The sequence below is a fragment of the Manacus candei genome, unplaced genomic scaffold (genome assembly GCF_025592945.1).
Source record: "Manacus candei isolate 608988 ecotype Guabito, Panama unplaced genomic scaffold, ASM2559294v1 h1tg000013l, whole genome shotgun sequence".
Taxonomy (NCBI): domain Eukaryota; kingdom Metazoa; phylum Chordata; class Aves; order Passeriformes; family Pipridae; genus Manacus; species Manacus candei.
In genome coordinates, this window is record NW_026138061.1 from 5,237,917 (window position 1) to 5,526,274 (window position 288,358).

General features: G+C 44.0%; 1 protein-coding gene and 2 long non-coding RNA genes across 5 annotated transcripts; 2 read left to right on the forward strand and 1 right to left on the reverse strand.

The window, feature by feature from the left end:
* Window positions 1-46,027: 46,027 nt before the first annotated feature.
* On the forward strand, window positions 46,028-50,087 carry MYC (MYC proto-oncogene, bHLH transcription factor). Its single transcript, XM_051778533.1, has 3 exons — window positions 46,028-46,294; window positions 47,209-47,914; window positions 48,958-50,087. Exons 2-3 carry the CDS (start codon window positions 47,224-47,226, stop codon window positions 49,518-49,520), a joined length of 1,254 nt encoding a protein of 417 aa, XP_051634493.1. The 5' UTR covers window positions 46,028-46,294; window positions 47,209-47,223; the 3' UTR covers window positions 49,521-50,087.
* Window positions 50,088-65,776: 15,689 nt separating this feature from the next.
* Window positions 65,777-66,921, reverse strand: LOC127467050 (uncharacterized). Its single transcript, XR_007902944.1, has 2 exons — window positions 66,055-66,921; window positions 65,777-65,958 (listed from the first exon to the last, which is right to left on the reverse strand). It is a non-coding gene; the product is annotated as an uncharacterized LOC127467050 (long non-coding RNA).
* A 9,070-nt stretch (window positions 66,922-75,991) lies between these two features.
* On the forward strand, window positions 75,992-206,880 carry LOC127467047 (uncharacterized). Of its 3 annotated transcripts, none has more exons than XR_007902937.1 (6): window positions 75,992-76,139; window positions 105,747-106,122; window positions 129,576-129,656; window positions 166,145-166,521; window positions 199,164-205,656; window positions 206,230-206,880. It is a non-coding gene; the product is annotated as an uncharacterized LOC127467047 (long non-coding RNA). The 3 variants fall into 3 exon arrangements; XR_007902939.1 differs by lacking the exons at window positions 75,992-76,139; window positions 105,747-106,122 and adding exons at window positions 115,171-115,254; window positions 115,647-115,699; XR_007902938.1 differs by lacking the exons at window positions 75,992-76,139; window positions 105,747-106,122 and adding an exon at window positions 115,161-115,699.
* Window positions 206,881-288,358: the final 81,478 nt, after the last annotated feature.

Consider the following 288,358-nt stretch of genomic DNA (forward strand, 5'->3'; position numbering starts at 1 on the left):
TGTTCTTAAGAGAAATTCAGTTTAGTTTATTGGGATGGCAATATCTGTTGAAGAATTTTAGTGGAAACTTGTATTTACCCCTGGAAACATCAAAATACAGACCTGCTTCCATCTCTGTGGGGTCACAATGTTTCCAATACTTTAAAACATAGTTTTGAGTAAGATATGTTTTATGGGTGTTATGAGAGGGACTTTTGAGGTCTCAGGATCTTCAAGCACTGCTAAATCCAGTAAGGATGTAGAATTACCAAGGAAGAATATTGGTACTTCCCTCTTCAGTAAATGGTGTTGAGATCTTCTGATGAAAAGCATACATAAGTGAGGTACTATCTGTGCCACCAGTCAAATCAGACAGCCTCATGCACAATCTGTTTATTTTTACAGTGAAGTATATTGTACTGTCAAAGGACACTTAATCCTCTATAATAAATATTCATCTACATGTATCATGCACTTGAGCTGCATGAAAGTTGAGTTCAGAGTACAGAAATGAATGAGAAACTTGTAAGATAAATGTCACCTTTCAATGCTGTTCTTGTGGATAAATTGCAGATGGATATAAACAAAGTCAATTATTTCATACAAGTGTTCCTTGACTCAACATGAGTGTTCCTTATGCCTAGACTAAAATCCTAAGCCTCATCATTTACTTTTTGTCAGAGAATGGCAAGAAGACACAGTATGAAGTTCCACTAACTGAGGATAAGTACAGTAACACACAAACATTATCAAATATATTTTCCCAGAAGCAAAGGTCGCATGCTGTGGTTTAGAACAAATCTCACCTGTGCTTATTAAACGACTCTATTAACTTCTAAAGAAATATTTTTATTAACACTAGCAGAGAATGTAGCACACAAATTGAATTTCCACATGCAGTTATCAACCAGCAATGACTCTGAAGCATGGCAAAGTATCATTTCCATGGCCTCAGTCACAGAAGAAAAAGCAAATTTAAACTAATCTTTAAATTTGCTTCTCTTTAGATTTGCTGAATTTTGAATATATTAACATATGTTTTAACTACTTTACTTTTATTCTTAATTTTCTAAGGAAATAAAATATTTTTCCTGGGACAGTCTTTTATTTGGTTTTAATCTGTCCACATTTAAATAAGAACTCTTTTTCATGAGCAACAAGAAGAACACTAGATGCAAGAACTCTATTTTGTGATATACCCAGAGAAGCAAAGTCACACAGTTGGGAAGGCCCATTTTCCTATGTTCTGTCATCTGCAGATAAAACAAAACAAAAAGAAATTGTCTTGAAGAAGTAGTTTTAAGATTCAATAACTTGTGAGTGTTAATTCTGAAAATAAGTTTTATGCTAATAAGAAGATACTGAAAGTGGTGTTATGGCACTGTCACCTCTGTTAAAAAACATGACATTTAAGAATTATGTATAACCATTCTTGTCTTAATTTTGATTATTTTTTTCTGCCTACTAGAAGTTTGGTGTCATTTTAACATTAAAGCCTGGAGAGCATCTGAAGGTTCAGTTGCATGGCTGAATGCAAACACGCTGTGGCTGTTTAGCAAGCTAACTGTGACTGCCCTCCTGCCCAGCCAGAGACAACCACCTATACATCACACTTGGTCCACACAGCCCAAGTCAGGAGGCCATGCACATTAATTCACCTCAGGTAAGGCAGCTCAATTTACTTTGTCTCAAAGCCAAGGCAGCATACAAACAGGGCAGGGTCACTTGTTCCACCATATTCAGCATCACACTTGCCCATATGCCCAAATATTTCTTTTTCATGCTGTGTCTAACAACACAACCTAAAAATCCACCAAACCCAACTACATCACTGTATCACAGGGGTCTAGGCTTTAAATTTTTCTTTTTTTTCTAAGTATTGAAGCAGCCTGTTCTGCCACTTACTGACTACAGCAGTAAATGTGTTGCTTGTGCTGCCTTGTGGGGCTGCAGGTTCCCACTCCATGATTGTTTGAGAGATCTGACCCTGATTGTCTGACTCGTGCCTCCACACCAAGAGCCAGCCAGCCCTGCCTGCAGTGTTACTGAATTGTGCCTTAATGAAATATAGGAGAATAAACAGAGATGCTGTTCCCTTGAAAGACACTACATCTGAAAATTGGCAGGCTGCAGTACATTATACCACCAACCACAGGGTCATAATGTCTAAATACATTGTATATAGAAAATAGTTACCGAAAAGTAAGTATAGTCAGCATTTGTAATAAATAATAGCTAATAAAATAGTGAAAGCATTACATTCTAGGATGTAGGATTCTATGTCTTCCATTATTTAGTAATTTATCATGTGAAATCCACTGACCTTTCCAAGCTTTCCTTTTTCTCTTTCTTTTTTGTGAAGCAGGAGTGTTAATTATGCTTTCGTTTTTTTTATTGAGCAACATTAGCATACAAATAGGCCATCAATAAGCAATTACAATCTCCATCTCAAAAAGAAGAGAACTACAATATTAAGTGTAGCTGCTCACGCATACACACAAGTCCTTTTAAAAAAAGACAGAGCAACTCACAATTGAATAAAACAGGAATGCACAGGAAAAACAGACAATGATAGATGGATAAATATCAGGCTAGCTCCCGGGCAGGGAATTCAAAAAGGTCCTTCTTATTCATCAGCCAAACATAAGACTCAAAATAACCCTAGTTTTCCCCAGACTGCCCTGCCACTGACTCCAGAGATTAAAAATCTGTTCAGATCTCATGCTGGTAACATTTATGAATTTTACTCAAGTGGAAACTATCAGTTGTGTCAAATGGCACTGACTTATGTCTTAAGCAGCATTTGACTTATTGCCAGCGAAACACTAAATCTGCTTGCTTCTTTTTTATAGTGGGGGACCTATATGGGAGAAAGGGTTCGTTTCTTGCATTTATCACTGCAAGAGTAGATTTGTGCTAAAGATGAATAATAAAACAATCACCACAATATTTTTTTCTGTAAGTACAATACATTGCTGTTGTGCCTTTCATCCAAGATCCAGTGTAAACCTGAACCTGCACTGATTTAAGTAGATATGTTATTTTAAACCTTTTTAGGTTTCACTTCATACTGATGGCCTAAAATTGACTTCAAATGCAAATAGAGGGAAAATTAATTTTTAAGAGTCCACATAAGATGTTTTCACCTAACATTTAAGACCATTTAATCTTAAAATCAGTTATGTTTAAACATACTGTCAATCAGCCAATGCAGTTATAGAAGTCACTGACCCTCAACTGAGATATTATAAATAACCAGATTCTGATTCACAGACCATTGTGGAAAATGTAAATAGCTTACTTTAAAACCATCTTTGATTGAAAGAAGACCTCTTACACCACTATGCCTTGATCTGTTGCAAACTTCATGTCTGAAGCAGCTTTTGCATATTCTGTTTGAGCTGCACATGCTCTATGGCAAAATATAGAGTAAACACCCTGAATTAATGAAACTAAAGCCCACTGAAGAAAAAGCTGCTTACAGGTTTCATGCAAGTGATCTTGACCTCCTGCCCTATGGTTTTTTCCATCAAAATAATAAATAAATCTTTGAAAACTACAAACATTGGTTGTCTAGGAGGTCTTCTATTGTTTAGGACTTCAGCAGTTCTGCCAAATCCTGCCTCGTCAGCTGTGGAAACGATTCTCTTGGCTTTCCACCTTGCCTGCCAGCAGCAAATACCATCCAACATGGACACAGAACCACACAGGAATCCACTCAGCAGAAACTAGTTTGCAACTACCATTGCAGTTTAACCAAATACGGGTTAAGTTGTGAATTTCAGTTGTCAGCATTGCCACTGCTCACTCCACTGTTCCATCTCCCCTTTGAGGGTGCTATTTTCTCAGTTGCTCAGGAGGATTCAAAGATATTCATTAACAACAGCATCCTCTTAACACAGTTTAACAACCTGCCTCTCCAGGTTTCCTCCAGTTCAGGCAAGATTTGAGCTGCTAAAGTCCCAGCTGCTGTCGAAAGATTTCTCCAGTTTTAAAATACAATGTGACATGCCTAGAGAGTGATAAATACATTTTAACTCCACTATTCTCTTCAGTTTTGTAAAATCTCAATTTTTTTCCTCTGGCATTTTAGTGCTTTACCACTGACACTTTGCATGACATTTTCTGATGGCTTTTTTCTGGTGGTGCTAGTACATGGGTTTATGACACTGCCAAGGACCATACAGAAAAAAATTTTGATACCCTGATATCAGCACTGAAAAGAGCACAGAAAAGACTTGAGGGCAGCTGTTCAGAGGAGCAGGTTTTAGGGTGAAGTCCCATGACTTCGGGTGAGCCAACCTAACAATTCATTGTTGACACTGGTGTGATTATTGTGGTTCTCCCCATCTTCCCTCTCCTCCCTATGACACTCGTCCTCCCCCTATTCTTATCTCGGGCTGGCTCTGATGTCTTTGAGCCACTCCTTTCACCAATTCATTTCTCTAACCCAGCACAAACTAGGCTGTAGGCTGGGAGGAAAAGATCAGATAGTAGTTTCTGTAGGCTTAGTGAGATCAAGGACCAAAGTCAATGAGAATCTCGGGCTGGAAAAGATCTTTAAGATCATCAAGTCCAGCCATTAACCTTGAGGTCGTACAACCAAGAGAAGAGGAGTGACACCCACCCTTCATGGAAACAACTGGACACAGGAAACCAAAGTTTAACCCGACTTCGTCTATCATGGTAGGACGTTTCCAATCACTCTCAAAGAGTTTGCTGACCTGTTCACAGGCTTCTTGCTCTTTGATTCAATTGTCCAAGTGGTAACATCCACAGAATGGTGCAGACAGGGGAATGGGCTATTGGAAAGGAACATTTCATACACAGACTTCCCCGCTGGTTATCTTTGTGATTTCAGAAAGTACCTAGAGAATAAGAGTGTAAAAAGACAAAAGGGTCTCAAATTCTCAACAATGAGAGGCAGAAAAATCTATTCCATTAGTTGATTAGCAATGTGCTAACAGATTCTTTCTCCATAATTAATAGCACCAGACTAGTATTATTAGAAGGAAGGGGACTTTTCAAACTCAGCTCTCCAACATTGTTATTTTGGATTTCTGTATACTAAATGTATCTCAACTTGAAATGAAAAATTTCACTTTTAAGTGTTGTGATTTTTGTCAATTTTAAAATAAATATATTTTTTTGAATCTTTTCTCTATTTAAAAATAGAAAATATAATCAAAATTAACATTTTTTCTGAAAAAATAGATTTTTAAGAATTCTAACTTGGCAGAAAATCTTTTTCTTGAAAATGTGGGACCTCCCTTTAATTAGATAAGCTTTAACACTCTTGTTGTAACTCTCTTTATAACACTGCACGACCATATACCCAGGCAAAGCTTTTGAATTATAATTTTGCAAGGCAATATTGCAACTCATTTTCAAGATATTTCAAATCAGCAGCCCAGCCCAAAGACATCCATTCCAATTGTTCTCTGATTCTAAGATTGCTAAACGTTCACACTTAATCATAAACACAGACTGTAGAACTGCAGCTGTTATTAAAATGGAGATAAGATAAATCTTAATTGACTGGTTGTACATCTGTAAACAAATAAACTAATCCTATCTCCCTGAATTGCAAGTGACAGCTTTGCATCAGCCTGAGGAGAAGAGATTTTTTTTTTAATTTCTTACTGGTTATAAATTACAGTGATAGAAAATGTACAGTTTGAAAACAATAGAATTTTAGCAGTTCTTTCAAATTTATCTCGATGATTAATCTGAGAAAGAGAAGAGTTAATGCATATTCTTATGCTTGTCTTACCAAAACAGACATAAGCTGGACTAGTAAGTGACACTGCATTCAGCTGTGGTATTTTGTGTGACAAATCCATCACCGGGGCAACTCCAATAACTTTAATGTTCCTGCCATTCCTCTGAGAAATAAAGTGAAACAGAAAAGTTAAGATCACAGCTCTGATGGTGTCTTGCCTTTGCTGATGACCACTTTTGGATGTCTCCAACAAGCACTAATATTTTGTTACAGTTTGGATATTCTGATATGATCTATGTCTGTGATCAAAATCTTCCCAATCTTCAATAAATGTCTACATATTATACTCCCATAAATACAGAATTCTACATCAATATTTCTAAAAGGCTATCTTAGAGTTATTTCAATTATGTTTTTATGCATCTTATTGCTAAGTCAGTAGGGAGAATAATATTCCTTTAATTTACTTTTAAGTTGATTAAAACTTACCAGTTCTGTGATGTCTCAATAACTTCCCTAAAGTCACCAATTCATTTTACACATGTTACAGAAAAAGACAGCTGATAGTGTCAACTTCTGGGTCTCTTGTTTGGTCCACATACACTTGACCAAGTTAAGGTGAGAGGTTATGACTTGATATTGCTTGTTCTCACACAAATGAAGATCTGGAAGTGTGGATTCTATCTGACGAATCCCCTGGTATTTCTGAGATGAGTCGTGGTTACTCACCAAACAAAAAATTTATGTCACCAAATTACCTTTGATGCTGTTATCTCCAATGAAGGAAGAAATGTGGTCATTACTAGATGTAATGGAATTTCATTCAGCCTAGAAGTGTTTACCCTGCAATAAAGCCAAACTGCTTTGGTAGAAGAGGTCAAACAATACTCTTGAAAACAACCCTGAAAGCAAAATTTTGTTTTAAAGGTATTAATTTCAGTTTCTGATTTCCTTAATAAATGTCGATTTCTTTAAACATAAAATCGAGGACAAAAAAAAGAAAAATAAAATTTTTTGGTTGGTTGGTTGGTTTGGTTTTGAGAGGGGAATCATAGAATCATAGAATGGTTTGATTTGGAAGGGACCTTAAAGATCCTCTAGTTCCATCCAGCCTGCCACAGGCAGGGATTCCATTCACTAGATCAGGTTGCTCAGACCCCCATCCAACCTGGTCTTGAGCAATTCCAAGGATGGGGCAGCCACAGCTTCTCTGGGCAACCTGTTCCAGTTGCTTCATCACCCTGTGAGTAAAGAATTTCTTCCTAAAATCTAATCTAAATCTATCTTCTTTTAGTTTAAAACCACTGCCCGTTGCCCATATAAAAAGTCCGTCTCCCTCCTTTTTATAAGCCCCCTTAAGGTGCTGGAAGGTGCTGGAAGGTTTCCCCCAAAGCCTTCCCTTCTCCAGCTTGAATAATCTCAGATCTCTCAGTCTGTCTTCATAGGAGAGGTACTCTATTTCTCTGATCATCATCATAGCCCCCTTCTGGACCAATGCTAGCAGGTCCTCGTCTTTCTTGTGCTGAGGTTCCAGAACTGGACACATTACTACAGGAGGGGTCTCACGAGGGCAGAGGGGGGAAGGAGAATCACCTGCTTCATCCTGTTGACCACCCCTTTTTGATGCAGCCCAGAATACAGTTGTCTTTTGGGGCTGCAATCGCACACTCTTGGCTCATGTCCAGCTTTTCATCCAGCAGAAGCCCCAGGTCCTTCTCCTCAGGGCCGCTCTCAATGACTTGATCCCAGTCTTTACTCACACCTGGGATTGCCCCGACCCTGGTGTAGCACTTTGCACTTGGACTTCTTGAACTTCATGAGATTCTTGTGGGTCCACTTCTCAAGTTTATCCAGGTCCCTCTGGATTGCATCCCATCCTTCTGTTGTGTGAACTGCACCACACAGCTTGGTGTCACCTGCAAACTTGCTGAGGGTGCTCTCGATCCCACTGTCCGTGTCATTGATGAAGAAATTGAAGAGCATGGTCCCAGGACAGAGCCCTGAGGAACACTACATGTCACCAGCCTCTTTCTGGACATTGACCACAACACTCTGCATCCATCTGGCCAATTCCTTATCCTATGGATAGTCTATCCATGAAAACCATGTCTCTCCAATTTGGAGATAAAATTGTCATGGAGGGGCATATCAAAGGCCTAACAGAAGCCTAGAACGATGGTATCTGTCGACCTTCTCTCATCAACCATTGCCATCCCTCCCTCTTAGAAGGCCACCAGATTGGTCAGGCATAATTTGCCCTTAGTAAGGCTGTGCTGGCTGCCTTGGATCACCTCCTTGTCTTTCACGCGCCTTAGCATATCTTCTAGGAGGATCTGCTCCATGATCTTCCCAGCACAGAAGTGGGGCTCACCAGTCTGCAGTCAAGATAGAAGAGAGGAAAGAACTGAGGAAGATTTTCAGGAAAACTTAACATTTCAACAGAAAATTTACAGTTTTTATTTAATCAAAATTTTCAAATAGAAATACTTATCGTTCCTCATACTATGTCTTTGAACGTGCAGTCTACACAAAGGTAATCTGATAATCCTTAAAATACCAAAATGTTGATATAAATAGACTTTTCCAGGAAAGATAAAAACACTGGCCAGATGTTAACCACAATATTGAAGCAAGATTAGACAGCAGTGAATATTTGTACTTCTTAAGATATGAAGTTCTAATCTTACATGGATAATTTCACTCAGGATTTTTTAATTGCTGAAGTAAATTGCTGAGGTGTAATTTTGGCTTTGTAACTCACTTGCTGTTTAATGACAGCAAGAAAAGAAAAGTTGCCAAGATTTCCAGTGAGATGCAGTTGAAAGTATTTGTCTTTATTATATGCTTAATCATAATCTTTACAAATTCTATAAAATAGCCAATTGACTCCAGAAATTAACAAAATGTTAACATTAGCGGGAATTTCTTACTAATTCTTACTAATGTGAGAATCAGTGACCTATGTTTGTCATATATACATGTCCAGGGGAAAAATATTCCTAGATTAGTTCTGAAAAAGTTACTACAATAATCCCAGGGATACAATTAGCCTGCTCAGCTTAAACCAAGAAAAATTATCCTGAACTGTATGTCTCTCCCTCTCTTCCACTAGCAATATAGATACTAGAAAAAAGTGAAGTATAAAATAAAACAAAAGCAGATATATTACAAAAAGAAAATCTAAATATATATATTTTAAAAGCTATTTTGATGAAAGACTTGAGAGAAAGCTACTTATTCCTTCTCAGTTTCTCCCCCTCTTTCCTGTTTGGCTTCACTATAAAGCAGTAAGCACCATCTGCTTTTGGAATTTTTTGCTGCTTTGCCCATGGTGCTTCTTCTATGAAATTTCCCTTGGGCCAGAATTTGCTGAGCAACCTTATCTTTTCAGAAGTTAGTGGTTTTAGGAGGGATTCAGATCCTCAAAATCTCAAATTCCTATCATAAACTTCATGCCTGTTGATGTATGCCTGGATCCCCTTGACTTGCCATCCTCTTAGAGGGCTCTGTGAAGGACCTCAGTCATTCCACAGCATTCAGACCGAGGACAAGCACGTCCAAAGCATTTTAGACCAAGGATAAGCACTTCTAGAGCTTGGGTCTGCACCTACCATTTGTTGCTTTTCTCTTTCCCTCCTTTCTTCTCCCAAATGAGGTAGGTAAGGTTAGATTTCATGGCTTTCCCCCACCATGAGAAGGGGACTTCTTTCACAGAAATCTTTTACACAAATCACTGCACTCAGCCCCTGGCTGAGACATAGACACAGAGTTGAACCTCTGTATCCTGTGCTGTACATGACACCAAATCCTCTCTGAACACAGGCTGCCACCTCTCCCCTCCTGAGTGACGACATGCTCGTGCCATCCATCTGCAGCACACTTAGAGAAACTGGGGCTGTGAGATGAGACATTTTGCCTGCTGATCTGATGAAAAACTGTCACTGGTTGTCTGAACTGCGATCTGGGCTTGCTCATCCAGGAGTTACAAGCACCTCACATCAGATTCAGGGTGGAGAGATGGGAAACATACAGCTGGAGGCACCAGCAGCAGAACGTCTCTTTTTAGGAGAATGTGGCTACACTGATAATATGTAATATGAAATTTTACTGTAGGTTGCGTGTCCTCTGCAAAATATTTCCTGGGAGACAGCACATCCCAGAAATGCTTTGTAGGGTATGATTTTAACTGGAGATTTTCCTTCTATATTAACCTTAATGGAGCATTTGCAAAGTAAAACAAGCTAGAGCTACCCTTCCCACAGGTAACATAGACCCCCCTCAGTCCTGGAATAAATGTTACAGGAGTGTCTGTGTTGCCTTTATCTAGTATATGAATTAACTCAAATAATCTGGCAATCAGTTAGTTTTAGAAGAAAAGTTCTCATCTGCACATGCCCTAAGCAAAGATCATGTTTCTTTTTTTGTCTGATCTCTCTCTCTGCGCTCTTTAAACTCCTCCACAAGTGTATCATCCTTTAGCTGTTCCCCAGCACACAGGCTGTTGCTGGCATGCAACCAGTAAAACTCCAACCCATAACAACATCAAGAAACAATTGCTGCTCTTACTATCACAAGAATCCTGTTCAACTTTGGGGGTGGATGGTTCAATCACAACCATCACAACAGATCACCCAGGCCAAAGAACAATTCCCTTCTGAAGCTACAGATGAAGAAGTAGTAGAGAAATGAAAAATGCCACCCAAACACCTCTGAGGAATTATTTTCATTATGTGGAGATTTACTCGTAATATTGTTAAAGAGATTACTGTTTACAAGTGGTCTCGTATCTTTAAAGTATTTCTAACTAATACGTATTGGATGCTTCCTCATATACACACCACCATTGTCCCTTGGGTTTAATACATTACCAGTTGTGGAAAACTATGGGGATACTTAAAACAGCAAACATGCTATTAATTTTGTGATTATGAAAATTAGTAGATTGCAGCTTGTTTCCTGGAACAACTTCTTCTGGGGGAACTGAGCACAGTGCTCATTTAAAAAAAAAAAAAAAACAAACACAAATTGTTATTCACTGAGTGACCAAAGCAACAAATCCTTAGATATTAGCCCAGATATCTGAATATGTACAGAACCAACAAAAATATTGTAAAAATCCACAAACAGAAACAAACAAAAAAATAATCTGGAATTGAAATTCACTAAAGCTGATGCATATCTACAAAAGTATGTGCCTGTATTTGGGAAGGACATCTGAAGATGTCTTTACAGGCAGCAGAGAATTAGACAAACAAATTAATGAAGATGGTGACACAATTCACCTCTTTAGTCTCCTCCATTCTTAATTGCATCTTACCAGTTCTATTAGCTACTTTGACTAGATCTCCCTTGGCTATATTAGATGTTCATGATGCAGAGATCTAAAAACGATCGACCTCACCCTGATCTGCAAGATGTTCTCAGCTCTCCAACACCAGAGGACCTTCATTGTGGTCTGAACATAAAAGAGTTCACTTTCACATTTTTACTTATTCTGAATCTTTCTCACATTGGAAAATTGTACTGAAATCTCAATTGAGGGCCCTTCTAATCCGTGCCTAACTGCTTGAGAGACAGTGTGTTCAAATCTTTAAATATTATTCATGTCAGTGTTCACATTGGGTATGATGCTTAAATAAGATTCATATGCCTGAAAATTCTTTATTAAAAATGTGATGTAGGGGTACATGACATATAGTGACATGCCAGCTCATTCACTACTAACCTAACTGCTCATAAATCACCTCTTCAAAGATGAACTAGAAGAGCCCAGGAACAGTTTACTTGCAAATACCCAGTGGCTCAGGAAATATAAATTCCATGCTGGCAGAGCATGAGTATGTTTAAGAGATGAAATTATTTGCCTCTATCCCATAGTTTAGGTATAAGACAGCTGAAGAAAACAAAAACATACAAACAAAAAAATCCAAACTACCCTTATGATACCATGTGTACATCATACAGGAAATTGGCCAGGAACCTTCCTGCTGCCCTGATCTCTGTGACGAAAAGACAAACAGGTACCTGACCTGTCCAACTGCCCCTAGCAGAAGGGCAGCTGTAGGTTACAGAGGCAATGGCCACTCCACCTTTCTTTATTGGTATGATTAGTGACCCTCGTGATCAACTCCCTTGATGGTGCACACTAAGCATTGCATAAGAGAGCAATAAATCACGGTGCTGTTGAACAGTGACTGCAAGTTTTCCCGCCAAACTTATCAGAAGTAAAGGTGAAGGAAGTTCATAAACACAAATAAAACTGAAATTCAGAAGTTGGATCTTCAGGACTTGCCATCTGGGTCAAATCACATCTTTCCACAAACTTCCTATGCCTGTTTGGATGTGTTGCCAAGACTCTTTCTGCCTTATCCTGTTCTTCTCACCAGTAAAGGAGAGCAACACTTCCCTGTCTAAGGCTGAATACATCAAAGATTATGATGTACCCACATATTTTGGCAATAAAGTTGTAGCAGTATCTCAGGTAGATAAAATCTCCTGCAAACAGAACACTGGATTCTTTTAAAAGATTTTTTTTTTCAGTTCAATCAAGCTAAAAGAACAATGTTCATTATACAAACGGGTTTTCTGATGTAATTACCAGGGTTTCAAAGTCCCCTCCTGTACTTAACACTCAGGGTTATGGAACTTGTTGCCAAGCAATTACCCCTTAGATTTGCTTTAATCCATGCCGATCATTTCCCAGAGTTGATCATTACTGCAGACTTTAATTGCCTTTGTTGGCTTGTATGTTGCTGGAGTTCAAACAGAACAGATTAACAGGAGGCTGCCAGCCACAGAACCCTTTGAAAAAAAGGCGGGAAGCTGAGTCAAGAACCTCACAGTGTACTTTACTTCAAGGACTTCCCAGAAATTGTGGTTCACACCTATATTAACCTCAGAAAAGGTCTGCAGGAGTTATATCCTGATCTCACTGCTATCAGTTTTATAGTGGTACCAGCCATCTGTGTTGTATGGAGTTGCTGGCATGAAAGTAGGTAAGGAATTGGAAAACCAGTGACTGAATCCAGCAGAAAGAAGGATAAGAACATTATTTGCAGATAGAGCAGTATGCAAGACAACTGAGATATCCAGTGCATGTAAATCTCAAGCCCATGTCAATAGGAGAGCCGGTCCCACACTGTCACTCCTGCGTGGTTTGGGTTTGTAGGTCTTTGGGAGAGAAGGGCATTCTCATTCCTACCCCAAACGCAACCTGGTTCCCACCCCTTTGGATCATGTCATTTATCTTAAGGAAGTTGCCAGGTGTAGCAAGGCAGCTGGATTGAGTCCATGATAAAAGCAATCTTTTCCTTCAATAATGTGGTTTATCTATTAAGTGAAGCTGCTTTTAGAGGAAGTTCAGTGTGTTTGCAACATCCCCCTGGTAATGAGGTTAATGTGCTCGATACAGTGATAACTGTGGAACATTCATCAGGACCATCTTCATTTAAACGTCAGATATATTTGCAGCTGTTCAGTACCTTCCCATCTAAACCAAACTCGTCAATTTTTCTGGTTTTCAGTTTGTTTCCTACATGAACATAAAAACTCCTTCTACGTTTCCTTACTTTTAACAGAGATTCAGGATATTATAAATGAGAGGAAAGTTTTGTCCACACAATACATTTTTCTTCCCTCCCACACCATCGTTATCTCTTTTCCTTAGTAGCTCAGTAACACCTAGAAGCTTTGGCAGCACACCAGGGGTTTCACCAGCGCCCAGCATTGTACAGCCATCTCAGGCAGTCTCAGGCTTGATTAAGGTGGTATCACAAAACCCAAGAAAAGCAGGGACAATGCACATACATGCAATACAAGAAATGAGCAAAATCTATGAAGAATAAAGGAAGGGAAACCAAACATCACATAGAAATATGATGAGGGATACCTGGATCTACAGTAAGTTAGTGGTGACATACCATCATAATGGAGTGACAAGTTTATGTTTACATAGTTTATGTGGCAGGAACATGTTTGTAGGTGCTACAGCCACAAAACGATTACCAGACATATTGCATGTTTGCACACAGCTGTGCCAAGAACAAATTTTATAAGGAGAGAAAGAAAAAGAGCTAACTTCACAGGAATTTGATATGGCAGCGCACAAACAACATTTTGGGAGCCCATTATGCGGTCCTAATCTTTAGATATCTGGGGACAAACTTTTTAGCAGGGCCTGTTGCTATAGGACAAGGGGTAATGGTTTTAAACTGCAGGAGAGTCGATTTAGACTAGATATAAGGAAGAAATTTTTTACAATGAGGATAGTAAAACACAGGAACAGGTTGCCCAGACAGGTGAAAACATTCAAGGTCAGGCTGGTTGGGGCTCTGAGCAAGCTGGTTGCTAGGGGGCTGGACTGGACGATCTTTAAGCTCTCTTCCAACCCAAATCATTCTATAATTTTGTGGCCCAAACTCACAAAGAATACTTTCTTAAAACTCCCAGTAGAGGTACCCACCACAGTCTCAGGATAAAGGCCCAGAGTAAGAAAGATTTTAATACAGTCCCTGTGAAAGACACAGGCTGTGCTCTGCACGCAGAGAGGCTGTAAGGCCAGTGCTCCAAAGTCCTTCTCTTTCCTCCTTCCTTGTCTAGATAAACAGATATTCTCTATCTGTAAGAAAAAAATAAACATATTTAACAAGAAGGTGCAATCGTGCTGTGATATCTCCAGAACAACAGACATTTAGCATGTAGCTGTCACCTTGAAAATTATTTAAACTGAGCAAAATGGAAAATGAAAAATAGGAGTTTGCACACCTTACTTGCTCTTTGGGGGAGAAAAAGCAAAAGACTATGGTAAACAGGAAATTTGGGAAACGCAAAGAAATTAGAGTGGAGATCACCAACCCCAAGACAAAATATTTTAACTGAGAAATTGATGATGCAGAGATGAGAGGCATTGCTTACACTGCAGAACACAAGATCATCATACAAGGAGAACAGGAGAACCTTTAATAGAGATGGACTGGAATGCAAAAGTATTAAATGCAAGGTCCCACACTTAGGAATTAACACCACTAATATTAATCACAAATAGGGGCTCAGTAAATAGATACAGAAGATATTGTGTATACAGTCAACAGAAAACTGTGTGCAGCCACTATGTTACAACTGTCAAAAAGGATAATGGAATGCCAAACTGTTTTGTGATGTGATATTTCAAGAAAAAAATGAAAAGGGACTAAAGCCACCACACCAAAATGTAAGAATAAAGTGTACAATTCCAGCCACACATTTTCAAAGAAATTTAAAATGGGAATACAACATTTTTTTTCCTTATAACTGTAGGTCTGAACTATGGACTGAAAAAACATATTTAAGCTGAAGGACTTTGTTGACTCAAGAGGGAATCAAGTACAAACCAGCCATGAATAGAGTCAGCTTGGAAATTGCAAGAAAAAAAATCTATCTATCAGAGCAATTAATCTCCAGAAGCTTCCATAGGAAAAACTCCAAAGCATAAACAGAGTTATGGTGGAACTCGATAAATTTACTAAATACATTTTTATTACATATTTGCCTCCAACAGAGTGGGAACAGATTTAGTGAACCAGGAGATCACTTTCCACTCTATGTCTAAACCAAAATTCACCCTCTGTACAAAAAGCAAAATTCAAAATATAAATATTCTTGAGCCTAGAGTTTGAACATTTACAAGGGTTTTAAATAGTTTTAAGATTCTTAAGTTTCACCCATGGCTCATAACTTGTATATCACACGTCTGTTTGGCTCTTAGGTTTTTATAAGTAGTTTAGAGAGACATTTTTTCCTTTTGTGGGATTTGTTCCTTTTCATTTGTGGGATCTTCTGAACACCAGATTAAAAGCATCTGCATTGAACCCATCTCAGACATCACTGCCAGCATTCAGTTCTGCCTTCACCATAGAACAGGGTTTTGTCAGGCTCCCTCAACTTGACAGTATTTTTACATCTGGAAACACAAACCGAGAAAAGCTTAGGGAAAATATAACAAGAAATAATAATACTCATTTTGGCTGAAGGAAAGTGCCAGAACTTGCTGCAGAAAATGACTGGTTTAGTGCTTATGTAGGCTTTTCCTGCCCAATTTAAAGGGAGAACCCTCAGAAAAACTTGCTCTGAGAAATATTTGCGCAGAAAGGCTACAAGTTAACAGCGTAGGAAAGACAGAGACAGCTATTCTGCAGTGCACATATCAGATTTTCTCTTCTATCCACATGCATCAATGAATTGGAAGTAAGTTGCTGAAACTGTGCCAGCCAGGATGCACACAGCTGAGGTGCTCACCCGCATGCGAGGCTTGCCCTGACCTCGTGTCGGTGTCGTGGTACCAGAGGTTGTTCCAGGGGATTTAAAGTCAACATGAGCAGATATTCACAGAAACTGGGAAAATTCACATTTACATCGAACCCCTCCAATGCACCTCCACTTGCTATTTTGTTAAACCCAGGTCTTCTCAGACAACCTAACCTGCAGACCCTGATGTATATGGTCATATTTAAGGACAGGAGACAGAGATGTTGTATATCTTCCCTTGCTTCAAACTGTATCAACATGAACACCAGTACTCCTGAGAGCTGATTTCTGAGGAATCTGCACCTTGAGGCATCTGCACCTCTTTGCTGCCCACGGTACAAGCTGTGGGCAAAACTCTTCTCATGTCTGAGGTGTCTACAGGAGCTCTCTAAGGGGTGGATTCTCTATTTCTCTCACAGCTGAGGGCATGCACAGGGTAATTTTTTTTATCTGAGTGATAATTTTCACTAAATTTAGAAGAACCTAGTTATGTTTACAGTTTTGCTTTCTTCCACTATGACCAGAGTCATCAAACAGGTTCAAAATGTACCAGTGTAAGACACATGGACACACTTAAGCAGTGTATTGCAACATATGCCTTTTTTTCTTTGAAAACAAGGCTAAGAAGCCTGTTCTAAAATATAGAAAATAAGTTAAAACACACAACAGTATTTACTTTTCTTTTCAAAACTTGGGATACAAAGAGCCTTCCTCCCACTTCATGGACTTAGCTAGCTGACAGAGAGAGGATTAATTACTGCACTCACAGAAGCAGCAAGGTTTGGATTCATCACATCTCAAGCAGGTTGAAGACTCTGCCTTGTACTTAGTGGAGACCAAAAGGGTCAGAATTGCCTCCTCACAACACTTTTCTCTCTATGCTGGTGACAGAGAAAGCCCAGAATGATTTTGGTCCTGGTAACTGTGAGTGCTGACTCTGGTTGGAGCACTGTGTTTATCCCACCACAGCATTTCCTCTGGCACAAATTGATCTGGAAGAGCTGCAAAGGCTTGTGAGCAAAAACTTGATCTAGGGCCCATAATTGCTGCACAGGATGATGGTTTCTGAAATGGAGGGGGATGATGAAAAGGTTTGTGTTTCAGGAACTCTAAACATGGGTGGCAACTGCATCATTTGTGCTGATGGTACCAGTTTGCCTTCTTTACAGTTATTGCATAAGGAAAATATCTACTGCCCACTTTTCAGTGATTTGCTATTTTTACTGTGCCAAAGCAAGGTTTTGTAAGTGTCTCTGTCTTTGCACATTAAATCCAGGGTGTGTAAGGCAAAAGGAATGTGGGCCTGGTGGAAAAAACACATGGGATTTCTTAAGGAAATTTTTCATTGTGTGGCAGAGACAAGAGAACCAAAGGGTCTTTTATCTGTAAAAGAAGAGAATTTGAGAAACAAATTTTAGGCAGAAAAGTCTAATGCTTTTTCTACTTCCTTTGGCCTCAGGAAATGGAGAATCACTTTAAAGATTAATTGTGAGAGAACACTTGAATTTCTTCTTTCAATTAAAATGAGTACTCACTCTTAGATATTTCAAATAAAAGCAACACTTTTGAGCAGTACTCAGTCAAAGAAATCAAGGACTGGCTCAAAGAGGAAGGTTAATCAGTAGATAGAGTATTAGCACAGAATTTACAAAACTCATTGCAGAATAGGGAGCTGAATACAAGCCTCCTATATGACCTTAAATTACTTCGCCTTTCTCGATCTTGCCTTTGCTTTTTTTTTGTATACTTGAGGTGTTCCCACAGTACAGTAAAAAGGGGCACTGGAGAGAGACATGGATTAAGCAAAGCAAACTTCAAAACCAAGGACAAAACCAACTCAGTTGTGACGAGAATTAATAAACAAAATTAAGTGAATTATCTCAAGTTTCAGGTCCTGTTGCATATATTTTACACCAGTCTTTGAATGAGTACTTTGCCCTGCACATTGAAAACATTTGTGGACAAGGCATTATCTAACAGGAGAAGGTGGATGAGGTTCTCTTCAGTGAGGATAGTTTCTTGGAAAAAATGAATGCAAGGATATGAAGTGAAAGGAAAAAAATCCAAGTTGCATTGTCATATCAACTATTCCAGGTTTGAACTGGTGCGTGTGCAAAGACCTATGCACCTCTGCATCCTCAAAGCCTACTGAATCAAATTTGCATTTCACAAATACAAATTAATCCAACAAATGTCATACATGACTGCATATGCCTGTAACCTTCTCTAGCTAGAAATCTGTGACTTGGTTCCAGCTAATCTATCTTTTTTCTTTCCTCAAATTGCTGTTTCCTAGATGTTAGCTACAAAAGCCCCTTCCTGGCACACTTAATTCTGTGTGTTTTAGTCATATACTCCAGTATGAATGAGAGGTTTTACATGTTAGTCATAAAAGAGCAATCCCTTCAGAAAAAGTATCATTATCTGACACTGTAGAAAGTGCATGCCAAATTGCCCTTAACTTTTAGTCATTTAAGGCTTTTAATTTCTGAATGCAATTGTAAAAATGAGAGCTTTGCTCTCAAGCTTGGTTAATCACACAGTTAAAAATGAGACAAAAAAACATCATCAACAAACCCAACTCCACCTGATAATGGTTACCACCTTCACTCAGTGACTGAACAGGTTTCTTCATTTCCACAGGATGCAAGAATGGAAATTCTTTGAAAATGTTATAAGTAGCATTTCTACTTAATCTGTCTTTATCTTGCTTTATTTTAGTAATCTACTGTTTACTTCTCCTTGCACTGGCAAATCAGGAAGCCAAAATATATGTCATCAATATATTTACATCAGTTTTAAATACCTCATAAAAAAAGCTTCTTCTTCCCTTAACATACCTTTAGTAAATCCATTTTTCCATCAACAACTCCTGCTTTTGCCTCTGAGACACCGCCCTCTGCTCTGATGTAACACGCTACATTCACACACTCATTTCCAGCCCAGCTCAGGCAATGGTAATGAGTGCTTTAGGAAAACAGACAGGTGGATATCTAAGTTTGAGTTCGTGCTCTGATTCCTTGCTATCAGCATCCCATAATCCTGTTTCATTTCCTGCTTTTGCTACCCACTGCCAAATCACAGCTAAATGCAGGTCCCGACCATAAAACCTCATCTGCCCAGATGGGTTCCTGCACCTGTCTGGAGCCTGGCACCTCCATTTGGCTCCCTGTTGGTGTGAAGATTTGTTTATAGCCGTGCAAAAGCCAGATTAAGGCTGATGTGGATGAACTCCACAAGGTACTCTGTTCAACAGTAAAATCTCGGGCATGTTCACTAATACTCTGAAACGGCAAATTAATTTTCCAAAATAATATTGTGTCAGATCTGCAGATTGCACTGATGCTACCAATACTTTCATCACTGGGTATTAAGATTTCTTTTTCTTTCCTTTAATCTTTGAAGATACAACTTTCCACCTGATAAAAATCAGAAAAGTATGTTGATAAGCACATCAACAGCTACGCCTTTAGATTAGGTTATATTTGATTTACCATTATTAATTATTCTGCTTTCCAATGAGTAATTCAGCCAAGTGATTGCCTACCCAAGCCATAGCAGAACCTCCACATATATTGTGTAACCTGCAACTGTGGTAGCCTGAAGGATTCCTCACAGTATAAAGGTCTGGATAGGAAACTCGATGAGTTTCAGGAATTTCTTCAGTAGCTACAGACACCTATAAGCCAAAATCTGGACACCATGTGCAGGTGTAGGATGTACAAAAATCAAAGCAGAAGCAGGACTGTACGACCATGAGCACATGTTAGCATCAGTAGCCTTCATCCATCCTGGGCAATAAAACAGTTGAGGTTGAAGTGTCAGCGTAGGGCAAGAGAAGAACCTAAAGGTGAGCACAAAAAGACAAAATCTCTGTTAATATAAAGAGCTCCATCAAAGACAAGAAAAGACTAAAAGACAAGAAACCATGGTCAAAGGAACTACAGAACTTTATGCCAACCAAGCCTGCAGTCAAGAGAGTCTTATATGCACACCAAGACACCAAATATTTCTTCATAAACTTAAAGCTAGACAGGCCCATTAAAAGATTAAGTCTAGCCTCTTGCATGATCCATCAAACCACATACTACACTTCTGGGTTGAGTGTAGGAGTTTAGGTTTGACTAAAGCTCATCTTGCAAAAATGCATACAGACTTGATTTGAAAATGCCAAAAAATGGAAAATCCTGTCCTTTCCTTCAGGACTCTACCCCAGACTAAAATAAAAATTAAAAAAAAATCCAAATGAAACCCACAACACAATGAAACAAAAAAACATAAGCTGTCTCAGTGGCAAAACTTTCATTCAGCTTAGAGACCTTGTTTCAGATGAGGTCTTTCTGTGGTAGACTGACCAGAGTTCAACAACCAGTATTTTCTCTACTGAAAATATTTCTGTTTCACAGTGAAGTCATCCCTGTATCTTTCTTGCTCAATTAGGCAGATGAGTATCCTTAGGTTTCTCACTGTTTTTTCTGCTTAGAAGAAAGAGTTCACTAACTAGATTGAAATTACAGCTAATGATTACAGTTTGCCCCTAAAGGTGAGAAAATTAAACAAGTTAATCAGTAAAACTGATAAATTTTTTAAAGGTTAAAAGTGTCAAAGAAGAGAGAAAATAAATTGTGATAAAAACATCAACAAAGACATACAATGGGGTGTTTCATTGTGGTCTGTCACTCAGCCATTAGATGTCCCCATGAGCCATCAGGATCAGACACTGGCCAGGCAAACAAGAGACCAAGCAGCAACTGAAGCATTCGGGTTTGTAGCATGCACTGTGTGTATGTGTTTCATATACACTTACTGCTGGGTAGAGCCCTTCCCAAATCTTCGTTTGTGAAGCCTAGCCATGATGATGACTGCTTGAGAGCAATGATAATTTTATGAATGTTGGCAATAACTGAATGGTTCCAGAGGGAAGACTCCAAAGCTGAAGTTAGTATGAAACAACTCAATTAGGATCTTATTCAAACAGCCACAGGTTGAATCTTAGTTATTAACATCACTGATCCCTGTATAAAGAAGCAGGATTGGAGTAGATGACAGAGGTCAAGTTATTGATGGATATTTATTTACCTGCAGATCAGATCTAATCATTTGGTTTTCCCTCACTACTGGCCAAATTGCATTTGCCCATCAGAACCACACATGATTTTAGAAAGCAAACAGGATAAGACCATATCTTCAGCTGCTATAAATTAAAATTAGTCAATAAATACCTTAATCTCAAACACAAGTGAGATGGTTGGAGCAGTTATTGCTTGCAGAGTTTGCCAGCACTGCCACTGAGGCAGCCCAACAAAATGACCCAAACCCACTGAAGTCTACAGAAAGGGATGTGAAAATAACCCTTGGTTTGAGCTCTCAGCGTGGTAGTTCAAGATCAGCTTCATCAGCATTTCAGCAAGGTGATGATCACCAGGAGAGAAATGAGGAGGACAGCTAGAAACAATATCTTAGTCATCTCAGTCCAATCTACCTATGCCCGTGAGTGACCTCCCTCCTTCAGTGAGAAGTCTTGATAGCTTCAATGACATTTTTAGTTGAAGAGCAGGTGCTTGAGGGTAATTGTTTTACCTGCATTTATCCATTATTTTAGTTAGCTGAATGCTGAACTTGCATCCTTAGTTCATCTACTGAATGGTGCAACTTTTTTGCTTATTATGAGCATTGTAGTGTTCTAACTAATACCTATTCTTTTTTTCACAAAATCAATTCATTTACTAAAACAAGCACAAGGACATGGTCTTCTTTTTAGCCCTACTAAGTATCAACATTTTCTATGCTTCAACGGTCAAAAAAAAAAAATCTTAAACACACACAAAATCATTAAGGAATGCAGTGATAACCAAAGGATCCTTTCTAGATTTACTTAGTCAACACACAGGAATATGAAGACACTCCCCTTTTCATTAACTAGAAGCCAGCTTGGAGATGGCACAGAGAGTTTCACAACATTTCCTTTCTGCACAGATGAAAGGCCGCAGATTATTCAGTAGTGAAGGTGAGCCAAGGGAAGACAGGAACATCCAGGATGACAAGGCTGTCCACACCCATTAGTAATTTTTAACCAGAGGATTGAGGTACAAGCAAATATGTGCCAGCTATATCTGTAAAACTATTTCTTTTAGACAGTTCAAGGTCCAGACTGCAAAGGCTACAGAGGAGAATTTGTTAGCCACGTGCATGAAAAGCCACCACCGACAGACTGACATTTCAATAGAGATGTTGATGGGGTTGGCCCAAGTATCTTTAGCTGGATTTGCGTCAAGACCCTGCACAATTAAGGAAAAGTTTCTTGTATTTGAGGACATTGAGTTTTTCTATGTCTCCTATGCTGTTCAAGACATTAGTGGCACTATGTGCTTTACTTGGAAAAAAAACATTCATTTCATGGCAATAACAAATGTACAGTCAAAAACACCCTCACTCCACCACACTTGCCTCTCACTCTCTCGTGCTAACCAACTGGATTACAAGCAGGAACATATGGCTCTTCCTTTCTCCCTCATCCTTCTTTCCCTAATCTCAGGACAGCAGGTACTTACCCCAGCAGCACTGGAGAAGTCAGTTTCACAGACATACTTGGCTCACACCACAGGTGGTTAACCAAGACATCAATAAACTACTCAGCAGAGGACTCCAGGGACTTACCTCCACTGAGTTCTTCCTTGCGGCTGGATTCCAGCAATGTGAAGCCAGCTTCTGGCTCCAGGTCCGCTAGGAGATGGCTGGTGCTCTGCACCCCGTTGTCTGGCTCCCTGCAGGCTGAGGTTTTGGCTCTGGGGCCCCAGAACACGTTGCCTCCTCCTCGTTTGCTTTGGCTGGTTTCGGACAGCTGGCCTGAATCTCCCCTTGACACTGTTGCAATAATGGTTTGAGGAGTGCAGGGTCAAGGCAGGCCAGGAGACCTGGATGGCTCTGGCCGGGATTTGTTCAGCCAACAACAGGCAGCAGGTTTGACTCTTTTCCCAGGACGAGGGCTATACTATAAAAGGCCTGAGGTTTTAACTCCAGGGCTAAAGCTGGCAATTCAAAACCTCCTTCTGTAGATGCACTTTTTATGGGCCAAAACAAGCCCATATAAAAGAAGTCTCTACCAGGAGCACTTCTGCCAGGTCTCCAAGCAGAATAAAAAGAGCATTTCTGTGAGGGGATAAGGGCATGCTCACAACAGTTTGGGTCAGTCTCAAAGTGTTGCCTGAGATCCTGGAGTCCTGTCTGGTATTTCTTTGGTACGCCAGCAAAAGCTCCTTGGGCAGACCTGGCCATCAGTCAACCCAAAAGGAGTTAGGCAGCAGTTGTGCAGCAGTGGGGTCAGTGTCACATCACAAACCAGGGGAACCCCAAACCTTGTGGTTGCACTCTGATGAGAATCCAGTCCCTTCAACCAATCCAATTTTCCCTCTGGAGACCAATGAGCAAGGATGACTTATACATCAGAGCAGAGCACACTGAGCTAACTGGGGAGGTAAAACCACTTCTCCACCTCCTGTAAGCATGACTACCAGCCCCCAGAAATGGAGGAACTCTCCCTCCTGACTGGTGCATCTCCTGCCTCCTCCCAGCTGTCCCACTCTTGCCAGTTAGGGAGCACCTTAGACCAATCCAGAGGCCACTTCAGTGAACTGAAGTGCTAGGCATCTCAGAACACAGAGCTAAACCAGCTCTCAGGGGAGCCTGTCTCCTAGAAAGTCATGACAGGTTCCAGTAGCTGGAGTGGAAATGTGATAACCTTGACCTTGAGACAAGATGCCATTTCCTGGAGGTAAGAATGATTAAACAGTGGGATAGTTTGCCAAGTGAGAGGAGGATTCACTTTGCTTAGATCCTTTACAAGAAGATTAGATCTCTTTATCAAACCTGTGAGTTAATCCCATTTCTCGGGAGAAGTTCTATACTCTAAGTAAGCCAGAGGGGAAAGGGGGTGAAATTTGCTAATCAGTGCCTCCTTCTTGACCTGGAGTCCATGTGTCCTTGAACTTAACATAACTAATGGCAGCTGTGGGGCAACAAGATCAGAAATATTTATTCCTTCCTCCAGCACACCTTGCTTCAAAAAAAAAAACCAACAAAACAAAACAAAAACAAACAAACAAAACCCAAAAAAACAAAACAAAAAAAAAAAACAGGAGTGAGTAGAGTGCTGGAGGACCTACGGGTTTATGATTTTTCTAACCCTGCATATGTGAGATCTCAGAAGTCAGATAGTTTTACAAGTAGCATTGGAACAGTGTCTCTTCCACCAAGTCTCCTATGGATGTGAGGTCACCCTCATATACACACTCTGGTTTCCAAGTACTGCGTCTCCTAATCCTGATACAACTGGTAGCTTTCCCCAGGAAGCTACACAGCCCTTGAGGCCCCACAGCAAGAATGAAGTTAGGTCACCCTGCTGCCAGTGTCTGGGATGAGGCAGGAGGTGAGCAAGTGAGAGACTCTCCCAGATAATACATGAGACTTGACAAGTCTGAATGTAGTCAAGTAGGTTTTAGACCTTCCAGGGATTCCCTTCGAGCAAACTGATTTCCATCATAAATGACACAGCTAATCTCTTCTCTCTTGTGCCCTTCAGGAAAGAAGAGGGGAGCAGAAACAGAATTTAGTCTACATAGTAGTTCTCGTCACAGCTAACAGCATGCTCCTATTGCATTTGATGTCTCTGTCCTATGCCAGGGCTTCACACACTTCTTTAACAAAAACACATCAGCTCATCCACCAAACAAGACAGCAAATAAAGAGAAAAGGGGCAAGTTAGAAATTCTGTAGTCAGTAATGTCTGAAAGAATTATTTTTTTTTTCAGCCAGAGTAAAATATTCTAAAACTTGTAATGCATTAGACCAATAGTCGTTCATGTTTGTAGGATTGCTACAGCATCCATACCATCATTAATCTCACTATATATGGCTCACAGATTTTAAGGTCAGATGTTTAGGATCATCCAAGCAGTATAACACGAACTGCTGAATTTCATCCAGAATTTCACTCACATCAATCCCGTACATTCAGTTCAGTGGATTTCTTGGGCAACACCTTCTTTCGTCTCAGTGAGATCTTTGATTTGCATAAAGATGGTTCTAGTTCTATTTTCTTTGAAAAGGATGGCCATGGTTAGAGGAAAATAGAGACAACAACAACAAAACCATCTCCATCAATGCAACTCTCTCCCCACCCCAGAAGTTTAGTAAGGAATTCTGAGTAATTTGCACCAGAGACACCCACATTTTATGCAAACTGCCATAAAGCGGAAAATACCAGGTGACAGCTCCATTCTGGAGATGCTTCAGCCCTCAGTGGGCTTATGTAAAAAGCCATAATACACATAAAAGTCTAATGTGCCTTCAGAATTACCTCATCTTTTATTTAGAGGTTATTTCACCCCTGTCTTCCTTTATTGCTCTTTATATGAGTGAAGTGGGGAAGCTGGACAAAATTGAGGCAATTTAGGTTACTAAATGGAACTAGAGTTTATGGTCAAAGTTAGGCTCTGGAGGAAGAATTCCCTGTCACCACGCCCATAGCCAACCCACCTCTGCTTTGCAGTCAGCTTTGTTTAGGTGCTTCTTCCCAGCTCCATCCCCCACCCTCTGCTTGGTGATAAAGCAGTCTACTAAAAGAGGAGAACACAAACAGAAAGCTATGGAGGGCAGCTGGATGAGGCATAAAAATAGCAGTGCATCTTTTTGTAGTGGCTTTCTCTGTGCCATTAGAGTGAGAACTCTGCCAGCATTTCTATTTCATGGGTGGGTATCTCTGAGGGGGAACACATATACTCCAAAAGAAAAAAAAAATAAGATTATAGGCTGAGTTTTGGCCATGTCAGTGACATGAGTTAGACATTAGCTAGAAATCCACAAAAACAACACTCAGGAAAACACTGGAAAATCCCTCCTGGAGCACAGGGTGATGGAGGACACCACTGAGAAGTCCCACCTCCAAGCTGTTTGGCAGCCTGAGCTCACACTACTTCCCCTTATCTTTTTGTTGTCCCCCCTCCACCCTTTACCTATTTTGAGTCTATTTGGAGCAGGCTGTCTCTATCTGTGCAGCACCTGGAAGACTGATTATGATCTCTAGGCTCTACCATAACATAAATAGCAAGACTCCAGTTAGTTCCAAGGTCCACATATCTCACCAACTACTAACAAGTTAAAAGTTTCTACTTCTTGAAAAAAAAAAAAGGAGTTATTCATTTTAAAATTAGTAGTAGCAGCAGATATGTAGCTTATATTTTCCCATTTTAAACAGAAGTGGTGCTGAAGAGTAAGATAGAGTCATCAAGGAAAGAAATATCAATATTAGTTTTTCTTCCTCTCCAGAAAATTCTTGATATTTCTTCTAGGCTTGCTGGAATAAATTATCCCTAAACCTATGAGGATTAAGACAACTTTTTCACAGAGATTTATTGTCTCCTAATGGTCTTCTGTAGCTTTCCAGTGAAGTTGCTAACACTGGGTATTTTCCAAGATTAGATCCCAGACACTTGTCTGCAATTCTCACTCTGTTCCAGTATTTCTATTGCATTCTGTTCCTCTGAAGACCTTTTCCATCAGCTGTTATAATGTAATCTGCCAGTGATATTACTGATGCTCCCCTCTCATCTGTTCAGATTTGGAAAACTTTCTGCAAGCGGCTGAGTAAGCAGGCCTTGCTGGCTCCTGTCTCTTAAATGGCCTAAAAAAAAAAATGCTCCAGATCCAAACATCCAAGCTCTGGCTTTCGGTAGAATTTAATTATGCAGTGAATTCAAAGCCCAAAATTTCAGTTCAGATATAAATTAAATGCAAACCTGTGGCTTTCAGGTTTATGATAATCCTCAGTGGCATGAAATCAAATGTTTTCTGAAGTTGACTGAGAATTGAATTAGTCCTTTCAGGTAGATATTCTTCTGTTTGCTTTAGAGGATGACACTGATGCAGCTTAACTCATTAATTAATCAATAATTTAATTTTGATCCCTAACTAAATGAAGCTTGATAAATATCAGACACTTTTATATTGGGTTTAAATAATGTTTATGCATGTATTTGAGGGCTCTGATTCACAAACTGTGGCAACTCCACACTGAAGCAACCTAACCTTGTCTTTCTGCTAGAAGACACTTCCCCATGCCATGTCAGAAGCAGCAGATGGTCCTCAGACATGCAGGGTTTGGGTGCCCTCATCCTAACGGAAGTAATGTTGTAAACCTTATCACTATGCTGGTGTTCAAAGGGAGTGATGTAGGTGATGTGGAGGGGCAGAAAGGGACATCAAAGCTGCAGACGGGGAGGGGCCCAGCTTTGAATTTCCAACTGTGGGTTAGAGGTAGCTCAGAAACAGCTGATGAGAGAGAGTGATGAGCAGCACAGAAAGACGTCAGCACAGGGAGAGATGGAAGAGATTGCATCTGTTTCCTTCAGAGACTATGCAAATAGGGAGTGACATAGTGCAAGCGTATAAAAGAATTAATGGTCTAGAGAAGTTATGTCTCCCAACACACGAGACTCCTAGCAAACCAGAGGCAATTTCACTTCAGCAAATGGATATTTTAAAGGTGAAACCATCTGCAGATCTCATTCTCATCATTGGTGAACACCAGAATAGCAGAAAACTAAGCAGAGCCTTGAAGTCAGCTTCCATTTGGCCTTATAGAGAAGAGTATCTTGCTCTGTGGAGAAGGAAAGCTTAATTTCCTGAGCACAAGCCATGCCATGCCTCTCGCCCTCTGGGCTGGAGCAGGTCCTGGCCTGCTTTGTGTGCCAGCACAGAGACAGATGGTCAGGTGAAGAAATTAGCTGGAATTCAAAAGGTGCAAGATCCTTATCAGGACCCAGCATTGCACTCAACACAGAAGGAAACTGTGAAAGCAGAAGCCAACAACTTGCTGGTGGAGATTACAAAGAAACACACTATAGGGGTATGTTATTCCCAGCGCTTCCCTACTCTTCTTCCAAAGTCACTGATACTGAGGTTTGGTGACCCATTGGGCTGTCACTGTGGTTCTCAGGCATCAGTACCCAAAATTGATCAGTACTCCAACAACCACCACCTCCTGATGGAAATGATCACAACCTCACCAGGTAACTATCTCCGTCACTTTACAGCTTTCCTAGATGCAGAACACACATGCATAGTGCACACTGGACTGGTCTGGGAAAACCACATACCATGGGCAAAGGAAGATGCGCTCCTAAATGTGAGTTCTGCCAGCATAACCATATTGGCCCTTAGGATTTCTGCCTGGAGAGCTGCGGTGCTGAAAGTCCATGCTTCTCCATGCCCTGACATAATGAGAGTGTGCATTTATCTATCACACTTCCTTTTAAATAAATATCAATATTTTTTCCCCTGGCCTCTCCATTCTTGTTTTGTCAAGGGCAATGATTGTATCACAGCCAACATTATGATGCAAAATTAGAGGGAAGAAAATGCCTTAGAAAGGTGGCATCACCTGAATAGATGTGATGGCTGCTTGCATTAGCTCAGATATCTTTCTCCCTGAAGTCTGACCCTAGGTGTAAATCAGAGAAGCCTGACGGAACATAAAAAGAAGTACTATCCTGTTGACCCAGTTTTCATAGAGAGCAGTGTGTATAATTATTTCGGCCACCTGCAGTTGATAAACCAATCCGGTGTGAGGTTAAAAATTACCCAGGCAGTTGCTGGTGACACAGCAGTATGCTAGAAACCTGCACAGCAAACCTGCTCAGCCGCACTGTGCTGGAAGGAGGTGTGGTGAGGCATGAGCCAGGACTGAGATAGCTCTGCTAGCAGATGTCCTGAGCACAGAGAAAGCTCTACAGGCTTCTGCTTAGGTTGTTTATTTTGTTCAGGAATGGTAAAATAAGTGATATCACAAATACCTTATTCTGAGAAAAGATTGGAGCTGCACATGGTCTGTGTTTATGGTGCTGCAGCCTGCAGGATTATCAGTAGTTTTCAGCAGCAAATAAAGCACTCCTGGAACTCCTGCATTGCTGCAGGAAAACCACTCCCTGTGGGAAAAGTTTGCTACCAAAAGTGCAATTTTCTTTTTTCTATAAATAGCAGCAGTGTAAAGGATTTCTGCCAGAAAAGCTGTGACAGTGAGAGTGCCCCTTCTGCAGGCCCCAGCAGATGCTGGTGTGCCTGCAGAAGTCCACAGCAGAGACTGGGAGGAATTTGCTGAGATAGCATCCTCTGTGCCTGTGTTGATGACAGCCATTCCTGCACATTCCCAGGCCATGATCATCTGCTACTGGGATTGCAGTGATGAGCTCCAGCAGTTTAGGTTTGCACAGTACGCTTTCCCCACAGACAAGGCAGGTGCTCCCGGGCAGCAGGGCAGCACAAATTAGGCACTCAGGTGAGAACATGACCTCCAAATGTTCAGTGTGTTCTGCAGCCCTGAGAAAAAGATTTCTGAGAAATCCAGCATGGTACAAATGCAGCCCCTCACAAACCACTTAGTCATCACCCCCTTTTGTCACCCCCCACTCAACCTCACCATCTCTTCTCTTATTTTTCACATTTTTACTGTATTTCTTCACAGGTTGAAAATGACTGGAAAAATTATATATATACATATAAAAACATAATGTTGGTTTTATGTAGAGTTCATAACCTTCTTAGATCATCCAATTGGTGTGTGAGAGACAAATGTTTATATGTTTTAATTTTTTAATATTTTCTCAGCTAAAACATTTTTCTCCTTTTTTTTTGTGTGTGTGTGTTTTATGTGTTAAAGACCCTCAGAGAATACCCAGAAAAAAATAGTGATATAGCTGTTACTAATTGTTCTAAAATTAAGCAACCTACTTGAGAAAGCATTTTCCCTGTAACTTCATACAGGAGTACAAATGGATATAATTATATAGGCATAACTTCCTATTCTGTCTTGGTTTTGTTTATGTCATTTGGGAGGGGATTCAAATTCAGCACAAACATTCCAGTTTCTATGGGGAAAACAAAAAGGTGAGATTCTTAAGATAAATTATAGTTATACTTCACAATCTAAAACATTGGTATTAATGGTAATGGTATAATGCACCATATTAAAAAAAACCTAATTCCCATATCTTTCATTACAGCTTATATCCTGATTTCATGCAAAATTGGAGTAACCTATTAATATCAGTGAACTTCCTAAAGATTCACTCTAGATTAAAAGATTCACATCTGCTCTTAGTGTGGAAACTGCAAATATTATTTTAATAAAACACAACTGAACTGTAAACCAGCTCATTACATTTCAGGTCTGCGCTAAGTAATGAGTATCCTCTGTTAAAAACATCATTACAGGCAAGTTTTCCTTTAAAAAATTTCCTTAAGATTGACCAGCTAATGAACAGAGTTTAATGATGATACTGAGCCATTTTTGAGGAATTATTGAGATTTGTACTCAAGTACAGAAAGTATATGTCAGTCGTACGTCCCATGTGTCCTCACAATCTACCAGGCCTGCATGGTCCATATCCCCATGAATTATCATGTTTATAACACATCTACTATAGTAACATCTGCAGGAGAAACATAAATTGGGCTCCCTTTGACACAGATGAGTGACAACATGGTGATAAGGACATTTCTGCTCAGCAAGCCAAGCACAGCACAGGTCCTCTGTTGAGAAGGTGCACTTTCTCTACCTCCAAAGCTAACCAGAAATTGTGCTGTGGTCTTGCTTGCTTGGTGCCAGTTTGCTGTGGAGGCCAGGCCCAAACACAACCCAAATCAAGTTTTCTGTGATGGATAAAGCAGTGCTGTGAGGTCCAGTTGCTGCACTGCTGGGATGGCTGTGCCCTGGTGGCACTCAGATGGCACCCATCACCTGCTCAGTGTTGACAGCCACCCTGTACGGAGTGCTATGGGTGTGAGATATGGGTCCCAGTTCCTTTTTGGCTTCTGCTCCCATCCTTCAGAGACTGTGCTTTTCACAGCTCAGTTATCAAGGCAGATGGCTGCCTGCAGAGCCCAAGGCAAATGGACAGATTGGCTCTCCTCCCCGCAAAACTAGGAGCAAGAGCTTGCTGACCTTGCCTGTTTTCTTGGCTGGAATCAGTCAAAAAAACTGTACTGTAGCTTTGATTCCTGATTGCACTTGAAGTAAAATGGAACCGATGCAAATCTTAGTTTTCCTCCTCTGCCTGCAGACCCAACACCAGGTTGGGGCTTGCCACTCCAAGATGAGCATGAACTATTCCTAAACTCAGTGGTGCTTCATCTCCTTCTGAACTCAGATTGCTCCCCTGCTGCCTTTGTTCCAGATCTGATCAAACAAGGAAACATTTAGCACATCACCTCTACATATTCCAAGCAGCACATTACCTTTGTTCATATTCATGATTACATGCATTTATGGTACCATAAATGCTTAGAAGAGCTTTCAGTATCCATGTCACTTGGGAGGAGGGAAGAAGGGATAGCAAGGAATATAAAGGAAAAGTTGATATGGGAATATGCTGACCTCAGAACAAATTTAGATTGAAATATGGAAATAACTGACCCATCACCTGGTGACAAGCTTCATCTGATGCTGTTACCCTTGAGGCAGATGTGAGGTGGTTAGGCACTGGAACAGGTTGTCCTAAGAAGTTGTGGATGCCCCATCCCTGAAAATACTGAAGGTCAACCTGTTCAAGTGGGTAGCCTCTCTGCCCATGGCACAGGGGTTGGAACTAGATGATCTTTAAAGTCCCTTCCAACCCAAACCATTCTGTGATTCTGTGAGAAACCATAAAGGGAATTAAAAGTAGAAACAACTGAGCATTGAGAAACTTCAACCCTCACTCTCAAAAGCCAAGATGGGAGTACCTGCCTGGAAAGGCAGAGGTTTGTGGAATGCTAGATTAACTTGGGCAGTCCCTTCTGATGTGAATTTTCTGTGATTCAACTCATAAAAATAGGGCAGGGGGAAAAAATCCCAGATCTCTTACCTTCATGCTAAGAGTTGAAAGAATCAGTTTGGTCAGTTTTCAATCTATACAATCCCTTCTCCGACCTCTAAAACACAATTTCACATATCTGTGCTGTGGGAGCCAAGACAGCAAGAAGACAAGCAGATACTTGGTGGGACACTGAGGCCTTCGCATTTGGTCTAGCAAACGTTGCAACAATCTGAAAATTGCACCAGAGTTGCTGAAGACAAACCTGTAAAAACTTATGAAACGTGACAGACCTGCCCCCAAGGCTTGTGAGCTTTAGCAAACCCCTCAAGAAGCCTGGTTTGAGGAAGGAATTTGTGAGAAAATTCCAAGTCAGCAGCTTTATTGTAAATATTTTACACTGAAGTTCATCTGGTTTTCTTCCTTCTTTTATACTAATGTTGCCTCATGTTCTTTCCTTCTCCCAAAAATCTGTCATTTACACTGCTTTATTGTGCTACAATCTTCTACTCATAGATCTCAATCCACCAAAAAAGCCAGCAGAAAGAGGAATGGAGGAGACAGGCAACCCCATGGAGAGTAATTGCCATTTTGATGCCATGAATCTGATGTTACGATTTCTCAGTAACAACAGGGCAGTCCTGCTGAATTGAAGAGGAAAACTGCTGGCTTTTAGTTTACAGAGCTCTTGACTCACTGCTGAGCAAAAATCTCTCACCTACTTGCTGAAGTCAATCCTGCATCACTCCAACTGCAGGACTCACACAGTGGTCCATTACTGAGTGAAAGCTCTTCTCCTACCACCTCTTTGGTCTCCATATCAGGAGATTGTAGATGAAAGTGGAATGCAGCTTTGTCTACAAAACTTGCTTTAAAAAACGGGGTGCTCAGGGAGTGGAAATCTAGCATAGAGATTGGGAATTTAAGAACCTCTCTAGTTCCCTATCAAAAGTGGAACCCACAATGACATCATTGTTCTTTCAGAGTTTGCAAGCACCGCCAGGCATATCTCTGAGGTCCCAGCTACCTGTACTTCCATCTTATTCCCAGCAGGCTCTGCCTAAGGTTATGAGGGACACCAACGCTTGTCCTCAGGAAGAATCTCAAATCATTCCCATGTCCCAGACTTTCCCCTTCCCATTCCCCTTTGGATACTGGCACCCTGCAACATTTTTTTATCTTCCCTCCACAGGAAGTAGTATCTACACCAGCCCAAACCCTCCAGTTCGCTCATGTGCAGGCCACTGGCCTCTCCTTACACGTCACCTCCAAAGCTTTCATTTGGCAGGCAGCTTGAAAACTGCCAGCGTCTACATTAACCTGCATTTCTCTCTTCATTCACCACTCTTAATTAGCATTTGGGAATGTATTAACGTGGGGCTAAGCCACAAAGTTTGCATCAGGGCTTGCCTCATGTTCGGAGGAGCTGAGCTAGCACCAGAGCCTGGTGAAGAGTCACCCCTTCCTCACATAGCAACTAAAAGCAAGAGCATAGCAGTGACTCCCCACCACAGAATTCCCTCTTCTGCTTGAATATACAGTCACTGTGATTCGTCTTCCCCTACTTTCCCAACTCTAAGCCACTAAACAGTCATTTGGTCCAGTTACTGAAGCTGTTCAGAAACTACCAGCATTTCTAGCCTAACCAAAGTCTTTGCCTTCAGGCAAGGATGTAACAAAAAGGGACCCATGATAGTGGATGAGTTAAACAACATTAAATCTCTCTGTAGTCACTTTAGGAATTAATATATGAGCTAGTTATTACAAAGTTTCATGTATATGTGTGATAGATAAGTCTAAGTTTGCAGCAAGATAGTTACTCTGATACCACAGGCTCTGAAATAGCTGCAAGGTCAAGGAGAGGTGGCAGCAGAGACAAGAATATCTCTTTTGCTCTTCTCTGATGACCCATCTCACCAGCAAGGTACTGGGAGGCAAGCTGAGATCTAAACTTCTGTGGCGCAGTCTCTCCTACACTCTTCTATGCTTGGGAAACAAGTGTGTTCGCTAAAGTCTGTGGTTATGAAGGTGTAAAGGGGTCCTGAGGTTTCCAAAGTAGGGAAGGGACACTGAGAAATCTGTCCTCACCACTGCCCTGTCCCAGGGTTTTTTGTGGCCACCAAAACACTGCTCCCTGCCCCTCCTTGATGGCGTAGGGAAACCTGTAACTAACAACCAGCACTGCCAAGCAAATGGCTCTGCTAAGGATAACTACCAGAGGCAGCACCGTGCCAGGGACAGAAGTTATTCAAACTACCAGCCCTCACCTATAGAGGACCACGTCCCTTCTTGCCCCAGATCCTTCCCTTAGGTTTTCAGCAGCACTGACACATTTGGCAGTAGGAGTAGGTCTGCACTGCACACAGCAATGCATTGACGCACTGACATACCTGAGACATCACAAAGACACCCAGCTTATGGTACAGGCCCTTCCCCACCAATTGCTGATCTCAGAAGAGGCTGTAAAACCTGTATGGACAAAGTGAGGTAAGTGAATTTTGGTTAAGCTCTGAGCTGTCATGGGACTCCAAGTACTGAGGTTTTCTGGTTTAAAGCTGCTCAGTATCTGTCCTAATCATAATATTGCAGACATGTAACACACCTGCACTCATTTTAATTGAGTATCATTTTAATTGAGTGGCCTACAAATGCATTCTTCAATTTTCCATGTACAGAAAAGCTAAGGGTAGTTGGGAATCTTCATCACACGAAATAATCCAGGAGATTTCCCATTTCAGGGCTCCTCAAGAAGCCCATCTACTCGGTGTTTAGCAGATACAGCTTCTGGGGCTCTGAGGGAGGAGGTATAACAACTCTCACATTACCAGCAGTGCAGGAGAAAATGACCAAGCATGTAAATGTAAGGTTGCAAGGATGACCTTGCGCCTTCCAAATAGCAATATCATGACTAAATTCCACAGCACGCACACACACAGCCTTTGGCTCCATAGACATAATATCATTCTCTGTGTGTTTGGGAGGGAGAATAACAAGGGAAGCTGAGAAGAACATGAGCTGAAGGCAGAGATCCCTTCTGGTTAAATATCAGAGTGCTAACAACATAGTAGCTGTAGGTATTAGCGCTTTGTCTGTGGGGGCTGGCAAGTGTACCTAACCTTATCATCACATATGCAGACAGAACTTGATGTTCTGAAGCACACAATAGTCTCAACTCTAATGTGTATATTTTTTTTATCGTCCATTAAAAAAAATAAAAAATAAAAAATAAAATAAAAAAAAATGTACAGTCCTTAGTAAGGAGCAGAGCTAAATGAGCCCAAAGTACATATCCTTATTTTTTATCTCTGTTCTCACCAAAAGAGAGATGCATCTCTTATTGCCCTTTCCCATGACACTAACAGGAGGGTACATCTACACTAGAACTAGACTGGAGCTCTACTGGTACAGGAGGGTTATACTAGATCCTTCGGACACTACGGTTTGGATCTGCAGATAAGTCCTAAGACTGGGTGTAAATAATGTTCTTATCTTCTAAGAAATACCTCTGGCATCTCTGATTAGGTGATAAGTAGAAAGAAGAGAGACATTCTTAACTGCTGATCAAGAGGGAGGAGAGTGATTAGCATCCTCTGGGGAACACCTTGTTGATGATGGCTGCTTTGCATTGTTGAGGCTGTAAGAAGCACCTAAATTCCTCCTCCACAAAGCTCTCAGCTGCTGATGAAGTCAGTTCTACATTAATCCCTCAGCACACTCCTCATCAGGCCCATTTCTGATCAAAGCTTTTCTTGCCACTGCAGTCATAATTGCAATCCTCTGCAACGCTCCCATTTTAGAAAGGGACAGTCTGAATGTCAATAGGAGGAAGGACTGGACTTGGGCAACACCAAGAACCTTCTGAAGTAAGAAAATAAAACGAAACTAACCTGCAGAGGAACCAATCAGTAGCAAGGCTGAATCAATTCGTAGGAGTTTCACACTAGGGGTTGTGAATACAATCCCTGGTAGCTGGGTTTGATACGCTGGATCTCAGCAGTTCCTTGGATTTGCTCATCAGTGCACAGTGCACAGACATTTTTGGAGATTTAGCCCAGTTTCTGCCATGCACAAAATTAAGGCAAGCAGAAACAGGCCCAGTGAAACAGTATTCCTCCTACAAGGTCAAAGCCTGGACTAATGCACAAGTGTCCTGCAGCTTAGACATAATCTTGAGGAATGGATCAATGCAGATGTGTGGGTACAACCCACTGCACTGATTTGCATTGGCGAACACCAACAGGCTTTCTCTATCCTCACCTCCCTCAGCACTGGAAATCAATGGCACTCCTGGCTCTGCATCCACACTGGGATCCTGTATGACAGCCTGGCTCTGCAACCAGGCACAGTGTGGTTAATCTGCAATGCTGCAATACATCCTGACATCTTCTTGCTGAGGCCTCCTCAGCCTGGGCAACAAAACACAGATATAAGCACATGCGCATTTGGGGTCCTTCTGTGCTTTAAACATCTCAGAGAAGAGCTGTGATAGGTGATCCCTCCACCCTGCATGCTTGCTCTCCTGGCAAAGGTGGGCCCCAGTGCTGTGTGAGTCCGTGTGCGCAATACGAAAAAAAGTGCCAATTAGATTAGAAATACACCTATACCTAACAACAACCTACACTTGGATAGTGTAGGAAGAAAATTGAACCTCGCACTTTCAGTTACAGCCCACCTCATTAATTGGGCAATATTGTTGCATAGCAGTGATGTCCTTTCTCCCCTCTTTTTATGCTTTTTATCTCCCCATATTATTGCTCACATGAAACATCGATTTTCAAGCATGATGTTTCCCTTCCTAATAAAATGCAGCAGGAGGTTCCACAGGTTAATTATAAATTGATTTTAAAAGCATTTACCAAAAAGTTATTTAAATCCATTTCCCTTAATTTCATTTGATGAAGCATATGTCTTGCAGTGCAAAGGGGAGATGCGGCTTTATTGCCACTATCTGCCAGATGAACATGTTCATCATCAACAGTGCAGGGAGTGATAAGTCGCTTATCTGATACAGAGAGACAAAACACTCCCTCTTTCTTATCAACAAATTGAGTTATCAGCCAAGTGAAGTAGTTTTTCGGTAGCCTTTCTGACTGCATTTTGCTTTTAAATCCATAGTGGCAGCAAATGTTCATGGATGCATTTGCCTCTGTTATGCTCTTGCCTCTCTTATGCTCGTTTCAAAATGTAGCAGCAGCAGCCACAGATAAGAAAGTTTCATCTCCCCAAGACGTCTAGTCTGAGTGCTGTTAAACAGTTCTGAATTTACTCTGATTGATGGAAAAATGAACTAAACTACACCGAAAGTAACCAAAATGGTGCTAAAACAGTCATAAAAAGCTCAGAGGAACACAGAGCTTTAACATTGCACAACCAAAGCCTGCTGACATGACCATCACTGATGGCTTAACCCACATTTCCCAGTGCTGTCCCTTACACCTGGGTGCCTGACCTGAGACAACTGGGACCCAGAAACCTGGGAAAGCACAAGCTTTGATCTAGCCAAGGTAACACTTTTGCTGCACCTGGCTACATACGCCCAAATTGATTCAGAATTAAGTGCACAGCATAATAAAGCTAGAGAGAAGTTAGAGTTATCAGCCACATAACTTTATTAGAAGACTGCAGATGAACTCACAGAAGGGTTTTTAGGTGTGAAGAGTTAGAAACCATCTGATGCCCTTTTTAGGACCCAGTTTGATGGTGTGTTCCCTGCTGGTGTGCTCTGTGCACTGAGCGGCTACTCTGAAGGGCTTTGCACAGAGTGCTACTCGTGAGAAAGGTGTCTCAGCACCACATTGACTTGAGCAGAGTTCTCAGTGCTGGAGTCAGTATCATTTTGGTTGAGTATGGATGGAAAATTAAGTTCACTGGGATAGCACTGAAAAGGATTTGCCCTTGACTACAGAGGTCAAGTGTGCTCATTCACCAATATCATTTTTAAATATGATTGTTCTCTTCCATAAACCAGCCCCAAGAAAACATGAGTTGATAACAGAAACTCATGGAGGACAGACACCTAGAGTCAGGAATATTTATTGTAAATACCTTCAAGCTCCTGGCTACAGGCTCATCTTCCTCTCTCACATAAGGACATAAACAGGACCTCCAAGATCAATATAAGGGTGGGTGACAAGAAAATCATTTCCCCTGCTGAGCAAGACAAGCAAAACCTGAGAGTGCATCTGAGCTTGCTCAACATGGAAACAGAAAAGGGAGCTCAGATGATTTTCACTAGAAGCTTCAACCAGAGCTGCGGCCTTTGCATTGGTTCAGATGAGTAGATAGCATACACCTTTCCACCTACACAAAAAATCAGATACAACCACCAAAGAGCTGCAACAAGACCAGCAATACCTCCAATTTGCAGTGTTTTCCAAAGCCCACACATTCTCCAGTGTTTTCCAAAGCTAATTTTTCAGACATTCTCCCTCTACAGGGCTATTTACTTTCCCAGAATGTGTTCCTGCGGCTGAACCTGTTAATTTGATAGCACTCAGATACCTCATCTCTAAAGCAACCAGCTGAATGATTCCTGGAAGGATCTTATACTCTCTCCTGTTTGCAGATGGGACAGAATTGTTGGATATTAATTCTTAAAGAGACAAGAGATAGCTATAAGAATGGCCCAGCTGACAATAGTTTCAATAGTTTCCAACATTGCTCTAAGCCGACACATTCCTTCCTCCAGATAATATCTGATGCACTCAGATGTTTCTGAAGCTGTGCCTCCACAGGATGTGTGGTAGGAACGACAGCAAGGTCTGTGCTCCTCTGTTTTCGTACCAAACCTGCAAGGAAGTTGCTACAGGAGGGGTTGTTTATTTTTATTGAGCATTAGAAAGAAACTTGCAGGATAACTTCCAATCCCTCCCTCCTCTCCAGCTCTGATGTTGCAGATTCCCTTGGTGTTGCATTGAGTGGAGGGGAACTCCCTCTGCCCTTGCAGGTGCAAGATGGAGGTGGCTTCACATGCATAGGTAGGCAGAAAGACTTACTCCTGCTGCCTCACACCTTATATAAACAGCACGGGTTTAGGAAAGGCAGGTCCTGTCTGACCAACCTGATCTCCTTTTATGATCAGGTGACACGCCTGGTGGATGAGGGGAAGGCTGTGGATGTGTCTACCTGGACTTCAGCAAGGCCTTTGACACTATCTCCCACAGCATTCTCCTGAAAAAGCTGCAGCCCATGGCTTGGACAGGGGCACCCTGTGCTGGGTTAAGAACTGGCTGGAGGGTGGGCCCAGAGAGTGGTGGTGAATGGAGCTGCAACCAGTTGGTGGTCGGTCACTGGTGGTGTCCCCTAGGGATCAGTGTTGGGCCCAGTCCTTTTTAATATCTTTATTGATGATTTAGATGAGGGGATTGAGTCCATCATCAGCAAATTTGCAGATGACACTAAGCTGGGGGGGAGTGTCGATCAGCTGGAAGGCAGGAGGGCTCTGCAGAGGGACCTGGATAGGTTGGAGAGTTGGGCTGATTCCAACGGGATGAGGTTCAACAAGGCCAAGTGCCAGGTCCTGCACTTTGGCCACAACAACCCCCTGCAGCGCTACAGGCTGGGGACAGAGTGGCTGGAGAGCAGCCAGGCAGAAAGGGACCTGGGAGTTTGGATTGACAGGAAGCTGAACAGGAGCCAGCAGTGTGCTCAGGTGGCCAAGAAGGCCAATGGCATCCTGGCCTGGATCAGGAACAGTGTGGCCAACAGGTCCAAGGAAGTGATTCTTCCCCTGTACTCAGCACTGGTGAGGCCACCCCTGGAGTACTGTGTCCAGTTCTGGGCCCCTCAGTTCAGGAAGGATATTGAGGTGCTGGAGCAGGTCCAGAGGAGGGCAACTAGGCTGGTGAAGGGACTCAAGCACAAGTCCTATGAGGAGCAGCTGAGGGAGCTGGGGCTGTTCAGCCTGGAGAAGAGGAGGCTCAGGGGAGACCTCGTCACTCTCTACAACTCCCTGAAAGGAGGTTGTAGCCAGGTGGGGGTTGGTCTCTTCTCCCAGGCAGCTATCAGCAAGACAAGAGGGTATGGTCTCAAGTTGTGCCAGGGGAGGTTTAGGTTAGATATTAGAAAGAATTTCTTTACAGAGAGGGTGGTCAGACATTGGAATGGGCTGCCCAGGAAAGTAGTGGATTCTCCATCCCTGGAGATTTTTAAAAAGAGACTGGATGTGGCACTTAGTGCCATGGTCTAGTAACTGCAGCGGTAGTGGATCAAGGGTTGGACTTGATGATCTCGGAGGTCCCTTCCAACCCAGCTGATTCTATGATTCTATGATTCTATATTGAGTCCTGTGCAAGGGAGCATCACTCAGAAACTCTTGCCTGACAACACTGAAGGGACACGCAATGAGAGAGGCTCTGATCCCATTACTGCTTTAAAGACCAAGGCTTGACAATATTGGTACCTAAAAGGATCATTAAGTAGTTGCAAATGACCTTAATACTTTAGAGAGGACTTAATCAAGCAGAGATGGGATGTCTTGATAATCTTTTAAGTGCAGCATACAATTCAGAGAATGCAGAGTATGACTGGCCTTTGGGGCTGGTTGTTCTGAAATGACTTCTCTTTTTCTTTTTGAAGAGAAATTTAAATTACCCAGGCTTTCAAAAATAACTGTTTATCTTTCACAAGGGCCTTGAAGATCTTCTCATTCATAACATATTTAAATTAGGATTAATTTGCCCTTAATCCACAGCTAGACTAAACTCTCTTCTACCAAGGAATACCAAAACTACTTGTGTTAGCTAGGTCCCTTCCAGTTATCCATGTCAAAAGGTGTTAATTTGTGTAGGAAGGGTTAATACAAACTCTACTTGTGTTTTGGCCTTGCTTCAGTGGGACTTAGATTAGTTTACAGGTAGTGTGTTTAAGCAGCAAAAATAGCTAGCAAAAAAAAAATCACTGGTTTGAGTTTTTAAGTTAGTTGTATACACAGCTGAATAGTTTTATTTTATATAGTTAAGAATAAACTAAACAAGGTCTGCCCTGTTTGAAAACAAACTAAAATTTAATACCAAAGGAACTGGAATGGTTTGAAAAAATTGCAAAATCTTACTCTCTGTAAACAAAATTAAATTAACAGCTGTAGTAATTTTACCCTGAAGCAATAAAGGTAAAGGCTGCGCACTATGAAAAGACCAAAGCAGGTGTAAAGGATTTTATTCTCTGTATTCAAAAATGGTAGTTACATTGCTGTCTTTCAATCTGATGTCTTCTTCAATTTCATGATCCTAGAGAACAGGAAAAGCGGGACAAATATATACCAACACGTGTCTAATGCCAGATCACCTTTAAAAATTGCTAATGGTTATGTTTCACTGAAGATTTGCTTTCACATGCAGTTGGATTAAAAAAATCAACACCTGAAATATTTGGTTTTAACAAATAATAAAAAAGTCCTATTTCATATGCACTGTCAGACTGAAAAATTAACATGTAAAATGTTTGGTTTTATAAATGAAAGAATGAAAGAAAAGTCCTAACTCTGGGTTCAGGGAAGCATCATTTTGAATCTTCTGTGTTTTGCTCAAGCCAAAGGATCAGTTCAGGCTCTCTCCTGATCCTCTTGATGACAAAACTTACTTTTATGGAGTTTCCATGGGTTTCTGTGAGGGATGTGGTACTCACTGCAGTTCTGGGGAGAGTAATTTAACATACCATAACAGCCTTCTCCCCATTCAGTTTTCATCTAATTCCTTCTGTGTGTTTCCCTTTTCCTGTTGGGAATAAATGGCCTGAGTTTTTCCATAGTGAGGACCACAGGCTGGCATGGTGCAGAGGAAGAAGCTGCTATGTTTGCTGCACACACTCTTGGGCACATAGCTGAGAGGATGAGGGAGAGTCAAATAAATAAATTACACCAGATGCCACTTTCAGTGACCCCATGACATCACTGCCTGAAGATGGACATCCACAAGGCAAGGATGAAAACAGCCTTGGCTTCTAACAGCAGACAAGACTTTAGTATTTGATATGTGCTACCCCTCGTTTAAAATTAGTACATTTTAGTTTAGTTTAGTTTGTCTATTCCTATTTTGTAATACTGCTGTCATTCTCTCACTCATACTTACTGATAACACATCATCTATAAAACCTGCTGATTTCTTCTGCACGTTTTATGAGCATTCTAAAGACTATGGCTGGGGCTGCCATACCGAGCTAGCTGAATGGAAACTGTGGTGGTGCTGGGTCCTCTCCATCTTCGACAAGAGGTGTATTTCAGACTCTGTTTTTCACCATGGTAAACAGACAAGGACAGTGGCCCTCTCAGACGTCTGCATTTCTCTTCTGTGCTGGGGAAGTCCACTGAGAAGGTACTTGTTAGCACAGTAGATGAGTCTTTCTGAGACTGGAAGAGGGGGGTAGCAAGATGTTATTAATTTAGTCAGTGCTGTGCAGCTTGCAGAAACACTGTCAGTCTCTGCCTACACATATCTCACCTCCTATTGTTAAAGAAATTACAGCTGCTGAAAGAGATGAAAAAGTAACACATTTCTTTTCTGGCTTTTATAGTAATAAGGTAAATCTGATTCTTCTTGGCTCTGCTTTTTGGACTGGTGCCTTTGGGGTAGCAGTGGAGACATAATTCACAGGTGCTATCAGCTATGCAAAGGTGCCCTAACCTATTTTCATGGCTCTGACTGCACTGACCACATTTGTTTGGGTATATCACTCATTCAAGTAGTTAGGACTGTCTGGGACTAATTAATATCTAGTTAGTGCTTTCCCGTTTCTTACTGGTGGAAGGCCAGGAACCTGCAAAGCCACAGAGAGGTCAAGTGAAAGTTTCAGCAGAAATTTCTGAAGACAGCTATGAGTTCACAGAATCACAGAATGGTTTGGGTTGGAAGAGACCCTAAAGGTCACATATTTCCAATCCTCCTCCTATGGGTAGGGACACTTTCCACTGGACCAGGTTGCTCAAAACCCCATCTAACCTGGCCTTGAACACTTGAAGGGATGAGGGAGCTACAACTTCTCTGGGCACCTGTTCACCACTTTCAGAGTGAAGAATTTCTTCCTGGTCTCTAATCTAAACCTACTCTCACTTTAAAGCCATTTCCCCTCATCTTACCATTACATGACCTTGTTAAAAGTTCCTCACTTGCTTTCTTGTAGGCCCCTGTTAGGTACTGGAAGGTGCTCTAAGATCTCCCCATAGTCTTCCTTTCTCCAGGCTGTCTCAGCCTTTCCTCATAGGAGAGGTTCTCCAGCCCTCTGATTATCTGTGTGGCCTCCTCTGGACTCACTCCAGCAGGTCCATGTCCTCCTTATGTTGGGAGCCCCAGAGCTGGATGTAGTATAGAGTTCATGGTGACCCCACATCTATAAGACAGCTTATTGTCATCTGAAAAAGAAATTGCAGATGTTTCCTGAAAACAAAACATGCAGTAGGTGGCACAGGCACACAGCGCATTATGATATGTCTCAGGGGTTTCCAGACAGAGAGGTGTGAGAGCTTTTCCCGCCATCATCACTTCTCTCTCAGGTTTTACTTTCGTTTCTGCTTCTCATGGGTTCCCACTCTGCCATCACACGTAAATTCCACCCAGGCTCTCAGCTCAGTCCCCTCCCATTTCCTATTGATCACTAAACCCCTTCATGTCAAAACAATCACGTTGACTCTGTTGTTTCCTTAATGTTATACTTCTGCATTTATTCTTTCTGTGTAACAGCTATTTTGTCAAAATGACCTTTTTACTGCAGATTGATACTTTCTAATTTCACACCTTGTCTCACTTCTTTTTCAGCTGGGGTTGAACATAAGAAATCAGAGCAAAATGTCTTTCTTCATCTACACTGAAACTGCCACGTAAGAGCCACACTGGTGCACCTCAGAGTTGGCTCCTCAACAAAAAGCAAACTCACAGTCTGCATGAGGCCTGAAGAAATCCTGTAGAATATTTTAAAGACTGTTTCCTCTGAAGGCTGTATTGTTTCAATAGCACATTTCTCCCAATCTTCCTTTTCTGTTTTTCCATTCATGTGAACAGAGGGTATTTAAAGAGTCCATCTGCTAGTGTTACTTATTCTTCACTTTCAGTCATAACCTTCTGCGATATTACAGTTAATCACTCTGCCTATGATTATATTGCAATCATGATTTTCAAGCCTACCTCTACTGGAGTAATTTCAAAATATTTCTACTACTACCAGCTCCAGCTGAACTTCAACAGCTTTTACAATTTTGTGGATATTTATTGTGTATCTGGCAATTCTGATGCTGTTCTTAAATAGCCAAAAGTACCCATATCGCGTTTTACACTAGTTATAACTAGATTAATTTGGATCTTGCACCTCTCTGGCTGAGTTCAAGCCTGCCTTTAGTCATGTTATTTCCATTTACAGCAGTAAGGTTTGCTACAGACAGAGGGGGATATTATTTAAAAATAGCATGATGTATTTTAAGCGATTTCTGAACAAGGGTAAATCCCATTCTGAAAATGTCAGTAGGTAAAGCATCTACACCTCTGGTCCTACCTATTCAGCAGGTGAAGCATCTATGCCATGGCTCTTGGTTGTTTTATCATGCCGTCTGCATAAAACTGTCCCTCCTTTATCAACGGGACACCGTACAGAAGATGGCCCGAGTTTTCTCGTGTCCCTCTGCTCCATGCAGATACTTTTGGGACGTTTGCAGATACTCCACAAAACGCTGCTCTGCAAATAGCCTGGGGGGGGGGGGGAAATGAAGGTGGGGGGGAAAAAGGAAAGGGGTATTTTTTTCTTGAGGGGTGGGGAGAGGGGCGTGCTGTAGCCCAGGGTGCGTGGGTTTGGGGGTCGCGGTGTCCGCAGGTGTCCGCGGCGGGAGCCGCGGCCGGGAGGGGGCGCGATGTCCCCGCGGTAGCGGCTCCGCGGCCGTGGGAACCCGGGGCCGCCCCCAGCGCCAGCGGGGGAGGAACGGGGGGTCCTCCCGCCTCGAGGGGCGGCCCTGCTCTCCCCACCCCACCCCTCCCCCGCAGGGCTTGTGCTCGCGGGTGCTGAGCAAAAACCGGGAGAGGGGAATAAGTATACATATAGGCATAGAACATCCCAGCGGGGTGCCCGCGGTGGGGACGGGACAGCTGCCCGGAAGCATTTTGGGGGGGGGCACACCAGGGTGTCCCCCACCATCTCCATCGAGTGCAGAGGCCAGCGCAGGATGCGCGGGGCGTAGCTCGCCGGAGGCTGGCGGCTGCCCCGGGGGGCGGGGGGGAACCGTAGGCGCGGAAGATGCGGGAGAGGGTCCGCCCGAGAGAGTCGCCGGCAGCTAAAGCCTCGTCGGGGCCGGGGTTCCAGCGGGACCCCCCGCGATGGGGAGTAGGAAAGGAGGGGGCGTCCCGTCGGGCCTTGGCAGCCACCGAAGCCCTCGGGGATGGCCGAGAGGAGGGGAGGTCACCCCGGGGCGGGGGAGGTAGTCAGAGCGGGGGCGGCACAAGCCGGGGCGGGGGCACACGCGGGGACCGCCAAAGGGAGAGTGGCTGCAAGGTGACCCCCGTGGGGCTCTGCCTCCGCCCTCTCCCGGTTTAATCCTCTGCAGACGCCGGCAGAGGCGGGATAATCAAGCGGCGACCGGGGCGGGGGGTGCCCGGGCTACATACACTCCTTTGTGCTGGGAGCCCGCGCCTCCCCCGCCGCCCCTCGGCCACCACTGTGCGCTGCGGGACCAGCTCGCCCAGAGGCGCTGGAGCCTCGCCGAGGGGGGCGAGGGGCTGGTGAAGCCCCTTCCCCCTCCGCCGCCAGCGGGGGACACCGCGCTCTCCCTTGCCCGGAACGCCTGCGGGAGGAGGAGAGCGGCGAGGATCTGCCTTTAATCCCTGCTAGTAATTTTTTTTTTTTTTACTATGTTTACTTCCGACATCTCCGTGCGCAGCTCGTAGTAAAAGGAAAAAAAAATAGTAAAATAAATAAAAAAGAGGGCCGTGCAGCGCGACATCGCAGCTCCCTCCCTCTTTCCCGCCCGCCCGGCAGAGGCGGGGGGTAAGAGCGGGGCCGCAGATCTCTCCGCAGCCCCGGGAGCGGAGCCGGGGGAGCGCGGCCGCCCCCTCCCAGCGCGCCCTCCCGCGGCGGGAGCGCGGAGCGCGCGCGGCGGCGCGGCCGGGGGCGGGCGGGCGGGCGGGAGCGCGCGGCGGGAGCGCGCGGGCCCCCGGTGCTGCCCCCGCCCCGCGGCCGCTCCCGCCCGCCCCTCGCCGGCGCTTTAAAGGAGGAAAAGCAACTAAACTTCTATTGTACCGGCCAGCGCGCCGCGCCGCCCCGGACCAGCGACCGACCGCGCCGGGAGGCGGCTGCTCCGCCGCTCCGTGGGGTTTATCGAGCCGTGGTGGGAGGAAGAGACCGACATTCTCCCGGCGTTTTGTCTTTTTTTTTTATTATTATTATTTTTTAATCCGTCCTTTCCGGCGGTTCTTTTTGCGTATTTTCTCTCGTTGTTCCCGCACCGCCAGCAATAATCGCCTCACTACGTCTCGCAGCTGGCGCGTTGGAGAAGCCGGTGAGTTGCGGGGTTCTGCGCTTCCCATCACTCGATTCCCGCGGTTGTGGCATTTGGACTGACACGGGCTGGTGACACCCGGGCTGCTGGAGGGGCTGCGCTCCGCGGACCTGGATATCGACGGTCCCTCCCGACGGACGCTCTCCTCTGCTGGGCTCCGGCGTTCCCATCCTTTTTCTTGCGCTCGGATTTTAATTTAATTTTTGAGGGGGAGGGGGGAGAAGCATTTTCTTCTCGCGTATGCGCGGGCAGGTTCTGGTTATTGCATATATTGCTTATATGCATATATATATGCGTATATATATGTACGTATGACAAGATTTGGTAAAGTTTGCCAAGGTCGCTGCCTGTCCCCGCGCAGTGCCAGCACGCCCAGGTGGGTGGCTGAGGAGCAGCCCGGCTCCCGGCTGGAAGCTGCCGGGCTCTCGGCGCCCCTTCCCGCCGGCTCCCGGGACGTGGGATAGGGATGGCGCTGCAGTCCCGGGAGGGAAGGACCTCCGTGCTGGGCGGCCGTGCCCCCTGTGAGCGCGGCGGCGGTGGGGAGCCGAGCTGAGCCCAGTCGAGCCGGGCGGCCGGGCTGCGGAAGCTCCTGCAGGGGAGCGGGGAGGGTGGTCCGGGAGCCGGCAGCCGACCCCTCGGTATGTCAGGTCGCGCCGCCCGGTTATTCCGCCGCACTTGGAATGGGGTGAAGGGGGGTCCTTTCTTTTTTTTTTTTTTTCCCTTTCTTATTTTAATAATTAATTTTTTTTAATTACTAAACGCGACTGCGCGCTTCCCTGCTGGCACGGCGTGGGGAGCCGAGAGGGAGCGCTGCGCGCCGGGGGGCTGGTGGCCCCGCCGAAGCTGGGGGAAACCGACCCCCGCGGCGGAGCACGGCTCACCCGGGCGCCCCCCTCTCCCCCTCCCTCCCGCAGGCACCAGCCGCCGCGATGCCGCTCAACGCCGGCTTCTCCAGCAAGAACTACGACTACGATTACGACTCGGTGCAGCCCTACTTCTACTTCGAGGAGGAGGAGGAGAACTTCTACCTGGCGGCGCAGCAGCGGGGCAGCGAGCTGCAGCCCCCCGCCCCGTCGGAGGACATCTGGAAGAAGTTTGAGCTGCTGCCCACGCCGCCCCTCTCCCCCAGCCGCCGCTCCAGCCTGGCCGCCGCCTCCTGCTTCCCCTCCACCGCCGACCAGCTGGAGATCGTGACCGAGCTCCTCGGGGGGGACATGGTCAACCAGAGCTTCATCTGCGATCCGGACGACGAGACCGTCAAGTCCATCATTATCCAGGACTGCATGTGGAGCGGCTTCTCCGCCGCCGCCAAGCTGGAGAAGGTGGTCTCAGAGAAGCTGGCGTCCTACCAGGCTGCCCGGAGGGAAGGGGGCCCCGCCGCCCGCCCCGGCCCACCGCCCTCCACGCCGCCGGCACCGCCACCGGGCCTGGCCGCGTCCCCCACCGCCTCCGCCAGCCTCTACCTGCACGACCTGGGCGCTGCCGCCGCCGACTGCATCGACCCCTCGGTGGTCTTTCCTTACCCGCTGAGCGAGCGGGCCCCGCGGGCCGCACCGCCCGGCGCCAGCCCCGCGTCCCTGCTGGGCGACGACACGCCGCCCACGACCAGCAGCGACTCGGGTGAGTGGGACCCACGCGTGCCCCGAGAGGGTGTGGGAAACCCGCGCGGCGCCAAAAGGGCTCCCGGCGGGGCAGCTGGAAGTCAGAACCCCCCCCCTCGCCTCCCTCATCACCCCCTTCTGCCCCCCTTTCCCGCGTGGGATTTTTCTTAAATGCCACGTTAGCGAGGAATGGAGAGACTCCCAGCCAGTTTATTTCCTGGAAAAACAGCCCAGTTTTCCCTCCGGGAGGGAGGAGAGAAAAGGGAGGGGGGGGAAATAGAAAAGGAGGTGCAGGAGGGATAAACTTTCATAACGGGGTCCCGATAAGGCTGACTCCCAGTACCACCCGTGGGCCGGGAAGGAGTTAACTCCCGCCCGAGAGCCTCGGGGGGAATGTGCAGTCGGGGAGGTGCTAGTGAAAGTGACTGCAGGGGAGTGAATGGGGCTGGGAAAGTTTTAGAAATGCTTCCTTAGGTATGTGACAGCGGGTTCCGCTCCCTCGTAAATCTGGTTTGGAAGTGAGTTTCTACCCAAAGAGCTACAGCCTTCCCTTTTTTCATTTTTTTCCTTTTTTTTTTTTAACCTTTTTTCGATTTTCCACAAATTAACAGATCAGATCAAGAGAGATTCAGAAAATGTCTCTGAATACACATGTGTGTTAAGTAAGCTTTCTTTTGAGGCGTGGCCAAAGCCTTCTAAATCCATAATTAAGGGCAGCTTGAGTCTTGGAGCTTTATTGCGCTGTACTGCTGACAACCGAGGTTAAACTTTCCTACTATCTTTCATGCACTCCTCGGGATTACGCAAGATCTCTACAATTTTTGAAATCAGGGAGCCAGGGTTTGGACCGAAGTCAGTGTGTCGTATTGCACTTGAAGTATTGCTTCCTTAAAGGAAAGGCTCTTGGGGAAAGCAATGTCCAGCATTGTCACATAGGTTTAAGAAGAGTTTGTCATTGGGTTGCTCACTGTGCAGTTCAGAGTAACCTTCCCTTATGCGTAAAGCAGCCTTGAGAGTCTCTTCATACAGCTTATGAATTTATTTTAATTTTTTTTCTGGCAGAAGAAGAACAAGAGGAAGATGAGGAAATTGATGTTGTTACATTAGCTGAAGCAAATGAATCTGAATCAAGCACAGAGTCCAGCACAGAGACGTCAGAAGAGCACAGTAAGCTCCACCACAGCCCACTAGTTCTCAAACGGTGTCATGTCAACATCCATCAGCACAATTATGCCGCTCCTCCCTCCACCAAGATTGAATACCCAGCTGCAAAAAGGCTAAGGTTGGACAGTGGCAGAGTTCTCAAACAGATCAGCAACAACCGAAAATGCTCGAGTCCGCGCACGTCAGATTCAGAAGAGAACGACAAGAGGCGAACACACAACGTCTTGGAGCGCCAGAGGAGAAATGAGCTGAAGCTGAGTTTCTTTGCCTTGCGTGACCAGATACCTGAGGTGGCCAATAACGAGAAGGCACCCAAGGTTGTCATCCTGAAAAAAGCAACAGAGTACGTTCTTTCCATCCAGTCAGATGAACACAGACTGATCGCAGAGAAAGAGCAGTTGAGGCGGAGGAGAGAACAGTTGAAACACAAACTCGAGCAGCTAAGGAACTCTTGTGCATAGAAACTCTTGGGCATCGCTTAGAATAACCCAAACTGGACTGAAACTATGATAAAATATTACTGTTTCTAATATCACTCATGAACTACACAGTCCATTGAGTATGGAACTATTGCAACTGCATGCTGTGCGATTTAACTTGAGACTACACAACCTTGGCTGACTCTCCCAAGGGTTTGGCCAGAACCTCAAAACTGCCTCATAATTGATACTTTGGACATAAGGGATGATGGGACATTCTTCATGCTTGGGGATGAACTCTTCAACTTTTTTTCTTTTAAAATTTTGTATTTAAGGCATTTTTTCATATGAGAATCCAAAACAAAAAAGTTGTCCCCAGTTTGCTGTATATATTTACACATCATATTGCCATGTAAATACCTTTAATAAAGCCTTTATAGAAAAATGTGCAACATTAATACGCAACAGTTGTGGCAACTGGATTTATACTTGTCTTGAACTTCTGTGCCATAACATTTCACAATTTTGTTTTTTATTTAAATACATTTTTTCTTTTAAAAATGATTTTTATTTTGTTTTTAGATAAATAAATATTTGCCCAAAATATAATTAGCTAAATCCTGTGTAAAGACTTCACTTTGTCTCTCACTGTTGTCATTAGATCTCTATTCCCATGACATTCCTTTTTCTGTCATCATGGAAGTGACCTGCCAAGAGTCAAAGGGGAGTTAGATGAGGGGGAATTTTGCAGCTTAGTAGGGAATTGTTTCTTCCTTCCCTTTGCGTCTCTTAACTCAAGTAGATAAAATTGTTGATCTAATGTGCCTTGTTGGTTCAACTAGTGTTGCCCCTACATCCTTCATGAAAGTGGTGGTAGCAATGTATGTCTTGGCCATGGTCATCTGCCTGCTGAAAGTAAAGTTGGAGTGGTGTATTTTCTCACTGGTCACCCCAGCTGTATAGGCTCTGCATTCCTTCCACATACGTATAATTACATTTTCAGGGCATGACCTTCATTCTGCACTAGAGATCCAGCCACGTACTTTGAGGGCTGCTTTGTAGTAGGCTCACCTTAATTGCTTCCTGTTTGATTTTAACAAAAGTTAAAGGGGATAAGAAAATAAACTGAGATGGTGAGTGTTGAAGTGGTTAAAACAACAGAGCGGTTTCCCTTTTTAAGTGCTGAAATCAGCAGAGCCAATCTTCCTGGTCAAACACCTTAACACTTTATTAATGTGAATAGTTACTTGGGATTTCAAGGGATACAAAGTTCAAGGACACACAAAAGGGAGCAAAGAAAAAGGAGAACTATTTCTCACTTGGAGGATATGCTCAGATAGATTCCTAACATTTGCCAGACATATTAAATAATATTTACATTCAGGACTTGTCTCATGATCAGCTTTGGATGGACCATAAAGTACTTGCTTGACACAGCTCCTAAGATTAGATTTGATCTTTTTCTCCCCTTTTCACCCACTTAGCTCCACTTCGGTCATGACTTCAACAACAAATCAATGAGCCCTTTGATGTGGAGGATGAATGTGCTTTTCAAAAAGTTGAACCTTGCACTTTTTCGATTTTCATAATTCCTGTTAAATACATATTTGTTTGGCTTCTACACGTTGGAGGAACAGTGCTGCCAGATAACACCAGTGCCAGCAACCAAACTGGGACTGAGGGTTCAGGTTTTCGGTTGCTTTTGAGTTTGGAGTGGGAGGAAGAATGATTGGGTGTGGGTGTATATGGGATGGGGGAGGTTAGCATTTTATGGACAGAGTAGATGCCAAAGGTCTCTGCTCTGCAAAGCCTAGGGTAACTTTCCCAACAGTCTTGCCAACATGGGAGTTGGAAGAGAAGGTCTAAATCTAAATCCCATTTGATGAAGTGCATTAGGTGTTGGGCTGAAGATTTCTTGGGGAAAAAACATCATTCTGTTAGAAAAATGGGACAAAGCAAGGCTTTTTTCTTAATTTTTTTCTGCATCATCCCCTTGTATCTGAGTTTATAGAAGAGGTCTGCAGTTGCTTCTTCCAGCATGCAATTCAGATATTCACTTATGAGGAAAAAGAGTGATGTGAAATGAAACTTTTAATTGTATCTGAACTGTACATCAGGACATTTTCCAGCTCTGAATAACATAAAAGTTCTACTTTTTATTAGATAGGATATCTTAATTTAAAAAGATATGAATTTCATTTGCCTTTTGTCCTGCACCCTGTTTTAGATATTGCTTTAGAACAGAAGCAAGCTGTTGTTCAAGAATTTATAAATTCATCCCCGTCCTCCAAAACAAACTGGGAGGTGTAGATCCATCCAGAAAAACTGAAAAATATCTGTCCCAGTTTCATGTGTTAGCAAAACCCCATCATCTCTTCCCGTTAAATCAGGTTAGACCTCAATGATTAATAAACCTCTTCTTACTTGCCAGCTTCTTAAATTGTTTGGAGAATAGTTTTGAGTTTTTTCTTCTATGTGCAGAAGGTCCTCAGTCTTTTGATGAATAGGATACTTGTAGTCTTTTAGTTGAGCATCAGTTCCTCTTGCCACTTTCCTGCTGGAAAACATCAAATCATGAACATGATCCCAAATTGCCACTTTAAAAAAGTATGATTTTGTGGGATGACACTTCATATTTATAACATTCCTTACTTCACTGAAGGATTGCAAATTATCTAAATAGTGTAATAAAAAAGAAATACATTTAAAACAGCCTGTGGGTACAGGGGTAAGAAACCTCTTCTGGTCATTAAAGTGCTGCTAGAATAAAGAGGAATGTGGCTTCCACTTTCTGACTCAGCACTAGAGGTTAGGACATTCAGAAGACATCCCACAGGAGTTTCCAGGCTGGACTCAGTTAGTAATGCATTGTATGTGGATAGGAAAGTGTTGGGTTTTGCTGCTGTTTTGAAGCAATAGAGGAGATAAGCTTATAAAAGAAGCCTCTGAGCCTTGAAGTGAAATGTTGTAAGTATTTACAGTGCTTGCCAAACAGCTGTACCAAAGTTCTGCTTGAAATACAAGAAGCATTTTTAACTTCATCTCTCTGCTCCTTTACTTTCACAGGACACTTCAAGCTACTTCTCTTCCAGAGGAACTTAAGGCAAAAATGTGGCATCAAAGGAAACCAAAACCAAACCATCATGGTGAAAATAAAATTTCCTTTAGCATATACCCTCACTGATCTAATTTAACAATACTGTCTTTTTGCGTTCCAGCTTAATTTTTTTTTCTTGTGTCTAAATTCTATCTTTCCAGCCAATTATAATCTGAACAGTTTCAACGCATCAATACAGAATATTGGGCAAGAATTGGGAGGCATAAAGAACTTAATTCTGCTTAATTCAGCTCCCACTGGAGTCTGTAGAAATTCCATGTTTCATCCAGGGAAACAGATTTGTGCCAGTGGAGGATACTCTTGAAAATTTTATCACTACCTATAAAGAAATCACTTTACTTGTCCCTACCATAAGCACTCTCACTCTTGTAGCACTTTGCAACCATTGCAGGCAGTTGAGAGATTAAAAGCATTTCATCAGAGTTGTATGAAAAGGAGAATTTCAGGTAAATGGAATAGAATTACTATAAACTGGAAATAAGCCAGGCCACTGCAGTTAAAATCTGAATTTATTCAAAACAGAAGGTGGAGGTGGTTGTTTCATCTACAGAGATGAACCATCTTCTACTATGCTGGATTTTTTTTTTAACTGAGTTTTTTTTAATTGATCTGTGTTAGAATCATCTGCCAAGAAATTATCAGAAAAATAAAACTGAATGATAGGGGATCCTAACAGAAGCAGACAGCTTGGGAAGAGACTTATGATTTACTTCCCAGCTTACACGTTTGCTATTCCTTCATTTTAAAAGGACATTTATGGAAGGTTCTGAAAAAAGGCTCTGCTGACTGAAAACTAAGCCCTGGTTTCCCCTTGTGGTTTTCACACAGATGAGTCTTAAACCTGCCTAGAAAAAATAATGAAATCAAGAAATGAGACAGATGAGCTGCAGAAGCTAGATTCCATTTCCAGTACAAAACATTTGAGGTCCAGCAGGTTTCCAGTACAAAACATTTGAGGTCCAGCAGGTTTCCCTACCTTTGTGTCATTTACTCATCTCAAGCATAGCTGTAATGTCAGTGGGGACAGGCAATAACTAAAACATTATCCAAGATTCAGAACAGCAGCTAGTAAGTCAAAGGGGTTTTTTTCCTCATCCAGCTAATCATCTTCTACACAGATCTTGAGTGCAAGGATTTGGAGGATCTTGCTGGTGGAAGTGGACTCAGCTGTAACTCACATCATAAAATCATACAATTGTTTAAGTTGGAAAAGACCTTTAAGATCACTGAGTCCAACCATTAACTCAGCACTGCCAAGTCCACCACTAACCATGTCCCTAAGTGCCACATCGACACATCTTTTAAATCCCTTGAGACCAGCACCCCCAGGCCCTATTCCACTGGGCAGAAAATACTGGCCCCAACACTGAGTCCTGGGGAACACCACCTGTGACCAGCCACTGATCACCATTCTCTGTGCTTGACCATTCAGCCAGATTTTTACCCAGTGAAGAGTGCACCCATCTAAGTCAGGAACAGCCAGTTCCTCCAGGAGAATGCTGTGGGAGACAGTCTCAAAGGCTTTACTAATCCACAGGAAAGGCAGACAACATCCACAGCCTTTTCTGCATCCACTAAGCGGGTCACCTTGTCATAGAAGGAGATCAGGTTGGTCAAGCAGGACCTGTCTTTCACAAACCCATGCTAGCTGGTCCTGATCCCCTGGTTGTCCTGTATGTGCCACGTGATGGCACTCAAGATGATTTGCTCCCTACTCTTCTCTGTCACTGGGGTCAGACTAAGGGTGTGTAGATCCCCAGATCCTCCTTCCAGCCCTTCTTGTAGATGGGCGTCATGAAAGAGTTGCAGTCACTGTACTTCCAGGAGGGAACAGGGCTGGGTAAGACACTGGCCAGGCAGTGACAATGTCACCTTTTTATCAGTTCGTGACGATAGTACAGAGGATTTTTTCACATCTCTACAGAGGCCAAGGAGCTTGTCTGTAGGTGTGCCCGGACCCCACCTCCCCAGAAAATGAGATAAATTAATTTTTTCTGATAATGATGAATATGACATTTGGTGCTGAATATAAACACATATGAAAAAGCTTTATCGGCCACTTGCCAAAACTATTTAACGTTTGTAGTTACTACACAAATCTTGCTTTGAGTTGCCACCAATACACGGGAGCTACAAGGCACATCTGTGTGGTCGTGTTTGAAAGCATGAGACACGAGGGAGAATCACTGGCTGAGAGTGGACCTGCACAATTCTGTCTGACTTTAATGGTGAAGTATTTTATTCCCACAAGCACCGTTTTAATTTTCCAGTTTGATACAGGATTACATTTTGTTGCTAAATTCACCCTTCAGATATATGTCTCTCTACAGATCTTGCCATGGCTACCGTTCTGGTGAATACAACTCCATTCAAGGCAAAATCTTTCTTCCAACCATGTGTAATTTCCATCACAAGCTTCTATCTCCAAATTATGTGGAATTATGTTTTCCACATAGGATCAAAAAGAAAAAAAAAACACGTAGAAATGAAGGATTAGGTTCTATGAATGAAGAGATTTTAAAATATAAGCTGCAAAAATGGAACAATCTGATGGGGTCACAAAAAGTTCCAAGCAGCGAAATTAACACTGCTTGGAACTAATTAGCTCCATCAGCTTCCTTCATGCTAATTTATTCATGATGAAAGAGGAAAAAAAAACCAGGAATTTTGCTTTAAATACAACTACTGCGTATGAGCAGACAAAAAATTCTGCAGGCTAAAGTTAGACTGTGCGTGATCAAATATATAGCCCTGGTCCCACAACCATGTATCTTTGAATCCCTTGGGACATCCCCCTGGATCGCTGGGGTTGCAGTTGCACAGCAGCACTCCCATTTCCCAGCACATTTTTCTTCCAGGCGTCATGTGTGTGCGAGGGGCTGCTCGTAGGGATGTAGCTGCTGGAGTGAGAGCTTCTTTCCACTCCTTTTTCTCCCATTAATCTGCCCCTTGATGACAGCAGAACCAAACAAAACTTCTCGGTGCAGGTAGTTCCTGTGATCTAGTGCCCGGCTGAGTGTCTGACAAAGCCCTTTTTGGCTTGTGACCAAGGCTGTGATGCTCTGCGGATGAATTAGGGGAAGAGGGATCAACGCTGCAACTGTGTAGATACAGCAAATGTGAGCTAAAGGTTTGAGTGCTTCCCTACGGTACGGAAACATCCCCACTCTGCTTCCCCTGCATAAAAGTGGTGTCTGCAATGCCAGATGGTCTTCTACCCCAGCACTGGACAGACCTCGCAGTGCTAAGCTTCCAAATTTTTTTAGTCATATTTATGCAGTTAATTTAGGTTTATACAGTCTGATATAGGCAATGATATGGGTTCTCATTTGACTGCACTACAATCTCTCCTTAAATAATTTGGGTTTATTCATATGTCCCAGGAAAGAAAACGTGCTCTGTAACAACTGCTGCCTGGACAAGGCTTTCCAATAAGAGCACTTTCGGGAATCATAGAATCATAGAATCATCCGGGTTGGAAAAGACCTCTGAGATCATGAAGTCCAACCCCTGATCCAACACTGCCATGGTTACTGGACCACAGCACTAAGTGCCACATCCAGTCTCATCTTAAAAACCTCCAATGACGGAGATGATGTTTAAGTATCTAAACACAAGTAAAAATGTAGAACATATGATGAGAATGCTGGATCAGACAGCAAAAATGAACTTTCCACACCCCGTTTTCCTCTGGATTGTTCCACTATTCCACACTTTACTAATGTATTTTCAGACTACATTATGAAATAATGAATAGAGGAATAAACTGAATCTAAATTAAAAGGATGCAACAAGGTATATAGCAAGCATTATGCTATAAACCATGTTCAATGCACATAAAAATTTTAGAGAAATCAAATGTGATCCATTAGTTTCTGAGGAACCTGAACAAAGATATTTCTGCCTTGGACTGGGCTGTCTTTTCAACAGTAAACAGCATCACTACAGAATTGCTACAACTGAGCTTTCAAATATTAGAGTTTTTATAGTATTTAAATGTGTTGGACAGGAGATGAAAAGGGAATTTGAGGGGGTTTGTATTTTGGTTTGGTTTTTTGTTTGGTTGGATTTTTTGTTTTGTTTGGTTTGGTTTTTTTTTTTTGTTTTGTGTGTTTATTTTTTTTTTTTACTTTTATCAACTAAGTATATTTCATAGAGATTTTCCAAAAAGCAATCCACCAGACTCTAATAGTTCATCAATTGGCTGCAGACATTGTGATTTGCAATGGATTCAGAGAAGAAAATCCATAATATTTTGATAAATTGTGCTGTTTTATAATATTAATTTGAGCTGCAAAACTCCTCTCATCTTGGGCAAAGCAGATTTTTCTTTGGGCACACGTAAAATCTTATTATGTGTTCTCATTATCATTCATCATTATGGTAAAGAGTAAGATAATACTGTATTTTGCCTAGACTTGAACACTTTAAGGGAATGTAAAAGGCTATATGAATATCTTATGAAGTGATTGCAAAATAAAATTGACATCAAAGTGATTCGACTATGTAACATATTATTCCCTCTCTGTAAAATTGGATTCTTACTGAAAAAAGCTTTTCTTCTTTTGAATTTGTGAAAGAAAAAACATAAGCCTCCTGCCCTTACGGAACAATACAGCATTTTCCCATGTTTACAAGGACAAAATTATGCATCCTCATGTGTACTTTTATTTGAAATTTAATTTTTGATACTTGATTAAATTAAATCCAGCCCTTCCCCATTCATTTCAGCATGTTGCCCTAAAACTGAGACCTGAGTGTGACACCCAAAACAGTGAGCACAAACTACAAAAGCATTAACGGGACTTCAGGGGCCAAAATAATCCCCAAATATTAATGACGTGTTTGGCAAGTGGAGGAAAATATCTGGGCAGCGAGGTGGCTGCCACAGAGGTCTGTGCAGCAGCAGTGTGTCACCCATTCTCCAGCTCCTTTTCAACCTCCTTTTCCTTGAAATTGGTAGTCAAATTCCCACTCACATCACACACTCATATTTGGGAATGCTACTTTCCAGAAGATTTTAAGCTCAGCTGACGTTTCCATGAGGTTCCTCTGTAAGTGTGCCTGTTGGTGGCTCTTGGGGACCTCGCTCGGAGGAACACAAATCCCACCAAAGAGCAACGGCTCCTGGAGAGACACAGTGCATTCACATAACACAAAGTATTGATCCAGTGTAAATATACTTTGCCTGTTCAAATCTGCTCAAAATGCTTTGAATGATAAACTTTGTCCTGCCAGGTGTTATGACAAACTTGGTGTCCTACCACAGCTTCTCTAAAGTCTTCACAAACACCCCATAGTTTGCAGATCAGTGATGGCATTCATATGAATCATATTTGTGCTGTTGGATGCTCCAGCCATGCATGGTTTCAGTTTTGTGATTATGAGGCCACTGCAACTTAATTATTCCCTAATTTAGTTGTCTCTGTGTAAATCAGCTTTCAGTTGATACCTTCCTTTGTCTTGGTACGCATTAAGAGCAATATCTCAGCCTCTTCACGAAGCACCACACAAACCACAAAAAACTTATTGACTCCAGCAGGGCCAGGATTACAACCTTAGTTTTGCAATCTTACTTTAATCTTCTCTTAATTAATTTAATTCTGATATCATTATCTAGATTGCCCCATTCATTCAGCATCACAGCATCTATATCTTCATTCTCACTGGCAGGCTTTAGTAACTTTGCAAATGGGGCAGCTCTATCTGCCGTTCCTACCTTTTGATCTTTACTAACAACTTTCCTTTAATGTCTGCTGAGCTCAGCCTTTTATCAGGCAGAGCACTCCACCCTCCCTGGTAGAGGGGGCACTGCTCTGATCAACGTAGGCATGTGGAGCTGAATTTTTACTGTCTGCCTCTCAAGGTGATCCTGCTGGTCCATCCTGGCTCTCCAGCCAGTTTTAAAACCAGTTCAACCAAATCCAATTTAAAACTGAACGGCAGACAGCATTTCATAAACTTTTACAGCCCATTCAAGTTTAGCTAGTTTCAGGACCTGTGTTGTCTCTTCTGGGGGAGTTTCTTCTGATATCTGCCTTGGGTGGACAGTGCTGGTGTGGGTGGGCAAGCACAGTAACCCATAACTTGCAGTAGGTAGTATAGGCTGAAAAGTATATAATCCATACTGTGCTGTTATTGCATTTACTTTGGTTTATGAAAAGAGCTCAGCTGTTGCCTTTTATTTTTTACTTAGTGACACAAAGATGCAATTCTGCTGCCATTTTTACAGTTAAATTTTAAGGTCCAAACTATTCCACGGTTCTATGACTCAATAGACAAGCTGTCCCTTCTTCTGCTTGTCCATGGTGTGACTGTGACTCAGCTGGTGGGAAGCAGGGACCCAGCAAAGAGGACAGGCATTGCAGCTAGGTCAGAGCAAGAGAAGCCCAGGGGTCAGGGTGCAGACTGGCATAACTTGGGCCCCAAACCATCCCATATGACTGGGATAAAAATTGTTATTTTGGTATAATCTCTAAGTAGAAAAAAAAAGTATTAGCATGCCTATGCACACACTACATGGCTGCAACTCTGCTATTTTTTACATGTTTAAATCTTGGTCCACCTCCCTGCTGAAGCAGGGCCATTTGGAGCAGGCTGCCCACGACCATGACCTTTGGTCTGTGACCATGGCTTCTGAATATCCCCAAGGATGGAGGCTCCACAACTTCCCTGAGCATTCTGGGCCAGTGCTCACTAATAAATATCCTGGTCATGATGGCTTTTTTCCATGGTGCATCTTGTTGTTATACAAGATTTAACACAGAGTATGTCCATTTTCAGAGGAGCTGAGCAGATCCCATTGACTCCAACAGTGGCTGGGAAGGTTCATTGCTTTTAAAGATCAGGCAAAAAAAAAGTGCTATGGTTTTCCTCTCAGGAAAAATTTCAGGATGAAAAGACAACAGTGAAAGGATAAATCTGGAGTACAGACAGACACAAGTACACTGCCTGGCCTCTGCCATTTTTTTTCTGAGTAACTTTAAACTCTGATGCACTCTGGCTCTCAGGCAAGGCACGTTTTCAGAAGCTCTCAGATGTCAGCGTATGCAAAGCTCAGCTGAAAACTGAGCACAAATGGAAAATCCTGTCCTTTGGTCTCTCGTGGCATGTCAAGGATTTGCTTTGACCTCTTTAAAACTTACCTGCTCTACCACAGTTTCTCACTTCCATTCACTTGCACCTATGGGCATCATTTGGCTGGAAGACAAACCATCCAAATAGATGAGCATGGCTTCCCTGCCAAGAGCTGACAAAACACAATCATGCCTGAATCCTGAAGACAGAGAATGGACACTGGCAGGAAGGCAAATATGAGCAAGCAGTGTCTGCGTGCTGCTGGTTTTCTTGAGTGATAGTCTGTTTACGTGATGTTTCCATACAATGTGTGCGTTCTCTACCCATCATTGCCGAGGTGAAGCTGTGCAGCACGACAACAAAATAAGCTACTCTGCCTAATAGTGGAAAGGTCTCTTCCTAGCACATATTACAGTTTGCTTAGATGGGTGGTTAAAGATAGTGTGTTGATTTTAACGAAGATTGATAGTCAACATGAATATGCTGCCTGCCTTGCTTCTCTGCTGGATGCTCAGCAGAGAGCCTGGCAAACCTTAAACAATGGAATCGCCTGTTGATTCGGGGATTAAAAGCTGTCTGTGGAAGAGCATGCTGAGAAAATGTGCTGAGAGCTTCTGCTGAAGGGGCTAATTCATAGTCTAGTCAAGTAGCTTTATAACCATGTCTATCATGAATTTTGTTATCAGTATATTGTTTGAATCACAGATTGATGCATACTGATTTTGGCAAATCTAATTAGATTTGATGGGGAAGAACATGGTTGCATTTTTAAGGCTCTGTAGTTCCCATCTTTCTATGTGTAATTTCATTTTTGATTTGTTTAACAGAGATTAAGAGTTGTGAATCACGATACTGTGGAGATGTCAGCCATAGTTATCCCAGTGACTTAGCCAATCCCATCTGTCACCCAACACTGAGAATAAGAGGCTGGGAGTAAGAGCTCCAATGGCTCCCAGTTACATCAGTCAGAACTCAATGTGTGCTCACTGTATGGCCACAGGCAACATATTTTACATATCTGCACCTCAGTTTACATATCTGTGAACTTGGATATAGCATATATATGCATCTTAAGGGCATTATAAGACTTCATTGATCACTACTACTTCTAAACTGCTTCAATTTCTTCTGCTTCCATGGCACAAGATAAAATTAATTATCATAACTTGAGATATGCCAGGGGCACAGCCTGGTGCCTATCTACCTTTGTGAGTACTGTGGCTGCTCTGATTTCAATTTTTGCCTGTTATATGCAGTTGCTTAAATCTCTTCTTGGTACAGCTGTACTCCCAACCATACATGTGTCCACCATGAGGTCAAGGTTTAAATGGGACATTCTCTAGGACTAAACTGGTGAGATGGTGAGCAGGTCATGATAGATGCCCACCAGATACTTCTCCCTCTCTCCTTAGGTCTTTTCTCCAGTGCTGGTGGAGTTTATTTAGGAGCAGTTTGCCTGTATTCATATTCCCATACTCGGGGGAATCCTGTGTCTTGTAGCTTAGGAGGAGCAGCAGCAGCATGGCTGTGAAATGGACTTCTAAATCCCAGGAGAGTGTCCTGCTCTGGTGCACATCTTTACCTCTGACATGGGAGCTGGGAAGAAACGGGGCAGCACAGGCCAGAGGCTGAGATGGTTTATTGCACTCAGAGTGAAGCCACTCTCTGGGCAGCAGAGAGATGCAAAGAAGGGTGTTGGACCAGGTCTCCCACTTCTTAGGGCGGTGCTGGGTCATTACATGAAACGTGGGCAGTGGTGCCACTGTCACCGGCCGTGCTAATGAGAGCACAAGTCTCCCAGCTGCCTTTGAGGAAGATCCCAGCCCTGCAGCCACAAACCAGCCTGTCCAAGCCCCCAGAGGACCAAGCCCCAATGCCTGCCCCATAGCTGTGGCCACACAGGCAGTGTGGGGCACATTCATAAACTTTGAGAAAGCTAAACTTTAAACATGAGTGCATAAACAGCAACTGGTCTTGAGAGAAGAGGGACTGAAGGTCCAGTGTGGGTTTCACCCACCATCCCCCACTTCCATCCTGTTGCTGGAGGAGCACTGTGCATTGCCCCAAGCTCAGGTTGCAGCTTGGCTATGTCAACACACCTGTCCTGACAGTTTGTGGGCTGCCAGTGTCACTCTCCCTTGAAAATCGCTCACTTGAACATTGTATATTTGTTATAGATGAAGAGATTACTGTAAAGGCTAAAAAAGGAAAGTAAACAGAAAGAGAAGGACCCTGGGGATATCATGGTGGTGTATGCCAGTTTGGCTGGTCCAACCTGTTTATAATGTCTAACACAATCACAGGTGCCAAAGAATAACCGACAAGTTAAGCAGTTTCCTCTTTGCGATTTAGCAACAGGATCTTTGTGTGAGGAGAGCAGAGGTCCTGCTGTTTTCCCAGGATCCAAGTGCTTCAGGAATGGGCAAGCAGACACCAGGCTCTCCTCTGGAGACTGGTGGCATTTTACCTGCTCTGTGTATCCTCTGTTGCTGTTGAGACATGCAGTCCTCCTGTGGGCACAGGGTTCTCCTGTGACCTGATCTAAGGCTCTTATCTCTCATCTGAGGATGTCTTCACGTCCTGGATATTCTGTCTCTGCTGACAGCATCACTTTCCACTTCCTCTCCCAGGCATGCAACTTTCTGTTGTGATCCTTCACCCTTCACACGAAACAAACTTGACTCCTTCTCCCCAAGGACTGAGTCAGTCCCTTTCTCAGGGACTTCCTTGGGAAATATGGCTGGGACTCCAGTGTTGCTACCTCTCTCTTTTTTTGCTCACAGCATCTGTTTTTTTACCAATGATGCTAAACCTCTGGCTCAAGACTTTTGATAACTCTCCCCCAAACTCAGGCATGCTCATCTCTGGATCTAGTTTCCAACTTCAGTAATGCAGACATTTGGGTTCACTTTACTCCACTGCTTTCTTCTTTCTTAAATCACATTCAAGCCAGTAATTTTAAATGCTCTTCATAATCTCAAATGGAGTCTTTGTACCTCTCTACCCTACCACTTTATTCTTGCTGCACACTCAGAAGAGTCATATTTCTTTTTTTTTTTTTTAATTCCACACTTTTGTGGAATATATGGAGCATCTGAGTCACATGCTCCCATAGCTGGGCTGTCAGTGACAAGTCTATTATTTCTGTGCTTTATACCAACCCTGAATATCCTCTTTCTCTGCTCTGGAGTCACATCTAAGGTACCCTGAATCTATTCTTCATCTCACATTCAACATAGAAAACGCACAGAAGGCAGTTTTGTAAAGTTTTGTCTTTCCAGCAGCTTTGTAAAGTTTTCAGTCTTTGTTTCTGCTATTGTTGCCACCTGCTCCTGGCTCTTAGAGCTTTGTCCCCACCAAAATCACAGGTGAGTCACCATCACCTAGTGATGGATCACTGTTTGGATACAGGAATGCATTTTCTTTAGATTAATAAGAGTACTTAAATTAAAAGACTGGGAAAAAGAAATAAATTATGATAAGCACCGCTGCTTTATACCATTCTTTTATCGCAGAATGGACTTGATATTGGTAAATACAGCAGGGAGGGACATGTAAGGGTGAGGAGAAGAGCCAAGAGGGATCGTATTAAGTCATAGCACTTGTTACAGAACAAATGAGTGTACACTGGTTGTAAATACATTCAGGATGGAAATTAGGTGGTTTCTAATCTTCAGAGGAGAAGAGTTCCAAGATAATACCCAAGAAGGTGAATTGAGGACAAGATACTTATACTTAGCTTAATGCCTTTATGGGCAGGCTAATGTGAAATGTTGGTTTCTATTAGGAGAGGAGTAGATGCAATGACCCAGCCCTTTCTCCTGAGTGTCTGAGATGACTTAGGCTTTTGGACAGTTCCAGAATTAACCTGGAACAAGCTTAATCCCTGGATGAGGAAAGGTATAATTACTGCTATGATTACACACTCTCAGCTGTTTTTTCTGCTGTGTCTCTCCATGACCCATGTTTGGGGGAAATGTGTAGTGGTTTGCTCCAGCCTCTGCTGCACCTACCTGCCCTGGCTGATGACACTTCACTTTCCAGCTGCCTGTGGTCACCAGCTGGAAGCTGTCACCTCTACGCTCTAGTAACCTCAAAGAACACGTGCTCCACTAGCACTTCATCTAACTTGGCCAGCCTTGCCTGACATGGATTAAGAAGTACTCATGTGATCCCTGCTGCCAGCAAAACTGATGAGGTTGTAGGCAGGGAAGAAAAAGCAGAGTGGTGAAGGGCAGAAGGCTTCAGCTGCCACTGCCTCATTGCAGCCTGGCCCTGATCTTTGTCTCAGATCTTCTTTTGGCCTTGAAAGAGTGTGCTGCGTCAGTTGGCCTTGACTTTGCCATGTTTAACTTGCAGGGGTGAACTCAGAGTGATGCAATAGCCTTGTATAAGTGTGCTAAGCTGTCATAAGGATGATTACACTCAAGTGCTTTATTGACATGAGACTATTAGGTCGTAATATGAGATGACTTTCAGAGCACAAACACTAGATAGGCTGCAGGGCTGAGCGATATGAACACAAGGCGTATTCTATGTGCCTGTGGAAAGTGGATCATTTTGTGTTTCCTGCAATGAGAGACCCTGAGTGTGATGGAAACAGTGGGTCCCTTGTGACTGCTGAGGCTCCAGCTGTGCCATTGCTGTGGGAAATGTTTGGAGTCACCTGCCAGCCTTCTGCCAGCCTCCCTGGAAAGGTATAATGGGTGGCCTGTGAATTTTTATGGGGTCTGGGGTCTGACTTCCAAACCCCAGGGCTGCCTTGCAGTGGATGGGAGCAGCATGTTCTTTTGCCACAGGTTGCAGAGGTCCCTCCAGAAGCCACATCTGGATAACCTTGTGTGACTGTGGTGTGACTTCTCTGTGTGTAAACAGGCAGGCAAACTTCACTCCTCTTTATGATATTTTCTTGGCTTTGTCTTGCCAGGAATTGAACATGAGGATACCTATCTGTCGTCTCAGCACACAGAGCTGTGTTCACAGCCATGCTGCTGGTGCTGGTAACACGTGGGCAAAACTGTGGCATTGGGAAAACTAATTTGAGTTGATGTTTTAACAGCAGATTCTCTGTGTGTTTTGCCAAGGAAGGAAGGGAGTCCTAGGGAGACAGGAATGAAAACTCAGTTTTCAGGGCTATTTGATACATACTTCTCTTCTACTCTGGCAGTGGGGAGTTGTGAAGGAGTCATCAGGGCCCCATTTAAGGGCAATGCTCATGCGAAGGCAGAGTAATAGTTTTATGTCACTGCTTCTCCCAAACTGCAGAGTGGGAATGGGCTTGGAGAAAAGTGTGTCAGGCCGCTCCAGAATAAAGTGTGTCAGGGTGCTCCAGGTGACAAAATGAACCTTTGGTTCCATGAATAACCGTGGATTTTGATCTTTCTCCTGAGTTCACTGATCTTGGGAGGTCATTTATTTAGGACTTGATCTCCAGCCAGCTGTAGGAATATGGGCCAAAGTGATCTCCTCCACCTCTCTTCTGCTGCAGCATATTGCTGAAAGGGATGGCACAAACCCCTTCAATCTACCTGCTTAGGAGAGGTCTCATCTCTCTTATTGTGAGCATGCAAAGCCTCTTTTTACAACCCAGTGTTGTATCTTATTAAGTTGCAGGACCACAGAATTGCAGCTTGGATAAAGCCACATTTTCTAACATTATTTTGTGCCTTTTGCACAAGCATTTGATTCTCCTGTAATGACCGGGTTGTTCTTGCAGATGAGCTCTTTCTTGCAACAGTCAAAGCATTGTAGGGGAGCTGGGAGCATATGTACTGATTAAATGAAGCAGCATGTGCTATCCACATGAAGATGTCACTATGCTGGGTATAGACGTGTTCTGTGCAGAGGCTGATTAGCCTGGTGTGACAGTGGCAGTTCCCAGGCTGGGCATCACAACCCAGGCAGGTGCCAACCTCCTCCATACTACAGGAAACACATTGCAGCTCCTGTGTCACTGCAAAGGTGCTGGCGTAGCAGGATTTTTTTAGGTTCTTTCCTGGAGAGAGCAATAGCAGTATGAACAAAAATCTCACATAGCATTGAAGCTTTTGCTTCATTTCAGGTCCAGCCTGGGATACATTTCATTTTTTCTTAGTTTGTTAAAAAAAAAAAAAAAGTAAAAAATTAAAATAAAGCTTATTTTGTCCACACACTGGAGACTTGCTCTTGTTCTCTGTTTCACCAGTCTGCAACGTGTTCTGTATTTTCAGTGTTCTTTTTCTAGTACTTGGAAGGCTGCAAAGCTATTTTCTCTACTTGTGTGTGGGATGCTTGTATCCTTCTCTCCTGTGATTGTTTGGAGACAGATACAATATGTCAGCACTTGAATTCGGGACGAATGTGATTAAAAAAAAAAAAGATTTCTATGAGAAGCAAACTCACAGTGTTTGCAATAAACAGGGTCGAAGGCATCTGTCAGGGTGAAAAAATGCGGAGGACGAGCAGTAAAGGCTCCCGTGCTGCCCACCCGCTGATGTTGAAGCTGATCCCGTTTTTCCACAGCACCTTCCTGTCCGAAGGAGTAGGACAGGATCCTGCAACTTTCCTGCGCACGCTGCGCACCTCCGTGTCGGAGACCCCCGCACCTGCGGAGTGCCGCCCAAAAAAAAAAAATCTGGCAATTTATTTATTTAATTACTTAAATTTCGGGGTACGTCTGCAGCGTTGCCGGCGATGCGATGCAGAGCAGTGCAATGCGGTGCCGGCGGTGCGGTACGGTGAGATGCAGTGACGGTGGGGTGATACGGTGCGGTGCCGGTGAGACGCGGTGCGGTGCCAGAGGTGCGATGCGGTGCCAGAGGTGCGGTGCAGTGCGGTGCAGGCGGAGGGGTGCGGTGAGATGAGATGCGGTGCCGGCGATGCGGTGCCGGTCGAGCACTGTGGTGTCGATGGAGCTGTGCGGTGCCGATGGAGCGGTGAGGTGCTGATGGAGCGGTGCGGTGAGATGGGTGCAGTGCCGGCGGAGCGATGCGGTGCCAGTGGAGAGGTGCGGTGCCGATGGAGCGGTGCAGTGCTGTTCCAATGGAGCGGTGCCGGTGGAGCGGTGCGGTGAGATGCGGTGCGGGCGGCGCGGTGCCGGTGGAGCGGTGCGGTGCCGATGGAGCGGTGCGGTCCCGATGGAGCGGTGCGGTGCCGATGGAGCGGTGCGGTGCCGATGGAGCGGTGCGGTGAGATGCGGTGCGGGCGGCGCGGTGCCGGTGGAGCGGTGCGGTGAGATGCGGTACGAGAGCACGGTGCCGGTGGAGCGGTGCGGTGAGATGCGGTACGAGAGCACGGTGCCGGTGGAGCGGTGCGGTGCGGGCGGTGCGGTGCGGGCGGTGCGGGGCAGAGGCGGGGGCGGGCCCCGCTCGCTGCCCCGGGCTGCGGCCGCGGGCGGCGGGGGGCGGTGACGTCACAGAGCCGCTCGCCAGCACAACGTTCCATTGAGCCGAGCGCGTGCTCGGGCGAGCACATGGGCAGCGGGGCCCGCGCAGCTCCGCGCCCGCCGGGCCCGGCCCGGGAGCGGGACCCGGTGAGTACCGGGGCCGCGGCCGGGGCGGCGGGGTGCGAGGCGGCGGCGGGGTGCGGGGAGAGCGGGTATTTATTTATTTAATGTGGGTTTGCCTTTACTTTCCCCATTGCCCCCCTCTCCCCCCTCCGTTGTTGTCCGTGCCCCCGGTGGGGCGTGCGGGTCCCGGCGCGGTTCGCAGCCCGGGCGAGGGGGTAGCGCGGATGGGGGGGAGGGGAGGGTGCCTTTCGCGTTATTTATTTATCTTTGTTAAAGCGCTGGGTCGCCCGTGGCCTAAAAATAGCAACTGCACGGCGAGACCCGTGCGGATGCGGAGGAGAGGGCGCCGGGGCACTGTCCGACGGCAGACGCGGCCGCGATGGGGCCGTCGGTGCTGGGGGTCGTCGCGGCTCGGAGTGACCCCGCGCGATGCGTCCATCCCCCGCAGCCCCCCCTCCCCCCAGGCTGCCGAACCCGGGGAGGGGGGGAGGAAGAAATGGGTGCCCACCCCCCCGTCCCGTGGTGTGGGGAGACCCCCGGGTCAGGGAGGTGACGGGGGGTCCCCTTGGCGGCGCGGGCCTGGATGATCCCTCTGTTACTGCGCGGAAAATGCGCGCTGCGCGCAGGCCGGGACGCGGAGCCGGCCTGCTGCTGCCTGCTCTGCCTGCTGCTGCCTGCCTGGGTGCGGGGTGAATTAGGTTTTAACCCGCAGCACTGGGCTGCGTTGCTCGGCCACTGTTAGTGTGGTCAGTCTGGTTCTAAGCTGGGTATCAGGAGGGCCTGAAGAACAGACAAGAAAGATTCTGTGGATATTCCAAGGACCGTTTTTACAAAGGATTTTTTAGGCCGTCTTTCCCTTAAAAAAAGTTGTATGGGGATTTTGAGTACAACTTTAATAGACCCTATTTTATTTTTATACCTAAATAATACTGAAGTGCTTCCATTGATAGGGTGCTTTAAGGCTTGGATCTCGGTCTGTTAAGCTGCTGGTTGCTGCATCTTAAAATACTGTGTGGAGAAATCCCAGCAGAACCCAGAATTGTATCTTAGAGATGCTGCAGGCCTTCAGTGAGATCTTTTTAATCCCATCTGCGCTGACAAGTTTAGACATGTTGTCTTGGCCATGTATCTGGTCAGACTGAGACCCACACTAGTTCCTCTTTACTAATATATTAAAAAATGTACGTTATTTAAGTCATTGATTTGGAACAAAAGAGCTTTTCTGAGGGTATATTAGAGTATATTAGGCATTGCTAAATACAAAGAGCACAATATGTTATGTGGATGTTACGGCTGCATGAGATGGGAGTGTTTATTTCTTCATCGAGCAGAAATATAATCTCAATAATGCCAGTTTGCACCAACTGGTGTGGATTATCCTAAACGCATTTATATACACTGTTGAAAAACCTGAAGATATTAAAAAAATGTAGCTCTGAAGTGTCGACATCACTAATAAATAAGGATACATTCTGATACTTAGGTGTCATAAACATACTATTTCCTTTCGATTGTGACTTTTAAAATTATTTAACAAATATGTATGTTTTCCAAGCATGTGGGGCAGTAAGATGTTCTTTTTTGCTAGGAGCTGCATATCTCTGATAAATGACAGCTCACACCCCAGGGAGGTTCAAGTTATTTTATATTCACTGTGCATGATTTTAGAAATGCACCTCTAACTTTATTCTTTTCACCTCTCTCTTCTGTCTCTCGTAGCATTGAGTCAGGAGTCTGGCTTACAGCTGGCTTAGCATTGTTGTAATTCTGATAATTCTGATCGGTCTGACTGTGCCTCTGTGCATTTTAAGTTGTATTAAGGTAATTAGTGATACAGGTGCAGTTTGCCAGCCAGTGGGAATGCCTCTATACCAGTTTGGAGTAAAATGTACTGTGCATCTCTACGTCTCACATCCCTGGATGAGGGGCCGTGCCGGTCTGGCTACACGGGGACAGCAAGAGCAGTGCCAGCTCGCTGCCTCTGCAAGGCCTGGAGGATTTGGCATCGTTTGCATCTGCACACTGATGTCCACGCTACGTCAGAGCCAGTCTGCAGCAGCAAAAATAAGGAAGGGCTCAGGCCTGCTGCCGTCCAAGGCCCATCTGTTGCAGAAAGGAATCCTCTGTTTGAATTAGTTTGTAAATTGGAATATTGGTGTCCTGGGTGAACATGCACGCTTGGAATAAAACTTTGGCTAGACATGACAAATTTCAGAGGTGTTAGTGAGTTGTATCTCCTGACAGCAGTGTGGTTCTGCAGCTCTGTGTCATGGTGTGCTCTCCTCTCTGTACCCCTACCCCACCAAAGCCCAGTTTTTTGTTTCATTAAGGACAATTAGCTTCTAAAATTGGAGCTTATGCCTAATTCTTTTCAAGATTTGAACTGTATCTTCCTGGTTTTAATCAGAATGCTTTACAAGGGCAGCTTATGCTTCCTGACTGTACATGTTTCATTTACTTTTGCATGAGGAATTACAGGGAAAGCTGATGTTGTGGAGCAAGGCAGGGGGGAAGAAAAGTGTGTCTACATACTTTTAGGGTATTGGTGCATCTTGTGTTCGTTTGGCACCATTCAACTGAAGGTGCATTATTACAATATCACTATTTTTCTATGGGCCTCTACAGGCTTTTTTAGTAATTATGCTAGTGCAGCTCTACTAGGAATTGCAAAGTCGTGCTTACAAGTGAGACAGCTTAAAAAATAATAATATTTTTTCCCCATTGGTCTGTGCAGACAACAGTGCTGGCAAACCATGGGAAAATGCTGTGACATGGGAGGTATTTCTGCTGCTTGCAGGATTACTGGGGTTTTTCTTTTGCTCCCAGTAGATGAATTGAGCAAAGGCTGGTGTAGTGCAGTGCACTGCAGCTGTATACCCATCAGTCCAGCAATGCCTGTGGGTCTGTCAGTGCCTCAGTGGAGCCTCTGTACTGCTCTTAGTGCATCACTGCTGGAGATGCTGAGATGGTGGGCACGTCATTTCGACCCCTCACTGCTGGCCAAGGGGGTGGCCTTGTGGTGTGACCTCCTGCTTTGTGAGCCAGGAGGGGTGCAGAGCTTCAAACTGAGCTAGTGGAGAGGAAAATGCATACCTGGTCAGGAAATTTTTGCCTTTTTGCAGCAAGGTGATACTGATCTTATTTTGAAGCACACTGTGTTGTTTTCTGTCTCACTGCTGTGTAATACTGAACACCTTCATAGTTTCTGATGAGATTTATGAAGAGTGAGGAGGGAATAAAGACATGATCTGTCTCTTGGACCCATTATCACTGCATATGGGGCACATTTTCCCTTGTTACAGCTGCATCTGTTCCTGAGGCTGTCTGTCTGCTTATGCAGCAAAGTGCTGAGTGCCCTGGCAAGCAGTACTGCTGTGCATCTGGATATGGTTTACTTATACCTGAAGATGCAGTGCCTGCCATTTGCTTGCCTTCTGGGTACAGTTCAGTGGAGGACAGTGTTTTTTTGAGTTACCAGTGTTACGATAAAGCAGTACTCTTGAGTCTTCCCTCAGTTCCCTCTCTGGCAAGTGCCAGAGATCATTTAGGATGGGGCCTGCCCATGGTGCTTCCCTCCCTGTCGCTCCAAGGGTGACAAATGAAAAGCAGTGAAATGGCTACCTGGCACATCAGCTCTGCTCTGCTGAACACAGCAGTCTGCAGAGTGACACAAACACTGGGACCAGCTGGGCATATGGAGTGGTCTGGATGTGTATGATCTAAAACATCCAGACGTGTGTGATCTAAATGCTTTTTAATGCATCCCTGGATGGTATAATTCTTTATGTGAATTCAAGATATGGATGTGAATATCAAAGTGGAGCTATATTGAGGGCTGGTTGAGTATCATCCAGGTTTTCCTAGCAGATTTGTCCCACTCCCTCTCATGGCTGTGCTGTCACATCTTCGCTGCAATTGGTATTTTATATTTGTCAGCAGATATTACGATTACATCTCCCATCACCTCAAAAGAAAAATGATCCTTGAATTACTGCTGGTATAGTGCATCATGCAGGAAGGGGCTCTTGAGTGCAACAGTGTCAGGCAAAGCTAGAACTGGTGCCTGGTAGATAATTCCAATTAGAAATTATGGCATGTGTCTTTAATGGCAGGAGTGATTAGCCGCTGAAACAAATCACCAGTAGAAGAGGCAGGTTCTCTCTCTCAGTCATTTCTGCCTTAAAACCTGAGTTGGAAGAAGCAGTAGAAAAAGCTTTGTATAAAAGTTACTGGGCAGGTTCCTGCAAATCAGCTCATTAGAAAGTTCCTTGGCAGGAGAGGGGAGGTTTGACCATGCTCCCCACTGTGAGGTTGGGTTGTGTGGACATTGGGAGCCCACCTGCTGGGGAGTGGGCTGAGGTGAGCTGGGGCGTGTGGAGCGCTGAGAAGTAGCAGCAGCCCAAAGCCCTGGAAAGACTGTGTAGTTGCACAGGACAGTGTCATTGCATGGGAGAGTGTTGTTGTACAGAAGAGTGTAGTTGCCATGACGTGCTTTGGAAATCAGCTTTTTATCACCTCTTTTGCATGTCTCAGTCAGGAATACCCTGTGCCAGATCATGCACATGGCCAAGAGCTGCAGGACTTTGAGAGCTTCTCGAGGGGAGATGTTTACATCACTGGGGTTCTCACCTATAAGCTGGGGGCTTGTCCAGGCACAGGACTCAGCTGCTCTTCTGGAGGTAGGAATAAATGGCAGAGAAGTCTAAAATAAGCCCCAAAAGGATAACTTGTTTTGGGGAGAGGAGGTCCCTACTGCAAGAGCAGGACCTGGAGCTGGAGGCTGTTTCCTTAGAGGCAGGTGGAGAGCAGAGCTGGGTGGGAAAACCACATCCCATCATGTGGTTCGTTAAGCAGCTTGTAGGGACCTTCAGCACAATGTGGGTTGGGCTGGGAGCCCCCAGACTTTGAAGTGGGCCAGTGCATGGATTTTAAGATGTAAGACTCCTGTCCAGTCCTCCTAACCACCACCATCACCTTCCCTCCCTCCAGTTGGACGGTCTACTTCTCCCTGGCTTTCTCTGAACGCCTATTCTGTGCTGTCTGGCTTCCCTGGGTAACTGCTGATAGTCTGCCTTGTCTGTGCTTTAGATTTACTGCTGGAGTTGAGCTAGTTAAGGGATATGTCAGGCTGGTAATGCCTTTGGTGTAGATGCAGCATCCTGATTCCTTGCACTGGTAGAAGCTATCATGTTAGTACTGCTTTAAGTTCTGCATTAGGGAAATTTTGCAAGGTAGCAAATCCTACAGGTTCAAAGTCATTCCCAAGCAGGCATGGTACAGGCTATCTGCTGCCTGCTTATGTACTGCATACCTTTGGTCATTTTGTGCCTGTCCTGAATTCCTAACAGCTGGATTGAAGAGGTTGCTTACCTCACTTTTTTCCTCCCAATCAGAAGAACTAAAACTTTAGATCTTTTCACCAGTGCTGCAGGAGTAGAAACCTGTGAGGTCCTGTATAGATCTCAGCTGGTATTGGGGAGCTGTTGCCAGCAACTTAAAAGGAGAAGAAAAATCCAATTTAGGAGTACTGAAAAAAAAAAAAAAAAAGCAACAGCCTGCAACTCTTGGTTAACACTTTACATTTTGAGGCCTAGATTTGATCATGCTGCAACCATCTTATCTGGAAAATATTGGCTGAGCAAAATTCCAGCCAAAATTAAATACATTGCATTGTCTCCTGAAGTTGCCTGCCCAGGTAAGGAGTGAGCCCCGCATGCACAAGTGGAAGGGGCATGCTGGCTGTGCAGGGAACACATGGTGCAGGAGGCTGGAGTGTTACTGCTTCTGTGGGTTTGGGAAAGGTGGCTTTTCCTAGCCATCTTTCAGACAAGTGCTGCGTCCTTGCAGCTTGGTGTCGGATCAGGTATCCCTGTCCCTGGCGGTGGTGCAGCGCTGACATGTGTGGTGTTGTGCGTGCTGGTTTACACGGTGGAAACAGCAGCCCTGGGCTCATGGCTGTGCTTGTGGGATATGGAGCAATGGCCAAAGCCCAGGCTGTGCTTCAACCCTTTACATTACATCTCCATGAATGGAAAAAGCATGGGTCTCTCTTTGCTATTATTAACATTTGGTATTATTATTATTATCACCCTCATCATTAAAACTATCATGATTATTATATAAGCTGTGTTGCAAACATAAAGTTTATTACACAGTCACATAGTCATGCTATAGCAGTCTCTAGATGTGATGTACCAAAACCCCTTTACGTTTCAACTGGAGTTGTGAAGAAGTAGTCACAGCTACCAGTGCAATGACTTGTAATTTAAGACACAGATCAAAAGCTACGATACATCCTTTTGGAAATATTTAGTAATGTTTCCAGCCCTATTTAAATAGTAATGGGTTGTTTACTTTTGGTCTTCCTTCATAAGAGTAGGAAAGTCTGAAATACATTTTCCCAGAAGTTCTCGGGGGGAGTAAAGGCTTCGTGCTGTGGCACAGGCAACTGGGATACTGCTCAGGGGTTTTAGATGATCATGTTTTCTGTGTGAATTGCTGGATCCTTTGATTTACAGGTATCTCACATCTGGTTCTGGTTCTTAGCTTTTGGGGATGGACAAAGCTTTACATTTTTTTAACTGTGAAAAAGGCTGCTGTTAGATTATATAAAAATACTAACAAAAATGTACATGTGTTTGGTGTTACAGAGGAAAATAATCAGCCTTGTTTACGAGCTGAGAGGTTGGACTGGAGATCTCAGAGGGTTCTTACCACCAGCACTTCTCTGTTTCTGTGGTAACCGAGGCAAACTTGAAAAGCTGAGCTTCAGGTCTGTGTTTATGGAAAAAGATGGAAGGCGGCCCAGCTTTCCTGAATACACAAGAAAAGTAAATAAATGTGATTAAGATAAGCAGGTTTAGAGGAGAAATTTGTCTGGAAAAATTTTCCTTATTTTGCGTTGTTAGCAAGGAGACCCACCAGTTCTGTTTTTTACAAGATGATGGAGTTCCCGGTGCTTGGACATGGGTAGGATCTGGGATCTGGGATCTTGGCAAGTCATTTCCCCCCCCCCCCCACTTCTTCTGTTTGACTCTCATCTGCAAACATATTGGGGCAGCCACTGCCTTTCATTACTGTTGTTCATGGCATAGAACATCAGAGCCTAATGTCAAGTGAACCCTCAGAGCCTCACAGAAATGTTTGAGCTCCTGTACTTGACGTGATCAGAAATGGCATTATTGATGACTTGTGTAGGTTGCTGTCTTTGAGGGGGAGGTCTGGTGGCTGCATCCAACACAACCAGACAAGAAAAAAGCTTTTGAAAACTTCACACCAAGCAGCTATATGCTTCAAGTGCAAATCTTGAAGGTCTGGAAATCAGACCTTCCTTAGCTCCTAGTTTACTGTGATGTATAAGCACGAGTATCTGCTTTTCGTCTTTCATAGCACAGTCAATGGCCATTCTTCATATGGAGGAGGAAAAAAGAAGGGAATTTTGTGGTGATTTTATAATTTTAATTTTAAAGATAAGCATATCAAGTACAATCTACAAATTACTAGGTGGTATAACTATCTTTGAAGCAGGTTGTAGCCTGTTCAGAGCTCAAGATGTTGCCATTAGCGTAAGGCACAACATTATATTTCCTGGGGGGACAGCTCTGTTGGTACCCACTGTCCCTGCCTTCCTTGTAAATCTTGATGACCTGAGAGACTTCTATCAAATACCATATTTTGCAGCATGTTTTTAATAACTTTTAGTGAGTATTTTCCTTGGGTACTTTTGTGAGACAAATTACAGTAAAGAGGATTTAAATTCTGTCCACCCCTCTGTTAATTAACACCACCTCATGGATTGCAGCAGTATGGGAGGCAAATGTATGTCAGGGATTCAACAACCTTCAGTTACTTGTCCTCCTGATCCATTAAGACTGGGACAGCTTGCAGTTGGTCTTGTTAATGCATTTCAGCTCCTGATAATACCATGAGTGCTAGTATTCATAGTGATAAATACCTGTATCTTGTTCTACTTAGAAAATTTGGATACAGAGCAGTAAAAAAAGTTGTCTCCACCATGGCAGCAGAAAGACAGCTCAGGCTCATGAAGGTACCAGATGCCATCCGGGATGGGCCTACATGTGGCATCCATGCTCTCTTGGAAGCCTTGAAGTCAGGGCTAAATCTGTTTAAGGCTTCCCTGAGGCATGACAAAGCCTGTAGACCCATGAAATACTGCTTATAACGTTAATATTTCATTTGAAGATATTCAGGGATTTCAATGCCCATCAGAAGCAGCCAGTGTTAAGGCTGAACTCCTGCGGTTGCAGTTTCACTGGAGGCTTGGCCGGCAGAGCGGGTCTATGCAGAGTCTCCTGACCTCCCTCCACAGTAGCAGGGCACAGTGGCACCAGAAGAAAGATCTTGAAGTCATGTCTGAGTCCTTTGAAGTGGCTAGTACCACAGGAGGAATGATGAGATTGCCTTCTCCCACCAGTCTTGGCCCTTGGAGCCATGTACTGCCTTGCACTAGATGATCTGGCCAGGCAGCCCAGGCTCAGGTGGCCACAGTGTGAATATGATCCATAGATCTGTTTAACCTCTTTGCACCCAGCTGCTGCCAGGGAGCTGTGTCCTTGAACGTTGTGGCTCTTTGACGAGGAACAGCTGTCTGAGATCCAGCAATGCCGGGGGAAGGGGTTGGAGAGCTTGCTGCTGCCGTGCGTACTGGCTCTGTGGCTGATGGTACTTGCCCACAGGTTGAGTCAGTGGGTTAGGAGCACTCTTGACTTTCTCCTGGTGATAAACTTTCCTCTTCTGGTGTTTCTGTCACCTCAGGCTGATTAGCAGGTCCAGTCCTGTCTTCATGGGAAGAGTCCTGGTCTTGGCCTTGACAGTCATTTCACCTTGGCTTGACAACAGGAATGACATACTTGTGTAAGGACCCTGAAAGAAGGGAGCTCCAACCCATCCAGAAAGCTGCAGCCCATCTCTGCTGCTGTGTGTCTTTCTATGCTGGCTTCTGTGGGAAACACAGATAAAGGTTTGAGGTCTTTTGTTCTCTCTCTAATGGGCTCCCTGAATTGCCTCAGGTAGCAGGAAGACTGCTTGAAGCTTTATGTCAAAGGCCAGAGGAGCTTTCTGTAAGGACATGAAGCTCTGCTCTTTGAGGGTCCAGTTTTGCATAAACTGTGCAACCCCAGGAGATAAGGATCACCAAAAACCTCGCCATGTTCTGCTCCAAGTTATGTTCAATTGAAGGCCCTTTTTCTAAATATATGGCAATGATTTATATGATGTTTAAAGACAGTTAAGGAACACACAAGCAAAATAAGACCCTCCACTTCTGGGTTGGAGGGAAGAAGAGAAAGGACATGTATCAGATGTTAGTTCACCACCTAATACAGTACCCATAAGATAATCTGGTGATGACTGCTGTGTTTAAACTGAGCATTGAGAAAAATACATTTGACTGCAGTTCCAGTTACCTGCAGTGATTTGAGCCTTTTAGGAACATTAAAAAAAGTTAAGAAATTGCAAAATTAAGGTATGTGCCCAGGCATCCTTAGCTCTGCCTTCCCTTTCTTCACTCATTTCAAACTAGGTTTAATTACCAGAAATTTCTGCAGACTGGTTTGTAGCACCCTGTTATGCTAGCAGGTCAAAGCCAGCTCTTATTATCTAGCAGACGTGTTAAATGTTAAATTACTATTTTTTAAAAATATATTGCCTCCTTTTTCACTTGTGGATGGGCTCACAGATTTCAAGTTAATTAATGTACAATACTTGGTCTCCATCTGTTTTGTATGTCCCAAAATGTGATATTTAAACAAACCAGCAGCTAGAAGAAGAATCATGATGGACATTGTGGCCATTTTAGTTAGGGGTTGTTTCGATGTGGTTTGATGGATGTGGTGTTTCTGATGTGGGCTACTGCTTACTGCTGGCTGTTTTAGTAATGGGGGATCTTTACACCATATCCATTAGTGGTTTAAGTGGGATTTCAGAGAACAGGGAATGGCTGGGTCTTTGGTCGTACTGTGTTGTGGTTGACCCCTTCCCAGCTTCCTGTCTAAAGCAGGATTACTAGATGTGCCCATCCAGGATTGCCATGTATGGTGAGTTGACAGTATATCCTTTGGCATGGCTCCATTCTGGTCAGCCTGCCTTATTTGCTTCTGCTTTCTATCTTTATCTTGGTTTTACCCTGGGTCATTGGGTCTCTAGGACAGGGTCTGACCTTTCTGTTCTATTTTTATATAACATCCAGCACAGACACGTTTGGTATCTCAAGCTCTTGGTGGTGCTGTATGTAATGCCAATAACTAACAGCACTGATATTCCTCCTGGGCATCTGTGTCTGTCTGTGCACACAATGACCATAAACGTGCTGCTGTAGAGTGAATTTTCTTACATGGCTTCTGTGTTGTTTTAGCTCTGAATAGCAGAGTAAAAAGTGGCAGCCAGCTTGGTACAAGGAGTCTACAGAAAGCATTCTCATGCCAGTGAAAACTGGTCAGTGCCGACCTGCCAGAATCAGTGGCTGGTGGTGAAGTTATAGAATCATAGAAACTGTAAAATGGTTTGGGTTGGAAGCGACCTTAAAGATCATCTTGTTCCAACCCCCCTGCCATAGGCAGGGACACCTTCCACTAGACCAGGTTGCTCAAAGCCCCATCCAATGTGACCTTGAACACTTTCAGGAATGGGGAATCCACAGCTTCTCTGAGCAACAAGTGCCAGTGTCTCACCACACTCATAGGAAAGAATTTGCTTTTGTTCAGGGCAGTGTAGATAAAGCATGGCACAGTTTTTCTACTTGTACTTGTATGAATATTTCTATATCCAAGTAACTTTTCTGTGTATTTTATATATATACAAACATATGTGTGAAAGCATAATTGCCTGTTTAACTTTGCTTCTTCCTCCTAGTTTCTCTCTGCTTCTCTGTTTCTGTTCCACTTTGTGTTTGAGTGGTATGCTTATGGTGTTTTTGATAGGTGTATTTCCCTTTTTTTCTTACCTTCTTTCCCCTTTTCTTCCTGTTCTGGCTTTTCATTCTTTACCTTATTGGCCGCATGTTTCTACTCCAGGTTGGTTTGTAGTTTCTCTTCTGCGTGGCTTCTCCTTTCTCTCACCAGGGCAGGTTTGCCAAGCACCCTGTTAACCTCTGCGCAACCTGAGAGTTGGTGGCCCGAGGAATTATGGCAGCTGTGCCCCTTATTTCTTGGAAAAAAGAAATAAGGGAGTTGGAGCTGCTCTTATTTCCCTTGTCTCTAAACTATTCTCAGCCTGAGTGTTTTGGTTTCCCTTGCCTGCTCTGGATTGCAGCTGGTGTGGCTGAGTAGTTTTTCTCAGATCTGAGGGTTAACAATAAAATTGGAGTTAGTGGCCAGAGTGCTTCTCCCCCGCACCTGGGGCCTAGTGGTGCTCCTTCCTTAGTGGATGCAACCTGCAACCCAAGCCCAGACTCTGCATTCCTGTTGTTACCTCCCTCATCTTTCTACTGCTGATTTTGGTAGCCTTCTGCCCTGCTGCAAGCCTGGGGCTTTTGCACCTGATTTCACCCCCATTTCTGCCCTCTGGGAGGATGAGGCTGTGGTTTGTGGTGGTTCTGTGAGGGCTGTCATGCCCTGATGGCAGACCTTTACTCTATGGGAAATGTTGAGCCAGTGGGCTTATGTGTGCACCAGTGATGGCTCAATTTGAGCAATCCCCATCCCCATAAGAAGGTGCTGCCCGGGGAGAGCAAGTGGGAAGTGTTGGAAGCCAGGGGATTTTAAATGGAGCTGGGGACCCACCCTGTGCAGCACTTCCCAGTTTGTGCAAGCAGTGAGTGCTGCCAAGCCACCTCTTTTAGGGGCTGACTTGTAGAGAAAGCTGAGGTTTTGGACTGCTTTCGATTATAGAAATGGAGGGATCTGAAATTGGGAAATGCTTTGATGTTGATGATCTGAAGAACATGCTCAATATCCTTTGACAACAGACGTTTTATTCTCAGCTGCATCAGCCTTGCAGCAAGCGTGTTGGCTGGGTGACTTTGCTTGCACAGCTGTTTCCCCCCCCCCCAAAAAAAAAAATCCCAGGACTCAGCACTATGTTTCCCATGCTGGAAAGCCAATGCTTCCAAGCCCCAGTTTGTGGCATTGGTTTCTTCTATGTGTGGCAAGTCCTGAACGTGCCCAGCCAGCACTCCATGGGGGTCAGGTCGGGTGAGCTCTGCTAAGTGTGGTTTAGGTATGAGGACCAGCAGAGGGGCTTTCCTTCCAATAGATGGAAAGATTTTTTCTTGTTTGTTTCTTGGAAAGATGTAACCCAAGCAGAAAATTTTAAGGGGTGTCATCAAGGTGAATAAACAGAAATCAAACTCCAGACTGTCCTCTTCATGTGGTTGATGATGATACCTGAGGCTTCTTATGTGAAATGTGAACACTTAGTGTCATGTTTCATTCAGGATGACGCTTCATTTTTTTTCCTTTTTTTTTCCCCTCTGCAATGCAGACTTTCACAAGTGGTACAAGTGTCCTGTGCCACTCATCCCTACCCCTCAGCCCCCCTTGGACAAGGGGCTATTTCAAGCCATGCTTATAACCTGATCCTACTGACACCCCTTACACCCAAGGATCATTTAGTGCCAATTGTTGGGGTGATTTGCTATTTTCAAGACACTTGGGCCCAATCCTTTTTCCCTTGCATGCCCAAACAGGATTTTTTTGCCCTGGTTTAGTTTGGCTCAGGAATAGGCTGTTTATCTGCTCATGAGTTTGGTGCTGTCAGTTCACTGAACACAGCCGTGGCACCTAAACTTCTCTAATAGCTGCAGCCCTCCGGGTGGGACACTGAGTGACACTGGTTGAGTTGGGAAATGCTAAGGACCTTGTTTTGGACAGCATAAGAAGCAGATCATGGCTGAGGTAGCCTGGCAGACAGCTGAGAAAATTTGTTTCTAAAGCCAGGTCAGTGAATGCTGAGCTGTCACTGTGCAGGTTGTCCTAGGTTCAGTGGTGAGGCTTGCGATGCTGCTGGTGCTACAGTTTTGGGCTTAAGTGTGGTAGACTTGCTATCCTGGGACAGATGCTCATGTTGGTGTTAGACAGCATCCTATGTCTGGTCCTGGTAAAAGGCAGGTGCTTCAAAACTAAACAAAACAAACTGTGGGTGAAAATGAAATAGATGGCTAAAAAGTAGCCAGATCATATGAGCTGTTTTCTACCAAAATATTTCAAGCCCATGTTGGCTTGTGCCCAAGTCGTACCTGCCCACTGGAGGGCTTGGTGATGAGTTGTAGGTGGCAGATTTCAGCTAGCTTACGGCATCTAAACAAATAAATCTTTTTCCTTTCTTCCACTCCAGTATCTAAGTGTGTGGCCTTTGCTACTTGAGTGTCTCTTTTAAGCAGCTTAAAAGTTTTTCTAAGTGAAATATGTTTCTACGCTGCAGTTGAGAGATAAATATAGCTGGTGAAAGAAGGCCATAGTATGTGTTATGTCACCTTCCCAGTATTTTTTTTTCTTTTTGTGGTGATTCTGTGCTAACTCAAAATGGAAAATCTCCTGAAAGCTGTTATTTTTCCTGTTTAAAGAAATTACATGCCAGAATGCCATTCACTGCCTTACGCTTCAACCAGTAGAGGATTAACCCCCCCACCCCTCTTCTCCAGCCCAGTGCTGTGTGTTTGGAAAGCAGACGCCTTTGCAGCTGAGCCAGCTCTAATAATAATAATTCATGTTGAGAAGCGCAGAGCAGCCTGTGATTAGCAAAATAATTATTGCAGAGTATATAAATTGAGAGGTGGGTTTTTGACAAGGCGAGAGGAACATGCACTGCAGCTGCCTGGGGAGGTAATGGACTCCTCTCTCCCTCTTGACGTTCTCCCTGTAAAGTTGGGTGCAGAAACTGTGTGGAGCAAAACATGCTTGTAAAATGATGATTGCTTTTGAATTTTTCCAGTATATTCTGCTGATGAAAGAGCAGCTGGAAAACTTTAAAATAAGAGTTTTACACTATGCTCTGCTCCATGGGATAATCTTTTTTTTTTTTTTTAAAGTTTGGATACAGTTTTTGCACATGTTTTCTCTGCTTACCAGGAGACCAAACTTTGTCTATCTGTTGACTCTGGAACCTACAAAATAGGCTAGGAACCCTTCCAAAACTTCTCCTGCACGGGTGCTGGTTCAGGTCTGGGTCAGAGGGATGGAGAAAGATGTCTCTATTATACGAGGCTGCTCTGACATGTATAAAGGCAAGTTTTAGGCTCATGAGCTGGTGACTCATTGCCTTAAAATCTAATCTGTCCTGCTGCCTAGCAGCAAGCAGAGCATTTTACGCATGCTTTCCCCTCTGTCCTTGGTCAGCAAGGGCAGGGTTTCTGCCAGCCAGCAGCTGTGTCGGAGTTGCTGGCACAGGGCAGGTTGGAAGGTGTCATTGGCCATCGCTAGTACAAGGCTTTAGGGTAGAGCTCACCCTGGGGACCTTCCAACAGAGGATGCTGGAAGTGATCTAGCCCAAAAAAGCCAACAGAGCTTGGGAGATGCTTTCCAGGGATGGAAAGGCGTCCCCAAACAACCGATCTGTGGGTGAACCTCTGCCTGGGTGTTGCCCAGCCTGTGTACCCTCCCTTTTTGTAAAATAATTTATCTGCGAATATATATTGTACCAGCAGAAAGAGGTCTCTAAAAATTAGGTTTAGGGTAAAATGAATAAGGGGTACTCTTAAGGGTTTATGTTTATCTAAATGAAGCCAGACGGATCTCTTCCAGACTGCCTTAAATATTTGCATTGGACTTGTACAAATAGGGCCCCAATTTTCCCCCATGATGCTTGCTACCATAATAGACAAATAACAATAATTAAAAAAAAGGTGCCTTGGTTTGTTTTACTTGAGGCAACCAGGTGGAGTGCATCCTTTCATTCTTCTCAACCTTTGTTATTTTTGTGATTTTATGTTTTCCTTTCCTGTATCACTTTTCTTGACAATAATCAGAAGGACGTGTGTGTCCATGCATGTATGTGCACGTATGGATACACATACCACACATTCACACACACTTACCTTAAGCCCTTTTTCTATATTAAAAATACATAGCTGCTTTTTTTCCCTGTGTCAAAGACAGCTGGTATCACCAACATCCAACTAAACAAGCCATTGAGTTAATACCACCATGTAAAGTTCAGGAAAGCCCGGTGAACCTTTTTCTAATAAGAGGATATTCTGGTCCTCTTGATAATCAGGCCCCTATTGTAAACTCATTTTGAGTCAGAGGTTTAAATCTTTGTTCCAGTGGGAAAGATTTTTATAGGCAGTCCAAACAGGCATTAAATCCTGGGGTTTTTTTTAGCATAGCCACTTAAAATAGCACAGATTCTGAATCCAAGGGAAAAGAAAAAAGTTGAAACAATAGAAATCATGGTTTGGTGGCACAAACCTTTTGTCCCACCCCAACCCCTGTTAGAAATTTGGCAGAGGCAGTAGGCTGAGTTTCCTTGCTGTGCGACACTGCATGCTGCTGATTGCTCTGACTAGTTGGGTTTCCATCTCTTCTGGTGGTGTGGTCACCCTCCTTTTATTTTGAGGATGGCAGAATACAGCTTTGGAAGTCAAAACTATGCCAGTTTTGTGCAGATTTATTCCTGTGCTTCCTGCATTCCTCTTGTATTTGCAGGGAAAATGCTTTTCTGGAAAATATGCCAGCATTTTGGAAACACGTTGTCCCCATGATCTTGGGTTTTCACCTCTTTTTCCTTTTCCTTCTCCCATACTATGCATAGGACATCCCCAAACAGACTCACAGCTCTTCCCACCAGTCATGCACAACTTATCCATCACCTTTGTCCTCAGCGACTGAGATTATTATAGCAGCAGCAGCCCTTGGGATAATGATTTTGTTATGACAGAGCATTATGTCAGGATAGTCCACGCCTTGGGGAAGGTGTGACTCCTGTGTTGATGAGGCAGCAGGTGGCTCAGAGGAGTCGGTGCCCAGGTCAAGGTGAGCTGGGAAACCTGTCGCAGTTTTCCTGTGCTGTAGAGGATGCTCCTGGCTGCATGGTGGGTTTTGCCAGCAGCATTGCAGCGATGAAGCTGAAAGCTCTTAAATCTTCTTTTACTCTTCATTCCTGAGCTATCCGCTCATGCAGGAAATGTGTGTCGTGCATCGTTTTCTCCTTCGCCTTCTCATCCAGATGCTGGTGCTAGTGCTGGTGTAGCAGCTGGGTACTGCTCAGACGTGGCATTGCCCTCGCACCTGCTGTGCTCCAGGTGATGGATGTGCTATTCCAGTGCAGCCCTTTCCTTATCCTTCTGGGTCCTTGGTGGGGACCTTCTCCTGGCAGGTGGGAAGGGCTCTCCTCTTATCTGGCTCCAACTATCTTGGTGCATACCTCTGCCTAATGCACTTTGCCTGAGCAAACAAGAACGGCACTTTCATTGCTACTTTATCACACAGGAACGTGGTGTAAAGAGCTTTTACGCCGTGCAGGGGCTGCACACATCTGGGTTGCCGTTCCTAGGCCTAGGGTACCTCCTTTGTTCTCCTGACTCTGGTACTGAAACATCTTTCCAAATCCAATCACTTAAAAAGTGACAGCAATCTCACTCGTTTCCTTAAAGCAGTCCCTGAGGATGGAGGAATGGTGAGGTTAGCATCTGGAACTGACTTATTTATTATTGATGATGCCTTTAAATGATTAAACCAATCCTCCTTGCATTATTTACGGAAATTATGATATTCATCATTAATGGAAAGATGTCTGGGGCAACGTGTGATTCACAACTATAAATACCTTCTCTCCTCATTTTATCACTTGCTTCCTGTCTTCTCCCAGCTCTTGCTTGTCCTTTTCAAGTCAGTGTTTGTCCTTCTATCAGTACCTCCTGCTGCCTTCCCCCTTGGTGTAGGTGACCCGTAGTGGCTGCGTAAGGGTGAGGTGTCTTTTATTCTAGACGGGTAACTTAATCTTCAGTGTCACCAGGACTTACATAAGGGATGTGGTAGTCTAGGTAAGGAAATAAGGTTTAGAAACTCTTAAGTACATTTAAGAGCTCTTTGCAGGAAATGTTATTCATATTCAGATTCTTTATATTACTGTCAGGGATAACTGGAAGCATGAACAACCCTGGCATTAGGTGTGCTTATCTCCCCATGATATGATGCAATATTAAGCTGGGTTGTATTGCAGAATGAGACAGTGTTAACAGATAATGTGGCTGTGACAGGGTAGGCTTCCCTCTGCAGAAGATGGGAGTCCCTTTGCACCAATTAGTTTTACTTTACATGAAAGTGTAGTTGTTAGCTTACTTGCTGTCCCACAAGACATCAACATCCGTCTGTGGAGCTTGGGTTGACCTCCATATAGTAAGTTCAGCCTTCAAAGTTAGTTGTTTTAGGTCACTAATCTAAAAGATATTTTTTAAAGAAGAGGGTATTTAGATGGAATCTTAATTATTGACATTTAGTCTTTTGGCTGAAACTGTATGTCTGCCTCATGCAGAGTGGCCCTCGGATGTGAAGGGGACGGGAGTAGCGTGAGGTGTCTCCAGGCTAGGTTGGGAGATGAGAACCTCAGCTTCGAAGGGGTTTGTGGAAAGGACGAAAACTATACTTGGAGTCAGTGCATTCCTCTAGAGCATGCAGAACAGAAATAGCCTCTGGGAATGTAGTGATTTTGGGAGAGGACCTGGAGGAGGGTCTCTCAGCTTCATCTCTGCTCCACATTTTGTATCCCTCATCCCTTGAGCAGGCTGCTGAACCCCAAAGCACTTGGTTATGCTGGGCACTGTGGTGGTGCCAGGGGAAAGGAGGCCCCGCTCCCTGGCTTTCACTGCCAATCGGTTCAAGTCCAAGAACATAAGGATTTATTGTTTTTCTTATTCCACCTAATCTCTCTACAGAGGCTCTGTTTAATATCTTACCCTTGTTTGAAATGTGGAATTCATCTGCTGCTATTATTATCCCAAAACAAAGGGGCCATGAAACTGTTGTTGGGTTCAGCCCAGCTCGGATCGCTTTGTGCTGGGGGTCCCGACCGCATCCTCTGCAAAATAACATTTCCCCCCTTATTCTGCAGCTACAACTCCTTTTCCTCTAGAAATTCTGAGTGGGGTGGGAGGGCGCATGGGATGCTTCTGGAGGTCTCATTCCCTGCAGCACGGTATCCTTCGTCACCAGCCATGCAGAAAGTGAGAGGAGACATAGGATGGTCTCCCTGCCTAGAAACCTCACATGCAGCCCCACCGTCCTGCTCCTGGATTCCTTACCAGCAAACTCTAACCTATCTCGGGAGCTAAACTGGGCCCTTTGCAGATGCTTCTTGTCATCTTCTTGTCACTGGCAAATGACTACCACCCCTCCAGAGTTGCAGCCCCGTGCCTCCCAGGCAGCACTTCGCAGCCAGCTGTCCCTTTTGCCATGGATAACATCATATTTATCCCCCAGGGCTGCGCCTGCGCTCAGGGCTGGTCACGCGGCTCCCACGGGTCTGGGCTGGCTTTGCCAGCACTGAGACTCGTCACAGGCACGTGGTCCAGGGGAGCTGCACTTGTTCCCTCTGGCCCCTGCTTTGGTGGGGAAAAAAGGAGAAAAAATCCCCTGAATTCTTCACTGCTGACTGCAAAGGGCAATTATTTAATGGGATTTTGGGCAGAGGGAGCCCAAAAAAGTTAGGCTGCTCTGAATCTGGGCCATGAGGCTGCACTGGATGAGTCACAGGGGGGAGGAATAAAAAAATCTCTGAGTCATAATCCCTGATACTACAGAGCAGATTTGCTTTGGGGTGTTTTTTGTGTTCCTGTGTGCTGACTAATGTGCAGAGCAACAGTGAGAGCACTTTCTCTGCTCTTTCATCCATGAGGAATGCAACCCTGTGTCCTCCCTCCTCGTCTCCATGACTTATCCAAGCGTGCTGTCCCCCTGCTTCCCAGTCTGCTGAGCACCTCTCACCCTCCTCAAAACCCCCCAAATGCCAGTGGCAGCAGGATGGGAGCTGGTGCTTTCCCAGATGAGGGGACATACCAGGACAGGACCATGTGCTGGCAGCTGTTTGTGCCCCTGCAGCTCTGCCACCACTGACAGTGGGAGGGGGACAACCTTGAAATATCCCATATTGCAACTGGCACCTGCTCCTTGAGCATCTCAGAATGATTTATGTAGGGGGTTCAGTGTGGTGACAGCCACGCAGCACCTACTGCTTGGTGATATAAATACACTGAAGTGAACTAGCCGTCATCTCCCTGGACATATTCCTACAGCTCACTTGAGCCTAAGACCCCAAGAAATTTGAAATCTGTGTGTTTTTACAGGACATCTGATTTTTGGCATTTTGTTCTGTCAATCAGCTCTCATTGTACTTTCAGATTCAGATGGCACCATGATTCCTACTATGTTAAATTCATTTTGATTAGATCTCCACAAAAGACATGTTTAAAATCAATACTCATTTAACAAAATATACCTGTCCCTAGCCCTTTTCTTGGACTCTATTGGGGTGAGGGATAGAGTATTAAACCGAGTCTCTGGGTCTGGTCTAGTTTGCAGTGGCAGCAGCATTAAGAGGCACGAGACATCCCCAAAGATGTAGTTGAGAGACTACAGGGGGTCAAGATATGAGTGACACAGCAGGTCTCCCCAGAAAGGGCAGCTTCTTCCTTGGGAGCCAAGTTTTGGCTGTCTTGTTATTCTAACTAATTAGATTAATTTCTTGGATGTAGGAACTAAGTGACATTATTTATGCAATATTACCAATATGAGCTGCTGTTTTAGACTCTGCATGCTTTCAAAAATAATTTTTAATATTTCCTTTGCTTGAAGTGTGTAGAATTAAAAACTGAATGCACACCCATACTTGGACACACACAAAAAAGTGGTGTGAGGGACTATTATTTCAGTGAGCGAAGGGCTCTGTTGGGACATGAGGCTGTTGTTTTTGCCTTACAATGTCCTTAATTAATTTTTCATTATTACAGGCATTGGTGATAGGATAAATGTTCCTCTCCAGAGAATACCTGGTGGCATCCTTATCCAGAAATGTTCCTACTGTGAGATCTGAGTTTCACTGCCCTTGGGTTTCGTAACCCTTAAACAGCTCATATGGAGCGATGATCCACACTGTGCAGTTTGTAGGTTGTTTTGGTTTTTTTATTCCCCTTGTGTAACATTATTATTTGGTTCCCTGATGGTGTTTTCAACCTCTCTGTAGGAAAAGAGGAGGCAGCATTTTGCAGGGCAACGCACATTTGGGTGACGCAGATGTCACCTATGGGAGGTGATGTTATCCACTCCCCTGCTGCTGTGTACATCTCTTCTGCTGGGCAGCCCAAACCAGCTCCCAGGAAAAAAGGAAACTTAGTCAGCACAAAAACAGGCTTTTTTCTGTTTTTCCTTCCCTGCTGCCTCCATAGTACTCTTCAAATTGATTGCATTTCCTCAGCAGAACTACAAAGGTTGTGGCTGTGGGTTATTCTGAACTTTATTTTAATTTAGTTTTCATCATTTTACTGGCTCCTGGGACATCTTAAGTATGGATCAAGCCAAGACAAACATGAGATGTCTTGGTTTCTTGTCTGTGAAAAGGAGTTGATATGCCTTTGGGTGTAAGGATGGGGAATTTGCAAGTCTCTCGATATGGATTATTATTTTTCTTCCCCTGTGCTTATGAGATTTAAGAGGGAAAGGAAGTATTTGGATATTAAAATGAAAATTTTATTTTTTAAATACTAAAGCATTTGCCTGTATGCAAAGTCTTCACTGACTTGATATTTAATTCTTTATTTTTTTTAGCCACATTACCTATAGCGATGCAGTTGTTGGAGTAAGTGCTCTTGTGCTGCTTTACTGACCTGGAATGCAGAGAGCCATTTCCCAAATCAGATCCAGCACCTTAACATAGTATCATGCCCCCAGCCTGCCTGATTGCTGCCTTCGGTTTCCATCTCAGCCAGCCTTGCCTGCTGAAGTGCTGTGACTGCAATGCTGTGATGGCAGCAACTCCTGCCATATGAGCAGGCAGGGAGGCTGATGCTTTGCTGGTGATTTTTTGAGCAACCTTAAAATACTCGTTTTACGACAAGGTGATAATGTTTTAAATAAATATCCATCCAGCTGAGCCTGCTCAAGGGTCTGAAATGAGAAGTGGATTCCCTTTGCAAACATCCCCACTCATCATATGAAATCTAAATAAAATGGAGATACTAATTAAATTCATGCACTCCTGGCGCGTAGAAGAGGCCAAAGACAAGTGTGTTAAAGCAGTTGACACAATCCCAACAGCTTTACTGGATGGGGGAACACATCACCCCTGCCAGGCTTTGATAGAATGAGGGCAAACCTCTATAAGATGTCAGTGTTTACTCTTTGCTTTATATTTGCATAATTCCCTGTGCTTTTACAGGGCTCCTTGCTTGCAAATGGTTATCCAAACATTAAGTAATCCTGAGCAGTTTGGGGCTGTCGCTGGCTGTAGTTTCTTGTCTTGAAGGGTGGGGAGGCTTCGTGCTAGATGAGGCTTTGTTGAAGGTGGAACTTCCCCAAGAGAATGGACCATCAGAACCTGGGATAATCCAACTGCAAGACCTGTCTAAACTCAGGCTCATTATATTCCATAGTAAACTTGGGTGCTACCTTAATCTGGATTAAAAGCAAACCTCCTGGTTATTCCTGACCAGCTGCAGCTAGAGCGTTTTAGAGGATGCACCCTATGATTTATTGTGCTGGGGTGGCTTGGAATTTGTCCCCACCGGGTTGCCCCTAAGCTTCCTGCAGACTGGAAAACCTGTGCTCAGGTTTTCCCCTGTGTCCTCAGTGTCAATGAGATGTATTTCAGCTTAGGTAAAGTCCATGCTGCAGCTGTGCCTGTGTACAGACAGGCTTTCCTGTTTGCTTGGCTGAGAGTTTGAAGGTAAACCTGGGATCCCAAGTTCTCTGTGGAGCCTGTGGGACCTCCCAGCAGATGTGCATGTAGAGACCTCCTCGCCTCGCAGGGAACTGGGGGTTTCCTGGCTGATACAAACCCACTGGTCTCATGAAAATCATCGCGGCTCCCAAGTCAAACTTACGTTAGAAGGCAGTGGAATACAAGAAATGAATCCATTTGTGTATCCTGGTAGTTGTATCAGAGCCACTGGGGATGTCCAAGAGGAAATGGTGTCACGTGTTGGCAAGGCAGCAGCCACATTTACTGACTTAACTGAGATTTGGTCTTTGAAAAGCTGCAGCTGAAAGGCTGGGCTATGAATGTTGGACTTGAAAGTAATTTTTATCTAAATATACGGATCTGAAAGCTGGAAACCTATCAAAGGTACAGGCAAAGTATCTGAGTACCTTTGAAAACAAATGGCTTAGAAGAACACTGAGCAGTAATCTCCAAAGAGAAATCAAACTAGTGATGGAAGCATTTGGGGGATAAGAAATCAGAGTGTTTGCTGTAGCAGAGGGGGCTGCTGGGCAGTGGGGTGGAGATGTACTGGAAAATGGTAGGGACAACTCCTCTCTTACAGCATACTCAGATAGAGAAGATATCAGATTTATTGTAGCATGCACGTAAAGGGCTTTCAATAGTGGACAAGGGTGATGGAGCCTTGCTTGTGCTGACCAAAAGTAACAAAAATCAGTGGAAAGCTTTGGGAGTTCTTGTCTTTGGAGGAATGGAGTAATCCCTATGATACATGGCACTCTCTGTCATGGCATAGTTTTGTCCTTGCTGGTAGTTGAGGCTTGATGTGTAATTTATGTTGGTGATACATAATCCAATGCTGAGAATTGGTTTTCTGTGGCATGGCATATTCCTCCTGTCCTTGGTGCTGCACCTGTAAAATGGACTAAATAATACTTCTTTTCTCTTAAGTAGGCTTTCAAACCTCTGTGTTTCCGGAGTGTCCTATTACACGTCCAATTAATCTGGTTCCTATCAGAGAGGATGGTTTTAAGAGTTGTGGCATCTAGGTGGTAGAGGACAAGCAGCAGCCAATTCAGAAATACTTGCTGGTGAGAGGAGGAGCACAAGAGTGTATAATGCTACTGGGATCACAAAGGTTTCTTCCTTACCCTCATGAGCGGTCAAGGTGTGTAATCTCGTTAATAAATCGATCAAACTACATCTTAAGACTGATTGGGCTGCCTGCCCTGTGACTGCTGGAAGGCATCCAGAGCTGGGCATGGCCAGGGACCTTCTTGCTGCAGCCTGAAGTTGTTCATAGCTAGCTAATGCTCATTTATTCTTATGCCAGTGTTGTCCTTTAGCTTAAATCCCTCCTTCAACGATGCAGACAGCAGTCTCACACCCTCTGAGCCGTGCAGGTCCAACACAAGCAGCTCACTCTGTCTTCTCATCTAAGAGGGGTTTGTCATTCTCCTCCTGCTTCTGGCAGCTTGATCCTCTGTCAAGCTCTGTTCAAGCACATCCTTTTTGAATGTAAGTTCCTGAGTGGGACGTAGCATCTCGGAGGCAGGGTATCTTGCTATTACTGGTGCAGCTTGACATCTTTAGGTGTGCCAGAAATACTTTGCTCTCTGGTCATCTCCAGAGCCTCATTGCCCTTGAAACCCTGCTGTGCTGATGTCTCCAGTTCACCTGCACTCACCTGCACAGGGAGGTGAAATTTCTGGTGGGACCAGCCTTAGCTAAAACTAACCTTCACTCAGTTTTGGCACTAAGGCCCAAGCTGTGTGATATAGTGAAAAAGTGGAGTACTTAGAAGGACCAACAACAAATACTGTTTATTTTTCATGATTGTGTCTTGTTTACCAGGCTTGTTTGGCAATGTCATAAAATCCTACGCTTGGGCTGGAAGAGACCTTTAAAAGTCATCAAGTCCAACTCTCCTACAGGGGTAGCAGGGACAGTAGATGAGCAGAATCATCTTCAACTCGATCACGTTGCTGAGAGCCCCCCCCCAGCCTGACCTTAAATGTTTCCAGGGGTGGGGTATCCACAACTTATCTGGGCAACCTTTTCCAGTGCTTCAGCATGCTCTGGGAAACCTGTTCCAGTGTTTACCATGCTCGTTAAAAAAAACTTCTTCCTTATAGGTTATCTAAATATTCTGGCTTTTGGGTTAAAACCATTGCCCTTCGTGCTATCACAACAGGCCCTGCTAAAAAGTTTGTCTTCAAGAGGAACAATATAGGGTATAAAAACCCAAGATAGGTTATAAAAAGTACGTGTAATATAATGGCTTATTTATTTTTGGTTATAATTGTGTCAGTGATGACTAAGAAGATACAGTTGTAATTCTGTGATGGTTTTGTCCATAATTGACTTTCTGTTGCTAAGATGAAATTTCTACTTCCAGTTTTCGGCAGACTTTGTATGCTTCAGTTCTCTGTTTAAACTATTTTCATCTTCTTAAATGGAGGTCATAGGGGCTGGAGTGGAACACCAAAGCTTTTAGGCAGTATCATGGTTCACCTGTCTTTCAAGGGGTCCTCCTCAGCACTGTGGGTTTATTGCAGCTCCATCTGCTTGTGCACAGAAGTCAGAAAAAGCCCCTGAGAGCTTTTTGAAGCAGTGCAGTTTGCAGTATGCATTACTTTGCTGTAAATCAGGGGTTTATCTCTGTGAGAGGTTTATCTGTCCAGTTGTACTTGTGGTGACTGTAGTTTAAATTCTGTCACCCTGGCTGGCCCTTAGGATTGAACCGTCGGTGCAGAGCAGATGGCTGACAGGGCCCTTGCTTCCATGCTTCATTTCATGTGTGTGGAAGGAAAGGGGGAAAAAAAAGCCAGGAAAAAAAAAAAAGCAGAATTTCTGCTGCAGCTGTTTGAAACAATGAATGAACCACGATGTGATGTTGTGAGTGTTTGTTTTATTTTTCCCCTCATTTCCTCATCCACCTTTTACTATTTCTCAGTCTTGGAGGTGGGAAGGACCATTCTCAAGACATGGTGCCTTGCCCTGAATCCAGTCATATCCCTTTTTGCTGGAGTGCAGAATCCACTCTTACTGCCGCTTCCCAACCAAAGCCATTCTGTGATTCCCACTGCACTGGGTGGCTCTGCCTTTATGAAGTGTTTTTGGTACAAGATGGTCATGGGAATTCATTGCTGTAGAGCCAGTACCTGAGCTACCAGGCTGCAGAGTTGAATACAGGATGCCACACAACCACAGTGACATAACACACATGGGTTTGACTTGCAGGAGGTTCAGCCAGCATGGCTGAAGCGCTTGCAGTCCACATCACTTCTCCAGGAGTTTGTCTGAAGACACCAGGGGTTGGAGACCACCACATGAAGCAGCTCAAGCATTGTCATGCCTTGTAACCCAGCACTTTAAAGCCATCCAAAATGGGTTACTGTTGGTGCTGTGTGCTCTGCTGTGGGAGGAGGAGTGAAGTGGGCAGTGGTGAGTACCAAATACCTGAGCTGTCCTCGCTTTGACTCACCTGGGCTAGGGAGTCAGCACCCTCCTTTACTGCCAGACATGAAGTTATTCCCAAGTGAGATTCAAAAAAGGTGTGGTGGAGCAAAAGCACAAGAAGAAAGATAGCTGAGAAAAAAACCTCACTTTCTATATACATGGATAGGTGGTTGGTTTAAGCAGTGACCCTGTGGTACAGTGGACCTCTGGGGTTGTGGCAGGTGGCTCCCAGTGATGCGACCCTTGTGGTAGATATTGTCATCTCTGTCAGCTGCCTGCTCTGCATCCCGGAGGCTGCTGTGATTGCCACAACTGGAAGAAGGGGAACCGTGTCAGCTTCTCAGCTGCTGCCAGTCATAGCTGAGTTATTAATTTAAACTGTTGATTTAATTAAGCTGGAGAATGCAGCAAGTAGTTTGTGCATGCTGGTGGTGGGTGCCAGCAAGAGCGTCCTCTCACACCTGCCAGCTGCATGAGTCTGCTGTCCAGAACATCTGAGAACTGGCTGCTGAGTAAGAGTGGTGGTTAGGTTTGATCCCCTCTGGTGATTCTTGTGTCACTTTAAAATACATCCCTTTCACTGGGAAGCTCATCACATGGTCTCTGGAGGGTTTGCATTCTTCAGAGTTGTTCCTGATCCCTTCAGATATGCAGAGCTGTGATCTTTAGATATTATGCCTAGCATGCCTGAGGCCATTCTAATGAAAAGGACTACATGAGTGCAATGGAACCACTTAAAATAATACACAATAAACTATTGCAGGCTTCTAGGTTGTGTGCGTCCATGGGGATGCTTGAGGGCTTGGATTTAGGAGACAATTTCACAGAGGTCCCTTTTTGGGGTCACACAGAGAAGGAGAGTGGCAGGAAGTGGTGATGTTAAGGCAGTTGAGGATCACAAGGTCTTTCATCTCCCAGTGTCCCACAAATGGGGCTATTTGTGCCACTTCGTTATGCTGTGTTAGGGTCAGAAGAGAGCAGACTCCCACCATCCTTCCCAGTCCCATGTGTGGTCTTCAATGGATTTACACTGTGGTGAGCATTCATGAGAAGACAGGAAGAGAGGATGCCCTCATATAGGCATGGGTGCATTGATGCACATCTCTACCAATGGAACTGTTTCAGTTCAAGGAAAATCGGGAATTTCCCTTGGTTTTGGGTCCTGACTAGTGGTGGTGCTGGTACATGAACTGCATGGGGAAATATGTGGCAGCCGTGCATGTTTCCAAATGTGGCTGAGAGCGGTTAGACCTCCTTAAATAAAGTTAAAATGTGCTCAGAGTTGGTGGACATACTTAACTCTTGCTTGCAATAAGCTGTTTACATCCAGCTTGAGTACCCAGGTGAACCAAGGTTGGCAGCTGTGAGAAAATGTAGCCTTGAGGGGATTGAGTTCCTACACAGGTTTGGTTTGTAAGAGCAACAGTTAGCAGCTAAACTGGGCTTTGTTAACTCAAGGCCACAACTTTGCTGTAGCTGTGGAAAGAGCAGGCTGGCTTTGGCATGTCTGGATATCGACATGATGCATTTCCTGGTGGTAGGTGGTGGGAAAGCCCACATCTGCTGTGAAACAAACACTCTTTCCTTGGAAAAGTACTTACTGAGATAGCGACGATGGACAAGTCTCTCATGATAAACTTCACAGGCCAGACTTCACAGGTCGTGTTTTCAGCCTCATGGAAAAAATGGAAAAAGTATCTAACACAGGTCTGGACGTTTGAAGGTAATGTGTTCTAAAAATAAACGTTAAAAATTATTCTTAAACTTGGGCCAGGTTGTTTCAAGATCAAAATCAAGGCCAGGGCAACTCCAATTTAGGTTTCTAGGTAATTTTTATTGGCTTTGTTAATCCATACTGCTTACAAGGTAGGAAAAAAATGGTAATATTTACAAGGATCTTTCCACTTTCTTCCCAGAAGAATGTTCCTAAGGAGTCCTGATTCTTCTGCTGGTCTGGCAGTTGCAACCCTGTTTCTGTATTGTATAAGATTCTTTTTCTTTGATATACAGTTTATGCATTGAGGGAAAAGTAGTTTTGGTGCTTTTTGTATAATCGAGAGTCTTGTAACATTGTTTTGATATGGTGCTGTATATATAGTGACAGCATGTGGATGACTTTAAAGGGGCATAGAAGGACTTTTAAATGATAGAAAGGAAAATAAATAAATAAATAAAAATGCCATTAATGTGAACCCAGATAGGCAGACCAAAAGTGTAGCAAATAAACAGCTGGAATAGTTTCTTCTTGGGTTTTCTGACGTCTCAATTGCTCACTGCAGCACTTCTGATAGCTCAGAATTCCATCCTGCTCGATTGCAGAGATACAGTGGGCCCTGTGAAGGATATGGAAGAGAATGAAGCCTGGTTATGACCAGGCATGCACAGCCCAATCCAGCATGGGAGCCAGTGAGAGTACGTTGATGGAACCAATATCAGATTTGGCTCTAAACATCCCCTTGGTGGTAGCTTCTGGCACATGGCTCTGGGGCTGATGATTTCTGATGTTTTCTCTCCGAATTTCCTAGGTTTCTGTTGCTGGCTCTCAGGTCCTGAGTCTGTTGTGCTTTGCTGCCAGGCTGGAGAGCCAGGGAATTGGAGCTGAAACAGCCACTGGGACTTTTCAACATTCTGGCGCTGTACTCTGGTGTCCCTTTTTGGGAAGGGAGCATCAGTCCTCTGCCTGAGACTGGTGGGCTTTTGCTTGCCCCTTGGCATGGGCCCAGCCTCTGGAGGGGCGGATGGGGCTGAGCACTTCAGGAGCCACTGGGGATGGGAAAAGGCTCCCTTTTCCTGGAAAACCTGCTCTGATGCCCCTGTCACTGGGGGTGGCTTTCGGCGTGGGGTCCCCCTCTCCTGCCCTTAGCTTACTGTGTCCTAGAAGGACATAACTCTGATCCCGGGAGCTGTTGGAGTGACCAGCCATGACAGCTCTTGTTTTTCCAAGATAATCTTTTATTGGGAAAGTGGCTCAGCAGATGCGGGTGAAAGGTGATGCTGGCACACTGCTGGTGCAGGTTGGCTGCCTGTTTCCAGGCTGAGTCCTCGGCTTTTTATAGCCTTGCTGCATCACAGCAGCTGCTGGGACCGTGAGCACCGTGTCAGCTGCAGGAGCAGTGCTGAACACTGACTGCAGTGTTACATCGGGGTTGCATCAGCCATAAACGTGTCCAATCTGATAGCCTGACTCCCTAATAACCAGCATCAGATGGGTCAGAGGAGGGCAGGAGGTGTCATCCTCTTGAGAAAAAAAGTTATTTCATTTAATCTCCTATAATATTTTATTTTAATTATTGTTGCTGGGTTTTAGCCCTGAATCATGAAGTTCAGTTGTTACTATGCCACTTCCTATGATATTCTTCATGTATTTTCTATGATATTCTTGAAGTATTTCAGAGTCCTCTCCTTCCTCCTTTTCTTCTTCTTTAACCTTGGGAGCTCCTTTACCAAATATATCCCAGTCTGGCTATCTACCATGGATACCAACTCTGCATTTCCTGTCTTAAGTAAATGAAGAAGGGGTCTGGAAAGGACACTGATTTCTGCTCCAGCATCATCTGCTCAGGAGAATTGAGTTCAACCTAGGAAGCAGATTGGCAAAAAGGGTGTCTTAATGAGCAGTCTTCAGAAAGAAGTTATTTCAGATATTTCAGCCCAATAGCCCTGAGGATTTACAGATTGGGGCTAACCTTGATTCACTTAAGGAAAGGTAATATCACCTGCAATAATCTCTCTCCATTCTTTATGCTAAAAGATAGGCATGAAAACAGATCTTCTGTCCCTGGAGCAGATGATGACCATGAGAGAGAAATCCTGTCTCCATTGAAGTTAGTGGAGAGGCAGAAGTGGGACTCTTTGCTTCTGAAAAGGGTAAGCCAGATACTTAAGAAAGTCTGTTCTCCTTCAGCAGCTCTTGGGAAGGAGAGGTGTGAAGCTCAGAGCACAGGGAGCAGCTTCTCATCAGGTGCAGTGACAGGTGGGTGGTGACAGATGGATCTGCTGTTGGTGTTATGTATTTCCACAGTAGGTAAGGTGCATCCCTGACTTCATGTCTGGGTTTGGTAGACATGCCGGTGGGCCTTCCTTCTGCTGAGAGGTCCCATGTGGAGGCTTTAGCTGAGTTTTGGACCATGGAGCCATGGAATTGCTGGGTGGTCAGTACTGCAGGAGCAACTGTACAGGCTCCAGGTCTTCCTTCTCTATCCAGTGAGCTCAAGTTGATGTTTAAACAGCTTCGTCCTACCCTAGGTTTATTTTTTCCCCTTTTTTTATTTGATCCAGTCAAAGAGCACTCACCTGCATCGCTGCCTTGGCACACAGGAGGGGCACTGCTTCCAGCAGTGCTTCCAGCAGCAAGGCCGTGACAAAGAGCTGAGAGGAAAGTAATGCTGAACTGTGGGATGTGTGGGCAGAGTGAACCCTGCACCCTCCAGGGCAGCATCATCCCTGAAAAAGAGAAGGGACCTTTTGGACTGGAAACATTGGTGGATGGGGCTCTGAGCAACCTGATGGAGTTGAAGAAATACCTGCTTATTGAATGAGAGTTGGACTAGATGTCTTTTAAAGGTCCCTTCCATCCTAACCCGTGATTCTGTGACTATAAGTTCTGAGACTCACAGGGCTTGTATGTAAATATGCTGGTTAACTGCATTCACATACAGCAAGTGGTATGTGCCTAGGAATTCCTTTGATGCCTTTAGATGCTAATGTAATGATAAAACATTCCCTTTTTTCCCCCCTTATTTTTCTCACAGCATATAAGCTCTTCAGAAAACCAGGTCATTAAGCATTTAAGAGCCTGGGCATGATTAAAATAAAAATATTGGTGAGAATAAATGAGTGAGAAGAGATGCAATACATAGTCTTGGAATAAAAATTTAGAAATCTCCTCTTTGGGTTACAGGAAAGTTAATTGATTTTGTGAGCACATTCAGCCTTCAAAATAAGGGGCATGCCAACTGAGGAGGTTATCCATCCACACAACGGAGCTGGACCCTGACTGCTGCCCTGTGTGTTGGAGGTGCAAGGTTGATGGGAAGCAGCTTCAGGCGTGAGGAGCAAACAGCTGATTCCCTGTAGCTCACTATCACTGCTGGGCTGTATGTTTATTTTGCAAACATGGAGAGGGTTATACAGGAGCCAGGCATGTTTTCAGGGGTGGTGTTTTCTGTATTTCTGGTTTGGTTTTTTTTTTTCCCTTGATGTGGCTACAATAATAATCACCAAGGATGGAGGTGAAAGCAGAGTGATGGGAACACAGACTTGGTAGGACTGAATTGGTTTTGTTCAGGAGAATTAAAACTGGTTCATGGTAGGGAGTGCTCTGTGAGTGAGAGACTGAACAAAACATCCTTTCACAAACACATGGGATGAGGCAGGTAGAGCTGGAGTGCAGTACTTGATGGGAATCTTTGCATCAGCATAAAAAGGATTTACTCTTGAATATCAATGGAAAAATGAGTCCTGGGCTGTAACTTTATAGTGTAACTGTATGATGCAATAAATAAAACCTTTCCATGCTAATTTAGTTAAACCAATGCAATATCTATGTTTGGATGAAGCCTAGTCCTACACTGTTACAAAATCTTTTCTAATAATAGTATTTTCTTTCACCTCAAGAAGGTCCTGAGCTTGTGCCCAAGTGACTTCACTAAGCTACCTATTAAAGCTGCCTGTAATATCAGGGCAGGCATTTATTTGGATTGGACAGCTGAAATGAGTTAAGATTATTCCATGGGCTTTGGCTTAATGGCAAACACACATTGTGTTATTATTATTTACAGAATATTGAACATGTGCCCTTAACAAGTAGGAGCTTTAAAAAAAGTAATAGGAAAACAGAGCCTAATCTGCCAAAATGTTTCTCCGCTGCTATTCCCAGAGCTGTTTTGAAATCTTCACCTTAGTTGCCTTTGCGGAGCCTTGTGCCAGACCTGGAACACGTGGGGCTTCTCCTGGGCTCTGCGGGGATACTTGGACCTCAAGCCAAGTGTGACAGTGCGCAGGGAAAGTCATTACCACTGGGCTTCTGTCTGATTCTTGCATGAGGAGGCAGCCATCAAGGATTCAGCTTTTAAAGGAGCCAGATATTAAGCTGGAAACGTGTCAATCCTGCAAGGGGTGATTTATGATCATTAAAAAATGTGTTTCCCCTTCTTGGCCCTTACCCCCTCGCTGCTTCTTGGCTGATTTGCTTTACCCACGATGAATGCTCCCAGCTAGAGCAGTGTGTGGTTTCCTTTGGGTTGAGGAGCTGAGGTCCAGAGGAACCCAGAGAGGAGCAATGGACTCAGGAATGTCTGCTTTTGGCCTCACTGGGCCAGCAAATCAATTTGGCTGGAGCTGTGTGGATCCAGTGGTGCAGTGATCAAACTTCACCAGCACTGGGGCCGTCGGCTGAGTTTTTGTCCCTCTTGGTGCCTTCAGAGGACCAACCCAGTCATCCCAACTCTATCTTTTTGGAGCTGAACCAGGGGCAGCATGGATGGATTAACAGGGAGAAGAGCAAATCCATTTTAATAGAGGGAGGCTGTGGTGGTGGTGGGTTGATGAAAGCAAATGTCAGCTGCAAAGGAGATGCCTGGAGTTGGTTGATTTTATCTTTGAAATGTAAGAGGCTGATGTCTTCTGTTCTGTGATTTGGGTTCCTTTTTTTTTTTTTTTTGTTTTGAGTTTTCTCTTTTTTAATAGCATCCAATTAATCTCTCTGTTAGCCACTTTTATAATTTTAGCACAACTCCTTTGCTCCTGGAGTGATGTAGTCTTATGAGAATTTCAGCATTTATTTGACTACAAAGCATGTTTTTAGCCTGCATGGTGACAGCCTAGATCCTGTAGGCTTAAAGAATAGGTCTAAGATTAAGAAGTGAAACTGTAATGAGCAAGAGGATTATTTTTGCAGCTGGTGTAGTGATTTTTCTTTCCTTTTATTGTAAGCTAGTAACTAATGCTGTAGACTAAAAATTATAAATGTAGCAAAAAGTGTCTGCGGGCTTCAGACTGAGCTCTGCTCTGGGAACCTGAGATGGTTCGTGGTGACCAAGCCAGGTGTGGGGAGCTGCAGGTCAATTTGGCCAAGGCATGAAGCGAGTTAGCAGTGAAGTTTCCCACTTTCCTGTGAATCGCAGCAGTGTCCAGTGAGGGAGCCTGGCACTGGGCTGCATATTGGGATGGAGCAGCAACTCCATGTCATACCTTTGAGAGCTCCTGCAGGTCTTTGGAGTTAGTCAGGGGATGGTGGGGGAGCTGTCAGTTTCCTTGCTGCCACATCCCTGCACGGAGGACCAGAGAAAAGAAAGAGGCTCTTGTGTGAGCCTTCTGGCAGCATGGGAGGTGAAATGGTACCCACATGGGCCTGAACAGTGGGATGGAAGGGCCCTTCCTTCACCCAGGTGTGGGAACCTGCCTTTCATTTTGATGCACAGATCTTGACTTTTCTTTTGGTAGGTGAAGTTGATAATAGAGATTGTTGATAGAATGGAAAGCCTATTTTGAAAAAACAAGCAAGCAAGCAAACAAACAAAAAACCAAAATCCATTCCCTCCTGCACTTGTAGGGTCATAACATATCTCTGCAAGCTTAGCCTGGGGACCAGCATTTCTATGAAACAGCTCTGAAGCCAGAATCAACAGTCCAGGGAGAGCAGGAGGCATGAAGTACTTGTTCTTTGCATTACTGCATCCACTTCACTGGATTTTCCCCTCATGTGCATCCCATGCAAGCAGTGTTTGGGAACTGAGGTGAAACTGGTCTTCTTTGAACAAGTCAGTTATTGAGTATCCCACACTCTTGGAGCAACTCGGAGTGATCAGGTGGATGTTTCTCCTACCTAAGGAGCCTGATTGCATCTCAAAAGGAGCATAGCCATTGTTTGAACTGAAAGTGGTTTGGGGCTGAAATGGTTATTCTTGATAGACTTTGTTTTTCTGTGACCCTTCCAATTTTTCCAGGTGAGGCAACCCAGTATCTCTTGAGAATGACACTTGAATTAATTGTAAAGCATCTTTTGCAAAGAGGAGGATGTGTGGAATTCTGTCTTCCAACTCAGAGGTGATTTCGATAGCATGAAATAAAATGATTTTTCTTTCTACTATCACCTACCAAGTTGGGAAACATTCCTGTCTTGAATACTATAAAAAGGCTGTAGTTAATATTTATTGTACAGTTTGTTCCTTTGGTCTTTTCTACGTAACGGTCTGCTGGTTATCAGGAGAGTGTCTCTCCCCCTCCTCCTTAGGGAATGTTTTCAAGTTTTTTTCTCTTAGTGTATCTGTGTCAGCTGGTGCAGGTGGAGAATAAGGTTATTAAATTTTACTTCGAAAATGTTCCAAGGTGACATTAGGTGCTTTAAATGTCATATTGTGTAACATTTGCTTGAGATTTTGCTTTCTGTCTTCAAAACTATTTAAAAGAATGGACATAATTGTAAGGCATCTCAGCAGTCCTTCAAATCGTAGCTTCCCAGCTTGTGATCCTCATTTGGAGTAATTCTGTGAAGTCAAAGTAGCATGGTCATGACCTGCATTTTGTGTGAGAACTTGAACTGTAAATATACAGCCCCTTGGTCACTTGGGTGTTGGTTCAGGTGGTTGGCAGACCCATATGAGTGTGAGTGAAGAGTCCTGGATGGATGTGAGGGGAATGAGTTTGTATGATGTTATTTTCAATGGAATAGCTAGACTTACATTTTAAAATGTACACTTTTTTTATTTGGGAAACTATTACAAGAGTTCTTGGGAGCATTTTTATATTGTACTTTACGTGTTACCAAACAATATGTTTTTGGGGGGAGTGTAGGTTGGAGTTCTCAATCTACCAGGCAGTCCTTCTGTGCTTGTCTTTTTCCAACCCTTTCCTATTGGATGGAGTTCCCAGGAAGGAATTGATTTTTAGAATGAAAAATGGTAGGGTGGGGCAAGATGAATTGTTCTGGCCTTCTTCTTCTTTTCCTAAAACACTTATGTCTCTTTGCCTGGTCACAGGTTGGTGGAGCATCTGTGAAGTGCCCTCCCCTCATTAATAATGTCCTGGCCATGCCTGCTTTTTTCTGATTTGAGAACAAACCCCCATCCCTAGAGACTGCCTGGGATGTTGGCCAAGCTTGTGAAACCCTCAAAAGCAGCCACGTTACTCCAAGAACTTGGTGTTGCTGAGTGAGGAAAAAAAGGAGCAGCAGCCTTTACATTTTTTTTTTTTAATTTGTGTGTGGGTAGAAATAATACCAGTTTAGGGTTTTGTTTATTTCTGTTATAAGGATGTAAACATTATAGGCACATAGTAGAAGAGCCTGTTAACTGATGTCCTTCCATAGTTCTATAAAGGAAACAAGTTCATGTTTCCTCACTAGTACAAAACACAGATCATGTTGACCCAAACCCCCCTGATTTTACCACTCTTAACTGCCATGTCAGGTTCAGCCTATAGCTCTTTTAAAATTTCATGCCTAAGAACAGGGAGGCAAGGAGAGGTTTTGGAGGTGGCTTGAGCTGATTCACCATCTGGATGTTATTACAAGGGACAGTCTGGGCTTGGTCCTGCCCTTTTCCTTCCACCAGCACTGGTGCTGAGCCTGCTTTGACTCACTAAACCAAGAGAAATATATTGTGCTGTGGTAGCTGAGATACCCACTGTAGCAAACTGCTGCCTTTCAGCAAATACAGCTGCAACTGTTTGCTTAAAACGAGCTGGAGGATTTATGAAAACAACCAGAAAAGTTGAATTGTTTCCTTTTTTTTTTTTTAATTTCCCTCTACTGGATAGCATTGACTTTGATAAGCAGTCTCTGCACCTAGAGATGTTCTTCTGCATGGGGATGTAGCCAAGACATTTTGGGATGTTCACCTTGTGCTTAAGAAGGGATTTTGGTGTGGGTGAACTGAGCACACACTGCCCAAAGTGCCTGGGGGCAGGAGCAGCAGAAGTGAATGTCCCTGGTTTCATTCTTGCCCATAATAAAGTCACTGCTGGAGCTTACTACAACGATCATGAGGTTTAACAGGTCCCTTACTGCACTTAAATCACATGGCTGGGTTGTAATGAACATGCTGAAGTGAAAAAACAGCCCTTTTCTTAAAATAAGAAAACACAGGCACAGAAAACATCCTTTGTTTTTTAAAAATGAACCATTGCACTTGGGACTCTTTCTTGGTCAAAATTTTAACAGGTGGGACTCCTTATTCTTCTCTCTTCCTCCCGTATTTTTTAACTAATTAGGAGCAAGTCTTTTAACTCTTTTCATGCTTCTATTAATTATTTGAGGGTCTCTCTGTTACAGGGCACACTTTGCTCATTACTGGTTTCCTACAGCTGATGTTGACAGGTTCTTGCTGCCCTTGGAGAGGAGCCATGGGCTCAGGTTGCTGCTCTCCGGGTTGAGGGTGATGCTTTGTTTGCTCAGAGCTGGACACGTGCTCAGCTCGTGGTGTTGTTTTGTGCAAATGATTCAACCCTTGTTGTGTACAAGTAATGCAGTAATTTCTTGGCCAGGGATGGGGAAGATGGATGTGTTTTCCAAGTGCTGGCCCATGACTTGCAAAATCTGGATGCTCTTCATGGCTTTGCTGCCAACGTACTGCATGACCTTAAGTAAGTTATTTAGGGTAAAACCTAAACTGTTGGTGTTAGGTAATACTCATGGACAGTCTGCAAGGAAGATCCTCCAGTCTGAGGGGAAAGCAGAAGGCTGCTGAGAGCCTGGAGTGGAGTGAGCTGGAGATGGGGTTGGGATCTTTCCAGAAGGCAATGTGCTTAGTCTTAACGATTTGGTGCCTTTTAAAAGTAGAGCCCAGAGAACTGAAAACTTGTCTTTTTAGGCATGTGCTGGGCACAAGATTTTGAATTTCATTTGCACCTTGAACTGGGAAGCAATGAGACAGTATCTTCTCCTTACATCCAGGGGCAGAAGGTGCTGAGGATCCTCCACACCATGAAGGAAGATGCTTATAATGCACATTAATTATCTGCCATTAGTTTATCTGTTACAATCTGACTAGAATAGCCTGGCGGTAAAATTATGACTGTAAAAGCATAACGTGCAAGATGCTGGTCACTGAGCTCTTCCATAGCCCTTGACTCCTGCTGCTGTCCAGCTGGGCTTGAAGGCAGATGATGGGAGTGATGTAAGTGGTGCCATGTATGCGAGATGGGGGGAGATATTAAAGAAAGAAAACAAAGAAATGACGTTTTCGCTTGTTGGACGGTGAGGACTGTTGGGCTGGTCTCCCAGGAGAAGTGAGCAAAGTACATATTGACACATTCGTGGTGGAGCTGGGACAAAAAGCCCTCCTGCTGCTCTGGGCACAGCATGATGAGGGGCTGGGTCAGTGGGGCAAGACTCATTTCTCTGGTGACAGGGATTCATCTCTGTTTGCATGGTCATAGTTTAGAAGTAAATGGTTTATGGAGAAAACAGCTCAAGAATTTGAGGCTCGTGTTCTTGCCATAGAGAAATAGGTTTTATGGGCATTTTGAATGTCATAAAATTATCAGAGTGGCTGAGGTTGGCTGTGTAATTAGTGGGATGGGAGCTATTTTGTTAGATTCAAATCCTTTTCCAAAATGTTTTCATCAGCTCGGGGATTTGGGTCAGACCTTCTTCAGCTTCGGTTCTTTTACCTGGGGGGAAGTTAGGGAATATTTCATTTTCCAACTTTCCCCATCACTGGAAAAACACTAGAAGCAAGGAGAACAAAATTCAGATTCCTTTTTCTGTGAATTGGCAGACTTCAGCTGCAACTCCATCTGTGAGCCTGTCTGCAGACTTCCAGTTGCCTTGTACTGACTTACGTGCTGGGTTTTGTAACAACAAAAACACATTGCAAAGACACGAGATTTTCATCTGTCATGGTGTTGCCCCGTTGGTGGCACCGGAAACTAGGTTAGCTTGGGTTGTGGCAGTGCTGCATCTTTCCTGCAGAGAAGGCAATTTTGATTGTTTTCCCAAGGGAGGAAGAATTTTTGATTCAAAGTAGGTTTTGTACTTGAGGTGATTTAAACATGATCAAAGTCAGTGGAATTTTATTTAAAATAAACACAATTCTCCTAATCAACCCTTTAAAGAGAACATCTGGGGAAAAAATGATGCGTTTTTGTAGATTTAATTATTCACTTGATTTTTTTCCTTTTCAATATCTGATGATGCTTCCGCTGTTTGAGGATAGATAGGACTTTATTGACACAATTAGCAAAACAAATGATTATCACACCTTTTCCTTAAACCTGTGCTATTTGATCTATTTGCTTGCACTTTCATTACTCCTTTGCTTGGTTACATTACACAATGTTATCACCTTCCTGTGCTGCTGCAGCTAAAACAAAGTGAAAAAAAAACCCTTTTGACTCTCAGCTGCTCTGCTGTATTTTTTTACAGATGAACTAGAAAGCAATGCTGGGCAAAGAGTTATTTGAGTTTCCTTTCAGTGCTTGCTGGGCATTATTTTCGGGCTTGGCACTTGCCTGTGTTTATGCGACAGTTTTTTCATATTTTAAAATAACAAACAAAAATCCCAGCAACTCTGTTCCCAGTACAATTAGTAGGATCAGATTAAAAGAACCGAAAAAACAAACAACCAAACCCCTCCAGATTATGATGCATTTATATACATCAAGTACTGGATTCTTTATGACTAATCCCCTGGTTGTTTTGAGCCACTTTGCTGGGATGTGTTTACTTTCTCTGAAGGTAGAGGTGGGAAGCATAGGTCTGCCTGGTTGGAGGTCACAGTGGGTTGTTGTACTCAATAGCTGAGTGTTTCAACTGTGTCGGGGATAGGATCCCACTGATGGATTGGGCCAGACCTTGATGCAGATTCCTGATGGTGTGATTCTCCTGATGGGGGATAGACATTTTCCTCTGAACTCAGGAAGGTAGGTGGTCCCGTGGATCTGCTGCCTTACAACCCTCTCTGTCATCTCTGCTGGTAGAGAATATACCTCATTAGCTTTAGAAGAGGTAAAAAAAGGGATAGGGGAAGAAAACTGTCTGCTTTCATCTGACAAAAAAGAAGAGAGTTTTGGAAGGATCTGTTGGTTAGGTGAGAACTTTTTCCAGTTACTGGCTTGTTGTCCTCCTCCTCTCACATCACCTGGCACCTGTGAGGCATCTGGAGGTGGTGGCCCTATGTTGTGCCTGTGCTCACTGTGACATTCATTTAAATAAATCACACAAATTAAAATAAAAAAGAAAAAATCCAAAAAGCTTCCTTCTGTGCAAAAATAAATCAAAATATATGAGTTTGAATGGGAATAAGCCTCGTCCAATGTGGTAAGAGCTGTTGTGTAATGGCCTGTCCCTTTCCTCTCTCTGAAGGTACCAACCCTACGCATCCCACTGGCCTGGAGTAACGTTTGGAGCAGCCTGGCAGTGCAATCCTTTTAGTAGCTTCCAAGGATTTTTGGGATCATGGGATACATGGACATACAGACCCATGAAGCCCTCTGGAGAATGCTGGCTGTGGATAAAAGCATCTTCAAGTTCTTACCATCTCTTTACCCTGTTTTTTCCTGGATCACCTTGTGTCATTTGGGAAGGAAGTCTCTCTGTCCTGAGGATTATAGTGTACCAGTCACTTAGTGGAATACCTCCCCAGTCATCTTCTCGAGATGGAGCCATTGCTTTACCAAGCTGGAAGATATCTTTTCTTCTCCCAGAGCCTTTCCAGTGCAGCAGCACTCCTGTCCAGCAGGTATGTAGATGGTTTTCTCATTGACTAGCCAGTTTGCTTTCTTGATCTTTAGGAGTTCAATCATTTTTTTTTGGCTTACTAGTGTCTGCTAAAGGTAAGGCCTTCCAAAGTCCTTGGTGCCATGCTCCGAAGGTGGCTTTTCCTTGTTGGGTCAGACCCAATTTGAGATGTAGGTTTGTGTGGAGCAGTGGTGTCAGCTTCTCCTGAAGGTTTTGATACCCAACCTTAGCCTTATGTATGAGGAGAGGAATGGATTTGATGCTTCTTATTCCTCCTGGATCCTCCTGGACTCTTGGGCAGCTGTGTTTGTAACCCACAGCTGGCACCAGCTGTGTGTGGATCAGTTTCTTGGGCTTCGTAGTCTCATTTCAAAGAAGATGACACAAATGTTTAATCCATTTTTCATCTTAATTTAACAATATTTCTGCTGAAGAATGTAGTTTAGAGGTGCCTTTAGCTCTCCCCCTTAAAACTATTCCTATTCAATATAGATGTGGACAACTCAATAGCAGTAGTGACAACGGCCAAATTTGCATTTTTAGTCATTTACAATGAGTTAGGTATTTTTCTAAAGGTGACAGGGTTTTTTCCATTTTCTTTGATAGCAGAACTGGATCACTGTTTTTGTCCCTGTGGTTATCAATTTGCTGTGAAAATCATCCTTTTTGGCTCTTGTGCTGGTTTTGTCAAATGCTTATGTGTGCTGGTGAACAGATCGCTCCTTCTATGGGGTGGACAAAAAATCAGCTCTTTGTACCTAACTTACTTATTTTTACTATACAAAGAGGAGGTGCTGAAGGGAAAGGGCTGAAAATGCTTTGTAGATTTATTTTGCATTCCCCTCAGCATTTGTGAGCCATTAAAAGTTTCATTTTCTTGCTTCGTAAGCGCAATTTTGCATCAAAGGAAGGAAATGCGAGGAGGGGGGGCTGGTGAGTAGAGCATGTTCAGGGGGAAGCAAAATCAGTTGCCTCACTCTTGAATTTGACTGCGACTCATAGGCCAAATGGAGATGGTACACAAAGATTGGGGATAAAAATAGAAGCAAAGTCTCATAAAGGCTTGCTGTGCCTGTGAGAGGCTGGAACTAACCCTGGGGATTTGGTGAACAGCAGCATCATGCCAGGTTGGTGAGGATGGTCTGTGGTCAAGCCCTGTGCAGCATGGTCATGTGCTAAGGTAGAGCTTTCTCCAGCAGGACTGCCTGGAGGCTCAGCCCAGCAGACCACGGCACTTGCTTTCATGGGCTTTGTGCTCTGCTGCAGAGGCATCCCCTGGAACCAGTTCTTCATTCCAAGATAAGAGTTTTCCTTTCTTAACCAAGCCCTACTTTGTGGGTTGAAGAGGAAAGATGTCTAGCCCTTTTTTCTCTCTCATGAATACAGAACACAGCTTTCCCATCACCGAAATTCCTGGTGTTTTACTAGCTCCTAACTTCTAAAGCACCTAAGAAAAAAGGATCACTGGCAGTTTGAGCTTTTAATCTACAATTAAAGCAAACACCGTTGATATTTAAAGTTGCTTTTGGTTTTTTTTTTTTTTTTTTTTTTCCTGTGGCCAGCTGTTTGATAAAGACATTGCAAACCAGTTCTCCACTTGTTTCTGTAAGATGTGAAAAGGTCCTTTGTTAGCAGCACATTGCGATGGAATGAGCTTTATCTTTTGTAAGTAACTAGGAGCAAATGGGAGTGTCAGTTGCTCTGCTCCGGTGCTGCAGTCCCTTTGGTGCTTCTGAAGGCCCCTATTTGGACTGAACGAAACCTGGCCTGGCACCTGGGTAACCCAGAGCAGCCCCAGGGTGCTTGCTCTCCGAATTGTACGGGTCTGTGCAAGGAGAAAAGGCGTGGTAGGTGTACCCCGACTCTGGTGTTCTGAATTGCTCCTTGCACTGTGACTCGCTAGTCACACAAAGTCTTGCAGGCATCTGGCAGACCTAGGGTACCTGGGGATGGCCCGAGACTTTGAGCTTGGCCAAGAACAATGTTTTGGTTGCAAATCTACAGCTGTCTTTTACAGGGAAAAAAAAATCATCTCAGGTTTTATTCAGAACAGGTCTCATCCTGCAAAGTTGTGGGGAGGCTTTGGAGAGTAAGTAGTTTAAGGTCTTTCCCCTTGGTCAGCGTGCATCCGGGTGAGGGGGCTGCCAGATGCATCCCTGGGTGCTAATTGAAAGATGAACCCCATCAGCATTTAAAATATTCGCTGGTAAAGTAGAAAAGGCTTTCTTTCAGTTAGGGTGTAGATCCTCAAATCAAAATGTCCTTTAGGGGGTGGTTGGTCTGTTGGCAGATGCATGTTATTAATAATAATAAAAAAAAATACAAAATGCTTCAATTTGGCTGCTTGTAAGGGTTATGTATGTGGGTGTGTGTTTCAAAAGCACATAACTGATTACAAAAATCATTGATGGGCTAAGTCGGTATTAAGGATGGTTGAATGACAGTGAAAAGCAGCCCTGGCACATTGCAGGGATGTTCTTGTCATGACTAACCCCTCTCACTCTCACCCCAGTGGAATTTTTTAGTGCCCAGCACAGACAAGCACTGAAATTGCAGGTTTGTAGAAGGTTTTTAACTCTCTCCCCAGCTGGCAGCAAATAAAGGAATTGCAAGTATTTATTGGTTTAAGGGAAAAAAAACCCCTCAAAGCTATAAAATAAATTTGACAATGAAGCTTTTTTAAGGGAGTCTTGACTTTATGGGTTTGTGAGTCAAATGTGTCAAAGCCTGACAAAGGAAGAGGTTTTAATCTACAGGTGCTGTCTCTTGCTTGATGGTTTCCTGTTTCTAAAATTACTTCCAGCTTTTTTGGAATCGGGGCTAAAACTAGTTTCACCTTTCAGTTTGTGGTCACCCTCCATGACCACTTCAGCAGGCAGGATTTGCAAGGGTTGGGGGCAGCAAATGCAAGTGCTTTTAAAGATTCTTAGCTTGGCTGCCAAAACTCCATTTGCCACTTTTAAAATATTTACAGCTGAATCTTGGGATTTGCATCTTCCTCTGCTTGCGGAAAATGCTGAAGCTGCTGATGCTAAAATTTCGCTTTGACCTTTCTTTCCCTGTCCTACATGGGGAGTTTGGAGGAGACTATACCCCCCAGGATGAAGGATGCTGATCCCCCTGTGCTCATCCTGCTGCTACTGACCCCAGGACCCTGATTTGGAGATTGTTGGCTTTTGCTCATCGTGCAACAGTGAGAACCAACCCAAGCAAAGCAAATTAATTGTGGATCTCAGTCCTTAGGTTATGCTAAATCCTTTAACCCCTTTTGCAGCATGTATTTTCTTTTCTTAGGGGCTGTCCCTCTATTGGGGCACTTACTAATGCCATTTGTACTCAAACTTTGTGCCCTTACTGCAGGCCATCTAACTGGGGATACACAAGGCCATATTTCTGTTTGTTTCTATAAGTAAATAAATATTTATATATTTTTTAAGATCTGGAATAATCCTGCTAGTATGTCTTGAAATGTCTGTTTATTACTTTGAAATATTACTCTGAATTTTATACTGACTGAAGCATCATAGTCACTTTCAGAATGAAGGTCTTTCTTAATGTGTGATCTTCACTTTTCCACGAGTGCCTGCATCTGCACAGTAAATACTGAACTATATGCTGACTTATTGTGCTCTTCAGGTTGCAAAGAAGCAGCGAACTATCACAAGACATACTGCTGTAAAAGCCAGGAAAACAAGAGGTATCTACTCGGCTTCCCACTCCTTTGCGCTGCTTTGAGGGGCTCTGTGCAGAGCTGAAGGTGTCGACAGGCTGTTTTCTTGGGCTCCCATCTGCTGAGCAGCATTATGTGGATTAATATTGAGGAACTCTTAGTGAAATTTGTCTCATGCCACGAAAATGTAAAGCCTCCAAAGCTGGCTGGCATCCCAGGGCTGCGAGAGGCCCTTGGAGGGGCTCCTGGTGAAGGTGGCAGGATTTGCACTGTCCCAAAGCCGCGAATGGGACATGATATGAAGAGTTTCTAATTGAGATTTAATCATCTCCAAGCTGGTCTGGTTGCTGACTTTGGACAGCAGACAATAACTTCTGGGCATGAACGGCTGCCATGGGGCCAGCCTGCCACCACGGGAGGACATCTGCCCCATCTTCTGGTTCTGCAGCGTGGAGCCCAGTTCAGAAACACAGAATGCCATTTTGGGCAGTATTTTATTCTGAGGGTGTTTCTTGAGCTGGAAGCAAACCTCTCACCTGGCCTCCTAGTTTTTCCCTGGCAATGTTTTGGGGATCCCACAGTTTTGCTGGCTCTGCTTTTGCAGGGTACCATAATTGCTCTACCTCCTTTTTTTTTTTTGCCTTTGCAGTATCAAAGCCAGGAGGTAGGATTAGAGACCCGAGGTGCCAGCAGCAAAAAGGGGACCTGAGTGTGTGCAATAAAAAAACCTTATATATATATTTATAAAGATTATTGTAGACAAGTTGGGGGATGAGGCACAGCTGCATTCCAGCCCTAGTGCCACTGGAAGGTGGATCTCTTTTCACAATTCAGATGAGAGGTCTAGCTTCAGCACAGTTTGCCTGGCTAGGGGCATTCACTGGGGTGCTGAGTGATGCTGAGACCCCTGCACTGCCCTGGCTCCCTGAAGGCTACAGGGGCTTTTGCTGCCTTTTAGCTTGGCCCCCTCCATAGTATGGATGTGCCCACCTGCGGGCTGGCAGCATCCGGATACTGAATTGCCATCATCCTCCCCACTGGCACTGTTGCTTGGCTTTTATTAAGCTTTTTGCAAAGAGCAACTCTTCCTTCTGGGGCCCCTGTGTAGTTTTATCCAGGGCTACATTTGCATCACCGTCAGGTGGTTTTCATTTGACCCTCACCCTGCTTAAAAATTAAATACCGAGGTACTAGGAAGAGAAGTAATCTCCCAGATAAGCACTTTTTCCCTGCTCTTCTGTAATTCACGGGGGAGCTGGCTTACCCTGCCTGTGGATGACTAAGGAGGAAATTCTTTTTTGGTTAGGATAATGCTGACAGTTCACTGGATTTTTTTTTATCAAGGGTTTATCACTTCCTCCCTTCAAATTCCTAATTCTTATGTGCAGGGAAGGAAAAAAAAATAGTGGTGACCACAAGTTATGGAATTTGCCTTCTGTGGAAAAGATGCTGAACAGCTAAATGGTGTTGTCAGGTTTGCCATGGTTTGCATAGGGGATTTGCTCCATATCCAGTTATATAAACAGGCTGGGTAAGAGTCATGAATATTTTAGCAGCTATCATCTTTCAAATGTGTTTTTTTAATGTTAGAGTTAATTAATGCTCATATCTCTTGGATATAGGTGAGTGTAAGCCTGCTCATCTTTCAGGTGGGGAGGAGGTTTGGATTTATCACAGGTCTCACGGAGATGGCAGAGTCTAAGTCAAGTTTATGTGTAATGAGTTTCTGGGTCATCTTGTTTATCTCCTTGCCTCCCTTTGTTTATAGAGGGGATCTGGATGTGTGCCTCCAGAGAACTCAGAGCAGCTTGGCCAGAGAGACTCTGCCTTTAGGTTAAACACGTGTGTGTTTCACACTGTTTGCTTTCTGATGGTGTTTGGTGATTGTGCTGTTGATCCTTCTGCAAAGGCTTGACACTGCTGCTGAAAAGCTTTGACACTGCAAGGCATTGTTTACTTATGAAAGTGTTATTATATTTTGAATATCTATAATTCATCTCTTGTGCTCAAAGTGACATTATATCATAAAATTACTCTTATATTTCAGAGCTTTGAGGAAAAGCTGTTTTTTTGTCCCAGACTCTCTGTGACAGTACTGGAAAGTGCCTTACCCTTTGTATCTCTGTAGACCCCTTTTATGAATTGTGAGTGACAGCAGGAAAGTATAAAAGAGCACAGAAGAGCTGTTTTTGATGTTTATAAAAGACTTTGATAAAAGATGCAGCACACAGACTTGATATTATTTCCTATTTTTAACTTCTTAAGAGCATAGAGCGCTCAGATCCAATATTTATGTAAAAGGGGGAAGAGGGGGGCTGTATTTCTTCTTTTTTTTCTTTTTTTTCCTTATTTTTTCTTTTTTAGAACCAGGTGATTTAAAATAGGAAACTTTCTTCCATGCCCTAGTAAAATTTTCTTCCATGAAGCATCAGTAAAGTAAACCCCATGGCATTAATTGTGTGGATGACGCTGGAGGAGACCAGCTGTGGTTTTGGAGGCTCCTTGGTTGTAAGTTCATGCCTTCAACCTCCCAGTTGTGGCTGGCTCCAGTAGACCCACCAGCCATGGTGCTGTGTGTGGTGAGGCCTGCACTTCTAATAATGGGTCTTTCCACTGAGAGTTGGAGAAATAAAACCTGGGAAAGCCAGGGCAGCTCCTCTCCTTTCTCTAAAAGTCAGATCACATTAAAAGCATCTCTCTAATAAGTAGTTTGCTTGTTCCACAGAGATGCAAGTCTGTTACTGACTGGGTAATTGCAGTTTTACTGATGAAAGTGCTTCTCATTATTTCCAGCCTCCATGTTGCAGTCTCCTCTTTAATCTCATCTGCCAGCATGGCTGTCTGGTGGTGGGCCTCTGTACTCCTTAATATTCCCATGAGTGTATACATGGGCATGTCCATAGGACTTCATCAGGCACTTTCCCACGTGTGTGCACACAGGCACACCAGCACAGAAAATAGGTGTGAGGGTGAGCGCGGGCTGCGAGTGCACGCGTGGCATTGGCACAGCCATTTGCACGATCATTGGATCCTTCATCCAAGCAAGGGCCTTCACGCTGGATATCAAGACTCCTAATGAATGGCACCATGCAGACCTGTCCTTGAGATCCATCTGATGACAAAAGTCATCCTCTTGCTTGAAACCATATATTGTATTTTACTGGGGCTAAATGCCTTGAAACACCCTGTGCAGGGGAGGACAAGTCCTTCTATCTCCTGGAGAACCCCGGGACAGAGCAATGTTGCCAAGTCCCATCTTGCTGCAGTGCTGATGAAGAGTTGATCTTAATGGGATGAGCACAGCAATAGCTGTCAGTAAGGGTTTTGAGTTCTTCAGCAGCATGCAGTCATCCAGGGGGCCATTCAAGACAGGTGCTGTGTTTGAACTGCTGGACTTGAGCAAAGACATCTCAACTTTTCATGCATCTGAGGTGAATAAGCACCTGCTCTGTTCTCTGTACAGGAGCTTGTATGCAAAACCATAAAAACAAAGGGAGTTACCAGCCTTGGGTGGCCATGGGAAGGTGCTGAGAAGTGTGTTTACTTGGGTGTTGTTTCCCTGCCTTTGCTATTCCTCTGGAAGCTCGCAAAGCTGGACACTAAGGTCTGTGGGGTGAGATGCTCATTTGGGATGTGTTGGCATAGCAACATGCCTGCTTGATAGCCTTTCCTCTTGTGTGTTCCTTCGTAGTAATGAGTGCCCAGTTACACTCCAAATGGATGCCTCCAGAGGTGTTTAACAGAGCCCACACATGACTTTAGGGAATGAAGCACAGTCTTATTTTTTTCCTGTCTTACCCGTGAAACCGTGTAACGCCACGCGTAAGAAGGTGCTGTTGTCCTCTGCTGCATGACTTGTTGGACTTGGTTAGCTTATGGCAGTAGTGTATCAGCATGTACAGGTGTCTTTTCAACTTCTAAGAGGTTGTTCAGTTAGCCAAAAAGTTTACGCATCCTCAGTTCTTCTGTAAGGCGTGGGAGGACTTTGTTGTTCCACTGGAGTGGACACTATGGTAAATTGGAAAAGCTGTTGCTGAGTCCAGAAGAGACGGGTCAGGATAGGACTTGTTGAGCTGGAGTGATACTGTGCTGTGCCCCACCTGTGGCACAGGTGTTTGGGGTCTTCCCACTGTGCCTTAGTGCCTACTGTGCAGCAGCTTGGGTGCCTTGGTTGCATTTCCAGCAGCAATCCAACTGCCTTGCTGCAAGCTGGGGAGGAGTGGGCCGGATCCGGAGTACAGTGGAAGCTCCCCAAAACTTGGGGCTCTGTGTCATTGCACAGAGCTGTGCCAAAGCATCTGATTAAATGTGGATCTTAGCTGGCAAGAGCTGCAGTTCCTCTTCTTTCAAAGAAGCTGGAAAAGGCTCCCCAAAACAACCACCGAAGAAAGTGTCCAGATGAAAGGTCTGGTAAGTGTCAGGATCCCCTCTGCTGCATTTTCAGACTCTTCTGTAATCAGCTGTCATTTTGGGATCTGGGCATATTGGACCTCAGCAAGTATGGATTGAAACTTAAACAAACAGTGACTCTTCTATAAATATTTAGCTCACACTGTTTAGGAGCTGCTGGGAATAGGAGACAAAAAAAAAGTTTAAAGTTCATGACAGTCTAGAAAAGCTATCGGAGGATGGCACTCGGTCACTGGATCTGCTGACATGTAGGTTTGAATTGCTAATCCTCCTTTTTTCCTTCCCCTGAAGAACAGGATGTATTTAAGCACCTTTAGAGAGACATAAGGTTACACTCTTCCAGTGCTTACACAGCTGCGCTGGGGACTCAGATCAGTGCAGATGTCTTCTTCAGCTTGGCTGGTTGAGCTGGATGCCCAAGAGAAGCCGTGGTGTGGAGTAAATGGATGATGTTCCTTTTTTGCTTCTTAAGTGTGAAGACGATATCCTTTTTTTTCACTTTTCAGAGCTCTTGAAAGAATGGGAAAGAATTAAACGTGGTGATAAGAAGTGGTATTAGTAGCAGAGACTGGCAGAGGCACACATGCTTTGAATAAGCAGGGAACTTCACCATGAACAAGAGTCTGAGATTATTGATTAGAAAGAAGAATAAAGATCGATCACTGATTGATCATTATTTTCTTTCTCTTTCCCCTTGCTCTTCTAATACAAAGTATTTGCAGTAGATGATGGTTATAGGTCTCTTCCAACTATTGTTTCCTATCCTATCCTATCCTATCCTATCCTATCCTATCCTATCCTATCCTATCCTATCCTATCCTATCCTATCCTATCCTATCCTAACCTAGTCTATCCCATCCCATTCCATCCCATCCTGATAACATAACAGTAAACACAAAATGTTTGGTGTGCCCTATGAAACGCTTTGCAACTGCTCACACCACTGCTGCTCCTGATTGTGGCATCCTGGGGCTTTCTGTACCAGAATGATCAGTGTGCCTGGAAGATTAATGGCAGAGGAGAAAATATGAGGGAAGGACATGTAAGAAAAAGGTAAGTTTCTCATTTCCAGGTTGCTGAAACCACTTTTGAGGTTTGAGAGAAAATGTCAGTATTTTAGTTGGAGGTGGTGGCAAGCTTGATGCTTTTTCTCTTTCAATAGTTTCTTTTAGTGCCCTTCCTAATTTAAAAGGAGGTGTTTAAATTATTAATGTTCTACCACTAAAGCAGAGGGATTCTAAAGCCTTTGGCAAATCTCTGCTAAAACATTTATCTTAAAAAAGAGCCTCACGTTTTTCCCAACTCTGACAGAAGCTCCCCTTCCACAAGAAGCACTGAATCTACGGAGGTGGACAAAGAGCTTGATTTATGTAGAAGGTAATTTTCTCCAGTGGTGTTTGGCCCAAAAACATGAAGATGATAATGATTTCTATTTTTTGACATAGCCTTTGCAGATCTCTGTGTTGCTGCCTGTTCCTGAAGCAACACTGTGCCACAGGTGAGTGCAGGCGCATGGCCCTCAGGTGCTGCCTGTGAGGGATGGGTGCCCTTACCTGGTTATTCTGGTCGCAACCTGTGCAGTATCCTGGAGATGAGAGGCAGCTGAGGCTTCAGACACCCTCATCGAAGCTGTAGTTGGAGCTCAAGGCTCTCATTAGATTTATAACACATTTGCCTGCTAAACCTCCCCATTCTCTTTAGGTGTTTGTCCTGATTTTGTACCAAATCTCCTTCTTGCTACTTGAGCTGAAGAATAAAGTATTATAACTTTGGCTTAGGGCAGCTGTCCAAGGGATATATTGGGATACACTTGGCCTTTGAAAACAAGGACTTCAGTCTCCAGCCCTGTCAGTCCCTCTGGCTCCTGGAAGTTTTCCTTCCAAATGGTTTCTTCAAACCTCAGAGAAGTTTGTGTTTTTTCAGAGCTATGATTAATACCATTTTTACGCTTCGTTGCAAAATGCCACACAATGAATGAGACCAGCAGGGTGGTGGTTTATGGGTGGGATGAAAAAAAAATCAAACAAACACTTCCAGACACTGTTTTGGAAGAGTGATGTGTGTGTGCATGTTTTATAATCTGCTGCGAACTGTGGGGTTGAGTTCCTATTAAAAGGAAGGGGGGAAAAAAAGCTTCAACCTCATCTATGGAAAGAATGTCAGAAATAGTTGAGAAGTTGAATAATTACAGGGTTTTTTGCACCAGGTCAGTGAAAGCTAATTTGACATGCAGGATTGCTTTGCAATTACACAGTCACAGGATGGTTGAAGGTGGGAGGGACCTATGGAGTTGATCTGGTAGATAGTTACAGCTGGTTGTCCAGGACCACATCCAGATGGTTCCTGCATATCTCCACAGATGGAGACTCCACAATCTTCCTGAGCAGGCTTGTCACTCTCACAGTAAAATTAGGCCTAATGCATTGGATTTCAGCATGTCAGGCATTGGTTCCTGCTCATTACTGGTGCAGTTCGAAAAGTTTGCGGGGGTGTGTGGTTTTGGGACAGAGTTGGCTTGAGAGCATGGTAAACATGGGTCTGCAGCTGAACTCTGTGGCTTGGGCTCAGCAGTGCTTGTCTGAGACTAGGGAGCTGGTTGGGCTTGGCACAAGATGCCAGAAGTGGTGTGCAAGGAGGCTTGCTGCATGATGGCTGGGTGTCTGGGAGCTTGTGGTCCCTCTGATTTGGTTTTGAGGCTGTGCCTGTAGCTGACCCTCCAGCCAGCTCTGCTGTCTTTTGCTTCCCTTCCCTTGACACTGTATGCCTACTCCCAGTCGGTGAGTCACTTTTCCACAGGAATCTGGGACTCATTTATCAGCATAAAATGAGGCTAATTACTGTCTTGTCTTGGTGGCAGACCCCAGGGAAAAGAATCTGAGAGGTTTCATGTGGCTTTGTACCCAGTGTGTCCACATCTTAGGGACACAGAGGGTGTTAGTGCATATGGGAGGTCACCTAAACCTCTGTGGGGACATTGGGATCAGCACAGATTTGCTTCCTGGTGGCTTCATGTGCATCTCTCATACATGGAAAACAAGCAAAGCCTAAGATTATACTCAGGATCTGGTTCCTCTGCTTGGTCATTACTGTTTCTTCCTGTCTTCCACCCATGGAGAGCAGTAGCCCCTGTTTGTTGGCCTGGGTGCATTTTTTTTTCCCTAGACCATGTTCTTTTCATCCTGTTTTGTTTACTGATAAGTGGTAGGAATAGCAGGAATGAGATGATGACTCCCAGTGAACACTCCCACTGTCCACAGACGTGTCCCATTCAGCCTTTGGGCCATTGACAGGGGTGTTTTTTCATTAAAAATAGACACAGACAATGTCACTTCCTGAGGACTGTGATTTATCATTTAATAACAAGTGGTTAGTCATTTCCTTCGGAAAACTCTCTGGAAGTGTTATTTTTCTTTCTCCCTTTGCTTCCTTTTTTTTTTAATTTCCTTCAAAACCCTGCATTACCTGTCAGAGCCACTGTGTCTGTTAAATGAAATGTTCTCTTTTCAAAGTGTGTTGAGGTTTAACCCCAGCCAGCAGGTAAGGACCACACAGCCGCTTGCTCATTCCCCCAGCAGCAGGACCAGGGAGAGAATTGGAAGGGCAAAAGCCAGAAAACTCACGGGTAGAGATAAAGACAGCTTAATAAGGAAAGCAAAAGCCGTGAACACAAGCAAGGAAAAACAAAGAATTAATTTGCACTTCCCATGGGCAGGCGGGTGTTCAGCCACCTCCAGGAGAGCAGGGCCCCATCACACATAACGGTTACTTGGGAAGACAAACTCCATCACTCCAAACCTCCCTTCCTGCTTCTTCTTCCCCCCATTTTATATACAGAGCAGGTTCATATGGTCAGTTTGGGTCACCTGTCCTGGCTGTGTCTCCTTCCAACTTCCCATACACTCTCAAATTCCCTGCCAGCGTGGTGGCACGGAAAGCAGAAAAGGCCTTGGATCTGTGTAAGCGCTGCTCAGCAATAACAAAAACATCTCTATATTATCAGCCCTGTGTTCAGCACAAAACCAAAACATAACCCCATACTAGGCACTGTGGAGAAAATTAACTCTATCCCAGATGAAACCAGCACAAGTGGAAATCATATTTGGGATTTAAAAATCATGAAAATAACAAGTCCCCTTGGGCATGGGCTTTTCTTTGTATATACCTGCAGCCCTGAAGTCTTAGCTTAGCCAAAGGAAACAGCAATGGAGAGACAACTGAGTAGGTGAGACTTGAAAAATGGTGATGGTAATCCTGAATGTGGACTGGATGATCTGCTTGATCTGACTTGAAGGAAAATTTCAAGTAACTTGAGGTATTGTCTTGAGTTGCCAGCTCTTAGCTGTGATACTTCCTGGTGTGGAGGAGGAGGATGGAGAGCTTGCAGAACTACTAGGCAATCTCATACCAAATCTCATTTTAGTGACTTTACCAAAAAAAGTGCTGAAAGCTGTTGAGTAGTTCTCAAGGAAATCCCAACACCTCAGTAAACAAACTCGGGAAATGTGCTGAAGATGACATCATCAAAAGTGGGTACTTAAGAAACTAAAAGAAATAGTTCTCTGTTGGGTCAGGAAGGCATTTTGAGGGTCAGTAGCAGATTAGATGGTAGACTGCAGAGGATGCAGAAGATGAAATGCAACCAGGGACATGACAGGTACTTTAGGTAATAACATTTACTCTTACAGTTGCCTTAGTGAGCTGCAGGTAGAGGTAAAGACAACAAAAATAAATTCAGTAAAGACAAGTGCAAAGCACTCTTGGAAAATGGATGCACATAGCCAAAATGAGTAGCAACTCTCGAAATGAGCAGGTTAACTCTAGAAGGGGATCCGTGAGCTACAGTGAATCACAAGCTGGTTGTGAATTGCCAGTCAGATGCTGTTACAAGAAAGGCAGATCTTGAAGAGCCCAGAGAAAAATGGCAAAGGTAATAATTCCATCTCTTCAAACTTCGTTGTCATAGAAAACCTAATTTGAAAGACAGCACCCAGTCTCAGCCCCTCTATTTTAAATATGAAAGCAGGCGGCTTGGGAAGATGAAGCTTCTGTTTGGGAAAATTTACTTACAGGGAATAGCTGGAAAATTTGCATATGTTAAAACATAGGGGAAAAACAACAGCCCACTGGTGTCAGGCCATGTTTTGATGGGATGCTGTCTTCAGCAGTAGTTTTGGGGTCAGATTGCTTTCCTGCTGTTGACTGTGCTGCAGCTGATCGTGTGGTCAGTTGTGTAGCCACAATTTGTGTGTCCACACTGTGAGCTGGGACAAGGAACTTCTCTTAGTATAGAAAAAGCTGAAGAGTATCTCCAGATTTATTTCAGAGTATGGCTATGCAAGTCTGCATGGATGACACGTGGCATGCAGGAGGAAGGAAGGCAAGGAAAGGAGCTGGAGGTTGAGCACGTGGTAGAGTTGAGACTTGAAGGGAACACAGCAGATTTGAGATATTCAGGAAGTTGATGTGAAGAGTGCAGCACACGATGTCACTCCATGTCCATTGACAGTACTAAAATTGCGTACAGGGAAGTGCTTCCCTGGACACCGTCATCCAGCGCATCATCTCTGCCATGCCTGATAGCAGCGGGGTAGGCTGGCATTTCTCAAAGTGTAGGTTCCAGCTCCTGGTGGTGGTGGTGAAGGAGAATGAGTGATGCTGGAGCTGGCCCAAAAAGCATTAGAAACCTCTTTGTTAGAAGCACAGCAGCCCTCACCGGATGGTGGGGCAAGTGGTGCTTGTTGCTTGGAACTGTGGCTGAGTCCTGCTTGCTCTTGGCAAGGCTCTGCCCATGTTGCCTTGGAGAACGTCACGAAGACAAACAAGCCAAGAGAGGGTTCAGGGCTGGGTGGCTGTTTGACGTCCCTGCTGGCCCAGCATTCCTGCAGTCCTTGCATCCAGATTTTGGCATGGCTTCTGCCCCTGTCAGTCCTGCTGAGGTTGAGTGTCTCAACATGCTCTGAATCCAAATTTCCGACATTACTGCAATGCGCTTAGTTTTTTGGCTCTTGAGAGTAGTTCAGCTGACCACAAATTGGTCACTGCTGTGATGTAAGCTGATGATTTCCTCCCCTGCGGATGCTAAACCAAATACCCCTGCAACTGCCACCTGATGGGGATGTTACTGGGCTGGTGTTTGCAGCTGATGGGAATGTGCTGGAGCTGTGCAAGCCTCAGTGATTCAAGCTGATATTTATGTTTATGATGAAATGGTAAATGCCTTGTCTGTTCTGTCCTACCAGCTCTACCCCCTGGGGAAAAAAGGGTTTTTACTGCAAGAAGAAAGGATATTCTGATGTTGGTTGGTTGATAATGAGAACACGGAGCATCAAAGCTGAAACCGTGTGCTGGGTTTTAAAATCACTGGAGGATATAGAAGTGCCTTGAAGAGGAAGATCACAGATAGGCAGACTACTGGATACGCCCGGTCCATTTTTTGCAGGCTGCAGAGCTTTCTCCTGTGGTTTGCAGGGTTCCCTTGACTTGCTGCATCCCTGAACAGCACAGAGCACAGCATTGGTGTCTGCAGTATGCACAGGATGTAGATGTGAGCCTTGCTAGGAAGATCCAGGCTTCAGTTCTAGTCTTGTTGATGCTAAAATTCCCCTGAAAAAAATGAATACATGCTTTCCATGCTTGCTTGTGATCTCTGTGATGTGCTGGTGTTACGACCCGCCCCAGGAAAAGAGGGGGGGGGGGTAACCCAGGTTTTATCAAAAATTCCTTTGGGGTGGATTAAAGCGAAACGACACTAAATAATCGGTGTATGAAAATATATAAGATTTATTTTAACAGTCTTGAATCAACAAGTAAGTTAACATTTTTGGGTGCTGTCATAATCAATAGGTAAGCTAACACTTTTGGGTGCTGTCATAACCTTTCTGGGGAGGAGAAAAATGCATAGGGGAGAGAAAGGCAGGATAAGAGCCAGGGAGAGTAAGAGAAAAGAAAAGCTGAGAGTGGACAGATGTCCATAGTCACCACCCACGGGGTCCAGCGATGAAACTTGATAGTTGCAGCTTCCATGTCTGTCAGTTGAAGTGGCGGCCTTGATCTGTTGGGGGTGAAGGAGGGAAGCCCCCACACTCCAAAAAGTTATGAATTATCATATCCGTGGTCGGTGTCACGGGCCATGCCTCCTGCCTCCAACCTCTCCTGGGCCCTGCGCAAGAGCTCCTGTGTCTCGCCTGGTTCCCGCCCTTTTCAAGTTTAGCAGAGGGAGGGCGGGTCCTGATTGCCCATTAGATGTGTCAATAGGCAAAAACCTGCAAGGTCAGTTCTTGCCTTTTCAGGACTTTGCACCTCCTAATTGTCCATCAGGTGTGTCAATAGCCCAAGGTCAGTTGTTGTTTTCAGGACTTCGCACCTCCTAATCGCCCATCAGAGGTGTCAATAGCCCAAGGTCAGTTGTTGTTTTTAGGACTTCGCACCTCCTAATTGTCCATCAGGTGTGTCAAAAGCCTGAGAATGCATAAATCATCAACCATTTCAGTCTCTGACAGCTGGCACTGAATCTTGATTTGTGTTAATCTAGATTGCTTAAAAAGTAAAAGAATCATGGTAATTTTTCTTAAAAAGAGTACAGAGAAAGTGAAGAGAACAAGCAGTTTCGTATTCATTGCCTTATCAAGGCTAACAGGCTGGGGCTTAAACTGGGAAGAAATCAAATCCCCAGACAGTTCCTATGTACCATGTAATATCATTAAATAAAGCAGTGACCACCACATGAAGCTTGATGGATAGCAAGCTTGTGGCAGGGCTGGTGTGGCAGGACTGCTGATAGTAGAGCTGGAGAGCTCTTCATTAGGATCAGTCAAGTTGTAGTGGCATCTCAGGGATGCCTCTTTGGGGCACACGGAAAACCCACCTTCTCCAAAATGCAGTGGGTGGTTTGAGTGATGCTGAAGACTCCAAGCTGCACTCCTGAAATCCCATGGTGCTGTACAAGTGACTCAACAGCATCAGCTCTAAATGGGGAAATGCAGAGCCCAGCAACTGCTGGACTTCAGAGGAAAGTTTGGTAAAAAGGGAGCACTGCAAAGTGCTTGGCAAAAAGGATTTTTAAAGTGTTTTTAAGGAAGACAAACAAATAGCAACTAACTTCCTGTATAGAAGTCCCTAGAAGGAACAGATCTGCTATTTTAATAACAGCAGTGAGTGTAATTACATGTAAGGATGGAATCTTGGCTTTGGTGACTTCACGGGACTAGTACTTCGTGCAAACGTATCACTTCGTATCTTCTCTGAATACCTTTGCTTTTTAAGTGGTCAACATTTTTAGCAACATTCACAGCTTTTATGTGACAGCATGAGAAACTGGTAAATTGATCCATGGGGGAGTTAGGACAGATTTGCCTACAGGACTTGTGACCCTGTGGAGGACCCACACTGGAACAGTTTGTTCCTGATGTACTGCACCTTGTGGAAAGGACCCATGCTGGAGCAGTGTGTGAAGAGAACTGTAGCCTGTGGGGAAGGACTCATGTTGAAGAAGTTTCTGGAGAACTGTGTCCTGTGGAAGGGACCCCATGATGAAGCTGGGGAGGAGTTTGAGGAGTCCTCCCCCTGGGGAGGAAGGAGTGTCAGGGACACGTGTGATGAACTAACTGCAGCCCGCATTCCCTGTCTCCCTGTGCCACTGGTGGGGAGGAGGGGGAGAAAATAGGGAGTGAAGTTGAGCTCGTGAAGAAGGGAGAGGTAAGGAGAAGGTGTTTTAAGATTTGATATTAATTTCTCATTATCCTACTCTGATTTGATTGGTAAAAAAATTAAGCTATTTTCTCCAAGTCGAGTCTGTATTGCCCATGACAGTAACTGGTGAGTGATCTTCCTCTGTCCTTATCTGCACCCATGAGCCTTTTTTTCTATTTTCTCTTCTCCCCAGTTGAGAAGGGGAGTGACAGAGTGGCTTTAGGGGGGCACCTGGCATCCAGCCAGGGCCAACCCACCACAGTGTTGTAGCAGGGCTCCCACTGGCATGTGCACTCTTCATCTCTCTGCTTGGACTTGAAAAGCCACGTGGAAGAGTCTGCCTGTGCTTGTTCCAGAGGGGACTCCACATCTGCATCTGTCTTTCTACCCACCCACCTCTAATGGAAAGAGGGATGTGTTGGAAGAGCAATTGAGTGTCAGTGGGTCCCCAAGTTTCCCTCTCACTTTGCCCTCCGCCTGTATTGTGGATGGAGAAAAACCATTAAGGTTTCACTGCTGACCAGTCTGGGCCAATACCAGCAGTGGTGGTGGGCTATGTGAGCCTGAGGAAGAGCCACTACAGCTGAGGAGCCCTCAAGGTCCTTGGGGGAATCTGGTAGTTAAAAGTGCTTCAGCGTGCTTCAATACGGGTGAAAGAGCATCTTGCATTAACCTATAGAAGGTTTACATTGGGAGTGTGGAGGTGGAAGGGGCTGGTGGTGGTCCAAGCTCTGTGTTTCACAGTCCCCATCAGTGGGTACCAGGTGGGTTTCCTCCGACTCAGGCAGGAAAGCTGTTCATTTGGGAACAGCATCCATCCTGTTTCATCACCGTCTATCTCACCTCTGCCTGCCTGCTCCATAAATTGTTCTCGGAGGCTGACCTGGAAGTATAGTGATGGCAGGAGCAGTAAGATGCAGGACCTCAGACTGGGACTTGTCTGATACCCATGGTGAGATGTTTAATGTTATTTTCCTTCTTGTGTTGAATTTGTCTCAGGGTGGTTGGTACTGCAGGGCATTTGGAGCAGCATTTGTGCCCAAGTGGGTCTTCCATCCTCTGGTCGTTTCTCCTGTGAGAGCATCTCTCAGGCAGGATCAACACTTCTCCTGGGTGATACCCACAGAGAGCTCTGTGGCTTCCTCCTGGGGTGGATGCTGGTGTGTGCAGCACTACCATAGCTTCGCTTTCACCTGCTCATCTCCCTTGCTCACAGTAAGGCATTGTGCTGAAAGTGAGGAACCTCAACAACCGCTGAAAGGTGATGAAGCATACACAGCTCTCCACCCCAGCTCTTTTGCCCCATTGTTGTCCCCAGTTTTATATTTGCCCCCCTCCAGCTCTGTGGCTGGGGGCCACCAGTGACCATCCCGACAGTGAAGCCTTCCCCTGGCATCTTCTTCCTCGTCTCTTCCATCCTGCTTTTCCCTCCCTCTCCAGCTGCCGGGTCGCTCTAAGCAACTTTGGCTCCTGTCCCAGGAACAGTCTCTCAACACACGCAAACCAGGAAGGCTAAAATAACACTTTAAAATTGTTAAATAAATAGTGATCGGGCTCTACTTAAATGGGAAACGCAGCTTAATTTGTTAAAGGTTTTTTGTCCTCCCTTGGACAGATATTCAGCCAGGCGTGTGTGTGTGAAGCATTTCTTGTAGCTTGTAATCTGCATCTTGTGGCCCCAAGTGGGCAGAGAGGGTTATGTGACTCTGAGTTACCAAACACTTACAGTAAAAGTGTAGTCATCCTGAACTTCAGCCAAAGAGGTGGAGTTCTGTAACTTTTTTCTTTTTTTTTTTAATGCTTTCCCCTCATTCCCTGCAGGATGCTGCTTCGTCACTTGCATTCTTCACCCCGGCCAGCTTGTTGGAAAGGCAGAAATCCTCTGAGCTCAGCAGTAACTCTTTCCAGACTACCAGCAGCAGTCCAGGCACTTACATCCTGCCTCATTCCCTCTCCAAGAGTTTAGTGCACAGGGCAAGTGCATCCCCTATCCTGCAGCAAAGGAGCGGCTGCCAGCAGAGGTGCTCGTCTTCCTGAAACCTGAAACACGCTCATTTCTCTCTGGCACCTTTTTCAAATCTAAACTGAAAATAGAATAGCTGTTATTGTCATGTGAGAATGGGAGGCTCTGGATAAGCATTTGTAAAATATCCAGGGAAAATGGATGCCGCCAAAGGCTTTGCTGAGTGGGAGTGGATGTACCAAAATGCGTGTGTCAGGATGAGAAAATGCTTTTCTTGGGAAGGACACGAGGAACTGGCTGCTTCCCAGCACACACCTCCCTCCTGGGGCTCATCCTTGAGAGAGCTCTCTCCATCATTTTTTTTTTTACACATGAATTATCCCAACCCACTGTTCTGAGTAGTAGAAACTATTCTGTGTTTTTGAGAGAGTTGTTTCTCTTTAACTATCTGAATGGGGAAAAAATAACCTTTATTCCCTGTAGTGAGAACTGCATGAGTCAAAATTTTACATTTCCTTCTTTAGATCCCCAAAGTCATTCCTGGAAGGATGAGTTGTGGGTCAGAGAGGGGCTGTGCCCTTCTGCCTCACTAGCTGTGAGGGCTGCCAGGTCTGGCTGTCAGTCTGAAAGGGTTATGGGAGCAGAGTAATGCTACAGTCATGGCCTGAGCAGGGATACCCAAAATTACCATCAAAAGAAAAGGAGGGAGTTGGCCAAATACAACCTGCAAGCCCTTAATTCTTTGTGACAGTGATACCCTAGGCCAGGTAATCTCCAGCATCAGTGTTGCTGAAGTGATGGAAGCAGCTGATTCTGTGGGAAGAACAAGATTTGATAGAAGGTATAATAATCTATTTTAAAAGTTTTAGTTTTCCCTTTTCATCCTAAATTGTAAGAACACAGTTTCCTCCACTTTGAACGGGTCTTGTTATGTTGCCTTTTTATAATTGGGTAGAGCAGAATCATGTCTCTTCAACATATAAAATGAACCTGGCAGCCTGGTTTTGTACTTCAGCCTCCCAAAGAGACAAGCAAGTATAAAGCAAGAAGATTCACTGCCTACTAAAATGCTCCACTTATTAAAAAAATACGATAAAATCCTCTGTGAACATCCTGTTTCAACTCTGCAATAAAACTCACTGGTCAGTTAACGGTGGATCTCCTGTTCCTATGGAGAAGGGCAGTTGCAGACTTAAGAGGTTGCTGTGGGAAAGGGGAAAAAATAAAATTAAAAAGATCCACTCTCTTAGTCTTGGGAACAAAGGTTGCCTTGGATTGAGGTCACGTGTTGCAGTTCAGCTGATCTCGGTCATGCCAAAAGGAGAAAGACTTCTAGTACTTGCCTGAGCCCCACTGAACTGGTTTAGGGAATTAATTAGAAGAAAATTGCTCACCTTTTGTGTTTTTTTCCTGCCTAGTTTCCTCTTAGAAGGCTCACCAGCTTGGGGGAGCCAGGGGCAGCTGGGACAGTATACATGGCCATTGTGTGAATTTAACTGTGATTTGCAATTAAACCATTGACAGCTGGCTTTTTCCAGCTGAGGATGAAGGAGTCTCCCAGGTACCCAAATCTGGGATACCACTGAGCTTTGTAAATCATATCAGGTGGCTGAGTTGGATCAACAATATGGAGGCAGAAGCACCTGAAAGAACATTGGGGGATTAACTGCAACCCCCAGGCACATCAGATGAACTGATAAGCTGATGCTGGTAGAAACCTCACCATGCATATGTCTGTATTCAATAAATAGTTTTGGCCAGGTCAAGCTCCTTCCCTTGGGTGCACCCCTCTGTCTGTGCTGATGTTCAGGAGGCCCTTAAATGGGTGGACATCATGTGAAATTACACAGAATCCACTGCTTTGGCTTCACAGAGTTGATATTTAGGTAGGTATGTGCATTACATGGCTTTTTGGGGCAAAGCCAGCATAACAGGTTTATCTCTCCTCCTGGGTGGTTTTCTCAGGCCTTAGGGCTCACTTCTGATCTTCATAAAGTGCATCAGGTCCCTGTGTTTCAGAGGGTCAGAAGGTACTTTCACTGAGGGGTATCATCTCAGCAGACCCAGGTATTGAAAAACTTTCCAGATTTTGTCACCTTGCCCATGAGTATGCTGGGTCTGGCTTTGTCCAGAGAGCTGCAAGGGTGGCAGCCACCAGGAGCACCACTGCTCGCCTCTATCCAGGCTCTTGCTTCCTTGATACCATGCCATGAAACTTTAATTATTGGGGAAAAGAGAGTCTATTACTTGTAAGATCCCCAGACCTGTTTGTTTTAAATCGATTGGTGGTTATCTTCTTCTTTTTTTTTTCCTTTTTTTTTCTCTAGACCTGAAACATTATGGATTAGGGCTGCTGAATCAAAAATGAGTGAAAATCAAATATATATTTTTTAAAATTTTACAGTGAAAAAGCACATCTGTTTCTCAGGTGAGGTGGTATGAAACCCTTGCCCCTTCCCAAGTTTCCTGTATTCCCTCATGGACTTGCTCGCAGCACCCCATGCTGGAGATGAAAAGCTTTGGTGCATGCTCCCTTTGGGGCAATGTGGATTTCTCCTCAAAAACCTCAGTTCTGGCGACCGGTTTTATAAATGCCTAAAAAATGAGGCTTGTACCTTATCTCTTGAGAGATCGTTGATGGATCCATTTCTCAGAAAGATATTTTATTCAGTCCTTTAATGCCATGCCACTCCCTTCATTCAAATGCCTGGAGTCTTTTATCACGTCTCCTCTTACTCATTGCTTAGCCAGGTTGGGCATATTTAGTTCTTTTAATCTTTCCTGCAACTCAGCTGTCTTTAATCATCCTTCTTATGTCAGAACGTTTGATGCCCACTTTTACTGAAAACAAGCCTAGGTTTTTTTTTGGGGTGTGTGTGAATTGCTTGGGAAAGGTCTCAGGGGAGCAGCTGTAGCTCCACGGCCACTTAAACCAGGCTCATGCCTGGATTCCTCAAAAGCTCCCTCGAATGTCTCAGTGTGGGTGCTGGGGAAGATTTCAGGCTCACCACACACACCACCACGCTTGGCACCCTCTGGGTTTAACTAAAGCGTTTATTTGTTGGGTGTGATCAGCACCCCCCCCCCCCCCAAGATGTTCCACAGGTTGGGTTTCCAGGGGCAGATTTCTTTGGGCATCTGCAGGAGAGGGCAGGTGCTGATGGTGGTTATGAAAAGCAAGCCCAGAAAGGTTTCTGTAACATGCATTTCCTTCCTGTACCTGCCAGCAACAAGGAGAGAGGTTTAATTTGCTTCTACAAGCTCAGAAGCAAAGCCTGGTGATAACTGTTTTTGTGTCCTGTGCTGCAGGTCAGGGTAATGCTTCTAGGTGCTGACAGGGGTGGTGACCCCTTCTTGCTGCAGGTATTGATGCTGTCTTTCCTGAGTCTTCATCTATTTTGCACTCTAAAAATAGTCATTCACAGCTTCTTAAATCAGTTTGAAGGTAAGGATTGCTGCTAGCAGGTACCAGGCTGAGCACTGCATTCCTTCAGGGCAGGGTCTTCAAACTTGGCTGTCTGAAGTTGAGCCCCTCCTTTCATGCCCAGAATTCCCCCCACATACCTCCTGGAAACCCATTATTTCAGTGGGAGTTATTTCCTAAAGCCTGAATATCATTTTCTTGAAATGAAAGGGTTAAGGCAACAGATCTCTGGGTTTGCTGGGTCTGGGCCATTGCTGTGTAGCCTGGGGTGGCTTCCCTGACATGGACTTTGAATTACAGAATACTTGGCAGGGAGTTAAAGGAGACCAGTAGCCTGCTTGTCCCTCCCCCACCTCCTCTTATGAGGGAATGCTTCTCATACTCTCCCAAATTTAGCAGTGCAAATGTGGCTGGGTTAAGTAGGCTGAGTGATGAGGCGATTCTGATGGTAATAAAGGTCCCCTTCCCTGCTCTGCCTCAAGCTCATGCTGCCAGCAGGCTGTGGGATGTACTAATGGGGGATGTATAGCTGTTTGCTATATGGATGTGTGATTTATGGCTGTACTGATGAGGGCTCTGTGGCCTGAGAAGAAAATGGGGACCTAGATGGTGGGAGAAAACAATCTGCAAAGCCCACTACCCGTCAGAGTGCTGGGGACCTGAACAACAGCCTGATGTCTGTCTGGCTGTCCTGTGTGATCCTCGGGCTGTACTATGGGGTGGGTGTCAGCAGTGTCTGGAGGTCACCACGAGGAAAAACCCACAGCCTCTCCATGATGATGGCAGGATGCTCTGGGTCATGGAGCAGGAACCCACTGCCTCTATCCCTTTTCCTCATAGCTCTGGGCCAGCCCCAGGCGTGCGCCACAAGGACATTTCTTCATCATCCCAGGCTCCCTGGCATTCTTGGCTGTATCTCCTCCCATTACTCCTTAGAAGTGTTTAAGGGATTGCTTTAGAGCTGATGGTGGACACTCAGGAGAACCTCATCATGCTCATTTCAATGTCACATTTCTGGGTCATCATGGGTGTCTAACATGGTTGTAGGGGCTCTATCACTGATGCATGTCCTTTTGCAGCTGCAATTTATATATGTATATATGTATATATATATTTAAAAAGGTAATATATATTAAATAGATATATAAATATTTAAATAGATATATAAAATGAAATTTGTATATAATTGCTTTCCAGTACAACTTCATATTGAAAAACTAAGAAAGCTGACGCTTTTTGGTTGGAGGGAAGGGACAGAGTTGGGCTTGCTGACATTTCTTTTGTTGCAATGTCATATAGGTCTCGGTTGACTGCAAAAAGGAGAAGGGAGGAGCGAGTGGAAGGGGGGTCAGATCCTGCCAGGGTTTCCTGGGAAATGAGGTGAGTGGTGATGTCTTTCAGCACTCATAAACCTGGAGATACAAGCCCTCCCCTGATCTTCCCTGCACCCTTTGGGTGAGACCTCTTCTAGTGATCCTCCAGATTTCACTTCTGGTACAGGTTTCCCTGTATTTTTCCTCTTCAGGGCAGACGAGAGGATCGTAGGCTGCTGATGTGCTTGGAATTTCAGAAGGGCTGGAGACTATCTGGAATATGTTGAGGTCTGTGCATCACACAGACCTTGTTTCTGGCTGTATTTGGGCTTCACAGCAGGGGACTTTGCCCCTCTAGATTTAGAGAGCTCTCCTGCCATTACTCACTATTGATCCAGACCCCCTTCAGCCTCCTTTTACAGTCGCTGGGGGGAAATGGATATTTTTAGGAAGTGCCTGACCCTGACCTGCTGTAGGCATCTGAATGGGATGAATCATTCCCTACAGTACCTGTTTCTCTGCACTGTCAGCATAGCCAAGACAGCTTGTTTGGATGCAGGGTCTGCAAGTCATGTGTCATGTCTGTACCCTGTGTGGGAGGACTGGAGTTCAAGGTGCTTGCTTGTGGCTTGGGGTGTCCAAACCCACTGCATAAAAGCTTGGCCTCTCCTAAGCTGCCCTTAAATTTTCTTCAAGGTTTGGACACAGCTTAAATCTGTGAGCCACTTGTCTGAGCCTGCTCTCAGCGTTTATACACCCTGACTGGCAGCATAAGTACATTCCTGAAGGATAGGGTATGATTGCCGAGGAGGTTTCAGTCCAACTGGGTCATCTCACAGTGGCCGTTGCAGTCCCAGTGGGAACCAGAAAGATGATTCCAGCCTCAGGAAATGATTCTAGCCCCAGGAGCTGCTGCACTAAGACCGAGTGAGGCTGCTTGGGCTGCACTAGAACCTCCTGGGAACCAGCCCTGGAGCTGCTCTGGTCTCTGGCTTTTTGAGTGATGTGGCTTGTGGCTTTTCAGCCACAGGAAGGTTTGGAACAATACTTGCCATCTCCCAGTCGGAGCCTGACACCTGTAGCGGGAGTATCCACATCCTGGTAACTCAGCTAAGGTGCAGCAGCCCGCAGGTGGTGTACCGTGAAGAACTGGGACCTGCATGTCAGGTCTCTCTTGATTAGAAACTCTCTCCAGAGCTTTTGTGCACATCACTACATCTTCCAACCAGGGGAAATCCCCCCACAGATACCTACCTACCTGCCTTTGCTGGGCCACCTCCTCCTGCCTCATGTCCTGGTTTTTTTGAGGAATGAAAACATTGTTTTCCGATTGTGTTTGCAGAGTGCTCATCCTGCACTGGCTAGTTTGTACTACAGTGAGGATAAATATCCACACTCATTGAGATTTAGAGGTACAAGCTGTTGTACCTAAGCAGAGGCAACTCTGGAAGATTTTAGGTATTCTTTTGCTTCTGCTAATGCCTTCAATATGTTTTCAGAGGGCAGCCTGTTCAGAAAGAGGGATTGGTGTTGATGGTCCATTGTCAAGATTGTCGCTTTAAGTCAAGGAAGAAATATAATTTACAGTAGTACATCTCTCTTGTTAAGTGGGCAAAGGGAACGTGTGTGTGTTGTTCTTGTATATTTAGAGTTTCTTCTGTAATTTACTGTTAGATTTTATATATTACTAGACATTGGAGTATTTTCATTGCCCTGAAGGGAGGAATTTTTCCTTTTACAGCAAGAGAAACACTGTGGCAGTGAAATTGTGTGGTCACTGCCCTTTACCTGAGCCCCAGACAAGTGCATGTGGGGGACAGATGCATCTTGTGCCTTCCATCTGTCCACCTTGGGGACCAGAAGATGTTGCAGGGACTCATGGTACCCTTGGGTTTGATGCTTGCTTCTGCTGCTGGTCTCTTTACTCTCAGGCCGTGCCTCAATTCTCTGTCCAGAGAGCAAATTCTTAAGATTTGTAGCAAATATGGATTCTAAGGCATCACAGGAATAAACTGATTCTTTGGAGTTGCAGTGAGAATTAATGTTAAGGATGAGCTATGTATCAGGAAATCCCAGGGCTGAGCAGGATGGGTGCTTTTTGCAGTATCAGTGGTTTCTAGGGAAGAGCCTCAATTTTACCTGGCTGCTGGATGTCTGTCTGGCTTTTCCACAATGAAGTTCACTCCATTTGTCTTTAATTTTCCATCACTCCTTATTTTGAAGCATCTTTGTGCTGGGCTGACAAATTGGATGTCAGTGAGAACATTCAGGGCTCAGAGATGTGAAGCCACCAAGCCCATGACCTGGTGTAAGGCTCTCTGCTTTCCTTCAGTTTGGTTTCCTGGGATGCTTTGGGATTCTGGGACATGGCAAGCAGAAGAATATGGCCATTTCAGTCTTGACCAAGATGAAACCAGTAGCCTGCCTGAAGAGAGTTTTGCAAGTGACACCAGTTAAATACTTGGAAGGGGTGTGAATTGAGGGTGGGTGGAGAAGAAGGTTTGTTATGTGCTTCCCAGCAGCTAAAAGCAGGTGTTCAGTCAACTGAGAGTTGCCCTAAAGGCAGAGAATACGGATGCAAATGATCTGCGAAACATAAAAGGAACCATCTGAATGCCCCTTTTTTGGTTTACCTCCTCCCTGCGTAATTTGCATGACACAAGTTGATCAACCTTGAGAAAAAGCAATTCGGCCAAACAGGACAAGATAACTTTGTCAAACCTGAGGACCTTGCAAAGAGGCAAAAAGAGGCAGAGCCCAGAGGCCAGGAGACACAGGACAGGAAGGGGTGCACTGTGTCGATGCTGTCTGGGTGTCCAGCTGAGTCCTCTGGCACTTGTGAGGTCCCTGCTTCCGCCAGGTTTTCCAGTAGCCCAGCTAAATCAGTGCTGATCCCACGTATAGGTGTGTGTATAGCAGCTTAAAACCGTCTTTGATGAAGGCAATGTGAGGAGCACTGGTGAGCAAAGCTTGCTGAGTTGCTGCCCTAACAGGTAGCACATTAGACTGGTTAGTTAAAACACACCTGGAAGGGCTTTTAGGCTGTGCTAGTCCTCATGCTTGGTGCAATAGCAATACGTAAATCCAACCGATTGCTGCAGCTCAAGGGGTAGGTGTTTAAGCGGTGACAATCCCTTATCTTGGAACTGGATTCACGACCCTTCATGGCCAGCCTGACGATGCTGAGTGCGATGCTATCGCTCTGCCTGTCCTGCCCTGATTCTGCTGCAGAGGAGTGTAAAAACACCCAGCCAGGGCTTACATCCGACCAGAGCTTTTAATGAAGTTAATTTTTTTTTGCTGTGATTTGGACCTTAGCATGTGTCCCATCGCAGCTGTAGCCACAGATGGCCGGGCTCCTCCCACCTCTCACCTCTGCTCTCCTGCGGCGCGATGTGACCTGCTTTGTTTCATTGATAGTTTCGCTGATCTTCCCGCTGTGAATGAGCTCTTCCTCAGATGCCACTCCCCACCCAGCCCCTCCCCAGCCAAGATGCCGACTCTTTCACTGTGAGGGTTAAGGGCTTATTTATTTTGTGGACTGCACCTCCGCCTTTCTGATTTCACTTGGTATGTGCAGGATGTGGTGATAAAAATCTGTTTAAGCTGTCTCCTGTTTCAGACATTTTTGCTTCTTTAAAGTGGCTTCATGGGGTGATGAGTGTGTACAAGGATGCCTGGATGGGGAGGTGGGGAGGGAGCATCAGGCTGAACAGCCCCGTGCTTTCTACAGGCTCCATTCTTGCCTGCGTGGGCACTCAGGCGTTTGATCAAAGGTTTTGAGGCATTATATCCTCACAGAGCCATTGTTATAAACCTGTAAAAAAAAAAATGAATGGTGACATTATTCAGTCTGGTCTTCCCTCAGCTCCTTGCATTCTCCTCTTCAGGATTCAGCTGCTCCTCATCAGCAGCTCCCAGAGTTGTCTGGGTCAGCCGGCGACTTGCCACATTCAGTGGTGACACATGTCTGCCTGGAGACAGCACGGCCTTAGTGCTGATCTGTACACTCTCCTTTGCAAATTGCATGGTGTGTGTGGCCGTGTGGTCCCTTCCAGCCTTACCCATTCAGTGACTGTGCGATTCTGTGGCTCTCCTGTGTGCGTGGAGGGCATCAAGTAGCAGACTGAATATATTTAATTGAACCAGGTGTTTTCTGGTCCTTTTTTTTTTTTTTAGGTTTTGCATCAATGGGTTGTTTGGTTCTGCTGCTTCCTCCTAGAGTTAACGGTGTCTATGGATGGTTAACTCACATGCATAAAAAAGCTGCTCTTAGAGGTGGTTTGTATTTTGTATTGTCTGTATTTTTATCTTGAGTATCTTCTCTTCCCTCCCACCCCCCACCCCCACCGTGCCTTTACCTTCCTCACCATGCAGAGAGCTGCCCTGACCTTGATGTCTCCCCAGGGTGTACAATGAGTTTCCTGGGAGGCTTGAGGATGTAACAAGGGGAGTTGAGGGAGATCATCATGGTCTACTATGAGGACTTGGCAGGGGTGAATCTAGAGGAGTGAAGCTCCAGGGGAGGGCAGGTAAGTCCCAGAGAGCAGCCAGGCCATTGATGTCTCCTACAACACAACAGGACCTGAGAGAGAGCCCACAAAATGCTGGCTGGGAGGAACCATGGAGGTCTCTAATGCCACCAGTACAGAAGGATGGTGTCCAGCACCTGCAGGGATAGAGAAGTTCCCAGCTCTCCAGGTGACCCCTTTCAGCACTGCACCACCTTGCTCATAGGAAAGCTTTCCCTATGTGGCCACAACTTGTGGATGTTGCCCTTCGTTACGTAGTTGGTCTCAGTGCGATGGGGTAGATGTGGAAGGATTTGGGAGAAAGCAGGGAGAAGTCTCCTGGGCCACTTGTGGGCAACAAATGATGGCACTCGTGGGCAGCAAACACATCTGCAGCATGTCCTGCAGAGATGTTGCCTTTGGAGAGATGTTGTGCTTGTGTGGATATTTGTCCTTAATAAATTTGACCCTTTTGAAGAAAACTGTTCATTTTCTGAATTATGAAGTTGTGTATTGAAAAGCAATATGGAGTAAAGGAGGCTGAGGTCAAGATGGGCTAATTATTAAACCTGGAGTGTATTTTGCTAACATCCCAGTGCTCTGGGATAATGCTTCTTAGCTGTAAGTTATAACTGAGTCATAACTGCTGCCCTAGTGCAACTTGCATGCAATCAAAACGGTATCTCCTTAGAAAAGTTGGCACGGGAGCTGGAGCCAAGAGCTTGAGGGGTCCACATTGATAGGGCTGGTGGGTGCATGGTGCCAATGTACCTTCATGGAAAGGAGGGTTAAAAATTGGACAGGAAAACACAGGGTCCAAACTACCAAACAGCTCTGCATGTATTGGGTTTGCATTTCTTTTCTTTTGTTCAGGTGTGTTTGCCTGAATTTGTCAATTGGACTCCCCCCCAAAAAAAGGACCTGACAGGTCCTTAACAGCAATAAAGGGAACTCAGTCATGGAGGAAAGGGTTGCCCTTACTGCTCCAAACAGACAGGCTGGGAGCTCCTGACTTGGAATGAGATGGGTGGTCGTTTTCCATCTTGTCCTTCCTTACAATCATGACAGGGAGAGCTGATGTTCCTTCAAATTGAGCATGTGTAGTGACATGCCAGGAATACCTCCTTGTTGGATTGCCTTCTTCTGTGGGAAGGCATCAGATATATGTTTTGATGGGGATTAACTCATTTAACCTTACTGTATAGATAGTGCTTTATAAATGATCTTTTCCTGGGAAGATTTCCTATCTGGGCATAGTCCTAAAGAGCATAAATTGGATGGTTCTGACTATTTTATGTTACTCCCAAATGGCTTGGTATTTTGGATAAACATTTGAGTCTGCAGCCCTGTCCATGTGCTCTTCTGTGATGGTGCTGCTGGTGCAGGCAGAGCTACTGGGCAGTTGAGCAGAACCAGGTGGGAGGGGACAGAATGGTCATTCCTTGTGTCTGACTGCTGGGAAGTCCCATACCACATAGTATCTTTAACAGTCGTGATAAAAAAAACCCAATAGAAATAAAGAACTTGGTGCTTCTTGGGATTAATTCTTATGTGTTTTCTGAGAGCACAAATGAGGACTTTAAAAGCAGTTTCATTTTTCAAAAGAGGGAAGAGCCCAAGCATGAGTGTGAAACACCCTGGTCCTGGTGTTGCCACATACTTCCCATGTGACTTTGGACAGGTCATGCAGCTGGATGAAAATATCCTAAAGTGTGACTTGGCAGCCGAAGTGCTGACCTGCTTGGAGATGTACCAGCATGACTATGCCAGTTTGAGCTGGTATTTGGTGGACTTCACTGCTCTTGAATGGCTGTGGTTAAGAGTCAGGTGAGGTTGGGCGTGACGTCCAAAAAACCTATTTTCCAATGTAAACTCCACTTAAATTCTGTGGGAAGAGGGAGAACAAATAATGCTTTTGAAGCGGCCTGTTCCTCCATGGACCATGGAAAGTTTCCAAACAGTTGGCTTATATTAGATGCCCAACTTCCAGACAGCTGAGGTTATGGAGAAAGCAATCCCACCTTCTAGTTTCTTGATGTCCCTGTTGCTTGTATGTAAAATGATTTTAGTATTTAAGTCCTTGATACCCTGAAACAGAGAATAAATATAAAATTTGGAGCTGCTGCCTGGCTACAGCAGCAGATGAGTGCTTGCATTTGGGATAACAGGCTGATCTTGCCAGGAGTTAATGAATATGCTTGTGTTTCTCCTGATGAGCTAGTGCATTAAGACTTTGAAATCAGTTTTACTGCTTCATACCACCACAAATCTTTCTATTTAAGATGTTCCTTTCATGAAGTTCAAATAGCACCTGTGTTGGACAGAAATCCAAATCTCCAGGAGAGTTTAGGACAATTTGGCTTGAGGTTTCTGTTGTGGTTACTTGCAGGAGAAAAAAAAAAAAGAGTGCAAAATAACCAAGGTCAGCACCTCACTTCAAGCTGCCAGTAGAGCTCCTTGGGGGAGAGAGGGAGTTACCCCACGCCTGCAATTCATCCCTCATGCCCATAACCAAATAATGCAGCAAAACAGCATTGAAAGGGATGGGAAAGTTAGAAAAACTTTTTGCTGTAAGCCGAACTGGGCAAATGATGCTCAGAGCTGCATTGGTGTCTCAGGCACAGATTTCTCTTTAGAAAGCACTGGAGAGGGATTACTATATATAATGCCTTTATTTGAATTTAATCAATTGTTGCTTAATATTATAGTAGGCTTTATCACAGATTAGTACTAGCTTACATTTATTAGTATTACCATTCCAGAGGAGTTGTTAAATAATTCCCAACCCTGGGATGCTCGTCTGCCCCCTTTGATGCCCTTGGGCACATTATCCAATTGTGGTAAAAACTCTCTCAGGCCCGTTTTCATTTATTTTCAGTCTCATTTTGCACTGTAACTTGATTGTTACGAAGTCATTGAGCTAACAACAGTATTATTCTGTTCTAATTTATTTGCATTTCACATTATTGACATTTTAGCCTTATCCAGGTTAAGTCTCAAGGATGGCATCCTGGTGTTCCCTGCCAACATTACTTTTTGTCTCATTAATATGGGGCTAACCTTCAAGGAATAGATTTTGAAAAGTTATTTCTGCAGTTATGCTAATTTTTGCCATGTCAGTGCTGTGTAATTTTAAGAAAATAGCTTTTCAGCAGCAGGTTGGATTAGACAGCACACTGGTGCACTCCATGATGCCAAGGAGATAATTTGCTGCCGTGCTCTACCGCATGCAGTCCTTGTTTTTCCTAGGATATCTCCCATGGACCTTCTGGCTGATTTTTCTGTTGTGAGATTTGATGTGATCGTCATATGTTGTGGTATGTAGGGCTCCAAGCCAAGAATATCCAATATTTTTGAAATATGTTTATTACTGTTCAAAATAAGCCTTTTTCCCATTATTTTATAAGATTCTGCCACTTCTCTAATATGCTAAATTTATCCCTGCTTTGGCATCCATACTCCTTGGTGTTATTTTGATGTGTACTTTGTATATATATCTTATATATAGCTCTGTGTATGTGATTTATATAAAGCCTGTCTTCTTGTGCTGTCACAAGGAAATCATTCTTGCTATTGTGGTGGGATCTTGGCTTGGATTTGTCAGGTCCAACCAGTACCAGTTTGCTTCTCTTCATCCCCAAACAAGACTGTTGCTTCACCCAGGCAAGAGAAGACACAAACTATCCAGCTCCATTTTAGTTGACTGTAGGTGAGGGATGTGTGGGCTTTGGAGCTGCTAGGTGGAAGTGTCCAGATCTCTTGAGTTACACATGCTTGTCAGCTGCGTGTGTGCGAATGAACATGGGTCCACAAACATTGCCTAAGTGTATATGGAGAAAATGGCTCTTGGTCTAAGAGCACTGTGGCTTGTCACCAAGAGGGTTGTCACTAATCAGTGCTGGTGGTTCTCCATCCTCTCTGCTGGGGTTATTACTGGTGGTGGGGTCAAAAAACCTAGTTTCCTGCAAAGCAAGAGACCTTACAGTGTAATAGAGGCCAGAAAAGTGTTAAACTGTTGAGCCTGAGTTTGGTACTAAATGTCACCATCAGTCAGTGAGAGCTCTGAAGGTGGAAAAGTTTCATAGTGTGAAGTTACTGAAGGAGGGAAGACACTCAACATGATTAGCTTAATATTCATTCACTCAAGCCATAGGAAGTTTAGGATAGGTTGGTGAGTGTATGGACTTGAGTGAGCCTCTGGAATTTGGGTTTGGGTCATACCAGCCAAAGGGGGATTTTCCAAGATTGGCTCTTATGTTCTCCAAGCAAAGCAGACTGAATGTTGTTGTACCTGACTCTACAGGAAAGCTGACGCAGTGGCAACAGCACTCAAAATTACGTATTATTCCCTTCACAGCCAAAGCTAGAACAAGAAAAATATCTTGTGTCAACCTGGTCTTTGAAATACAAATGAGTAAGCTCAAGCTCACTTGTAAATGTCACGATGTGCCTTGTGCTCTCGCTTCCTAATGTGATTGCTTTGCTTTCCCGGTTAACATGTTTTCAGGCTCTTGCTTCAAGTGATGCTTTGACAACAGGGAAAGGAGAAGAGCGTCACTGTGCTTTGTGTTGAGCCCTACGGGGCTGTTTCCCCAGTGAGGAGTCTCACTGACCCTAGGCTGACTTGAAACCATCAGCACAGGCGCTGTGCTCTCGTGAAAGCCCAGCTAGTGGCAGAAGCACCTGCAGCCTTACGTTCTTCTGTTGTCAGACTTGAGAGAATGGTGCACAAAGGGGCAGGGTGCAGCTCTTCAGCTTGACAGCCTTGGATTTTTCTGTGTGCTCCAAGTCTTTCTTAGGGTGTTTTTGTTTCCATCTGTCAGGTAGTCTGTGCTTACTTGCTGAAACCCATTCATCCTGTTGTAAGGGTGTACTGGACCACCAGCAAGCGGCTGAGCCCAGCCAGATGGGCAAGGCTGCTGCAAGCTTAGGGAAGCAGAGAGACAGGCATTGATCTCTTCTCTGTGGTGACCAGTGGTAGGACACGAGGGAATTGCATGAAGCTGTGTCAGGGGAGATTTAGGTTGGATAGTAGGAAAAGATTCTTAACCTAGAGCGTGGTTGGGCACTGGAACAGACTCCCCAGGGAAGTGGTCACAGCATCAAGCCTGACACAGTTCAAGAAGTGTTTGGACAATGCTCTCAGGCACATGGAGTGATTCTTGTATTTGTCCTGTGTAGGGTCAGGAATTGGATGCAATGATCCTTATGGATCCAGTCCGACTCAGGATAGTCTATTCTGTCTTTCTAAGGCAAAGCACTGCACTTTTGGAATTGCCTTTGGGGTCTTCTCTCTACTGCCTTTTGCAGGATGCACTTTTGGGGCTTTCACTAATCTTCTTTATTCCCCTCAAAACTGAATCACAAGGCACATAGAGAGCCAAGGCTGGAATAGGATATGTTGCCTCTGCAGAGAAGCCAGTTACGAAAACTGTGTTATTTTGAGTTATACCATGACGGGTGCCTGGGTTTGATGACATTTCTGTTCTGTCTGTGATTAACCTGATGGTGACGGTAAAACAAAAAATAACATTAGAAGCAAATAAAACCCTCAGAATTACATTTTGGATGCCAGAGGATGCTCGTCCTCAAAACTTAATTGTTTTAAACTAATTTGATGATTAGTTCAAGCCAACTTTCAGACTCCTGTCTGAATAATAGACATTTCTGTGGAGTTAATCAGAAAGAACTGCAGTTTCTTTTACCATGAGGAAAAATAAATGTCAGACTGAGGACAATGCGTAACAGCAATGACTGGATTTGTTGACTTAGCCAGAAATGCACAGCCAGTAAAAAATAAAATCACGTGGAAATACCTCACAGGCCTCTGAATCAGTGCTGAAAATTGCTCTGGAGCTTTACTTGCAGTTGGTGAATAAAGTTGTTGAGAGGAGTAGCAGGAGTGCAGCAGTGCAGGAGTTGCTCTCTGGGTTAAGATGGATCTGAGAAGTGCTTGTCCTCCTCATCCCTCACTCTGCCCTTCTACAGTGGCTGAATATTCCAGGCTGGACTTAACCCCATGCATTTTGCTACTGTTATGAGAGAAAATGGAAGAAGCAGGTGGGCAAAAAGTAGAGTCCTGGACCAAATTTTTGACTGATGAGTTTTGCTAGATCAGAGCTGTTTTCTGAGCAGGATAAAGCCTAGAGATTGCTCATCCATCCTAGCTTGGATGCAGCAGAGTTGCAGTTCAAATGCCCACAGTCAGTGCTGCGTGGTGAGTAAATGAAGTGACATGGCTGTGACAGAAGTACTTGGATGCCCTGGTGAAGAGCTTCTCAGGATCTCCCATCCAACTTTCATTATTGTGGTGTGTTGACCCTGGCTGGATGCCAAAAGCCACTCTATCATTCCCCTTTGCAACTAGAGAGGGGAGAGAAAATAGTCACAAAAGGCTCATGAGTTGAGAGATCACAAGCCGATTACTGTCTTGGGCAAAGCAGACTTGACTTGGGGAAGTTAATTGAATTTATTACCAATCAAAATCAGAGCAGGATAATGAGAAGTAAAACAAATCTTAAAAACGCCTTCCACCCACCCATCCCTCCTTCCCAGGCTCTACCTCCTTACCCCTAGGCAGCACAGGGAGACAGGGAATGGGGGTTATGGTCAGTTCATCACAGGTTGTTTCTGCTGCTGCTCAGTGAGAGGAGTCCTTTCCCTGCTCCAGCATGGAGTCCCTTCCATGAGAGATAGTTCTCCATGAACTTCTCCAGCATGAGTCCTTCCCACAGGCTACAGTTCTTCACAAACTGCTCCAAGGTGTGTTTGTTTCCATGGGGTGCAGTCCTTCAGGAACAGGTTGCTCCCTTGTGGGTCTCCCACAAGGTCACAGGTCCTTCCAGCAAGCCTGCTCCAGCGTGGGCTTGCCATAGGATCACAGCCTTCTTTTGGGCATCCACTGCTCCAGCATGGGTCTCATCCATGGGCTGCCGGTGGATCTCTGCACCCTGTTGACCTCTGTGGGCTGCAGGGGCACAGCTGCCCTCACCACGATCTGCACCACAGTCTGCAGGCACCTGTAGCACTTCCTCCCCCTCCTTCTTCACTGACCTCCAGAGAGTGCATCGCTAATCCATCTATGTGGGTTTGGCACAATATTGGGGTACTATATGGTGTGGAGGGGGCAGCTACAGTATATATTCTTTCTGACTGGTTAATACCCTAGCTTGCAGTGAATTTCCCCTCCCTCCCTCTGTTTTCACCATTTTAGTTAAAAACATAAACAGCCTGGTGTTGTGTAAGAGGCTGCTGGGGCTGTTGCTCATTGCCCACAGTGCTCAACCACGGAGGTTGCACTGGTATCCTGGTGCTCCAGCCCTGTGTCTGGGTTCCTCCCCATGCATGACTGTGATTTTAAAAAATGTGGTGGGAGACTTCCCAGACTGAAAAGGGCTTAATCTGGGTGAGCTCAGCTTTTTTTACAACACTCCACTTAACGGGTTGATGTCTTTCCAAGAGCCTGAAGTCGGGATAAAGACCCACAGCTGGAGCATCTGCCAGAACTCCCTGGACAAAGTGCCAAGCCTGCTGCTCCCTGGGCAAGAGCCTACCAGGCAGTTTGCCTATAAACTGCTGGTATTTAGTGTGGTAAAACAGCGGTTTATAAAAAGTTTTAGTGGTGGCAGGGCTGTGCCAGTGTGCTAGGGTACATTCATGAAATAGTGTTGTTGTTTGAAGGAAGGTGCTGAAATAGTACCCTTGGTGCCCTACAAACAGCTGGTGTGATTGGTGAAGATTTACTGTCCCCTCCCTCCATTTCTCTTTCTGTTTCCTGCCTATCTCTCTTGATAATTTTGAGTCTTTGTGCTTTGTGTTTCTTTAACTTTTTGTTCACTTAAAAACTTCCAAGCTGTGCCATTAACTTCATTGAGTCTAAGTGCTTTTACCTTTACTGTGTTCAGCAGTACCTGCTGGTTGGATCATTGCTGTTATTTCAGGTTTTCCCAAGTCTTCCCAAAGGCTGCTTTTGATTTCAAAGATATATTTGTTGAAAAAAAGATTTCCACAAAAAAGCCTTTCACACTTCTGATGCTTTCAAGTGTGACTCCTGTTGAGCATCTGGCCTATTTTACCTTGGTAGTTAAAAGCTGATTAAAGGGGCAGGAATCCTGATTTCAGCTATTTTTATGGCACATGTGTGACTTTGTGTGCGTGCTACTTTTGCAGATGGATGTCCAGCAGAGTAGCTGGTGATGGGTGCAGGGACTTTGGGGCATGCATGTGAGCCCATAGCATTGCTGCTTGTCACAGTGCTGCTGGACTGAGCATCAAAGTGTCAGTGCCTTGGGGTGATCAGCAGCAGAGGCTGAGTGTTTGGGGAAGCTCTGCAGGGGAAATGTGTACTTCATCTGGCTGAGACCCCTCCTTTGAAACTGGGATTAGGTCCAAATTTCCCACTTGCTGCAGCTTCCCTCTCTGTGCAAGCTCTCCTCTCTTGTCCTCCCAGATTGCTTTCCATTTCCCAACCCTGCAGCTGACACATCTAGGTGGGACCATCATGGGCATCTGTGCAACACATCAGTCTTGTACTACCACGCTGACTTTCCTCAGTGATAACCCAAGGGATTGGGATAGCGATGGCAGTACATACCTGCTCTCAGGTGGCATTTCCTTCTCAGCACAATCCTTCTTTACAGGGTATGTTGCCCACCCTGCATGCGATGGCCAACAGAGTCCTTTGAAGCCTGAGCATCACCTTATCCAGGTGGAACCTTTTTTGGACATGAATTTGCACATGAAGGTCAGTTGAGGTTAGGTCTGAAGCTTTTTCCAACTTGTGTTATGAAATTTGTGGAAGCTGTAGGGAGTCACAACTTGAAGGCTGCTGCTGTAGGCAGAGTCAACAAGGATTGAGTGGGTGGTGTGTTGAGACTGCCAGCCCTGCTGATGGAGGCTTCTCTGGCCACGCTGTCACCCCAATGGTGTCTGTGATGAGTCACCCCCACCATCCCCTGCCTTACACATTGGGACTTGGTGCCTCTTTTTATGCTGCTGTGTGAAATGCTGGGGCCATGCTGGTGACAAAGTCTCCAGAGATGCCTCATGTGCATCATTTGGTTCAGAGAGGAGCTGTGTTTTTTCAGCTGAGTAAAGCTGTACTGTGTCACAACAGTGACCCCACTGAAATAATTTCCAAAGGAAATTCTGTTAAAAAATATGATAATAATAAGTAATTAAAATCAAACATTGAAGTGTTTGGAGATCTTGCAGCTGCCCCTGCCTGGTGATGAGCCTCTGGTGGTTTGCAGTGCCTACAGGAAAGGGAGCTGGGGAGAGAGGGAGTTTGGATGGGTTCAGGTCCAGAGAACACTGAGTTAAAAGAATTATCCTGGGGAAAGGTGGTTGTAAAGCCAATTGGTGAAAGAGCAAGAGGAGGGAGTGGATTAGGTGGGTGCATTGGTTCACAAAATGTTTTTTTCCTTAGATTGCAGATGCTTCGTACTATTAGCATCCAAATGGTTCCTGCTGGGCTTTGGAGTCAGCATCTCCTTGAAAAGTGAAGAGCCAAAGAGGAGTGGGGAATGCAGCATTTCTCTTATTTTATAGTTTCTGAATGTATCTATCCCCTAAGTCGAGTTAGCAGCGAGACTGTATGTGACTTATTTTGGGAGAACTGTTTCTTTGAAACACAAAACATTAATAATTTTTTTATTTTTTTTGTTTGTTTGTTTTCTCTGTTCTTTCTTAATACTCAACTTTGTTTATGCAGAAAACAAGAAAAAGTGACAGAACTGTAACCTAATTTAGTTTACACTCACCATTCCCCAGTGCTCCGGATTATAAACCATCATGACTTGTTCCTCTTCCATACAAGGAGGAACTGAGTGCTGTGTTGTTTTCCACTCACATACCCTTCTCAGGTGCAGGTTTCACAGTAGTTTCAACTTGTGGCTGGCATGACCAGGTGATCCAGCAGCATGGCTTTGATCCAGATCAGCCCTGGGCGTTCAATTGCCTCTCCGTGGGATTGGGCTGAACTTGCCATGTGAAGGTTATGATGGCTTGCTGTGTTTGAACTGGCTTCACGCAGCCCAGGGGAGGACAGATGATACTGGATGGAGTGCAAAATGGATGATACCTGATGTGACTTTACCTGGCACCATTTTTGAGCAGACAAGGATGGTTCAAGAGTCACCATGTCGTGCCACTTCTCAGGGGTTCTGCAGTGGCAACAGGGACTGCAGAGCCCGTGCCAGCATCCTACTGAACTGTGGCCTCAGGTCTAGTGCCAGCAGCAAATGACGTTATTATACAAAAATTATGCAGTTTTTTTTTTTTAATAAAGTGGCTGAGTGGATTTTATTGTGTCATTTACCAAGGTATTTCCACCCCAGCCCTGATCATTTATCCAAAGAATTATTGCTGCGCACTGTCTGATTCACACACATGGTACTCACTTCATCTGCCTTCCCCAGGCTCTGAAACATCCCCACGCTTCATACCCTTCCCATTTATCCATGTGTTTTTATTCTTGCTGTTCTTACACCTTTTTTAGGATTATACAATCCTTGCTCTGTTTTCTGATGGTTTGGAAACTTATTTGCTTTTGTTTTTACTGCTTGGCATTCTCCAAGTCTCTTGTTCTGCAGTGCTTCCTTCTATGTTTGAAGCATCCTGTGCATATTCATAATATCTTCAAGTGAAGCCAAAGTAAAGAGAACTGCCAAAACTTGCTTAAAAAAATGAGAGATCTAGTGATTGTTTCAATCAGAAATCTTTCAGAGTCTGCTGTGTATGAGTTCACATGATCCATAGGACAAAATCTTCAGGGAGACACTGGGCCACGAGGTCCTGTGCGCTCAGGGTGGTGTATCCATCTTTCCTTCCTGCACAGTGCTGGTGTTCTCCCACTACCACTTTCCCTGGCTGGTTTTCTCCCACTGTCCCTGGCTATGCAAGGGACACATGGTCCTGACTTGGGGTGGGCTTGACTGGGATGCATGGCATCACTGTGCCAGCTTTACAGTCAACATCTCACCTGGAATAAAGCCTGGTTGTGCAGAGCAGGGTTTTGTGCAAATGCATGTGACTACTGATAGACAAGTTTTGATGAATTTGGTTCAGGTAAAAGTGACCTTAATGAATTATATATATTTAAAAAAAAAAATATTCTTTGTTGGCGAAGATGAAGAGCTGTGTCATGGCTGTGCTGCACATGGGCAGCAGCACTGGTGCCAGGAGGCAGCATCCCTAATTTGGACTGATAGAAAAGTGCCAGAGCCACACCTCAAATCTGTCAGAGCCCTTTCTGGCAAACCACTTCAAAAAGGATGTTTCATTGTGGTTTAATGAACAGAAGAGAAAGCCCGGCATGGGGCACACAGAGGTTGCAGGGCAGGAGTTACCAGCTGTAGGCACCTCTAGGAGCAATCTGAGCTTCGCAATCCCATACCCAGTACCAGGGCTGAGAGCAGCTTCTCTGTCTATTCACTTACTTTTCTTTCCCACTTGAGTGTTTGTGCATTTTTCAGAGCATCGTGCACATATTCTGTTTCTCCGGGACTAAGCAGGTGTCTTCTACCTTTCCCTTAGTTGGTTTCTTCATGCAGAGGTAAGGAGTGGCAAAATATTTGTTCAGAGATAGAATAAATGTATTTGTCTCGTCAGGGAATCTGGAGGTGGGCAGTATCTTAGAATAGTTTTTGCTGTTTGTTTGAGGCAGCCTGGAACTTTTAAGGAAAATAAGAGGAATTTTCCTTAGGATGAGCTACTTACAAGTGTCCTACCAACCAGGCTAATAACCCCCCCCCAGTAAATTCAAAACAGAACTCAGCACCATTCTCTCCAGCTGCTGGGTTTGTGTTTGCTTTGGGGTTTTAATTATAGGCAGTTTCCCCAAAACAAAAGGAGCGTTTTATCCATTATCATCTTCCCTTCCTCCTCCTCCTCCTCTTCCTCCTCCTCCTCCTTGCCCACTTCTCCTTTCTGCTGCTTGTTGGCTGTGTGATGGGCTGTGCTGGACTATCACCATTCCTGCCACCAGTGTTGATGGTACCACTCTCTTCTGAGCCCTCCTCAGCCCATGTCCTTGCTCCAGCACTGATCTATCACAACTCACTGTGCTGACAGAAAGTGAGTTTGTGTCCGTGCTGGGTGAGATTTCTGCTGGTCAATGAGGTAAATCAGCATCTGGAGGGGTTTGGTGAACACCAGGGCCAGTCATGGCTCTGGTAAGTGAGGAAAGGTTACTTGATTTTTGGCAGTCATGAGAGGTTAGACTGAGGCACATTGTGGAGCTGAGCAGTGAGTTTCAGCCCAGTCCACCTCACCCATCAAGATTGCATCCACATTGTTTATAAGATGAAAAAACTTTTACCTTTTTTTTTTCTCTCTCCAAAAAGGTCAACTGCTTTGAGAGTCCTGAAAGTGATGAGCTGTAAATGGTAATTGATTTTTTCTCTCTAAACTGTCTTGAAACTAACCCAAGTCCTCCACAGATAATCATGGCATAGGGTATAATTTTATTTCAACAGAAAGGAAAAGCCTCGTGAACTATCAGCTCCTTTTATTTCAGTGTATATTTGTCTTGTCACCCACGTATGTGTAGAAATATGCTTTATTCTCATGTGTTATTGATGCATTCAAGCTAAATGTGATTGAGCCTGATGGCTGCTTGGATGGGTTATAGGGCACTTCCAGGTGCCATCTGTACATGAGGACATTGGTGATTCAGGGAATGGCTGTTTTCCCACCTTTAAAAAACACTTGTTACTGGAGGTGCCTTTTGATGATCATCCAAGATCTTAGAGCCTTTCTTTGTACATTCGTATTTATCTTTGTATTGGCTAAATTTCAATTCACTTTCTTCCTTGTGAACAGTTTTTTTATTGAATAAACTGTTCCTCACAAACCATAGCAATGAGGTCACTGATGTTGTAGGGGTTTTGGTTGATTGAGTTTTTAACAGCTCTTTCTGCCCAGGAGTGGATTTCTCTTCATTATGCTCCTTTTAACTGACTTTGCAAACCTTTCTCACCTTGTAAATTCCTAAATACTTTTTTTTTTCCTAAGTGAAGATGTGGGATCCTTGCAAGGAAATTTAAGCCTTCTGACAATAGAATTGCGTTTTTTGTGTTATTTTCCACAGACCCATACAGTATGGAACGTGATTCCCCAAGGACCAGATGGCTTGAAATCCACCATTCAAACAGGGCAGAGCAGCACACTTGTTCGCTTAAATCTGTTCTTTCTAATAGTTAGTAGTTATGGTTATTAGGAACTTTCTGTGCCGTTGATGATTTATAACCCTTCCATTCCCATATAACTGTTGTGGATGGCAAAATCAAAGGTCTGGTTGATGTTTGCCCAGGGCACTCACTTTGGTCATGAGCTTGGGCAGAGTGCTGTACTAATGTGGCTCTGCGGCTTTTGTCTTAAGCTGGATTGAGTCCCGGTCAGCTTTGAGCACAAGCAGAGCAAGACCAGGTCTGTCTGCACATGTCTGGGTAGACACGTCCCACTTGGATCATGTGAAATTCCTACTCATCAGAGCCTTAGAGGGACCTTCTTGCCTTTGACTGTGCCTGTGAACTCTGTGGCACTGGATATATAAAATAATCATGGGGAGCCTGAAAATGCCTGTTATGTGAAATTTTTACATTAATAAAAACAAAGGAATTGTTTTTGTTCAACCAAGCAGAGTCTTACTGTTTCTTAGAGAAGAGTGTTTTCAGCCTCGCACTCCTTGGAGAAACCCTGATCAAAAGTGCTGTAGCTGACCTGCAGTGCAGGTGATTGCAAGGTGGCAGGAGCAAGCTCTTGCTCAAGTAACTTTTTTGTGTGTGTTATGTGCAAAATGTCTGGTGTGTGCATGGGAAATGCTTCCCAGTGGAGAAGGCAGAGCCTGCATCATGCAGTGCAGATGATGTGGGGTCCCTCTGTATGGGGCAAATCAATCCTGAACCTGCAGAGATGTGGCTCAGCTCCAGCAAGAAGCACTGAAAGAGACTAGAGAGCTCTCACTGTGTCTCTGTAAGATCTGTGGTTTATGCCTGGCTTCTGTCACTAGAGAGTCAGTTCAGGTCCAGTTCATCTAATAGATGAATGAGAAAGGAGAAACAGACCCACCCCTGATGTATGTGAATCTCTGTTTTGTGCTGCAGTACATGGGTCCCATGTGACTGTTGGATTCCCATCAGTCAGTGAGCTGGTGGTGCTGTGCTGTTCAGGGCTGCTGGAGCCTGGTGGAAGAACTTGCCTTGCAAGTCTCTTCTGGGCAATGGAGGGAAAGTCATCTCCACGTGGCTTGCTTTTTTCCCCTAATGTCTTTATATCTGCTAGAAGCATCCACAGAGCCGTGCAAAGCTGTGGCTCTGTCTCAGAGCTGCCCAGGGTGTGAGATGTTAGTCAGAGGTTGTCTTCCTGGCCAGTTGGGTATCTTCTTGATTGAATAGCAGAGATGCCAGTGCACATGTAGGGGCTGGAGCTACTGTCAGTTTGGACCAGAGCAATTTGAGGTCTTGCTCAGGTCTGCCTGTACTCCTGGGGCCGAAAGGCAGCAGGAGATGCTTCTTGGTTATCACCTTTGGATGACAAAAGTGCAGGGATGGCAAAGATTCAGCAATCCAGAGCAGCTCATCTGGTCTCCAGGAGCACAGTGACACTGAGGACAGGCTGAGAGTTGGGTTGTTCAATCTAAAGAGAAGACTTCTGGGAGACCTCCTTGTGGCCTTTCAGTACTTAAAGAGGGCTTATAAGAAAGATGGGAACAGACTTTTTAGCAGGGCCTGCTATGATGGAGGGTAATGGATTTAAACTAAAAGAGGATAAATTCAGACTAGGTACAAGGAAAACATTTTTTACAATGAGTGTGGTGAAATGGTGGAACAGGTTGCCCAGAGAGATGGTAGATGCCCCATCCCTGGAAACGTTCAAGGTCAGGTTGAATGGGGCTCTGAACAATGTGATCAAGTTGAAGTTGATGTCCCTGCTCATTGCACAGGGATTGGACTGGATGACCTTTAAAGGTCCCTTCCAACTCAACCCATTCTATGATTCTATGATTTCCAGTCTACTAGAGAGAATGTCACTGCAGTGCAGTCATGGTTGAGTAGTCAGCACGGAGCTTGTGCTTGCAAACAAGGGTGATGCTTTGTTCTTTGACATCCAAAAAATCATTGCGGGATGCCTTCTGTACTACCAAGAGTGGTGTGTCAAGAGATGCTAATAGTGACTGGTTGGAAGCACAGTGTGCTGTGATTTGTCTGGGGACAAATAGGATGTTATCATAACTAGATGCAACAACAGATGCAACATATGGGTCTTGGTGCACTGTGAGATGTCCTCAGGTATCTTGTGGCTTCCTGGCAACATTATGCAAGTGGACTTGGCCATGTTCTCAACTGTAAACCTGGGGATCATACCTAGTGCAAACAAGTATCCTTCGACCTTGATGGGTGTTCAAAAATGTTATTTTCACCACTGTGACAGTAGGAGCACTAACTGTACCCCAGAGCCTGTTGTTCTCTGTACAAGTGCTGAATCAAAGGCTGTCCATCCCCCAAGGAGCTGTTGGTCTGGATCAATGATGGGAGGTTGTGGTTGGTTACATGCAGATGGGGGAGTAAATAAAAATGCCAGGACACTATTGATCATCTTGACAGAAGTGCCTCACAACACCAACAGCCTCACAGTTATTGAGTTTTCTTGTAAATGTCACAGCAAAGGAGAGCTTTGATGAAGTCAATGAGGTGGTTTGGCAGACATTTGAGATTAATTCCTACCAGACAAGGGGCAGGAAGGGAGAAAATATCATTCAATATCAAAGATGTTTTCCACTGACTGGCCCAGGAGACCAGCTTCCTAAGTAGAAGTCAACATTATAAGAGTCAACAGCAGATAGTGGGTATTGTAGGGTGTGGGAGAAACTTTGAAAGTTAGAGAGCTCCTGTGTGATGACACAGGGAAAGGTGAAGTGAGATAGAAGATATGAGCCACATAGAAGTATACTCTCTGGTCAGGACAAATAAGGTTTCTCAGGGAAGGGTGGTTGAGTTGGCTGTGATATGGGAAAGTAGGAGCTTCGATGACAATGGCAGATTTGAATGCTGGATGGAAGAGCATTCAAAAGAAGTCCTGAGACTTAATATTGAACATAAGGAGACCAGTCTGCAGTATAGAGGAGAGTCTGCAGACTTCCTAATGAAGTCTACAGATCTTCATAATGATACAAGTTTCTGTTGGAGGTGAAGGGGAGGTAGAGAAGGATGGGACCATGGCTGGAACTACAGGGATCATGAGGAGGGGGAATCTGAAGTTGAACTGGAGAATGATGAAGAGACAAGAAGGGAGAGGCTGTCAGAAGCAGGTTTGAGGAGCCAAGGCCAAGCAGAGGGTCAACTGAATTCTGACATTTGGCTAAGGAGCCACTACTTTTTTCAGTAGAACCATGAATAAATAATATTATTGCTTCCAGACCCAGACAGGATCCTCTGCAGATAAACCAGTGCACACAGGCAAAAGCTTTAGGTGTAACATCTTTCTGGGTTGCATCAAAGACAGCAAAACCAGATGGGCAGAAGAGGTGATTATCCCACTGTGTTCAGCATTGATGTAGCCTCACCTGGAGCCCTCTGTGCAGTGCTGAGACTCATCTCACCAGTTTAGAAGGATATGAAGGTCCCTGGATGTATCCAGAGGGCAACAAAGTTGGTGGAAGGGCTGGAAGGCATGTCCTGTGAGGAGTGGCTGAGGGCTTTGGGCTTGTCATTTTTGGGGAAAAGGAGGCTGAGGGATGACCTCACTGCTCTCCACAGCTCCCTGAGGAGGGGAAAGGGACAGGGCTGAGCTCCTCTCCCTTGGATCCGCTGATAGGACATGTGGGAATGGTTCAAAGCTGAATCAAGGAATGCTCAGACTGAACATTTGGAAGCATTTCTTTACCAAGAGAACACTTTCTTTACCAAGTCAAACACTGGAACAGGTTTCCTAAAGAGGTGGTCAATGTCCCAAGCCTGTCAATGTTTAAGAGGCATTTGGACAATGCCTTTAATTACATTCTTTAACTTTTGGTCACCCCTGAAGTGGCCAGACATTTGGACTAGATGGTTGTTTTAGGTCCCTTCCAATTGAAATGGTCTGTTCTATTCTGTTCTAATCTAATCTTATCCTATCATATCCTATCCTATTCTGTCATCAGAAGTGGCTTTGTGTGTGTACTTTGGTCAGGGACTTATGCTGCACTCCTGCCTTGGAAGACGTCTGCCTGTCTCCATGCACTTTCTGTCACATCTCCCCACTTGTGGTGGGGATGCTGTTCCCATAAAACAGGCATGTGCTGATGTCTATGCCTGGCTACACAAGTCAGCTCTGGAAAACCTCAGCTCCTGGATTACCAGCATAGCAGGACTCTGTCTGCAAAGGTGTAAGATTACAAAACACATACTCCACGCTCACACGGCTTAACCAAAACCACCTCATTTTTAGCAGTTTGTGAGGGTTTATTCATTACACTTCGGCAGAGGAATGCAGGAATGTGAGCAGCATTAAACCTATTCATTTAGCGGGGAGGCATCTCCTCTCCCCTGCTCCAGCCTGCTTGGCTTTAATGATAATTGCACCTCTTGAGTTGTTGAGTTGGCTCTCTGCCACACCGGCCCTCCCTGTGCAGATGTGTGTGGCACAGTGCTGGGAAGGCAGTCTGGAGCCAGGAAAGAGCTTAGGTTAATGCTTTGGAGCAGGGCTGTCCTTCCCGCTGGCATGCGCTCCACATATCGCCATGCATCCTGCCCTGCCTCCCCTCTTGCATCCTGCCCTGCATCCTCTCTTGCACCTCACCCTGCATTCCTTCCCAGACTCCTGTGCTGTGGGCATCTGCCTGCTTCCAAAAAGGCTTTACCTCCTCCCTGATAAGCCCTCAGCCCTGCAAATGACCAAAGCTGAGGTTTGAACGACTCCTACCTCCTTCCCAAAGAGCTTGTTCTGCATGTCTTGGGCCACCTTGCCTGTGTAGCACTGCCCCAGTGCCAGCATGGACTGCGAGACTCATGGATACTCTCTTGCTCTTGACTCTGGGCAGGGAAGAGGGGAACAGTCACTCCCTAACTCTTACATATCCTGATGAGGAATTCGTGTTGCTTTTTATTATTATTATTACTAATAGTATTATTATTATCATTATTATTTCTTTAGTGCCTCTGATTAACTATCTCCAGATGCATCTAAGAGTATTCTAACATCTGAAAATTAACTGTTGATTTTAAAAGCCTTGTCACTTTACAAATGGGAAATAATAATACTACAAAAAGGCAGCAGTAATATTTGTTAGCTTGTTAAGAATTTGAAAGATGCAATAAAATCTGATTTTAGGTTTATTTGTGCTGCCTGTTCCCAGCGGAGGAATGTGGTGCTCTGCACAACCTGAGTGGTTGCAGCAGCTGCTGCCGTCACCACTTTCAGTTCTGCCGCTGGAGTTTCACATAAAGGGCCTGGGAAGTTGAGGAAACCGGTAACACTGGATCCATAATGAGAAGTCAAGTATTCTGTGTGAACTGTGGATGCATGGGCTGGGTGGCTGGAGAGTTTGTCAGCAGAAGTGAGCAGCATGGGTGCAATAACACTGTCGACTTAATAGAGGCTGGTACAGTTGGATTTTAGCCACAGAGACATGGAGAAGGTTTTATTGAAGGTACCATTATGGTCTGTGTTTAAAAGACACTGTTTTGAAGGATCTGTAATGAGAATGGAAGCAGCCTAATTCAGTTCATAAGCTGGAGACCAGCCATCACCTTGGGACCCCAAGGTTTCTCCTGCTGCACAGTCCTGAAAAGGAGACAGCCTTTTCCTAAAAGTTGAGATAAAACTAATCGTGTTTCAATAGCTGGGATGGATTTGAACAGAGTCTATTTATTAATTTCACTTGTACTTGAAATATTAATTAAACCTTCTTTCCTGGCAGGACTGGCTGATGGAGAGTTGAGTGGTAAAGAGGGTTGCTTCACACCCCCCATGTTTGGGATGCTCAGGTGCAGTGCTTCAGTACCCAGCTTCTGGATTTTGGGCCAAGTCACTAAGCTACTTCATGCCTTTCATGGTCCATACTTGTACAGCAAGAGCTAAGGCGGAGGTGGTCTTCCATGCTCTGTATCAGCCTCAGTTTTGTTCATAGGTATCACCAATAGATAGTTCCTCTTGGTCAAGTTGGATTTATCTGGAGGTGTTACTTTTGGACACATCATCCTCAATTGCTATGATGATAATCCTTTAATTGTTGATTTGTACTTAATTTAAGACGTTAGAAGAAGGCAAAATTAATTAATCTGAAGAAGGTGAGAGGATAGGATGGATAAGACGCAGTCACTAGAGCAAGTGAAGGAATTAAAGGAGAGCAAATCAAATAAGGCTGTGGCAAGGTGAGAGACTTTTTTGGCTGCTCTTCCATCTGGCACATTCACTCCCCTGGACTGAGGAGAAGCAGCTGCTTGGCAGCACACTGGAGAATATATGTGGCAAATAGAAGTAATTTGCATCACCTTCTATCTTGGTGGTCCTCCAGTCAGAGTGGACCTGCTGACCATGGAGTGTTCTCCAGGGTCACCTGTACCAGTGACTCAAACAGTTGAGCACCATCACAGCTGCAGCCCCAGGCTTTGTGTCTGCTGCTGCTGGAAGGATCCAACTTTGTAACCTTTGGGAAGCTCCAAAGTCCTGTTTGCCTTGATAGGGATGAGGTCCACACACCATGTAACTTCTGGTTCTCAAAATGCCCTCTCCCAGTCACCTTGGTGTGTAGTTGTTCAACTCAGACCTTGGACCCAGGGTTTGGGATTGGACAGTGGTAATAGAAATCCTTAGTGCTTTTTGGTGTTTTTTTTTTTTTTTCTTGAAAACATCTGCAGGTATCAATCTTATTTCTTGGATGGGGAAACTGAGACACACCTGCTACCTGCTCTGACAGCCCTTGCTCTCTGCAAAAGTCTGCATTCCTGAGCTTTAAACACAGAAAGTTTCTGATGAGGCAAACAACAACCAAACAAACCCCAAACAAAAGAAACAAGTGATGTATTTCCGACTATCCTCTTACCAGGGACTGTAGCCAGTGCTTTTCAGCACGCTTGACAGTGGGGCACGCCCTATCCTGGGAAATACGGCAGTGCTATGTAACTACCCGGCTTGACTGCTGGTAACTCATACCCTGCAGCAAGGCAGCATGGAGGAATGGATAGACATGTGCTAAACCAGTCCTGCTTTCTCCTCTCCCAATGGGTTGTTGGGCAACAGTTGGATGGGTTGCTCAACCCAGGCGAAGTTTAAGTTTCTCCATCAGGATGACTGTGCTAACAGCACTTAAGTAGTCTTAAGTGCTTTGAGATCTATGGAACTGAATTTAAAAAGATAACGAGAGGAGGTGGGGGAAGGGAAGGGATACAAGTGTTAGGAATTTAATTGGGACATCCTTTTCATTGTATCACCTTTGTATTTATTCTGATCTTTCTGCTACTGTTGGCTTTCTAGAGCTAGATCAATACTGCAGTGAATCCAAGACCCTGAACCTTGCTGTTGCTGCTGGGCGATGCTTGATATCATTACTGTGCTAACAGCAGCAGCAAAACTAATAAAAAGTATTTGTGTCTCCTGGAACGTAACCTCTTTGGGATAAGAAGAGGCCCTGGCACTGTGCTCTGCCCAGATTTAGCTACAGATAATGGAGTTTTTCCTACCGACATGACGATGGATGGTTGTATGACACGATCCTTTCGTAGCATCCGTGCAATGCCGGCTCTTCTCCATGGGCTCTTTTCCATGGGCTCTTCTCCGTGGGCTTTCTTGTCGGACGGCGGGTGGTCAGCTGCCATTTTGTGGCTCAGGCTGTGCCAGCCATGTGTTGCCCAGTCAGGCAGGGCACAGCTGGTGACTTGCTCTGCGGTCGTTGCAACCCTCTCCCAGGATCTCCAGCTGAGCTCAGCCCTGCGTGTACGCACATGCAGGGGAGCATCGCGAGACCAGCAATCCTTCCTCCTCCTCCTCCCTGGTGCCAGAGCTAGCTGGCGAGCCAGCATCAAAGCAAAATTTCCAACTGATGTCTCTTTTCTCGGAGGCTGCCTGTCTCCGTCGCTGGCTCTCAGTGGCGTTGAAGCCTGCCTGGGAATGGGCGCCACTCCCGCATAGCTCCTGGGTTGACTCTCATTAGGAAGGGTGTATTCCTTGGAGGGAGTGAGCTGTGCCTCTCATTTTGTTTCGCCACGTAGGAGCCGGGCTGCAAAGCCAGGACACAGAGCTGTGTTTCTTCCCCAGGGCTTGTTCTCACTGGTGCTCGCCCTGGGTGGCAGCCCTGTTAGTCATGGAATGGCGATTAATGCCGGCATAGCAGCAGTCCCTGGATGGCTGAGCCCTTCCTGGTGTGCTGGGCTGTTCTACTGGCCCCTGGATGGGTGCCCCATCACAGCCATGCCATGGTTTGGGGTGGGGGTCTTACCCCTTGCCCTGAGTTTCCCCATGCACTCTGTGGCAGTGAAAGCCATCTTCAGGGTAAAAGTCACAGTTCTCAGTTCTGATGCTGCTGTTCTTCAGGGTTCTTCCAGAACTGTTGGCCCTGGGGTAGCTCAAAACCCCATACTGGGTACTTTGCTAGTAAAAGAGAGGTAGTGATGTGTGACAGAGACAAGGAGTGAGTTGTTGTGCCCTCTCAAACCAAGAGATCTAGGCTTCAGAATCTCCCTGGGAGTCAGTCCCATCTTGGCCGTGCCCAGTGTTACTAGGGTTACTGGGTGAAACACCATGGTCTTGTTCCCACATCTTCCCACTGACCTGTGTCATCATCTCTTATACTTTGTGTCCATCAGGGTGCAGCAGTTTGGGTGCTCACTCATCTCCCTAGAGGAAGAATAGGTTGCCCAGCAAAGTGGTAGATGCCCCATCCCTGGAAACATTAAAGGTCAGGTTGCACAGGGCTCTGAGTGACCTGATCAAGTTGAAGTTGATGGCCCTGCTCATGGTAGGGGGTTGGAGTAGATGATCTTTAAAGGTCTCTTCCAACCCAAATGATTCTATTATTCTGTGAGGGCATCATCCAGCTTGGCTAATCCAGAGGGGCAGGTGGGATTCAGGGCATCCCCCTGACCTTGTTGCAGAGTGGCAGGAGCTGCGGGAGTGGAGGACAGAGGCTAACCCAGCACACGGTGCCATAGGCAGCAAAGGGAGAGTTGTATCTAGCACTCACATTGCTCAATAATAAATTCCTCTCAAAATGGGTGGCTCAGGACTTTTTTAAAGACCATTACTAATCAATGCAGACCCTACCTGTGCTTATGCTTCAATACTGGGATGCATCAGTCTGAAAGCTGGCTGAAGAGGCAAAGCATAGTTTGGTGGGTTTTTTTTTCATATTCCCATAGGACACACCTTTCTGAGCACTAAAGGACATATTTGCATTTTTGGGGACATAGCGTGAATCCTTTCATCAAATAATAAAATAAATACCCATATCCATCCCACATGAGTATACACAAGGCAGTAAAAGATAACTGCACTTAAAGAAATCAGCGTCTTGCTACTCCTGCATAGCTTGTTGGTCAGGGATCCTGATGTTCTCATGTCCTTTGACAGTGTATCAGCTCATGCTTGCATTGTCCCTGGTGTGTACCAGCTTTCAGCCGTGGGCTTCAGTCTTCAGCACCTAGTCAGAAAAAGCTTGCCTTGGGTTTGCAGTCGATATTTCTAACTGCTTCCTCCAGTGCTGCAGGGTTGCACAGTAAACCAGTTAGCTGAGAAATGGGATCACTTGGCCAAATTCAGTCCAGTTTTTTTTTATAGCATGCATAACTACGGCTAGTCACTAAAAAATAAAAGCCTGCGGCCACATTTGGTAGTTCATACCTTTGGCAGCAGAGCAGTGTTACTGCAATGTCCAGCATCCTTCTGCACTGCTACACCTGAAACCATTTCAGGCTGCTGACAGCACAGGATGTTGCTGAACCCACTCGCAACAGGGAACCCATCCATCTGACATTTTTTCTCTCCTCTGGGTTGTTATTCAGTAGATTCAGTTCTCCAATCCAATTTGCAGTCTTGCGTGGCAAACTGGCATGCACTGGCATGGCTGAGAGGAAGGAATGAGTGGAAACAATATCATGGGTTGGTCCTGGTGCCAAAAAGCTTGGGGGGGGAGTCACAGGCATAATCACATCGAAACCTTGGGAGTTGCAGCTGAACTGGGAACCTCCTTGGGCTTTGTGCCTGCCCCGCTTCCCAGCGCAGTTTGGTTGATGATGATAAATGAGAAAGTCTCAGCACCCAAGTACCTGCACACACAGGTTGTTCCTTTGTGCTCTTGCTTTTAGAGATAATAGCACAAAATGGTGGAGGTTGGGAGAGTGTTCGATACTTCTTTTCACATCCTCATCTTTTTCTGTATTTGCATCCCATCCTGATACTCTCTCTCAGCATCTGTCTAGAGCAAGGCCACACCTGGTGGGTGTGATCTTGGGAGGAGCTGGGCTGAGTGCCAGGCTCAGGGCTGGATGATACACTGACGTTTTATGTCCTTCTCGCCCCAGATGAGCCAAGATACCCCTCCCAGGAGCTGTGTTTCTGTTTGGCTCGTGTGGAGCTGGGTTTTGAACCTTTTGTTCACTGTTTTCTTAGAAGTGGGTTGCTTGGTAGTGTCCTTGTTGCAGCACAGAGATGGAACTATTGGTATCCCTTCTCATTGCAGGGGCTTTGAAATAGATGACTTTTAAAGGTCCCTTTCAACCCAAACCATTCTATGATTCTGTGATCCCCAATTCTGTGGTCCAGCAGGAGATTATTTCTAAGTAACTCTTTTGGAAAAGAGGAAAGTGGGCACATCCTTCCCTTCTACAACCTTCTTCATGGCATTCCTGAGATGCACTATTTCCCTTGGCACAGTGTGTAGTAACACCAAACCTCCTCTTTCCTTTGATCCATGGCTTTTAATGGAGCTGCACGATGCTCCTGAGCTAACTTTGATTCTGCCTGCAATGTGGTGTGCATGTGTCCAGGTTGACAGGGGCTGTAAACACCCATTTCCTTGCAGAAGTTGAACGTAAGTGAAACCAAAGCTCACAACTGCAGTTTGGTTTATTTATTTATTTATTCTAATGCTCCATGTGGTTTTAGCATTTATTACTGGATGCAAAGGGATGCTACATCAGTGTGTACCTGCAGTGTCCCTTTTTAGCTCACAGCTCTCACCTCATGTGCAAGAGAGGATGCTAACAACAGCTAGGTCCCCAAAAGGTGTTTTCCTGTAAATCCTGGAGACTAATTGTGCTAATGGGAGGTGACTGACTGCAAACTTGTGGCCAGAGAAAGATGGATGGTTTTGAGCAGGGGTGTTGTGACCTGAAACTTAAGCCTGTCACTGGGTCACTGCTCTTCTTTCAAGTTGTTTTCACTGGGCTGGAAGCTTTCTTGTTATGCATGGAGTTGCATCCAGGGAGGATCTGAAAGATCGCTTAACCCTTTGGCTCACGGTGAAAGCAGAAAGGAATGATAATACAATAAATCCAAAGCAAGCCAACCATCCCCAAGAAAAAGACCCTGAAAAGCTGAAAAAGCCCACAAAGGAGGATGCTGGGTTTTTATTGCCTGTTCAGCAAACAGCCTGCATCTTGGGTTGAGGTTGCAGCAAAGGTTTATACAGAAATTCGATGCCATTTGGGATGTATCACAGGTAACAGCACTTTTTTCCCTCTCCTCTCTCCTCCCTCCTCCCTTCATCTTTGCTCTAATGCATTTGACTGAATTACAGCACAAATCCATGGCTGTATAAATACCAAGTGGAGGAAAAGAAACACCCAGCAGAAACCACAGGCATTGTTTAGGTGGTTCTTTGATGTATTTCAACCATGAATATAAACTCTGTGAGCCTTGTGGGATGATTTTGGGCTAAAAGGGGCTTGAGACTGGTTTGTTGGGTGCCTTATAAAAACATTTCACAGACATTTCCTTTCCCATCCTTTCTCTCTTGATGTGTATGCCTTGCAGAAAAGGCGCTTGTGCTCTCGGCTCCCAAGATTAAACCCCTTTTACTGCACAAATACTGTTTGGGATCCACAATTTATACATACAGTGAACACCTCGAAGGAGATAAGTCCACGTTCTGGCGCTGCCAGATCCATCTTCTACATTAGCATCTTAGCTTTAACCAGGCTTGTCAGGAAAAATATGTTGCTGAGGGCAGATCCTACAGCCCAAGTTGGAGTCAGGAGTGGGACTGTGCTGGCAGCACTGGGTCTGCAGTGATGAAGGACAGGGGGATTTGGCAGCTGGGCCTGTTTGTTTGTTTGTTTGTTTGTGAGTGCAGGAGGACTAGTCTGTGATGCTTGGCAATAAATTTGGCCTGATACTTAAGTACCAGTTCCCAGGAAATTGCCATCAGAGTAATTAGTGAGTGCTGACTTATTTGTACAGTGATAACAGCAGGAAAGTATTGAAGCAGGAAAAACAAACACATTATTCATTTGAACCTTCAATCCACAGCCTTTACCTGACAGTTCACTATTTGCGATACACAGGTCTATTTTTAGGCTTCCAAGTCAGGCAGGCTCTTTTTTCATTTTTGTTTTGCATTTTGGTTTTTATTTTGCTGGAATATGAATCTGTGCTTAGAGATAAACCAACACAACTTTAAAATAAACATTTTGAATACGAAAGAGTCAGTGGAAGTGCTGAAGCTTCAGTACAAGGCTCTCGAAACTTGTGCCTTTGCAAGTGGGATAAAGATGCTGCAGATGGCAGCTGGGATGGGCAGGAGGAGCTCCCCGTGCAGATGCAGCTCTGGATAGTGGAATGTGATCCCTGTTTATTTTGGAAGCATTTGATGTGACCACGATCATCAGGTTTCCCTGTCTGGTGGTGAGTGCTGCTCAGCCAGACAGGTTAGAATTGTCCTTCGAGAGGTGAGCACCAAGGAGGAGGTTTAGTAACTGGACTAATAATTATTGTTAATGAGACTGTGGGAGAACGGTGCAGGGTCACAGGAGTTTGTGGTTGTGAGGCATCTGAGGAGGATGTTTGGGGAAGGGCAGCCTTATATGTGTAAGTATATGGAAAAGCTGGTAGAGAGCAGGAGGCATTTTCGGGGGAAAAATGGGTGTGGTGAAATGTGTGGATTTACCTTGGGGTGGAAACAATGGGGATGAAAGTGCTCTGCCTTTCCTTTCCTTTCCTCCCTTCTCCTGCTTACCAGCCACCCTCAGCAGCTAAATCCTTTGAAAGCTCCACTTCTCCTTTGGTGATTATAAATACAGAAGAAAGGGTGGGGGCAGAAGACAGGCTGTCTGCAGGGGAAGAGAGCAGTGGGGCCCCAGGGTTTCTCCTGGAGATGGATTTTGTGAACAGCTGAGGAAATCAGGCAAAGCACCTCCCGCAGCCAGCAGCTATATCACAGGCACCCCGGCTGCAAATGTAGTGCAGATAAATCAGAGTTAAAGTGCCTTTTTTAAATACCAAAGGCTTTTAAGTATTCAAGCCAGCCATCAAGAGGGTGACTTACCATCTCCATATCTTGAGCTCTTTGCATGGAGCCTGCATGCCTCCCTGGAAGGTGGGGCTTAGGCAAACACTAGCAGTACTGTTCAAATCAAAGGTAAGAAACTTGTGACCTCCCTTATGCAAGATTCAGACTCGGTCTTAGAGAATGATTGCTATGCTTTGCAGCCCCAAAAGTTCATCTCCATTCCTGGCTCCCCCTGTATTTTCCAGCTACCAAATGTACGTTTAGGGCTGGAGGAGGCTGGATTTTGACTGCAGTCTCCAGGTTTCTTAGGGAGTGATAGTAGCTCCTTGATTTTTGTGCCACAGGTTAATTACTCTTTTAATCCTATTAAAACGTGGGCTGTCACAGTGGGCCCACACATTTTAAGCCTTGAAGGAAGAAGAGGCATGAATGAGGGAAGGTATTGCAAACTCACAACTATGAACCAGCACCATGATGATGAAAACTTTAAATAAACCAGCCAGGAGCTGGGACTTGCTTTCTCTTTGCAGGGAGGACTTTCCAGCTCTCTGAGAGAGGATGCAGTTAGGGACCATGTCCTGGGATATGCTTTTGAGGCTTAGAGGGACCCTGCAGATCTGAAAATCCTGGAGTCAAGAAGCACAAAGGGAACCTAGAAGCATGATTATGATTAACATCAGTAGGCGTTTCAGAGCATCAGAGTTGGGAGCTTCATTCCTTTAGCTCAAGTGTTTGTAGTCAGGAAAGTTTTGTGTGCCTTTCACAGAGCCACAGACTGGCCCAGACTGGAAGGAATCATCTGGTCCAATCTTCTGTGGGAAAGGAAGCCTAGGTGATTGTAGCAACTGTGTGCAGTTGCATTTTGAAAACCTCCAGTGATGGGGACTCCACCATCTCCCTGAGGAGGTTGTTCCGGTGAATGATTGTTCTCACTATAGAGTACTTATTTCTTATATCATGCTTTCCTTCTGCCCTGTGAGTGTTATTTTTTTTTTTACTTACTTTTGTCTGGATATGATTTTTCCTGTTTTTTTAGCTGGGAAAAAAAAACTGGAGTGGCTTTCTTAGTTAACAGCATCTTGCTTTGCTGCTTGTGGTGGGGATCTGGCACTTTTGCTCTTCTTCAGTAAAATCCACATCTTGATAGTGATGGGATGCAGAGGAGTTTTGGATGAGACAGGGATCTCTGGGGATGGACAAGCCCAACCACTGATAATGGGGCCTCTTGTTCTTTCTACCACCAATAATTGGGCCTCTTGTTCTTTGTACCTCATTGATTTCTAGGCTTTAATGTCATGGTGCTGGTTTAGTCTGACCTGCTGTATAACAGAGATTCCTTGAATTAGTTTCCACTCTGGGGTCAGCAGTTGTGAATGGAACCAAGCATACATTTCTGGGGGAATGAGAGAAGCAAGGTGGAAGCATCCCATCTTATTTTAAAAATTGCCGGTGTTGGATCCTCGTCCATGGCAGTTGGAGAACTTTTCTCTTTGTTAATTACCTGCAGTGCTGAAAAACGGTATAGTTGTTTCTGGTTTGTTTTCTTTCGAGCTTCAACTTTCAACCTTTGGTCTCGTTATGCCTTTGTCTGGCAAACTAAGGAACACTCTTCTGACAGGTACCTACGGGCTGTGAGGTGCCTTTTAACTTTCTCTTTGATTGACTTCCTTGAGCTCCTTGCTACAAGCCTGGGTTTGTTCTTGTGGTTGTCCTCTGAACTCTCTCCAGTTTTTTCAGCATTATTCTTGAAGTGTGGGTACAAGTATTAAACCTTGCACTCCCAGTGGCTGTGCCAGCCCAAGGCCCAAAGATAACAGGGCCTCCCTGCTGGTACGTGACATCCTTCTCTTATGTAGCCAAGTGTCGTGGACCTGCCTTGTGAGCTCACACTGGGGTAATTATGCCTCTTACCTCAGCCAATCCTGTAGGTCTCGTATGTTTAAAAAGTTTCCATGTAACCATTTCTTTAATATGCCAAGCGTCTCTTTAATCTTTTTGATGTATTTTTTTTTCTTGGTTTGTATTCTGAAAGGAGTTTTAGTCCAGCCTTTCTCACTGCACCAGCAACATGTCAAAAATCTTTGCACAGCTGAGAGCTGCTAGGAATATATTTTACAGAGCTGGGGGAAGGAAAGTATTTTACAGGTGGGAAATAACACTGTATCTCCAGTGCATGGTGCTGCAGGACAGACATATGCCACGAGCTCCAGAGTCCTACAGATATTTTTGACCTCTTCAGGTCTTGATGGATTGCTTTGTCCCATGGAGATGCCCTGTACCAGCCAAACCTGTCATTGCTGGCTACAGTGTAGCACCAAGCTCCTTGACTTGACCCATGGTTTGGGTCTGTGCTGATGAATTTCCAGATGTTAGAGCGAGCTGACTGTATTTCTAATTGAGGTGGTTTTATTATTGGTTCTATGTTGTTTCTTTTGTATAATAATTCAGAGGAAACAGAGGTGTTGATCTGATGGGGAACCTAGAAAGCTTTTTGATAATAACATCCAGATGTTTCCTTAGCACATCTGCTTAAACCACTGTTGAAGTTGGTGCCTTCAGCAGTGCTGCCTGGTGCGTTTTACTGCCTGATGCTGTGTGTGTTGCTAATTCATGACTAATGCAGGAATGGGGAGGAGGGGGAAATTCGGCAGCAGAAGCAGAAGCAGGGATAACCAGCTGCCAAGGAAGCGTGAGAGAGGAAGGCAATCCAGACTGTAACCCAAATTATTCTTGCTTTTACCATTTGGGTAGGGTGTTCTGGAGGTAGTCTTGCAAGTAATTGTAAGTACTGTGCCCCAGTACTGTGCCTGGTTACAGGTCACTGTGTACCTGTGCTATTGCAGCTCAGCCATGTGGGCAAGACATTTGTCCATCTGAACGTTGACTTCAGCTGAGAGCAGGGCAAGTTCTCCCTGTGCAGCGACAAATGTGTGCAAAGATGTTCCTGCCTGTCCCCTTATTCGCAGGAAGCTGTTTCACTCCCTGGTTGTGTCTGTGTTTAGCACTTTAACGCTGCCTTGCTAATCCCTGTGCCAGGATTGTCAGCATGCGGTGTTCCTGCAGGGAGAGTCAGCTTTGAGACAGCTCAGCTGCCTCATGCCAAGGCTTTGGGCAGCCAGGATGCTATTGGAAGTTGTACTTTTAATGTCACTGTGTCAGCGTTGTACCCTGCCCAAGGGAATATCGCCAGCAGCCGGAGGATAACATTCCATAATTCCATGTGCCCTGAGCCATGCAGTCTCCTTCTAGGCTACACACTACAAACCCTCGACTTACGGTCACAGCCCTTCTGATACATACCCAACTCTGGTGTACACTGGAGCTCCTTCCACCACACTGCTCTTCCCCCCTCTTCCTCGATGACTTCTGCTGGTGGCTGATTTCCAGTGTCACAGAGAGTGTGTCTTCAGAGCAGACCAGTTTGTGGTGCTCACTGGAAAGTACTGACGTGGACACCTGGTGTTGAAAGGTGCTTGGCAGCCACAAGGTCTTTGAAGAAGAAAAGAATCTCATCACCCCACATGAAGGCTGTTGTGTCACCTCCCTCCAGGGGTGGTGAGGTGATGGTGGTGGTTGTGCACATTAAAATGGGGGAAGATGGTGGAAGCGTGTTGTTGGGGTGTGGCAAAGCCCTTCCATGAGGAGGAGATGTTGACGTGGTAGGAGCCTGTGAGACAAATGGCCCAAAGGTGCATATCTCATCCTATTCCTGTCTTTTCCTCTCTAATGCGTGACACAGCACCGTGACCTGTCCAAGGATGGACCATCAAGTGGTTTTGGTTATGTGGCAGGGAGCAGCCTGGCCCAGTGATTCACAGTATGGAGATGGACATGATGAATAGTGTTGTATAACCCCAGGGGAGCTTCCATCACTGTGGTTTGTGGGGAGGTCCTTCAGGGAGTCAGGGCCCCCAAAACAGCACTGCAGTTCTTGGAGCAAGAGAGGCAGCATGGCATATAAATGTTTGTCATGTAAATAGAGAAATCAACCAGAGAGGGTCAAAGAGATGCATCTCTGGAGCTGCGGATGGTATTGCCACCTTCATGGCTTGGGCCTTGTTTTCCTATCTTCTTAGCTGAAATTCGCATGCTCCCAGGGAGTGCCTGAGCCATTTGCTTCCTCCACATGAGTTATGATCTTGTTCCTTCTGGCAATGAGGTGATCCATCCCACTCGGCTTACCTAGCAAAGGTATGTTTGAACATCAATGGATTTGTATCTCCTGCACCACATATTGCATCCAAAGGGGGGGGTTTCTTCAGCAGCACAGACCAACCCTCCTGCTTCTCATAGAATGATATCATAGAAAGGCCTGGGCTGGAAGGGACCATAGAGATCATCTATTCCAACCCCCCTTCATGGACAGGGACTCTACTTCACTGTGGGTCTCTGTAACTAGGAACATTAAATCTGGGTAGGACCAAACATCCATTGATATAAGAGATCTCTTCTTTTATGAAGATAAATTACAAGTTACTCCCAGCTGCCTCCTAAACCTGAGCTAGTTTCTATGTCACTTGCCCTGGAAATCCTTCTCAGTTGCTGGGTTGGAGTTAACTTGCAGTTTGTTCCTGATGGGATGAGGCTGCTGGTCTTTTCTTTTGCGGCTCTTCCCATCCAAAGAAACCTTGTAGGGATCTCCGTTGTGTTGATTCTTCATCTCTTCCAAATGTCCCCAGAACGCAGATGAAGGCTGCTTTTTTCTTTCTCAGAACCATTACAATGGGCTGCTTGTATCTGGCCAGTGTCTGCTGGAGGAGCTCCTGGACATCATTTGCTAGTCAGTTTGCTAGTCTATATGAGTCTGTAGTTGAGCACTGAAATTGTTTTAGGGTAGAATTTACATGTAAAGCTAACTATGTTGCATTGTGTATTAAAATCCACTTAATTTGATTAAAGTAGCTCAATGTTTCCTTTGTTGGCATTTGAGCTGACTGTGACTTTGTCACTAATACTCCACCATGTTGCAGTTGAATGCACCCTCAGGAGACAGACAGCTTCAGTAATCCTTCTTTCTGGAAAAAGTATAGTAAAAATTTGGAGAGGGTTAGGGTTAGGGTTACTGGATTAGGGTTAGGGTTACTGGATTAGGGTTACTGGCTACTAAGAGTACATCTGAACTTTCTAACTGTGTTTGCATTTTGGTTTTGAATTTGTATTTGAAAGGACTCTTTGTTTCTAATGGAGGTTATAATGCGAAGCGTAAAAGTTTGTGACACCAAAGGGAAATTTTCCAACTGTTGAAACAAAATGCTTGAAATCAAAATGAGTTTCAATTTAGCAACCTTAAAAATTTCAAGGTTTTTATGTTTTTTCCCACTTATTCGGAATAGTAAAAAGAATAATTAAGATCTTGAAACCCTGCAAGATGATAGAATTATCATCATGATAGAATTAGATTTTTCGGGTTTCTTTGACATCCCCTCTGTTTGAGTAGTACCTTCTGTTGGCTGAATCTTCAGGCAAGAACAACATGTTCTTCTGTCAGTATTGCAAGGTCGAGGTGTCTTTTGAAGGGTAAACCAGACATCACTCTTTTGATACTAATAGAAATCATGCATAAAATCTGGAACTTTGTCAGTCTGTCCTGATCCAGATATTAAAACTGTGTTTTCTTTACAGGTGTATCCACTCTTTCGATGATGAAGATTGATGAGCTGCAATTTGGCTTGGATTACAATATTTCAGAAGACTTTCTGAACTTGCCAGGCAACCCTCCCTCTAGACTTTGGGGACAGTGGAGCTTAAGTTTATGTCTCCAGTATCACACAGGAGAAAGAGCGTTACTTGGTTGCTTTGCACAAGTAATGAAAATCAGTGCTGTGTTGCCATTGGGAGGAATACTCAAAAGGAGAAAAGCCTGGCATATAGATCTTGTTTTAGAGACAGAGTTTGTCTGGAAAGAGGGTGCTTAAGGGAAGATACAGGAAGAAAGAGGAGAGGTGATGCTACAAGCCAGCTTCCTGACTTCCAGAGTGGGACTGAAGCTTCATAATAAGGTAAAAAAAAGAAACACCATCAAACCAACTGAACATTTTCTTTCCTTCCTGCTTCACTCAAATATCCATCAGACAAGAAACAGGATGAGTCCATGCATTGATTAGAGTAGTTTCTCCTACTGCCTCCATTCCCTCTCCTGTTCTGCTGCCCATTTCCTGCACCCTGCAATCACCCACGCCTTGAGTAGGCTTCAGGTAAAAATCATCAGCAAATCTCTACTGTCATAGTTGTCCATGTACCTAAGACTTAAAATTTCAAGTATTTTTGCTTACACACGCACACACAAAATATGTCACTTGTGGAGGATGCTTTGTGCCTTTACTTTATGCCTGAGGAATTTGTTGCTTTGTTGTTAGAAGTGAGGATGACAAGTCCCTCACACTCATCTGCACTGTTTGCAGCTCCAGCTCCAGTACATAACAGTGATATATTTTCCAAACTGGTGAGATACAGAGCAAGCTGAAATGTATGGGCTTATCACGTTGCTTCGTCCAAAGCCACAAGAGGAGAAAGGCAGGAGGTGGAAAATAATAGAGTAAAATTATCTGGTTTCAATTTACTACCTTTGGAGAACTGAAAAACATTGGCTGCTGAAAAGAAAGTTGAAGCTTGATTTATTTTTTATCTTCTTTCCTGCTCCAATGTTTTTCCTCATAAAGATGCATGACTCCTCACATGTTGGGCACTGGGCTCTGGAGTGCTGGAAGCATTCTTTGGAGGAGAAGGCTGGCCAGGATGACAGAGGGATGTCAAGCTTGGTTTATTCTAGCAATACAACTCCACAGACATGAGGGACACGTGGCTTTCCTCTGCTGTACTTTGTGCAGTCTGTGGTTCATGTGAGGGCTGTGTGGCCGTGAGGGTGGAAAGGGTTCATCAGTTCATCAGACTCTTCCTCTGAGGTTGGTACATGTGATGTTGCCATGGAGGCCAAGTCAGCGTCCACATGGGGACCTTTACTGTCATGACAGCATTCCCTAATAAATTTGGCAATGATGAAAAATGCTGAGTTGAACTCCAGTGAGAAGAAAATACCCTCATTTTCTCAGATCAGGGGTTTCCTGGCTCCTCCTCACCCTCACATCTCAGCACTGAGCTGAAAGGACCATCATTTAGTATTAGAAGTTTTTAACCTCTATGACTCATTCAGTTGTTGGTTTAACTGCTGATATTTCCAGTGAGAATGCCAGTGACAAGGGTAGATACGGTGATGGGAAGATACCACTGTCCAGGAAGCAGTGATGATTTCACATCAATGAAGAGACTATCTATGACCAAAGGTGTAGCTGCTACATTTCTAAAGCAGGTTTGAATCAGAGTGTGGGTCTGGCCCAGTTTCTTGGAAGAACCAAATTAAAATATTTACAGGTTAATCATAAATTTCTGTTTCAGAATAGATGTTTAGATGTTAAGTTTGAGAGTGAAATTACCCATTAAAAGGTTGTGGTGAGGGAGCATGTGATACGTATTGAACAGCAGCTGCTCTACTGAAGATGTGAGGGAGTAGAAGTGGCTGTACAGAGTGAGACCATTTGGTTTGATATCTCCCTTGATGACAACCAAGAGAGGAAAGAATATAAGAAAGAGCTCTCTAGGGATGAGTCTTCCTCAGCAGATCCTTCCAGAAACCAGTGTTTAAATGCGCTAAGTGCTTCTTTGGAGTGTCCTTTAGTTGTCCCAGTGGATCAGATGCTCCTCTCATACTCAGGTTACGGAGTTCATTACTCTAAGCAACCTAAGCCATGCAGTGTCTGGCCCGATATCATGTTTATATGGATTAGCCCAGGTCACCTAAATCAGAGGTTCTAAGTTGGACTTAGCTGGTGGACATCACAGCACCTGGTGGGCTGATGGTCCTGCCCTAATGTCCAGGGCTGATCTCAGGAGATTGGAGTTCACCTGTGTAATTATGGCATTTAACCCCTCCGCTTCCTCCCCTGGAAAGCATCTACTGGCACTTCATACAAAGCACCAGTCACATATGTGGGTGTGAATTCCTGTGTAACAAGTAGGATTTAATGAGAAGAGCAGACCTCAGAAAATCCTATGAAGCCCAGTCTTCAATTAGTTGTGTAGAATATTGTCTCCTTGGTGGCTTGGTGCTTGAAGGAGAGAGATACAACCCCTTGTGTATCTCGCAGGAGCCTCTTCCAGGTCTCCAAAGAAGAATGGAGTGTAATTTGGCACTTATTATTTCATTGCATCAGCTTTTCTGGGTCTGGGAGTGCTCTTAGCACAAGCAAATAAATTACCCGTCTCATTTTGCTGCGTGCTCTGCAGCCAACCATATGTTTGAGCCTGATAGAGATTCTTATCTCATGGGCTAAAATTACTCAATGGAGGATGACATTTCTTATCAAGGGCTTTGCTGAATCAGAGAGTGGCCCTGGCACCCAGCTCTGAGACACCACTGCTCTTTGTCCACCCTCCTAGCCCAGCGATAAATGGATTTGTGTCTGTAGGTCAGAGGCGCTTGCATCAAGGTTTTGTTGCCTCTGAGGATTGTCTGTGTGCCTGGGAGGACATGGAATTGAGAAGGGGAAAGCAAGACTCCTCATTTGATTAAAACAGAGGGTCTTACAGCTGTTCAAATGCATCTTCACTTGGAAGGTCCTTGTATGTACAGCTGATAACTTCAGACTTCACATCCAGGGACCCTCTTCTCCACTGTGCGAAGGCTTTGCTTCCAGTTACATGGTGTGAAAAAGCATCCCCTCCTACTGACAGCAATACCTTCTCTCCAGACTTACAGCTTACATCTCTCCATTCTCCCACCTCTTTAATGGGCAGGTTAATTTCCTTCCTCTCTTTCCCTTTCTCTCTTTGGAGTTTATCTGGTAGCTACTGATGATTCGAGGGGTTGTCTGGGTTTTTAGCAGGTAGGAGAGAGACAAACAAAAGCTCCTCCTTACGGCTTCTTCCCTTTGCATTCTCTTTTCCTCTTAGTGCAGAATTTACAGCATGGGATGTTCAGCTTCTGCAATGTTTCTGGGCAGAGCTCTTGATGGAGAGTGGAGGGACCTCTTGGTGAATTGTCCTTTCCTCTAGCTGAGCACTGTCCACAAAGGCAGGTTTGTTCCTAGGAGCCCTCCTGGACAGGAAGCAAGACTAGCCACCCACCCACTCAGCCACCCAAGCATGGTCAAACTCTCTGTAGGAGGTTCCTGGGAAAGGCAGCTCTGAATTAACATGTTTTCTCCCTGCAAAAAGGTGTCTTCCACAGGTCAATACTCATGTAGTGTTGTACTAAGAGCAGGGTAATTTTCTCAGATCAAAATAAATCTAGTAAAATGCTGTCTTTGACAGAGAGAGACTGAATGTGCACTGTGGATTTCTTCTGCTTAGTAGTCTTGTGTGGTTTTAATTTTTTTCTGTGACTGGAGCAAGGCACTTCTCTCCCCCTTTAATTACAAGTATCCTCAAACTGGCCTGTGGCAGCCACGTAATGCACAGCAGGAGGTCTAGTCCCAGGTGTCCAGCAAAACTCATTCTTTAGGTCAGTATAAGGGTCATAACTGTGCCCAGTACAGTAAGGACATTGTGGCTGAAGGTCCCGCTATGTGCACCCTTGCCAGCCCAAACCTGACATGCTCTTGGGAACATGGGACAGGCCTTTGAGTGATGCTACCCAAAGAAGGTCACTTAATTTCTAAGACTCAAACCACCATCACTGCTTTCTGCAGTGCCCCATGAGATGCCCAGAGATAACAGCCCTCTGTGGTGTGGCAGTGGGCCAAGGCTGTGCTCTGACTGACTCCTTGGGGCGGCTCTTCTGCCATCTGCAGCAGCCATCCTCTTTGTTGGCCTGCAAGAAATGCTGGGGCTGATGGGTGCAGCATCCCCAGGGTGCCCCATCCCCAGGGTGGGGTGGCAGGGGTCAGAGAGTGGGACACTGCCACCCTTCTTGTGGGTGGCACCACCCTGAGGATGTGCAGCCACCTTCCTCCTTTTGAAACAGCATCCACAGCCTGACTGAGTTTTTTCCATGTCCTTCCTCCTGCTTTCTGATGGTGCAGCCCAGCACCCATCACAGCTTGCAGCATGGAGGTCCCAGGCACCTCCAGGTGCCATCACATGTGGCTAAGTCCTCCTTCCTTCAGATGTTTTCTCTTCACCATTTTCCTCCCTGAATCGTGCTGAGTCACCCTGACCTCACAGGAGCAACCTCAGGCCTGCCCAACAGCCCCTGGCCCTGTGCCACCGGTTGAGCAACCAGTGCCCTGAGGTCATGGTGGGATGGAGGTCTCCAGGGCCGTGGATGACCAGCTGGCCCTTGGGCTCCGCTCCCCAGCTGTGTCTGCATGCCATTGCACCACAGTCACGTTTTTCCACATTACCTGGCTCCTGCTGAGGTGGCTGTTTATCTCCTGTTGCCTTTGGATGCAGTGCTGTCCCATCCTGTGAGAACAGGTCATTGCCTCAGCAGGGGATTGGGAAGGTTCTGGAAAAGTGCCATGCTCAGGGCTAGTGGCCATCTGATGTGACCAGCTGGCATGTCCATGTAAGTCCCAACTGAGTCAACCTGGCTTGTCCTGCCAGGTGCCTACTTTTCATCCTGTTGCAGGATCATGTTTGATTTGTTAAAAGAAAGAGGAGAATGGTTTCCCTCCAGCTGCCAACTGCATACTCTGTCTGTCCATTGTCTCAGGCTGTGACTTCTGAATTGCTGCACATAACTTTGGCTGAGCTGCACTCAGGCAGCGTACCCACAGCATGTGCCTCACATTCCTGCAGAGTGCACCCCAGATCCCACGGTGTGCACCCTATTTGTGCACAGCGTGCAACCTGCACACCCATGCTAAGCATCTACATCCCCATGTTTTGCAGCCCAGGTACCCATGACATCATGGCATGTAGCCCACCTACCCGAACAAGTACCCAGCACAGCCACAGCATGCACACCACAAGCATGTCGAGGTTATGTGCTGGGTGGCAGTGCGTGAGGTGACGAGGAGAGCTCGTGTCTTCGCTTTCAGTTCCCAGACTGAGTTTACAGTTGGAAAAAAACCCCCAAGACCTGTAATTTTATTTGTCAACTGAGGTAATTTTTCTTTAGAAGCCACTAAGACACAGTCAATGTGGAACCTGCAGCGCTCATGCTAGAAACCATTATCTAGGTTAGGCTTACACACTCATAATGGGAAGGTTGCAGCAATTCTAGTACATGGCCAGAATGTTGTCTGTGCCCAGTTTTGGTCCTGCTCTGGTGCAGCCAAAGGTGATGTAGTGGCAGAGGCCTGTGGAGCAACCTGTTGGGGCTGCAGTTGATGGTGTCTGACAGATGTCCCATGTGTAGCTCTGGGAGTGTGGGAATGGGGACTGAATGGGCTGAACCACCTAATGTTCCCAAATACTTGAACCCCTAAATCTGTTCACCACAGTTTCTTCCAGCCAGGTATGAATTCTGGAGTCTAGAAGAGCCTCCAAAACATCTGCTCCATGCTCAGGGCTTCGCAGTACCACATAAACTTGTGAATGCAGGGCTGGACAAGCCAGCAGAAATGCATTACACCAGAGGGAAAAAGCAGATGAGCTTGTTCACTCCCATTTTAAGCAAACCAGAATACATCTGTTAGAAGGAGAGTCTTCACTAAAAAGTAACTGGGAACCTTTCCTCTCTGGCTTTGGTGTCTTGAAAATGCAGAGCCTGTTTTCAGAGGTGCTGGGGACAAGTGCTGTGTCCTGCACCCTCTGCTTGCTCAAGCAAACCCTCAGTGCCAGCTTTTCCCCATCCAGTTTCTGTCCTCATGTCTTGTACTTGGTCATCTTCCCACCTGATTTGTTACAGTAACAAACAGTTCATTTAGGTGATTTCCATCTAGCTTTAATTAAGATTCTCCATGCTTTTTTATTCCAATAAAAAAAAAAGGTTCCTCTTGTTTGCTTTGGAGTATGGGAGCGTGCAGCCGGGTGCCCTTGACTTCAGCAGTATTTAAGCGCACGTGTAAGCGGTTTCCTGATCCTGATCTGAACCAAAACTGCAGTAAATCTTGACGACTCTCAGTGGGAGTCTTTCATCTGCATGAAGCTCTGAAAGTGAAGGAAGCATTGACAACTCTTGGAGCCTGCAGAAAGAATGTGTAAATCCTGGCAAGGAGGTGAATTACTGTGGAGTTCAAAGCATGACACGCTCCTTTATGTACTCTATCTCTGCTGTCAGGGGGGAGTTAGCTCTTAAAATGTGGTGCTGGGGATGGGATTGTTTTGTGCTTTCTTTTGTGCTTTGTGTTTTGAACTTTGCCAAGCATTCAGGAGGATGGGTACTGCCCCATCCCACAAACTGACTGGCTGAACATTGTGGGAGGAAGGATGAAGCTGCATTGGAGTCTCTGTTTCCTTTGGTGCTGCAGGAGTAACTTTACAAAGCAGTCAGTCCATAGCTCAGGAAATATTTTCCTGCTGACTGCATCCCTAGCTAGTGACTGCCTTCCCCCTCTGGGAGGCAAAAGCAGGAAGAGCAAAGTTCTAGCTGAAGGTCCTGCGTTTTCAAAATGACTCTGATTTTTAGTTCTATTTTTTTAAATACTCAGTTGCTGGATTATTGTTCAAGGTATCTTTCACTGGGCTTTGCAGAATGTTTCATTTCTTTTGAAAATTTTCGAGAGGAAAGAGTCCCAGTGATGCTGTGCAACTCCAGGGGGCTGCATGGGATGCAGGCAGGTGGTAATACCAGGAAGAAGGGATCAGAAGTCAGAGCAAATGCAATTTATGCAAAGACATCATGAAGAAATTCAGTCTGGTGAGAGCATGGAGCAGCAAAACACCTTCCCAAGGAGAGACAGAGCTTCACTGCTTCGCTCATGTGACACAGGGAAGGATCCAGCTCTCTTCCCCAGGGGATGGGCTGGTGCATCTTTTCCATCTCTAATGTCTCCGCTTCCTCATATCTGATGTAAATAATTTATAAGGCTCGAAACGTGATCATGGGGCCGTCTGTGCAGGAGAAAGACTAAAGCCTGGGGCTGGCGGTGTGCAGCAGACCTGGTACCTAATGCAGTGCCTGTTCTCCTTGGGCAGTATGCCAGGTGAATAAGTGCTGGATTGGTGTCTGAATCTTAATAAAGTCACCTCACATAGTAATTTTCTTCTTTCCATCCCTTATTCCATGTCTCCTTCCCCCTTCCCTTTCTTTCCTTTTTTCTGATTTTTTTTTATTCCTCCTTTTTTTTTCCCTTCTGTTTTTCCCTCTTTTCTTCTCTTTGCCACTACATTCTGCATGTGAAAAATTGGCATTTTTGTTTTTTACTTCTGTACTGGTCTAGTTTGAAACTGGGGATGAAAAATCACCTGTTGATGCCAAATGGAAGTCTGTGAAAAGCTCTGCTGGCAGCGGGGTGAGAGATGGCTTGAAGTAGCAGTATGTAGGAAGATGTTTCTCTATCCTTGAATTCAGTGTCTATAAGTAACCAGTGAATGTAAAACCCACAAAGCATGGTGTAGTGTGAATACCTGCAGAGCAACTGCAGCACAGTTTCACTGGCAGTTCCCAGCACAGTTGCACAGGTGTTTCAAGCTTTCTGGAAAGTAACATGAAGTAGAGCCAAATCTTACTCTTGGTTATGTTGCTCCCTCACTTGACAGACTTGCTTCTCACCTGGAGCTCCAGAGATTGAGGGAAGATGATGCAGAGTCTTTTTGCCATTGTGGAGGGTGGGTTGTCAGGAGTAGCAACCAGAGGTGTTCATCAAATAGATAAAAAAAATAGAACCCAGACTCCAGGGGTAAGCTCACCCCCAGGAGAGCTGCCTTTATCTACTACAGTGTCTCAGTGGAACACCTCTCCTGTGAGGAAAGACAGAGAGAGTTGGGGTTGTTCAGCCCAGAGAAGAGAAGGCTCCAGGGAGACATTAGAGCACCTTCCAGTGCTTAAAGGGGGATATAAGAACATGATCAGAGGGCTAGAGCACCTCACCTATGAGGAAAGGCTGAGACAGCTGGGGTAGTTCAACCTGGAGAAGAGAAGGCTCCAGGAAGACCTTAGAACACCTAAAGGGGCTACAAGAGATATGGAGAGGGACTTTTTACAATAGCATGGAGTGGTAGGACAAGGGGGAATTGCTTCAGACTGAAGGAGGGCAGGTTTACATTGGACATAAGGAAGAAACTTTTTACAGTGATGGTGGCAAGGCACTGGCACAGGTTGCCCAGAGAAGTTGTGGATGTCCCATCCCTGGAAGTGTTCAAGGCCAAGTTGGATGGGGCTCTGAGCACCCTTGTCTACTGGAAGGTGTCCCTGCCTTTGGCAAGGGGGTTTGGAACCAGATGATCTTTGAAGGTTCCTTCTTATCCAAACCATTTTGTGACTCTGTGATTCTTGAAATCCTGCAAGTTGTGATCCCCTATTGCAATGAAACCATTTGCATTAATTGAAAGGGAAGAAACATGACAGTTTCAGTCCGTTAAGTAGCAGACACATGCTCCTGCCAAGAAACTGCTGGCAACTGCTGCAACTTGGAGGTGACAGGTTCAGCAGAAAGGTGGAGGAGTGGATGAGCCCAGAGCCTGAGCATCCCTTCACCTGCACAGGTACACTGGATCAAATTACCATAAAAGGCCATGGACAAACGTCAGTGAACCTAAAGAAAGTGATATTCTCTCAGAATATTCTCTCAGAATATCACTCCTCTCCGAGTCTCTAGGGAAACAGGCCAGCCTACCAAATGGGACCAGAATCGACAGTAATTACATTTAGAAGTGGCTTTTGCTGACTTAATCTCTCCATGGGCTTTTTCTTGGCATCTCTGCTCTGGTTGTTGAGAGCTCATTAAAGTGGGCGATCACTCATCCTTGTGCCTGGGTGGCTGGTCTTGTCAGTCCTCCTTGTGTCATTCATGGAAGTAAATTGTAAATATATATGTGTTTTAAAACTCAGAGCTTTCATTACATCATACTCAGCAGCATGGTCTCCTTTTTGTGCCGTCTCAAATTTATCCTTCAAACAACACACGTAATTTTTCAGCACCATTGCAAAATATTTCAACAATACTATTGTAGACTCAAGTATTGTAGTTATTTATAAGAGCAGGATGCTCACAGCTTCCTGGGACTGTATGGTATTTTCATTTTTTGGCTTCTCTTTGGGACTCATGTAAACCACTCTTTATTTTCAGCAAAGCATCTGTTTTAGCTTCACGAATACTTTGTCTTTTAGACTGAAAGGGGCCTCAGAGTGTTTTAACCTCCTGCTTCCCCTGCCTTGTAATCTCCCCAGGGTTTGCCAGGCTCCTTCCTAACATGAATGGGGGGCCAGAGGGGGAGGCGGGAAAGGGGGGGGATTCACTTCCGATGAAGTCAGCCGAGCTCCGTCCTGCAGCGGCCGAGCTGGGAAGGACCCAGCTCAGGATGCTGCCAACGCTGGATTAGGCAGCTTCCCTGGGCTGGGAAGCCGGTGGTGGCTGTACTCCCCCTCCACTGACCTTTTCATGGGAAGCTTTTCCCAACTGGAAGATGCATGAAGTTGTTAAATGCTTCCCAATGTCTAGTTAAAGTTTCCCCTTTACTAATTTAATTTCTCTTTGCCTATGACTTAGGTGATTATTTTAAAAAAAGAAAAAAAATCACTTTTTTGACAGTTTACATATTTTTTTTTTTCAGTTTGAAGCATCTTTTTTTACCTTTAAGTAGATAAAAATCCTTTGGTCCATCAAAGGTGCAGGGGATATTGGCTTTGGAGATCACCTCCATCTCATCAAATTGCTTTATCCCAACATGTAGGGATATTTTAGAAAAAAATTAAGTCATAGATTTGAAAATGTTCCATCTACTTGAAAAGGAAGAAGCATGCACTGGGCCCGTCCCTAATTTTTTTCCAGGGTCATAACTTGATGCCATTTTCTTTTTGTGTTCCTGTTGGTGGTTTGTGCAGTACCACCCCTGAGAATCCATCCTGCCTGCAGTGCTGAGCAGTCCCCGTGTGCCTGCTCAGGTGCTGGACTGCAGCAGTCCTGCAGCTGAGTTACTGTGATAAGCAAAGTGCAGAAGAGGAAGGTCGTCCCCCTTTCTGCTGTGGAGTTCTGTGGAAGATCCAACACCTCACCCAAACCCAAGGAGGATTAGCGCATGGTAAAGCTGGAGCTTGAAACCCTGACAATGTGCCAGCACCTCAGCCTTGTTGGGCTGGGTCTTCTCCTGGGACCACTGGAGCTCAGTGAGGAACTTGGGCTGCTTTGGGCCACTCCTGGCTCTTAAAGCCACTTTGGGTTTCAATGAGACTCTGCTCCAAAGGGTGATAAGGGAGTTTATGTCCACTAGAAAACATGGCAGGAGGCAGAAGCCTTGAGAAATTTGGTACCATGAGAGCAGGGAAGAAAGGAAACATGGAGGAGGAAGAAGACTGCTCCTCCTTCCTGGGTATCTTCTTCCCCTCTCCGTCCTTCCTCTTCCTGCTCAGCACTCTGCCTCTGGGACTCACCCTCCACTTTAGGGGGTGCTAGCACCCTTTCTGGTTAGGAAACCAGTTGTGCAGCTGATGGATACCGAATTTTTGAAGCCCTGTTAGGTGTTTTTGTTTGCTCATCTTGGAGATTAGGCGTGGGAACAGTTGCAGCCTGAGACGCCGGTAGCTGACAGTTACATCTAACATATATTTCAATTTTTATCTTCCTGCAGCTGTTTTCACAACACTCATATGAAAGGTCCACTTATCTCACTCCTTCCATGGTAGAAAAGGCTAAAGAAAACATTCCTGTTTGTTTGTATTGAAACTGGTATGGTTTGTGGCTTTCATGTTTTTTGCTGGTTTTTTTTTATCATCTTGAACTCTTTAGGAGAAGGTAACAAAACACTCAAGGGCAGAGTCTTTTCTCTTCTACATCAGTGCAAATGTAGGACTGTCACTGACCGTGGGATTGCATTGTCTTATTCTCAGAGGCACACTCTGTCTTTTAAATAAATAGATGAATCTCTCTGCAAATGCTGGGCACATTAATTTTCCACTCCCTTTTCTTACTCATTAAGGTATGTTGCATTATAGTTATTAGAAGTCAGATCTCCTATAGCATAGCAGTTGCATTGTCCTTAAAGACAATTTTTTTAATCCTTCATACAAAGAGCTATATCAGCAGGATAGATATGGAGGGGTTATTTGGCTTCCTGGGACTGTCCATTGCATCCACACAACTGCAGCTTGCATGGGTGGACCAGGGGTTGTGCACATCTGGCTACCCTGCATATAGCCAGCAGTGTTGTGAGGTTTCCAAGAAAGCCTGGAAGCCAGGGAGATGGCAACCCACGTGGTGCCAGGGTGCCTTGGAACCCCTGCAAGGCTGATCGGGTTTGGGCACTGGAACTTCTCTGGGACATAAGAGATTTGGGAGACACGCTGTGGCTCCTCATGTCCTTTCCTTCTTCTGGAGGCTGGTGTGGTCTGCTGCTGTGAAGATGTCCTCCAGCACAGTGGTGGTACTACCCTTCTACAGCCTGGAAGGGTAGTCAGGGGAAAGAAAGGGCTTGATTTCTCACGTATGTGCTCTCAGGTACTGAGCTGAGCCTGTGCTTTGGGGTGGGGAGGCAGGGGGATTTATAATGTCGTTACAAGTCTTTGTGTCTCTGGTCATTAGCTAGATGCAAATCATGAGATCTTTGAATTGGCTAAAGTTTGCATGAAATAAGTGAGTCAGACACTTCCCCCTGTTGCAATGGTCTTCCTGTCTGCAGATCAGTGCCGGGTGTGAGCCAGAGCACCAAGGGCTTCACTTGCCGCTCTGCTCCAGCAGCTCCAGGTCAACTGGAAACCATTTCCAAAGTCTGCATTCCTTTGATCAGTGATTAGTGAACTCAGGTATTTAGGGTAAATGTTACAGCTTTCTGGGAACTGTCACCTGAGTAGCCACATAAATGGTGTGAAATTATTGTGCGGGAGCCAGTCCTGCTGACACAGGAACGTTTTCCACTTGTGTGGATATAAAGGAGAGGACCTCTCGGTGCTCCTGGATGCTGAGGAATTCAGCCGTGCAGCCTTTCCGAGAAGTGATTTTTCTGCCTGCTTTGTAAACTGTAAAAACAAAACACCCAGATGAGGAGGTTGACCCGAGAACGTGTAGCATGCTGCCTCACTCAAGATCAGAATCGTCATCTTCTGTGTCCCAGTTTTGCACTCCATCTATTAATATGCCGTGCTATTTTTAGTCCTCTAAGTAGCCACATTGTTGATAATTAGCTTCACTAATAACTGCTCTTCCATACGCTGCAGGACCCACCAGCGGAGCAGCACGCTCTTCTGAGCCAAGCTAAATACAGGGGCGGCTAATAAAAGGCATCTGCGTTTCAAGCTGGTTGTTGCTGAGCAGACACGTGTCCTTGTAGCTCTTGTGATCAGGCAGCTGCCTAAATACAGCTCCTGTACTTTGGTTAAGGATGAGGTGTTACTACTCAGGGTTTCCGGGGCGTTCCCTTGCTGACCTTTGAAGAAAGTGAAGAAGCACGGTCTCTCCCTCTCTCTCTACCTTATGCTGAGTCAAGGCTGCTGCTTTCGAAGAGAGATAGCATCTCACAGTACCTGGTGCTGGAAATTTAATTAATGGCTGCAAACATCTTAGATGATGGCTATATTTACGCCCCAAGAGAATTAGTAGTTACTGTAGGGATTGAGAGGTGCACTTGGAGCAGCTGGATGGAGCTGAGTGACCAAACCAGATGCGAATCCAGAGGATGACTGCAGAGGAGGAGATACGGAGCAGCAGTTCTCTTGAATGCCACAAGTGACTGCAATTTTGCTCCATTAAAAACGCAATCACTTCACCAGTAGCAGCATAACAGTGCTATCAAACTAACAGACACATCAGTGGTTAAGAGAAACACACTATTTTCACACATTTTCTTTTAAGAATCCAGTCTCCAAACTTCCAAGCCCAAAATAAAGGATCCAAAAATGTTCTCTAGCACGTGGCAAATGAGGAGCTGGATGACTGCAGTGCTGTGTCACCTCACTGCATGCTTTCTATCTGACTTTTTCACTGTGTGTAGAGCAACTGTGTGTAGAGCAACTGTGTGTAGGGACAGCCAAATGAGCTCCCCTTTCTGAAAATGCCCGCGTCAGAGGGGTTATCAACTCCAGAGCCCTGACCTCTTACGAGAGCACCATTTAATTGCCTCCAGATCTGCAAGATCTGTGTGAATGTCACCATGTTTGCATGCGAGATTTTTTTCCCCTCTCCCTCTTTGATATAAATATATCTAGATACTTATCTTTAACTGTGCACACACGCATGCAAGCCAGGCTGGTTCACTGAACATTGACAGAAGTCATGTATGCTTAAACCAGCAGTCTTTATTCAGGCAAAGCCCCTGTTGATTTTTCCTTGCTTCTGTAAATTCCAGAGCCTTGATCCAAAGCTGCTGATGCACATTTGTTTGCCTTTGTATCGTAATACAGATGGGCAATACTTGTAATACAACTACATTTATTTACTGATAGAAATGTGCGGAACTGTGTTAGGTTGCTACATAGATTATTATTGATTCCTTCTTTTTCTTTTTATTCCTGCAAAACTGGCTAGGCTAAATCCTATGCTAGGCCAAATAGACCTCTCTTTCTTTTTTTCCCACCAAAAACTGAGCTGGCAAAATGGTCTTTTCCTTTGTGGGAATCTCCTAGTTTGTGTCTAATAATGTATCACACATGCTACAAAAGCGCTGACAGGGCTAGATTATATCTGTGGCCAGTTCATTTCCTACTCTATGTTATATTTGCATCTTGGTGGTAAGATGTGACAGGTTTTCCCCCTCTTCCCCTATATACTGATTTCCCATGAAATGTATATATAGACATTTAAAAGGCAGTTTTGATCATGCAACTCAAAACAAGGAAAAAAATACCAAACCAAGCCCCAAACCAAGAATTAAAGGCTCTAGTAAAAGGGTCTCAGAGCAGCAGATGTGTACTTGGAAAAACGGGAGAGGTTTCATAGAGGACAAGTTACCCTCCCAAGAGCATTGACTGGCTCCAGTTCTTGTGTTCTTCAGGCAAACTCAAATGGGAAGAGGTGGACAGGAAGACCTGAGATGAAAGAGCCTGGAGCAGCACAGCTTGCTCAGCCCCATAAGGTGTATCAGGGAGGAGATGACCTGCTGAGGCAAAAAGATGGTTCAGGAGCAAATGGTTCTTACCTGGCATGACTGTAATTAGGCTGAACATAAAAAGAAAGTTTCTAATCGTGTCAGAAATGAGGTTTTGGGGAAGCTTTTCAGTAAGAGTGAGGGAACCGAGGTGTTTGGTTTGTTTCTGTGCAGGATTATGTGTTTGCCTGAGGTGGATGCAGATGGAATTTGGGCTCTGGGGAGGCCCTTCTCAATCCTATTTAAAAAAAAAAAAAAAAGAAAGAAAAAGAGAGGGGAGAAAGTATATCTAATGAAAATGAATTTGAGGTTTCAGGAGAGAATAAGCTGGCCTGGTTTTATTTCTGAATGGTTGTCCCCATACACAGCCTGTGCTCCAGTGATGGAGTCAGTTTTATTCCAAGGTTGATGGTTAAGTGCTGAGAGCAACTGTCTGAGGCTGTTCTTATGGGGCCCTTTTCATCTGGTGTGAGTGTGCCGATGCCAAAGGGGCTGGTCCCACTGACTTTACTCTCCCAAACTGATTTCCAGCCCATCCCTGGTGTCGGTGCCTGGGAGCATGGAATCCTGCAGCGCTGCAACACTGACTTAAACAAAATTTAACCCAGAGAAAAACCACAGTCAAGCTTGTTCTTGATGGCGTCAATTCCTGCGCTTGTCTGACAAGAGCCTCTGTCCCTGGGGCAGGTATGGAAACCAGAGGTAACCCTGAGCAGTGCTGGGGGTGCAGTGTGAAACTGCCCCAGCAGTGAGTCCCCAGTACAGGAAGAGTATGGACCTGTTTTGGCAAGTCTGGAGGAGGCCACAAAGATGATCAGAGGTCTGGAGCACCTCACCTGCGAGGAAATGCTGAGAGAGCTGAGATTGTTCAGCCTGGAGAAGGCTCTGGGAAAACCTTGGAACAGCTAAAGTGGCTACAGGAGATTTGTAGAGGGACTTTTGACAAGGACATGGGACAAAGGGGAATGGCTTTATACTGAAAGAGGATAGATTTAGTTTGGACATGAGGAAGAAAGTTTTTATGATGAGAGTGGTGAGATGCTGGCACAGCAACCTGGTCTAGTGGAAACTGTCCTTGCCCATTGCAGTTGATTTGGACAAGATGATCCTTAAAGGATGCTTCCAGCCCAAACCATTCTGTGATTGTACAAAATGCTGTCCTAGCCATGATAAAAGCTTTTATTTTCCAGTGTCTTCCAGGTAGGAGAATATAGAGGTGACCTCACCTCAGGCTTTACTCTTGGGTGTGGAGGTCTTGGGATTTGGTGAGTCTGTGTTGGTCCCCATGGACATCCCCTCGTGCCTGCTCCCCACTTGCAGGCAATCCAACAGAAGCATTTTGCCCACCCTGGAATCTTCTTGCCCACAAGGCCTCACAGCCAGGCTGCAAGGACAGCGCATGGGCTCCTCTCTGCTGGCATGAGCCTTCATGACAGCCTGTGTGAAACACTTTCATGGCTCTGAGATGTCAGGGCAGGGTGATTCATACATGGGGTTTTCTCTACCTTTCTAGTATGTGAAGTTGGGGAGGTGTTTGGAGTTTTCTCCCCTTTCCGCCCCCACACCCCAGCTCCCCCTCTGAAATCTCCACAAGACACCCATGTGATGACTCAGCCCCCTTGGGAGACCCTTAGGGTATTTCCCCCACCTCCCCAGCAGCGATTTCTCTTGTGAGAAAGTTCTCTAGGTCTTGACCTCAGATCCTGTGGCTCACTGGAGTTCTCCAAGGCACAGGCAGGCAGCAACACAAAGGCCAAAACAGTGTGCAAAACAGCCAGTGTGGTCGTTCAGGGTTGCTTTCATCAAGTACATTTGAAAGAAGGTATCTTTGTCTTTTTCTGTCATTAATTTCACCACTACATTATTTGCAATTTAGTTGTTGAGCTTTAGTCAAAACAGGGGTAGGTGAGGAAAGATCCCTCGTGTTCAGGATCATTTTGCACCCGGTTCATGGGTAAGTTGGGGTTTCCCTGCTGTTCAGGATGTTACAGAAACCAACCCCAAGCAGCTCTTCCCTAGCACTGGGTTCTCACTTGGACCTGCACTCACTGCCAAGCAAGGAAGTGATGAGCGTAAACCCCCAAACTGCCACATCTGTAAATTTGAGTCCCTGTCCCAAAAACTATGTCAATGTACAGCCTCTGCCACAGGTGTTTGCTGAAGTATCCACCAGCAGGAAGGGTCACATTATGGTTGGTTTAGTGGTACTTCAGTCATGCTCTGTGTGGGCCTTTCTTCTCCTGGTGTGCATGTTTCATCTGATGAGCCCCAAGCCACCTCTCCCTCTGCTGTTTTAGGTGCTGACAGAATACCATCCCATTCATTTTATTTCTTTGATAACATGTTTTGATAGTTCTTTTTTTCCCTCTTGTTTTCTTCCAGATTTATCTGGAAAGTATGACTGGCAGGAGCAGCTTACTCACCATTAGATAAGTATTACAAATGACTCATGCAGTATTGATAGCTGTGCAGCTGAGAGGAATATACTGTTTTATAACAGCTGTTGTGTGATACCGAGAGCCAGGAACCTTAATTTCACCATCCATGCATTTCCATGAACGTGCTTTGGGTCTCTGGCACCTTTTGTCCTTTTTCTTTTCTCCATACAAAGGTTTCACAGAAGAGGTTTTGCTTCCCTCAGTGGGGGTACGGGGTATGGGGCAGCTCATGTAATTTCAAGTTGTCACCTTGAAATGAAAGCTGGTGTTGAAAGGCTGCATCTTTGTAGCTGTTCTCCAGGACCTGAAATTTTTGTCTTTTTAATAGATGCCATTAGTGGCTTTCCTTGATTCTTTGGGGGTTTTTTGTTTGTTTTTTGTTTATTTTTTTTTCCAGAGCCATTACACTCCTTCAGCACGGCAAATCAGAAGGTGCAGAAACAGGTAAGGCAACTGCTCTTGCAGCATGTTACTTTTGAGTCATTAGGGCAAAATATTGGCTGCAATAAAATGAAAAAAAAAATTGACTCAATGGCAAGTGAGAGTTGTACCCAATGTGCTCAGCTCCATGAGAACCTGTGGAATTACTACATTCAGGGATGAATTTGCAGGCTACCTGAGAGTGTGCACCTGAGCCTTCCTCTGCTTCCAAAACCACTGGCCTTGAGGCTGTGTGAGCAATAGGTGATGAGATTTAAGAAGTGATGAGCAACAGGAAGGAACTTGCCCTTGGGAGAGATACAAAAGGAGCTGTGAAGGTGGGAAGTACATATGGGATGGCAGGAGCTGTTGGGGAGGTGTTAACCCACGAGGGATGGCAGGGGACTGAAGTGGCTTTAGCTTGGTGGGATGCAAAGGGCCATACAGCAATGAGAAAAATTCAGAGTTAAAAGTTACTGTGAAGTGATGTGACACTGTAGTAGGTTGCACAGAGAAGTTGTGGATGCCCCGTCTCTGGAAGTGTTCAAGGACAGGCTGGTCAGAGCTCTGAGCAACCTGATTTAGTGAGAGATGGCCCATAGCAGGGGGGTTGGACTAGATGATACTTAAAGATTCTGTACAAGCCAAACTATTCTGTGGTTCTATGATTTTGATGATTTGCTGTGCTCATTGGAGTTTCTGTTCTTCAGGGTGTTGTTCTTTTATTTTGGAGTAAAGAGCTGTGTCCTGCTCATGCTATAAAATAAAAAACAATTACATTGCATCTGGCTCCAGCAGAAGCCCCTGCATGATGGCTTACAACATAGGCTCAACTAGGCCCCTGCCTCATAGAATAGAAAATGCCTGTAAGGCTTCCTCCATTTAGACTCTGCATCAGATATTCACATACCATAAACTTATCTCAGGACTAAATTTTTCTGAGTGATAATGTGGTGTTGCTCTTGGGAGAAAGGATGAGGGTTTGGCTTTTGGGCTTTCGTGCAGCATCAACCAGTAAATGCAAGGATCAGGGCATCAGGAATTTTACCAGTGTGTTCTTCCACTTTGGGCATATCCTCCTACAGAGACATGCCTAAAAAAAGCCCCAAATTCTGATGAATGCTCTTAACCATCACTCGGTGGAAATATTTTGGGGTAGAGAAATGAGAATGCCATCCCCTGCCCTGCTCACCTTGCATCATTAGGGTCAGGATAGCAGCTCAGAGGCAGGATCTGTGCTTCCCCGGGGGTGGCCTCAGCTATACATATTCAAATCGATCACCCAGGCATGTCACCTCACTGCCACACAGGGCTGAGAGAGGCACAGGGGCTTTCCAGCCCTGCAAGCCATTATTAGTAAGAGGGTTCACCGTGGTGTGTCTTTGGGTTCAAGCTGTGAACTGCCAGTGGGCTCTAAAAACTGCTGCTGAACCTTGTTAATAGTGTTGCAAAAAGTTTCCGAGAAGCATAATAACTTCCCTAAATATATATATTTAACGTCTAAAGATGCTCGGGCGTGTGTTTATGCTGAAAGTTTGCTGACCCCAGTAGAGGGAATTTGTACTCTTTCAGAGAGCTCAGGCAGGTAGTGGATAAAGATAAGGAGGGAGTTGTTGGGATTTTGCTTCTCTGACCATTTGGGACGGTGGATTTTGGGTCATGCTTGTGGGTTTGGTGAGTAGGTAGAACAATTTAGAGCAATATGAGTAGCCTGTATGGTAACTTCAAGATTGCACCAGTTGAGCAACTAGATCAGGGGATTACAGATCCCAGGGCACCTGAAGTCCAAATAGGTTTTTTTATTCACACAGGTCATTTTAAAAGAGATAATTAAGTTCCTGTGTTCCTCAGTAGTGCCTACAAATGTTCCTGTGAATGGCTCATGAAGCACTTGCAGTCTGTAACTTTTGCCAGAGGTAAATGTGCTATTAGGTGGAAATTAGCTGCCCATGTGGCATTTTCTGTCTTGGAGTCTCAGGGTGTTTTACCGAGATGTGTTAATACAGCTGTGCTGAATGTACAACTCATCAGCATGCTCTGATAACCATCCTCATGTGAAATGAATGCCGATGGAGCTCTTTGAGACATCGCTGCTCCCAGTTCCCACCTGCCCTGTTGCCAAAAGCTGCTCCCCACAGAGGCAGGGCTATAGGATGGGCTGCATGTGCAGCTGTGCGTTATTCATTGCTCCGTACGAGCACAAAACCATCTGTGCTTACTGGAAGAACTGGAATGCAAGATGGGGAAGCCAAAATGTGACATATCTATTCTACCTTCCCTTACGAGAGGGGTAGATAATTAAAGCATGGAAATGCACTGACGTGGGGGCTGTGACATTTCAAGTGCTGACGTTGGGCTTTGAGAGCAGTTTTGCCGTCTGGAAGTCTCTATTTCTTTACATTTGGCTAGTTAGCAAGGTGGGAGTCATCGCATAGCAACCCCCCATGTAGGTCAGTGTGCAGCTTTTGTTTTACACTGTAGGCGGGGGAGATCTAGTCAACATTGTCCATAGGGTGTCAGGTGTGATGGATCTGATGAATGAGTTGAATTGCACCTTCATCTTCCCTGGCTATATGGCAGATTCTTCACTGACTGCAAAAACATCCTGTGCCCACTTGCTCGGATGCAGATGCCAACACTGCAAACACCTTTCCTTGATCACATGTGGCGTGTCCCCAGCCAGCTCGCTTAGACTAGGTACGAATCCTTTGGATGGCTAGAGGGTGGGTGAGATGAATTCTACACCTGCTGTAGCAATGCTCATACCCCAGGCTGTGGTGGGTTGTTTGGAGGGAGAAGGGAGTGTTAAGTAAGTTTAGTGAGCCCTTCTTCTAGCAAGACTTACTTTCCATCCATTTCTGAAGAACATGGTGTTCAGATCAAGGCCAGCTTAGAGAAGGGAAAATTCCTGTAGGACACTGGCAATTTGGCAGTGGCTGTGTCACCATGGACTGTACACCCACTGCAACTGTGATCCGTGGATGTGATGAGGAGGCAAAAGTAGGACAGGGCACAAGAACCATGTGGGAGCTTTTCAGGAATAATGTTGCTTGAGGCAGTATGGGGAAGGCTGGAAGTAAATACTGTTCTTTTCCCAAAGATTTAATTAGTTTTGTGGCAAAAGTTGCTTTGTGTCTTGGCTCAATGGTTTCATAATTTTAACACTTGCCATTTTGATACGGGTACTTAAGTTACACAGAAGAGGTCCCCAGGTGTTTGATCATGTCTGGGCAAATTGTGCTGGGCAAGTGTCACAAGATGCTTTGATGAAACTGTAGCCATCTATCATGGATAGGATAATCGTGGCCATATAAGTAGCAGACATCGAAATGGATTTTCAACAGCCTCACCTTTGTGTGATGGCTTTAGGGGAAAACCTTGCAACTGATGGGAAACCAACAGAGGAATATTTGACATTTCAGTCAAAATGACAGGCTCGAAGTCTGCCCTGACATCTCACTCCGACACATGTCATCCTCCAGGCACCAGGCCAGCCATGAGAACCCCATTGTCACTTTTACTCCCTCTCCTTATGGACTCTTCAGGAGGTGGCTGTGCTGCTATCAATGAGTCATAGAAATGTTTGTTACCTGACATCTATCACCATGAGGGGGCCTTGTGAACTTCAGGGCAGTCATCACAATGACTGTGGTGTTAGTAGGGAGAGGGTGTTGTGAGGTTTCATCTTGGCTGAGCAATTCGGTGTGTTTTCACCAAGGGCAAGGAAACCAGCTCCTCTGCTCATGTTTCCCATGCCCTTCTGGGTTTGCCAAACAAGACGTTGCAGCATCAGACTGTGATGGAAACGTCCATGTGTGAATGGGATGGAAGTGTCAGTCTCTGCAGTGCCTCCATCTTGGTACTGACAGTGAACAGGGAGGAATTTTGTTGGCTGCTGGTATTGTGGGCATTGTGTTCAAGAGGGATGTTTGGTGATTTTCTTTGCCTGGAAGTATGTGAAGGTGTCTGGGTCCTTCTGCAGTGTTAACCTTTGAAGGCAGGCTGAGAGAGCTGGGGTTGCTCAACCTAAGGAAGAGAAGGCTCCAAGGAAAGCAGAGGAAAGGAAAAGGCCTCCTTATTGTGGCCTTTGAATATCTAAAAAATGGATTATAAGAAAGAAGGGAACAGCCTGTCATGGCAGGATGGGGAGCAACAGTTTTAAACTGAAAGGGAGCAGGTTTAGACTGGACATAAGAGGAAAATTTTTTATAATGAGGGTGGTGAGACAATGGAACAGGTTGACCAGAGAAGTTGTGGATGCTCCATCCCTAGAAGTGTTCAAGGTCAGTTTGGACTAGGCTTTGAACAACCTGATCTAGTGGAAGATGCCCATGGCCATGAGAGATGGGTTGGACTGGGTGGTCTTTGAAGGTCACTTCCAGCCCAAACCATTCTGTGACTGTATGATTTTAATTTTGCTAAATTTCCTGATGAAGGGAGGAGGGGGAGGGGAGGCAGTGGGACTGCTGGCTGTAGGAATCTCTTCTGTGTTAGCATCCCTGCAAGCCCTGCTGCTTCAGTCATCCTTTCCTGGGAATCACAGAATATTCTGAGTTTGAAGGGACCCACAAGGATCATTGAGTCAAACTCTTAGGTACTCAGGGCTGGAGAGATTTGGAGTTGCTTTCTCATTAACTCCAGTTGTGTCTGAGTTGAGAAGCTGCCAAAGGAGGAAGCAACTAAAGTAGGACACAAAACCCAACCTCTTGTTTTCCTGGGCTGCTGCCTCTGGAGGTCCATAGGCCATGTGACCGTGGGGAGTGTGGGCTGATGGGCACTTGTCAAGTGTTCTTGTGCTGGTGCACAGGGATGGTTGTGCCAGTGAGCTCTGGACATGTCTCTTTTCAGGTCCCAGCACCTTCTCCCTTTTAGATAGTCCCTGGTGCAGGTGTACAGGGGCTAACTCTGCCACCTACACTGGTTATGGTGGCAGCAGACTTCCCCCCTGCAAGGGGAGTTCTCCCTGCCTGCTGCAGAGTCTGAGCAGTTAGCTGCTGCAGCCCAGCCCTGCTATTGCAGCAGATCTATAGATGTATCGTGAACAAGGAGGAGGGGAAGCACCTGGACACACATCTGCATTGGACCATGTCACACAACTGTCCCAAGTGGGCAGCAAGCCCAATCAGTTGGTGCACACATTGCCAGTGTCCTGCCCACATGGCCTTGCCAGCCTCGCTACCTGTCCTAGGCAGTGTCAGCCTGGGCAGGAGGCTGGTGCTTGCCTGGTTGTATCTTAAAGCCTTGATCACTCCTGATTGTTACCCACCAGCCTCCCCAGCCCCATGTTTCTCTTTGCATTTGGAGTTGCAGCCTGAAAATACTCAAGCTAAACCCTGTGCCCCAACGGCTGCTCATCTGAAAGTGTGGAGCCAGCTCACAGCAGCTGCTAAAATAGCAGAACTGAAGTGGGGAATGAAAAGTGAGATGGTGATTAAGACCCGATTTCCTGTCGTGGCCCCACAGGGCTCCTGCTGGCAATGGAGACATTGGCAGTGGTGGTATGAAACGTCCCAGCCTTTGACCTTGGGCTGGCTGAATCACTTCTTCACAGAAGAAGAAAATGTCCATTTTCCTGATGGCAACATCTTTTATCCGAACCATAGAACTTGGAGGAAGAGACTGTGCATCTTCTTTATATGATCCTTTAAGAGCCCACGTAAAGGGGCTGTCCAGCTTTGTTACTTTTATTGACAAGCTGCAAGAAATTGTTGGTGAAATCTTAAATCCCAGCTACATAAGTGAAGCATATGAATAATGCAGAGGCTGCCCTGTGCTGCTCTGTTGTTTCAGTGCTTTGTAAGATGTTGGTAGGAGTGCTAGGCTGGGCTCAGGGGGATGGTGAGGATCCTGTTTTTGGAAGTGGGGAGGATAGGGATTCCGTGTGGGCCAGGCTGGTCCTGGCTGAGTTGGGGTTGGAAGAAGCAGCCATGGTGGGACCCAGGCCAGCCCTGAGGCAGGCTGATGTTCGTTGTTTTGTGGTGTCTGGAAGACCTGAGGGAGGGCACAGGATTTGGGAACACTGGGAATGCTGGTCTGCTCTGGATTTTTTCTCCTATCTTTGATGATTTTCTTTGGACCCACCATCTAGGACTGGGAGAGAAGAAGTTACAAGAGAGAGAAATTGCTGCTGAAGGGGTGGTGAAGCTCCTTAGCTGATGCTTTTTGTTCCAAGGACACATGGGTTGTTCAGCTGTCCTACCATTTGGCCCTGTGTGTACCTAGATGTTGTAAAAAAGCAAATACATCAGAATTAGTTAATCTTTTTGGCCTTCCTTGCATCTGAAGTTCATTCAAGAGAAAACAGTTGAGTGCAAAAGAGATGCTGAGCTGACTGCTGTTCCTCTGAGGACACTGTCTCACTTGCACTCACTAACTTGCTATATGTTTGTGAGTGCCAGAGGAAGCTTCTGGTTTCTTTCTCACCCTGGAAGTGCAAATCACTGCTCTCCTGTGTGTGCTCCAACAGCTCCTAGGTCTGTACTGTAGAGGTTAGAACCTGATGTGTTTCAGCAGTCCAGATCACATTACTGTAAACTGGATCCTTCCTGATCGGAGCAATAATGTGCAACACGGAGATGGGACTTTCTTACACCACCTCATCCTTTAAAGAAATCCAGTTGCAAAACCCACTACAAAGAGACCAGAACTCCACTGACTGTGGTGTTTGCTCTGTACTTGGTGGTTACCCTATTCCTTTCTCTGTTTGATAAGTCAGAGCGACTCCCATCATTCCCAGTGTTAAACCCACCAGATTCTCTCACTACTCTTTGCTCTGCAAGAGACAGTTGCTACTTAATTGAGCAGTGCAAGGGACCACTGCTTGAAACTCAGTGTCGTGGGGCTTTTGGTCTTTTTGGCTTCTCTTGGAGTCACCCACATTTCCTCCAAGGCTGCCTCTTCCTCTGCGTTCATACAGCACCCGGCACCACTGGCATGCCTGGGACAGGCTTCTGTCGTACGGAGGGCACGTAACTGCCCTGCTCATACCTGATCAGTGTGAAAGAAATGCAGAGAAATGTAAACGTACATGTAATGTGTGACAGAGCAAGTCAGCATGTGGGACTGACTGACAGTGGTGGTGTTGGAGAGGTTGTGCTGTTTCACAGCAGTCAGAGTAATTGCCCTGAACTGGTACCCTCTACTCCCATCACTTTCCTCTGACCCAGGAGTACTTCTCTGCTGTTGAGCAGCCTGGGGCGTGCATGGCCCACATGCAGAAGCTGAGGAAGGGGTCAGAGGGGACTGTTGATCCTGAGCATGGTAGAGCATCATGCATCTTTCGTGCATGAGAAGGGGCAGCTTGCTTGCAGAGAAATGACTTCCTGTGCTCATGAAGAGACTCATGTAACATCCACTGCCATGGGGTAGAGGGATATTTTGCACTCTCTTGGTGCCTTTCATCCCAGAGGAGTTCATAGTGCTTTTTGGACTACTTTCATAGTCCTGAGAAAGCGTTTAACAATAGGTTTTGCATGAAATGTTCTTTCCTGTCGGGAGAGCAGCACCCGACTGCTGCAGCTGCAACTCTGGGAGCCAGAGCTTTTCCAATGTACTGACTTTTGCTGACCAGCAAAGCAACACCACAGCACAGTGTCATTTTAGGAACCTGGAGAAAGAGCTACCCAGAATTGTTTTGAGTATTTTAGGAACTATTTTGAAGGAGGGATGGATTAAAGAAGAGGAAATAATACAGTTACGGGAAGGTAAACAGCTGCATTTTGAGCAGGCAGGCCAAGTATGGCTTTGAGGAGATAGCAGGGAACAGACAGCAGATGAATTTCTGTGCAAAATGCCATCATACAGATAAGCTTTTCTTTTTACAGAGAGCTCTTTCATATCAATCTAAGGAGGAAACAATGCTTGGTTGAAGGAAACAACATAACCTTGGTCTGATGGCACCTGGCATATTCCCCAGTCCTGGTTCCCCAGCCCAGCAAGGCTATAGGAGAACTGAGGGATATGGAAAAGACAATACATTTTCTCCAAGGATCAGAGATGTATTCTTCTGGGGTGATCCAAGTGTGTTTAATTAAACTCCTGCAACCAGGAATGGCAATATTACTGATATATGTGAGTCACTGCACAGAAAGGCAGCAGACTGTGCCACTGTCCTGGCTTCCAGGTAGTAGTCACAGGGCAGGGAGGATGTGGCAGAAGGGGAAGATCTGGTGGAAGAGGAAGAATCTGCCGCAGTGAAGAGGCATGAGAGGCTGGACAGGGTGGTCCCAGTGTCGTGTTGGTCTGTGGAAGAGAGCAGGTGTCGGCAGCTTGCCAGCATGTCCCCATGTCACTGAGGAGGTTATCCAAATGACAGCTCCTCATCCTGTGGCCTACTTAAGAGCTCTGTGGCCATTCACTAGCCTGTCTTGGATGGCTTCTTCAATGTGATCCCATGTTCATGACCATGTCCACCAAACAGTGCTGGTGTATGGTGGAAGTTGGGAACTGCATGGGAGAACAGCCGGAGGAGACTCTGGGTGGCATGAACCATCTCCAGTGGTCTCCCTGCTGCTTTCTTGCTTTACTCAGTCTAGTGGTGGAAGGTATGCTCCCACCTTTCAGTGTGTCCAGCCCTGCAGGTCACACTTTGATGTGCCTTCCCTTTGCCATCCATGCCAGCTTGGCTTGCTTGCCAAGTCCATGTTCAGTGTGGCGAGTGTCAGCAGCAGAGCCAAAGGATCACCAGGGTGTGTTGGACTCTGTTTGCAAAGCCTGCAAGAATATGGAAAAGGTCATTTTGTTTGGGGCAGGGGAGGAGGGAAAAGGCAACAAACCATGTGGGTTTGTTGCATTCCTTCAAGGAAAACAAAGCATCTCTGCAACAACTTGATGATCTTGGAGGTCTTTCTCAACCATAATTATTCTGTGATTCTGTGACAGGAGAGCATCAGGGAAATAAAAACAGATAAAGAAGAGATAAAAAAAGAGATAAGATAAAAAAGATAAAGATAAAAAACGGAGATAAAAGAAGAGATGAAAACTGACTTGCCCCTTAGCAATCCTCTCTTACATCTCTCCTCTCATGGGTCTCTCACCACCAGCAGCAGGGAATAAAAAAGGCAAAAAAAAAAAAAGCCGCGAGATGGGTTTTGAATGGATGCCAAGTTTGATTTAATTAGATGTATTGAATTCGTTAACTCCAGAACGACGTGGCTGTCACGCGGCAGAAATGACGAGCTGCGAGTGGCGACGGCAGCGCGGCACCGACCTGCCAAAAGGTTCAGCAAAGCAGAAGGATTGACCTACTTCCATCGGCTCTGCAGAGAGCACAGGCGAGTGCTCTCCACTCACTGTCGCTGTGCTCCCTGGAGGGCTGCTCATCCCTCTGTGCAGAGGAGAACTCCCTGGGCTGGGGAGCTGCTGGGGAGCTCAGCATCGCCGGTCAGCTCCAACACGACTTTGGGGCTGCATGAATGTCCATGTGCCTGTGGGAGGCAGCTCACCCAAAGCAAGGGCTCCTGCTTTGTGTGCTGAATGCTTGCTTCTGGCTGACACTGATTTTCTGCTTCTCCCGCCTATTGCACCCTTAAAAAGATACGACAGTATTCTCTGATAATGGGCCTAAATGCTTTTGCAGTTGATAAGGGTGATAAAATCATTCATGCACACTGCCATGGCAACCTACAGCAATTGCTCCTCGCTCTTGATATGTGTCTGCTTTTTGGTGTGAATGCAGATGTGTGGTTTTGGTTGAGACTTGCCTGGGAATTACCCAAATCTGGAAGATTTGTGTTTGGTTATGAGCTCTGAAAGGATATGGAGCCACTGAGCAGCTCCTTGTCTTGCTGGCCACCCTCAGGGAGGAGCAGGTGGAGCAGGGCATGCTTCACCTTACTGTGAGCCCTGGCAGTGCAAATTGCATCTCAAAAGAGTTGTCAGTGCTGGGGAGGAGGCTTCTGAAAAAGAAGTTTGTTTCCAAAAGAATTGAATTCCATAGTGGTTATCAAGAGGAACTGCTGGGTGTCTGCTCCCAGCTCTACCATCATCTAAGATCAGTGTGGTGCCTCCTGACCAGGTAACATCCCAGCTAGAGAAGTCGAATAATTGAGTGTCATTCTGATGTTCTGCCCTCGTACCAACCATGAGCTGAACTCCACCCATCTGTTTGACAGTTTTCTCCATCACTCATTAGTGTCAGTGCAAAAATATGTCTTGTGAAATTGTGTCTATTAAGTGGTGAAGAGAGAAGGTGGATTTCCCAAGCTGCCAGCCTGGCAGTGGTGGTCTTGTGATGTGGAATGTTTGCCAAGACCTTTGGAGCTAGAAGACTCCAACAGAGATGTTTGTGAAATGCACAAATGTAGAAGTGCTGCATGAAATCATGGTCTGGACTGTGTTGAAGACCACCAAGTGACATGAAATGGGAGGGAAACTTAGACACAGCATCAGTCTCCTCTGATTATTGTCAATGTTAACCCCAGGTTGGTAACACCAGGCCTACCACACAGATCCTCATGGTAGCCAGCCAGCATGGTAGGAAACTTGCTATTTCAGTGGGGAAATGAGACAAAACAGTATTGGGGAACTTGTCCGAGGTCATGCAGAGAAGATGACTGGGATGTTGTTCTCACCACCTAAGCTCTGGCCTTTTCCTCTTCCTGCCTCAAGTGTTGTTTCCTCTCCTGACCCTACAGCATCCCTCAGCCAGAGCAGAGAAGGATTGCTTGAATGGGGAGGTGAAAGAAGAAATGTTATGTCACTGAGCTGTGTCAAGAAATTATATGGGAAGAAGAAACAGAAGACAGATGGAAGGAGCCCAGCTGTCTTCTTCTGCAGGGAAGACATCTCTTTGTAACATTGAGACTGCCTTCAGGATTCATGATTCAGCTTTCAGGTTAGTTGTTGATCGTTAGGATGTTTTCATTTTGACTTCATCTGTTGACAAGGCAGTAAGAGCCCTGCGAGGATGTGTATCTCTCCATCAGGTATGACTAATTGCATTGGGACAGCCACGAGCACGATAACACTTTTGTTTTCCTCCAGAACAGCTCCATTACAGACTGCCTGGTAGCTGAGCCCCGGCGAGTGTTTTGCAGGAGTTTTGCTGATTGTGCAGCCCAGATAACCTGTGAGAGAGCAAACATGGAAAGTGTTGAATTCAGCTCAAAAAACAGAAAGCAGACTTGTTTCACTGCTTGTCTGAACTGAGCTTTTAGCTGCATGTTGTCAGTGCTTTTCAGGAAACTCATCTCGTCTGGGACACGTCATCTGGCAATGAAGTGCTCCCATTTAGGGACAGCCACCAGGAATTGTGCAAAGGCCAGGGCTCATGGCTAGGCACTGATGTTTTTGCAGTTCAGTGTTGTTTTGCTTTCCTCATCTCCTTGGAGAGCAAAACTCAGTCCGTGCAAACAGATTCATTTTTAAACAAGATTTCTCTTAATCTTACACTCAAAAAACAATCTCCAAAAAAGCCAGTGCACAGCAGAAGCTAGTGAGCACTTTCTCTAGATGTTCACTGCTGTTGATCCTTCTTTCTGCAGGAAACCAGACGTTTTGGTGCAGCCTAAGGGCTGAGTTTAAACTTCTTGCTGTTAAACTAGTTGCCCCCTGCTCCTCAGGATAATAGCTGTGTGTATGCATGAAAGCCACACTTGCATTCCCGAAGAAGTGTGTTGGCACAGATGAGCCTTTGACCTCAATATATCAGCTCAGTGGTCAACAGCCTTATGCAGAAAGAGCTTAGGTGTGCAACTCTTCCACTTGGTGAGTTTAATCTTTGTATGGATTACAGCAGAAAGTTCTCTACAAGAGGCTATGCAGGTTTAAAGCTGTGCTTGCCTTGTGATGAGATCATTGCTCAAGGAGGTTTTTGGTCATCTGGAAGCTGAACTCAAAGCATGCAGATGAGCAGTCTGTCCAGCATAGGGAGGTAGCAGAGATTCTTCCTCTGCCCCTTTTCCTGAGGAGGGAGGCTGGTTTTCTTGCCAGGAGCAAGGCACCCCTTCTGGTTTGGGAGGGCAAGACTACTTCCATCATGATGCTATGGTGGGACCATAGTTTCTAGCCGGGTGTTAGATGAATTAGTTAGCAGGTCAGTAGTAGAAGGATGATGCACCAGGAGGTAGTCAGTCAGTGTGGACATTCTGAGGGCATTGACTTCTCACAGCAAATTCACCGAAGGACCATTTCAATCTCCTTCTCCTCTCCTTGCTATATTGACTTTGTTGTTTGTTGTTGGAGGACAGGTGTTACCTAAGGGTATCTGAGCAACTGAATAGAGGGGACATGAACTCAGCAGCTGAGGACACTGAGGAGGAGAGTGTTCTCCCAAAAGTGTGAGAAAGCTCTCGATACTGACAGCGAGTGCATGGCATTGTGGCCTTATGGCTGCGATCTGCCCAGGGTGAACGCACTGCAGATGAGGCATCCCTTGCAGGGGCTAAGCCATGTGTCTGCAGCTCTTTTAAAATAAGGCTGCTGTCCCATGTCCCCTGTCAGCACTGAGCATGGTTCCCCTTGCTCCTGTTGGATGCCCTGTGGTGGGAAGAGGATGCATGCTGGCTGCCAGTTCAGGTCTAAAAACGATGTCTGTGCAAAGTCCGTCCTTGTCTGGACTCCAAGGGGCTGCAGTGCACAAGGCCTTCACACAGTTTTCTTAACAGGCTCCTTTTCACTTTTTCCAGGGACTTGCACTGTGCTTCGTTTCAGAGTGATCCAGTGAATTAACATATTGTTGCTGCTGCCTGGGTAATTGCATGCCCGGGGTCTGCTCTGCTCCAACACAGTCTTCCCAGCTTCCCAGACAGAAAGCATCCTTCTCCTCTGGCAAACAAGGCTGCAAAGTATTGCCCTAAGAACTAACTCAAAGGATGGAGGAATGGGAGGGTGGAAGAGGGAGGTTGTTTCTTAAGGCATATCTGGCTTCAAGAGCTCACCTATCAACAAGTAGGAGATGGCTTTTTTTAATCTTTATTTCTATACCAAGGTACTAATTCTGACTGAAGCTGTGGTTTCTCTTGCTGATTTGTGCAGACATTGGTATGGGTGCAGTTACAGAAATTTAGTTTAGCACAAGTCACTACAGGGACTCAGAACTGCTTGAAATTAGCTGTCCTGGATCACACAGGAATTTCAGCAGAATTTGAAACTGAGCGATCTGATACCTTCTTCTGTACTGAAAATAAAACCCTATGAATAGGAAGGTGTAAAAATGCTTGCTGGTATCACTTCCAGGTATAAAAAACCCCACATGTGGATAAACCCTTAGAGCCCTGTAAGACCCTGTGAGACTAGATCACATCTCAAAACACATTGGTGAGCATATTGTCAAAGCTGGCAGGTTTCTTAATGCGGATGCAAGTTTGCATTTTTGAAAGATGATATTTGATCAAGACTGACTTCTGGTGGGGAGCTGGCATCCCTTAGGCAATGGTTTCCAGAAAGAAATATGGTTATGTGCACTATGAAGAGGGCAGCTTTACCTCCTAGCTTGGCTTGGCTATCAAGCGGAGGCATGAAGAGGACAGGGAGCAAGCATCAAGACTGTGGGATAGAAGGAAGGTGGTTACTCTGCAGCTCTGCCACTGACCTCCTGGGTGACCTGGGGTGAGGAGATGAATCTCTCCTTTTCCACCTCCTCCTCTCCTGCCCACCAAGTGCATGTGACAGTTGCCTTGTGATTTGTATGGATCTGTCTGAGAAGACAGAGCTCCGTACTGCTACCTGTAAGATCTCTTTTCATTTTGGTTGTGACATTTCTTGTCTTTTAGCCATATAAGTTATTTTGACTGGAAACAAGACATTACTCCAACACCCTTTATGACACAAGCAATGGAGAGGAGGGGACAGCTGTATTGACAGTGTGGTTTGCTCATCCTGCACCAGAGCATCGCAGTTTGTGGGGCAGAGGAGGTTTCTTGATGCCTCTCCATCCTGTGAAATAGAAGCTGCAGCCTGTGCATTATGGAGAGCCGTTTTGTAGTGTGCTGTACATGGGCCTTAGGCAGTCCTGCTTGTTCCAAAAACGTGTGCGTGCATAGGAGAGGGAGGTGGTCCTGTGTGTGCTGCAGATGGATCATGGGCAAAGATTCCTTGGCCAAACTGAGATGAACAGCTACATGTGGATCACTGTGAGACTGCATGCAAGAGTGGGGTTTGTCGTGTCCTGAGGGGAATATAAGGTGTGGTGGCAGCAGTACCTTCTGGGCCTTCACTGTCTTGGGATATGGTTGTTTCTCCAAGTCTTTCATTTGGATGATATCGTGGTCCTCGAGCACCGAGTGATTCCCACCCTTTCCTCCAAAGCCTTTGCACTGGTGGCAGCTAGAAGATGGCCTGTAGGATAATGTAGGCTGAAAGGGATCTTGGGTGGGTCAGTTGTGAGATCAGACCAGGTTGCTCATGACTTTATTTGGTCAAGTTCTGCTTTATATGAACCTGGCTCTGTGTTCTCAGTAACTTCCCTGCAGCTGCTAGGGCTGCTGCTGGATTCCTCAAAGCCATCTCTTGCCCTGGTTAAGCAAGCCCAGCTCCCACACCCTCTTCTCTTCAACCAAGCCCACCAGTCCCTGGCCATCCTGGTGTTCCTTCACTGCACTTGCTCTAGTTTGTCCGTGTGTTTATTGTACATGTTTCTTGCACCAAAACTAGGTGCAGTATCTAGATACAGTCAGGTGAGTACTGAGATCTCCTGTCTGTGCTTCTGCTTCTTCAGCCCAGCATGCTGTTGGTCTTTGCTGCGGTTTCTTTACTAAGGTCCCAGTTGGCCTGTAGTCCCAACTACTCCCATTCCAGCCCTCGAGCAGCAGCAGAGCTGCTTGGCTGGGACACTGGGCTGGGCCTAGATGATCACTTAAATAGGACCTGTAACTGTGCTGGGAAAGCCTGAGGGAAAAGGAGCATGGAGGAGCCCTGGAGTGGCAAAGACCTGCTATTCTTCCTGCTAGTGATATGGGCTTCTACAGGAAGAGGGACAGAGCCCAGAGAGATGAGGCGATGACCTGAGTTCTGCAGAAAAAAGCCAAGAGGTGTATTGTTATAACTACCATCGTCTCACTTACTCATCTGTAAAGCAAGATTTTACTCGCCATTGTGCTTCCCGTGGGGCTATGACTGTTCATGGCCACAGATAGCTGAGGTCCTGCAATACCAATGCAAAGGGTTGTGGAACAAATCTTGCTTTTTGGTCTCCTGGTAGCCATATGCAGAGGAATAGTATGTATCTATGTATGTGTACCATACTGAAACAAAATGCTGCAATTTCATGCTGTGCTGCCAAGTTAGTGTGTGAGTTTCAAAGCAGCAACCTATATTCTTTAAGATCCAAGAGCCTTGGGAAAAGATCCATTTTTTATGCTGTACTAATTTAAAAAATGCTGGGGTTTTTTTAGTGCATCAAAGTAGTAATAAAAGACAAAAAGGAGAAAGAAAAGACAGAAAGACCTGTAGAATCATTTTAAAGGTTTTCTGCTTTTTTGTTCATGTTCTTTTCAGGGAATGAAATTGACTATATATGGATAGGAATAAAACCACATATCACAAGCCACTGTTGAGTTCATGAAGTGACCACATTGAAAAAGTAGTGAAAAATGTGTTCTTACTAGAGCCTTCCCAGCCTGTAGGAATCCTGGCTGTGGCTTGTGATTGTAGTAGGGTGAAAATTTGCATTTTCTAGTTGGTGGTTTTCCTTTTTACTCTTCCACTTCCTGTAAGTTAATTTGGTGCTGTGTTAATTGTGAATCTTGAATGCAAATCAACTCACCTGCATGTTTTTCTTTTATTTTCAGATTTTCTAACTATGGAAGCTCTCCTGAGGAGCTTCATCACACACTGCTGCCCCTGGGATGGGATGCAGAGCAGGAAGTGAAGAGGAGCTGCAATGTACCACTGCAAGTTGCTTTCTTGAGGAGAGAGGCTTTCTGGCATGTCATACAGTGCCAAAAACCATTTTACTCTCGACAGTAAAAATCCTTATCCTTCTTGTGGTTTTTTTTCCAGGACAGATGATATTTCCTGTTAGAGATGCTTTGTATGCAAATCAAAGTAGTACAACAAGAAAAAAAGTCCTGAAAGCAATCACACTGATAAACTCAGCCCACTGGGGAATTCCTACTTATCATTTATCTTTTCTTTTTTTCAGTTCTGTACAAGATACTTCTTTGCCTCTGCTTTCTTATGGTCTTTAAAGTTTGTCCTGCCAGACCTCTTACTCATGAACTACAGTGCTACTTGCATTTTGCAGGGCTCCATGTCAATCTGAACAAACAAAAGGCAGTAAATGCTGAAGATTGGTGTTAACAGTCCCTGTGTTTTATCTTTGCCCTGCATTGCTCTAGTGCTTTCTGAAGTTTAAATTAGACATGAACCTCACACTGCAGATTGCCACATGCCTGTAGCGATGGTCTACTTGGGAAGCCCAGAAACTTTCAGAAAGCTCAGGAAAGGAATGAGGAGAGGTAAAAAGCAAAAAGAAGCCTGGAAAAGTTTACCTAGTAACTTACACAGGAGCAGGATTTGACCCTCCTGAGGCACCTCAAGAAGTGTTGTGCACAGCACTACACTAATGCCGTGACATGAGTTGGTCACTTCCTCACTCAGCAAAGCAAATTCACATAGAATCACAGACTGGTTTGGGTTGGAAGGGACCTTAAAGATCATCTAGTTCAACCCTTCTGCCATGGGCAGGGACAGCTTCCAATGGACTGGGTTGCTCAGAGTCCCTTCCAACCTGGCCTTGAATCCAGGGATGGGAAATCCACAACTTCTCTGGGCATTTGCCCAGTAGGTATCCCTATAAGTGCAAGGGGCTCATCAAAGCCTTACTCACACCAGGCTCCCACCCTGCTGCCAGCTGCAGAATTGCACTGTTGCTACAACAAGTGGCGAGGGTGAAAAAAAGACTCGTAGAAACAGCGCGAGAAGAGGACGTGTCAGAGAGCTGCAAAACTTCGTTGCCAGAGAACATTCTCGTGTGTGTCCAGAGATAGCCACTGCAGCCTGGGTGTTGTTGAATCACACTGTGGTTGCTCTGGCCTTTCTGTGGTCACAGTGATAATCGTTGTGTGTGGTGTTGGGTTTTATTATTTGGGTTTTTTCTTAAAAGTAAAATTAGCAGTCAAATTGGTGTTGGTAAGGCAGCAAACCTGGTGAAGCTTTATCTACCCTGAACCTGGGGATGAAGGAGGGGAGGAAAATGGCTTGACCAGTTTGTCAACTGTGCATGTAATGGTCCCGGAGTTCGAAGCAAAGGGCACAACAGTCAGATACCCAAACCCGTCTGGGCTCTGGCTGATAAGTCACATTTCAAAGTGAAAGGCAATCCTAAAGGGGCTCTGCTGAGTGACTGAAGCCTCCCTTGCTAAGTCTTCTTTAAAAGGGGATTTCATAAGGAGTAATATGAACAGAAATGGCTCTTTTGTGGTTTTACACATTCCAGGCATGCCAGGACTGTTCCTGTCAAGGATGGGCAGTCTCTGGGGTTTTGGGTTCTTTTTTTTCCCCCAAAATATTTGCCACAAACTAGCAGCTGAAATGGTGAAAAATAAATGAGAGTTGCAAAATCATTACAGTAGCAGTAATGGAAACTGTGAGGCTTATTCTTAAACTGGCTGTGGGGTTTCAGTCCATATTCTGTGCTGCTGCACTGTGAGGATCACTACTTTTGACACCTATGACCGATTCAGGATGGATGATTTGAAAGCAGAGCTTTAACTGTTGGTTACCCAGAACCTCAAAAAACAGTGCTTTAGGCTTTTTTCAGAAGCAATACCTTTTCTGCTGAACAGTTAAGCATGAATTCCTTCAGAGTTAGTGCCATTACGTGACCATACAGCATCTTTACTTTATGACAGCATTGATTTCTGCAGATCTGTGGGTACAGAAACAGGTTAAAGCCATTCCTGCTTCAGATGAGCTTTCATTTCACGCAGGTTGTACCAGTTTGGATTGTACCTGTACACTACAACACAGGATTTTAATTGATGTGAGAGCTTCCACGCACAAGATGGTGGTACCTTAAACCTTAAAGAAGAGTACCTTAACTCTGCCTTGAAACAGTCTGAAATTTCACATAGAATAAAGCACTAGATGGTGTGTGTAGACCTGGCCTGTTAGAAGAGTGCCTAGTTCGTAAGCCTACATGTCCTGTTCTTCTCCCCATGGGTGCTGCTCCTGTTGCCATAGTCCTGTGTCCTGTGTAGGCATCAGGAGCTCATGGATGGCTGGGAAAACCATGGCCAGAGGTGTTACTGCTGTCACCTCATTAGACTGGGTGCCACAAAGAGTATGGCTGTAACAGTGTGTAATTAAATGTGGGCCTCAGGCCCCTGAGACACCTTACACAAACACTCAGTGCATTTATCATCAGCATATGCTGACCACAGCCAGCTCAGCACCTCCACGAGCTGGAACTGCATCTTTACCTTCTCTGCAGGTGAGACTAATCCCTCCAGGGGAGAGCAGAAAATGGAGCCAGACTCATCCCAGCAGAGTCTGAACCATGGAACTGTAGATAGACATTCTGAGAATTTGCTTTCCAGCCTGAGTTTGTCCATAGCACAAATGCAGGCAGAAAGTAAGAAAGCATCTCTTTGAAAGTGGCAATAAAAGAGACACTGTTGGAATGAACCTTCTGTTCTGATTTTATTAAGGGTGAATATGGTTACTTAGTGATGAACAGGAATAGGAGTGGCTTTAGGACATGGTGCCTGAAGCCCCCTCCCATCCTCCAACACAGAAGGCTGAGAGGTCTCAAGGCTGAGAGGTCTCAAGAAGGCTGAGAGGTCTCAAGGCTGTCACCTGGGCTGTTACAGCTCTATGGGTGGAGGAACTGTAATCATCAGGGTTGTCGTCAAATGCACTTACCAAGATACAAGGAAGAAGAGCTTGTATTAAGTCAGTGCTCAACATAAATATTTGTCGTCTTAGAGGAGTGGGTTCCGTAGCCTTCTGGACTTCTTCCATTTTGGGTTTGTTTCCTTAAAAAAGGAAAGAAAAAAATAGAGTTTTCTTTACCCCATCAGTGCTACCAACCACAGAAATTTGGAAACAAAACGTCAGAGTGGGTATTCAGCAGTGAGCTGTCTTTTCAGTGGACCGATCTCTCAAGGATTGGTTTTGAAGTTGATTTTGTTCTGTCCACTCAAGGTCTCTGCTGTGGGAATATTTATTGCTGTGAAACTGTAGCAGGCTTTGTAAATGGCAGTTACTTTTGTAACCAAACATACGTGCTTTGCTTATGAGTCCGGCAGATAAGTGTGCATTTGGAATTTTTTTGTTTGTTTTGAACCAAAATAACTTTTCCGCTGTGTCATCTGGAGTGGGAAAATGGGTGGACCTTGAGTTGCATTTTAATGTAGATTTCATCCATTTAATCACAGTAGAAGGCTACATAGAGATGCTCTGTTATCCTTCTCTTTCCATGTACTTTGTTGATGTTTTGTGCCTCAGAACCTCTGTTTTCTCTCTTTTTGAAGGTTTGAGAGTTTTGATAGAGAGAACAAAAATGCTTAAAAATTGTAATGGCCTTGGGAAGGCTACAGCAAGTTATGTGGTGGTGAAGAGATGCAGGCAACCTGTAGAAGAGCCAGTTTTTGACAGCATGGGAAGTGGTTAGCGCCTCATTGGACATCCTCACATCAAAGCTGGACAGTGGGCTGGTTGAGATACTCTGCTTGAACCACAAATGGCTGAGATTCAGGCAGAAATCACTGCATGAAATTCTGTGGTCTTTATTAGTCAGGAGGTCAGACAAAATAATTTTGCTGGTTTCTCTTGGCTTTTAGAATTTATGAATCACATAGTCACGCTGTTTTGGATTTTAGTTTTGGTTTGGGGTTTTTTTTTGATTTTCCATGAAAAGTTTGCCTTGGTAGCATGCAGACAACAGAACCCATCTGTTCTCTCATCCTTTCATCATGCGGTGTTGCTTCCGAATTGTTCCAGAAGGAGGATGAAATTGGGCTTGTTATTTAAATTTCAGTATGGGTGGCCAAAGCAACTCTACCTTGATTATTATGGGCCTTCCATGACCACAGGAATGAATGATGCCTAATGTCAGCCCTGATTTAACAAACATCTGAGGACAGGCTAATCACTGCAGCATAACCCAATGGGAATTGCGTCCCATGGGATCCTGCAGCAGGGCAAAGACAGAGGAAAGCTCAGTTTGGGAAATCACAGAGAAATGCAATAACTGGAGGAAAGAAGATGAAAGTCATGTGACAGAAACATAAGGAAAATAAAAATAATGTGAAATAATATCACTTTCTTGCCCAGTATGCAGAATTGAAATGCAGGCACAAGCAGAGCACTGAAACAGGGTAGGTTTAAATTAGAAACTAGGTACTAGGAAGAAATTCTTTACTGTGAAGGTGGTGAGGTTGCCCAGAGAGGTTGTGGATACCCCATCCCTGGAAGTGTTCAAAACCAGGTTCGATGGGGCCCTGAGCAGCTGGGTCTAGTGAAAGGTGTCCCTGCCCATGGCATGGGATTTAGAACCAGATGATCTTTAAGGTCCCTTCCAACCCAAACCATTTTATAATTCCATGGCTTACTACCTGCAGCCCTTTCCTCCCTGCCAGATGGGGCTAGTGACTTGGTCCCACCTGGCACTGGGAGGTTTTAGCAGTTCAGTGACATCCCAAGCTTGACTTATCTTTGCAGCAGCTTGGACCCACTTTCCATTGTAAGAAAGAAACTCTTCCTGTCCTATAGCAAGACTTCTATCCAGACCTCAGCAGGACTTCAGTCAGATTTTCAGGGTTTCAAACTGGTCTAGATCAATAGACCAATGTCCCGTTTGTAGCAGAGCCCTGGTATGTGTGACAAGACCGTTTGATGCACTCAAGGCTTGCTGGCACTTTACCAGGCATCATGGGACAACCTGTATCTGCAGGGCGTAAACTCTCCTGATTTCTATGTTGGGGGACTGCAACAAACTGGTTATTGGGAATGGTCCATGTTGTCCTTCGTTCAGCAATGTGCTGGATACATGAGCCAAGAAGGTGAGAAGTGTAACATCTGAGATGATTTGAATCCCCATGTTTTGGAATATCCCCTCACACTCTTTAGTAGTAAGGATGTAATCAGCCCTTGTAGGCTGGTATGTGATTAAATAGCACCAACACAAAAAAACCCCCTACCTTACACTTATTTATGGCAGTTGAATGTGCGTAGTTGGGAACAAAGAATTCAGGTTTTGTCTAAAGTCTTTGTGATCCCATCTGGAAAGCACAGTGTAGGGAGGGAGTTCATGGGAACCTCGTGTATAATCATGTGAAAGCGACCTCTCAATGGAGCCGTGGGACAGAATGGACTTCGGCAACTCTGGAGAGCAAGTAGAAGCAGGGAGGTGACTTCTTCCCTTTTAAAGGGAGACACATTCCCTGGTGTCTGCACTTGATGAAGGAAGGGGAAATGCCAGGAATAATTTAAAGGAAAGCCACAGATGACTTGGGATTGCCAAACCAGAACGCCAGGCTTGAGGAGCACAGTGTATTTGGTTAATTGGGATGAAGGTAGGCAAAGGGGTGACTTGATTGCCATGTCTAGTGGAGGAGAAGTTTTGTTCAGTAGGTTTGGGGTAAGGAGGAACGCTTAGAAGTTTTATGTCCTTTTCCAGATTTTAGAGGAAATAACAATGTCTCTCTAGGGTTGTAGGTTTAGTCTATAATATTGGGTTTATTATGTAGAGGTCTTGGGTGAAAGGGACTGATGTGCAGTGTACTAAAGGTGGGGTGGGTCATTTGGGTCTTTCTGCCTTTATGCTCAGAGCTCTGGTACTCCCCAGCACCTTCCTCCCTTGATCCCTGGGCTAGGTCAGATCTGCTGCAACACTGAGCATAGTGTAAACTATCAGGTCAAAATGCTTTGGAGCAGTCTCATCTTAAGGCAGGCATCTAACATATTGGTTTCCCTCTGGTGATGACTGTTGTCCTCCAGCAACTATGTGGGAGACCAGAAAGCTGGCTAAGATGTGGACTCCTGCACTTTGGATGTCTGAAGCTGCATGGGGTGAACACCCCTCTCACTGCCTGCATGAGTGAGCAGGAGTTACTGGAACAAAGCACCTAATTCAGAACTGTCTGACACCATCCTAGATGAAAATAATATGGAAACTTTAATCAGCTCTCTGCAGCTGAGCAGTCCCTGGAGGTCCTGTACCAAGCCTGACCCACTTGCTGAACCCCAGCAGTGCAGCACTGGGCACTGCACCTGCTTTCAGAAGAATGAAAGGACAGCAATCTGAAAAGAGACAAGCACAGGGGACAGCAATCTGTGGTAAGTCTTTATTTAGAAAGAGTTGGGGTATTTTGTTTGTTATTAAAAAGCAAACCCACATTCTGCAGCCTTTCTTTTTGTGAGCTGCTCGGAAAGGAGGCAGATGTCCACAAGGTTTGTTTTCAACCTGTTAAAATGATTTGCCAGTTCTTTCCGTGCACTCTGGCTTGTTGCATCCGAGTCTCTCCAGACATGCCATGTTGGGGAAGCAGCTATGGGTGCATGTCCTCAGGGCTAAGTTCCAACAAGGTAACTGTCCTGGGGCTGCTCCATCCCAGGCTGCAGCCTGTTTTGCTGTGATGGAGGGAGGGCTCTTGCCAATGGTGAGGAGCAGCAGGACTTTTGCCAAATGTCCTGGTTTGCTGGCAAAATGGCCTGCAGCAAAGGCTGATGAACCAATGCTCCCAACCCTAAACTCCTCAGAGGTGTGATCACTTTGCCTCAACTTCAGATTAGGGTATCTGAGTGGATAAAGCAACAGTCAGTAAAAATCAAATCCAAAATCTCTGGGCTTTGAGAAGATGATGTCAGTGGACTATTTGCAGCAAACCATAATCTATATGCTCCTTCCAGGAAGACATTGCTGAGAAGAAGATTCCCATGTGCTCTTCAGAAGGGCTGCTGAGCTGCCAAAGAAGCACCAAGCTTTCTCCTTCCTGTGTGTGCCCATCCTGCTGGCTGCAGCTGGGGTGCTACCAACCCTTGCTGGATCCCGAGAGGATGCAAGGCTCTGTCACTCCCTGGCATGCTGAGGCCTGGCCAGACTCCCCGGGCAGAGCGATGCTCCAGGGCCTCTGGACAACCTCCTTCCTGGGCACAATACACCTTGATTTTCTGGTGTTTTTTCTTATTTTTTAATTTTGGCTGATTGAATAACTGAAGTACAAACCTCCTTCACCTATTTGACATTAATTCACTGATGGATGGCAGAATGTTTCATGTTTAGTTTTTAACCCGTGGGGTGGTGATGTGGTTATAAGCCTCACATCCATGGTGTATCTTTGAGCAATCTGAAAAGTGTGAGTTTTTACAGAAAACATGAGAATGGTGGGGGAGTGTGGGATAAATTTTTTTAATCCCTGAATTTCATTCTAAGTTTTGAACAAATCAGATGTATTTCATGGGACCAAAAAAGCTGTGATTTTCCCCCTTTTCTTTCTTCAGTGTTGTTTTTTTGTTTTGTTTAGCTTTTTTTTGGAATTAAAATGTTTACTCACATATAAAGGTTTCTGTAAGTTAATTGCATTCTGATAAACAAGCTGATGTCGAAAGAAAAGTGAAGATGAGGAGAGGCTAAGCATTGGGTTTTGGTTATCTCCAATTTTTTCCTTTTTATTTAAGCTTCAGCAAAACGGCAATTTGACCCACTTTGAAATCCCATTAGCGAATAAGTACAGAATGGGAAGGGTAATCATGGAAACTTCAAAATGCAGCAGGTCAGGACAGGAGAGACTAGCAGCAATCCTGCTCTGATGGTGTGCCCAGACTTGGGTGTTTTAGTGTATCTTACCATATTTTTTGTGTTACCAGTAATGAATTTTCAGTCACTGAAAGGGGATGAGGAAAAAAGGGAGCCCCCAGTGCTTCTCTCCCCATTTTCCTTGGCTCCCTTTGATATGACAGCAGCATGTGCTTCTCACAGTCCCAGCTGCATCAAGCACTTAGTTCTTGTGTAGAGCCCATCAGCGCAGATAAATGCAGACAGACAGACAGACAGATGCTTGCTCTGGTCCCTGAGCTCTGGAGCTTGCCATTAATGCCAAGGCTGAGCTCAAAAAGCCTTGCTCAAAGGAAGGGTATATCACCTTCAGTTAGCTGAATGGGAGCTCAGCTGTAATGCCAGGGCCCAGTGAGCTCACCCACATCTCTTCTGACCTGAAGGAAGATGGACCTTTGGCTATGATTCATCCAAGATTTTGCTAAGCTGCTCTTCTCCACAGCAGCTCTGCCTTTCTGCTTGCAGGGAAGGCATGCCAGCAGTTTCTTCTGAGTTTGGAAAAATCATCTCCACAGTTGCTGTCTTCTTGAAGAAGCAGCAGGAGAACCATGTTTGATTTACCTAGGGAAATCTGTTGACCTTGATGGATTTTGTTTGATTTGTACTAGCTGAGAAACTGACCCTTGCTTTTGTCAGAAAGGCTGTTCAGCACACACAGGCTGCATGGTTTGTGATTGGTTCAGGAGTTTAGTGGCATTTCTTCATCACTATCAAAACAGTTCACTTTCTCATGACTTTGACATTCCCAGTTTTGGTCTTACAGCAGAAGCAGAAGCACTTTTTCTTCCATGAGTCCCTAATATTTTTTTTTACATTTGTCAGATAAAGGGAAGGGTGATCTTAGTGTTACAGCTCCTGAGACCTTCCTCACTGTCATCCTCAGCCAGTGCCTAGGAAAGGTGCAACACGAGCTGGTTATATACAGAAAAAGAGGGATTTTTGAATGGTTGATATGAGGGAATATTTCAGTCTCTGCCTATCTCTGCTTTTCACACTGTGAGATTGAGACTGCCTGTCTTCTGTCCTTATTCCCATTTTGGTGATAGGAAAAGGCCAGCTGAGCAGCTACAGAAATGGTAGCAAACCCAGAAGGCATGTGGGATGCTGATACAGCTCCCCAGTGTTTGGAGTGATGCTCTTGGGAGTGCCCAGCCTGGGGCTAGCATGGCAATGACACCATTGGAGTGGCCCTCTGCTACCTGCTCTGGTCCTTGTAGCCCCAGGGTATGGAAATACTATCAAAACTTAATGCTGTCTCAGCCAGGTCAGCAAGGAAACAGCACTCTCTGCACATAATGTGAGGGAGATATGACTCTGCTTGCCTTTTGAGAGCTGCCTAGAGTTTGTGCTCAACTCCATATCCAAAGCCTCCCTTTTGCTAGTGCCTGACCACCAGGTGAAAAGCAGAGCTACAAAATCCCTGTCCCCGGCCATCTGCAGAGAGAGAAAAGTTACCCAGGGACCAGCTCTGGCATTGGTCCCTAAAGCTTGTGAAAGTATTACTGCTCCCAGCTGTCCTGTCTGTCCTGTGCTTGTCCAGTCGTGTTTATGAGCCTCTGCAGCAGATTGGGACTGGGAATCAAAGGGATAAAACACAGTTTGGGGTCTGTGAACAGTTGTGGAAACCTGGGGCAGGGAGATGGGAGCAAGGACTGATAATGTGCTAAGCCACTGCAGGTGCTGCACCAACAGAGAGTGAATCGGCCCCTTGCTGCCCTCCCCACCAACAGGCTCCCTCAGAGACGTGTGATTGAAATGGCAGAGACCTGGGGGAGATTTGTTCCTGTCGTTTTGCATCTCCTCTTACCCTGGTTGGCAGCCATTATTGGATGCATTGCCTTGTGCCAAACTTATTCATAGATGCCTAATCCTCTGCAGCCAACGAGCTCGGTGTCATGGACTTCCTTCCAGGAGCCAGATATGTCAGTACCATTATACATCTGGCTTTTGAGTGACTTGTGCAAGGCCAGGCAGCAAGCTTGTGGCTGAGCAGGTGTTGAAAACTAGCTCTCCCAAGCTTCAGGTTGGCAGCCTTTCCACCAGGAAATCCTTCGTTTAACTTTCCATCACAGCAGATGGAGTTGAATCGATGTAGGAGGGAAGTCTATGTGCTTGTGCATCTCTTCCAGCCTTTCTTCACCTCCCCACACTTCTCCATGAAGGCACCCACTCTCAAGGTAAGAAATATTACTTTGTGTCCAGGAGAGAGCAGAAAGGGAGCTGGATTGCCTCTGGCACCAAGCACTGAAGAAAAGAATGGGATAGTTTTGTGCAGAGTTCAAGGCAGGTTGTGCAAGTTTGCAAACTGCTCCTGTAGGGCTCCATCACCGGCTCTTACCCATGAGAGTCTGTCAGGTGTAGCAGCAGGTTCCTGTGCCACCCCTCACATCTCTCTCCTTCAAAGCGGGAACAAGCTACCCTGGAACAGGCTGACCTTTGGCATAATTATTTCTGTGTTTTTTTCCCCAAGTCGGGGGCACCCAAGTGCAAAACTGAGGAAAGTTAAAGCAACCTCAGCTTTTTGTGAGCTTTCCTTGCAACAGTGACAGGGCTGTTGTTCTGCTCTTGGCATTAAGTAAGAAATCAGTGTTACCATGGGAGCAAACTCCCAAACAGGTGGCAATCACACACATATTAACCTGAACCAGTGCAGGAGGCACCATATCCCCCTGCGGACCCACCAAGGGGAGAGATCTCATCACCCTTTGTTTGTGCTCAGAGTGTGACTGTCCAGAGGATGGTGCCCAAATAGATAAGGGCTTTGGGCACAGATGTCTGGTTTGATTATTCTTTTCCTTTTGCAACAAACCATATGGTAGTATATGGGCTGCACAGATATCTGGCAATCAAAATTCCTGGGCTCCCTCCCTAACTTTGCCATTCGCTCATCTAATTTTCAAAGCTATTTTCAATGAATCAGCAAAACTTGCTACCTTGAACCTCCTCACCCCCTTAAAGCAAGAGCTCCCCCGCATTACTGGAGGTGCTTTTGAATGTAGTCACCACATCTTGCTTCACTATCGCAAAATTAGGTGCACTTAATGCTTGTAAGCTACTTTGGCACCAGCAGATAAAAGGTGCTACAGACAGGTTGCTAATCAGTTTGATTAAGTAAAGCACCTAAAGTTTGCCACTGCTGCTGGAGGATTGCAGGCTGATCCATCTATAACCCGCAGGAGTAAGATGAATTAGGTACGATAAGGATTGTTTGGTTTCTGGTTCGGTGTTTATATGCCAGGTCACAGGGAAAAGTTTCTTGCGATTGGAAATGATTAGGCACACTGATTAATGCTTCCAGTGCTCTTTGATCCAGAGCTGCCAGTTGGAATGAGTCTTCCTGCACGGAGACATCTCAACTGCCTGGTAGCAAAAGTGCAGGGGGTAGAAAATTGACTGAAAAAATGTGGGTGTGGATGGGAAGGCTCTACTGTAAGATATGCTCTTTTTCCATCAGGGGCTCCAGGCTTGCATTCTTTGAACCATCCTCTTATTCCTGGAAGTCAAGGCAGTTTGTAACTCGCGTTGTGCTTGTCAGGTTTATTCATTTTAAAGAAAATGTTCAGGAAGATTGCCAAGTTGTCTAAACTTCCAGCACTGATAAGGACCTCAGGGTCTGCTAAGTTAAGAAGAAAACATCCCAGGTTCAAGAAAAGCTTTCAAATGTAGCACTTTCTGAGTAGGTTCAACTGTTGTGAAACTGTTGTTTTTTCTCTCACCGTGGAGGTGCCATCTCCTTGTGATGGATGTTCCTTCTTTCAGCCATAGGATTTCCCATTTTTAACATTCAATTAGGATATCCCCCTTTTATAACATGTTTGTGAAGTTGTGCTTCGTACCTGTTTTCAAACCTGCATTATCTTGCTGTGCATGGTCTGAACCAGTTAATATCTAATTGCAGATCATTTTTACAAAAATAGGTGCCTACTCTGCCTATTTTATAATTTCCAGGTGGCTCCATGGTGGCTACTTGGCTGCTGCCTGCCCTGCTACTTTTCTCCCCAGCTTGCGCGGCTGCCCTGGCGTGTTGCTGGCACAGGGGGCAGTAACACAGGGTCTCCTGGAAACCTGTGGATGGGGCCAAGTAAAACACATCTGGGCATCACCCCAAGTACCTCAAAGACTGCTGCACCAAGGGGGTTCCCATTGTCTCAGACATCTCACTGTACTTAATAGTGATAGAGTTGTCTGTACCACCCTCGCTTACAGCAAGCTAGTGGTTGGGGCCAGGAAAAGGAGGAGTTTGGTGCTGGATACTTCTCCAGCTCCTCAGGGTAGGAATCACTGCTTATCGGAAGCAATTTTGCAGAGGTATTTCTATCTAAAGCAATTTTGGAGAAGTATTTCAGGTGTGGCTTCTACGATGGAGACAGTTTCACACGGGTGGAAGCCATCCCAAAGATGTGCCATGGCACTTGTGGCCCCAGTGGTTCCCCAGCCACACGCCACTGGCACTGCTCCAGCTTGTTGCCGTCCTGCTTGCTGCCTCGCTTGCCCGCTGCCTCCCACTGAAACTGGCTCTCCTTTCCTCCTGCCCCTACGTGCAGGACATGGGGTGAGGACGTGAGTGATAAACCCACCCTCCTTATCGTGTCCATCTTGGTATGGATCCTAGCAGGGAGACAGTGGGATGGTGAGTTTGAAGGTGCCCAGCCAAAAATTGCACAGCTCCATCATTTGCCTTGTTATGGCTACCACAGTTAACCCATTGGTTGTTGGCCCTGGAGTAGGGTATCTGTGAGGCTCAGTTCGTCTCTTGGGCTCATAGTTCAAACCATGACAGGAGGTTCTGGTAGGCTGAGGCTTTTGTCCACAGCCAGTTTTGCCTTTACTGGTAGCAGTCACCCTTTTCTCTTTGCTTTCATGGGAGGTTGCGGCTCCCACTTGGAGGCTGGGCTGTGCATGCCTGACCATGCCCATGAGGTGAAGGGCAGGGCTTGTGCTTCAGGCTGGCACGTGATGTGGAGCATGAAACAAGACTGTAGTCACGGAGGCATGGCCAGCGAGAAGCATGAGACACAGCCCCTCTGGGCAGGGTTAGACTGGGCAGAAACCTGGCAGAGAGAGTGTCTGCCAGGTGTCCAGGTTACGGTGCAACCCGGGGCATTAAAAGTCTGGCTATGTGGGAGCTGGACCTGCTGTCTGAGGTAGTGAGAGATTTTTAACTCTTTGTATCTTAGACATTCACAGCAAACAAATGCTGTTGGATCCTTGCTGATTTCTCCTCCAAATTGAAAAGTTCAGAACAGTTTTTCCCCTGACAATTACATATTAAGAAAGTATGGAAAGGAATCACAGAAACAGAGACAAGACTAGGTTAGAAGGGACCTCCTGAGACCTTCTGATCCAACTTTCTGTTAAAATAGGGCCTTAGATTAGGTTATTCAAGTCCCAGCCAAGCCAAGTCTTCAATGTTTCTAATGAGGAAGATTTCACTCTCTTCAGGCAACTAATCCTACTCTTTAGTTGCTTTCACAGCAAAGAATTTTTTTAATATTCAGGTGGAACTTCTGTTGAAGCTACTTGTGCCCTTTGCCTCTTCTCCTGTCATAATGCGTCCTTGTGAAGAGATGTGTCTTCTCCACAGCTACCTTTTAGGCATTGGAAGGCAGAGATTTTGTTTCCCCACTCTAAGCCTTCCCTGCTCAAGTCTGAGTAAGCACAATTCATCCAGTGGAAAGTTCTCCAGCCCCCTAATCTTCCTGGTCTACTTTGGACCATCTCCAGGCTTTCAATGTTTCTTGAACTGGGAAGAGAGAAACTGGACAGGTTGTTCCAGGTGTGGCCTAACAGGTGCCGAGCAGAGTAGGAAAATCACATCCCTTTATCTACCAGCAGTAGTCTCACTAATTCAGCCCAGGATGCTGTTGGCCTTTGTAGCTGCCAGGATACATGGCTGGCTCAAGTTCTGTTTTCTGTCTGCCAAGACACCCTGTGCCATTTCAGCAGAGCAACTGTCCAGCTGGTCAGTGCCCCGCTGGTACTCCTGCTTGGAATTATTCCATCCCAGGTTCAGAACTTGACATTTATCTCTGCAGAACCTCATGATAAACCTCATTCTTTCTGTCCAAATCTCAACAGCCTGTTGAGATGTCTATATGGTGACTTTTTCTTCCAGCACCTCTACCTCCTTACCCAGCTTAGGCTCATCTTGAATTTGGTGACAGTGCATTCAATCCTACCTTCCAGATCTCTTAAAAAACTGAATTGCATTGGCTCCAGAAGATATTCATTTGTGCCCAGCTGCCAACATGACTCTGAACCTTTTAACTATTGAACCTCTGAGCTCAAGTTTAGTCAGTTTGTCGTCCATTTTGTGTTTCATCTGCCCGGTCCATATCTTAATGGCTTGTCAGAAAGGATTTTGAGGGAGGCTGTGTCAAACACCTTGCTAAATATCAGGGTAGATGATATCCGCAACTCTTCTTTCATCCACTGAACAAGTTGTTTGGTCAAGCAGGATTGACCCTTCAGTCTGTCTGTGTTGGTTTTTCACAGTCAGCTTCTTGACATTTGTTTGCATGGAAGTAGCTTTTGTAAGGACCTCTTCCGTAGTTTTCTCAGGTACTGAAATGAGGCTGACTGGTCTGTAGTTTTCTGGATCTTCCTTTTTGCCCTTTTTGTAGGTAGACATAGCATTGTTCTTCACTAGTCTTCAGATACCAGAAGGCATCTCTCCACATAAAGCTGTTTACTAATTGTTTTTCACTTCCTCTGGGGAAATAATGTGATTGACACCAGACAAATGACTTAAAACACTATGGATGTCAACATGCAAAGAACAGAAGATTCTTGTGTCCATTGATAGTAGGGCAAAATTGTTAAACAGAACAAATTCTGGGCTGGAAATGACAATGATTCATGGTGACATCTAGTCATCACCTAAATTCTAAAGATACTCTTGTTGATGGTGAAATAATCCTATCTGCAGATTTAGGTGAAGTAAAGTGTAGTTCTGTGTATCATTAATATTACTGTTGCAGGTTCAATTTAGCAGACACCAGTCTTTGGTCTTGCATGCATTTAGCAGTCAAGATTTTAGCCTCTCTGCCAGTACCTTGGAGCCAGGTCTCTCCAAGAAGGAGCGAGCTTGGTTTCAAGGGACTGTTGTGATATTACATGTGGCTGTCTGGTACCATGATGGGGGTCATTAGATGGAGTTGTCACCTCCTGAGAGGTAGCTAGAGTTCTTTTAGCTGAAAGGTCTGTGTGAGGTTTGCACAGACCAGTGTAATAAGTGACCTAGCTTTGGACTCCTGTTGATATCAATAATTACATATATTCAGTGTTTAGTCAATGCAGTTAGTTGGCATGATTAGTCTGGCTGTACAGCAACATATGCTCTCAGACCTGAACGCTTCTTTCATGTTTCAAAACAAGCTACACATCTTTAGCTCAGACTTTCCAACTTTGAAATATCAGGAGTTATCCAATGATACCATAGAAGTGGCATTGGAACCTGCTATTGTTACACTTTAATAACCAGCACATTGACTAAGACTCGGAAATAAGTTCTCTCCACTGCCAAAGGATGGGTTTTTTCTGCTCCAGCTCAACGAGTGACTAAGTTCTTCATATATCAATTGTTGGTGGCTCACAGTCTGGCTTCTCAGAAGAGTAAGAGGAAAATAGCAAGGGCTGAATGTGAAATTGTGGAGAAACCAGGGAGGTTCATACAAGACCTCTGAATGGTACTATCCTCCTAGGCAGTGATTTGTTAATGCACAGCTGCACATGGGTGTCCTTCCACACCTATGGATTCAAATTTTAAGGTGCAATTGTAAGGCAATTGGCATGACGTTGATTAACACTGTTATTAATATTCACAGAGCAGGTAGCTATGTGCTGTGTTAGGCGTCTTGTATCTTTACTAATAAAGCATATCTTCAAGTCTTCCCTCTAGGAAAGTGGAAACCTGGCATCCATGCAGGCTCTGTTAATACTAACCCCAAGTTATTTCAAGATGCTAAGATGGAAAGTGTACTTTTTATTCTTCATTTTTCTGGTCTGTAGTTTATTGGTTGTTTTATTGGGTTATTTTGGGGGGGGGGTGGTGTTTTTTTTCTTCTCCTCCCCCCCTTGCCTATTTCTTGTCTGTCTGGAAAGGGTTAATGGAAAACAAGATTCCACTGAAGCATGTCATTGCTGCACCCATGGTCAGTATTATGTGTGTATACTTTAGTAGTCCACTGAGTTTAAATAAACATGCAGAATGCCTGGTTTTGGCCAAGCAAAAAGTGACAGCTGTTTGCACTGGTGTTTCCCTCGTGCTGTGGGCTACCTGCTGGCTTTGCAGAGGTGGAACAGTTTGGGGTGTCATTTGCTTGAAGCACTTTATCACGGCTCCCCACAAGCCCTCCCTCCCTCTGTCTGGCTGCTTACAGGTTTTGAATGAAAGGCCCTGTTCACACATGCAGCAACTCGAATTATCTCTAAATAAACTAGTGTATGTGGAGAGTAATTCATGAGCATTTCCAGCACGATGATAAATGGTAGTCAGGACCAGCACATACAAGGTGGCCCCTCAGGCATGTGCCTCAATCAAGTTGTGCAAAGATACTGTAGAAGGGTGTGGAGACATGACCTTAAAATAAGAGCTGTGTCTTTTGGAGCTCTAGAGACCAGGCTGTAAGTGACAGACATGCAGTATTTGATCATCTCTTGTCTAATATTGTGCTTCCAGAACTTGAAAGATACTTCAGGTTTTAGCCTCTACTCCTCCCCATGTGTCTACCAGTCTGCTTCCTGAAAAAGCAACAATCGTCTTACTCCTTAAAAGACACCTTAAACAGTCAGGTCTGATAAAAAATAACAATAAACCCTAAGAGTTCATGTACTGACCTGCTGCTTTCCAGCCTTTGCTGACAAGATTCTTGAAGTACAATTGACCTTTGCCTTAGCAGAGACCATTCTCCTGTGATGATGAAGAGAGAGAGAGGAAAAGCCCGCAAACGCGAGAGCTGTAGGAGGTTGTGGCCAGGTTTATCCCAGCAGGTCAAACAAGGATAAGGCATAGCCCTGAGCACTGGTGTATACCTGTCCATACTGTAAGCTGTTAGCACAGTTCCAGCCCATACTGGCCAGCGCTCCTCCAGACAACTCCTGGGCACTGTCTGGGGACGCGCACTGGCCAGTGGCTGTCGCCAGCAGTAATTTGGCTGCAGGCACCTTGTTCTGGGAAGGTGAAAGGGCTTAGCTGTCTGGATACAAGATGCTGGGCAGTTGGTTCCAGTGCCAAGGGACAGTCCTTGGCTTGCCTTATTTACAAGTACGGACAAGATGAAGGTTTTGGGATACAGGAGCCTCAGTGGTGAGGTAGAGCAGATGTGAATTTTGCAATTTCTGTTGAACTTTCAAGTGCTGCTTTCAGATACTGTCTGTCTTGAAAACTCTGCACTTGATGAGTTTCTATTATTGATCTCATGGCAAATAAGGGAAGAAACCCTTGGACTTCAGATAGTAGACACAAATAATGTGAAAGAAATGTGAAATGACTGGGGAGGAGTTTTGATCTGGTCTACAGAGAAACTATGGGAGATTCATAGATTGCTGATGATACAATTAAAAAGCGTGCTGTATTTTCCTGTTTGTGAGAAGAGGGAGAAGACACAGAAGGAAAAAACAGCTCAAAAATATGAAAATACTAAACACAAATGGTAGGCAACCTGATGGTCAGAGTCTTACTTGTCGCATAATAATGTCTAGGCTTTGTCTGTATGCATCTGTAACAGTGTCTATTTTTTTATTAGGGATAATAAAAGGCATCCACTGTAGTCAAACTGGTCATGCTTGTTGTTGAAAAAAATTTTTCTGTCCTTAAAATCCCAACTGAAATTGATACAAATAAATAAGTAGTCTTGTCTCTAAGGAATTCTGTTCCTGGGGAAAAATGTGTGTTGTGATCTGAATCCTTGTTGCAAAGCTCATCCTGTATAAACCAGTAGTCCTGGAATCCAACACACCTGAATTATAGATGAGAAGTATTTTGGTCCATTACGTCAATGCATTCCTTGTACTGGGGAACCCAAAACTGAACACAACGCTCCAGATACAATCTCATGAGTGTCAGATAAGTGGGAAGTATTGCTTTTTTTGACTTACACAGTTGTCTCACTATAGAAAGTTGCCTGGCTAGTCTGCCAAGAGATCAACGGCACTGTGCTTGTCTACACCGACCCATAGTAGGTTACCTCCAGAGGAGTCAGCATGTCTTTGGCTAAGGCACTAAGGTTAGAAATGTGTCTGACTTGAAAAGTAGCAGGTGGGCCTGGGTCCTGCCTGTTTGTACCACATTGGTGTATCTTCATGACCTGTTAAAATGGAGTCCCATGAGTGTAAGGTGCATGGTCTAGAGAAAGCAGAAGGCAATAGAGATTATTTTGGTATCTCAGAGGGCTTAGTGTATAGGATGGTCCTTTCTCTGTTCTGAATGTTCTTTGTACCTATTTCTGTATCCATCCAGTCTTTTGTATCTTATGCTTTTTAACAAAACTAGCCCTGAAGAAAGGGACATGAAACCTGACTCGGGCAGTGCTAGAGCTGAACTACTCTAGCTAATGCATAAGTGTTTGCAACATGTTTACAGCAAGCTAAAGTGAACAACCACGTGAATAAATGAGTAGCTTTAAAGTGCTAAAAACCAACACTTTGTGATGGATTGAGGGGATGAGGGGAAAACGCCCCCTCTTCTTGCTGTGCGTCCTCTCACACCCCGTCCTTTGACTATGCTCACCAAGGTGGGTGAAGGGGATCCACAGATGGAAGGATTATAAAGCTCTTGTCGTGTTCCCAAGGTATGAAATCAGTTGAGAAAACGTGCACAGAGCAACTCGAGAGTGTCTCTTCTCAGGCTGGGAGGTCTGAGCACTGCCAAAACCTTCTGGCCCCCTCTCCCAGCCTGATGCTTTGAAAGAATATCGTTGGCTCCATGACACTGTGGGTCTGTTGACTTGTGTTTGTATGTTTGTGCTTGGATGTGTGCACAACTCAAAAGCAGGTCTGAGGTTAAGTAAAGCGTCTTGCTTGGTGGGGAACCTTGATCAACATGTCACAGAACATGACAATTTCCATAATGGTTTTAAAAAAAGCACATACAGGATTAGCTGCCAACTTCCAGGGATGAATATGCATAACCACTTGAAATATCCAACTTCTGGGCTCTGCCATCTTCTCCACAGCAGTTTTGAAGAAATTGTTTGATTTCTCTATGCCAGCCAGTTGATCTGTAATAGTGTACTATTTATCTGACATCTTTGAATGTTGTGTAGCTTATTGAAGGGGTTTTCATGTCAGAGACTTAATGTAGGCTTTAGTTCATTTTTTTTTCCCCTAGCGTTCAAACTGAAAAAGTCTTTTTTTTTTTCTTCTTTCTCTCTTTATGTCTCTCTTTATGGACAAATATTTAATACTTCTGAAAATTTACTCCCTTTATCGTGTCTTAATTCAGGCATCTAAAACCATGGCCCATTTTGAATTTAGGCCAAACATACCTGCCATGGCATGACACAGTTTTCTCTTGGTTGGGCACACAACCTAACTCAGCACAGATGGGTATGGAGGTGAAGGTGATAAAAAGATACCTTGGCTGCAAGGATATAGCAAAGTTTTGTCCTGTGTTGTAGCATACTTTTATGTCCCTCCAAGACAGTAGGTTTTACTTTTAAGAAAGGCCTGTATAAGCATGAAAATGATGGAAACAAAAAGACAATTGAGTGATTTTGCAGTCATTATGGATTTTTATTTCAAGAGCTGGGGTCAGTAATAATACTCAGTGACCCTACTTTTCACATATGCTAATAAGCAAGTGTTGAGGTATTTACATGAAAAGAGGAATACTTATAATGCACAAAAAAGATTTTATTACATAGGCAGAAACCCAGAATGATGCCATGACCTGCCTACCACCTTCTAAGGTCACAGTCACCTCTTCTGCCAATATTGTAATAATTTACCAGCAATCTCATTTGCTACATACACTTCTGCTACACATCTTGAAAGAGTTTAGAGTTCAAGTAAAACTGGTTCTCCCATCCCCACTGGACTTCAGTGCAAATGAGAATGACAATCAGGTAAAAGGCTTATGAAAACAACTATTTTTGGCTCAGCCCTGATAGGACAACAATTCCATTGTTCTACTCTGATACTCAGTCAGTGTGACTCATCTGTAGAGGACTTTCTGGCCCATTTTCTTTAAAAATGTGTTCTGTCCAGAGAACTGACTGAGACTTTCTAAAACTCAGAATGCTGGAAAAGAACAGCCTGCCTGTTTGTTGGGTGTTGGTTAACCTTTTCTACACCACCTCATCTCAAAAGGCAGCACATATGCTGTCTTATGCAGGAAGGTGTTTTCAACCAATAAAGTGGTTCTTGTGGACTTTTTTTTTTCCTTCTGGAAGATGGGAATTATGGAGAGGACAAGGTTCAGGGCCTTCATGGAGAGTGAGTTCAGGCATCCTCAGAGACTGAGAAGGTAATGGCTGCTTCAGGGTGGGAAGAATTGGCAAGACTGGAAGATGCCACTCTGAACCTCACCCTGGCCTCTGCTCATACCTAGCTAACCTAGGGGTTCACAGGTTCTTCCTGGTCTTTGGGACTCCCAAAACGTGAGGACTGCCGCCAAGCTTTGAGGGTGCCACAAGTGGTAGAAATCTGACGCTCAGAGAGCAGAAAGCCTGGAGACATTTCCTACTTTAGTCTGCCGTCATCTAGGATCCGGAAATGCCACTTTTCCCTGAGTGAGGGAAAAATGTAAAGTATTTTCCTCAGTCACTCAAATACCAGAAAGAAACATACATTTGAGAGCAAGGGTTAGAGAAAATTCAGTGTTGTTATCCTCCTAGTGAGGACATGTCCCTTCCTTTTCACTTTTGTGTTTTCCCTGAAGATACAAACTTAGGCTGCAGTTGGATAAATGCTTACTTAGTGTAATGCTGTAATAATCTCTCTATCTCAAGGGCTTTTAGTATTTGGTTGAATTAGGACTTCAGAAAGGTAGGTGAAAGCTCCCTTTGCCAAGAGGAACTTCATGCATGGAGTCCGGAAGTAGTCTGATGTGGACATCGATGACCTGCCTTGCTCGCTGTTTGTGAAAATTAGGTCTGCTGAAATCAGTGGCAAAACTGCCGTTCATTTTAAGAGATCTCAATTTCATTCTGAGGATGTTTATTTGAATTACTTTTTTCCATGACTTTTGATATGTAGGCATAGAGGACTTGGGGAAAATATTGATGTGATTGAGACACCCTTTCCATTATGGCAAGGGGTGGGCAGGTGGCACTGTGGGAAGAAACATTTAGAGTTTGACTGGCACTTTGAAATGCTTTTCATTTTTTCCTACCTGCTTTACTTCAGTCTTCCAAGTTAAACTTGTGCATGAATGACAGGTTTTATTATTTTGAGTGCTCTATGTTTTTCTTCATTATTTAGATACTGAATTTGCAAAACATTCTCTTAGCAGGGCAGTTCATTTTCAACTGGATCTTAATGAGACCAGTCCTTCCTTTCCTGGGAAAGTATGTGCCTCTGGTGAGAGCTGCCCACCTTTCACAAACCACAGCTAAAACTTGTTTTTTCAGTGAAGCACAAAGCACACAGCCGCTTACAAATCTCAGTTTTTCTTAGCATGAGGCAAATATGCATTTTGTAAATGTGGGACAGACATGTTTTGATGTGGGTCTTGAACAGGGCTTCAGTATAGGGATAGCTCATCTTTAATTTATAGTTACATGCAATCAAGCCATTCCAGGAAAAGGCATTTTGTGGTTCTTGGGCCAGGGAAGAAGAAGAAGGATAAAAACCTTCTACCCTAAACAGAAACAGATACAGCAGGCAGTACAGACCTATGTTCCCTAAAATGAAAACTTAGTATAGAGCTCTTGAAATGTTTTTAATTATTAAAATCACTGAGAGATTCGTGCTAAAATTCTGTCAGTATCACCTCTTCTCTCTCTGGGAAAAACAGAGAGTTTGCTACCTCTGTTGCCACAAGCAAATTTAGTTAAATCCAGCTGGCAGCTGGTTACCAGTGGTGTTCCCAAGGGCTCAGTACTTGGACCAGTTCTATTCAATATCTTTATCAATGACCTGGATGAGGGGATCAAAGGCACCCCCGTGAAGTTTGCAGACAACATTAAGTTGGGTGGGAGTGCTGTTCTAACAGAGGGTAGGAAGGTTCTACAGGGGGACCTGGACAGGCTGGATCGACAGGCTGAGGCCAGTGGTATGAGTTTCAACAAGGTGAAGTTCCAGGTCTTGCACTTCAGTCACAACGACCCCTGCAGTGCTACAGGCTGGTGGCAGAGTGGCTGGAAAGCTGCTCAGCAGAAAAGGACTTGGGCGTGCTGGTTGACAGCAGCTGAACATGAGCCAGTGTGTGCCCAGGTGGCCAAGAAGGCCAATGGCATCCTGACTTGTATCAGAAACAGTGTGACCAGCAGGACCAGGGCAGATTGTTCCTCTGTATTTGGCACTGGTGAGGCCACACCTCAAGTCCTGTGTCCAGTTTTGGGCCCCTCGTGACAAGAAAGACACTGAGGTGCTGGAGTGTGTCCAGAGAAGAACAGTGGAGGAGGTGAACAGTCTGGAGCACAAGTCTTATGAGGAGTGACTGACGGTGCTGGGGGTGTTTATTCTGGAGAAAAGGAGGCTCAGGAGAGACCTTATTGTTCTCTGTAACTACCGGAAAGGAGGTTGGAACCAGGTGGGGATTTGGGGGATTGGTCTATTCTCCCACGTAGCAAGTGACAGGACAAGAGGAAATGGCCTCACATTGTGCCAGGGGAGGTTTAGATTGGATATTAGGAAAAATTTATTCACTGAAAGGGTGGTCAAGCACTAGAATAGGCTGCTGTTTAGTGGTGACTTGACAGTGCTGAGTTAACAGTTGGACTGGATGGTCTTAAAGGCCTTTTCCACCCTGAACAGTTCTATGATTCTAAGTTATAACCATGGGTTTTAATCTGATTATGAGATCTGCTGCAGGAAATTCTCTGGCCTCTTTTGTGCCCATGTTTGACTTAGTTGATCAAAATGGCATTTCTGATCTGGAAGTTCATCAATCACTGGAGTCCAACAGAAAACTTATGGTCGTGTGGTATGTTTATAGGGGGACTTACAGTCTTTTAGAAATCAAAAGCATTTTATAAACAACAATTGGTTCATGCTTTCCTTCCACTCAAATGCAAACACCACCAAGTATGAGGAATGTCTGGGTTTTTTGTAGGGGATATCGATGGGGAAGATCTAAGTAGGCAGCACGAAATTATAAAAAAATGGAATTTTATCAGAACTTCATGTTCACTCTTTTTAAAGAGTTGTGGGATTTTTTAGGAATCTCTGCCTATTGGGCTGTAGAGCACCAGCAGTAATCATAAAATCATAGCATTATTAAGGTTAGAAAAAACCTCCAAGATGATCAAGTCCAAACTTTGACCAAATACAACCATGCCCAGTAAACCATATTATGGTGTTCCATGGGTATCATTTTTTGAACACTTCCAGGGATGGTGACTCCACCACTTCCCTGGGCAGCCTGTTCCAATGCTTAATTACTCTTTAAGTGAAGAAATTTTTCCTAATATCCAACCTGAACCTCCCTTAGTGCAACTTGAGGCTGTTTCCCCTTGTCCTATCGGTAGTTGTCACCTTTGGATTGTTTTAGAGTTATTGCTTCTGTACCAACAGTGATAACATGTTGCTGGATTATCATTACCTTGGCCTGGAATATCTCAGTGCTCTTTGATCAGCATTTCTGTGAGAGAAATTTCATTGTATCTCTTGTCTGGTGTTGCAGGTAACTGTGCACTGCAAATACAGCTGCATGTCTGGCAGCGCTGCCCCTGCCCCTGCCTCTCATTCAGACCAGCTGGCTCTGGGCTCCTTGCTGAGGGCTGTTACCTCAAACAGCAGAGTTGTTCTGCAGTGTGGCATATTCAGCCTTTACTGATGCTCACCACAGCTTCTCCTGGAAGCAAAATAGGTACTTGACAAATCTGTCAGAAACTGGCTTGTCCAAAATCGTAGGAACAAAGAAAAGCTTGTAAGGAAACCGCTGCCCTATCTTTATCAGTCAGCCTTTCCTTATTTCCATTACATTCTGCCTTGCTTATGTCTCTGACACTTGGGGAATACTCAAATTATGCTCTTCTTTTCTTTTCTTTTTTTTCAGACCAACTGTCTTTGGGTCTGATCCAAACCTCAGTCAGTTTGAGGGAAGTCTTTCTAATGCTGTTGGCTGGCTTTGGATCGTCTCCCTCACTTGCACCCCTTCAGTAAATCAGAGGCACACGTTTGACTTTTTTTAGAAAGCTGATCTCATGAAGGTGGAAATCAAATAGTTTCAGTCTAGCACCTCAGTGTTCTGCTTGAAACAGATCTGTCAGAGGGTTGCTCATCTCAAAGAAAGAGATGACAAAGGAAGGATTTTCTCCCAAATATAGTATGGTTTCTAATATTTTCTATTAAATACAATTCAATAGCAAAATATGAAAGAGAAAGCAATCTTTTTTATGCAGTTTGCTTCTTCTGCCCCACAGACAAATTCCACTGAACCAACTTCTCACACCCCTACTTTAACCATCCTTGCTATAATAAAAGACATAAAAATCTAATCAGATCTCACCATTTAATATATGCCAATATGATGAAATGGACCAAGAGTCTACTTGAAGGTATCTGTAGGAACTAAGGAAACAGGCTACACATCTTACCCGAGAACCATCAATGAATGTGATTTTTTGGTTTGGTTTTGGGTTTTTTGTTTGTTTCTTTGTTTTGTTTTTTTGTTTGGTTTGGTTTGTTTGTGTTTGATTTTTGTTGGTTTTTTTTATTATTTTATTTTTGTGGGATTTTTGTTTGGTTGGTTTGGGTTTTGTTTGTTTTGGTTGGTGGAGATGTTGTTGTTGTTGATGTCTTATTATTATTATTATTACTTCTATTAATACCCTTATCCCTGAGATGGCTTTTTTGTATGGAAATAGAAGTTTTCCTTATTTCTGTCTTACTGACTGAGGTCTAAATTAAAAGAGTAGCTGATCTTCAGAAGTCCCAAAGGGATGGAAGAAAACAAGGTCCTTGATGGCTTCATGGAGGAAGAGTAAAAGCATAGAGGGAACCTGGAGGCACCAAGAAACAAGCTCCATGGTGCCTCCTCTGTGTTAGAATTTGTGCATGGATCAGATCTGCCACTTTGGAGTAAAGCATCACTGGGGCAAACACCGAAGAGGTCAGTTCATGAGACATCCTGGCCAAGGGTATCAGGCAAAAGTGACAGCTACCACCAGTCACTTGAGGTGGATGGGTTCAGCTGATGAGGGAACACCTGAGCTAAAACTTCAGATGTTCTCCACTGGAACTGTACTTCTTGGCCCTGTGGGTAGGGTGCTTCGGATCCTAGGATCAGATGGGGCTTTTTCAGAGCACTCAGGAGCATCCACTGGAAGAGAGAAGGTAGAGGAAGCTGCAAAATCAGCTTCTGCTTAGGCTGAATAAAATGAAAATTTCAATATGGGCAACTGAATGGGGAAGGGGGTGTGTCGCAGGTTTGAGGGGTAGCAGCTATTTTGATAGGGAGTGTGGCTTGGTGTTGTTCCCCTTCTTTCCCTAAGGAAAGGGTTTCATGTCTTTATTTTGGTACTTTCTAGGATGAATATTGCTTGTGCCAGAGGCAATCTCAGCTGTCCTCCTAGGCATCTGGGCTGGGACTGGTGTTGATTTTACTGCTGCTCTTCAGCAGAGACCTTTGGAGGCCAAACCTGACCCTTCAAAGCTTGGCAGAGATGCTACAGGTGAGCTGTGTCTAGCTTTTGTAGGCCCTGATTGGAGCCACTGGATGCTACTGAAATGCTTACATAAATAAGAACAAGAGCTTTTTTCATCTCCTTGTGCTGAGTGAGATGTTAACCTTTGGAGATGGCATCGTGTCTTCCTGGGAGAGCACTGGATTTAACACAGAGGAATGATGGGGAATCTATAACAAAACTGTGGATGCTCCTGCCCTTTTCCATGGAAAACCTGAAACCTAATAAAAATATTTATTATTGTTTTACCTTGGCTTGCTTTCAGCTCTGATTATATTACAGCTACAGAGATTTGATTAAGAAGAATGCTGAATGTGGTCCACTTTCTGCACACTAAGGATGTGATAAAAACAACAGCTACAGTAAAAACCTTTAAATAGTTCTGTCAGTCTCCTGAAAAAGAGGAAACTTGATGTTTTCTAACCAGTATTTTCCAATCATGAAATAGGATTGGGGGATTTTAGAGGATGATAAATTGACTATGAGTCAGTGGGGCAACATTGTGCTAAAGGAATCTGCTCTACTGTACTGCAGGCAGCACAGGGTGTACTTCAAAAACCAAATAAAAACTCAGACACCCAATTTTCTGCTTCTGTCAGCAGTGACTGGACCATGGGTTTCAGTTCGGGGCATCATGTTATGGAATTGGATAAGTGACAGTCTGGAGTTGAGACCACAGCAGTAATGGAAAATCAGAATCAGTATTTTTGCAGAGGAGGGCTACTGCCCCAACAAGAAGAGAAGTGAACAAGGATAGCTCATGACAGTTACACACAGAAACACTCAGACTCTGCAGCAAGACACCTGATCATCAGAGATACTCTGTCTCCAGGACCCTGCTCTGTATGGGATTAGAACTGCAAACAGACATCAAATACATGAGACCATGTAAATCAGAAAAGAGAGACCCAACTGCTTGGTTGTGTTTGTTATTTTGCTTTTGCCTCTGTTCTAAATTGCAAGAAGACTGATACCAATTCCTATATAGCCCAATGCAGACAGCAAAGCAGCTTCTGTGGTTTAAAATTCTTGGGGAAGAGTTAATCTGGAGGGTGCATTTTTATTGTCTTGACTGGTAAACAGCTGATCTGACCAGAAGCCTGTGGTAGTGCTGAAAGCTCACAAAAGTATTTCAGAAGCATCTTAATTTATGGCTCATATCTCAGTTTGTGCCTCTGCAGAACTGGTTGCTCTATAGTAAATCTTTCAGCATTTGATCCCAGCTGCCTCTACCCTTTCTAACAATAAAGATGAGGGTCAGTTCTTCTCATTAGTCAGTAAGAACTGAATTTAAAAATAACATGCTGATGTTACTGTGCAGAAGTTTAGTTTTTAATTTGGACTGAATATGAGGGAAAAATAAATCGGGGAAGAGCAAGCTACAAAGGGAATTGCAGATTCACTTTCCAGTCTGAAAGATTTTTAGGGCAGGGACTGTCAATTATTTTGTTTGTACAACAATCTCAACATAAATGGGGCCTCTAGCTGCTTCCACAATGTAAATTATTGATGCTGCTAGGATCCACAAAAGACATGTGCCTGGCTTTAAGCACAGGGGTAATAAAACTGACATCTAGAGGAATCCTTTAGCTCAAAGTTAAATATGTGCTTATGTTCTTTGGGCTTCTGGTGGCTGCTTTAGAGCTTATGTACCTGATGGGATCTTGAAGTAACAAAGCTGGCCGTACTGTGATAGAGGATGCAGATCTGAATAGACACACTTGGAAGTTCCAGATAATTCTCATGACCTCTCAGAGAAACTCAGCCCTGTTGACTTTGCAGGAAACCACTTGAAATAGATAGTCCTTATCCAAAGTGACAGCAGGTACACGATCCTAATAAAAGAAACATGGACCCGTTGCACATCATGCTGTCATTGCGTTACCTTGCCTGACAAAGGAAGGCGGCACACTGTGATCTGAAAGAGATCCGAGGTGACATGGCACCCGACAAGGCATCCTGGTTGATGGAAACGGAGTCAGGAGGTGGAGAGGGTGGGAAGGGATCGGGGCTGGAACCACCTGGAGCTCTGGCTCAGCACTGGTTGGTTGCCTTGTGTTGGGTGGTCCATGCCTGCGCTCCTGGCGACAGATGTGAGTTCGTGAGGTGCCAAACCGAGCCTTGACTAAGCAGAAATAACAAAAACTAAAGAAAGAAAAAAAGGTTAATAATCCTCAGCCTCTGGGGCCTTTTTGGCTTGCTGTTCTTCACCCCAACCTTCAAAGAACCTGCGCTACAGCAGATTGCAAGTTCTTACAGAATTGCCAGCCTTTGCCTTTTGGAAAAAGCCTTGGTTTCTTTTTGGCTCAGTTTACATTCCTTTTCAGCCATCTCTCCCTCACTTGGAGGTGGGAGTTTGCAATGTATTATGCATGATGTTATTTAAACCTCTGTGTTGGTTGTGGTTTCTATGGGGCCCTTTTTTTGTTTGTGTGTTTTTTTTTAATGTATCACCTGCCTTTGGAGCAAGACACTTCTGACTTGGCTGTCCTCACTGCGAAATGGCAGAGGAAGCAATGGGAGAGGAGCCCTAAGCCCTGCAGATACAGTGCCATGGTGATAGCAAAACCTACCTGGTTACATCTGCCTGTTTGTCCTCCTTGTGGCCTCTGTGCTTTCTGCATCCCTCAGTCTCTCTTCTCTGTTCTCCCTTTCACACACTTGCCCCTTTCCCTTCCAGTAGACTCTTTTTCTGAGCATGGGTGTACGTTTATCCCCCATGGAGTCACTGTCAGAGCTATGCTTACAAAGCAGTATGCTATGGGCAGAGCAAAACTGATATTTGGATAGAAATTGGAAGCAGAACAAAAAGACAAAGGGAGTTAGGCAGGTTGGGAAGCCTCAGATGAGCAAATAACACTTTTGCCCCTCTGCTAAGCTGTGTGTGTTGATTTGGTTGTGCTCAATCAACCCCACCTAGGGTTGAGACCTAGGGTAAGGAGATGTCCTTCAAACAAGGAAGACTTGGGAACTGCGTGCTCCTCAAAAAGCCATTGGAGACGACAGGGACATTCTTGCAAAAGGCAGTGCTGCTACATCTTCATGGCTTCGCCATCACCAAGCTACATGTGCTACAGTCACACTGCCTGGTGGCAGTGGGGATTGTCTCTCAAATCAGAAACCTCCATGCTCTGGTGTGCTGAGCAGCCATGGCCTCTGCTGTAAGGCCATTACCCACATCTTCTCTGGGCACTATGTGAAAACTGCCAGATTTCAACTCTGGAAAGCAGGTTCAGTTTATCAGTCTTTGCACCGGGCTGACTCCCAAGCTTTAATGAGCTGATTAATTTAGGATGAAGAAGCAAAGAAATTTGAGGTTCAGAATGTAGGATTTTTTTCTGACTGTGGGGGAACAATTTCTTGCTTCTCTAGAACAAATTTGGGGTTCAACCTTCCTTTTATGATGCCAGTGTGACCCAGGCAAGGGTTAACATCTCAAAGTCACCCGCCCCACTGCCCACCCTGCAATAGGCTTAGCTTGCCCTTCCATTGTTTGGACTAAACCTTCCCAGATTTACTTACTTCCTTTTGATGTCTGGCAATGTTTGTTTATTAGCGCCAGTGGCCTGTGTTAACTCTGAGTAAGTCTTTGACTAAATCCCATTCTCTGCCTTTCCTCCTCCTTTCACGGGCTTGTGAGCTGATAAACTTCAGCGCTGGCTTTCAAACCCAGTGAGGTTAAACATGAACTTCTTTTACACCTGCCTGTTTTCCCAGCTAATGGACTCTGGTGGCTGCTGAGAGAGGAGTCCTTTTATGGCAAAGAGAAGGCTGCAAAGGTTCATTTTGTTTCTGGTTCGTATGTTCCAGAAGTGGATTTTTAACTCTTGGAGAGGAAAGGATTATTTTAGTGAATTACCTGCTGTCTTGAGGTCATCTGCTTAGCCACATCAGAGAAATAATAATAAGACAGGTATTAGCCCTGAAGTCACATAGCGTTACATATAGGCCACCAAACACTACTTTATTATTCCCTTTTTTTGATGGTGCTTAAGTACCATTTTGGGAATCAGAGTTTAGACAACTTCAATCTAGTATGAATCAAGAGAAAGAAGATGAGAGCTGTTTGGGAAATGATAAGTACTTCCTATGGAAACATTTGCAACAGTTCTGTTTTTCCTTTAATCATGGGAAAGTTCCATTAAAAGAACAAAGCCTACCAAAAAAAAAAAAAAACAACCAAAAAACCCTCCACCAAAACCAAATCCCCATGTTTTTTTGCATTTTCAATATTTAATTTTTTTTATTTTGCTATGGATTTATCTCAGGGGAGGAGGTATTGAAAAATCCCCTGCAACTATTTGTGCCTTTTCATGTTAAGACACAAAAATTTCTGACTAGATTTGCTCGCATTATTTAGCTACAGATGTAAGCCTTACTCTCAAATTCTATACAGGTTATGTACTCTATGTATATGCTCTAAATTTTATAATTTATGATTATGAGATAAGGCTGCATGATAATAATTTTAAAGTAAAGAATCTTAGGATATTTATTACTCTATTATTTTGTCTCCTAAAATGTTCTTCATCAGCAATGATTAATTATTGAGTCATCAGTATCTAAGAGTCCTAAAACGTCTTGTGGTTGCTTAAATATTCTTTTTACAGGATTTACAAGCCCAGTGATTTTTAAAATGGTGTTTCAAGGGTATATAGACATTCCAGCTGGGCCAGTAACTGTGGTGCCAGTCTGCACTTTTCTATGCAGTAAAAGTGTCTTTGCCAAAAAGAACTCACATTCAAACCGCAGGTGATTGACAGGTGGCAAAGAGGAAGGATTATAGAATATGAATTACAGAGTGAATCCAGATTGCACTCAAAGCTTTTAAAAGCCTAGGGAAAATTTGTGGTCATCCAGAACTGAATTTACATGGCAGTCAGATGACGTAATAACAGCCCTCCTTTTTCTCTCTAGTATTTTTTCTTCATATATTTTCTCAAATTATACCATTTGGTGGAAAGGCTTTTACCTCATTTTGTTCATGGTTCTTTGGGCAGTGCCTTTGATCTCTTTTGGTGCAGTAATGAGAAGATGAAGGTTTCTGGCATAGTTTAAGGAATTGTCACCCAGTCCCTCTCCAGCCTTGTCAGAACAGCGCAGCGGAATAGATGCCTGAGTTTCCACCCCTCCTATTCATAGCCCTGATTCCCTTCTCCATCCCAACTCCACAGCAGTTTGTTCAGAGCAGGAGATGTACTGTGTGGCTCTGCCAGGAAAGGCCACCAGCAGGGGCCACAAGGATGATTATGTGCCTGACTAACCTATATCCATGAGCATCAAGGACCTGGTCACCAAGCCTGCAAAGCCTGCAAAACAGACTGCAAAAGACAGGACATTTAGGCACTCTGAAGGAGAGCAGGCTGCTATTTTACTTCAAAGATCAAAGCTTGACACTGTCTCCCTCTAAGAACTATTCCTGTCTATTTAGAAACCTTTTGGAGGTCTCTGGTTTACACAACCAGGGCTTTCTCCAATCCTTTCTGCAGCCAGCTTAACACTGAGATGTGCACAGACATACTCTGCAGAAGCCTGAAAAGAGCTCACTGTGAGCCTGGGCGTACTATTTTCCAATAGGTCAATATTTCTTAGATTGTTATGATAACCGGTGACAAAAAACCTGTTTACATGGAAAACAGTATTGATGTTAGTAATGGAGTTGCAAATCCCAAGTGCATTTCAGTGCAAATCTGCATATAGACACAGTCTTTGTAAAGGAATGCCCTAGTGCCACAGCAGCCTTCAGAACAAGAGCCTTTAACTAGAATTGTGAGTCACAGAAAGGTTTTGGTTCTCATTTTTGCATGAACAAACCCCAACCTCTTGCATATTCCAAATATCTTCCTTTAAACATTTATTTGCCTGTTGCAGTGCTGGACTGCTTGTGCCCTTTGCCTGAGCAGTCGGCCAGTTCCCTTTGAAGATGTTTACTAATTAAATAAGAACAAAGATGGAATGAATGTTAAGCACCTTCAAACACTTGTTGTATGCTACAGTCCCATGACTGTACTTCGCAAGCTGCTGTAAAATCTATACATTTTGGAATACACCACATTCCTTTAATGGATTCTCTTTGTTAAAAAGGTTAAGGAAAAAAAAAGAAAAAGACATTCTGCCTTGTTTCATAGTCTGTTTTTCACATCTGCAACTTTTACAGTAGGAAAGGTGCAGAGTCTGTTGGATCTGGCAGAGCACCGAGATCCAGCATGGCAGATCCCAGCTCCAGCTGTGTCTTTAGGAAACCTACTGACTCTGCTTCTTTTCCTTATCCACCAAGCATAGTCTGGTACCTAAAGGCACAAGTGCAAAGCAAACCCCAGCTACAAGCACTGCCAGCTTCAGGGGTATCCAAATTCTGAATAACCCTTATTTTTAGGATCTGGGGTAAAGTTGCTTTCTCATTCATTTGGGTGTGACACACTCATGCTGATCTCAATAGCTGGAGATCTTTTTAATTAAAGAACAATGATAAAAAACCACATAAAATGGGTTGCATCAAAGCATCATCATAGTACAAATGCTAATTATTATAATTATATAAGATTGCTCACGTTTATTTTCTAGGTGGGAAGGCACACCAGCTGACTGGTTTTCAACGTGTGGCTTTTTCAGCAAAATTTTAAGGAGTCAGATGTCCTGCCCAGGAGTTGTCTGCTCCAAGCTGCATAGTTATGGTCAGTCTCTTACCTGATGCAAACATCTCACTCAGTGCATGAAAATTGTCACAAGGGACTTTTTTTGACAAGTGACAAGTTCCAGTCATGGACTTTCTTTGGTCTTCCTGACTTAGGGACACTTGGCCTTTTCCAGTCTGACAAATGATCCTTTCTCAGGGGAGGTAATGGAAGTGCCCCTGTGGTCTAATGTGGTCTAACCAAATCTCTGTTTAGCCATTCCCCTGGAATTATGTCAGGGTTTGGTCCCTTTCAGAGGAATAATAAGCCCAGCATGACCAGTCCTGCTGTTAGTTCTGTGAAGGAGCTGGGGGATGATGTGCAATAGCAACAACCTCCTTTTCCCCACCAAGAGGCTGGTGATGAGGATTTCTGGGAGAGCAGATCTGGAGCTGTAGCAGATATTGTTTGGTTGCTCCAGATGAATTACCTTTATCAGAAAGGTGGGAAGACATACAGCCCTAGGAGCGGTGTTCTGGTGAGATGGCCAAGCTGGAGGCAAGGACCCATGGTGAGCTGGAAATAGTCAGGGGACATAGGAAAGCACAAGCTGCTCAGGGCACAGGAGGAACTACTTGGTTGGGCTGCTCTGTCAAAGTCTGCAACCAACATTTTTTTCACACAGACAAAACTATGTTAGTCTCTATTTTTGCTGAGCTAATGAGCAGCCCCAATACACACCTTAAAATGTCAAGACTGGAGTCTTTGTCTCTATATAAACAAACTTTGAGAGAGGGCTAAAAAAACATCTTGTTAGGTCTAAACAAATGAGACAAAGCAATTTTGAATCATTCTCAATTAAAAATAATTAAAAGCTGTTAAAAATCCTGTCTAAAGATGAGGTTTTTACTGATTAAAAATCCCTAGATGAAATGGCTCCAGATAGGGGGGCGTAATTTTTTAAACTGAAGCAATTCAGTGGGTTAGATAGAAACTCGTAAAAAACGGAGTTGCCAACCCCAATTTGTATTTTTTTCCTGGTTAAAAAAACCCCAAACCTCAAACCCACATTTGGTTGAAATTTTTATTTATCTTTTCCTCTGAGGCTGGTGAATGGAGATGTGCAAGACAACTAAATTGACATCAGTTGAGTGTTAAAGTTCTTGAGTAAATATTTTTATGATCATAAGTTGAATTAGGTTGGAAAGGACATCAGGAGGTCTCTGGTCCAGACTTGCTCAAAGCAAAGGCAGTGCTGAGATTGGGCTGCTCTCTCTGAGATTTTGGATACTCCTCAAGAACCTATGAGGTGCTGAGTGCAATTGTGTTCACCTGTAAGTGCCAAGAGAGGACTGTGGAGTTGCCCCATTTCTGTTCTCTACCCTTGTGGGTCAGAGCCTGACATCCTACTGTATGTGAAGGTCTATCAAGCTGGGGAAGGGTAAAGTCAGGGGCTTTACTTCGTTTTCCTGTTCAACAGCTGTTTTCTGTGTGGCAAAAGCAGTATCGTACAGGTCGTCCAGAGCCAGGTATTGCATCCCATTTCAGATCATCCAAAGCAATTTCAGAGGGGAAACTGAGGCAATGGGCACATGTGATGAGACAGAGAGAAAAACCTGGGCACAGAGCACTGGCAATATCTGCTACCTTGCTATTATGGTGTTTCCTTTCCTGCACTGGAAATAAAGGCACACACCCCTAACTTTCCTTTGGCTTTCTTGTCTCCAAGACTCAAAGCTGTACAGTAAAAGTCCTTTCATCTTTTAAGGAGCAGATTTTCACTGTGATTAAAGTTGCATTTTCTTTTTGTGCCTGTTGAAGGGACAGCTGAACACATATTTCCATTCTTTATTTTCCACACTACTGCTTTAATACAACTTCCTCTTAATAAAGGCAAACCAAGAGGAAGCTACTACTAAAAAGCTCAGATAGTTCCATGAGTAGCAAAGCCAAGGAAGTTTCATTTCCTACAGATTTGTATCTTGAGGTTGAATTTTTGTGTGTTGTCTCTAGTGTCAAATGATAACTGAATCATATGATGATTTAGGAGGGAAGGGTCCCTTGAGATGTCTGATCCAGCATCATGGTCAGAGAAGGCCTAACTCTGGGATCAGATCAGGTTCCTCAGGGTCTCATTCAGCGAGGTTAGGAAATCTCTAAGGTTGGACAGTACTAACCCTCTCAGAAGTCTTGTTTAAGCCCCTCTGCTGAAATTGAAACATTTTCTTTTGTCTAGATGGAATAGCCTCCATTGCTAGTTGCAATTGTTTCATCTTGTCCTTTCACTGTGCATCTTTCAGAAATGGCTGGCTCAATTTTCCTTGTTTTTATTCCATGAGGCAGTAAAAAAAGAAAAACTACTTGATCCCCCTGCCCATAGTTTTCTCCTCTCCTGGTTGAACAAAGGCAGTGTCCCAGCATCTCCTTGCATATCATGAACTTTGGTGTCCTCTACATCTCAGTGCTCTTCACTTGGACACCTTCAAGTTCATCTGCCTCTTCTAGTGGGTTGTGGTCCCAAAGCAAGATATAGTACAAGGTTTTTTTGTTATTTTGTTTGTTTGTGGTTTGGTTTTTGTTTTGGATTTGGTTTTTTGTTGTTTGCTTTTTGTTTTGTGATTTTTTTCCTTCTTCCTCATCCTCCTATTTGCATAACTTTTGTGTCTTTGAGTCTTCCACCTCTCTGTCAATATATTTATTAATTTTTAAACTATAATGGGTTTTAAAGTTATTGCTGGAAAGGGATAAAATACAGGTACACCCTGTCTTACACTGTGTCATTACTTAGGCCTCATATACTTGTGAAAGAAGGCTAAAATGATAATGTCTGACATGGAAAGAGACCAGGTGAGGATTGGGCAGATATTCTTTCAGATCATTGTGTCTGTAGAGGTTTCTTTTCTGAGGTATTTGCCATGGTTTCCTCCTGGTGTTTATTGACCTCTCAGACTATTATTCCAAATTCAGACGAGTTAATCTAGACACAGAGTTGAAGCTGTTACATCTACCCTGGTGGACCCAACTTCACACTATTGCAGAAGTGCCAGTAGAATATCAGCAGATGCTTTAAGGGATGCTCTGCTTGGTACTCACTCCTGTTTGTAAGTATTTAACCTACAGATCTGTTCTCTAAAGTCATCTCTAGCTGATCTGAGAGGGTGGATGGAGGGAGCTGAAGATGCAAGTCATTGCCCTGCATGTGGGGAATTGAAAAGGACTTGTCTTTACAATGTTGTATTATAAGAATTTTTGTCAGCACAAATGAGACCTGTACTGGTACAAAATCTATTTTGCACCAGAATAATGTCAGTTTTTTTAAGGAGCATATTTCTGGCATGGAAAATAGGGTACAGGTCATATGGGCAAAACTTCTTTTTTACTTGTGTACGTTAGTGGAGTATTCTGCCCAGGTTAAAGCACAACCATTTGGAAATCAGTTTAGGCTGGGTACTCTTGCCAACTCGAGTATGTCTGCCACATATTGCAGCCTAGCACCCCCATGACTGATGCTTTCCAAAGTCTGTATTGCAGACGTGGTCTAAAGAGAACTCTTATAAATAATTTTGCACTAGCATGGCTGTATTGATTCTTGGAGGGTCAATGATTCTGCTTTGCTTATATGATTACAGCTAAACTGGAAAACCTTCCTGAGGAGTCACCTCTGCTCGATGGCAATTCATTTTGAGCTTCTCAGGGGTTATCGTGAACATGGAAAACATCCGACAAATGGATTGTTCCCGCAGAGGCAATGAATGCAGATTGGATCGCCCTTGAGTACGGCTAAGTTTTCAGACAGCAACAGAGCACCACGACTGTGTTATATTAGTTTTACATATTTATAAGCTAGTGAGTGTTACACATTTGACAGGGCAAGTCATTGCTCAGCTTCCAAGGGCTCTTTCTAAGACAAACAGGCACTTTAAAAAAATCCACACAAAATCCTTTTGAGAGGAAGTTAGAGTTGGAAGTTGGAAACATACATTTCAAGTAGCTGAAGTCAGGGTCTTTTCTCTTTTAAATTACTGGGTTTATTTTTATTTTCTTTAAACCAGCTGTTCTGTGTCTTTCCTATGCCATTTCTTTTTTTGCCTACATGCAAACTTCTGTTCTTCCATCCTCAGGTCTTCGTCCAATAGTTAATATTTGAAGGAGCACCTAAGATGGCAATGGATAATGAAGCTGGACCTTTGAAGAGTCTTCAGATAATAAAATGGTCTTGCATCAAGCTGTGGGATTTATTTCCCAGAGACCATGAAGAAATTATCATGAACTCTTCACATTTTTCAATGCTCTGTACATATTTATTTCATTTTTTTCCTCCTTTCCTATTTTTGGAATCTGATCAATAAGCATCACTCTTTACAATGCAGACTTTTTTCTTTGTCTGGTCTCACAGGCTGTCTTCTGCTAAGTAACTGAGTCATCTGGTTCATTTCTACCTCACAAACTTCCTTAGGTGCTGATTACTCTTCCTTCACAAGTTAAAGTCTGTGGTTTTATGTTTGGGGACTTTTCCACTTTTTAGCCCTTCCTTCTTTTGGACTGTCTGTACTGAGTGTCTTTCCTATTCATGGACTTGCTGTTCTTGCCTACACTTCAGGAAGAACCCTGTCATAAAGAAATTACTTCCCCTTTGTTTTGTGTAACTTCTTCTAGACAGGATACAGTGTGTGCTGCAGGTCCTGACAGCCAGTGGATTTTCCCTACATTCAGCATTTCTGAAGATTTTAGTGACATTTAACAAACTACCACAGTGAGAGGTCCCAAGCTGCCCTATGAAGCTGGTTTATATGCATCTACTTACCCACACACAAGCTCTAATAGTACAGAGTGCTCAGTGTCAAATTGAGCAACCTAAATCCTGATGAAATCTAGATTTCAGTGATAGCCAAACAGCTCTTAGTTTTTCTCTGGTCATTCCTCCCAGCAGAAATTAAATGTGCAGTAAGAACCCATGGGGTCCCATAGGAAGCAAGGTTCAAGCCAGTCACAATTTTAAGTATAGCACTGCCAAGCAGTTGAGAAGACCTATTGTGTTAGCACTGTATTGCCCTGTTGTTAGCTTTCAGGGGATGACTAATGTGCCTTAATTAATCTCTGTGTGAAAAACATACTTTGTAGGCAACACAGACAAGGCCAAAACTGTGAGCAAGTTATTGGGAGTTGCAGCTTCGTGACTTGCTTTTCATCAGGGAGATGTCATCCATGTAAGGAGGCCAGCACAAACTCTGCTCTTTGGTCAAAACTTATTTACTGAAAATGATGATAACCTGACCCTAGTTCAAAAAAAAAAAGCATCTTCATAAGTAGAAAAATACCATGTAAAATTGCAATTAACTGGGAAGACATGATGAATCACACAGAATGGCAATGAATAGAGGTAATGCCACAGTGTGGCAAAGGCACAGTGAGTTCAGATATACTATTCTGTATAATCTAGACATGATTTTTGGATTCAGTGTAAGTGTTGTAGTATTTTTTTCTCTCTCTTTTTTTTTTTTTTTTAGATCTTGATAATAAAGTTAAATTATGACTTAAATAAGAGCATTGGTAGTAATGGCAGATACACAGTCACCTTCAGCCAAAAGATCTCAAATCTCTCTGTAGACAGATATTCAAAGGTCATTTTGTCCACAGCTGAAAACCAACTCTCTGGAATAAAAATGAAGCAGAAAATAGAAATGTGCAGAAATATCAGGCCAGGAAATGAGGATTTCCCCTTCCAACCAAAGGGCAGAGGGATGGTTAAGTGATTAAAATATTAGCCAGAAGACTGACTTAACAAAACTGCCTTTTCCAGTGTCTTGTGTTACAGATGAACATTGTATGAAATTGAAAATATCTTATCCAGTCTGAAATCTCCCTTAGTGTTGAATATTTTGTTGATTTTACATTGAATGTTTTGGCACAATGGGATTACAGCAGTTACTGGCTTTGAGATTAGCCTGTGGTCCAGACTGACCAAACGAAAAGTCTTAAGGGTGAAAACGGACACTCTATGGGGCCTAAAATGCTACAGGTATATTGATTATGTACTTGCATCTGGATATTTATCCTGAGTGTACCAGTCACATGTTATACCCATCCCATAGTCACTTAGGGAGGTGAAACACATCCCCCTTTCAAAACACTGGATCTGAAAGGAAGGCTGAAGTAAGTGCAGGAATATTGAATGGGGAATGGTTTAACCATAGTGATGACCATGAAGCTAAAGGAGTAATTCCTGGGTCTGATCTTAGCTAGCTGTGGAAATGTCACCACACTGAATGAGGCTGCCTTGGGCTTGATGGACTTTGGCCCAACTTTAATGCTTCGTTTCAGGCTTGAGGTAGTGTTCTGTCATGGGAATCAGTTAAAATAAAAGCTAAAACTGGGTTTGGAGTGGGGGAATTTCAGTTTGGGCAAAACTATTTATGGATGGAGGTGAAAGCGAACAAGAAAAGCCATTTGGATGCCGTGACACAGGCAGTGGTTTCAGAGCGGCGATAGTTGGAAGGAGTGAACTCTGAGGTGGGGAAAATAAACCCTCAGTGCAGATAAAAACCTGGATTCTTCTGAAACATTCTGACCAGATCTGTGCTGGAAGGTGTTGCCAGGTAGGGTACTTGTCACAGAGCTCTCCCATAAGGAACACAATTTATCTTGGTGAGGCTCTGCTTTACCTGGTGATTTAGTCCTCTCCTTTCCATCATCTGATTGCTAGCAAAATTAATTCTGCAAGCAGGAGCACTGTTTTAATGGAGCATCTTTCATACTGCTGGAGTTAGCACAGCTATGTCAGTCCAAATCTGGCAAAGCTGGGATGGAAAAAATTAGTAGCTTTAGCCTGGCCTCAGATTATGTTCCCTCATGCTCTTTACTCTCTAGGATGATGAAGCTTCCTGGTTGTAAAGTCAGATGTGAGATTTCAAATGAAAACTGGAGAACTGGATACAGAATTTCCTGTCTAAAATGCAGGTTTTGCTGCTGTGAGAGGAGGAGGGTTTATGGTGTGCTCTGTGAAACAATTTCTCCCACCTCTGGAAACAAGGGCAGACCTGAGTGGGTTGCAGAAGTTCATGGGGGTGTGTGTCTTGCACTGATAGAGCCTGAAAACTTTAACTGGATTTCTTATGGGTAACTGGTAGGTTGCTCTGTGCATGACAGTCTGATGTTTTAGGGATGGTGCTCAAGCAGAGCTAACAGCTGCTCCAAAAGACCTATCTGTACAAGAAAGTTTCTGTAAACCACCCAGGAGCCACTGAGTGGTTGCAACCACTTGTCACTTTGATCATATCTTCCCAGTTTTACTCACTGCAGCCTGTTCCAGTCAAGTGCAAAACTTCTGCTCTTCAGAGGACCCCTTTGTGGGTGAACAGGAAAGTTGTGTCATATCACTAGTAGAAACTTAGTGCTTTTACTCTACTGGAGGGACAGGAGATGGATGGCATTAGAGGGTAACAGCAGTCTGTATTCTCAAAGATATTTAAGTACTTGATTCCAATTGATTTTCTCATGATCCACGTAGCATGTAAATACCTGGAACAATCTGGACAGAGATAATCTGGTTTCTTTATGAAGCTACACTGAATGTTAAACACAGCAGTGACTCAAATGCTGAAAGCAAAGCTGAAGAACATAAAAACCACGTGGTTATGTGGGGCCATGAGAAAAGACCTGAAGGACAGCCAGGCAAGAACTGCTCCGGGAGATCTGAAGGCATTCCGTGCTGGCAGTTCATCGATGAAGGTTGCTCATTATTTGCTTATTTTGAACATGTTGTTTGCTGAAGGCCAAAACCTGTCAGACCTTAGGAAGGCTCTTTTTCAAGAGCTTTTGTTGCTTCAGCAAACAGGTCATGAGTCCAACCCACCCACTCCACAAACAAACATTTCTCCAAATTATCAGGGGAATGGAGTTCATTTGACAGAGATGTCAGTTTGGTAGAGACAGATCGCTTAGGGTGTGGGGGTTTTATTGTGTGTGTGTGTCCAAGTCTTTGCCCTCCACTCTTCAGCTTTCTCCTCATGCCTCCTGTATAATGACTCTGTGTGTGTGTGTTGATTTCATTCCTTTTGGAACTGCTTACCTTTCTAATTATACTCACTAAGTATTCAGTACTTCAGCTGGCTGTGTTCCCAGAACAAAGGCTATAGCTGAATACAAATAACTGAATTAAAATAACGCTGGCTTATAATCAGAGGAAGGCCCTGCATGGCTTAGGAAGTTTGAGATATCGCTCAGCAGAGAGGTAATTCTACCATCTCACATGTAAATTGGGTGCCTGTGCTTCCCAGCCTCCACACTCACATATCTGCCAGATCACTTCTCCTGGTGAGCTTTAGAGTGGACTACAGGGAGATGATGGCAATGATTACAGCAGTATATTGAGACAAGAAGGAACTGTAAATGGGTAAGAGTATTTTTCAGAGACAGGAATAACTCACAGAATGCCCAAGCTTGAGTAGAGGCCTTTTGAATCACTGAAATGAAAGTAGGGCAGGAATTATGTATAGATGGTATCAAGAAGATACTTTAGTGGGATGCCACTGCAGAAATGCTGTTTTAATTTCACTGTTCAAGAAGCCAGTTTGGTTTTGAGAAAGAACTGGGAAGAAGAGTACATGAGAGCAGCTTTTGGAGAATATCAAAGAAATACTGCTTTTTGCTCTTCCAAGAAAATGGTGAACAGAACTGACATGTGCAAAAGGAAAGAGAGCTCATCTCTCTGCACTGATGATTAATTAAAAAAAAAAAAAGAAAAAATTACTGGAAGACATAACGTAAGACTATGATCTTATGTATAAATCCATCTAAATTGTCAATAGTAATTAATTAGAAACTATGTTTGTTTTAGCCCTTGAGTTTGTGTTTGTTAAGATTTTGCGTTGTTGTGAGGTTTGGTTTGTGTGTTGTTTGGGGGTTTTTGGGGGCAAAGGAAGTGCTTTGGGTTTATTTGCTTTGGTTTTGTTTATATGTGGCTGGTGCAATTCAGACTGGAAGTGCAAAAACCCGAATATGTTTTTTTTCTTTTGGGAGCAATTTTGATGATGTTGTCATGAAATGAAGCCATCCTAGAATATCATTATTAACTGAAAGGTTTTGTTTCTGATTTTTTGTACTTTTTATTTTTTTCCCTGATGACTTTTAATTTCCAGTCCTTACCTCTGTGCTACTGTTTCCTATCTATTCATTCTTTCCCACAGTGTATCAGATGTCTGCCCGCATGGAGTACTACAATATGATTTGAATTTGGAAACACCTTTTAATGCATTAAGTGCCCCAAAATTGGGAAGTTCTTTGTACCCCACTGCTGCAGATGCCAGTCAATGAGGAGAGGGAGATGTTAAGCTGGAAGGAAGGCTGGAACGGCGTTAACCTGCTCTTACCTGGTAGTGTCATATGGACACCCTGGGCATACGTGAGAACAAGTATTTTATATAGAAGAGATTTGCCAGGGATAGGAGAAAGGAGGCATCAGGGACACTTCAACCCTTTGGGGCACAGTTTTGAAGGTGCTGGATTCTTGCTTTGATGTTACAATGACCAAGTTTCCCCCAGGACCTCACGCAGTAAAGGAGTAACAGCAAATGCTAGGGAAACAGCTCCAAAGGAGCTCAAAAGATGTATCTATCAACCAGTGGTCCCTCAGGCATGTATCCTTCCCTCACAGAATCATTCATAGAATAATTCGTTAAGGTTGGAAGAGATCTCCAATTCCAAACTCTGACCAAAAACCACCATGTCAACTAAATCACAGCACGAAGTGACACATCCAGTCATTCTTGAACACTTCCAGGGACGGTGACTCCACCAATTTCCTGGGCTGCCTATTCTAATACTTAACCACCCTTTAAGTGAAGAAATTCTTCCTGATGTCCAACCTGACTCTCTCCCACTGCAGTATGAGGCCATTTCCTTTTGTCCAATCCCTCGTTGCCTAGGACGAGACACTGATCCCCACCTGGCTACAATCTCTTGAGCCTTCTCATCTCCAGGCAAAACACGTCCAACTCCCTTAGCCACCCCTCATATGACTTACTCTCTAGACTCTTCCCCAGTTCCATTGCCCTTCTCTGGACACACTCCAGCACCTCAGTGTCTTTCTGGTAGTGAAGGGCCTAGAACTGGACAGAGGATTCAAGGTGTGGCTTCACCAGTGCCGAGTACAGAGGGAGAATTACTGCCCTGGTCCTGCTGGCCACACTGTTACTGATAGAGGGCAGGATGCCATTGGCCTTCTTGGCCACCTGGACATACACTGGCTTATGTTCAACCACTGATCCCCAGATCTTTTTCTGCTGGGCAGCTTTCCAACCACTCTTCCCCCAGCCTGTAGCACTGCATGGATTTGTTGTGACCTAAGTGCAGGACCCAGCACTTCACCTTGTTGAACCTCATACAGCTGGCCTTGTCCCGTTGATCTAGCCTGTCCAGATCCCTCTGCAGAGCTTTCCTACTCTCCATCAGATCAACACTCTTGCCCAAATTAGTGTTGTCTGCAAAATTGCTGAGGACTCCATCCTCACTGTCCTTCAGCTCTGGGACAGCGGAGCTGCTTGGCTTTTCTCTTTATCTGTGGAAAGCTTTGTATATGTTGGGAAACCCCTCTGGGGAGATGTGGTTGGCTTCCCTTTCCCTTTGAGCTCCTGTAGCAGATCAGTTGTTGGAGGTAAGGTAAGCCCTTGGACTGTGAATGTTAATACACAGTTCCCAGAGTCCTCAGGGCTGGTGTGAGGTGCATATTTCAAAGTCATGTGTGACCCAGTCTCCTGCTGACTCAGTAGGGCTGCCATGGTGTGCACAGATCTACCACAGCCTTCAGGCCGGTATCAAAGCACCTTCGAGGCATCTGCTATCAGAATTTGTCAGAGATGGTTTAGGTATTCCTGATCCTCCCAGGGACTGAGCTGGATCATCTCTTGAAGTCTTTGCCAACACTTTATTTCAGTAGTTATCATTAGCAACAGGATCCTGCTCTGAGAAATGCTGGTCTGTGCTCCAGCTAGCTGGAATGGGGGAAGAGAAACAGGAAAGCAGGCATCAGTTTTTATTAAGCAAACTGCGCAGATGCACCAAATTTAACCTTGTGTTTTCTGAGCTGCTCCTTTTATCCTTCACCAGTGTGAAACAGGATGTTTCACTTTTCTGGCAGCATATGTTGTTTGTTTTTTATTTTTCCCCTCTGGCATGGAGTTCTGCTTGGGAAATAAAAAATAAAAAAGAGAAAAAAATTTTTTTGAATAAAAATAGTTTTAGCAAAAAGGAAGGTTATGCATGAATAAAGTAGAAAGCTGCACCTTTCCAGATAAGTTATGCATGAATACAACATTTAGAGTGGTAGTTTCCTACTCGAACATGCAGTACGTTTGTGGTAACTGTTTGTCAACTTTTACAGGTAGATTTCACAATTTCTCCTGTAATCCAGATGCAATGGGTTTTGCTCATTGTAATCTCATCTTTGGCCTTTAGGAAGACACTGTGTTCTGAGACTGAGAGAAAAATAGAACCTGCTGGCTCTTTGCTTTGGCTGCTGTATTTTTGTGGGCAAAGCCTCCACTGTATGAGCACCTGTTATACAATCCAAGAGGAAACCTACCAGGGCAAGGAAGTAGGGGAAATTCCTTTACCTCTTTCTTCACTCCTCACACATTTCTTCCCCATGAAAGGAACCGCTCCTTTATCTATCAATATCCACATTTATCTATGTTGATAATTGCTTTGGAAGTAAAAGAGTTTTGGGGAATTCGTGGGGGTTGATTTTGGTGTTGGTTTGATTTTGGTTTTTTGTTTGTTTGTTTTTTGTTTGTTTGTTTGTTTGTTTGTGGGGGTTTTTGTTGGGTTTTTTGGGGGGGGGTGGGGATTTTTGAGAGGGATAAAAAGGTGAAGCAGTGGCAAACCAAATCCCTCATATAGAGCATTTGGTTCACAGATTCTTTTAGATCCTTCTTTCCTGGTTAATAGAACTATTTGATCTGATCTGACATCATTATATAGTCTTCAGTGATAACAGATCTAGCACATAATGAGCTCTGTTGATCCAGAGAAAAGGAGACTATAACAGTGGAGTAATTAAATTGTGAGCAGCTCTTCAGTTAAGTAGAAAATGACATTATGAAGTCAGTGGTTGGAAGCTGAAGGCAAAAAAATTATACCTAATTTCTAGTGTGATTTATGTATGCACTCAGAATAAATGAGATCAACAGTCTTAATAAATTTAAGGATGCTTTGGACATTTGGATTCTTGGGCTGGGATTTATTTTACCCAGCTTTGGGCGCCTACAATGCATCTACATCCACTTCTCAGAACTGCGTGTCTTGTTCCCTTTGGGTGAGGATCCAGTCAGCAGGCTTAGTCAAGTTTAGGGTGTGATTCACCCAGCCAAAGACAAGTATTTAACATGGGATGAACCGAATAGAGCTCCAAAGCTCCATTGACTATATTGACCATATCCCCACTAGCTGTAGGAGGACCACCAGCTGACATGACAGACACCAACATGCAGGTGGATTATTTCTGTCTCTGAAGGCTTTGAACTCAGCCTAAATCATATGCTCCAGACCAGGCAGTGATGAAGAGCCTGAAGCAAAGCAAAGCTTTAGTTGCCTGTTTTGCAGGAAATCAGAGGGTATGATCACTGGCCCCTTCTGAGCATAGAATTTGTGAATCACCAGTGAGTAATTCTCCAACTGCTGTTGAAAACTCTGTTGATCTTTTTGGGGCTTTCACTATGATTTCCCCCATCTCAACGATTCATCTCTACCCTGGCCATGTTATCAAACGAGGGCCCATGGATAGGCTGCTTTTCTTCTTTTGGGTCTTGGCTCACTACAGGGAAAAGTGAGGTACTGAAGTGTATAAGCACCTTTCGAGCTCATCCTGGTGTTTTTTTTCTGACTGATGCCAGCAGAGATATGGGGAATCATTGAAATCAGTAACATTTTGAGTGAGTTTAGGGGCTTGCCCAGGCAGAACATCTCACAGCATTAGGACCTCTTTTTCTATGTTGCACTGGATAATGATCTTCTTGGATTTGCTTGCCCCTGTTTATCGTTTGTTTCTTCCAGGCTGTTTATGTTCAGTTTCACACAAGAGCTGTTTGCCTGCCATGTGTGTCTTTGTAAGAGTTTCCTCTGTGCTTTGAAACAGTTTGCCTTGCCAATGCACCCTACCTGTTGTGTCCCAGCTGGTTCCTTGTTGTGGGCATATACTGTTCTCCACCTGCTTCAGACACAAGAGACTTATCAATGTGTGCAGAGAGCCATACTGAGACATTTTGGTTCCCTGGACATTTCTCCATTATGCATTCTCTCCAAGCTTTCTTTTACAGATGCTTTTACTGGTATGCCTCCCACCCATGCATGGTTCTCCTGGGAACTCTTCTCCCCGATATCATGATTTTTTCCTGGCTGTCACTCTGCTGGTTCCCTGCCATCCTTCCAGCTGGGATGCGGTAGAGCCACTTGGCGTCATGAATGTTTGAGTTCATTCAGCACCAACTTCCATTCCTATCTTTCTTAAAAGAAAGATGGACAAAAACTTTTTAACAGGGCCTGCAGTGACAGGACAAGGGGTAAAAGTTTTAAACTAAAAGAGGATAATTTATATTGGACATTAGAAAGAAATTATTTACTATGAGGGTGGCGAGACACTGGAAGAGGTTGCCCACAGAAGTTGTTGGTGTCCCCTCTTGGTGTTCAAAGTCAGGTTGGATGTGTCTTTGAGCAACCTGGTCTAGTGGAAGGTGTCTCTGCCTGTGGCAGAGGGGTTGGGAACTAGGTGATCTTTAAGGTCCCTTCCAACCCAAACTATTCTGTGATTCTATGATAATATGTCTCTGCTAAAGTTTCCACCAAATTTGAAGAAATTTTCTGGGTTTTCTTCTTGACTCTTAATTTTGTTTATTGCTTCCTTTTCTTCCCATATTTCATATTGGCCCAATGTACATTATTCTGTGCCAGATTAAAATATCTTGTGCCTTGCTTTTCTTCCCCCCTAATGCAGAAGTCAAGATCATCACTGTGTCCTACTTTCATTGCTGTTTCTTGACTCGTTAGCTTATTGCCAAATTTTCTTTAGAAGTTTGTAATTTTTCTCAATGCTGGCAGCAATCCTATCGCTACAATCAAATCTCTAGCAGTTTTGATTTCTTCTTCATCTGTTCTGACCTTCGCACCTTGTGGAAAATGTATGTTTGTTTCCCTGTTGTCTTTTTGTGAATGTTGCAGCAAATAATCCCCTTTTTGTTTCACGAGGGACTTTTTAATGTCTTCTCTTTTCTGCCAATAAATTGTGTCATATCCTGTGGGGATTTAAACCTGTCTCCTTTGCTGAACTCTTAGTTTCTCCCAGACTGTTGTCTGCATCTGAATTACACTGGTCTTTTCATTTAGTATTTTAAGAAATTTGGTATCCTTTGAGCCATTTTGGTTCCTTCCCCATGACCTACTGTCTTTATTTTTCACATCTCTTTCTTTCTTCACTGTCTTGTTCATTAAATGGACTTAATTTGCATTAACTCGCTTCGGGTATCAAGCTGAAGTTTGGGACACAATACACTCTTGGGGGTCACATAACGCTTCCCTCCCCTTTCCCTTTTTTTCCTTGGGATCATCAAGTTTCCTCCAAACTGATCCAAACCCTTCTGACTGAGACCAGAGCACACTGTACCTCATTTCTTTTTCTCCCAGTGTTGAAGCCACGGCGATTAGTGGTATTGAGTGGGTTTGTTTCAACACAGTTACTCTGGGCCATGGGAACCAAAAGAATGCAAAAATTTAGTGCTCACACCAACAGTTTTTCTCCAGTTGTGCTGGACTATCATGGCTCTCATTGGCTCAGCACTCACTCAGGTGCCTGTGTTTTTGCCTGCATGCCTCAGCCCAGCTGCATACTCTATGCTCTCCTCATTCACACACTGTTTGTGTGTCCCAGTGTTCAAATGTGAATTGGTGCAAATGTTTCTGCAAGGAGCTCTGCTGGCAGGAAGGTCTCAGCCATATGATCCCAGTTGCCCCACATGGGCTGGGGACAGGCATCTCCTGGAAGCTTCTCACACGGGATATATGTTGCATATATCGTTTGAGAAAAAATTCTACTGTTTAATTCCTCTCTTGCTTGTTCACCGATAAACAAAGGATACTGATCTTCCATCTACTTGGAAGCCTTTGTTTGCCAAAGGATGTTTTATTTTTACTGCCTCTTAAAATCCTTGTAAACTATCAAAGCTGAGCTAAGAAGCACAGTGAAACCTCTCAGTCCATCTTGTTCTGTATCCAATGAGTGTTCCTGAGCAGGAACAGCAAAATTTGCTACCACTTGTAATATGCAAAGAATACCTATAATATATTCATGAAAAATAATAAGCTACCTGCAAATGGAGCCACACCTGCTTCTTCTAACTAGAGGAGAAGGTGGATTAAACCCTCACCTCACTTTTCCACAGCTCTTACAAAGCACTGAGTACCGTTTACAGTTGGGAGCCTGATTATCGTTATGCTTCTTTAGCTCAGGGAAAAACAGCTTTTCCTGGTGTAGATTATATTTGCATTTATATTTATTCATTTGCATACAGATTTTTATGCCCTACTCTTGAAAGGTAAAGAGATTCCAGCTCTTTTAAAGGCAATAACAGTTCATTTTATGCCCTGTTCTCCATAACAATAATTGCTATAACTCTGAAGCTCCCCTGGCATTTTAAGGGCAATAAAAAAAGGGGCGGAGGGAGAAAGAGAAGAAAATTCTCCTATTAATTGGTGAGACTCCAGGGTTCTGTTCTGCAGTGTTTTACTCCTGTGAGTAATCTCATTATCCTTGGGAGGACTGATTGTACAGAGGCAGCAGGATCATGCTCCAGAAGTCCAACCTTTAATCAAATCTACCTGTTTAAAAGGAACACATGGTTGCCTTTCAGTGGGAGCCTTTAGCTCTGAAATGAGGATGTAAATTAGCCAAAATACCTCAGAGGGAGGAAAACTTCATCTGCCAGGTTTTCTCTCTGCTCTTGCTGAAATTAATCCATTGGTTATGTGTATGTGTTTGTGTGTGTGTGTGCGCGCGCGTGCAGGGGAGTGATTCTTTGCTATTTTAACTTTCACAGAGGTTCAGATCCCCATTTATGGAAAAAAAACATAAGTTTTCTCTATGTGTTTGAAAAAAAAATGCATAATAGGTTTTGTTGTATGGATGCAGTAAAAAAACATATAAATCTTTAGTCAGGAAGGGATGAGAATTTAATAAAAGTAACAGGCATTTTCAGGGACTCTCTCAAGTATTGCAGAAACAGAACAGCTCCATAGAGGGGAATGGGAAAGTCTGAAATTCAAGCAAGACCTGGAGGAGAGAGACAGCAGAGCAGTGTTGCTTGGCTTAAAAAGGAGATGAAGATGAATGACTATAATAATGGTATATAAAATACTGGATTGTACAGAGAAAGTAAAAAAAAAAAAAAAGGCTTCCGTATAATATTTCTCCTGATAGCTAAATAAAAGTCTAAAGAAATGTAAAAGACCACAGTTAAGGCATATTAGTAGAATGTAACATAAATTCATATCACACTGATATTATTAAAGAAAAAAAAAGCATTGAGAACTTAAAACAAACTAGTTGAATGTTAGTAAATGTACTTAGATCCCATAAATGTGAGTTAGAAAAGCAAGTCTTTAAGACAGTGTCTTCCATCCAGGATGGGATTTAGCCTAAATTCCAGATTTGTTGCATAATAAGAATAAAAATCATTGTGTTTTGTATAAATGTGAACAAAGGTTACCACATCACCTGTAGCTATCCAGTGGGGTAACACAGAAAAGTAACATTAGCTTTCCTATATTAAGAAATAAAATGCCAGGTGAAGAACAGGAAAGATGCATAAAAGCTCTGTTTGTCTCAGAAAAATTTGAAATAAGAACCCAAAGCAGACTTGGTCCTCTTTTTTTTTTTTTCCTCTGTAAGAACAGTCACAAACTCAAGTGGAAAGTTAATGAGTCACAGCAGAACAGCTTGACTCTTCTTCTGCTGTGTCCTTCCCTGTCTGTCACTTCATCAGGCATCTGAGGTTCTATCTATCTTCTACCACCTCCTTGGTGGCCTTCAGGAGCAACTTGAGGGAGTGTCATCTCATCCCATGTAGATGACTCTCCTATGTTGATTTTCTGCTGCTGTGGATAAAACAATAAACTACATAGAGAGGTATCAATCATTTTTTGAGGCATTCCTTCCATGGCAGAACTCTTGAGCCTTTTTAAGGTGTTTTGCTATTCAGCTGCTGATATACTGCCATTGTGTTCCAGTCACTGTCAGGGATGGAAATGCAGGTGTCCTGTACAGGACTGGTACTGCAGTCAGTGGAGGTGAAGAGCATGGGGAGGTTGTGCTTGACCTTTTGAAGAGCATTAAATAACAGGACAGACATTATAAGGTGACTTTTAGTGCCTGGCTGCTTCTCCTGACCTGCTCTTTGAGACCGGTTTAAGCCATACCCTTTTACACCAAATGAGGATCTGATCTCCATTTCAGGAAGAGAACCAAGCTTGTTTACAAAATACTTGACTTGGCTTCCATCCCAAGCTAAGCATCTTTTTCTTTTGGTTTTGGTCAAGTTAAGTTCCTATTATGGTTAGCCAGGCTTGTACAACAAATATTTGGCAACTGGCAGTGTGGTGTTGCTCAGTGTGAATTTTCTGTGCTGTGGTTGCTTACACAAGACCAGTGCTGGGTCAGTTGAGTAGCTGCTGCTGTGGGACAGTGTTGATGAAAGTGTGGTGAGCTAGGGTGGCCACACCAGCTAGGTCGATTCATGACATCAGCGTTGCCTGACTCCATACCGATTGTCCTGACCCTTTTCAGCTGTGGCATCCTGTGGGAATCTGTCTTGCAGTCCCCTCAAGTGCATAGCAGAGGATTTGGAGAGGCTTAAAAGCGCTGGTGGAACAAAGCAGGTGAACAAAGAGCTGTGAACAGTGCATCTGGTGGACACTGGAGGACAAACTGCATGGTGCCATGGCTGTTCTCTTTACCTAAGACTGGTAATCTTGATTTTTTTTTTACAGTACAGAGACCTTCAGATTGTTTTTTGTATGCTGAGTGTGTGTGTGTCAGTGAATTAAATACATGCTTCAATGAACAAAACTGTACCCAACAAAACACTGTTCCATATATACAACTTCTTTCCCATCCACAAAGAAATAGGGTCAGCCTCCTGCAGCCCAAGGCGGGACTTGCCCCCTCATTCAGCATGTAGAGTTTACAACTTTCTGGGCAGAGTTAGATGCAAGTTTTAAACAGATTTATTTATTAGAAGTTGATGCAGTCTCACTAAACCAATTACTTAATTTGGATGCAAATATATAAGGAAACTTATATGTATCAGACAAACATTTGTCAGGGTTGAAAAAGATGCAGATAACTTGAGCAGGGAGATGAACTAGGAGACCTCCTAAGATGCTTTCCAACTCTTGTTTTCAGTGGTTACTTGATCCTGTAAATTGATAGTAGTTTTCCCAGGTAGGGCATGTGGACACAATACCTGGGAGCCTGGGGGCAGACTTTTGGTAATAATGAAGGTGATGCTTGTTGCAGTGCATCTCTGATATGCAGATGAGCTCAAAAGACACTACAAGACCCAATATCTGAATTTTGCCAGGCTAAAATATGAAAGCTTTTTTGTCATTAGCTTCTACATCACTCTCCTCCCTGATCACCCATCCTCTCGGACTTTCACTTCCTCGCTCTGATTTGGTTATGCCCGTGATGTTGAAACACTCTTCTCTGTGTACCTCTTGCTGCTACTATTAGTTCCCTATTTTTTTTCTGAAATCTCTTACATTTGTTTACAGATGAAACCCTCTGAACTTCCCCTAAGTCACCACCTCTGCCTGTTTTCCTGTGGTGACCTCTTTCATAATTTTACTTTTTACATTAATTTTAAAGCTTAATATTCTTTTGGGTTTCTCTCGTGCTACTTCCCTTTACTCTCTGGAGTTTTCCAGTGTATATCTCATATTCTTTTCCCATGTTTCCATTTTCCTGGGGCTGCCTACTACAGACATAGTTGTCATCTTTCTTTTCTCCCAGTCAATTTAATGTTTTTTGTTCTTCAGGGTTTCTTCAGCGTTTCTTCACCCTGAAGCTCCTGTGGGCTGCACAAATGCAATTTGTTTCACCAGTCCATAAAAGAAAGACTTCCCAGATTGAGATCTCTCGTAGCTGCGCTAATTTTCCTGCTAGTTCTGTCAGGTTTTAGTCTTCTCTGCTTTTCATAGCAGGTCTAGATTTGAGGTTGTGTTCTTTTAGTTAACTGATCCTGCTCTGTCCAAGACAGGTCTTAATGGGACTTGCTTGGCACATGGAAAACCTGAGTTTCAACTCATGACCGGGATCAACAAGGGACTTGAACTTTGGCCTTGTCCATCATGGAGGCCCTGCCCACCAGATTATTGACCCTGCTGAGATGGGTGGCTCTCAGAGGTCCAACAAAATCTTCTAGATGTCACAGAAATGCCCTGGTGTGAAACAAGAGACATATCAGAAGTGGAAGTGGTTTGGGAAGGCCAGTTCTCACAGATCTGCCACAGAGTTCATATCCTCAGCTTTGTACAAGTCATCACGATGAGGAGATTGGGCTGGTTGGCTGCTAATTTCAACCTTCTCATAGAATCATGGGATGGTTTGGGTTGGAAGGGACCTTAAAGATCATTTAGTTACAATCCTCCTGCCATGGACAGGGACACCTTCCACTAGACCAGGTTGCTCAGGACCCCATCCAACTTGGCCTTCTCCTGGACTTCAGGACCATTTACAAAGTCATAACCTGGGACTTTTCCCTGATTTGCTCCCTTCAGTCTGAAGCAGGGACACCAAACATTGTTGCCTGCTTATCTCTCTTGTTTGTCCCTTAAGACAACAAGGGTGTCTTCTGCTCCTGTGAAACGTAGCATGAGTCCAACTTCCAAGTGTAATTTGCCTCATGACATAGGATCACAACTGCCTCCACATTGTCTTTTTAGAAAAAGCTGGTTTTATTTCTCCATGTTGCAAACTCAAGGCAAAATCTCCATCTTTCATCACTATTACTTCTCTAGATGAACATTTCCTTCCTCTTTGCCAGTTTATACAATAGAGTAAAATTGGTGTTTGGGTTGGCAATGCATCTTTTGATGGACACATACAGGTGATCTCAGTACTCTATCTCCTAAAAGTAAAATAATTAGGAAAAAAAAAGTGTCCCATTTTTCATCAGTCACCAGAAATGAATCTGTGTTTTAGATGGAAATATTGAGAATATAAGTCTTTTTATTTTCAGTTAAAGCAAATCAGCCTGTTCTTCCTCTTTACTTACAGGTGAAACTATAATTTTCCTACCAAACAAATCTACAAAATGGTATTTTATCTTTAAATTGGAGGTTTTTTGTGTTTTGGGTTTTTTGGATTTTTTTTCCTTCCTCTCTGTATGGCAGTAATGTCCCAGTCTTGCATTCGTTTTGCACAGGAATAAGAAAAGACACTAATTTATTTGTTATTTTTTTAAAAGATGTAAAGTGCAGTGCAAGATTCAAAGGACAGTAGAACTGGGTTATGCAAGACCTGATTTCTCCAGTCACAGTGTACTGTGTCCTGGTCCATATCCTTAAATTTTTGCATAAACACATCCTCTATTACTAGAACTGGAAGGATGAAGAGGCTCTATCTGTATTACATTAAAAATCTGTTAAATTTCACTACTGTTTTTAACCTCTGTTCTCCATTTTACATAAAGACAAACTAATCCTTACAGAAAACTCTGAATTTCTGTAAAAATACACTACTCATTAGCTAATTTTTTCTTTTGTTTTCTTCTCTTGGTTGTTTTATTTTCAGCCTTTTGTCTGTGGGTAAATAGCTAAGTTGTATAAGATTGAAACAAGCAATATTCATTGCAACAAAAGTACAAGCAAACCTTCTGAGTTTCATGTGTTCAGACTGAGATTGCTTCACTTCAGATTCCTCCTTTACTGTAGCTGTATCACCCACTGGTGAAATAAAATTGCATGTGCTTCTCCCAGCAGCATGCCATGAGACTGAGTTGGTCCAGACTGGAAGAAGGAGACATGGTAGTACGTGATCATTGCCACCAGGATCAATGCTGCCCAACCATTGTGAGGATAACCCAGCTGTCAGTGTCAGGAATCTGGTCATTCTCATTTTTCCTTCTTGACCTCTGGCTTAGAGGCTACTTCAGTTCACTCTGCTTCATTGTTCCCCTCCGTGGCAGGAGAAGGGTGTCTTGTTTGCTGCAAGGGGATGCTGCAGGGTTTCAGGGGCTGATGTCTCTGGAGACTTCTTCAGCAGAAAGAATTACTGGCATTTGCAGAGTGCAGCTTCATCCCATAGCTGAAGTAGCAAAAAGGTTTCCAGAGGATGTTCTGTGACATCTGCCGCTTAGACTTCGAGGCATTTGCAGAGGTGAAGTAAACGTAATATTAACTGACTAGAAAGCAAATCCTTTCTCTTTAAAGTTCATGTTAAATGCTAAGTGCAGTGGAAGAGGAATGGAAATCATAAATCCAGATAATTTACTGTTACCCCCAAGGAGCAGATTCATTGTCTTTTTTTTCAAAGGATTGCTGTACACCCATTAAAGAGCATTCTTGGGTTCTTGGAGAGGAGGGGCATGTGCCACTGTTGTCATTAATTATTAATAATTACTGGCATATTTAATGAGTTCAGAAAATGATCAGTTCATTCACAATAATCTCTTCTGCCTTCCCTTTTCAGATCCTCTAGGAAAAAAACCCAACAGACAGCAAAATGGAGCCACTAAAATTCAGGATGACTAATGGGAATTGTATAGCATAAAATGGCAAGATGAAGACAGAATTTCTGTAAAGGTTATTGCTACTTAGATAGCTTTAGAATTACAGAACAGTTTATTTAATTAAAAAAAAAAAAGAACGTAGAGGCAGAGACAACCATAAAATACCACACCTACTGAAATGATGTTACATTCACTTAGATTTGAGCATGAATGTCATTTGAAAGAATGAGGAATTAGTTATGCAGAAAGAGTCCCCATAAAGGCTGGTTAAAGTCAGCAGCAAAAATGGGGAGGCTGCTCCCAAAGGGGAATCCATGCTGAGTGAGAAGGGAATTGCCCTGTAAATGTATTTAGTTTGCAGTCCTTTTGGGTCAGCTTTTGTGCTGTGTCTTTACAGTCCCTAGTAAAATAAGGCCCTGGCTTGTGACTAGGAATCCTAATGCTTATCCTTAACAGCAGTCAGCATTGTTAAAATGTCAGCAGGAATGATAAGAGGTATCAGATATTTGAGGGTAGTGGGAAAGGCAACAACTATCTTTCTGCTCTTTTATTTGCAAAAATGGATTCTGGCAGTTACATGTCCACTGAGGATTGCTTTGCTCCTTAGGAATAGAACAGGAAGGATAAATAATACGAAAATATTTTATGGAGTGTGACAGCAGATGGGCTATTAAGTATGACTCACTGTGTGGCTTGCTGGCAAACTCTTACTAATGACCTTGTGACTCGGCGGCCACTTCGGCAGAGGTTATAGACTTGACAGGCCATCTCTGCCTGGCAAAGGTGAGCCTCAGCCTTGCAAGCATCGTGCTGTTCTGAGACTTGTAGTGCCAAAAATGTGTTATGTGAGTCAAGGATACTGAATGGTGTGAATAATTAAAATTCATATCAGAGTTGAGTGTTGTGCACTATATGGATGCTGAAGTTAGTTCTGCCCAGATCCATTTCATCAGTTTTAAGTCATCAAACCAAGAGGCCCATGCTAAAGGTGGATGTATTAAGTGGGATATCTTACCCACATATTAAGTAGGGGTAAGTGAGAGGATGGTTGGATGTGGTAGAAAGGTGACAAATGCAGTGAAAATGCCAGAGCCATTGATAGGTCCATGTTTTATTTGTCATTTAAAAATCAGCTGAGAAGACCACTGTATGATGTATGTTAAGGAAGGCCCCTGCTGTAGGAAGGGAAGGCACAAACTGATCTAATACTTTTTATCTGGTTTTAATTACTGTGTCACAGATGACAATTTAATCATCCAGTATTCATGTAGCCAAGGATCATTGGTTTTAGAATGGCTGCACGTTTCCACCATGGGCACAGGGGAGACTGTCTGGGGAAAACGACCTGTAACTGGTGTCAGAGCTCACCTTTGGTGCTTGTATCAGAGGACCTAAATCAAACATTGCAGCCTTTCTGATTGCAGTGTCTGCTGAAGCAAACACCCAGAGCTGTAGTACTGTAGCTGCCTGTGATATTTTCAGTTCCAGGTGCATTTAATTTTGTTTTCAGCTGCTTTGGACTTGCACCTCTTGCCAGTGCTTTGGAGGTGACATTATCTTGTGGAATAAAGAAATTGCTATTCTGTTCTTACTTCAGACTTTATATAAGAACATACAAGAGGTGTGAAATAGCTTGTAACTTACATATATTTGGTGTATTATGGAAATCAAATACTTTTCCTTTCTGTGGGCTGGGGAAGTTGTGTCTCCTTTGCCTTAGTGGTGTAGTTTCTGCCTAGGCTGCTCCAGAGGCCACTGGAGCTGAGCAGAGAAAGGAGTGTGTCTTCTCTCCTGAACGCCACTAATATGTCTCATTGAATTATTACAAGGAGCTTGAAATTTGCTGCAGAAACCCTCTTGGGAGGACTAAGTATGAAGCAGTTGCCAGTGAGGACAAACCTGAGGGCATATCTCTGCTGAAGGTGCAACACAGAAATTTGATGAAAGGACAGGCAGGTAAGAGTGGTTGGGAGGAACAGCACCTCTGGTTTCCCAGTTCTTTGAGAGAGGGAGAGGAGCTTTCCTCCCCTCCACAGACACAATCTACCTCCAAAAAAAGAGAGGAAAAAGTCTCAGTATCTTCTTCAAAACATACTCCTGTAGTCACTTCAAAGGGAGTTTGAAATATTCTTTACAATACCAGAAGGACCTGAGAATTCAGAAACCTCAATTTGGCAATATTTGTGAAGGCTGAGTAGTTTAGTGAAGCTCACATGCATGTGTTTTCCAGATCCCTGCACCAAATTGATATTTTGATTCACTGTAACAAATCAGAGCACCCTCGGTTCAATGACACTCATGAAGCTTTGGCAGCAGCAGGGTGTGGACTTGTTCAGGGTACATTCCCAGTCCATTCCTGGAGCTAGGGATTATTTGGGATGGTGCAATACTGGATGTTCTCCTGCAACTGGGAAATCTCAACAAAGGTTGCCCCATAGCTGTTGCAAACACAGTGAAAAGTTTTGCCTATGATGTTCTTGGGTCTTATCCCTGTTCATAGCTATGAAACCCAGAAGAATATGGAGGGGCAGAAGGAAGCAGGAGGCTCTTCTCTGACAAGAAGGGACTGAGGGCCCTTTTGCAATAACCCTACACTACCTAATTTCATTATCCACTCTTGCACAAAGTCAAATTAACACTATCTTCGGACAAGCGCCAGCATCCTCATACAGCCCCCTGAGCTTCCTGAGGCCAGTGCAAGTGCCTGTTTTTCCTGATGCAGGAGGATTGCCTGTGTAAACTTCACCCTGTGACTTCAGTCGTGTAATCTGTATTCAGAAAGAGATGCTGCCTTTGACCCTCTGGCTTCCTTTGTCTGGCTGTTATCTGTGCAGCCGTGGCAAGGGAAGTGCAGCAGACACAGCTGGAGGTGATGTCAAGGTGGGGGGTGGAAAGCCATTGTAAGTGGAAGGCAAGAGTGAAACTCTCACTTAAGACTCTGTAAGATGCTGTGAAAATAGTGTCCCTTCAGTAGAGCATGTATGGAAAACACAAAAAGTTCCCTGCCCTGCATCTCATGGTACCGTGTGTCTCTCCAGGTCTCAGTTTATTTGCATGTTATGAGTCCTCTTATTTTGCCAAGAGGTGAGGATCCTCATGTAGGAAGTTAAATCCTAGGGAAAATTGGCTTGTTTTCCTTCAGTTCCTTCTATAGATGCCATAGAAACCTGAGGTCCCTGTAGGACCTCAACTTTCCCAGGATTACAACCTAACCACCATCACACTTGATGCAGGAAGGCTGTGCTACTTCCCACTGTCCCACCTGTACAATGGGTTTTGAGCATCACTCACCAGAAGGCCCAAATGAGGCTCTCTCAGCCTTAATACAAACTCCATCTCTCAACAGGACTGCTTATGCTCTCCATCCCCCCAACTTTTGGACAGATACATGTTGCCCAGGAAAAAAGACTATATTTACTTGGGTTTGAATAGGTATAAGTGGACTTTTTTTCTCTGTGCCAAGGAGTGGAGCAGGACCTGGCAGCAGTGTATCAGTATGGGCAGCTCCTGATCTTTTTACAGCCAAGTCTCTTTTTGTCTGATTGGCTATGTCTTCACCCCTTCCTGTGTCCCCACATTTTTCACAGCCTGGTGGTGATGCTGGCAGTGAGCTTGCAAGACCACCTGAACCTACCTGTCCTGTAGCCCTTTCTCTAGGGCTCCCTGTATGTGAAGACCTTGGAGCTGCCAGAGATCCAAAAAAACCTGTTCACAGGGGTAATCCATGCCTTTCACTCATCTGTTGGAAACAACAGCCCTGTTATGTCCCATTCCTGCTAAAAATGGGGTTTCTGGGGTGGATGTGATTCCCAGGAGTCGGTAGTGACGCAGGATGGGGTTCTTACAGGTGAGGTTTTGACCTGTTTGGGTACGAAGAACCAAAAGGACAACATCAAATCACAAAGTAGGTCTGCTAAAATTTCAGAAAGATTTCTCTCATGAAAATGAGGTTAGTGCAAGGAGAGAGCTTTGCTCAGCATTTGCCTTCTGTGAATTTCCATGCCAGTCAGCTGCAATCATGTAAAAAAATGAGTAAGTAGAATAAAGGACAGCATTTTTTCCAGTAAATTCTTCGTTATCTGAAGATTTCCTCTGGATTGAAAAGATAGGTACTGCCATCCATTCCAAGAGTGTTTAGATGTGATCAGATAGATACAAATAATCTCAAACAAATGCAGCAGAAATAGCTTCAAGTTGCAACGAATGTTCTGACTCTAAAAGGAATGATTTCACAGGGGAAAAATCCAAAGTAAAACTGCGAGAACAATGCTAATTAAAGATGTGTCAGGTGCTGGCTCTGCATTAGTGTTATGCTACTGTGTGCATTTCAGAGACAAATCACAGGCAAGAATTGGAGTAGAAGATGTTGAAATCTCCCCATTGTTTTTTTCCTTGAATTGACTCGGAGAAGTCCTCAGGAATGGAAGCTGGAGAATAAACCATGATGAAGGCTCACTAGCCCCAGCTGGTATGCTATCTGCAGCTGGTTTCATTGCTGCCTAAATTGTTGGAAATGCAATCCAGAATGAGGGGGAAAACTGAACTCTATGGTGAAAAACTTGCTGATCGTTTTTTAACTCTCACAAACTGGTACACTTCCCAGTTTAGACAGGGCTGAAAGCAGTGATACTGTGAGAAAAGACTGCTTCTGGCTGTGCATCCTACCTCACTGCAGACTGACAGAAGACTTACCCAGAAATGTTGAGCTTCACAACTATGCACAAGATCTAATCCCCAGGGTCTCCACCAGCTAATTAGTGTTCTGCCACGAGCAGTGATCTTTTCAAAGTCCAGCTTTCTTTCTCTGTTAAAACCAAAAGGCTTTTGCAAGCAAGGACATTAGTTGCAAGTGAAAGTTTCTTTTTAGTGAAATTAAGATAAGGATTTTCCCTGTGATTTTGATCAGCTGTTTTTTCTATTTCACCACCACCACCACTTTCTTACAGATGTTCCTTCTTGTGTCTCATCATACTGATACATCTTCAATGCTTGCTTCTTGGGTTAACCTGCACATTTTTGGACCTCCCTCTCCTCACTTTCAGTGTATATGAGACAATCCTACAAGTCAGCAGTTTTGCTGGTTATATAGTGATATTTGGAAACCTTTTCCTATATACCCTGTTTATGTGAGACAAATCTCAGGAGATGCTGCCTGTCTATCCTAGAAGAAATTCCTTCTGCTCAGAAGACTAACCTGTTATTGATCATGCTTGGGAAAGACCCACAGGGGTTTGCTAGGTATGATTTACACTATTTTCTCTTGTCTGCTCACTCAGAGTTCAGCTATTTGTTTTCTTACTGCTTTAATGGTGTCTGATTTTTTTTTTAGTATTTGACTCTATCTTAATGTTAGGATAAAAAGCAGTGGTAAAATGAGACAATTAAAAATAAAGAATTGCATGCATATACACATATGTACATACATCTATGCATCCGAATATCAGTCATCGGAGGTATAACAGGATTAATAATTGAAAAAGTGGGGGTTTTTTCCAATTGAGATGCTTTTTTCAGACTCCGTGATTTACGAAGGTGTTAAGGGCATTGATCCTCACGACACCTCCCTCTGCTTTCCACCATTATCCACACTTGCCAAAAGAAAGAAAGAAACAAAGAAAAAAACAGGCATAGTAAGGCAAAAATCCCCTGCTTTGGAAAATATTTCTTGACCATCTTACCTCAGCCACATACTAAAGAGTCTAATCCTGTTAAAATTCTTCCCATGTCCTCCTAGTCTCATAAGAGCCTTTAGCTTTATATACCTCTTATGAATAGTTCTCCAGCAACTTATACTACCTGCATAAGCTTCAGGTTTTATTTTTTTTTTTACTATGTGATTTTTTTTCATAGAAGGCTTTTTGTACACTGATGGCATTACAGAGCTGATGAGTAGTTTGATTTACATGAAATAAAATGGGGAAAATTGCATGAGTAAGACAAGCTAATGAAGCATTGAAGAAAGAAAATGTTGCTATGCTGTCAAAAAAAGAAAAAAAAAAGAGCAACAAAAAACCTCTGTAGGCTGACAAGAAACCAGACAAGTAGACTCTCTGAGTAATAAATTTACCAGTAGTGTAAGACATTTTTAGTTTTGATAACATCTTCACTGGGAGTGGGCCTGAACCAAACTTTTATGTTTGAATAGCTGAAGATTGGTGGTGTATGGCTAAATAGGAACTTGCAAGTGTGTGTCTCTTGGTTTAATGGATTGACTGAAAATTCTGAGCCAAATAAGTCCTAGCATTTGTGTCAGGCAGTAATTTTAGATGTTCTTTTTCAGTGGAAGCTTTAGGCTTATAAGGGGCAATTTCACTTATTGGACTAGTGAGATGTTAACTGCTCAGGAGTATTTGTCTTGTTCTCAAGAAGTAATGGAGAGTGGGAAATCTATGGACCGTGGCTTAATTTCCCCAGAGTTAAAATGGTAGTCTAATTTTTTTCCCTTTGTTTCTGTGAAATTCAGCCTGTAGATCTTGGTGCCTACAATTTCTTACATTAGATGTATTGGCACAAATTCTCTGAAAAGCTTGGTGTGAATCATCCCAAAAAAATAAAAAATTACATTATTTGCTTAAAAACATCACCAATGAAGTGCCAAAAAACAGTATGTAGAATAAAAACCAACCCCTCTGTGTTTTATGCCTTAAGGGGAAATACTCTAGGGTTGGATCTGCTAATGCCCAAGGGCAGTGACCCAAAACTGCAACCTATTCTGCCTGATGGGAGACTGCAGGCATGGCTTTGTGTTTCTGTCCCTGGTTGGAGGCTTCTGTGCCCCTGTCAGAGATGCATTTCTCCCAGATAGTGCATTGATCTGAGTGTGTGTCTCTTGCATCCCAAATGAATATGTTGGGTGGTATTATCCAAGATGCCCACCCTTGCAGCATGTCTGTATCATTTTTGATTTTTGACCCCTGTGAGACCGCCAAACTTGTTCTGCCTCTTGAAAGTCATTCTCTTACACCCATCACTGACATGATCTGGTGCTTTCTGTATGATTTCCTCATCCTTTTCTGCACTGTTAATGCCAGATATTTTAAACTTCCCATCAGCAAATTCCATTTACAGATGGCTTTTTTTTTTTAGTAATGTTATTAATGAAATTATTGTCACATCAGTCCTAAGACCAATCCTTGAGGAACTCCAAAAATACTCTCTATAGCCCAACAGTTCCCCTTTGTGCACAGGCTGTTGTCATCTCCCCATTAATCAGTTCCTTCTCTCCAATTTTGAATAGTGCCTCACATTCTGAGTCTGCATTGTCACAACATCCCAGACACTGGGGGATGTCACAGCCAAAGAGTGATGAGGGCAGCTGGTTCCTGAAGCAGCTGGTTCCTGAGGTTGTTCAGTACCTTTTGGCCAGTCCCTGGTAGCAAGCTCCACATGCATGTTGCAGACTTGGGAACTGAATCACCTAAATCTCAAGTCTTGCTTCCTATCCCAACGTTAATAGTCTGCAAATGTGATTAAGATCCTCATCTCTGTCAGAGTTTTGATTGGGTTTATACTGAATTGCAATGTCTCCAGTTGGTGTGTCACTCTAGACACTGGTCGCTGTGGGCTGCTCAGTGGTCCCATTGAAGCAACATCCATTTAATTTATTTTCTCAGACTTTCCTACTACCTGACTTCCTGCCCACCTTTTTTGGCTTCTGAAAAAATGTATCTTTTGCTTTCACCCTCCAAGAGTGATCCTTTTACCAAAGATTGCCAGTCAAGCTGAGAGTAAGACATTCATATGAAGTCAGTAAATTCATCTATTTAAAACTCTTGTCTTCTCCAAAGTTGAAGGAATTGCACTAAATCCACTGGGAACATGAGTGTGCATTGACTTCAACTGGCCTTTTATATATGACTTTTTCTATACCGAACCCATTAAGTGGCTGAACTTGATGCCAAATCATTGACTGATTGAAACAATTCTCATTTCTAAGATTTATACCAGCAAAGGTTCTGGGAATATAAACTTCTGTGATCTAATTCTTAACCAAAGTCAAATGACATAGCTCTTAATTTCAGTGAAGCTTTGTTAATTCATACCAGCTGAAATTTTAGGTCATTAATTTGGTTTTCTTTTCTTCTCACTACTCATCCCACCTTAAAACTTCCAATGAGTCCTCTCCCTGAAGAGTCAGATGGACCTGGTAGGCCACAGAATTTTATAGAGATTCACACAGATATGTATGGCTGGAAGAAAGGTTAGTCAAATATTTGTCAGAGGAATGTTGTATCTCCTATGTAGAGTGACTGATTGGCATCAAGAGCCTTATCTTCCTCATAGCACAGAAGAGTGCACTAGGTTCAGTTGTCAATAAAAGCAGTATAAAAGGAAGACACAGATGCTTTGTCTGCATGAAAGCCTGTTCAGAGATACAAAAATAAGAAAGAGCAGAAAAAGGTCATGTGGTGGAAATGGAAAGCATGATGTGGTGACTTGCAGGACAAACCATCTACTCATAAGAATAGTCGATGGATTTAAGAGTAGTTAAGGACTGGTCAGCTTTATCCTACTGAACTTCTGAGTGTGAAACATCTACTCTCAACACAGGGACTGGGAAGCCAAAACATTAAATTCACCCCAGCCAAGATCATGACCAGATACTAATCAAGAAAGCAAAATAAAGTTCTATGAGAAAAATGACAGACACAAATGGGGTGAAGGGAGGAAGAATATGTGGGTGTGGGAATTTCTGAACCTACAGTATACTTCCTCTTATGATTATTTTCCCTATTGGTGGCAACTTCTTCATAGGTTAGAACTTTTATGGTAGTAGGAATTGTATTAAATACATTGAGACTAGCACAAGTCTCAAATTAAAAATGTTATATTTAATTTTTTCACTTGCGTTTCTATTTATTTTTCATTGTATTTTGACATTTAGAAGCCCTCTCAGTCTGCCTTCCTCAGGCTTCCTTTCTCTTGTTTCCAATTAGAGCTAATTTGATTTTATTAATGAAAAACAGCTTCCCCCCCCATCTCAAATATTGTCTCTGTTTTTAGGTGTAGTTTTAACAAACCCCTCCACTTTCATGGAATATTTGGTTTGTTTGGAGCAAGCGTATTGATACCATTTCCTTTAAATTAGTATTGAAAAATGGATCAAGCATTGTGTATTTCTCAGTTGAAAATATTGAGATAATTGATGCCTGATGAAATGCAGCCAGATTGAGGAAGTCATCAATGGGTTAATGAAAAGGAGCATGGTATGCTGCTTTAGGCTCCCTTGCACAAATGAATCATCTAATTATGAGACAGAGACCATGTTTTTAATTTGCAACATGTTGCACGATGGCATCAGAGCCTCTAGGTGCTACAGAAACATTAGTGATGCTCATGGAAACAGAAGCTGCTGTTTTCCATAACCATACCTATGAAAAATTATTCAGTGCTGGACACTTGTTATGTCAGAACTGGCAAACAGGAAGTCCTTCAAGAAAGTGTGAGGCCAAGTTAAGAAAAAAACATCCTGAATGCTGGAAACTAGCACGGTCAGATAAATCATATGAGATTTCCATAGCTGGAGGCACCTGAGAAACTGCCTTTTACTCCTCCAGCTGACATTCATGTGTAGCTTCACAGGTTGGAAGAAGCCTTTGATACTTATAGAGAACAGAAATCCACGTATTTGTTTGTTTGTTTATTCACATGAGCTTGAATTCACATCTTGAGCCTTGCATCTGGACTTTTTTGCCTTTACTCTCTCTAAGCAGCAAAGTTTGGAAATATTATCTATAAGATGATAAAGTGAGGCTTGTGTATAAGTATATGAAAATCCAAAATTTGAAGGAAAACTTATTGGAAATATCCAAAAGCAACATAATAATACCATGCAAAGAATAACAGGGCAAGTACAAGACAAATGCCAAAATCCATTATTCGAGTAGCACAAACTTCCTAAAGAGCTGGCGTAGCTCTCCTCAGCACAAAACTTTTAAAACAAGATCGGACAAAACACTCAGAAACACACTGTGAAAAGTGTGTCTTCTGTGATGGACTGGATGACCTTGCTGCTTTTTTGTTCTGCTTGTCTTAATCTGTGAACAATAGTGCAGTGAACCAGTCACTGCTTTTCAATCACACTTCTGAGGATACAAAAATCCACTAGAGTCCACTTGCTTTATGGTTCTTATCCATAGTCTGTTAAGCAGGACTTATACCCAACAATAGACATTTCTCAGCCATTGCAGTGCCATGTATTGATGAACATCCTGTTGAAATTCAGGACTGGTTCCCTCTCTTGAATGCATTAATGACCCACAATTTTCTTACAGATGAAGGGAAAAGGCACGCAACCTCTGTGCGTTTTTCAGGGAACCACAGTGGTGATGCTTTTTACTCCTTTATGATCGGATATTTTTTGAATCTTTGCAAAAAAACACTGTCAGAAATGGGAGGAGGGTAGCCCAGGCAAAATGGCATGCTACACATGATTCTTGAATATTGCAGGTGCTAACTATTTGGAGTCAGTTCTGCTGCTTGCAACCTTAACTGCATAAAAGCCAAGCATTTTAAGTAAACTAGTAACTAATTTGACCTCCCTCTGTAGTCAGCAAAAGAGTTGTCTTCAGAGGTCAGTGATCCTGCCCATGACCACTGCCTTCTCTCTCCATTGAGTACTGGAGCCTAGAAAACTGCCTTAGGTTAGATGTTTGCCTCTTAGATGGCTAATCTCAGATAAAATGAATTCTGCCCATAGTGATTAGTTTCTTGCTGTGTGAGTGACCTTCTCCACTTAAATTCCACAAATAGCAATGAATAAAATTGTGTCAGGTTGAAAATGCTCCACAGAATTTTTTCTTTTCCTGAACTTATTTGAGCTAATGCTAAAATTATCATTCTATGTTTCCTATCCTACCTTGATCACACTCATACCTATGCATGAAAAAGATCCATGGACATTGTCTTATTCACAAAGAAATGCCACAGCCCCATTCAAAATCTTATATATAAAGGATCGTCCAAGTTGAACATTCCGAGTTGAAAGGCACCCACAAGGATCATATGCATGTACATGTAAGTTGCAAACCTGTTACTTATGAGATGGTATAAAGCAAGATCTGAAGGAAAGAGTAACTGCTACAGCACATTTCCATTTAATTTAAAGAAAGTATAATGATGCGCTGGGGTTCCAGCAGTCTGATCTCCAGCCACCCTTCAGTAGATAAGTAGAGCCAACTGGCAGTGGTTCCACAGGGAGCATCATGTGTTCTTCTGCAATCATGTCATATTAGTTCCATGCCATTTACAGACCTCCAAAAGCTGCAGGTCTGACCTCCAGGGTATGTGCAGTCTATGCAGTTTTTATGACACTTGAGTGAGGCATTGGAAGCTGAGTGCTTTGGAGAATACGCTTTGTAATATACCTATATAGAAAAGTTCAGCAAAAGACGATTATCAACCTCTATATCTCACCTGTGCCAGATCCCGCAAATCAAGGGGCAATGATAACCATTCAGCATCCAGTCTATGCTCCACAGTTAGTGCAGGAGTTGTTCCAACTCTTTATACCTAGTACCTTGTGTATACTGCAGGTGTTCACTGTCTTGCTTGAACAATCCCAAGGCATGTTTCAGGATGTTCAGGTCGTGTTTTGTGAAGAAACTTTGAAATTGTCTTTCCCCAATTGTGTTTCTCAAAGGTCCATCCCGGAGAAGGAGGAAAGTGTGCTTATGAACCATCATCGAACTATTAATGAGGGCTTTGTAAAGCTTAGCTACAGATGATTATGGATGGAAGAATGACAGCTGTTGGCAATTCCTCTACATCAGTAGTAATTTCTGCAGCCACTGCAATCCTATCTCAGCTTCACGTGGAGATTTCAGTTCCTATATGTGTGTGTGGCCATTGGTTTGATACAGTGTGTATGGGAGCAGAGGTTATTTAGCAGTACAGTCAATTTATGATTATCCATGGGTGGATTTTGCTCACAAGCCATGCAGTAGGTGTTGAGAGATCCAGACTTGAACCACCCAAGTCATCATTTAGTAGTGCAGGCAGAGTGCCAAGTGCATGACCCTGTGCTGCTCTTAGAGACAGTGCTGGTCTCAAAATAGTGTAGCTGTACTTGCAATTTATGTGGCACTGAGTGCCAGTTGATAAGCCCCATTGCTTTAAATTAGATCTTGAGGTTGTTCTTCAGCACTGGTTCATAAGTGGCAGAGGTATGTGGGAACCATCATGTCACAGGTTTTATGTGCCCCTTGCTGAATGTCGGGGTGATCCTGCAAGGCCGTCATGGGAGGCTTTGTCCATCCTCCCCAGTACTTGCTTCTCAGAATGCAGCTTGTTATGGTTCAGTGCTTCATTTTGTACTTCCACAGAAGTTCTTCTTTTGCACCATGTTGGATTGGATACCTCCAAAATGTGGAAGGATTGTGGCACTCAAACCAGTCCTGCCAGCAGCGTTATCCAGGGCTTTCTTTCACCCAGCATATCTCTGCCCTATCATTAAACTACCAATTTGTCATAATGCTCCTAAATGCTACATTACTGAATGTGTTGTAGGACAGGAAGGGATGTACAGCTAAAGCACTTTCATTTAAATTATACCTCTCATACATGGTCAAATCTCCGAAGGGTCCTTACCATCGATTGATCTCTTAGCCTTAAGATATACTGTGCAGTTAAGGAGTGCAGGCCTGAAAGGGGTCTCTCGTGTGTAGGCAATCACATTATATAATCCCTTTTATGAACTGATTAAACTCAATCTTAAAAGTAGTTAATATGTTTTATGCCCAAATGTTCTTACACAAAGCTTCTTCTAGTAAAGTACTGCCCTGATGTTTAGAGGTGCTGCAGGCTTTCATCAAAATCAGTTTACACTCATTCATTCTTGGAAATACAAGCATATTCTGCACCGGACATTGTGCAAAACAGCAAGTCCACAGGGACTGTGCCTGAACTGCCTGTGATGTTGTAGTTGCAGGGACAAAACTATTTTTTTCTGTTGAGAAAGCAGAAGGCAGCCTACAGCTGAGCTCAGCTCTTTGAAAAGAGAAAAAACCCCAGCGCTTTAATTTCATTTTTTTTTTTAATGCAATGAAGACACTGTGACTATTCAAGAAAGTAGATCTGCTGAGTAAGGTGTTGTCACCTTCAGGTAGATGGTTTTCAGGCTGGAAATGGCCTTCAAGGGACTTTCCCAAGATCAGACAGCAGCTCATGGCAAAGTTCAAAATACAACCCAGACTGAGTGATTTGCTGCAGTCAGAAAAAGTCTCTGTCAGTCATTCTGTTTATTTATTCTGATCACTGAAGTCCTTGTGCACCTTGCAAATTACAGAGAAAATGAAGTATGTCCTATGTGGTGTTTTTTTCTTGGGAACCTTTGTTGAACACTGAATGAGATCCTGGCTATTACTTTTGGTAGGATCCTTCACTGATGGCAATGGATACTAGGTCAATGGCTCAGTGATTCAGACTTCTATACCTCTATCCTTCATAAATTTTACCAAAATGGGACCCACCAGCTCACACATGGAGGTCACAGGCTCTTCTTGTTTCAAGGTACTAAGGCAAAAGTCTGGGGAGAAGTTATACTGCAAAACTCTGTTCAGTCATGGGGGAACCGAGAATGATGCAAAATCTGCAACAGGGAATAATGATGGTGGCAGCTACTAAGTTTCCTCTTAAGATGTAGTGCACGTAATTGGCAGGCCACGCATAAAAACTGGGAGAGGATGTAGAATTCCTTTCTCAAGCCCTTTTTGGCCACTGGAATTATGCCAGCCTGATTTGCCGCAGACATGAAATATTTTGACTCTGGCAGGATAGCAAGGACATCAACATTGTCCTGCTGAATGAAGAATGAAGGAGGTGAAGGGATGTGCGATGCTGTAGAGGAAGTTGAGTCAATAGTGTGACCACAAGATTGACTGTATGTGTCTGCTCTGCTTTGGAGGTCTACTTCCATCACAGTGGTGACACAGCCATGCAGTCCAGTTCCCAGGATTGGAAAATCCTCAGGTGAAATCCTCACGCTGCTCAGTGAACCAGTCCACTGATATTTAGAAATTTTCATATGACTCAACTGAAATATACAGGTAGGGGAAAATCTAGCTATGAGCTCTAGGACACAGAACCTGTTTCAAAACATTGTTTCTGAAAATGCGAAGGGCACCAGTAAAATAAGATAGGTAAATGTAGCACATTTATCAGGAGCTATAAAACAAGTACAAGCCAGATGCTGCCATTTTAAAGCTAACAGTGAAAGTGATTTACAGAAGCAAGGTTTGGATATAAGTGACTGAAAAACATGTCTCCCATTCCCCCATGAATGGAGGCTGTTTCCTAGTCTCAGCTGCCTTTATTTAATTTCACTTCAAGTAATCCCAGTATAGTACTTTTTCTCATGGCTCCATGTTTTTTTTTGCATTGGCCATTCGGTTACCCATCACAGTGACAAATTCTATCTTGTTAAGTCATAGGCAATATATTTTTCTCCCTTGGAATTCTCCATTTTTTCCTTAGCCTACACAATTCCATATGCCAGAATTTCATCCATTCATTAATACATAGACAGGATACTGAAATATTATAAGCAGGTTTAGCTTCAGTGATTTCGGGGAAGGCACACCCATAGATTCCCCTTCACAAGCTAGCCTTTATATAGGAGAAATGGGCCATTCTTTTAAAATAGAAAGGGCCATTGTCCTGTCTTTGAAATATCTCCTGTTTGGTACTCAGTGAAGATAAATTTGAGTCTTTCCTTAAATTACTTTTCACTCTGAACTGATGTGACATTTATCTCTGCTAGAGTGTTGACTATATGAAAAGCTGAAGCTTGTTTAAAGAATGCTGCCAAACAAGAAAGATTGTAATCCATCTAATTACTGAGCTAGGATGTGCCAGTGCTGCAAACTTCAATTACCACCATTAAAGCATCAATTGAAAGCTTCAGCTGATTCCCAGAGAGTCAGACACTTCCAGACGTTTCATGCATTATACAGATGTTTTGCTGCTCCTTCAGTCACTAATGGTTTGCTATTTTGAACATTTGGGGCTCCTGTAACATGAGAAGTGTGTTCCAGATGTAGAGGGATTTTACATGAATTCTGCCTCTTTAAACCACATTTTGTCAATTGTTCCCCCAGTAGGAACTGATGACCTCATGCTGGATGCCTTTTATTTTTCCCAAGTGCTATAAGATAAATTTGCCCACAGGGTTATACAATTCCTGAGAATCCACATTTCCATGGATATCAAAGGCCCAGTACTACAGTGAGGTCCCTGAAACAGAATTCTGCAGGCACACAGCTCTCTTTGTAGCCTAGGCTGCAAATTCTTTATATGTCAGTATTGCTGTCCACACATTTAAAGAATAGCTCCAAAATAGCCAAAAAGGCCCCCATGTTTTGAGCAAAGCTCTGGAAATTTTGTGGGCAACACCTTCTGTGATAAGCTCCTTCTTGTTTCACTTTGACACAACTGTTAATAACTCAGTTTGATTGATTCCTTTCTGGCAAATTGTAAGAGTTGGGCCAAAATTGAAAGAAAAAATCCTTGTGGAGTCTTAACATTTAAAAAAAAAAAGCCCAGGACTTTAATAGCTAAGCATTGAAGGAAGTTTCAGAATTAAAAGTCAATTTGAATCAGAGTCAAATCATTTTATTTTGGAGACATCGAGACAAAACTGTTCTATTTCCAAAACTGTCTCTTTTCAGATGCAAATCATCTGAGAGAGGTCACAGAAGTCATTGCTTCTGTGTCACTTAGGTTGCTTATATTTGCCAAGGGCAAAATTTGCACCTGTGCAGAACAGCCAGCTCCAGAGTTAAATCAGCATTTATGGGCTGCTCCCAGTGACTTTGGGCACTGCTGACTTGTACACAGCTCTCCAGAGAGATCCTCAGGAAGATTACACTGCCTGGAGAAGGGATGTAGCTGCAGGCTGAGGCGCTGAGTCTAAAATGCTGTGTGGATCTTTTGTTCTTAATATTTTCTCCTTTAAGAAAAAAAAATTACCTTCACTGACAGCCAATTAGCAATTGTTTTCTGTATCTATGTAGTTAATCCCCATTTGATCTAATCTTTAACTGTATGTGCTTTTACTAGGTAAACCTGTGAATTTGATGCTTGCTCTCAAATTATTATTGCTTTTTGAACAAAAGAAAAGCTCAGAAGGTAATTTTTCCAGGAGGGTTCCCTAAATGAATAGCAATGATTCTGGGCATATACTAAAAGAATGTGAGCTTTATATCTACTAGGGCTGGGAAGTGGGAATTTGTGGCCACAATTATCACATATTTTTCTTTGCCACTACATCTTTCGATCTTTTCCAGGTACTGCTGAAACAGATTTGGAAGATAAAGGGGAAAGACACTCTCCTTGGAGAGGAGAGATTTCAAGCGTAGAGGCTTCATGTCATGTACGGCTTTTACTTTTGGGCAATGGCCCAAAGTAACAAGAAATGCTAAAACACACAAGGCTGCCTGGAAGGAATTGCCTGTTGGTCTTTTACACAGAGTGATTTCATGAAGTGCTCACACGAGACCAGTTAGGAAAACTGCAAGAGTGAACACCCTGGTATTCTTCAAATAGTGGAAAAAGGCATTTTAACAGCAGAAGGGCACAGGCAAAGGTATATAGAAATGGAACAGGTTGCCCAGGGTGCCAGTAGGTTCCCCATCCCTGGAAACATTCAAAGCAGTGGATGGGGCTCTGAGCAACCTGATCAGGTTGAAGATTTCCCTGCTTAGTGCAGCGAGGTTGGACTAGATGACCTTTAGAGGTCACTTCCAACCCAAACCATTCTATGATTCTATGTCAATGGAATCATGAAGCCCAGTGACTTCAGAAATATTGTGTATAATTAGCTATTCCATAGATACCAGCATTACACACGAGGCATGACCATACATTTTCATTCAAACTTTCAGTTTATGTTAGCTGAAAATATAATAATGAGAAATGGTAGAGTGTGCCCAACAGCTCTGTAAAACATCTATTAATATCTAAATAAAAATTCTGGCCACTTCTGGTAAAGAGGAGACTGCTAGCAACTGAGATTACAGCACAGAAGAAACAAATGGAAACTATTGCCTAGTAAATGGGTCATTCCTTGTTTTAAAGACAGGTGCTAGCAGAATTAATCCAAGAAGAAACAGGTATTGACAGGAGCTGATGAAAGGTAATGCCTTGTAAAAATGGAAATGCAAGAGCAGAGTTAAGATCCAGGTATTCCAGGATTTCTGTCTCTGATACTGATTTGTTGTAAATGTTTAAAGATGAATTATAAAAACAAATCAAGCCTCCAGTTTCACTTCCCCCAGTATCTCCTTCCAGCAAATTGTGGTAAAGGAGGTGTATATTTATTTTTCATAGCCACTAATGGATTTTCATTCAATACATTTGTCTAATTGCTTTTTCAATTTATCTAAACTCCTGGTACCTACGATATCCTGTAGCAATGGGTTCCATTTGTTTAGGTATTCACTGCATGAAAGGTACTTCCTTTTGGATTAAATCCTCTACTTGATAACTTATTACTTGCTTTCTTGTTCTTGTTTTAGGGGAAAGAAAGGATAATTATCTGCTATTTGCCACTCAAGGTTTCATACACTGGCTTAATCATATAAAGAATTAAAAATATTCAGTCAGCTTTGAGACCTATATATGAGAAGAAATTCTGGTTGTTCTAATTCATCTTTCTAACAATGAGTAAAAATAAGAGATTCCTTTTCAGACTCTGAAACAGTAACTGCAGGGTTTTGTATGCTCAGCAGTCTGTGGCAATAATGAAGACAGACAATTTAGGAAGTTTTCTGGAAATTCTTTCTGATGTCAAAATGCTCACAGAAGCACTGCAACTGCTATAGCATTCAAAAAGTGAAATAATGCTAAACATCAAGGTAGGGAATTATATGTCCTTCCATCAGTCATGGTGGTGAACTCCAGTCTCTGTGTAACCATGGTGTTCTTCCATTCACTGCAAAGGTCAGGGATAAAAATATACTGGGCTTATTGTGTCTAACCCAAGTACATCCAAACTTCTTGGGTCTTTCTAGTAAGACAGAATTTAGAATGTGTGCTTCAGGAAAGTCTATGGTTCTCCGCTCTGCCATGTTGGCATCTCTGGGTTAGCATGAGTAAGTCTAGTTAACTCTGCCTAGTCAGAGACTCTAAGTGACATAGGCATTGTAACATAGGTATTTATTCTACTCAGACCGGTTTGAATCCTGATGTTTATTCTGTGCTCTGTATCTGTGTGACAAGTAATGACTACACCTGAGACATCTTGTGAGTAATCCAGGAACTGTGTTCTTACTTATGGAAGAGAAAGTGCAAACATTGGCAAGAGAAAAAAGGCCTATGTAGGAAGAAGGTGGCTCTTCTTGTGGGTGTATCAACAAATGCTAAATGTTAAATCCCTGTATAGGCATCACCTCAAAAGGCCAATGGGTACTGCAGAAAATTATGTAAGCTATATGCATCTTGTAATTTTTAATCCAAAGGGCAGGGTGATGTTCCAAGATAATGACCTGTGTAAGGACTGGAGGCAAAGAAAATCTTGGTCTGTTTGAGTTGAAGCTAGAGGTGATCCATGGGACAGAGCAGGATGCAATAACGTAGAGAAAAGCAATCTGTTTTCATAATTAAGTGACACCATAAGTCTAGTCAGCTGCAGGCATGCAGACCCAGTCAAACTTTGTTGTGCAGAAAGATTCAATCTCCTCTCCAAAAGTTTTTTCAGTCTTCTATTGACAAAAAGGGGATGTTGAAAATAAGAAATGTGAACACTGGCACAATCAGTCCCAACGATCAGAAAATACTTTAGGTGTGAAATGTTTTCCTGAGTTCATATTTTAATTTATAAAAGTTGCATCCCAAGCATCCTTGGACAGGTGCAATTCAATAAACCGGTCTCAGAGGCCGGTCTCTATGCCCTGTGTTGAGGCACCCTTTAAGGACTTGGATGGATGAGGGCTTCATATCTTCTATAACTTTACTAAAGAAATCATTGTATCACTGGTGTTGGGAGTATCCTGAGGATAACAGGATTTTCTTTCCTCTTATCCTCAGTCTTCAGGACAGCATAACCACTACAAAGAACAATATGCATTAGGATTGTACTCATAGCTGAGGCCTTGTTTCTGCCTCTGATCTCATTTGTTAGTGTCTGACTTTGCTGGACAAGAGAGGAAGCATTTTTTCATAAATCACTCATAATGGGCAAAATTACTATTTTCAGTAGCATTGGCTTGTAACCCATGGGAAGGACCCTAGGAATTTATTTATTTATGAAATCCCTGAATGGTTGCCACTTTTTCTGTGTACTTCCTAACTTGATCAGAAGATAGTTTCCCTTGGCTGTGGAATTAATTTCTTGCACTGAATGATTGGGATGGCTTTCTCAGAGGCTCCGAGCTGGCAGGAGCTTTGAGTCTATTGCTCTGTCAAGGGTTCCTCTGCTTAAGTACAATAAAAAGATAATGAACAATTGTCTCTTAGACTATGTGGAGGTTTGTGTAAGCGGGTTTACTCATTTTACTCAGTCAGTTTCAGGGCTTGTGTGTCTCTCCCAGGGGTTGTGGTCTGTTTGCATGGGGTTCACAGCAGAGCATTCACACTTCTGTAAAACTGTGTGTGCACCGCTTTAAGACTACTCCGGAGTTATTATTAACAATGAAAGTTAAAAAAAAAAAAAGAAAAAAATACCTTACTGCAAGTCATTAAGAAAACCAACTCATTGAGTAAGAAAAAAAATCATTATCTTTGGAAAAGGAAACAGCCAATATAACTGCAAAGTACTGGTCTGACCACTCATTTTTCATTCTTACAACCCACAGAACATGCAAGAAAAAAAATCCCCTATCTCGGAGATTAAAGGGAACTCAGATGTCAGCTTATTTAAATGAAGTCTCTCAAGCTGTTTAAGGTTGAAAATCACACCTGTGCTGAGAGCCTGGCACAGAGATGAAGGGGTGGGTCCGATAATAGGCATAGGGCTGTGCAATTCCCTGGTTTTAAGTTATAGAATAGAATTTAAAATTGATCAGCCATTTACCTCCAAGGATGTGCTGGGAACCCTCTGAACGTGTCCCCTGGATCAGAGTCCTGGGCTGGGGACAGCCCTGACCCTGCAGTGCCTGAGTCCAGCCTGGGACGGGGCTGGGTGTGTGCAGGAAAAGTAAATGCATGTGTGCCAGAGATCTTTTGAAGAAATGTAAAGAAAAGAGAATGCAGCTCTACTGCTTTTAGTCTGGAAATTTGGCACTGATATTCAACTTCAGTTCCATGCTAGATTCCTAAATCCTGAACTGCTTTTAGACAGTCAGCAATGATTCAAGGCTGGTGCTGAAACCACTAAAAATTGTATGAGGTATTAACTTCTGTCCTTGTCTGTCCATCAGGGGAGTTGCTCATGTTATACTTTGGTGACTAACTTGAAAATCAGTCTGGTTCCGGCTCTCCATCCAGAGCTGAGCAACTCCCTGCTTACAGTGATGAACACTGACCACAGAGGGCTGAAATCACCCCTACTAGGCAGCAGAAACTTCATTAGCTTCATCAACCCCAGCACAGCACAGTCTGAGATGGAGGAAAGCTTAGGAAGGCCTTTTTTCATGCTAAAGCACAACATAAAAGTCCCTCCTGCTGCAATCTAGGAGTCACACTGCATCATCGTGTTTCATCTTTCAGTGCTATCATTGCTGATTTTAGCTAAGCAAGAGAATCAGGCTCAGGAGTGTTTCTGGAGCTCTTCGTCCCAAGCCACCCTTTGCTGTATAGGCAAGCTGGAAGGTGATGCTACATGGAATGCAGGTGATGCTACATGGAATGCAGCTAGAAACAAGGTGCACCACATTCTTCTGCTCATTTCAGGCAGTTTGTTTGATCCATCTTTCCACAGCCACTATTAATTTCCAACAGGGTCCCCATGTCAGCTGACCAGGAAGACTGTGTCCTGAAGATAATGCTCAGTTGTCCCTTACCACTGGAGGAACATGCCTGAGATGCTGGTGATGAATTCAGTCCTTTGCCAATACTGAATGAAGCTGCACTTCTTACAGCCACTGCCGCTTATATAATGCAATATCCATATGGTGATTGTTTTATTTATGTTTCCTTTACTTCAAGGCAGAGGAAGCCAGCAGCTGGAGCTGCAAGATAGAGGCGCCCACCAGTTACTGGGCTGTGTTGTTCACAGGGATGATAAGCTTTTATCACCCACTGGGAGTTAGGATCTTGTCTAAGTGATAGCATCCATCCCTTGAAAACAGAACAGAGCTCTCACTGTTTGCCTGTCTGAAAGGAAAGGGTTTATAAGCCCAGACTTTACAGTGACTATGAGCTAAAACATGACATAGCTTCATTGTCTTCATTTCTTGACTCATTCTCTTGCAAGTCACAATGAGTATTTGCTTCCTTTGCATCAAAAGAGTTTAATTGTGTTTGCATTACCCCTTTCTCTATATTAAAGACTGGAAGTCTTTAAAAATTTCTCCCCCTCCTATGTGACTTTTATTCTGCTAATCCCTACCTACCTTTTGGATCAATTAAAAGGCAGTTAATGGTTTGCAGAGAAAAAGTGTAAATGAGAAGCAATTCCTTTGGTCATTGTGTGTGTAACTGAAGGACATTTCAAACACAAAACAGGAAAAAGTGTTCCTTCGATAGCTTGTTTCTTTTGCTCTTTGGATTTCATACCAAAGGAGACAGAGGGTAATTGTTGTTATTTTGTTTTTATAATTAAAATAACAACATAAAATTAGCTATATTGTGGCTGGATATCATCTGTATGGAAAGTTCTACAGTTATGGAGAAAACAAGAAAATTTCAGAAGGTTTATTTTTAATTAATCTACAGAATTATCTTCTTGTATTATTTCTGCATGTGGATTCCCAGGAATTTCAGCCTTCTCCACAGAAAAAGAAATTTGGTCCATTTCTTACATCAACCTGTTAATATTATATGAAAATGTAAAGCTACAGGGTCTCGTTTTAGCATTCTACTGCTCTGATTTTGTACCTTTGTGATTCCAACTGTAGAAAAAATTACTTTAAAGTGTTTCATGAGCTAGGGAATTTCAATAAAGCACAACGCTGTAAAATCAGAGGGGAGGCAGTTGCCAATTGCTTCAGTGGCTCTTGTTGTTTTCAGAGACTCAACAACCACAGTCTGAAAAACAGTGAGGCTCAAGTTGCAAAAGTAAATGTGACCCCAGTGGGAACTGAGCCCCAGCAAGAGCAAAAGAGCTCTTTTGTGAGGAATAGTAATCCTCAGCCACACTTCAAGCTTTAGCCACTGTCTTTGTAGGCACAAGCTTTGCTTTTTGGGGGGCAAACTGGCTGCTTTGGTGTAGCTTCTGTTTTATTTTGTGTGGTTTCTCCCCTAGAAGGTTATCTTCTACAGTTTAAAGGGTCAATTGTGCAAGAGCAGTGACACAGTAAGCCCTAGTGTGACATAAATTGTATAGGCTTGTCTCCATAGTTAGACTGTTGAACCAACATCCTACATGCTTAGGTCCTTACAGGGGTGTTATACTGTGGCTGGATAAACTCCAAGAGTCTAAACTCTTGGGATGTCTTTACATGTTTAGACATCTCATACTGATGTCTTCACAACATAAAAGGCTTGACAACAATGAAAGAGAGAAAACTTCACCTCAGCCCCAACCTCAATTCCAACACTTAGTAGTTGAATCCCCATGGAATTATTTCTGTTGGGCAATTTCTTAGAAGGATGCAGCTTGCTTTTAATATTTTGCAACAGGTTTGAATTATAATCTTAATAAAATTCCAAGTAAAGGATCTCTGTTTTTAAACAAATACTTTTTAAGGGTACTTGTTTGAGTTTCTGAATCACCAGTAAACTCAGTGAATAGAGCCAGATTTGATCCAATATTCAGATGACTCTGTTGGTCTAGAAGTTCAAGTGTGTTTCATGATATTAATTGCCTTTAGAAAGATATTTGTTCTGGTACATTTTTGGTCTGAAGTGAAATATTTCTGGGAATTCCTCACTCCCACTTAAATTTTTCCAAGGAAATGCCTGTGACATTTGTATTTCCAACGAAGAACAGGAAGGAAGCATAATGCTTTTTCCAATTTGATTCTGAGGGTGGGCTTTTCATAAATGCTTATCACTGGAATAGCTCCACTCCCACTTAATCAATGGCTTATGGGATTTTCAGGGCTCCAGCACAGAGGGCCTGTTATGTGCTGCAGTGACTCCTCTAAGTTGGTTAATTTTTATTGCTTCTGCTCTTGCAAAAATTTTAATAGTTGAGGTGAAAAAGAAGCGTAGGATGGGAAGGAAGTGCTATTTGTGCTCTTAATTTGTAATTTGACAAGTTGGACCGGGGCCATATTCAGACAGGGTTGATTCCATATGTGTCTTTGGGACACTATACCATTCAAAAATGGTATAGTAAAAGTCAGTAAGATATAGTAAACTCAACATTTCTCTGTTTTTGTCTGTGAAAAAGGGGGAATAGTCTTTCCTCAAGTTTGTTAAGTCCTGTGATAGTAAATCCACAGGTACCGAGGAGATGAAGGAGATCCAGATACTTAGACTCGATGTGTGAATGGACAGGGCCATCAGGCTTCATGTCTGTAGCAAGCACAGGGTGACCAGCTGGCCCAGCAGTGGTGCATCAAAGTAAGCCCTGCTTTGAATTTGTTATTGAAGGTCCCTTTGACCTCTGATGCTCTGCCTAGGAGAAGGAAAGCAAGGAGCAGAAGCAGTGATGGCAGAGAGGCGAGCGGGAGGGCAGGCGGAATTGACAGTCAGCATTACTCGGCACAGCAGGGATGCTGAATTCAAGGAGGAAGGTGAGACAATAATGCCCCCTCCCTGCAAAGAGAGGTGACCTCTGAGGACGAGTCCTGCCTCCCACAGCCTCCCACAGTGTTATCTGCTTCTGATGTGAGCAAATGCTGAAGTGAAAGAAACGTCCTCCCACGGCAATAAAAGGAGAATGAACAATGGCAAAAGTTAAAGTGTAACACACGAAAGGTGAGCAGAAAAGCTACCCCAAGTCACAGCCAAACCCAAGCAGTGAAGAGGAGCTTATCTGCACCCAACCATCCTGAAACAGCAGTGAAATCCCAGCAAGGGATGTGGGGGTACAGCTGCAGGGACCAAGTATTAGCCCCAGCTGTGCACACCTACCTGAAACCTCTAGATATTGGCAGGGGGCATTCTCTGACATAAAACTCAGGGAAATTCTTCTGCAAAGGGCTGTGGTACATTGGATTGAATAGCAAGCTGGAGGGCAGGCAGGCTCACAGAGATGGGCACCCTACACCACTCAGACACACATGCTGTGCTCGTAAAAGGCTCTTCACCTTATCCAGGGTCAGGCTTGATGACCCATGTTTGATGTTGACCTTTAAGAATTCACCTTGAGGTAAAACTGGAAATCTTTGACTGGGTTGTGTTTTTAAATCATGATGCCTTTTCTGTGCTTCCCTAACGAAAAGCATGAATTGTTATTAGCCACAGAGATAAGAAGATAAGCCAAGCATTGTCCCCAGCAAAAGAGGAAACAAAGAGGCAAGTTGAAGATAAAAGATATGTTTTGTTTACAGAAAATTTTTAAATTTCTCTCACACTGATCTGAAGAAATTACATGGGGGGAAGCATTCTTCTTCTTGTGCAAACATAATTGAAAAATCTTTTTCATGGCAGTGCTTGCAAGAAATAGGGGCAAATAATGTCTCCCACGGAAACAGTCACACATGTTTTGGTCTGCCTTTATTCTGGTATATATGTTCAGTACCTTCAGACACACTGGTTATTTCTCAAAGGTCACAAATTTTGTCTTTTTTCAGTGGACCATCGTTATACAAACAATTACTAACTAGATTTTTTTAATATATTTTAAAATTGCCCAGTAATTCTATTATAGAGATCTACTTGAACTTCAGAGGTACATGCTGAAAGGCTGCAATTTCTGGGTATTTCCTATCTCACTTCTCTCTTGAAGCAGGACAATCACCAGTGCTACGTGAGATCAAGAGTATTTGCAAGGCTTTTTGAAGAGTAAATAATTTCTTTAGTTTTTCGGAGTACTGGAAGTAGCTCCTGTCCCTGAGACCAAACATTTGCTGAGCTGAGACAAACCCAAGATTTTCTCCAGGTCAGTATTGTCACCCATCAGCAAAATCTGGAGCTCTCTGGGGCAATAATTTTTATGGTGCAGATTTTGGCCTCAGAAATTACCCTTTCAGTCCTATTGGTGTAATTTGAATAAAATAATGTTAGTCATCAGTAAACAGGAAGCTGATTTTGGCAGAAACCCTGCCCTGCCCCTGAAGCAGCTGTCCTGCTTCTACCTCTCCTCTCAGTATCTCAGCCTCACTGTTGAACTCAGCTTCCCCCATCTGCAGCACCTTGTTCGAGCCACCAGCACTGACTTTCACACCTCCTAATCCCCAGTCCCACGGATCTTTGTGGCCTTCTCTGTGCACCAGATGTTAATTTCTGTGGAGCCTGTAAGGTTTTGCAGTCAGACAAAATAGCTTCCACACCTTGAGAGGATGTTGATCTCAGTCCACGTCTGACCACTGTGAAGGACTTGAGCTCCATTTGAGTCCTGCACACATTTACCACAGTTGTCTGATGTTGGACTTCAAGGTTTTTCTCTGTTTTGAGCTGGCCTGTATGGAATTAATGTTACATTCATCTTTAGTTCCACCAAGTGAAAAAAAAAATATACTTGCATCAAGAAACTTAAGAGGAGAAAAAAGTGTTTGTTGAAAGAGATGCTCCATCATCACTAAAATGTGTAGTGATGGGTGAGGTAAGAAGGTAATCTTTATAGGAAGTTGTTTACCTTGTTGGAAAACATGAAAATCAGATTTTTTTTCAAGAGTGATGAGGAAGGAGTGGTCAGTACTGTAACTGCAGGTAGAGAAGGGCCAGATTTGGTCTTATTCCAGGAGAGGATCAGAAGATTAAACTATGATCATTTTGTTTTGATAGAATTTATCAGTTAGGCCACGGTTTGCAAACATCAATTCTAATCTCAGCTTGTCCAAATCATGAGACTTTCAAGCATCTGTGTTGGGTCAATCTTTAGAAAAATGAAAACGAGAAATTCCAGAAGCTTCTGGTATTTCCAGTACAAGGCCAAATTTTGCATGATCTGAAGAGTACTGTTTCAGTTCTGGTTAGCACTGAGAACCCTAACCAAGAAAAACAGAAGAAACTTCTATCTTAGAAAACCATAAAATTATCTTGTAAAGTTTCAGGTGAACAGAATAAACAATAGAAAGACGAGCTCTGGATGAGCAGAGGAATGTGCTCGCTTGCTTTCTCATGCTCATCTGAAAGACATTTCCAACCTTTCTAAGGCTCATCCTTGCTGAGAAAAGAAAAATACACATCTATTTAGGCTGCTATTGCTCTGGTTGGGAAACCAGAGAAGCTGTAGTTGCTATTTTTACAAGTTTGCTTCCTTCAGGGGAGAGATATCTTAGGGTTGAGGGGGAGGTAATGTGATCTCTTTTTCTATTTTTATAGAGGGCCTGGGGATGCACTGGGAAGCTGCAGATCTGTGCAGTTGAAAGTCTTCAGCTCCTCTTTTGAGATACTAAGGGAGGAACAGTTAGAAAAGCATGGCCTAATTAAGGATATCTAATATGGTTTCAGGAAGGGAAGGGCATGCCTCATTAACTGGCTGGAATTCTTTGAGGATATTGCTGCTCAGGGAGACCAAAAAAAAAGGTAACTCACTGTGACCATTGTGTACCTTGGTGGGCTGGGGGAGAATAGAACACATTTAGGAGAATCTGAGGTTGATACCTACATTTATGGAGTGGGTAAAAATATAATACAGAATTAACTGGTATTTAAATCTGCAGGGAGTGTAAGTATTTTTTAGTTCTTCAAATCCTGGGTGCATTATGGCTTTTAATCTTTTATTTCTTTTAAAAAAAATTATTGTTATTGATATAATTGGCTTTTATGATTCAGCTGAAATGAAAGCCGCAGTGTTTCCAGATTATCTTGTACTAAATTTGGAGGGCAATGAGGAAAATTGCAATTAGATACAGACAGATTTAAGTGCTTTTTAAAGTTTCTAGCATGGCAGATGACATATTCAATAAAGGTCAGCTAGATGTAGCATCAGGATAATAAACCAGAGATCCTAGAATTAGAAGAGGGAAAAGGTGGGGTGGATGGAGGTTTCTCTGTATATTGATGACTTAATGTGGGAATGGTGGGAGATGCAGTTTTCCCAGATCTTTGCAGAAACAGAGTCTAAAACCCTTCAAGTTATACTTGGGAGAGAAAACTCACTCATAAAGGAAACTACTGCACATTTTGGCTGACAAAAAATACAGTTTCACATGAACCTACTCAGTGGAGCAGGAGCAGGGCTTGCAGCTGAGGGAGGGTAAGAGCTCATGGTGGAGGGAAGGTCGGTTGGGGTGTGGGATTGAGGTTGGTGGCGATGTGGAGGCAAAGAAGTCATTTGAGCTTTTCTCACCCTAGGGCTGGCCTGGGGCCAGTTTAGCCACTTACCTTGTGTTTCTTTTAATAACTGTGAAATTTTAAGCACTTTGAAAGAATCTTACCTATATGATTCTGTTGATGGGGCTCTTTTGCAATTCAATATGAGACTGGGCGCATATCACTCTTCACTTTGATGGAAGAGGATGGATGCTTAGAGGTGGAGGGGCAGGAGAGGGGAGTGCAAAGAAAACCTGCCTGTGAAGGAAGCAGCAGGCAGCAGGCATGAGAAGAAGCGTAGCTCTGCTGGAGGGAGGTCTCTCAGGGATGAGGGCTGGGTCAAATGCACCTTGAACATCACTCCCTCACTCCACTAGAATACACTCCCAGCCAGAATCCAGGCCATGTCAGTGGACTGCCCCTGCCCCTCAAGACATCTTAAGAGTCTCTTTCTACTCTGCTACTCCCCAAAAGCCTCTGCCACTGCATGTGTAGAAGAGCCACTCTTTTTTTTGCTTACCTGAAGAAGAAAACAGCATGAGTGTCATTGCTTGGAAAAGGTGCCAGACTAGTGTTCCCGTGTTGAGCTGCAGGCTAGTTACAGCAAACTCAGTGTAAGGGCAATGCTTCCAAGATATTTCCTGAGTATTTGTCCTTGTTTTCTGTTTTGTGCTGTGGGAAGGGCTCTATGTCAAGGACCAGCCTCTCCCCATGTCTCTAAGTGCTGTACAAGCACTAAAAACAAAGAGATCCTCCTATGAAACATCTGATGGAAGACAGAGATAGAAGCAAGCAGCAAACGATGTCAGTGAGAGAAGGGAGGGAGAGGAGCTGAGGAAACCAAGAGACAGCATCCATTGCACTGGCAGATCATGTTTGGGGATGACTACTCGGCTGTCAACCACATTTTTAAAGTCTTGCAGTGCTAAAGCATTTACCTTCAGGATAACAAGAATAACCTGTTTTCCAGAGGTTATTTAGTTCTTGATCTCTGGTTTAATACAGCCAGAGAAGATATTAGCCATGATGACTGTTTTGTGAGGAACTCATCTGGCTTTAGGGGGCTGGAATATTCAATACATCTTACTGAATCACTGGCTAACATTCAGCAGGGAGGAAATAAGGAAAACTATGTGAGGTGAGTGGTGAGGTCAAGGAGCTTGAATTTTTGTGTGCCCTGACAGATGTGTGACTTGTGTCCTTCTAGCACCAAATTGCCCGTGGGGAAAACCCTAACTTACAATTGACTAAGGTGAATTTGAGTCAGTCAGTAACCAGCCAGGCTTCTGAGACTATTAGACTTGGACTAGGACTCCAAGGTGTTATTTGGCTGGGTGCTGTATGAGTACAAGGCAAGAAATAGTACTCTGCAGGCCTATGACCTAGAAAATAAAGACAATTTTTGAAATTCTGGCTCAGCTATAGTCAACAAGTGGTTTACTACTGATCTAAAAAGGGTGAGAATTTCATCCAATTATACAGAAATTATAAAATACATACAATAGGCTATTCAGTGCCTCAGAGGAAGCAAAAGGAGCCAGGAAAACAATAGATTTCCTAGTCTGATTTGATTGACCATATTTTCAGACTAATATACCAAAAAATACCATTGAGGAAATGCATACACGCACAGCCATTTATGCTGTGAAATACCATATGCCTGCAAACAAACAAACAGGGTGTTGCACATCCATTCCCCCACCTGCATGCAGGATGTTTCCTGGTCACACAGCACAGTGCTCTTTCCACACCAAAATGCCCGAGAAACACACAAATGTCTGGATTAAAATTCCAGAGTCCTGGACTAGGTTCAGTGGTCACTAAGGACTTCAGTGCAGAACTTGTACTGGTGAGTAAGCTTTAGTCCTGGAACCTTCCCATGGCATTGGCAGGTCATCTTCCAGATGTGCAGCCAACCACCACCCAACCGTGGCCCTGCAGCTCCTTGGCACCAGGGCAGCCCTCTCTGTTTGTACAGCAGCCGACGCAATAAGCTGCCAGTCAGATTTGCAGGATGCTGTATGATCTCGTGATATTAATAATATAATGATAGCATTATAACTGGACCATTCAACTCCGTAGCTTGTTCTTCTGTAAATGATTTATAAGTTTTATGCATTTTATATGTCTCTCATTAAAAATGCATTGAAATATACTATCAAAATACCATTTTGTGAGGCTCAGGCTCCCTTTATTCTTGTTACAGCCATCTGCCATTAAGCTTTAATAACTGGCTGATTATAATTTATTAATTTATCACCTGTTCTTTATACAGTTGGATAAAATAATTGTCAACCAATGTGAAATAGCCTCCTATTGTGTTATTAATCCCCAAAGCAATTAGAAAACCCACTGATTGCACAAGGCATTGAGAATGGGCAGTAACTCATGCTAGAAATGATCTGCACTGCTCATCACATCAGTGCATGATTGGTAATAAGATTTCTGTCGCCAGTGAGAATTTGAAAAGAGCAGTTTAACTAGGGACGGCTTTTAATTTTATTTATTTATTTTATAATAAGCCTGGATTTATAGGGCTAACAATGGATATCTAGGTTCCAGCTTGTCTTACACATTTTCTGGGCACAATCTGAGAAAGGCAATATCAACTTCATATAGTGTTACACTCTTGCTCCTCAAACCTTTTTTGGAGAGATTTCTGCCCCTGCTAACATCCCCAAGGATGAAAGGGTAATTTAGGGATAGCTATAAATGCCAAATCTTTTAGGAGATTGACTTCAGTTAGCTTTGGATCAGACATCAGACTTCAGTATCTCTCCTTTGATTTTTATCTGCCAAGATTCAGTGTGGGTTAGTTGTGGGCTTTCTGATATGGATATTTACAGTATGTGAAAAGGGACAGAACCAACGGTGTGTTGAATCCAACAACTGTCATTTAGCAAAGCCGTTTGCTTACCCTGCCAGTGTGAAGGAGATATGAGGGCCAACCCAGATGTGAAGAAGTTCCTTATCTCCCATCCTATTTACAGTGCAGGCTTTGTGTTACAATACCTCTGGTACTAACAAGTCGAATTCTGGTAATGCTGCTCCTGATGCAGATTAAACTGCTTTTCTGGTGAAAAGAAAGAAAGAAGGAAGGAAAGAAGGAAGAAATGAAGGAAGGAAAGAAAGAAAACGAAAGAAAGAAAGAAGAAAAGAAGGAAGGAAAGAAGAAAAGAAAGAAGGAAAGAAAGAAAGAAGGAAAGAAGGAAGAAAAAAAGAAGGAAAAGGAAAGAAAGAAGGAAAGAAATGAAAGAACAAGAAAGAAAGAAGGAAAGAAAGAAGGAAAGAAAGAAGGAAAGAAAGAGAAAGAAAAAGAATGAATGAAAGAAACAAAGAAAGAAAGAGAAAGAGAAAGAAAGGAAAGAAGGAAGGAAGAAAGAAAGAAAGGAAAGAAGGAAGGAAGGAAGAAAGAAAAAGAAAGAAACTGCCACGGAGGAAAGCAGCTGTCAATGGTTCTTTGTCCTAAAGAAAGCTGCCTGGCCCCCCTGGTGTGTGTGCCTAGTCAGGTACCGGGTTGGTGAGTCAGGCACAGTGAAGGTACAGAACTGCCAATTAGAGTGATATTTTGTTTCACATGCTTGGAGTGGTCTGAGAACTTCCACTTAGACAAGATTATTGCATAGACCTAAAAACTGCCAATATTCTACTATTGAATAGGGCTATGGGCAGACTTAGGAAGAGATTTTTCATCTCTCTTCTGTCTCCAACAATACCTACCACACAGTAAATATGCCTGTGCATTAGTGCGATGTAGTGATTCCAAGTACAAGAAAGTTTGGAGTCTTCCACCAATATCATACTACGTCTGCATGATGGTAGGATAGTTAAATGTTTCCTCTTTCACCCAACACTTCTGATGTCTTTGCTGTTCTCTTGCAGAGTTTGTAGCTTCTTCACAGTTAAATCTGGAAAAACTGCTTTGACAAAAAGACCCAGAAAAAAAAGATGTTGAATTGAACATATTAGGAGATCTGTACTTCCTCCTTCTACAGGGAACACAAAGCAGAAGTAAAGAGGTCATTCTTGATATTATTTTACTATTTTGGGCTTTTCTGGAAGTAAAAATTGGAAGAAATCTCATGCAAATATTTGTCCTTCTGAGAGATCCAAGCCAAATGTGTACATATAAGGACTTTAGATAAAACAGACATACGTACCATGAGTTCCAGAGAGAATTTCCCACCTTAACCCTCCAGTGACTCCACAGATAAAATCCAGGATGTAGAAAGTAGAAAGTCCTCAGAAATGGTGCAGCCACTATAAATGTCTTGCATTGAAGGTACACAATTTTGCCTACATAATCCTCAGCTGGGATGAGCATGAGAGGATCTTCAACTCCTTCCCACCTCCGTAGACTACTCTGCAATCTTACACTAGAGCAATTACTACAACCTCTTCATCTTAGGTTACAGCAGAGAGTTTGCCCTCTATCATAACTGAGAGCCAACTAATAGTGTTTTTTTCCAGATTTGAATTTCATAGTTCTTCCTTAATCAGATTTTCAGCAGCAGCTGGGGAACTTCTGGGTTTGAAAACTGGTTATGGCATGACACAGGTTAGCAGGTAGGTAATGTTTCAAACACTGAATAGACAACTGTTACTGGCTGTGTTTTCACTGCAGGTAGGAGGTCTCCAGTTAAGATTAATCTTGCAATGTTAGTTGAGCCACAATGCATATATCCTTTTTGAACATAGGGGCAACACAGAAGGAAATCCACATTCAAAATAAGACTACAGTCAGTTATCCATGTAAGAGATCTCTCTGGCTCCAAAGTTGATGATCTGTATAATGCACCAGAAAAAAACTTCACAGCTGAAGAACAGATTCACAAAAAAACTCTGATTCATGAGGCAGTAACAGTGGTGTTTCCCCTCAGCAAAATCATCATCTAAGGAATCTGTCTTATTTTTACTTATGACAAAGTACCAATTTGGGAATCCATTGTAAGAACCACTATCAATTACATAGGAAGGTCTTTATTGCAAAACTGTGGTTGAATTCCATGTGGATCTAAACTCTGTTTAGCAAACTGTGACCATATTCCATGTTAGTTATTTCCCCAGAGGAATTGCATACACCCATATGCATCTCTGAAGCTATCAAAGTAGTATCCCATAATTATTTTTACTGCATTAAATGGTGTTCTCTTACTACATTTACCCTGCTGAATGCATCCACTAGCGGTTACATCCACACTAGACAGGCTGACCATCTTGACAGGGTAGCTCTGTCCTTTCCTTACCACATCTGCTGCTGGTGTGTTCATGGAATGAAGCTGAGGCTCTACATTTTGGACTTGTATGTAAGACATGACAAGTTTGGAGTTTTTGAGTTTGAAAAGCCTGTAGAGAAGCTGCTGGGGGAATCTGAAAAGCAGAAGAAAGCAAGCCTGGTGCATTCTCATCCATACTGCCTGCTGGAGGATATTCCCAAGGTAGAATAGATAAGACATAACACTTTGATTTTTCTTTCAAAGGACCTACCTAGTACTTTCCAAAAATACCATGAGAGTGAATTAATGTTTGCACAATATGGAGGATCACTGAATCCAGAACAAGCATGAGGTGGGGAGTGAGATGATGGTGTAGACAATACCCCCACCCAGATAAGTGTATGCAAATTAGAGTGATTTTCTGGGATCAGAGAGGTGTGGGAAAACACTGGGGAATTTGGTGTTTAAATGCTGTGAGTGCATCTTTAGCACTGAGGGTGTCAGCCCTTGTGAAAAGAGATCCTGAGCATCAACTGGTAATCCTACTCTGAATGAAAAATACACCCCCAGATTTGGGATTTCTCTGTGAAGGAGGAAGAGACAACAACTTCACCTGAGTTAATTCTGAATTAAAAACATAAGCTCTGACACACAGGATCATTTACCCTTTTATGTGGGAAAACCTATTATTAGAGCTTGACTGAGATGTATAATAGACTAACAATAATGACACAACTTCGTATTTCAAATACTGAGTATTAGAGTTTGGTGATGACTTTCTCATCCTTGTTTAGACTCTCCTTCTTAGGGAAGGTCTTGTGAAAGTAACTCATTTCTTTAACAAAGCTGTGCTGCAGTGTGGATGATGAAGACAATGAAGATCCTCTGGAGATCCTCTGCAAAACATCCTGGAGCCATTTGCATCCATTAACTCCACCACCAGCATGTGGCTGCCTGTAGGCCAGGCCTATTATCTCTTGGTGATCATTTTTCATGGGGAAAGTGGGAGGTTTTTGCTTATGAGGATGAGTTCACCCAAGGGTGCTCAAGTTAAAGGGTCCTTTGCAATCTCTTAATCAGATGGGGCAATTTATAAGGTAGTGCTTAAAAAAAATTCATTTTCACTTAGTCTGTTGAATTTTGCTTAATGTGCTACAGTTTGTTTTTAGGACTTCCAAGCTCTAATGAGCACACGGTGTGTCACATCCCAGGATGTGTTCCAAGGCAGTAACACAGTGGGTTAACCACCATCAAATGGTGTCCCTGGTTTCAGTTCTGACTTGAAAAGAACATCACTGACACCTCTAGCCAGTTTTTTGGCTTTCTTCCAAGGTTTCCTCCCTAACAGATGCTGAAATTCCAGCAGAAAGCAGGGATGAATATAATGAAGCAAATGCACAGCATAGTTAATTAGTAATTAAAGTCTCTTAAAATAGGTAGGATTGCACAAAATCAAAAAAGAAGGAAAGTTTATTGGATCTCTAACCTCAAAAGATTTTTCTATTGCACCTATCATCCCATTTTATCATGATTAATTTTTAATGAGTAAAAGAGGGTAGCATGTCCTGCTGTCAGGTACCCAAAGTAGGAATCCAGAGCAGTTCTGCCATCTCCAGTAAGACAACCCAGTTTGCTGCAATGGAAGCAAAATGTAAGTTTGTACCAGCAAGAGAAACAGAAGAAAACAGGGAGAGAGTCTATCATTAAAGAACTGAAAGTACTTTTACAAAGTAGCTCCTGGGGACTGGTCTCATTATGGTTTTGTAGCACCTGGCACAATAGAGCCCTTCTGAATTCAGTTTTTGGAGCTCAGACACATCCAACAAAATGACAACAGCAAATATTGAGGCTTAAAATAAAATTTTGTGACAGATGTATTAGGAGCAGGTTTTGGGGAGAAGAGGATCTGGACTCTGAAAAAGTTCCATCACAGTGAGTCACATTTTAATTGAAAAACAATAAAAGAAAGCAAGGGTGGGGAAAAGACACGGGTGAAAATCAGAGGTCACCTGCCGTTGTGATAATTTAACTGAAGTTTTGGAAATGAATCATCGCAGCAGGCAATGGAAGGTTTCACCTCGGGCAGTGACAGGAAATGCAGGGCTGTAGCTGTGTGCAGAGAGCATTTTGGGCTCTCAATCAGCTCTTATTGATCAGGAAAGTACAGCTGTACTCAAAAATTCTCAGCTTTTCTCTCATTTTCAGTTCGACAGAAAGAAATATCTCAAGCAGCCATTTTCAGCTTCTTTTTCTCGGAAGCAATGGGGTAAGTGGGAGGGGAGTTCACAGGAGGAAGACACAAAACTCACAATTTTACTCACATGTCTAATGAAATCACATGCTGTTAGTGGCCCAAACAAAAAAAAAAAAAAAAACAAACCAACAACTCACAACCTACACCTTTGTT

What these genes read in the sequence shown, in the direction of transcription:
- MYC (XM_051778533.1), top strand. Translation starts at nt 47,224, where the DNA reads ATGCCGCTCAACGCCGGCTTCTCCAGCAAGAACTACGACTACGATTAC. An exon ending in CACGACCAGCAGCGACTCGG is followed by an intron (nt 47,915 to 48,957) that starts GTGAGTGGGACC and finishes TTTTTCTGGCAG; the next exon opens with AAGAAGAACAAGAGGAAGAT.